The sequence below is a fragment of the Strongylocentrotus purpuratus genome, unplaced genomic scaffold (genome assembly GCF_000002235.5).
Source record: "Strongylocentrotus purpuratus isolate Spur 01 unplaced genomic scaffold, Spur_5.0 spur5_scaffold_6, whole genome shotgun sequence".
Lineage (NCBI taxonomy): Eukaryota > Metazoa > Echinodermata > Echinoidea > Camarodonta > Strongylocentrotidae > Strongylocentrotus > Strongylocentrotus purpuratus.
The window spans coordinates 15,572,639-15,790,683 of record NW_022145612.1 but is presented as its reverse complement, the minus strand read 5'-3'; the positions used below and the strand labels follow the sequence as shown (position 1 = coordinate 15,790,683).

Sequence of the window (218,045 nt, the reverse complement as noted above, 5' to 3'; positions counted from 1 at the left end):
CGGTTTTTTTTAATTATTATTATTATTAAAATAGAGCCTGCAAATTAAGGCTAAAGTACCCCCCCCCCCCCCTCTACTCTTCCCCCTATCACATTCTCTAAATTTGACACTTTCACACTTTACCTAAAGTATTGAATAGAGCCTAGATGTGCCAGTTTCTGGCTAATGTCAAACCATGGACCCTTCGTAGTAGGGTCCATGGTCAAACACTGAACTCTACACTAGCTGGTGTCGAACCGTTTCAGGACAATTCCCCCCTGGACAATCACTGACCCCAGAAAACTACCCCCCCCCGGAAAATTATCCCCCTTCCCCTGAGGACAACCACCCCAAAGGACAGTTACCCCCGGAAAAGTACCCCATTGGACAATTTCCACCCCCCCCCCGAAAATTACCCCCTGTTCGTTGAAGGGGAAGCTCACCATAAAATATGTTGGTTTTAATATTAAAAAGGAGTTTGTTTTTGTTTTGTTCGGGGGTAATATTCCCAGGGGGGTAATTTTCCTGGGGTAAATTGTTCTCGGGGGTTGGTTGTCCCATAGACAAAAAAAAAAGACTAAAATTGCAATCAAAATTGACATTTTAGTCTTTTTTCTTCTTTTTTATAAATAAAAGATGGGCGCATTGAGGAGTTCACCCAATGGACGTGTAACTAACAAATTTGATGGAAAAACACATGACAAAATGTTTGAAAGTTTGTCTTCTTCTTTTTCCCGTCTAAACATTAAAAACTGACAATGTAATCCTATCTTTACTGACAAGTCCTACGAAAATATCATAAATCTTCCAAAACGTTCAAAAATCAAGAATTCTATCAATTACATATTGTCACAAATACCCCCCTCCTCAGGGGGTACAGTGCCTATTTTAGTCTCACTTTTCAGACACTGTTACCCACAAATGACTGACAATACAAGGGGTTTTTCCCTTTGCAAAGATCACTCATCCATTAATCGAAGTACGCCCATGTGAGGTAATAGGGACTTTTAATGGGGATTGCTACGATCGACGTCCTTTTAATGCACTGCCTTGATTTGAATGGACGTCACACGTATCAGTCCACGCAAATCTAAAAGTCAATTACGGCTTAAACTACTATACCCCGCTAATCTTGAATTCTGGCGAATCACCATCCTGTATTTTGGACCACTGACCACTGTCATTTCAGCAAGTCATGTCATATTTGCCACAGTGTGTTAGAACAAAACCAAAGGCGGGCGCTATATATTTTTCTCTACATGACATAATGATTCTTTATATGACAGTCCCACGAAGCATTTTTGAAGAAATTGAAAAGATTTCTTTTCATTTTATTGGGGGAGGTAGAGAAAGAATAGAACGGAAAATATTATATCAGGATTACTGCTTTGGGTTTATACTCAGAATAACGAATTTCAATTTATTTGTGAAAACGCTTGCTCTATGGAGAAAAGTATTCAGGTTGGAAAGTAACCTTTGACCACTTTTTCAAATCATTGAATGGTCGAATTTTAACTTTTTGTAATTATGACATAGATAAAAATGGATCTGAAGGGCATACCCTTTATTTATAAAGACGTGTTGAAAGCATGACAAGAATTAGATAAGTGCAGACGTTTTGGAGAAAATAGGAATAATCCGGTTATTTTTAATAAAAAGTGTGTACGTCTCAGCAATACAACATTTTTTTATTTAGATAATTTAAGAAAGGTATACTTCAAGCATCAGATATAATCGTCAGAGGTCATTTAAAACCAATCTCACATTTTTATAATTTGGGTTTTGCAACTGAAAGCTTGCTTAAAATTCAAAATATCTTTTCAGCAATCAGAGAAGAATGGATACAAAGTGATTTTATGGAAGTGGACACTTACAATTTTGAAATAGAATTGATGATATTTGGACGTTTATAGAAACTATGTGATATAAATTCTAGACGGTTATATGAAGTGTGACGTCATCAAAAGTCTATTAAGAATTTTTCAATTTGTTTTCTTCATTTTTCGAAAGAGCATCAAAAATAATGTCCAAACTTCGAAAACCAATTGAATATGTTAAGTATTTGGCTGAGATATGACCATCTGAATAAAAAGATTTTCTATTGGAGCTCAGTGTTATTTTGCTCTGGTTCATAACATTACGAGCCAGAGCAAAAAAACACTGAGCTCCTATAGGAAATCTTTTTATTCAGATGGTCATGTCTCAGCCAATACTTAACATATTCAATTGGTTTTCGACGTTTGGACATTATTTTTGATGCTCTTCCAGAAAATGAGTAAAATTTGAGAAATTCTAAAAATAGATTTGTATAATGTCACAGCTTCGGTACTCCAAAAAGATTACACATTAGCCTACATGTTACAGACGGTAACTGTCAATATGAGCTTGGAATGAGGGAATTGAAAGAAACACTCACAAGGATGAAAATGTGCAATGTTATATAATAAACAAAGAGAGTTTTAATACAAGCAATTGCAAGGGGCTGTATATACGAAAAGAGAGCTAATTAAATTTGGTTTTGAGTCAGACCATGTTTGTAGAGTAGAAAAATACAAACATTTATTTTTAGATTGTCATGAAGTAAAACGGTTATGGCAGGAGGTCATGAAAAAGTTACTTTAACCGAAGTTAAATGATGATTGGAAACCCATTTTTATGGGAATATCCGGCAATACTGCTAGAATACTTGTAATAAATTGTATTATATTTCTAGCCGAGGGGACACACGGGGGGGGGGGCACCGTGTGGGAAAGAGAACATATATATATATATATATATATATATATATATATATATATATATATATATATTAGTCCCCCCAAAATCGGAACGACTCAACCAGCCGCTGAATAAGCGGGGGGGGGGGGGGGGGTAAGAGAGGACACTTTTGGTCACGAAATTTTTAAATTTGACATTTTGCTCCGTTGGGGGGGGGGGGGTAAGGTCACCTTTTTAGGCCGGCCATTGGCATTTTTTAAATTCTTTTATTTGTTTATAAATAATGCCCCCTGTGTCCCCCCCCCCCCCTGGATCCGCCACTGCTAGTAATGACTATATATCTTTTTGTTCCTCCAGAAAACAAGGAACTCCGCCATCCATACAGAAGGTAATACATAATAAAAGATTACAGAGACGAGGAATATAAAATAGCCTTCAAAAAGGGAAAACTGGGGATGCACTTACAGAAATGGGAACAAATCGATGCATTTTTACTTTAATGGATGTGTTTTTTTAATAATAATTTCTCTCTCTCTCTCTCTCTCTCTCTCTCTCTCTCTCTCTCTCTCTCTCTCTCTCTTGTAGTAGATCCATGGGTCGACAAACCGGAACAGATTGCATGCAGTGTGTGTGCTAGGTATGTAAGGGGTGTGGGATGGGTGGGCCAAAAAAAAAAGGGGGGGGTGTAATGAGTTTGTGTGGCGCGAGTTGAGGTTGTGCGAGTGTGTGATTGGGTGGGACTATGTTAATTCATACCTTCCGCTAATGTTATTTTTTATTATAAACTGTTATTATGAAAGAAACAATGAACAATCATGTATAATTTGAGATTTGTCTATGTTCATTGTTCATTGATTGATGTAATTCATGAAGTATCTTGTATCGAAGATCTTGTTTTATATTACTTATTGTGGTAATTTCTTTTACATAGTGAATTTATGAGGAAGGAAATAAAATATAATTTAAACAGAAAAATAATTACTGTTTGTTTGTTTGTTTGTTGTTTAGGTTTATAGGCGTTTATCATTCAGGAGTGAATATTTACGCCTGTCTGTTTGGATTTGTTTTCTTTTCAAATTAGATTTGCTTTTTTGAATATTATATTTGGATAAATTGGATTTTAAAACTGTTTATTTAATGTCAAAGTGGTCAATGGCTGACGAGCAAAAGGCCTATCGGCTCAGCAACTTCTTAAAAACCTAATTACATTCGTTTAGTCATTTAGTATAGAGAATGAAGAAAACGGGCAATCCAACTTTTACCAGAAGTTATAGTATGGATACAGAAACAAATTGAGCTATCAATGTATAAATGGAGATCGTTATCAGTTTGTTGTGAATATCATAGAATAGACCGTTTTACTAACATATTCAAATTGTATGCATACTTTTTAAACACTGAGGTTGTTATTTCTTTTGGGTAGATAATTCGTGGCTTGGCAGTCCTGTACTTGATCAGATCATCCAAGTGCAGGGCCCCGTCTGGTAAAGAGTTTGTATCAATCGCAACTATGTACATAAGATATTGGAGACTGCAAACTTGCTATTGATTGGAGGACTTGAGTTGTTTTGGATCAATCGCAACTCTTTAAAAGATCAATAGATATACCCTGTCAGAATAAATAGATAACCAAACTTAAGGATAACTTGTATGCCCGCCCACCTTTCCACCCCACACCCCCTCTACTTCATTATTCTTCCCCGCTTGACGTCAGCTATAGGACTCACCCAGTGGCGGATCCAGGGGGGGGGGGGGGGGGGCGGGGGCCCGCCCCCCCCCCCCCTTTGAGAAAAAAAAAATCATGTAAAAACACGTGATTTTTAACTTTTTTTGGAGTTGGGTGCAATTTTTTTAATTTTCGAGGACCCCCCCCCCCCAAAAAAAAAAATATATATATATATGCTCACTTCCCCCCCCCCCCCCCCCCCCCCTCCTGAGCGACTTTTCGGCCGGCGCGATTTTCAAATTTTCGGGAGCAAAAAAAAAAGAGTGGGGCCCCCTCTTCAAGAAATCCTGGATCCGCGCCTGGACTCACCTCAGACCTTGCAGGACCCAATAGACCATTTTCGAAATGTAATCAAATTAAATACCTAAATCTTTATAAAGTGCCTCTTTACAAAATATTTCATTCAACTGTTACGAATAATTGTATTACAATAGTCAGAATGCGAATTGCATGCATTAGTTGTTGCTAGGTAGGACAAACAAAATGGTTTGCACTACCTAATAACATGTAACATACGCAGTTTGCATATTTATTGTTAAAATACAATTATTTCTATCAGGTGAATTCGTAACAAGGCACTTCACAAAGACTTATGCATTAACTTTGGTTACATCAATAAAATGGTTTATTTTAATTTAGTTTTTTTAATTTTCCGTTCGACTTGAGATGGCTTTTCCGCACAAACTCCTCGGGAGGTAACAAGAATGAAATGCCGAAGTATACGGTACACCAAACAAGTGGTGATGGATCGATATAGCCACTGAAGGGATCTCATTGAATATCTGGGGAGCGCATTGGTCTTGCAAGTTTGAAAAGGGCTCTTTGTATAATTTTCTTTAGTGTCTTCTTTCCCTTTTCTTTCTTCTCTCCCATTTTTTCTCTTTTCGTGATTATTTTTTAAATTTTCATTATCATTAATATTATCATGTATATATTTTTTAATATTTTTATTTATTCATTTAAAAAAAAAAATAATAATTTGTATCATTATTATTTTTTTGTTGGGGTGGGGGTAGGGGGAGGGGGAGGGGGGACTTGGATGGAGCTACTAGCTATCGTTGTATTGTCTTCCTCGGATCGTCCCTCAAGTCATTTCTTACCTAGTCATTGTGGTCGCAGAGAAAAATAATGAGTTACCCCATCTACGGCAGAGTGCTACACTACCTAAGAATTATCTTCCACTTCACATTTTATTCCTTTTTAATAGTCTACCTCCTAAATATGTACAACATTGCTACATATAAATTTATAAAACTTTTTTATTTAATCTTACCACAATAAATGCCAATTGTTTATTTCGAATTAAAAAAGGCATGCAGGATGTTGTGTGAGAGCTATATTTTCCGTGATCAAGTAACCATACAGTGCGTCCCAGAAAAAACGAAACCGAAAACTATCGATGTTTTATCATAACTTAAATCGCAATTATAATTAATAAATTACACATATTTGGAAAGCTTAGATCCTCCTCTTTCATTTGATGCAACTCATATGATGCATATTTCACGCATGAGTGAATAAAAGCAATTTGAAGAGAGGAAACCAAAAAGTCATTTGGCGGGCGGTATCTGAATTTTAAAGGGAAAATCACATTTCTAGAAAGTTCAATTCCTGCCCTTTCATATGACACCTCAATCAGGAAAAATGAGCCAGGAATAACAAAGTTCTGTTTGTTTAAAGTAATGCTTGCACTGATTTCCATAATTTTATCAAACGGGTTCGTTTTAACTGGCTGCCTGCCGTTGCAACGAACAGAGTTGACAAAAGACTTAACTCCGTTTCGTTGACGATCAGCCATGCACAAAGAAGACGAAAGACCTGATGCATTTCGGGCATTTGGGAAGTTTGAAAACTTTGGGAAGTTTTCTCCACGGCTTGATCAATATTTTGGCTATGAAGCCACCATGTATTTTTTCATTTTATTTATATTTCACGGGCCGGACGCATCGAAATCTCCAACCAAATTTCAGTACCAGTCTGCCTGCCCTCCGTTTTTTTTTCCTTTCTTGGATCCGCTTATACGCCTATATAACTATGTTTAGTTCTCTTATAACATTAACATAATTGACATTGACTCCCCCCCCCCCCCCCGGTAACTGAACCCTCACTACAACACTTACTGATACTCATTTGTATGCATAAAATCATCTATCACGGTTAATAATGGTGTAACTAAGACCAGGGTACTCCCTGCTCAGACTTGTCTGAAGCTAGTATAATCTCTTAATTGATAAGGGCCCCTCATCGGCAAGCTAGTAAGAATAAACCGGAAATTTGAACGGGATATGACAATTTACAGTTTATTACACCGTATGGTAAGATTTAAGAACAACGTGAGATTAGACGTCTTTGTCAAGTTATTAATCAATTATAGCAACCTTTTATTGGTGTGAGGTGACGGGTGTCTGGAACTTTTAAAGACACCTTTTCATGTTCAGTGTTAAGTCCAAAGGAGAATTGCGTTTGATTAAAATAAATTATTATCATTTTCGATATGATGACTGCATGTTAGTTTTGTTTGAGTTTGATTTGAAAACTTTGAAGTCTTCTATGCCATGAAAATGATATACAAAGGTAGGCTACTCCGCTCTGTTTTCAGATATGTGTTCTTAAACAAACCAAAATGGCGTAATGTGGGTGACCGTCATGGGATGGGGGGGGGGGGGGGTTCTTACTATAGGTGGATGGAATACAGCAAGGAGGCAACGCGACTATAGGGCGTCGTCGTTGTCACCGAATGGGACCATGATTAGTTTTCAATATTCATTGGAACAATAGAATTGCATTATTCGACTTTATCATATTCATCAGATCCATTATCATGATCAGGAGCGGTGATTTCTTTTCATGACCAAAGGGGGGGGGGGGGGTGTGAGAGACGAGCAGGGAGCATAGTGGAGGTGACGGAAGTGACTACCCCCTTACAGGTTTTTGAAGTTTTGTTGCATTAAAAACACACATTCCTTAGCAAAATTATATTGTAAAAACAAGCAATTTACTTTTTTCCACTTCACTTTTATGCGAGGGAGCGTAGGGACCGAGCGAGAAGAATTTATTAGTCTAAACGCTGCACTCTTGGGCCCTCCAGAGCCAACAAGTGTGTTGCAGTCCCCCCCCCCCCTAAAAAAAACTGAGGAGGGACGTGTCCCCTCTGGTCCCATCGAGATCGCCGCCTCTGATCATGATATCGAAGTCATTGATAACACTAATACCAACATGGAAATATATGTTGATAATAATATTTGAATAGTTTGAATTGGAAGAAATATCGCCCAAGCAGGCCATGCTTTACATATCATAATCATGTTATAGGCCTAGCCTTTACATGTATTATTAGTCAGTGGTGGCTGGCGAGAACACACCTTCAGAATTATTGTCGGGGAAGATCGAGGTCAGTCAAGTGCAACAATATTTACTTAAATAAGTCATCACTTATATAGCATCTTTTGAAGCAATTTGCAGTTCCCACGTTGTTTATTCAAGAGAACGTTCTGAGAAGAGAGAGGTGTAAAACAAATAAAAAAGAAGGAAAAGATTGTTTCTGTTATTGCAATGAAGCCGTCATCCTGAGTCTGGTGGAGACACAATGTAAATGGGTAGGCATTCCGATTTTTTCTTCAATGTGTCACGAAACTTTGAAGTTGACTTTACTTTGGATTTGGGATGGCAAACAGATAACAAATAAGTAGCAAGTAACGTGCAAACAAAACTAAAGACCTAATTGTGACTCATTGTTTGAAACAACATCGGCAGGAATAACGTCTTGGTGTCGTAAAAAAACACCGTGTTCTTGTACTATAGACTTCAGTATCAGCCTATTGCAAATCATTCTCCAGAAAACAAAACAGGAGTTTCCTCATTCCTGAAATTAATTGAGGCTTGAAGTCGGGAATTCTTGATCGGAAATAAATTGGCTATACAATTTATAAACGAAATCAACAAGAGACTCAATAATAGGCCAACCATTTTCACTTTTCATTCACCCCCATGACGAAAAAAAAAAGTTTTCTTGCATTATTGGGAATTTTGGATGACTGCCAACCAACATTACCGTTCCCTCGGTTTGGTCGGTTTGGTCATGCTTGTAAAATCAATGGTTTGGTTTTATGACTACCGAGTTCCACGTTTTTATTTCGGTGACTCATACTTTGTTGATGGCGAAAACTTTCAAGGATTCTCCTCTGTCGACCAGCTGAGCATAATAATAATAAGCGTCTTTCATTGTTGCGTAAGTAGGGCTCAGTAAGCGTCTTTCATTGTTGCGTAAGTAGAGCTCATGTAATTGTTTGCATTTCCAAGATTAGAAGAGCTGAAAGAGAGGAAATAACTTCTGAGGCATGACCCACTCGCTCCGACACTAAACACAAAAACTCTGAGTAATCGAGCATACACCTGTGCGCACAATAGAATAGGCTACCGGTATTCCTTCTTTTACCACCGCCAGTTCGCACGTTCGGTTTTTCGAGAGCGCGGCGCAGTTCACTTTTCTGCTCTATCTCGTCTGCACTCTTTCCTGACAGCTTGCCTGTGTCGTATACCCCGCCGCTGACCCATTCTGTCTTTCTCAGAAGTGGATATACCGGTCACGTCAATTCTGCTTCTTTTCCAAATTATCTCTGCTCTGTGTTTCACCGAGGTACAGAAGGAGCATACACCAAGTATTGCAGAGTGAGTTTTTTCTTCTTCAAACTTATGCCACTTTATTACTCTTAATTATTAGGTACTGCTGTTTTACCAACTTTTGACATTGTGATTATAAACAAATTGTGGACTTGTCTCGAAATCGAAACCTTGGTCAGAATCCTGCTGGAGCTGGCCGGGGCCAGGGCTGGGTCTTTGACCTCTTGGCTATGATCTATTTACCATTCTACTCTTGCACTTGAACAGTCCTGGTTTATATTGATGGAGTTCATCGTCTTGGAATGAATATACATGTTATACTTTTAGTGGAGTATGTAAGATTATTTTATAAAATAACCTTTCATAAATTTAGTGTAAAGCACTAAAGCCTATTTGCATCCTCGATCATTCTTTATCTATTTAATACCTCTAAATATTGCCTCATAGAAAAAAGGTCTCTCATCCAACTGTTTTGGTAAAGTAAGCCTCTTCAGATCAACACCCAGAGTTTTGACAAAACTTGAGTAAGGAGTTAGTTTATTCAAAGAGGCTGATAAGCCAGTCTTACAATAACCATTGCTACTTTGGTTTGTACTTCACTTTATATTTTCCTTCTCGTGTAGATTACAATTTATGTTTTTCTTCTCAATCACTGAAATGTCTGCCTGTGCATTTCTGTGAAGTCAGTGATTGACAGACATTTGTTCTTTTTGTAAATGTTCCATTCATTGCCACTGGTACAGATAAACACAGGAAATTCATTTAATAGAGAGGATGAAATGTTGATGTTGATAATGTTGATTATATTGACAGATACTTGACATAAATTCTCTTTGATGGGAGCTTGTAAGAATGAAAACAAAGCATGTTATAGGTTATTCTATTCAGAATAGAATTTGGAGGTGATTACACTGTGCTATCCAGATCATTATGCCAGGAAGATAACCCAGAATTCAACGAAATGGGTAAATGGAATGTAAAGACAAGAAATCTGAGGTCTTGATAACATGTAATCAGTATGTTTCATGCTACATTTAGCAATTGGGCATTGTTTGTAAGTCAAGAATAACAAATTTACCCCTTGCTTTATGGTATTTTCTTGCATTTCATCCATCTAATATGTGTGGGTGCCCCCTAAAAAAACAGTGCTACCTAATGGGTGTAATGCAACTAAGAGCCATGTAACTGTCACTGTTTGATTTAAATGCTCTTTTAACATTGTATGGTAGTGAAAAGCAGAAAACCTCAGCTGCTGCTCCATAATACTAAAACATGACCAATTACTGGCTGCCCTTGCAAAGGTTAACCTAATTATACCATCCATCAAATAATCAATACCAGAAACAAACAGTTACATTTTTATGGACTGAATCACGAGCCATGCCATTGATGCCAACACTTTGTAATGGACCAGAACAAATGAATACCGGTCGGTAAAGTGGGAATTCTAATAAGTTATTCAATTGTGTGAAACAGTTGGTAAACTGTAAAGTAATATTTGTGTTTTGATGGTTGGAATCATTTGCCATTATGCCATTTTTAATATTACTTCTCATAATAAAGAGAATCCTTAAGTTTTACCTTTTAGAATTGAATCAATTGTTACCGATGATTGAAGTGGTTTAATGAGATAGCAGTTTAATAACAAAGGGTGAAACATAACAAGGATTAGCTGTTTCAAGGCTATATCCTGCAAATGCACATTAGTAAGAAGTGCTTCAGCAAGGAGTTTGATTTCACTGTAAACATCTTTTATAAATGATACCTAGATGGAGAGGGGATGTAAAGAATTTTTATTAGACTTTAAATCGGATATTCACACTTGAAAATGTGGTTGAATGTTTCCCTTTCTCTACAGGATTTCCCTTTTAAGCATGTACATTTGTAAACATGATTTTACCTTAAAGGTAATACAAAGTTTTGGTATGGGGTCATGAATTTGGTTCAAATGAACATATTGGAAGCATATGCGATCCTACAATATTCACTGATCATTGTCGCGGTCGAAATCGACTTTAAAGTTATGAAATTGTAAATAATAAACCTTTTATGTTGTATAGCTCCCTCTCAAGGTCAAGATATTAATTAAGCTGTAAAACAATGTTTCTTGACTAAAATCGACCGATTAGCTATTCCCGTTCGGAAATTATATACCACAACTACGTATTCTGAGATTTTCATGGTCGCAGCTACCATTGTACGGCCGTAGGAGCTATTTGAAAAAAATTCAAAATTTACCGGGAGTACCGGTAAATCTTTATATTCAATTTTTCTCGAAAGCAGAAGCGTTTTAGGGCCTAAAATTTCTAGTGCTTTTGATACATCCACAGGGGCATCCAAATATATCAAAATTGTAAAGAATCACTGTCCACCCATTTTTCAAAATTTCCCAAAACTTTGTAATACCTTTAAGTTTTATCATATTATTAGTCATATACAGACAGTTGTTATACTTGTGAATATGTCCCCATTTCATTTGCCAGATGTTTGGGTTCGAAGACTGACATGGAATTTTGCCAAATGATTCAGAGCCACCAACCAACACATTTAATTGAAATTTAGCATTCAAACTATCTTTATGTCTACCTACCAGTACAGTATCACCAGGAAAAAAAAATAGTTTCCATTTAGAAATGATGTAGGCCCTATTTGTATAACAGGCTAATTGTGAAATCATGCATGCATACCCTTTTATTGAAATGATTGCGGATATGTACAGTGGGTTACACAGCTTGATTTTTCTGTGTAGTATGTGTCATGGTCCATATGTTTGATGACGTAAATTAATTGATTATCTTCCAGGAGGTGTGTGCTTGTTAACAATGGTGGATCCAGGACTGTCATTGTCAGGATGGGGATGGGGCTCAAGTACATAATAAATTCCTGATTTGGAATATAAAAATGGTTATCAAATTTTTTAGATGCCTATTTAAAAAATGTGCTGGGGGTGGGAGGGGGGCAGGGCAATATTGATGGGCACATTTCCCTTTTGTTCTTTGTATTTACTTTAGGTATGCCAAAATGAGTTCCCCCCCCCCCCCCTTCCTCCCCCATTTCTGGCTCTGCCTCCTATTGAAGCCTGAAGGACCCCTTTAACAGTATGTGCCTGATGGTTTGAGAACATTGAAGTTTCCGGTGAACAATTACAGGAAATACTTGTATATACAAGCAAATATTTCATATTTACATTTCCATATTTTGGTCTCTGGTATACAGTGTACTTCTTAAAATTCACAGCAGTTGTTTCAGTTAAATTCTATTACTCAAACATTTGTGAATTGTTCATGTTGCACATTTTAACATTTAATGTTTAGTCTCACTCTAATACAGAGATCTAAATTATTCAATTTTTATTCCCATGACTGAAATCAAGGAAATCTCATCTTGTTTCCTGCTATTGTCTTGCAATGCCTTGTTTTTCCTGTTGGAATCGAAAGGACTCAAAAGGGATTTAATGGGAGACAAAGTCTTCATTCGGTATTGAACCTGAAAAAAGTTTCTCTTGAAGGAAATGCATGTATGCAATCGCTTTCCAGTGATTGAAGAGAATATTTCATAACACTTAAACTAACACATATTTTAAATGCAAAACAGATCAAATTTCATGAGGCTTTCCCTGTATTCCTTGCATTTATGAAATTATACTGTCATTAATAGTACTTTACTGATCGTTGCAGGGGTCATCATTAATAATAACGGTGCTCATCGAAATGCTCACCTGTGTGTTTGTGTTTCGATTACTTTAGAAATAAAGCGATGGTTAATCCAATAATCGATCTGCAGCAAATCTGGGAGGGGGGGGGGGGTACCAGAGGACCCTCCCTTTCCCCTTCCCCCCCTGATAACTTTTGAAAACTTTTTTTTTCTGCTTGTCAATTTTTCAGACATGACGCCTACCTGGTGCCTGGTGCCTACCCTATTCCCAGTATGATTAGTCTTTGTAGAGAAATCTTTTTACTACTTACTCCCCTCCACTTTTTACATTGACTATAAAACGCAAGATTTGTCTGTTACTTTCCAGGTTGTCAAAGACCATGAGTCTCTGAAGCATCCTTCTAAACCCAGACTGATTAGATAGACTGTTGGACGAATCTCAAACTCAAGATGTGCTATGTGATCGTCACCATCCGGTCTCTCTTCTGGACCCTTCTTAGCGTCGCCATTGTCCTGGGTCACCTGGTGGCCTTGATGACATCACAATGGCTTCTCGGAGAGGAGGCAACCATCAACAGTGCCAGCAACCTCTATGAAACAAACAATTCTACTGCACCCCAAGACATGGTCGGACCAGTAGAGACCTACACACCCACTCTTGGGGTCTTCATGAGATGCGCAGAGATTTTCCGTGCTATCCAATCGGAAGGAGGATCCACTTCAAATCAAGTTGAATGCACATCATATATCAATGACTTTATGGATTTGCCAAGTGGTTTCTGGAGGGCGATGGTGATATTCTATGCTGCAGGATTCTTTGTCCTTACAGTCGTGGCATTCCTCTCGGTGTTTAGTCTCTGCTTTAGGAGTTTGTGCAAGAAAAGCCTCTTCACTGTTTGTGGCTTCATTCAAGCAATAGCAGGTAAGATATGCACAATTTTACACAAACACTATTTTTTCTTCTTTAAATAAGCTCTGATAGTCTAAATTTAGGATTGACCAGAATCATGGTAGATCAGATACCTCTGCTAAACTTTATCTATGGTTACTGCACCTATAATACCAGTAGTGAGTTTGGATTAAGAAAAATTACAAGTGTTTGATCTGGACAGACTCGATTTTATTAAGAAACACAGAGAGACGACATTAGAAGTATCCATGAATTGGTGATAAGTGATAAGTGAAATGGGCAGTGGACATATACCAACTATCATACTAATATTAGGGTCTGCAAAAGCAAACTGTCACTTGATGGTTCCATAATACTTCCATAAGACAAGTTGAAACCTCTCAAAAATACATGTACGGTACACTGTATGCATCATTCACTCCCCTGTCCTGGTCTGCTCCCCATTACATACTTGTAGCTAAATAAGTTATACTGGTTAGGAAGCCATAAAGTAATTAGTATACTTTTTGTCTGAAAGGCAGTAATTGTTGTTATGAACATGAACACAGCAACAGTATGTGCATGAATCCAGTTCTTACACAATATTATTGATTGAATCCTTCACTATAATCTTATTCTGATTCAGATGAAACTAAATATGTGTAGGGTACATGATTATTTGAAATTGTTTATACAAACACACCTGATATGCTTTGAAAAGAACAAATTTATTTTCAGGCTTTTTTTTTATCATGCACATGTACTGTATCTTCCAAATTTTGCAGCTTGAGAAAAGAGGAGGTTTTAAATGTCTCTTAGTAGTTTGGATTCTTGTCATATTGCATGGGAATATTCCCTGAATTCATGAACTTACAGCTTCGGGGTTACCTACCCAAATTTGACAAAACCCTGTCATTAATTAACTGCTTAACAGTAAACTCCCCTGTTTTCATTCAGTATTTAAGTATTGTAGAGAGAGTCATTTAGCAGTTATTGTGAACTCGGAGTGAGTTATTTAGTACATCCTTCCTGGATCATTATTGCTTTTGAAGTTACTACCATTTGACTTGTCCTGTGGGTGCCCTTTTCTCTTCTGCTTGACCAGCTTTCAATACAGACATAATGGGTGCCTATTCAGTGACAAAGTACCGATTTTCAACTGGGAAATAGGAATAGAAAGGAATCAATTTTATTATTTGTGTTTGTGTATTGGTTGGTTGGAATAGCCTGTAGTTGTACTGTACATATATGTTATGTTGTATGCATAGACACCGAGCTGTTGACAAGCTGTTAACATTACAGAAATATGATTTTTCATCCCCTTTTTTCAATGGGGAGGTCTGTAACTCCTTTGGCTCTCCTGGACTTGTCTCTAATAGCCCATTACATTTTTTGAGTAGATATATTATTTAGCAACATAAGTACAAGTACTTGCTGCAGGACTGACAATCTGACAGATTTGCTTATCATAGGTCCATGTCATCTCCCCTAGGTCCTTTCCAAAAATGGAAAAGCACATTACGTGGGTATGCGCCACCATCTCGATCGAGTTTGGGAAGGTTTCCCCAGGAATGTCACTTGGGAAATTTTCTCTGAAGTTGAAAAGTTCACTGGCCCAGGATAATCCTGTAAGAAATTTGATTTGATAGATGGCTGTATCCAATCTTACAGCTCCAAACCAAAGCATGATTTTTATGGTGAGGTAAATCTAAAAGCCTATAGAGTAAAACAAACTTGAAAATGTCAAACGTTTCCTTTGTATACCTATGATTTTCTGAAAATTTTGGTAGACTAGGTTTCTGTGCAGCTATGCCATATTTTAATCTTGTGCATAAATGTTAAAAGTATTTTAAAGATTAACAGAACTTGTTGACTGACCTGTCCAAGATTGAAGTTGGGACTCTATTTGCTAGGAGGGATATTGCTTGAGTTTACTCTTTTTGTCTGTTACCTTCATAAAGAGGTCTTTCTCTCTTTGTGTCAGAAGACTTCCTTTATTCTCAGGAAGCGATGAGTAACACCACTGTTCGTCCAGACAATCTTACCAAACTCTATTCTATATTGTCTGGTAAACAGGCTTTCCCATGATCTCATTCTGTGGTGAAAGTTCACTTTTTCAAAGCTAATCTCTCCACCCTACTCGCTAATTGAGGAGCAATTCATGTACACACCCTAATTGTCTGTGTGTCATAAAATAATTGATATCATATTGACAATGTCTGTCTCAATGTTACCTAATAAATTGCTAATTGCCTGATGACAGTTCTATATATGGAATTGATTTGAAACAATTCCTCTTGTTTTTTATATTGTCTGCAACTCTGCATCAACTCATATACACGTACCTTTTACATTCATAAAAGGCCCTTCTGACTTCTGAGTTCTGACTCTCAGCAGATAATGATAGCAGTGGAATTTAGTCTTCTTGAAAATGAACAATTTATTTCTGTTACTATATTGAATATCTAAAATTTTCATGACTGTATTATATTTTCATGAGGATATCAAACTTTCATTGTATCTTTAATCAGCTGTGTGCCTCTTTGCTGTTTGTGTGTATCGTTTTGGATCTGGTCTCTGTGGTTTTTAACTTGGGTTTGGCATGATCGACCCACTTCCCATGATTTCAGTTAATTAGAAGTGTCCTGTTCAAGTCATTTTTCAACATCCTTTTAAGCCTATAAATTAAAAGAAAGGGCCTACAACTGTAGATCCATCAAAATTCCATGTTTCAAATTACATGTAATATCATTCTAAAACATCTTGATTCTTGATCATGAGAGTTCTCATAATTAAAACATTCATAACTTTCTTATAAACGGTCCGATTTATTTCAAAATTTCGCCATTTTATTTGCTTTCATACAAATAAACATATTACAATGGTTGAATTGCCCTTCGACTCAAAGTGCAGGTTGGCAGAGGATAACAAAAAGTGGATCTCACCCTGAGCTCCTTCTGTATTGCCTAGTGTGGGTGGGTCTTGTTTTTGGAGAGGTTCCAATCGGGTAATACTGACTGATGCTCATCCTCACTAGCTTCTTCAAGTATTTCTATCTTATCTTCAGGCATGAAAAGAATAACAAAAACCTCTTTAGAGATCATACCAGAGTTGCGTGATCATACCAATTCGAATTGGGCATGATCTATTAAAGGGGTACATTGATGCCAATGTTTGAAAATGGAATGTGCTTTCACATGATGCAGACCTCGATGTCATGTCATGTAACACATTTTGACAAATTTCCTGAATTATTTGAAGTGATTTTTCAAATTGCTGTAGGCTTGTATTATAATTTATATACCCAGTGTGAACAGAATTGAGTCAGTTTAAATCCTTTTTAATAGGTTTATTCAAACAATTTGTAACTAATAATCATTATGATGAATTTTGAATTTGCAGAAATTTAACTAGCACTTTGTATTTGACTGCTCTGTTATAGATAATAATTCTAAGGTTGTGAGTTCCATTTTGTGTGATTATAGTGAACTACCCAATTAGGCCTCCTGTATTTTTTGTATCGTGGAGAATGGACAAATCTATGGTAGAACATGGAGAATAGCTCTAGGGCTTGTTTGATGAAAGGCAAGGTTTATGGAGCTTTGTTTGCCACCAAATAGAAGTTCAAAGATCACTTCCCAACAAATATGTACAGGTCTTGTTTAATCAGAGGATTAGAAACTTTCATGAAAAGAACTTACGTGTCAAGCCATTTGCTAGAATCATGAAGTATGGGCAAAAGTGAAATTCAGTTAACCAAATGACCAGCATGTGCAAACATATGTTGTGGTTCATTGTACATTTAAAGTATAGTCTGTCATCACTTGTTCGGAGTGACACACACTTGATTAAAGTGTCAGTCAGATCTGTCTGATGGGCAGTTTTCATTCCAGTAAAATGTTTGTCAATATTTACATTCTTTCTTTAGCAAAATGTGTATGTAATGTAAGGATAGATACAAGCATACTTATCTCTGCATGTATTGTACACATACAATGCTGTTGTGCAAACATCTCATGAAATTTTGTTGTAATTCATTATTCTTGTACTTAATCCATTTAGCTAAAGATTTGCACCGAGCTGTCTCTTATATGTCCCTCTTTTATTCACATCGACTTCTGGGTGTACCACCCCTTTAATTCTCTGGTCTCCATGTATATGGCTACTCTACCTTTGTCTTTAATACATACTGCCACTAGATGAGTATTTAAATTCTAGATGAGATTAACTCTAATTAGAGTATTTTTCGATGGCTAACCCAACCTACAATTACTGAGGAGGCGATGAAATCAAGAGATGGAAAATAGGATTTGGGACTTACTCACTCATTGGTGAAAGACTCATTGCTTTTGCAGATCAACGCATTGGAACTAATTTCTTAGATTTCCACAGAGGCCTTGTATAATTGTATCAGAATTTCTGCTCTGGCTCAGAAACTGTGAAATAAATTTCTCCTAAATCATTTCACTCAAGTTTAAGGAACACCCAGGTATATTTTTTTTCCTGTTTGGTCATGATATATGTAACAAAATATGTTCCTTTTTTAGAATTGAGTCTACATGTATATTGAGAAGAATTCTTCCAAAGATTTGTTGTGCTTCTCTGCACTAAGAAGTTGCCAGAGGCCTTGCTATTGGGTTGCATTCATTTGCAACCATTTGTTGCTACAATTACTCGTGAATTGATGAAGGGATTCCAATAAGACTGAGCTCAGATTTGTTTAGGTAAAGCTGAACTGAGTAGACTTTGGGGGTCTTAAGGTCAAGGGCTACAGGTCAAATTTATATGAAGGAGGATATTTTGCACCCCAAAGGCCTGTTTTCATCGGACCGAGGTTGCAAAATAACCCGCTATTTTAACTAGCCCAATCTCAAATTAGCCAGCTAATTTGCGTCTTCATTAGCCAGCTAATTTGCGTCTTCATCAGCCCGCAGTTGCAATTAGCAGGCTATTCGGTCAAGAAAATATCCAGAGAAATCTTGGTCTTGTTTCCAAAATATCCCGCTAATTTCTGAGTCTGAAAATGGTGGGCTATTTGCAACTTTGGTCTGATGAAAAAGGGCCTTTTGATTAGTTGTAATGTAAGCCCAAGAACAAGAATATATATTAAATCCTTAAACAAAATGTTGAAGCTAATACTAACCGTGTAGCAGACTTTGCTTACATAGTCTATATGATATAATTTGAATACATAAAGTTCTGATTGAATTTGAAAGATGTATAATTTGATATAATAAGATAATTTTAACTTTCTATATATCCATTCTTTAACTTTATATTATGTACTTAAAGTATAAATGGATCTTGCCCATACAGTAGAGAGGTATCACATGAATATGCAAATGACACACCACACCTGCATTTTGTTCTCTTTGAGGCAGCATGGTTTACATTAGGCCTACAATGTACACACCAAATATTTGTTCTGCACATAATGTTTACAAGTAAAACCATCCATCTCTCTTCACCTGTCTGTAATACTTGCTGCACATGTGTTCCGTGTGAAAAAAGGCTAGAGTTTGTAGAGAAAGTACAACCTGAGAGCTTGGAGGGACAAGTGTTCGACATGAGTCAGCGAAAGGGCTGATGTAATATGTCACCACTCGAGAAGAGAATGAATAAAAAGAGAGCATATTTTAGGAAAACCCTGTTTACACTGGTGCAATATTAATAAACCAATAAACTCAAGGTTGACCTGCGCTGACCAGAAAGGTGTTTAGTGGGACTCCACCCTGTCGGCTATGGGTCTATGGAGTCTATGGGGTCTATTGGGTGACCGGGCTAGACCCAGAAGGCCCTGACTAATCATAGAGCTGTGATGTCTGTATCAAGACCGTGAAGTGTCAGATTGAACCATGAATTGTAAATTGTGCACCTGTAGATAATATGATTTATTAGTAGGACTATTTCCTGGTAAAGCTTTTGCCGAAAACAGCTGTAGATATCATCTAGGTCAAACTAGGGTCAATGAATTGTAAAAACTTTGAGGTACTCTGTAATTTTTATGAAGTCATGTCTATCGATCCTCTCTGTTTGATTTGTGCATCATCCTTTTCTTCACTTGTTGGAAATATATAAATAAAAATATTCAAACACCAGGATTATAGCTGAGATTGTTACTTGTTTCTCTTGTTTTCTAATTACATGTATTTGTTTGTACATTTACCAATTGTAACCAAAAAATACAGCTTCTTTGCTTCAACAGTGTGTATACTGGTCTCGGTATTTGTTGTCTTAATTGGTTTGCAGCCTATGATTTGTATTAGACATTCAGCGCCTTATTGCCAGCATTAGGCTTAGATTATTTGATTCTACTCCTCAATTATATGGCACTTCATTTTAAGTCAACTGAATTTCCAAAGCATTGTCAAATCATAATTCTTGTATGAGAAAATAAATATACCGGTATATATATATTTTACATTAAATGTCAGTCAGTATTCCATCATAACTAGCTAATCATAACAGCATAAGTCAACAAATGCATGAAAAAAGATGAGCAAGACTCTCACGGCTCTCAGTAATATTCATACTGTGTCATAACCACATTGATTACTTGTGGTCAGATTACTGACAGGTTCTCAATGGAGATACATGTGTTTAGCTATCACTGGAGGGTGTGTGGGTAGGCAAGGACGGTGGGTGTGTGTGTGTGTATGGTGGCCCTGAAGGGACATCGCGAATAGACTAAATCGTGAAAAATATGCGATAAAATTCACGATATCGTCAATTTTATCGCATATTTTTCACGAAGAAATTCACGAAATTGACGATATCGTGAACTTTATCGTGAACTTTTCACGATGAAATTGACGATATCGTGAATTTTATCGTGAAAAGTTCACAATATAAAGTTCACGATATCGTCAATTTTATCGTGTACTCTATCGTGTACTCTATCGTGTACTCTATCGTGTACTCTCCTGACGGGCGCTTCGTAAACAAAACCAGCCATAGCTGGGGGAGACAGAGAGAAGGAAAAAAGGGAAAGGGAAAGAGAAGATAAAAGGAAAGAAAGAATAATAAGAAGAAAAGAGGGAAACGGGGGGGGGGGGGGGGGGGGGGGGGGGGGGGGCGAAGGGCTCTTGCCTCCTCCTCACTCCCCCCCTTCCCCGCCAAAAAATAAATCAGAGAGAGAGAGAGAAGGGAAAGGGAAAGGGAAAGAGAAGATAAAAGGAAAGAAAGAAGAGGAAGAAGAAGAAAAGAGGGAAACGGGGGCAAAGGGCTTTTGCCTCGTCCCCCCGCCCCCCGCCAAAAAATAAATAAGAGAAAGAGAGAGAGAAGGAAAGGGAAAGAGAAGAAAGAAAGAGAAAAACGAAAAAGAGGGAGAATAGGAAAGAAAGGAAAAGAAAGGAGGCAAGAGCCCTTCGCCCCTGTTTCCCTCTTTTCTTATTCTTTTTCCTCTTCTTTCTTGCCTTTTATATTTTCTTTCCCTCTCCCTTCTCTTTCCCTTTATGGCGGGAGGGGGGAGGGGGAGGTAAGAGCCTTTCGCCCTTCCCCCGTTTCCCTCTTTCCGTCTTCTTCTTCTTTCTTTCCTTTTATATTTTCTTTCCCTTTCCCTTTCCCTTCACTCTATCTCTCTCTCTCTCTCCTATTTATTTGTTGGCGCGGGAGGGGGGGAGGAGGCAAGAGCCCCTCTTTTCTTCTTATTCTTCTTCCTTTCCTTTTTTATTCTCTTTCCCTTTCCCTTCTCTCTCTCTCTCTTATTTATTTTTTGGGCGGGGGGATGCAAGAGCCCTTCGCCCCCGTTTCCCTCTTTTCTTCTTCTTCTTCCTCTTCTTTCTTTCCTTTTATCTTCTCTTTCCCTTTCCCTTTCCCTTCTCTCTCTATCTCTTATTTATTTTTTTGGCGGGGGTGGGGAGGGAGGAGGCAAGAGCCCTTCGCCCTTCCCCTGTTTCCCTCTTATTCCTCTTCTTTCTTTCCCTTTCCCTTCTCTCTCTCTCTCTCTCTCTTATTTATTTTTTTGGCGGGGGGGGGGGGGGGGGGGAGGTAAGAGCCTTTCGCCCTTCCCCCGTTTCCCTCTTTCCTTCTTCCTCTTCTTTTTTTCCTTTTATATTTTCTTTCCCATTTCCTTTCCCTTCTCTCTCTCCTTATTTATTTTTTGGCGGGGGGGGGGGGGGGGGGGTGAGGAGGAGGCAAGAGCCCTTCCCCCCCCCCCCCCCCCCCCCCCCCGTTTCCCTCTTTTCTTCTTATTATTCTTTCTTTCCTTTTATCTTCTCTTTCCCTTTCCCTTTTTTCCTTCTCTCTGTCTCCCCCAGCTAGGGCTGGTTTTGTTTACGAAGCGCCCGTCAGGAGAGTACACGATAGAGTACACGATAGAGTACACGATAAAATTGACGATATCGTGAACTTTATATCGTGAACTTTTCACGATAAAATTCACGATATCGTCAATTTCATCGTGAAAAGTTCACGATAAAGTTCACGATATCGTCAATTTCGTGAATTTCTTCGTGAAAAATATGCGATAAAATTGACGATATCGTGAATTTTATCGCATATTTTTCACGATTTAGTCTATTCGCGATGTCCCTTCAGGGCCACCATATGTGTGTGTGAGGTCGAGTGAGTATGAGGGATGCTAACTGGATGATTGGGTAATGGCTCTTGTTCCCAGGGGAGTGAGAAGTAATGATCCAAACCAATTTATTTGACACTTCATCTCAAATGCTCTCAGGAATCGTTTATTGACTTCTTAGATTCTCCCATATCATCTTTTTGGGCAAAAGTAATCAGAATGGTTACATTCCAGTCCATTTCATTCAAATTATCTTTTCTTCAACGGTCTTTTCTTCAACTGTCTATCATTTCCAAGATTTTTCCCCCTTTATGCTTGTAGTCTGCTCATAGAGACCTGTTATTATATTTTTGTTTCCAGAGGAACTTTTAGATGACATTTAATGAATACCAATGAGCTCCATTAAATTCAAAAGGTTCCTACAGGGTATGTAGCTCTGTTTATAAAAAGACATGAATATTTGAGAGGGAAAAAGAGAGTTTACTTTAGTGTACTTGCATTCCTCACCATTTTACTTTACTTTACATTACAGGTGTATGTTATGACTTGAACTGGGGTTTTTATTTGGAGACTGACATTGAATGCTCTTTGATTCAGAATTATTCAGGCGTTGTGTAAATGAGATGAAATTTATGGATGAATGGATCCGATGGTATTGCAATGGATATATGCAATAAAGCTATGTGCTTCCGCTCAGGGATGAAACAAATTACAAAATGGAATATGAACTTAATATATTCAGACTAGATACACAGGTATATGTGACAGGAGATTTTTTTCTGTACAGGGAGTATACTGTGTTTTCAAATGAAGATAAAATCATGTTGGAGATGATGGTTGCTGTGCGAGAAGTTTTGTGAATGGGAATTTTCTTGTTCGAAATTCGAATTTGTCTTTAGTTTAGTCATCTTTCAAACTTTAAAGCCTTCAGCATTTTTAACACTCAGCCATACCTCAAGGCTCAAGTTCTTCATTCTACCCAAGGAGTGCAAATGAATAGGTTTGCACAAATGAAAAAAAAGTCTGCCTTTCAGGAAATTACGCCTCTAAGCTCCTGGTGATATTCAATTAATGGCAGCCCCCGGTGAACTAATGAAGGGAAATCTGATTTTGGATTGATTTCTGAGCGGCCGAATGTGAAGCATGTTCGTTAGTCAGAGAGTAAATTGGTGCCCTGGAAATACTGCTCCAGTAGGAAGGTGTGTTTGTAGGAGCTAAAAGTCTGTCTGTGGTTATGCCTTGGGGTAGATTAGGGTTCTTGACAAATGCAAAGAGCTTGTGATATGGTTAACTAGTGCTTGAAAGTTTCTCTATTGCATGTCTGAGAATTGTGAAATGTTCAAGCCTGGGTAAGGGCAGTTTTTTGAAGTACATGTATGCATTACACATTAGAGTGTTGAAATGAGAAAATCCTAGACTACAATTTTTATTTAGAAGTCTTGGATTATATTGACATAAGGTCCAAGGTAAAGATGAAAAAGCCAAAGTTATAAATATTCTAATTTCAATTTGTGATAAAGATGAAATAAACTACTAAAATTAAATTTGCACTCTTGTGACTTGTCAAGTACTTCAAACAGAATAATATATCTGCCAGTTGAATTCAACAAAAAATGATTACCGTATCTGCTGATTAATGCGAAAAGGAAAACAAGGAAATTGATGTATCCTGATACTCCAGGTTGATTACAAATTGAGCATCAGGTCCTCGCATGTTTTTCAGTCAATTTGATTTACTGCAAAAAGCAAGTTTATGCTGGTTCTTAATTTAAAACTTTGCTAGTCCAAACCATCTATCTACTGTATGATAAACCATTCAAATTTGTATAAAGCTTCTTTCTCATTACAAGAATATAAGCTTGAAGCTGACGGGTGACAAAGGCATGAAAGAATTTACGGTTTCACTCCTCGTATATTCAATCTAAAATCATTGGAGAGACAACTGCCCCTTCCCCTTCCCTCAATCCCCCTGATTCAGTAAACACTGTACCATATTATAACGGAAGCAGTATTAATTACACAATTCTCAAACTTAAATAAGGTTTAATCCTTGCAAGGACATTACAGCTTAGGATCTCACAAATCATGAATACATGCATGCAAAGTGACCAACATTATAGCCAATAACCAACTCTTACCATCAGAGCACAGACTATATTTAATGACTATGATTTTCATACCCCTTTTTTGTCTAGTGAGAACCATGATAATTTAATAAAAATACTGAATGATGAACCAAAAGGAGAAATATGAATATCAATTGTTCATTCATCAAGATCATACTAGATCTTGTTTTGTAGCCATGCAAAAATGTATGTGTCAGTCTACCAATTAACATACAGAAATTACTTACTCTATTTAGTTTAATAAACAGGTTTATAATGATATTCATAGCATTTTTCCTCTCTATTCCAGGCATAGAGTACTTTTTCAATTTGCCTTATAAGGAGAGAGAATGGTTGGAAGCAAATATTATTTGAGAACTTTCTTACTCATACAATTTTTGAAAGAAAACCATGCTATGAACAAACAACAAGGCTCATTTAATACCATTATTGATGTTTTCCCTCTTACTCATCAGTTTGACGATGCAATTAAGATGGCAGGCTATTGTGATGTCTACTTCCATACCAATACAGCAATTTGTTTCACTAATATCACAGTTTTCAAACGAACACTTCTCTCATTGTTGATCTAAAAGGAAGCTGATCTTTACGGCTTAGTTGGCTTTCTGAAAACCATTTATCTCCTGATTGGGTTGTCATTGTTGGGAATTAATGGAAGGGAAGGTCCCCAGGGTACGGGGAATGCGGTTGAAAGCGCACCAGAGGGGAAAGCTGTCCTAATTGTTGCCAACAGTGAAGTTTGGTTACTGTGGGGACTACAGAGTGTTTACCATTCATATGAGAGATGGGGGAAGAGGTAATTGCACTTTTTAGGCCAGACGTGACCTGTCTCATGTTTGTTTTTAATTGTTAAGTCAGACAATGGACCTAATCAGCTATGATTATGAGAGTTATTGAACAATGATTTCCATTCTAACATTCCTAATCATCCGAACTAATTTTTCTTCTGTATCATCCTTGCAGGTCTGTTGATCCTGATATCCTTAGTCTTCTACCCGGCAGGATGGGGTGCAGAGCGGGTCCAGGACCTGTGCGGACCTGATGCTGCCCCCTTCCAGCCAGGGACCTGTGCCATAGGCTGGTCTTTCTTTGTTGCTGTGGGCTCCACCGTGGCTACTTTTCTCTCGGCTGTGCTGTCCGTCCAGGCAGAGATCGCAACATCCAGTGATGATGTACAGGATGAGATCTTAAAGGGAAAGTACATTATATGTCTACCATGATGATCTATAACAGGACGAGTCCAAAGAGAGAACCTAAACCTGGTACAGGATGATATACTCAAAAGAAAGTTCATCATTCATCTACTATAATTTGGAGTAAAAAAAAGTACCAAGACCAAGTGTTGATGTTTCTTTAAAGTGAAGATTCTTTTTGTATTACTGTTACTCTTGTAATGGACAATTTACTTCAAACAAAATTGTTCACCTATCTCATGATGCATTGTTACATGACGTCACAAGTTTCAAAGTATCTCTACTACAATTTTGTGTATGAGAAGGTATATCTTTAGCAGGGCTAAAAGATTAGGATTACGTCATGTCGTTATCCAAGCTAAGAACTAGTGTGTAATGAATCTTAACTTCCATATTCTTTCATCAATCAAAGTCTTGGGCCCCTTATCTGTTATGTGATGCTGCAGTAGAGACTCTTGCCTACTTTACTTCATGATTTCTATTTTGCCTTAAAATTGTGTGTTTTACAGCTGTCTGGTTACTCATAAACCAGTCAATATTCTTTCACCACTGTTTTCAACTTTCATAAGGTGGCAACACACAAACAAAATTGTCAAAAAAATGTGGCATGTATCATGTGGTTTGATCACAAATAATGAGATCTTGAACTTCCTCCCTGGAACATACATGACGTTGAGGATCAGTTACAGGAAGATTGTGGGATAGATTTCATGGATTGATGACGGTGACTTGTGGTTCTGCTATTATCCATATGGAAGGCTGTTTACTCTGTACATGAAAACACCCCGTTCAGACTCTAAAAAATCTCTGTATAGTACATTATCCATGTATACATGTACATGTAGCTGCTACAGTTAACAATTAAATTATTCATACCAAGATTTTTTAATTTTTAAGAATGTGAAATATTGATCTGTCCTGATTTCTGTTTCTTGAGAGTGTGACATATTACAGCTTACATCTTTGTATTCAACAAAGGCCCTAATTCAACCAGTCTACCTTTCATTAAAAAAACCTCCAAATTTACAAGGGATATGAATAATTCAGTTGGGAACTGTACATACAAGAATTTTGTAGCTAAACAATAAGTAGATACCTTTTTCTAGCCTGAACATCTCATTACAAATTATTGTATACTTCAGCAGCTGTTTGAACGAAAACTCAAAGAATCAAGGTGCACTTTCAAAGTGAATGTCGTATCGTACAAAAAGCATATAGTGTAGCTGGGTGGGGCTTATCGCGAGTGCTAACCGATGATTGGTTAGCCGTCATCTAATACTGAGCTTAAATATGTTTTCAACAGACATTTTCAAAACCTGTCTCTTTGTGTAGTATATCTTGTACAATATTTTTTGTTCACTCATGCACACCTGTTTTGCAATATATGACGATTCTTTATACAATTTTTCTTTACTGTTGTATATATTTTTCACAGTGCAAACAGGTTCAAGTACTGTCATAGATATGTAGGGTGTTCATTATATAATCAGCTTAAAGTTATGGTTTGATATTTCTTTGAAAAACTTATCCATCATGGTTTACCAGCCATTTGGACAAGCGTTAGCGAAAAAAGAATGGACATTTTGAGAAGTGTAATAGACTGTATGTGTATTTCAAGGTCGTGAAATGTTTGCATGATTAATAATTATGATTACAATATACACAGATAACGGCAATCAATACATATCAGGTGAATGGAAATAAAGCATGAAATACATGCAAAGTGGAAGCAGTTTCCCCATTGAGAAGTAGATTACATTGACAGAGAGGACAAAAGAATTAATTTCACCTAGCGACATTCGATTTGATGAAATATAATCATGTTATATTTTGATTAGTATTTGTTTGAATAATGCAAGTATTTATTCAATTGATGTAATCCCCCACTCAGTGCCTCATAATGAGATAACTCTTCCACATTTATAGTATGGCAGTATATAGAATTGCTGGTTTCTTGCGATTAATTATATTAACATTGGGCGAATATGAAAGAATATTCTGTTCATCCATTCATTTTTAAGTGATGAGTGGGCAAAAGTGCATGTATTTAGTAAAATACTATGGGACCAATTTTTGTATGAACTTGATGCCAACAGTGTGATTTTTATACTGTTCTACATGTATGTATATATTTTGCAAGAAAAGTTAAGTTTTTCCATGAAGTTATGTCTTATGATAAAGCTATTGTCTTTATTATTTTTGTTGTGGGAACTTTCTTGACGTTTTGTTTCCGTTAGAATAGTGCAATATGTTTTGTTACTTTTTTTTACTTCACGTTTAACTACAAATAATGTTGAAGTTGTGATGCACAAGTTTATAGATATTAGATATTCAGGTATGTCATTTTTTGTTTTGAATATTCTTGGTGTGTTAATACTTCAGATGAAAGATTTTTGGGAGATTATTTTGTGTTCATAAACTAGCTTTTTGTTACAATTTGTTTTTTGAGCATTTTGTTATGATCATAAGATATCAAGAGGGGTTATTTTGTCTGTTTGGAGCCAGAAGGGTGTTCTTTCTGTGTAAAATGGTATCAATTCCCACCTGGCTTCAAACAGATGATTTGTAAAATAGTTATTTATTCAGAGGTAAATACATCGTTTATTTATTATGTTTATTTGTGATATTGATTTTAGAAGTGGATGTTTTGTTTGATAATGTTACATTGCTTTGATGGTTTGTTAGGAAATAAGATATCTCTCAGTCCTTTTTTTCCTCACATGAGCATGTGCTATTGAATCAATATTTTGTTCAAATTCATTTTGTTTGTTGACAATTTTCGTAATTGTAATCGTAATTGTGGAAGTGAGAAGAAACTCAAGAAAGATAAGGATTGGTAGAGAAATATTTGTTTTGTAATATCATCTGCTTGAAAGACAACCACACCAGAGGGGTGTTTCATAAATCTGTTAGTAAGTTATGCACGACTTTACGCACGACTGGTGATATGTTCTTGTGCTACATGTAAATGATTGAGAATCTGATTAGCACCCAAGAACATGTTCCAGTCGTGCGTAAAGTCGTGCATAACTTACGAACAGCTTTATGAAACACCCCCAGGTAGTGTGAAAAACAATGTTTCTGGAACATTATGAGGATGAGAATTTGGAGTGAAGATAGGTAACAGAGAGATTATGTAAACAAAAAATCATTTTCACTTGATTTATATTATATCATGAATTTTGTCTTCTCAAATTTTCCATGTAATAGAAGTGAGCATTTATGGTGTTATTTGGTATTTATCATGTAATATATGTTCTGTAGATAGTCATGTTTTAGTTTCAAGTGTTCCAAAATAATTATGAATGTAGTTATTTCTCATTTAACCCAGAAACACATCTTCGTTGTTTTGGAAAGCTCCATGATAATTGTTGTAGGGAACAGAACCATGTCCGATTTTAGTTTCTTTTCAAGTTTTTGTATAATTTCAAAGCTCAAATAATAATAGCATTTTGAAAGGTAGAATTTTGTTTTAATACAATTTGTGTTTGTACTTTATAACTGTCAAAGAACACCTGAAGTTGTTGATATCTTCCAAAGCCAAAGAAAGTATATTAATGATGTTCATGTAATATTTCCCTTTAAAATATGCAGATATCATTGATACATGTTTTGTTTTTACATATATATTTATGTATGTTTTAATGTTACATGTACACACTTCTAGCTAGATTAGAAAGTAGTCAAGGAACCTTTCTTTATTTCTTTATGTACTCAATAAGTTACACATTTTTAAGAAGTCGAGTGATTGATTTGTGTTTTTTCTCTGTAAGTCTGTATATTTATTTACACTTTGTATATTTGAATTTGATATATAACTGTACACCAGTACATATGGAGCATGTACACATTGTTATTAAACTAAAGTTTTGTAGCTTTTTAAACTAGATTTCTTTACAATTGCTTTCATGAATTTTTTGTGATTACCATACAACTCATGTCTTGAAAAGTATCAAGATCAATAAATGTCATATTAAAAGAAAATCACATTTTGTATGTTTACATCATTTGTTATAAGGACAATCCCCACAATTTATGAGTATTCTACTTTGACACACTGTTCTTTCATTTAAGTTATTATCGCTCTTTAAAATAAATATACTTCAAACTCATATTTTACTGATGTTTATGTATAGGCTATTGATTAGAAATGCAAAACATACAAAGTGTTGATGAGCCTTCCTTGTTTTGCAGTAGTCCATAGTACAAAAAAATATATTCTACATTTATATATTTAACAAACTCACTGAAATTATTTTGTTTCTTCAAAACTTTCTTTAAAGAAAGTCTCTCTTTGCTTCAAAGTTGTCACAAGTAAGTCTAAAATCTAAATCTACTTGCATGAAAGAAAGAAGAAAATCGGATACATGGATGATTGACATAAGCTTTCATACAGGTAAATGACTTGGACAGGTTTTGCCATTTTCTTTATTTTTCTGCAAGATTTTTTTTCTTCTGAATCTTGAATTCTGCTGCACATGCCACCCACTTGCTGATATATCAATCACAATGTAACCTCAGGGTTCATTTCATTCATTTGAGCAGTAATTATTATAATTTCTGTTTTTCTATAGTTGTGGTGAGGGTGTTTTGGTGATCATGCTTTGCTAGACGTGGTGATAGATGTTTCTCTTTTTATTTATGTCTGTCATTCTACTTATCTGTAAGTCTGTCATTCCATATTTTTTCATATTATGTCTGTCATTCGTTCAATCAATGTCTTTAATTTCATTTGTTATTCCTCTTTATATCTGTAATTCCTCTTATCTCTCTGTTATACACTCCTTCCATCTTTCTGTCATTCAATCGATCTCTGTCATTCCTTCTATCTGTCCTTCTTTCTATCTATGCTTGTCATTCCTTCTATCTATTCCTGTCATTCTGTCTACCTATCTGTCTGTCAATCTTTTTATATTTGTCTATCATTTCTTCTATCCATCTGTCATTCCTTCTATTTTTCTATATGAACGACAAATGGAATTAAAGACATTGATTGAAAGAATGACAGACATATATTAAAGAAGGAAATCTGTCATTCCTCCAATCTGCAGTTTCTTTAAAGGTAAAGACCAGTTATGGTCATGCGGTTGCATTGTGAAAGAAACGTTGTGGAATCGATCAGAAAAGGTTGATCATCTAGCATCTAGCATCTGCAAGGTTCTGGAATCATCAAAATGATAAGAAATTTGGCCCATTCTTCGTAAAGTTACAAGCACTATACACAGAAAGATGTACATGGGACTACCCTATATCTCTCACAGACCATGAGAGAAACAAATTTACCAAATATATGAATTAGTAGGCGGTTTCCCGGCAAATTTTTTATCATCATGTATTAGTCAAAACATATTCTTTCACATGATTGGTAATGAGAGCTTCCATTTCATTTTTTGAAATTGGGGCGTTTCCAATACTGGTCTTTTACCTTTAACCTATGTCTGATTCATACTAACTGTCTATTTATATCAATCCTTCTATGTCTGTCATTCCATTTATTCTTGTCTGTTATTCTTTCTATAATCTATCTGTCCTTTGATTTATTCATCTTTGCATAGTATGTCATTCTATCTACCAAGTATCTATTTCTATTCCATCAATCTGTTATTTTCCATTTCATCTATTTACTCATATGTCCATCTGTCTTTTTCTTGATAAACTTTTCGAGTAGCTTAAATTCTGTAGAAAGAAAGTTTTTAAATTATTTGTGAGAATTTTAATATTTACCAGTTTTCACACGACACTCTATTTTGGTGTTGGATATAACTCTGAATATTGTACACATTACACAAATAAAAACTAGGGTCGATAATGTGAATTGTACTTTGTGGAATGTGGGCCTGAATGTTAGTCTGTGTCTGGTTGTTTTCAAGCCTCTAACTATGGGCATTCCATCTGTTCAGCATACAAAATACACTTGTCTCTCAAAAATCTGGCAAAGTTATCAAAAAGCATATCGGAGGAAGCTGACATGATGTCAGAGAGAAGTCTACTGTTCTCATGAAACTATTGAATATTGTTGACAGTTTCGACTTCTACCCAACCACATAGAGTGCAATTCCTACTCTCTAATTGTACAGGAGTGGAAATTCACTTTTGGGCCAGGAAGCCATAGTTACGTAGGTCCATGGTCTGAGCAGGGAGGTGGGAGGCCCTGGTCTAAGGATCATTTTGTTTGGAGTGGAATCCACCCTCAAGGAGTTATTGAACAGTGACTTTGGAATGATTTCCATTATCTTTTGGAGTGGATTTCCATGCCTCTGTATTAACAGAGTAGTCCAATCTCCCAAATTCTTCATCTTGCACTAGACAATAATTTTTTAAACGGCAATTCAACCCGTGTAATAAGCTAATTTGTATAAAGGTAAAACAAAAAAAATCACAGAAACAGAATGGCAAAAGTTTGAAATATATAAGCAATATGAGTCCCTGCGTAATACAAGTCATCTATCATAATTATATCATGTACCTTATTCATTCTTTTCTTTTTTTCCATGTCTCATTTAGATGTACTTGCACAGTAATTTTGATTTAGTGTCTTTTGTTTGAAAGTCATATCATAATTTAATATAGGATCCCAGCGCATTGCCTACGTGCCTTCTGAATCTCTATCCTTCCATTTATTTAACCACACCAACGCCTTCTCTGCACTCTTTGTAAAGATTTTGTTTCAATGCTATGAAGCAGATACCTCAATGCATTCCTTTATTCTATAAGAGTTTGAAGTCCAATTTTCTTCATTTAGGTCTACCATGGACCTACTGGGTATACATAGCATATTCTCAGTTTTGTCTATATGTTTGTAACTTGAGCCTGGAATACCCTTTGTAGATGAGAGAGGCCTCTTTTATTTATTGTTATATTAAGGTGTGTTTCATCTCCAATTACAAAGAGGCAGACAAAGTTGCAGTGCATAGACCTCCTGGCTAACTGTGTTAACAAAGAGAGAAATAAAACTGTGGAAATTGATTGTTAATGGTATTGGTAGGCTTATATGAAAACAAATTTCAGATATCAAGAAGCAAGAGGGATGGGAGGAGTGAGAAAGAAAGTGAGAAAGAGTGGGAGGGAGGGAGAGAGAGAGAGATTGAGAGAGAGAGAGAGAGAGAGAGAGAGAGAGAGAGAGAGAGAGAGAGAGAGAGATAGACAGACAGACAGAAACAGAGACACAGAGAGGGAGAGAAACAGAGACAGAGACAGACATGGCAGACAGAGAAAGAGTGGAACACAGTGACAGTCGGAGAGACCATAGACCTACGAGAGACAGAGAGGCAGGTATAGTGACAGTCAGAAAGACAGACAGGGAGGCAGGCATAGAGACAGACAGACAGAAAGACAGACAGAGAGGCAGGCATAGAGACAGACAGACAGACAGAGAGACAGGCAGAGAGACAGACAGAGGGAAATACAGAGGGACAGGGAGACATAGAGTGTGAGAGACCACATGCCAGATATAGGTGAGGCAATGTGAGATGTAAAAACAGCTTGAGTTGCATGAACTTGACCAGGATTATATCCCAAAAGAGATTTTCATGATTAATAGGGTGATTTCATACCAAGCCCACTCTAATCCATTTATAGGTAGTTACTGGTAAGAAGAGCTATGAATCATGTGTGAAGTAGTCACATATCCACCCCCAATCATGACCTCTTATGACTCACTGATGACCCCTGGAATGGGTCAAATCTGGCAAAATCTATGGTTTCCCCCAAAAGGCTGGTTATTATAGTCTGCTTGTCCAGACTTACTTGCATGGGATGCTAATTTTCACAATCCCTACTTTATGTGTTTTCAATATGTGATGGTTACAAGAAGCTTATTGCCAAATTAGTTATTCAGTAATGTTTTGGCATGGTCAAAAATGCAGTTGAATTGTTTAACACAATGTGTATTAGTATTACTCTTAAAATATAAGAAAAAGCTCCGAGAGTTACAAAAGAGATGAATGTTGAGCAAGGCAAATAATCTTCATCTTCAAGAAGAACAGTAAGAATTATAATTATATCCTGAGACCAATTACCCAAACATAATAGATTCTAACAAGAGAAGTCATTTCAAAGGAATTTCATAGTACTTTTGGTTCCAATCACCTTTTGTATCTATTTTTCAAAAGTTAAATATCATAAAAGAGCAGATACTAAAAATCAACACACAAGAATGACTCGAGACAAATGTGTTCATTTTCAATTTTTTCATTTCTCCAAAGATATACAAATGCACTTCAAGTGGGTTTCTCACCCTCACACTGTGTTCACAAGTTAAAAGATAAAATGTGCATGACTTGTTATTTGATTGCATTACATAAATACCACATTGTTTACGACTATCTATGCTTTCATATGTACAAATAATACATCACAAATACTTTATCATGCACAAACAATTTGTTTTGTATGGAGAATTGGAGATACATTGATAACTTCAACCCATAATACACCATTTTATGAAAATACACCAAAAAAGATGAAAATAAACATAATGGTAAAATCAATAGGGCTATACATTTTAACTTATATTTTAAAATGAGAATAGTTAGAAATTAAATGTCAATAACAATGTGTAAAGATCTTTGCTTGCCTACATGCAGAATTTAATCTCTTGCAATGAGCTCCCAGTATACAGGGAATGCTTTTTCAATTCAATATTTGTCTTATTGCGAATCATACTACGTATATCTTACAGAACCAAACTTTAAAACTGTCAATTTAAGAAATACTTAACAAGTATCATATATGAAGACTGCAAAACATACAAATAATAAAACAAACTCAACAAAATATTAGACTTTAAAAATGATGTTTGCCCCTTTCAAGAATGCTTGTAATTTTTCACACGTTTGATTAATGCAGACTTTGTGATGTGCAGTTTCGATCAACATTCACAAGAAAAACTACTATTACTATGAACTAAATTTCACACTGTGCGGTACATGTTCAGTTTAAAAAATTTAAGAGTGCGAGTTGATTTTAATCAATTTGTGCAATATTACACATTGACACAAACATTGAAGCCATGAACTTTACACAGTATATTTCTTTATTTCAATAGACAGGCAAACCTTACTGTGTATCTTTTATACACAGCAGCTATCATTCATGCATGATTATAAAACTTGGATGACAGCCACAAGGATGTTTGTTTAAGTAGAATGGTTCACAGCAGATGATATAAGCATTTGGGACAACAATTTCATAGTTTTCATTTCTTCATTTTATCCAATACCTATAAGAGCTCACATGTAGGATGAATAAAAAGCATTACCATTTTTGGATACAGTATTTTTGAGAAAATGTTCTGTATAATAAAACAATTATTCTAAAACTCCTGTACTGTTTGTATTGTTCATTCAAATACCATTTTCTGCCATATTGACACCATGATAAAACTGTGCATCTAATTATTGTTATGTAGTATAATTCTTGCCTATTTTTTTTTTTACCAACACAGCATACTTAGCACCTGCTACATGTATTACACAAACAGACTGGTCTCAATGCTGATTTAACCCTATATGAGGAAATGTCAGTCCAATATGATGGCTACCCCTGTCACATCGCCCAACTGACTTAACACCAATCAATTTGGGAGCCATTTGGGGGTAATGTAATCATTTGTTCAGTTTGTTGTTGGTCTGGTGTCGGTGTTATCGGTGTGACTGAGGCATTATGCAGCAATGAAAACAAAAAAACCAAAACAGAGCTAAACATATATTTTTTCACTAAAATCACATGTGTAGATTAGAGCTGTATATTTCATGTCTGTTTTTTTTACATTATAAATGCAAAATGAACAAAAGATGGTCAACAGTCATACTCTACACACTACAGTGCAGTTTAAAAATGTTCTGACAGATTTTATCACTGATATACACATACCAGACGAAAACAGGTGTTTTAAAATCTAGAATAAGAACAATCAATGTACAAGAGTTGTTCATCTTTCTGGTTACTCCTCCACAAACCAACATGTTATACCTTTGACATACTTTCATTTATTTTACAAACTTGCATTTTTTTTCTTCATAATATAAGCATTTCATAGCTAACGCAATATACACAGTGTCTTACTTTAAGTATGAAAAGTTTCAGAAATTGAATTGTACCTCTGAAAACCAATGTAAAACCACTTCTATACTACTGAGCATTGTTTGACACAACAGAGTTACTTAGAAGTTACAAACTTTCCCTTGCATGAAATGTTCATGAATATCATGAGTGGTCTAGATTCGTGAAAGTTTGATGCCATGAAATACTTTAATCACAATGGAAACAACGCTCAATTTTCGCAAATCACAAAAGTTTCTTGCCATGAAAATTGATCTCATTTACAAATTGTGGTAGTTTCATGTCATGAAAGCTTCTGTTTTTAATAAAAAACAAGAGAGGTTAGGTAAAATTGTGACGAACAGTTAAAGTAAGAAATTAAGATACAGACATATCTAGCTGATTCTAAAGAATAAATAAAGTACAGTGTACTCTTTTTTCCACAATTGCCACATATTTCAATAAAACAACATTTGTTACTTCTTTTTTCCAAATTTACAATAAAATCTCTTTCAGATTCTATGATAGATATCTCTGAAAAAAGGGCATGAATATTCAACAATTTTGCAGAATGTAAATTAAAATCATAAAAGCATACAAGCCTTTAAAAGTAAGCAATAATATTACAGGTAAAAATGTTTGTAAAAAGCAAACTCTTCAAATATATGCACTCTTTTGGCAAAAAAAGATACTTGATTGCATTCTTTGGCCAACAATGCTATATTATTTTCCATCTTATATAACTTTTGATACACTATCAAACAAACCATTCTTAAATGAATATTTCTCTTCTTTCTTTTTTGTTTGTTTACGATATAGCTAGATGAAAAAAGGAGAAAGAGATGAAGTGTGTTCCAGCTAATTTCACAAAAGTGCAAAAGAAGAGATTGCACAAAAGTAGTCCTATTACAATAAGAAAAGATGCTTTTAATACAAGGTTTTTTTCCAAATGTGAGAAAAATAAGCAAATATTTCTTCTGAACTTTTGTTCAAGTTGAGAGTTTTGGCATTATAAGTGATAATTCAAGAATAGTCTACTCATATATCTCTCCTCAAATCAGGAGCTACTAAAACAAAACACCATCTTCTAATTCAACTAATCCAAATTAGTGTTGAATAAGTCCTTTTCTTCTGATCATCCCTTACCGACTATGTGTCCATTCCATTCTCCTTAAAAGCCCCTCTAGAGAAAGAATACAACAGACTATACCCTTCTACACACAACTCGGCACTGGCGTACGGAACATTATAGTCAATGCTACATGATTAATGGTGGTTATAGTACCATTTGAGTTTGAATATCAATAACAAGCTTACTCAAATATCTGACAAATTACATCGGCATATACATGCTGTCTTACCTCTCTTCAGTGTATATATTCAATTAATGGTTAATATTCAATTGTGAGAATTGTGAGTAATAATAATTGGGTTCATTTCTAACTTGCCATCTAGATGCTGATAAAAAAATCAGCTTCCCTAGAAATATATGACATGAAATGAAGAATATTTAGTAACATTAGTACTATGAAATTTAGCATCTATAGTTTATTTCATCATACTGACAGAGACTAGGTTTCACTGATACTATATATCTTGATGGCAACTTGAGTCTACACTATACTCACATGGGCTTTTGATATTTTCTTATTCTTATGTATCAAAGATTTACAACAGAAGATTCTTCATGGACTACATTTTGACCACTCATGAAAGCTTGTTTAATGTGATTTATCGTTCAAGAGTTCATGATTGGTGAATATCTATTTGCCTCTACATACATGTACATAACATTCAAGTCCATATAGGTAAGTCTGCATGGTAAATACATATGTAGCACTACTAATTACAGGACTTGAACATAAGAGATTCAAGTTGCTGAAGAAATGTTTTTCAGACAATCATCATCATTATCACCATAGTCGTCGTTGTTGTCGCCGTTGTCGTCATCGGTATGGCAACAAGATGACCAGGGCGATGCTGTCTCTTGGTATTGGTCATGCTAGCAGCATTGAGATGTACAGACTTCTACATAATAATCATTTGCTATTCTTATTAGTAACACAGCTGCAAAGATAACATATGTAAGAACAAAAATGGTGATGGTCTTCATAAGTGTTGTTGAAGCCAGCTGAGTATGTTTGTCTCGTAATGTTCACTTGTCTCCAGACGTCTGATCCCATGTCTCTCTTGAGGATAGATCTGTGAAGAGACATAAAAGAAAAGATCTGATAACAAACCAAGACATTACCAGTAATAAGAAATCAATTGCGGGATTTCTTAAGTTTAGTTGATCAGACTCAAAATTAAATTTCACTAGCTTTTTTAAATTTTTGTCATAAAACCCACTTTAATTCTTGTCCCTGTCACGTACAGAAACTATACATAGGAATGACACAGAAATTTATTGTCAATGGCATTAGCAACCAACAATAATTGTAAAATCTCATTTAAACTAAAGCTGGTTATAAATAAAAAATTTAAAAAATTCTACTACAAATACCAATTATTTTATCATATTTAATTTTCAACAGAAAAACTCAACCCCATCATGAACCTAATAGCAATAAGTGTGATACTCAAAACATTCTAAAACACCTCTAAAACAACAACACAAGACATAAATATTTATTAGACAGTTTTCCTCATGAGTAAACATGGGACCCATTTCACAAAGCCTCTATTCAATGACAAATGACAAAAATCAATGACAAATCTGTTGATAACCAATCAGAAGCAAGGATTTCAGTAGCTTATAACAACAACTGTCATTTGTCACTGATGACAAGTTTTGTGAAAAGCCCCCCTGGTTTTCTTACCTGTAAGTGATAAGGTTTACAGTGTTTGACGAGCTCATCAATGAGAAGACTGGTGTGATGGAAATGGACGTTCTCATCAATCAAGCCATGGACAATCAGAAGACGATTCTCTCTGAAGAAAAAAATATTAAAAGGAGAACAAGAAAAGGCAATGATGGCTTACTGTTATACCCCATCTCTTGTATTTATAGTTCATAATTTAACTGGTCTGTTTTACCATTATTTACAGATACAAATCAAATTGTTCACATTCTTTGAAATATATGTCCAACTTATTTAAATTATACTCTTGAAGACCCCACACATATATAATTCATACTCTTGAAGACCATACACAAATAAATTGATACATAGATTCAACCAACAGAGCCCTGACAGTTCACCTCTCTTATTAATTACCAATTTATCATAATAAGCTTACATGCAACAGTTATACTAATCATTTCAGCAATCTCATAACTATGAGATCAGAATATCTTTCATCTAAAAAGCTCTGAAAAGCTCCCTTTCTCTTTACTCACTCATTTGGAAAGTTCTTGGCCAAGTTGAGCACCGAGCTCTGGACGTATCCTGTAGGGTTGTTGGTTGGTGTGTCTAGGTAACGCTCTGTGTAGCCTGTGTCGTACACTGTCCAACATGTGACAGGGGCTCCGGCAATGGCCACCTAAAAAGAGTTTCAGATATAAGAGGATAGACATAGATGAAAAATTGGAGCTGACAGAAGTGAGATACACGGTGTTAATCAGAAACCATGTCATATATAAAGGATTACATTATAGAACATCCTCGGATAACAACGGTGCTGATGTAACATGGACATCATAGTTCTTCTTTGCCAATACTTGTTTCTTTGAAATAGGATGAGATAGAATGGAAGGGGTCCCTGTTAGATACAGGGTTAGATCTTTGATAGTGAATATGTAGCTGGTAAAATGTTGCTACAATGTGGAGCCTATCAGGCCTTTTTCTGACTAGAAAAATTACAATAACACACATTTATGGTTTGCTTTAATTCATATGTCCACTCTAGACCTCAATCACAAAGCATTACTGCTGAAACTGGGTACTTTTAATCCTACTGCAATTTCTTCAAAATCAAGCTTGTAGTGAAGTAAGTACTTGTGAGGGAATGTCTATTCCTACCTTGTAAGTATCTGGTCTCTTTGCTAGTCCCATGAGTGATAGATATCCACCATAAGACCATCCATGGATAGCTATTCTATTCAGATCGATACATCCTGATTTAGCAGCAATCCAGTGTAGTCCTTCCACCTGGTCATCTAGCTCTACATGACCCTGTCAACATAATACAATTATTTCTCAAAATTAAAAATCTTCAATATATCAAATGTCTTCAAAATGATTTTATGACAAGCTTTATATCTCTATTTCAAAATCAAATATGAGAAATAGTACCATACTGATGGAAGGTGCCGTCATTATCAAAGAGTTTGGCATTTTAATCAGATGCAAAGGCTGATATTTCAAATAGAATATAAATAACAAAATTGACTGCTATGAATTTATCCAGATAACAACACATAGATCTAAAACATTCACATAAAACTTAAAGGGAAGTTCAATCTGAGACATGTTAATCGGTTATCGATGTTCTTGTGTTTGAGTGACATCTATTTTCACATGAAGAAAATCTTTTCCACTTTTATGTCGTCGCAAAATAAAATCAACCTTAAACACTTCGCCCATGTTGTAAAATACAGTCTCCAAATTGTCTACTCACAAGTCTGTTCCTGAGAACACCTTCAAATCTGAGGCCTCTCCTACATGACCCTCTCCCATCCACAATCACCACAGCATAGCCCAGTGAAGCCAGAGTGTAGAGGCGTAGGAAACGAACGCCTTTGAACGAGTTTGACACAAGCTGCACCTGAAAGAGTAAATCCACAAAAACATAGTATTAGTCAATATAGCAGTGCTTCTTCGGAATAAAGTATGATTGACTAATGAGAGGACTGTCCAGAAATCATGGAAGAAACACTGGATATGGTAAAAGAGTTGCATTCAGTAATATGCAACCTATTACCGTCTATTATCAGTCTTTGAGTAACAAAATGTATGTACCGTATTTGCCGGCGATAAGGCCGCAGCGCCGCATAGGCCGCACGCCCGATTTTGACATTTAAAAAAAAAAAAAAAAAAAAAACTTTTGTCGAAGACGGGATTCAATTTTTTGCGTACAAATGTTGATGTGACTAAAATCATCGCCTTAGACTGCTCGGCCATCCCGCACTGATCCCATACCCTGCAGTTTTCTCTGATGTATACATTGCGCCTCTCTCTTGTGTATTGCGCCATAGCTTAACTCGGGTAATCGACAGCAAAAACTTAAATCTAGATCTACCAGTAGAATTTGGTTGGTAAGTTATGAATTTTATTTACGAGATTGAAAAAACTTTGCCCTTTATTTAAAAAATATAACACAGAATACTTGCAAAATTTAAGTTGCTGTTTAGTTGTTGGAGAAATGTGAGTAGTTGCTCAAACACCAAAGAAATCATTGGCTCTTATCACCAAACAGACTTCAAACTGACCAATACTCAACAAATATGGGCAATTCAGAGCAATGTGGGATCTTTCTCATCGATGTGACTGGAGTAATTTATTATATACATTGATTTATCGTGCATAAGTGAGCATGGACTACTTTCTTACCTGTGGACCACCATAGACAAACTGCACCGCTGGGTATTGCTTGCCAAGTTCTATGTTATGTGGCTTAAAGAACAGTAGCATCTATCTATGTGCATTAGGATTTACTTTTCTGTTTCTTACCTGTGGCCCACCATAGACAAACTGCACCGCTGGGTATTGCTTGCCTGGTTCTATGTTGTGTGGTTTGAAGAGAAGACCATACATATCATCTCCTGTTGTTGAGTTCTTGTACATGAACAGTTCCGGAGGCACAAATGGAAATGACATAGCTGCAATATAGAATAATAAACACAATATCAGAATATATTGAAGCAGAACAAGGTATAGGTATGGCTTTGACTCGATACACCTATGAACAGTGCATGTTCATTCATATCCAAAGTTTTTATGCCTCCGCTACAAAGTAGCCGGAGGCATTATGTTTTTGGGTTGTCCGTCCGTCCGTACGTCCGTCCGTACGTACGTCCGTCCGTACGTCCGTACGTCCCGTTCTCGTGATCGCGTTATCTCAAGAACCGATTGGTTGATTCCCGCCAAACTTGGGTCATGTATGTATCTCACAGAGCCAATGAACTGATTAGATTTTGGGGTCACGAGATCCAAGGTCAAAGGTCACAGGGCTCATTATTTATGCGAAAATGGCTCGTGATCGCGTTATCTCAAGAACCGATTTATGGATTCCTGCCAAACTTGAGTCATGTATGTATCTCACAGAGCCAATGAACTGATTAGATTTTGGGGTCACGAGATCCAAGGTCAAAGGTCACAGGGCTCATTATGTATGCGAAAATGGCTCGTGATCGCGTTATCTCAAGAACTGATTGATGGATTCCTGCCAAACTTAAGTCATGGATGTATCTTGCAGAGCCAATGAACTGATTAGATTTTGGGGTCACAAGGTCGAAGGTCAAAGGTCACAGGGCTCATTATGTATGCAAAATAGCTTGTGATCGCATTATCTCAAGAACCGATTGATGGATTCCTGCCAAACTCAGGTCATGTATGTATCTTGCAGAGCCAATGAAATGATTCGATTTTGGGGTCACCAGGTCAAAGGTCACAGGGGTCTTTATGTATCCAACAATAGCTTGTGATCGCATTATCATGAGATCAAATAGACAGATTACTATCAAACTCAAGTCATGTATGTATCTTGCAGAGCCAATGAACTGATTAGATTTTGGGGTCACCAGGTCGAAGGTCAAAGGTCACATGGCTCATTATGTATGCCAAAAATAGCTTGTGCATGCATTATCATTAAAACCCACAGATGGATTACAATCAAACTTGAATTTAAAAATTGTTTCTGTTTTGGTTTGTAAAATTGCTCTATGGCGGAGGCATCATTTTTGACTGCGCGCAGTCAAAGTTCCATCTAGTTTTAATCTGTATTTTGGACATAAAAGTATCAACTGCTAAGTGTGTATTTGTCTCATTTATTTTTCCTTAAAATGTCGATAAAATATGAGGTAATATATCTATGTTCTCACTTTATTTTTTCACTAACATCTGTGTACTGAATAATTCTGTCAAAAACATTATAATAAAGTACCTCCATACTTGACATTTCTACTACCAAAATCAAATTGTCCTCATGCATTTGAAAATGTTTTTCACAATAAAGAACAAAATAGATATTCAGTAAAATACACACAGACACACTTTCAATATTCATATTGTAGTATTAAATGAGCCAAAATGACTTGAGCTTGCTCAGAATTTCTATCCTATCACCTCTGGTTATTTGAAGCTCTATGAAGTTAATTTCCACTTTTTATTATTCTGACAATAATATCATAACATTTGAGAATTCTTTAAAAAAAGACGGAATTCCACCTACTCTGTGGCAGCATAAGTTTGAAGAGTTCTTTCTGTGTGACATTGAGAGGTTGCTGGGTCCATTCCAATCTGGTCACAGTAGTGAAGGGTGGTGTGGTCAGGTTGCTCACTGTACACACACAGTACTGGAAGTCCTGTAATAGAAACAAGTTCATGCAAAGATAAGCTAGAAGAAATCTCACTCAGACAATTCAAACAAGATTTAATCAAGTGCCTCATAAAACTACTTTTATTCACTACACAATTCTAAAATGTCTCATGCAGGATTTTAAAACTTCGATTTCAAAAGTACAGATGGTGTCAACAACTCATATATTGCTCAAAGACATACATGTATTGCAACATGAAATGTTAATACATGCTCTAGAGAATGTAATTGACTACTTGTAATTTTTTTAGTATACATTGGCTCTCAACATAATGCAGACTCGGTTTTTGACCTGCATGTAGTTTACTTCATATAAACAAAATCCTACATGCAATGTTTTTTACTTTATATTCATTAAAAAAATGAGTACTGGGAAATTAATATACAGTCAAACCTGTCTATAGCAACCGTCCAAGGGAAACACTAAAAGTGGCCTTTGTAGACAGGTTCCTTTAGTACATGATTCATTTTCAAGGGAAACAACAAATGTGGCCCTTTATAGACAGATGGTCACTAAAGCAGGTTTGACTGTATAATCCTAGTTTGAATGTCTGCAGACAATATTTTCATACACCAAGCTAGAGAGAAAGATGATAATGATTCTTACTGGACTGATCATGGCACTCTGTACACTGTATCCAAGCTGTGTTATCCGTACTGGTGGATGACGATCTGCATATGACACTACATATCTGTGAAATAAAATGGAAATGTAATCCTCCATTAAATCATATCTCTTATATGCATGCATTATAAAGATCTCTATGTCTTTCAAAATGTTCAGGGAGAAAATGGACAGAAAGGAAGCAGTATAAGCATTATCGTTAAAAATCCTCTATAATAAATATTCAGTTGTCACCGTGCTTCAAAACTACTCACTTCATGACTCACTTTATAATGAAACACACGAGATAATAGTATATTTGTAAAGCGCTTAGAGACATTTGTAATAAGCGCTATATACAAATTAACAAACACCTCAACTAAATAGCCACTTAAAATCAACATTTTATTAAAGGCTGCTTCCTTCAGAAAAATAACTCTTGTGCAGGTTGGTATTTATCTTTGAGACTCCCATGTAGAGCTGTATATGACTTTGGGATGTTACTAAGGCCACTAGGTGACAGATTTAATTTGTCTATAAAGGCAGTATTTACTACTTACAGGTGTTCTTCTATGGGGCTATCATGTAGAGCTGTGTAGCATACTAATGACTTGTCTTCATCTACCCATAGGTTATGTACAGAGACTTCGCCATGACCCGATGTCACCATCTCAAACTTCAGGATGGCTGGCTTGAGACTACCTGTATGACGACAAAGGAAGATAAACAAAGGGATTAGTACAGTCAAACCTGCTTTAGTGGCCATCTCTCTACAAAGACCATATTTTTTGTTTCCCTTGAAAATGGTTTTGCATTGTAACATGTACTATAGGCACCTGTACTTAAAGACCACTCTTCTTTTCTCTCTTGGGTTACTGTTTGAGTGCCTGCACAGGCATTACTTCAGTCCACTCTGATATTCACAAGTACCTAGCAGAAGGGCTTTGCAGAGATTCCATAATGCCTACTCTAATATCCTTCTGCCAAATTGTCCAATCTAATCATACAAGCATTACATATTATATTGGCATGTGAATTATAAAATAAAAATAATTTTTTTGTAAAAAATACATATAAATAAATATTGAGCAACACCCTGTTTCTAAGTTCATTCAAAACAAATCACATGTCTTTGCACCAATTTTTTCATCCATCGCAAGTTCCGCTTATGACTAAATGCTAGATATAGGCCCGAATTCACAAAGAAGGTTCAGATTTAACCCATGGTTTAAACACTCATTTCATAACCCATGGTTTAAAAATTAGCGCAAAATAAACGTACCTTGCCTTGCGCGCGTCTAATATTGGACCTCTGACTTGTGTCCTGCTTATTTTGCGCTATTTTAAACCGTGGGTTAAATGTAAACCTCCTTTGTGAATTTGGGCCATAAAATTTGTTAATTTACCTGGCATAGCTTCTCTTGGATGCAAGTCTGACGTGATGTGATAGAGATGCCGTGTTCCTGTTGCTTCACTAGCCCAGATAAAACTCATCTCATTAGGGTTCGTTTGCGGGAAGAAGTGGATCGTGTTGTGAGCCTGGAAAAGAGAGATGTAATAATATTTGACCAATGGTCATTTCTTTGTGGAAATTTTTTAAAATCCTAATTAGAATGTATCCTCTGCGTGTACTTGTGATGGAAGGTACTGTATGCTGGCAGTAATAATCACACATTTTCTTTTTATGTTCTACATCGTGTAATAAAGGGGGTAAATGTTCAATTTTAGTTTTACATCTATAAGTACAATGTGCACTCACAACATTTTCTAAATATAGGAGTGTGTGCTTGTCCCTTTAAGGTTTACGATTCAAAGCTACAAAATAACGCTTATCGTAATCATTTTTGATCACCACATAATTAATATACACAAAGCTTGACAATCAAAGACCATGACTGTATCATGCCCAACAAATGTTATCTTCTCCTCTTTGTTTATAGTGGGGTAAGAGATCATGAAAAAGTGATCACATTAGTCTGCAAGCACAGAATCTCATAATTCCATGAAGTCTCGAGCAGAGCCTAAATGTTGTCAGTCTTTGGTTGTGTCATAGTACAGGGCCTATTTACTGTAGTCTCTGTATAGTCTCCTTGCTCAGACGCTCAGACCCTCTAATGTGGATTACAACTGACAAGGGTTTGCGCCTGCAAACTCTGATCACATGCCTGGACCCCGTCTTACAAAGAGATGCGATTTATCCAAATCAATCGCAAGTCCTCCAATCAATCGCAAGTTTGCAGTCTAATATCTCTTATATACATATTTGCGATTGATATCAATCACAAATAAGTTGCGATTGATATCAACTCTTTGTAAGACGGGGCCCTGGTCTACCATCTACCTTAACCAGATACGTCTGCAATTCATTACAATGCTACTCACATTGATCCATATATCCGAGTGTTCCTCGTAAAGCACCAGAACGACAGGTTTGGTGACCTGACCCTCAGGGGTCATGGGCTTCTCTTGACCTACAGGTACAAAGCTATCCAGAGGGATGAGAACTAGGACAGTGCTCTGCTGGTTACGACTCAACAGCTGGGCCCATACACTGTAAGGCAAGAGGGGAAAAGGATTGAGAATAAATATGATGTCACAATCGGGTTCCTCACAACAGGGAATTATAAATTGATTCATGAGGATGCATAAAGAAATATATTAGATAGCTTAGACAGATACCAAGATGTGATTGGTCTAGAGCTCGTCACGTGATATCAATTGGGAGGATCCAAATTGTTATATTTTCCTGGTTGGTTATATTTTACCAGCCGGGGAAATGAATATATTTTTAATCAATGCATGTCGCCCTCTTGAGGACTGTATGTCACCAATTACACACATTACACCATAACCGAGGGTCATTTTATTTTTTCAATGTTTTTTTTTTCCCGTGAAATTATTTTTTCCACATTTTCTTTTTTTCAAAAAAAATGCTTTTTTGGGTAATTTTTTTTTTTTGAATTTTTTTTTTCTTGAAAAAAGCTTTTTTGGGTAAGAATTAATTTTTTCAATTTTTTTTTTTTCCCAATTTTTTTTTGTTTTTAAGGTTTTTTTTTTCTTGAACTACCTCGACAGATTATTTTTCCGAAATTTTGATTGTCCCGGATTTTTTTTTTTAAATTAAGGGCAAAAAAAAATATGGAGCCCCCCCCCCCCCCCCCCCCCCCCCCCCCACAAAAAAAACCCAAGGCTATCTAATATAACAGTTGACTGGCAGGGGGTATAAAACATTCTTTGGACCTGGAGGGAGTTATATTTTCCCTTGTGACCATATTAACCACTTGGGAAATATAACTCCCTTCAGCCAGGGCATGTGAGTTAAATGGATTCCGCATCTAAGAGGGCCCTTTGAAGCAGTCCGTTGCACCGAGAGTCTTTTTTCCCCCTATCATAATCCCCTTAATCCCCCACCCGGACCGCACAGCTCGTAAATCTCACTCCCGAAACTGAGTGACATAGGGCTCGCGAAATGCATTGTTGGAAATACACATCGGCTGCTATCGACAAAAATGGCGGCGTACAGTAGAGAAGAGTATTTGGTAGGCGACGATTTAGACTTTCTGACTGATTTTGAGGAAGATTTGATTCTTGAGCCTGGTGTATGGGAAGTTGGAGACCAATACAAGTTATGCACGTGTGAAATTCCATCAACGGAAAATCTTATTCGTTGCAGCGAACCAGAATGTACGGTTAAATGGTTTCATCGTGAATGCGTAGGCCGCTCCATGTAAATAGGCAGCATTTGAATACATGAATAGTCAATACACTCACAACATACAGTACAAATGCACATAATCATCCCGATGCGGTTGATCGGCAAGTTTGACAGTAGACTCACAATTTTAATTTTTAAATTATTCTTTCTAACATCAGAAAGTTGAACAAATTGTATTTTAATGCTCTTTAGGTGTCATCAATCGTCACTATAGTACTGCCTTTGAATGAAATCAGTTGAGTTTTGTACAGTGGTGTTTGAAATGTTGAGAATCAATAGCACAACTTTTAATACACGGCCAGGGTAGTAATGCAGCTATGTGTGTTTTTGTCTGTTATAGCTATATACATCTTCAATGAGTATGACGTCATTTTCTCGGTGACTCGCATGGCTTCAAAGCCTTTTTTTTACGACCAAGTGTTTGGAGAGCTTAGAGAAGCAGGCCGCGTTGCGTAACACTTCGTAACATTTGGATCGCCAGAGGGCATCTGTGGTCTGATAAGGGCGGCTGTTGATGGATTTGATGGCTGAAGAGGGTTAAATTACTTGTTGTTAAGCCAAGTTAATCTTGAATATCTTTCCCTCGGGGAAATTCTTTCGAGACGGAATCTCCATTTAAAGTCTCACCTCCCTGCTTCGGCGGTCCAAATAATGTTATATTACACCCCCTGCCAGTCAATAACTGTACAATATTACATATTCCTTAAATCCTTGGATATACGAAAATAGGCAGGATACAAAATGTGCCCAAATGTAGTTACCAGTGATGTAGCCAAGACCAAAATCTACCTCAATTTTTTAAATATTTTTATATCTCTGTCTTGTTCTTGACCCCTGAAACCTAATGCCAAATGAATATGAATAAATGTTTTCCTCCCTTGTTCTAGCAAAACAGGTCTTCACTACATCAATGGTTATTCTAATGACCAAAATATGGTATTGAAAGATCATGGATAAGTCTTAATAGTCTTACAGGGTATATTCCTCCCCCCCCCCCCCCACCTCCCCTTTCCCTGAACACTACTAGAGCCAGGGGGTGTTTCATAAAGCTGTTTGTAAAGTTACGCATGACTTTACGAATTAATTATATATGAAAAGCCAATGGGATGCTCAATCATTTTTTAACTGCATCAACTAAAGTTGAACTGTGCAGATGTAGATTTACATTCTTATACAAACATTTTTAATACAAAGTATATTTTTGCCATAATTTAATTGAGGTTATTGGAAATATAGTCACACTTTGTGAAAACATCAGGAAGAGCTTTGGGCATCCTATCTGGCACTTTATGTTCAAGTCATTCGTAAAGTCATGCGTAACTTTACGAACAGCTTTATGAAACACAGAACTTACTATCTGCCATTTGGTGTCCAGCCTAGTCTGATGATGTATTCCATCCAGGGAAACAGAGTCTTCAGAGGCTCCCTCAGCTCCTTGTGAATACATGTTTCTTCAATCTATAAAATGATATAATATTTCAGTCTGAATCCTGAATCACCATAATCATGCATTTAGTCAGAAAGAAATACATCATTCTACACTGAGTTTGGAAGTTTTCACTTTCATGAGATAAATTATCAGAATTTCGTTCCCATAATATGCACAAGTGACATTTCAAAGTAATTAGAAACACATAGCAAGCTTACTCGATTAACAAAGAGAATAGAACAAGAGATAATATACCATACCTTTCCTTCTTCATTTTGTGTGAATTCTACCATCTTCAGGACATTCTTTGCATTGGTAGTACCTGCACATCAAAGCAAAACAGCATATAATGAGACCAGTCATGTTCAAACTACAATATGACATAACTACCCCAACAAAAAATCTTTCCATTAGATAACTAAGGGGAATGTTATTTCCATCTTTCAATAATTCAATCTTAACAATATGATACATGTACCTTCTTATTTACATTACTATTCCTAAATTTCATCATATCAATGAAAACAGCGATGTGTCGAATAGTCATCCACTGTCTATGCTGATCAATGCCTTTATCAATGTGATGTGAAGATCATATCTCTGGAGGAAGCAGCTTACTAAAGTGCTTTTGGGTGGAATCAAACCAGGGGGGTGTTTCACAAAGACTAAGATCGACTGTAAGTTGGACTTAACTATGACAGGCCGTTCATGCTACTAGTTCCTCTAACCATTCATGGCATTGATTTCTCAAGGGACGTACAAATCGTGGTCACAAATCTACATAATTTTTCTCTTCAACAAAGAACTAGCAAAAATGTAAATTCTGTAGATTTATGACGTCCTTTGAGAGACAAATGGTGAGAGCAACCAGTGGCTTAAACGGCCTGCCATATTTAAGTCCAACTTAAAGTCAATCTTAGTCTTTGTGAAACACCCCCTGGGTTGATTTGTCAACTTCGAAATGGCAAACTTTTAGAGGTAAACAACATTGCAAAACTGACTCCACACCGACTCCATATCAACTGACTCTGGCCATTCGGGGTAATGTAACTTTTTGTTCGGTCTGTTCTTGGACCGATGCCAGTCTCGTTGATGTGACTGAAATATTAATCCCTAATTGTCTTCCATCGCTGGATATAACTATGAACATACCTGCTTTTGGATACCGATATCTGTCCACTCCTCCATCCCCATGGCCTGGTGCTACGATGTTGAGTATCTCCACCTCGCTCTCGTCTACCTCCTCATACAGTATCCTATATACCGCCCTCTCTGTTTTCTGCTCTTCAGGGATATCCGGCTGCCACCAGTAACCAGTGTAGCGATCAAACTCCTCCTGGATGATGTAACTGGTCACCCCTGCACTGCAAGGATCATTGGCTATGTTGGACAGACCTTCAAGGGAATGGAAGGATTCAGTATAAATTAATGTTCAAATAGATCAGTGTCAATAAAACATCTTGATAACCATTATACAAAAAAAAAAGTGGTTCATGAAATACAACAAATGTAACAGCCTTACTATTAATATCCATACATCTGTCATGCTTACACAATATAAGGTTCCTGAAAACCAAATGCAAGAGCCTTTCATTATCTAAATGACAATTGTTCCAAGGGCAAAAACTTCAAAGAGATTTACACTTTATCTACACCTCAATGATTGAGTATCAATATGAGGTTTCCTTTATGGTATTTCAACCCATATGCGACCATGTTATGAAATGTTTTTTTAAAGCAGAAACCAAGAGAAGAGAAATATTTGTTTTCAGACAAATCAATCAATAAATTCAGATTAAAACCTCCTTACCTTTATTGGCAAACGTTAATCGCCTCTCTTCTCCAGTGATAGCATTGGAGACCCATAGATCATTCTCTGTGATGAATGCTAGTAGATTGCTGTTGGTAGGGCAGAGCTTGGCATCCATTCTCACTCCTTGACACTGGGTGGGTACCTCCGTCGGGTAGACTGGGTAAGACTGGTCAAGGACAAAATACAACAAAACCAAGATATATTTGTACTTAGAATAGGCAATAGGAGTGCATTTTTTTAAATCAAGATTATTGTATTGACTATGTTAGTTTGTCACACAATGGCCATAGAAATGTACCATAGATCCCAACTTGAGGTATCCACATCAACAGTTTCAAGTTAAGATTTACAAATGTGAATCATATTAACATATTTCATTATGTCTAATGTTATTCAAGTAGCCTGACATGTAACCATTTGAAGCTACATCCTGTTAAATAATTAATGTTTTAATAATTTTAAGAACTATCTCATTTACTCTGAAAAACTGTACACTGTGCATTAGAATATCCAAACATACAAAAGAGCCAGGTAAAGGCTTATCTCAATCCTTCAGTCATTGCTAAGAAAAGAATATACTCTAAACAAATAAAATTTCCTAGCCTTGACCTTTCTTGAGTTGAAAGTTTTTTTAAAAATTGTATAAATATAATCTTAAAATTTACACTTTCCTTTTAAAATGAGGGTAATAGACCAGTGTTTATACTCACAATGAGATCTGGATCCACACACGTAAAGAGACTCCCGCTGGCTGGAAAGAGAAACCTTCCACTCTCTACATCACAATCATACGTGGTTATCCCAAACGTGCCCATACGTTTCCTCTCTCTCAGCAGCTGCTCCTCCTTGGAGAAGTTGCCAGTTTGCATCAGACCTCGGAAAGGGATGAGTAAGGGTTTCCACTGTGACGCGGATTCTCCGCTTCCATCCTCGCCCTCTGAAGGCATGTCAGCATAGAGTAGCGTGTTTTCTCTATTACCTGTATTACAGTATAAGAATGAATTATATTTTGAAATGAATGAATAGGGATGGTCAATACTCAATATTGGCTACTTACATGTTTGTTAGAACATAGTACTGCATTAGGGGAGAGATAGTCTGAAAGTTGCATTTGAATAAAATGATTGAGTTAGTAAATATAAATCAGAATTAGTTATTAAGAAATAACAAAATATTGAAATGAAAAGATTTATAGAACAGTCCAGGTAGACTGTCTAATCTTTCCCTGCTGAATGTTAGCATTTGTATATTTTTCTTCACATTATTACTGTGCAAGAGATTCTCATTTGTAAATTCATCAATGAAACATTTGGTGGATTTAGTAGGAATTTCCATTTCATTTTGCATCCTAGAGTAATGGATTAAATCATTTCTCTCTTTGATATGTTTTTTTCTGACAGGTTTTCATTTCATTTGCAGATCTGTATGCTATCTTGGACACTGTAGTGAGAGGTATTACCTGGTGGTACTCCAAGGAAGTAGAGCCTTGTCCGAGGTCCATTCTCTGTTTCAACGACCCTGAAAGTAAACTCCAGAGATACCCGGTTAGCCAGGAACATGTGGATTCTTCTCATGGACTTGACATTGCTATGCAGTTCTTGCCAAGTCCGTTTCCTATCTCCTCCCTGCAGGCCTTGGTTGAAGGGTGGGTTAGATTCTGGGAAGGTGGATGTGGTTGGGCCGGTCGCCATAGTCTTGGACTTTTCAGCTTTATAGACATGAATAAAGAGTGACCAACGTTACATGCACAGTGATGAGAAAATAGAAGTATCTTAATCTAAAATTTCTCATGTCACCTGTCTTGCTCTCTCTCTCTCTCTCTCTGTCTATATTGTTCTATCTTGTTTCTAACAGCCAAGTTTGGATCGGTGAGTAAAATATTTTACATATGATGTGAAATTTTATTAACCATGCACGGTTAGGAAATTGAAATATAACAGACAAATCGGAATGGGGGACCTTCACGGTTTCTGTGATTTAGTTTGCCTGCCCCATTCCTGGCAACTTATAAATGCTCATGGGAATCACGATAACGCTTTCTTTTTAATGATTTCTATCTTTGTTTTGTATGATTGGTTGTTCTATGTAATTCTTTTGTATACACTTTGTTTTGCTGAATAAATAATAATAATAATAAAAGAACCATTAGTCAATGGTCTTATCAAGCCATTCTAATATTTTAATGAAATAAATAAGATAAATATCATATGATGTACATGTACATGTATAAGACACATTGCATGGAATCACCCAAAAGTATGTGGGGCTATGTCTATGATGGCCTCAAATGTTCAGACGAAATTCAGAAGAAAAGTTTACATCTTACAATGATGGATAGTCCAATTTCAATATTAGCATTAAAAAATTGATTCCTTCTATCTTTGTTATGAAAGAGAATTACTAAGGGTTCACATTTTTTGTTGTTCTTAAATTAACAGGGTACACATTTCAGATGTTGTAAATCAGTTTAAGTTATTTCAGGTGGCTACATTACATCCCAAATTTTGAAGTTTTCAACTATTTTCTTTAAATTGGACATCGGAGCAAACTTCAGTAAACTGTAAATCAGTTTAAGTTATTTCAGGTGGCTACATTACATCCCAAATTTTGAAGTTTTCAACTATTTTCTTTAAATTGGACATCGGAGCAAACTTCGAAATTCGTCTTAAACATACAGTACATGTACTTGCACTAGCATTTACTTAATCCAGGAAGGCAGGCTATTAAACTAAGCGTTTTAATACAAATAAGTCTTTTTGCAATGCAGCCTATGCAACATGTACAATAAGCGAAACTTAAGAGAAAAAATGAAAACAAACAAATCTACTTGGATTGTTCAAAAGGATTGATAAACGATTATCATACACGATTGCTTAATTATGATTGTTTAAAAAATGAATTTAAAATTTAAAAACATGGTAAAATTTACAGTAATCAAACACAAATTTAAAGTTAGCATTTATTCAATATAGTAGACAGCTTTATAATTAATGACCAATACAATTTGAAGAAAAATGTTGATAAAAACTTTTTTTACAGCACAAACAAAATTACCATCAAGATCAATATCGAGTAAAATATTTTATGAATATTAGTTGTAGTTCTAAATACCTAAAGCTCTGGGCATCGCTTCACAAAATTGTTAGTTTTAATTAAAAGCTTGATGACATCCCACTGACATGTTCGACTTACACTCATTTTAATGGAATGTCAGTAAACTTGTAGTTGTACTTAACTCCAATGCCCCAATATTTACCTGTAACTTGCATTCTCAATTCAAATTAGTTTTAGCGAGAAGTCAACACTATCTAGAATTACTGAACTCCTGAAGACAATAGTAATAGATTTGCAAAATGTACTTTAAATAATGAATGCGAACATAAGCACAGCTTCTGGTACTGTTTTCCCACTACACAATAGATCACATCATCATCGATCATTGAACAAAAATCACACATCGCAGGCATACATTTTGACTTGATTTGTCCTTCTTGATTCTCTCAACAATTCCATAAGATGTACAGAATATTAAGGACCAGATCAACAACAACAAAATGCCAGATGTGCTGAATTTGTGATATTTCAGTCTTTGAACAAAGGGCTTAGCTTTTGAGTTTTGTTTTTGGTAGTATGCAGCTAGCTTAGGTAAGGTACAGGCACCTGCAAGGCAGCGCCAGGCCGTTCCAGACGGCAGCTCAGCAGCCCGGCGTTCGACTCAATAAAGCGACATGTCTTCATTCTGAGACTATTTATTTCATGTTTGACTTACCTATTAGTACCGTGCAAAATGGAGCCTAGTAGAATCGTGGAAAGTTTTCTGATCTTGTACATCCATGCACGTAATTGAAAGATAAATTGTATGGTCAGAACGAAGTAAAAATAAATGTCTCTGTTCCTGGCTTTTTACACGACTGCTTCTCTAAACGTCACTGGAACGTCATTCATGGAAAATTACCGTACAGTATTAAAATAAGTCCTGCTTTACCAACGTGATTTCTATACCGGCTGATGGTCGTGATTCTTTCCGTAGGACGATGGGTGGCTATCTTTTTCTTTTTTCTCTTCCTTTCTTTTGTAATTCCTTTTTCTGGTGTCGATCAGGAGCGTACGCAGGGGGGGGGGGGGGGGGGGTTAACCCCCCTCTTGAACTTTGTTATTTGTATGTTTTGGAGGGAACCCCCCCCCCCTTTTTTTTTGGTAAAAGAAAAAAAAAGAAAAAAAAAAAAAAAAAAAAGTGATATTGGGTGGCCCCAAAAACCCGACAGTACCCCCCCCCCCCCTCCTCCAAGGCCGATCGGCCAAATTTTCAAATTTTGGGACACAAAAAAAATATATGTCCTCTTACCGCCTTTCAAGTATAATAAGCACAAACAAATATTTTATCTTACTTGTTAGAGGTTCCATGTCGTAATACTATATAGTCAAATTATGACGCTTCACATAACTTTTGTAAAAAGGTTTTGCAAGTTTAAATACACTTACTTACTTACTTGGGTATACTTGGGTGTAGAGACTGGAAGCTTAGCTTATTTGTCCCTCTTTACTGATGCATCCCGTCTCAAGTATGGTTCAAACTTAATTGGATTGTTTCTCCAATACCTATTGGTTAATGGTGGTATACTAGCATTGACTACTTCCTTAGGCAGAGCATTCCAATTATTTACACTCCCTTATTGAGAAACTATACTGCCTAAGTCTTGTGTTGAAACGTTGTTTGACAATGTTGAAATCATGGCCTCTTGTGGTTGAGCCAGTGGCTAGTTGGAAGAATTTTGAAGGATTCACTCTGTCAAAGCCTCTCAGGATTTTGAATATCTGTATCTGATCTGCTCTTTGTCTCCTGTAAGCCAAAGTAGGAAGTTGTAGTTCTCTTAGTCTGTCTGGGTATGCTTTTTGTCTCAGCTCAGGAAGAAGTCTGGTGGCCCTCTGCTGGACTTTTTCTAGTATGTCTTCATCTCTCTTGAGTATTGGGCACCATACAGAGTTGCAGTATTCTAGTGTTGGCCGAATAATAGTTTTGTAGAGACTAAGGAACCCCTTCTTTTGCAAGGCTGAAAACGACCTTCTTATCATTCCTAACTTAATGTTGGCTCTCTTGGCAGCATCTGCTGCATGGGTGCTGAAAGACAGGTCCTGTTGAAACAGCACTCCCAAATCTCTTTCCTCATTACCAGATGGAACTGAAAATATATTTGTACCAGCAGCCAGTGTGTAGTCAAAACCTTGGTTCTTTCTTCAATAATGAAGTACTTTACATTTACTTTCGTTAAAGGGCAGTTGCCATACATTGGCAATAGACTACCTTATGCTAGATTGCAGGCACAAACCCTTGTCAACCATTGAACATAACAGTGTCTGCACTATGAGACTACAAGTAGGCTCTAATTTACTTTGACACAGCCACAAACTGTCATATACTAGTTTTGCTCAAGGCTTTATCAATTGTGGTAAAGAGTCCATTTAGAGTCTGGGCTTGCAGAATAATCTGAAGCATCCAAAGATGCTTGCATGAAATCGGGCCTACCATACTTCGGTTCTGTGTTCACAGCTTTATATCATTCATTATTTTCTATTTTTATTTATACATGTACTCAATTTCAACTGACTAGCCCATAGAATGGGGGTAACTGTTTTTTTAGGTTGAGTATCTCTAGAGATGGATATGTTGCGCTTTATAAATATTGTAATTATTATCTAGCTGTATAAAATGAATATTTTTTTAGGTTGATGTTATACATTTTAGCTGTATACAAAGTATCTTTTTTAGGTTGTAGAACCTGGTTTATTTGTTTTGATTATCCATATTAAATTGCTGATATTGGTTGAGACAGTTTTAAAAATAAAGAAACAGATAGTAGTTCAAAAACTATCTTACTTTGTTATTGTGTTTATACCATATATTAAAGAAAACATTTTCCAACATAGGATTTCTCTGACCAGCCATATTCACGAAAAAGGTGTTTTAATTCATTCTCACATGCAAGCTCGTAGTCTATCAATTTACAATTCCAATATGTTAGCATGGTGTTTACCTCTTTTTAGGTATTCAGTTCGTTCCTACAACATTCAAATCAACTTATCGTTGGTTGAATATATATATCATTTGTCATTTTAACAGCATCATGTTGAAATGTAACCTTTTACCCGGCTGTCACATGTTACCCATGACCTGAAAAACCAGCACTTTTTTAAATGAAAGGAAAACATATTCAGACTATACATTTCTTACACTAGATATTCCACAGCATCCAATGAGATACCATTCTCCTTTCAAAGTTAAGCAGAACCCACTTTTATCTAATATGTTTAAGCAATCAAGAAAGTCTATTCAGAGAAAAAGGCTTTGAACTTAGGAACAATGCAGTATGCTGGCTAATCTCTTTATAAGCAGGACAGCTGATTTAGACTTCAATAGAAACCAATTTGAAAGGATTATCAGGTCAAGCTAAACTTGCCACACATATTACTACCAGGTATTCATTACTTTCTAAAGAACATAATCAATGTCAGTGGTTGACAAGTTGGTGATTAAGTGCACATTGATGCAAGAGTGAACAAACATTGTTCCCAGATGCCACTTTTATTGCCTTTCAGTTGCCAAGGAAGTGGCATTTCATATCATTAGAAATACATGATGACTTTGGCCGGGAGGAGAGAGAATGATGATCAAGATACTGACTTTTATTAAAATAAGGAAAACAACACATATCCCTTTAAAATATTTGGTCTACAGTATTCAAGGAATTATAATGTAATAGTGGTTTTAAGCCAACAGGTCAAATGTTTGGTTCACCTGCGTGGTTCCCTTTCTGCTAATATGAGCATATTACACAACAATATTTCCCTCCATCATCTCAATAATAAGACACACTCAGTTTCAAAATAAGAATATATTTCTTTCAAATTTTATTGATCAATGATTTTTACATTCCAAGAAAGTTTTTTATTCAAATTACAGACATGCATTGATTAACTGTTGTCAAATAGACATCAATGATATACAAAAAAACATGAGACATATAACTTGTTTTTTCCACAAGACAGGCAAGTCTGATTGTTATAATACTTTTCAGCAGAATCTAATAATCCTCAAAGGAACTAGAGCAATACAAGGTTTGCCACTAATGATCTTTGAACTCTATCATTTAAACTACATGAAGATTCATGTAGCACCATGCATGATTGTATATACGTATGTATACTTCTACCAAGTTCAACCCCTTTTTTTTCAAGAAGAGTGACAATTAGGGTTTTCATTCTTTGATTTTTTGATAAATTTGTCTTTGAACATCTTACGTACCCATATTTATTTAAGGAAGAAACAAATAGACACTTTTAGACCTAACTTATAATATCACAATAAGTGTGACATGCTGCTCAAAACATAGTAGTGGGCTGTAATGGGGAATTTGACATCATTTAGATGTTCACCCGCTAACGGGTGTTGTCAACCACCAGGATTAGCATTCAGTTTTACGACCAACAGGCTTTATGTAATGCTCTGCATTTTCCATTAACCACCCCTATGGAAAGTCACTATCTTACACTGCCCTCAACCAAAGACTCTCTGAAGGAATGAAGGTATATTTTTTGATGTGACCACAGGTTTGCTGTGTGAGACTTGTACACCCATTAATGGTATTTCAACCCAGTCTGGTGTCGGGAATTATGACCTACTGCACATGGAAACTGGCGAACATCATCCTTTAAATAAATAAAAATTGTTTTTCCAAAAAAATACATGAGTATGATTAAGAATAAAAGTATATTTTCGCCGGGCAATTATTAATAAAAATTACTTATTTCTTTAAACTTTATGAATGTTAAACTCATCAGACAGCCTTTCAAATATCGACCCAAATTTCATGTCCTTTCATTCTGTGGACAGTCCAAGAAAATGGATTAAAATGCAATATTATAAAAGAACAGCAACGAGAACAGACATACTAAAGCATTTCGTCTTGCACTCATCATAGTAAATGGCAAGGATGAACAGAATGCTGAATCAGACAATATAAGTGGAAGCTCAATAAACAAAGGGCATGAACAAGTACCGGTAACAGGCTGTGATTGGCTACCGGAAGGTACACATAATACCATCTGTTCTATGAAAACAGGCTAGAGCAATGCTAGCTAGAATAACACGAGACTAACACGAGACTAACAAGAGTCCTCCTCTTGGCAGCACATGAGAGCTCTCGTGTTATTCTAGCCAACATTGTACTTCAGATGGTGCTTTCAGAAAGAGTAAACAAACAAACAAACACTGGATTTACTGTAACCTCACATAAATGTAATGTTTGTGACAAACTTTTGCATCGTCACAACATCTTGACAAAATCTGAGATCTTAATAGAGGAAGATCTTTGAAAAAAATAATGTGTAGATGTTGTGCATCTCATTTGGCAATACATGATTTTAAACATGTTTAACATATTTCAATGGTTATACATGCTGCATGTAAAGTGCTACTGCAAATTTCTATTCATGCTAATAACACACTTGAGCTGAGTAACGGTGAATTTTCTTCAAAAAGGGCAATATTTTTGAATGCGTACCATACAACATATTTACTTTACCTTGTGATTAATCAAAAAATCATGACGCAAGTTCACAAGAGACCTAGATGTTTTAAATGGTCAATGCCATGTAATACGAGTGTGGTACCTCCATCAGTATTAAAGAGGCCAGTGAGTCACTAAACTAAAAGGCTTGTTCACAAATGCGGTGGTTATCTGCCAAGGTATATACTGTTGCAGGTTTTTAATCAGACAATGTTTTGTATTTTGTTGTACCTATCAACACATCAACAAAATATAATGGTGTGGAGATTTACCAGTGCATAATGATCTTGATTCATATGGCACTTCATACAAATGTCTGTACATGCTTAACACTTATTATAAGATGATAAAGCGGATCCTAATCAACTCTTTCAACCAAACACATAATTTTACTAATGACCGGTCATTAGTAAAATCATGTTATAAAACATCATTTTATAAAACAAATAAAACATCATCTTTGCTGTGTATTATTTGTATAATATTATCCAGTCATCAGATTCATGCACACAAACGTAGTGTGTAATGTCTATGCTCAAGGGAAGTATTGGAGGTATATAGCCACCATGAGTCATGTGGCTATTTCATCCATAAAGCTTTCGGCATCCTAGCTACCACATCCCTATTTCTCTTCTAGATATGGAGTGGCAAGTGTCCAATGCAGAAGCTTGAACCTACAGTGTACGTCCTTACACAATAACGACTGGTCCCACACAGAGTACAGCAATCATTCATTAGCGAGTGTGATGACTTGATTGATAAATATTTTCGGAAGTTCACTGCATGTCTCGCTGACTTCAGATGGTCAAGAAAAAGAATTCTGCTCCCGGATTCCATGTTCATCTGAACTTGCCACTGCACATTTCATTTTCATATCATTGCTGTGGTCTTGAAGATCATTCTTAAGGGATCTGTTCTTGCAGATTTTAGGTGGAAGTTTAACAATCTATGTAGCTTGAAGGTTATCATGCCTGCATGTCCCTCCAGCTACACATCAGCTTGTGTCGGGGGTGTCTGCACATCAGCTTGTGTCGGGGGTGCCTGCACATTAGCTTGTGGCTGTTGCAGAAGCATCGCTAGTTGTCATGACTTATTGAGTGCCCTTCCCCACATCCAGCAATTCATCCAGTTTGAACAACTGAAAAAATACCATATAAGAATTCCAACAGAGAAATAAGTTAGCTTCATTGTTTAACAACATATTTTTAAAATATACATTCTTCAAATATAATTAGATTCACAAATAACCGTAAACTTGTCATCTATTCCTAATAACGTGCAAAATATGTTTATTTGCGTTTTCCATCCAACCAGCAGAAAGGATCACCTTATTTTCATCACATTTCTATCATGAACAGGTGTTAAATGGGTACCCGGTAGGATGCGAAAGCCAAAGTGGTATGCTTAGCAATTTGAGCCTAGTAGCTCTTGTTGGAATGCTCCCCAGGGAGTGGAGAAAGTGCATACATTGTGTGCGGGCAAGCCAGAATCCGATGACCGGGGGTAATAATGTAAAGCGCTTAGAAACTCGGATATTCCTGACGTATTAAGCGCTATATAAGCAATAATATTATTATTATTATTATGAACAGGCACAACATGCTGCTAATTCTCATTATATGGTCATAGTCTCCACTCTTAAAACTACTTGTTTATTTTCATGATATAACACTCCATACACTGGCCCAATGCTGTATCTTGACTGTTACATCCTTAGATAACACATAACCAAATTTTGGTATTACCATACCATATGTTATGTTTTCTAAACACAAATAAAAGCCCTTATTTTAAGACTCTGTACAGGCAAATACTGTAGATGTTTGTAAAGCAAATACTCACCCATATTACTCTCTCCAGATCAAGTTCTGCTTGTCTCAGTTTCTCCCAGTTATAATGTGTCTCACAATTCATTTTATATAGAGGGCAGTACTTGTTCGTGTCCGTTAGGATGTCAGGCACTAGTGGGCAACCACAAACTTCTCTCATTGTGACCTTTGGAAGGGAATACAACAAGAATTTGGTTTCAGTGTTTTGATCACTCAATGTTTGTACTCCATCAATCTAAATTCTTTAAATGAGGTTTGACTGTCTGAAATGACATTCCCTAATTTTGTCCGATCTAGATAGAGTAACAAAACTATTTAAATTGAATTACTGGAGGCGTGTGTGTGTGTGTGTGTGTGTATTGGGTTTTTAAAGACGTGTATCAATCAGATATGATTATTTACGTCTGGGGACCGACCTTTAAATGTCATCATCCGAAAGACGTGATTCAGCTTCGAACCTTCGTCCTCGGCTGAATCAGTTTGTAACTTCCAATTTTCGCTGGATTACAGGCGCACGCCACAACGCCTAGGCTTAGATACCAGTGATAGTCTTAGTTTGAAATAGTCGTTTCATTTGGCTAAATTCTGAAGGGGAATAGGTCAAAAAGGAATCATACTAATCTGAATATATATATATAGCGCTTTACCCTCTTTACGTCTTCACTGATTCAGATGTAACACGTGTAACAAATTGTAACAATTAATTAAAATGCATGCTTATACTTTTATAGCTCAATTTTTTCAAAATTTTAGATTTCAGAGATCAACATCTTTAATCACATGCAGTGTTTTGTTTACACAGATAACAGTGAACATCAACTATTATCATCCATTCAATACCGGTATCTATTTTTATCATAATTTTGAAAGTGTATATTCCTATTCCATGAAACTTGAACATACAGTAGGGGCTATCAACTATCTTCAATCATGTGATTAGTTTTTTATGGGACAAAGTTAAGGTCAAATGTAATTTCACGTCTGCAAACTTAGACTTTGTTGTGGCATCAACATCAAGATTTTGAATTGTTAGCATAATTTCAAAAGTGTTCGTTCAAATTCTATGAAGCTTGTACACAAGGGTTATCAAGTATCACAAATCAGATGACACAAATTCCAGGTCATATCCTCCTCTTCTATTGTGTGCAGTGAAACCAACATGGAAGATACATTATATACTTCATCTTACCTTTGGTTCTTGACTACTTCCATGGTACATCATCCGCAGTTTCATCACAGATGTGCTTTGCTGGGCAGCCAGATGCTCACACAATTTGGACTCTCTACAGAAAAAACAAGAGGCAACAAAACAAAAAAGTATATCATGTCAACTTGTAAGTGACCTCTCTGTTCAATACATGGATACATATGATGCGGGACTGCATATTCATGATATATCACGATTGCTGTTATGAATTGTGCCACTTTTACTAGATTTATGTTATTACATTTTAAAGTTATCTACACCAAAAATCTAACAGTCATCACAACTTCTAAAAGAAATTCATTCAAAATGGATTGTACGCGAGAGAACAGTAGAATACTTTTGTCCCTTTTTTTCTGGAAAAGTTTTTTAATGCTAACTTTTTGTAATTGTCTACATCAAAGATCTAAACATTTACATATAAGCATAGCAATCTAAATGCACTTTTATGCTCATCCAATTGCTTTAGAGCAGCAATACCTCCATTAGAAATGCACATAGGATTTTTAGTAATATCCTGGTTTTAGCACATAAGATCAGAAAGCAAGAGAAAGAATCAATACATTAAAAATATAAACTCACCTCACGATCTGAGGCCCTCTGATACAGCTTTTAGATGTCTGCTTTTTCATCTAGAAAATGTAAATAAATTAAATCTTATTAGCACTCAAGGTATGAATTTTAATATCAAATGTTGGATTTTATGTGTGGAGAAACCCTTTTTCTTAATCATCATGAATATTTTTGCAAATCACATCAACCAATTCTTCTACCTGCAAAAGGAAACATTTATCACATTTCATGAAACATTCTTTGACTAGAATAAAAGCATCCTAAAAAGGGAACCTGGTTTTCAACGTAGTGCATATTCTGTTGTCCACGAAAGAAAATTCTGCTATAATCTGACGATTTACAAAATACAGGACACTATCAAATGTTCAAGATCGTTTAAAGAGCTCTTTACCCGTCTGTTTGCATCAATACTGGCTGGTGTCTTGGGCTTGGCAATAACTTCTTTCAGTTTCATCATCTCGGAGTCTATGTCGGCAAGGTTCAATTTGATCTCCTCGAGGCTACTTTCTAGCTTCTCCCAATCGATACCTTTCTCCTGCGCAAAGTTAGAGTCCTGTTTCCACTTCTTTATCTGCTCAGGGAACTCATCAAAAATGCGGCTGTCATGGGCATAAGAGAGAGACGATTAAAATAGCAATGGGAGAGAGACGTGAAATATAGGAGAGAAGTGAGAGGGGAGAGAAAGGAGGGGATGGATGATTCATGTTCAAATCTATTTTCTACCATAATTGGCAAACTGCACTCCCATTTAACTAAATAGGAATGCTTACAGTACTCAGTGCACTCAGCAATAGACCAGTTTACTAACATATTCAAATTTATGGATGCTTCTTTCCTGGGGACCTAGTGACAAGTTGGTCCATCAACCTGTAATTAATAAATGAACTACAATACTCTGAATCCTGTCTGCATACATTACTTGTTGATATGTTGGGCATGCCTCAGACAAGTTTTCGGGTTGTCTAGAACAACCAGCCTTTGTTTAAAAAGTCTGCATAAAATTTGAATATGTTAGTAAACTGGTCTATTACTATGCAAACCATATTGGAGGAGCTCATTCTAATCTTTACCTTGTTGATGATTTGAGTGTTGCTTCATCCTCACAGTCCTTGCTGGTTGTATCTCTACTATCTGAGTCTGACAAATCAATGTGCACTATCGCTGGGGATGGGGTCTGTGATAGCAACCAAAAAAAACCAAGATACAACTATGTATGAAGCGATTTTTCATTCACAAGGTGTACAGACAGACACCACACCATTCAAGCTTTTTATCATGTCTCACATACTTCTTGAGTATGATCATTGGTATTGTATGATATAACATATCTTCCTACAAATAACCGATGGTAGAAATTTGTTTCAGTCAAAAATATCAATAATCCATCATTCATATGGCTAATTATTTTTTCTTCAGCTTTAATAATTGAATTGTAATCCATCTGTCGTCGTTAATAATGCATTCACAAGCTATTTATAGGCATCCTTAATGAGTCCCATGGCCTTTGACCTGATGACCCTAAATTCTTATCAGTTCATTGGCTCTGCAAGAAACATATACATGTAATGAGTTTGATAGTAATCTGTATTTTGTTTCTCATGATAATGCGATAAGCTATTTTTGCATACATAATGAGCCATGTGACCTTTGACCCTTCAACCTTGTAACCCCAAAATCTAATCGGCTCATTGGCTATGCAAGATGTATACATGACCTGGGTTTGGCGGTCATCCATCTATCGATTCTTGAGATAACGCGATCACAAGCTATTTTTGCATACATAATGATCCCTGTGACCTTTGACCTTGTGACCTCAAAATCTAATCAGTACATTGGCTCTGTATGATACATACATGACCCAAGTTTAGTAGGAATCCATCCATTGGTTCTTGAGATAATGCGATCACAAGGTATTTTTGCATACATAATGAGCCCTGTGACCTTCGACCTTTAACCTTGTGACCCCAAAATCTAATCACTTCATTAGGTCTGCAAGATACATCAATGATTCAAGTTTGGCGGTAATCCATGGATCGGTTCTGGAGATAACGCGATCATGAGAAAGGGACGTACGGACGGAAGGACAACTAGAAAACATAATGCCTCCGGCTACTTTGTAGGGGAGGCATAATATAGTATTAATGACTGCTTTGAGAGAAATAGTTGTTTTTATACGCTCAAGGGAAGGTTAGAATTGTGCTATTACCCGAGGCGTGCCGAGGGCAATAGCCCAATTGTAACCTTCCCGAGAGCGTATAAAAACAACTATTTCTCGAATATTAAAGCAGTCATTAATACTTTTATATGCCAAAAAAAAATAGACTAAAAAATAAAAAATAAAAAAACTTTTGCCAAAAATGGGATTCGATCTCTTGCGTACAAAAGGTGATGTAACTAAAGTCAGCGCCTTAACCCGCTCGGCCAGCGCGCTCTGTTACCATAGATAGCAGTTTTCTCTAATATATACATTAAAATGGATTGAAAACGTGGATGCTTCGCCGCTGCTCCATTAAACGGGCAGTTCTTTTACTTTTGCAATGCATATTGGCACGAACTTAGATCAAGATCTATCGGCAGATGTTGTTTTTTTGTTTTTGGAAGTTTATTTTCGTCTTCATGTCAACAATGCAAGATAAAATTGTCGGTAAGATCGATCGAGATTCAATTGTATTGAAATTACCGACCAATTCTTCGCACACGTACGGTATCCTCGATCGCTCAGACCATTTTTTAACATGTAAACCTATGGGGTAACCATGGAGACTGAACTATTTTCCCAATAACCATGGTTACTGGGAATTTTACAGAAATAGTTGAAGTTTATGAATGCAATTTCGACCAATCAGATGGCTGGATTTCTTAAGTGAGGTATATAATAACAAATATATACCTCACTTAAGTAATCCAGCAATCTGATTGGTCGAAATTGCATTCATAAACTTTAACTGTTCCCGAAAATTCGCAGTAACCATGGTTAAAACAGACCTATTTTTCCAATAACCATGGTTATTGGGAAAATAGGTCAGTCTCCATGGTTACCCCATAGGTTTACATGTTAAAAAATGGTTTGAGCGATCGAAGATACCGTACGTGTGCGAGAAATTGGTCTGTATTTTCATACAAGACAAGACAATTCCTAACAAGACAAAAATGGCTCAAGAATCTCTCCCAAGATTTCAACTTATCAAATGCAAGACTCGCTGACAGCAAGAACAACAAAAAGGGTACGTGAAATTATCCATAAACATGTTCGTTTAGTTGCTGAAAAAGCATAGACTAAATGTAGACGAAAATAGATCTAGTTGTCAGGGTGTTGATCGCGCACCCGATGTTGTGTGTTAAAATTATTCCCATAGAGATTGTACGCAATGCATTCCCTATGCAGTCTACGTGCATTCCGCGACCATGCAAAAAAGGTCAAGTTTTTTTTTCAATTCGAGATTCAAACCTTTATAATCTGTTGTGATCCTGAAGGTGATACTCAATAAGTGAGGTGTCATATGAAAGCGCAGGTTCTTCTCCATATTCCCCACAGGGCCAGCCCACCCACAAAATTGTAAAAATATCTTGCTTAGACTAGAATCTAGATCTAGTCTACTCTCAAAGATACGAAAATAGATCCAGTTGTCAGGGTGTCTGATCGCGCACCCGATGCATGTTGTGTGTTAAGGTCAATTTTTTTTTTCAATTCGAGATTCAAACCTTTATAATCTGTTGTGATCCTGAAGGTGATACTCAATAAGTGAGGTGTCATATGAAAGCGCAGGTTCTTCTCCATATTCCCCACAGGGCCGGCCCACCCCCAAAATGTAAAAATATCTTGCTTAGACTAGAATCTAGATCTAGTCTACTCTCAAAGATACACTCATAAAAAACAACCGTGCAGATAAACTAGAGAAAGGCCAAGGTGGTGTCATTAGTTGACTCTTTTGTTTTCAGCATATAAAAGTATTAATGACTGCTTTAATATTCCAGAAATAGTTGTTTTTATACGCTCTCGGGAAGGTTACAATTGGGCTATTGCCCTCGGCACGCCTCGGTCAATAGCACAATTCTAACCTTCCCTTGAGCGTATAAAAACAACTATTTCTCTCAAAGCAGTCATTAATACTATAATATGTCATCAGTATCAAACTAAAGTCACAAAATAGGCCAACAATATCACTTACTTCTATATTCAAGCATCTCCTCATTTGACACTTGACCTTCAATCTTTTTAGAAACTTTTGATTGTCCTGAAAAAAAATGGGACAGACATTACTTATACTTGATCAATGTTGATGTAATAATAAATCAATGGTATACAAATATCTAATGTCTATACGTGCAAAGAAAAACTATTTATAAAGGTAATTCATATGTAAATTGTCCAGTTTAAAAAATATATATATCTCGGAACTTCAATATTTTACATTTGTCAAGCAAAGAGGTTGCTGTGTGTTCGCATGGGAGCATTATGTAGATATTTATTAAACCTTCCTTTGTAGGGGGTTAATTTCATCTGTTATATATTTATGTTACCCTATTATTCACTACAATATTAAATATGAAAAGTATTATACAGGCCAATGACACCATTAGTCTCTTGTAATACCAAGAATCCAGGAATGAATTTTAACAAGCTCACCTTGCAGACTTTACACCTGTGACAATTTGAAGTTCTCCTACAGGAAGCACATGACCCACATTCATAAGTAGGATGCTGCGAATAAACAAACATATAAACATCAATTGAGGTATTCAAAAGGCACTAGAATAAAACATTTTACCTTCATTATAGCATCAGTAAACAAAAAGCAAACAAACAGCGATGTGAATTTTGTTTCTATTGTGTTCATGGATTTGAATCTTCTACTGGTCACGACATATCTATACTGACCTGATCGTTTAGATACAAGACTTTGAACAGACAAAGGCAGACATTATACACTACTACCCCGGTCACACATCGCTGCGACCTTACGAAGACCATGCCAACCACCCCACCACCCCAATCTCAAAAAGTTTATAAAATCGGGCATTATCGCCATCTAAATCCAGCAATTTGGCAAATTAAAGACTCATACATCAAGACTGTACAACGATGCTTTCTAAATCATAAGCGCTGCTGACTGGCTGTCACTACGATTACACCTACACCAATGCCGACCAAGTGGTCATTTCTAATGTTGTTGTACGACGTACAGGACCATACTACATTGTTATACAGACCTAGAAGAATGTAGGACTATGTCGCTATGCTGGTGCTGACCATTTTACGCTACTAGTACGCTTCTATTAAAATTTGTGGCGATGTTTATATAAAATGGGGGTGTTCAAGCATTTCTTCAGTTCTTTCCCAACTTTGAAGATGAACGGCCTAAAGCGGCTCGAAATAGTTGCCGACGGTGCTGCGTTTTTATTTCTAGATTTTTACAGACCTCTTACCGCGATGCTACCACGCTGCTTGTACGATAATGGCATTCCCACAAGTACTTTCTTAATAAGACTTTGCCCCACTTCTTGTTGGCCACGAACCGACTACGCATATTTTGTGCACGTTCAAAATAAGCTTGGGGATGGAATGTAGCTCTTCGAACTAGGAGATCCCACCCGACCAAACCAGGCCCATGGAGATCCTCCCACATTTGGCCCACGTTTGGCCCATGATTGGCCCCGCTCTCGGCCAGGGGTAGTGACAGCTTGTAAACAACTTAGAAAGCAGAATATGTCTGCACTAATCTAAATATATGCTCACAAATTACATTTCTGTCTCCATATGCTAGGATCCCCAATTTCAACTTTATCCTAAATATTGGATAAATACAACAATATCACTTACTACTCGATTCCTGCATCTCCTCAGTTGACACTTGACCTTCTTTTGTTTTCTTCTTCGAACCTTTCGATTCTCCTGAAAAGAAATGGGACAGACATTACTCAAATTGGATCAATGTTGATGTCAGAATAAATCAATGGTTTATAAATATCTCATGTCTTTAAGTGAGATAGAAAAACTATTTATAAAGGTAACTCAATCATATATTGTCCAGTTTAAAATATATCTGGGATCTTCGACATTTTGCATTAGTCAAACAAAGAGGTTGCTGTAGGGGGTTAATTTCATCTGTTATATATTTGTATTACCCCATTATTCACTACAATATTAAATATGAAAAGTATTATACAGGCCAATGGGACCATTAGTCTCTTGTAATACCAAGAATCCAGGAATGAATCTTAACAAACTCACCGCGCATGGTTTACACTTGTAACAGTCTAAAGTTCTCTTACAGGCCACACATGACCCACATTCATTAGGAGAATGCTGCAAATAAACAAACATGTAAACATCAATTGAAGTATTCAAAAGGCACTAGAATAAAACTTCAAAACATTTTGACTTCATTATAGCATCAGTAAACAAAAAGCAAAGAAACAGCGATGTGAATTTTGTTTCTAGTGTGTTCAGATTTTTACAAGGATCTGAATATTCTACTGATCAACATATCTATACAAGACTTTGAACAGACAAATGCAGACATTATACACTAATATCCCGGTCACACATCGCTGCGACCTTACGAAGACCATGCCAACCATCCCGATCCGAAAAAGTTTATCAAATCGGGGCATTATCCCCGTCTAAATCCAAGCAATTTGGCAAATTAAAGACTACTTCACGACTGTACTACAATGCTTCTACGTCATAAGCACTGCTGACTGGCTGCCACTACGATTACACCAACACCAACACCTAGACCCGCTCTCAGCCACTGTTCCATAGTAGTCTAAGCAGCGTCTATGTGTGACCGGGGTATAAACAAATTGTGTTTCTTCTGAAATCATACTTTTTATATTTTGTTTAACTTCATAACCCAACATCTGTATTACCTCGAGGCCAACACCAACTCAAAACATGATTGAACTCAAAAGTTCTTATACCGGTACACGAAACAGCAATTCAAACTAATAGAATTGCTTGCCACTAGTTTCTATCCGGTATCAGTTCTCTAGCATGCGTTTGCAGTATACAATGCGTATCAAAACAAAGTTTACCCCACTTTGGTAGCTTGTAACTAAAAATGTATAACCTGCGTGACCTTGAATCATATTTTCTTGTTAAGAAGAACTAATACCCTGTCTAATGATACATTTTTCATAATTGTGCTGCAAAGGATGACTGAACAGCAGGCTTTTCAAAAAGTAATGTCAAAATCCTTATGTACTAAGTCTCGGCTGAAGCAATGAATGTTGGTCAAAAAGCCATTATGTGTGTCACAGTGTGTTACCAAATTCCAAAACAATTGCTTGTTTATTTACATTGTCTAATAGGCAGTTGAAAAAAAGGTTTGGTTATGACCTTTCAATAAGGAGCTACCAAAGTTGGGTAAACTTTTAATTGATACATGTAAGCCTTGTATTGGGGTGTAGTTCTTACCGACCCTGAAGAAAATTGCTGCCGTTAGACATTTTGTTGCTTTGGTTGATCGCAATATTCATGCATGTAAAAATGAATATCAGTTGTTGTTTCCATTTATTGTTGCATCTTTCTTTTATTTCTTTTCTCTCTTTTTTCTTTATTTATTATTTTTTTTTTTTTTTTTTTCGGGGGGGGGGGGGGATAGAGGGATAGTGATGTCTTGTAAATAACTAAGAAAGCAGAATATGTCTACAGTGATCGAAATATATACTCACAAATTTTTGAAGCAAACACTGTTTGAAGATACATTTCTGTCTCAATATGCTAGGACCTCCATTTTCAACTTTATCCTAAATATTGGATAAATACACAATTGTTTTTGAAGAGTATTAGAATACTGCAGTTAATGTCAATATTTTACGTATTGCTCACATGCATAATGCATCTTATTCTGTCTTTTAATCATTCCACAACTGGAACAACTTTTCAACAGGCATCTCTTAATATAAAATTCATCTTCAGTAGTAACACAATGTCAAAAGCTAAATGTTCAGTTGAGGCTTTTAATTAAAAAAAAAAAACTTTTCGAGGCACTTCTTGATCATTTTGAAGCACAATTTTTTAGGGCTCAATATTACACCATATCACAGACACTGATAACACGTAGGGCCGTGCATCTCAGATTTAACATAGGTAAACAATGTCTTTAAAACTTATTTGAGCAATCAAAAGCATATCACCATAAGGTACATATGTGATTTCTTACCAGGCAATTTTTACAGCAACCACAATTGGTGACTGTTCTGCAAGCAACACATTCACCACAGATCCAAGCGATTCTCTATTAGAAAACAACAAAAATACGGAAAGGACATGATTTATAATTGAACAGTTATCAATCAGTTCTACCTTTGGGTTAGGCCCTGACTGAATTCCAATTCAAACAAACATCCCCTCATAACATTCACATTTACATTATAAGACTTATACATAGTTATACAAAGAGCTGGCCAAAGTACAAGTTTTACTCCTGAAACCAAGGTGTCGATTCTCTATTCTAAAGAATCATTGTATTATGGGGATTCTTATTGCAGTTTTTTAATGTGCAAAACCAAACCCCTCAGACTGGTTGCAAAATTAAATCATTTGGATCTGAACAAGTGCATCTTTCTTACATCTCTGCATTGTGCTTGTTAAAAGTGATAAAGATACATCAATTAACCAGATTCACATCCAAATTATATGTTTAGAACTATACGTAAGTAATATCTGACAAATAAAATCTATAGAAATTTGAAAAATGGAACACAGTATACATAAAGAAAAGAAGAAAACGTGTCCTTCCAACTGCATGTTAAGCAATGGAACATAGTTCCCTGAATGTAACTTCTAGTCAGTTTTACTTATAATACTAGCTTATATTTTGTTAAGCCACAAAATTGATGTCCTGCATAATAATCACTTCAGAACTATTTCAGGCTAGCAAATATAATGAGCCCATGGCCTTTGACCTTTAACCTCATTACCCCAAATTCTAATCAGTTCATTGGCTCAGCAAGAAACATACATGTCCTGCGCTTGATGATAATCTGTCCATCGGTTCTATTGATATGATCACGAGCTATTTATGCATACATAATGAGCCGTGACCTTTGACCTTTGACCCCAAAATCTAATCAATTAAAGGAATAGTTGAGTGTTGGTCAATACTCACATTAGCGAACGAAACTATGATCTAAACATAACAAACATACAATAAATGTCTAAGAATGCATCATTGAAGATATAAATCCGAAATATTACATTAGAGTGAATTTATATGCAAAAAACCTGTTCGACTGCAAATGATTTTATTTATCAAAAATTTTACTTTCGAGGCGTGTTCAGTGTAATTGTATAGCGCCACCTCTCGGTCAAGCGGCAGCACACCGTGAATTTTCGCCAAGACGACGATCGGATATGGGCGTGCAAGTAATATCCGAACCATGTCTATAGCGCGCTGACTGATTTATATTGTACACATTATGGTATGCGAGGCCTGCACATAATTGCATGGTCTGTGGTACTGGTAGCGCTATTGTTTTTGAGCGCGATATGCGAATACTGTATGTGTATGTAGTGCGAGTACGCTCGACCTAGTAGTAGTGTATGTGTATGTATTGTACGTCGTATGACCCAGTTGATTACTTCTACAGTGTAAAGAAAGTGGCTTACTCTATCTATCAACCAATATGTGAGACAACGCAAGGGCAATTTTGTATTTCGTTTGTAGGAACAAAGCTGTGGAATGATCTCCCAGATGAAATTAGATTAAAAACATCGAGGTTATCTGTCCACCTACCTTCTATGTAAATGACGTGGGCCTTCGTTTTTCCTTTTATATTACTTGTCTTCCTTTTATAATATGTGAAGAGTTTCATTCCAAAAGGAGCCAAATCCACTTTGGGTACTTCTGAGTAAATTGCCTTTTTTATTTCTCCACTTTCCCTTTAGCCATGTATACCTTCATGTTGTTATATATGTTAAAGGTGTCACCCTGCATGGACCTGATTATCTGCCAATAATGATAAGAAAAAATCTTCCCTTCGGCTTTTCTGATGTTTACTAAATTTTTTGATTTTTTATTTTCGTGGATTTAGCTCCTTTTGGAATGAAACATGTTATTGTACCTAAAAAATAAAAAATAAATCATATTTTCTCAATAAAGTCATTGAAATTTTATTCAAATTTAGCAGCAAACCTTTCCTTTTAAATAATAATAGTGAAATCACACATAAATATAACCTTTCGAAAAGAAAGTAAACAACATTATTACAGTTTCATTCCAAAAGGAGCTAAATCCATTCAATTCCAAAAGAAGCTAAATCCATGTTTCATTCAAAAAGGAATTACTAAATCCACATTTTTTTTTTGGCACATATCGCACGACAACCAAATGCCCTAAGATGTTGATACCCACTTTGATAGAAAAATAAGGTTTTACAAAATGGAAAAATACTAGAAGAGAAATGGTAAGAAAGAGTAAAGACGGATTGAGGACGGTAAACCCCAAACAAGAGACTCAAAAGATCTACCCCAGAATCCTCTCACCGGCACCAGAGTTGCCTAGGCCAATGATGGCCGAGAAGATTGCGCAATGTACCGCGCCGGTCTGGCAGGAAGGTGCCAATTGCGGTGAGGGGTTTTCATGGACCAGTAGATCTGAGATTATATTATCCAAAAAAAAGAGATGAATATGAATTGACAAATAGTACCAAAAATAGAAGAAAAAAAAGAAATAAAGTGAAAGGCGTAAATATTCTAAAAAAGAATGAAACGCCGATAATACCAAACAACAACAACAACACAAAATCTAAAAATTTGATAGAAATCAGAAATAACTGGTGGATTTTTTGTCTTATCATATGTTATAGGTCCAGAGCGACACCTTTAACATATATAACAACATGAAGGTACATGGCTAAAGGGAAAGTGGAGAAATAAAAAGAAATAAATTAAAAAAAATATTAAAAATTGTTGTATCAGTATACTATAATGAATAACAGTAGTGAATTAATTTAACATCTTACTTGATTCATACTTGTCCATAATGCAGTGTTTTTCAGTATTCTTATTTTGGTACTGCATGCAATTGTAAAGTTAAAAAAAAAAAGTGATTGTAACTTCTTGTAAATAAGTTGTGTTCTACAGTGCCTGTGTATTGCATGACCTACGTCAGTACGTGATAACTTGTAAATGTGTAAAGACATAAGATTTTAATATAATTATAGAAATGCTAAAATGAAGATACATAACATATTTTTATGGTGTACATTGAAAGCTTTATTCGGCCATAACTAACAGTTAAATTTACACAACATTATTGAGATGAATACAAATTATAATTGCTGTACTGAAGGCAATATTTAAACGTGATGTTGATTTCAACCATTGCATACAAACAGATCATGTGTATTAAAAAAGGCACATTTTTATTTAGCATCTATCGCTATGACAACTTTAACCGTCGTCATTAAGAAGGAGCAATATACTTTATTTGTATACCACCATGTCTTGTTACTTATTAGTTACTGCTTATTTATATACATCTTATCTTGTGTCTTTCATAAAAACTTGACATACTCTATAGGCAATGTGTAGATAAGTTTACCAAAGAAAAGTATCTATAACAGTAATGTTTCTACGCGCTTGACAAATATACTATTACCCCGGTCATTTGATTCAGTGCTTGCCCGCACACAATGTTTTGACTAGTACGTGATCATACAAATTTTGCCAAGAAACTGCCTACTAATTGATATATTTGGTAAATTATTATATCTATTTGGACTTGATAGATATAACGCATGTGTCGCGCACTTGTGCGTAGTCCCATATACATCTTTCTGTGTACAGTGCTTGTAACTTTACCAAGACTGGGCCAATTTTTTTATCATTTCGATGATTCTAGAACCTTGCAGTACACACCAAGACTTATATGCTAGATGATCAACCTTTTCTGATCGATTCCACAACAATCCTTTCACAATGCAGTCGCATGACCATAACTGGTTTTATCTTTTAAGTTTCACATCTTACTTTATATATAAATGCTTTAAAAATTGTCTGAGTGATTCTTTTCCTTAATGTGTACGAGTATACATGTATACATACTCCATATCGATCTCAAATCCTGAATCATATCAGTTTCAGCACAAAATTAAGTATAGTTAGGTACATATATGTCTTTCATCTTCCCTAATGCTCGACTATGAATATCACCTCAAGTGATTAACATCCAACATAAGGTTTTTCAAAAAAATAGCACAGACATTTCAAAACTGGTCATGTCCTATACGCACACAAAAGACAATTCTGCGTTGTGTGTACTGAGTTTCATATGAATCGATCAAACTACTTCCAATAGTTTGCTCACATACTTATTTTACACACTGCACATGCATTGAGTTTTATACTGTTATTATAATGCCTCATCAAAGATACCAAAACTATAAAATTGCTAAAACTTGGAAAGAATATGCTCCACAAGATTATTAAAACAAAATTGTATTCTTTGTGCAAAGCTTGGTTACCATGGAGGTACCTTAACAGACAGACACAACAAATGTGTCTTGCACACCCTCGGGTCAATCGGTATACCAAGTTTTATTACAATTTGCAAAAAAATTGGAAAAAATTTGACCCAGTTTTTTACAATAGACCAACAGAAAGACTCGCCTGCCCAACTGTATCCTTATTCCTTTATACACCCTTTCAAACTACAAAGTAGTTACAGGCAGCATATCTCTTGATGGTATAACCTTGAACCGCAATACTTTGGCGTTGAGCTGATTCACGTTCATTGATTCAAATGATGCATGAAACCAACTGTTTTGCTGTCTTGTGATCATTTCTCTTTTTCGCTTGCATTATTTTAGTCACATTGATTGCATTAAACAAAAAATGAAGACTATTTACAATAAGATATTCTACAAATCTTTCTTCTGTCCATGTTGATTTTCAACAGGTTCCGAAGTATAGTCTTTTTCATGATCGACTGTCACCTCAGTTACATGCACAGTCACTAAAACCAAACACATTGTTGACTCATGGTTTGACCTCTTGGCTGTAAATTTTATAATTACTACCGTAACTTCTTCAAGGAATATAGGTTGCCAAATAGATACAAATTGAAATATCCACCATTTCCACATGAGCAAGCACTGATTTTATCACAAATTATGAATTGTATAAATCACATAGAGCTTTTATACACTGATGTCACAATTTGTCTTTTATATTCCTACATTTCTTCCATTTGTAAACTTGCCAACCTCTTATTGTAATACAATATACAAGTGCCAAGCATGGTGGCTAATCTAGCAACAATAACAATTTATTTCTGGTACATGTATATCATGTGTTATGTGATTTTTTTTCTCCAGATAACCACATCCCCATGATCCCCAGGGACACTCTAGTATCAAGTTTGGTGGTATTTTGTCAAAGGGTCTCTGACATATCAAGAATACATGCTCGTAATGCTAAGCCATGCAATCTTTCACCTCCGGACCACAAAATCATTAGCAACCAAATGAGTCCAAAATGTTAAGTTCCAACCAATCCTCAAGATAGCCTAAAAACATGCCACATGGACAAATTAAATCGAGGCGATTAAGAGTCTCGCATGCAATCATGCAACAATGAACCTCATTTGACCTTTGACCTACTTATGTGACCTTCAACTCCAGAATATCATGGAGGCCAATAAAGGGCATCTACCAATCAAGTATGGTTACAAACAGATGCAGGGTTGGAAAGTTAGCAACCCTAATTGATTTTTGCAGGTAAGATTTCACATTAGACTTCATTCAAATTTGTGTACAGTCACGGAGGATGGACGGAAGGACGCCATTTGGATCCCTTAGTCTCTGCTCGAAAAAAAGCAGTTCTCAAGTCAGACAATCCCAAATGTTCACTACAGAGGATTACATGGATTTCTCTAATCGGCCTAGTCTCCTGGCTAGGATCACATCAACTTGTGGTGGAGGAAATGGTGCAAGCCGGGGCCTTGTGTGTCTAGGGTCATCAGGGAGCAGAACAGCCTTCGAGAACAGTGGTCCTTGGTCCTGTTCTCTGCGTTCCAGTATCGCACCGATGAGTCCTTGTACATACATGTAGGGGTAGGTCTTGGGGACCTTCTCCTTCCGGGCCACGTAGTTGTTGGCACGCTTTGACCATACTGCAACATATCTGTATCATAAAATAAAAGAACATGCAAAAGGTAACAAGTTGCATTATATGCACACTCATTCTTGTCAATTGGAAATGATTCATATCTCTTAAAGATAAACTTGAGTTCTGGTAAAAAAAGAAAATGAATTCTCACAGAATCTAACGAAACTTACACTGAATGTTCAAGATTACAAATAAATGTCATGTGCCAAACAATTTTGGAAGAAAATGTATACTGGCTGAGTAATGAGCATAGAAAGATAAGGAAATCAGGGTAGTACTAGCCCCGACAGGCCGACACCATGTGTGTTGTCCCATATACATCTTTCTGTGTAAGTGATTGTTACTTTACCAAAACTCTGCCAAATTTATGATGATTTTGATGACTCCAGAACCTTGCATTACACACCAAGTATATTATTACACTGAATCCAAGTCCGCATTTAGGGTCCAAAATCAGCAGCATGATTGACAAACCATCAGCTTACAGTCCGTCATCTACATAATTTAGATGTGCGTCGTGTACAGGGACAACTTCTTTAGATGACGTCATATTTTGGCGATTTAAAAGGGGCGTTCCCAGGAAGGACAATTAGATATTTAATAATTTCCCCAAAATTGATAAATTTCATGGGAAAGAACTGCCAATTCGGATTGCCCTGTCCAACTACACAGGGAAAACAAAAAATCATGTTGTTTTTTTTTACTCCACCCACTTTGGATTGCCTTGTCCATCTAAAAAAAAATGTACAAATAAAAATAGGAAAAACAAGAAAGAAAAGAAAACCTTTTTTTCTTTCTTTCTAATTTCCACTCACTTTGTATTGCCTTGTTCATCAATCTGGTCGGGCCTGTCCTTGTGTGCCATGTAGTCGATGACCGCAAGCAAATTCCTTGCCCGGTTTGCTGGGTAGCTGGATGGATAAGACAAACAATTGGTATTACCACTACCATGATGAATGAATAGTAAATGCTTTAGACAAATCTCAGACTCATTGGCCCGTAGTCACAAAGGAGGTTTGTAGGAGGTTTGTACAAACCATGGTTTGACGATGGTTTACATCTATGGAATGCTGCTCGCATACCGTAAATTGTAAATTAACATTGTTAACAAGTATGGAGTTTACATTCCTTCTCCATCAGTTTACAAATGGCATTCCATAGATGTAAACCTTGGCCAAACCATGGTTTGTACAAACCTCCTTTGTGAATACGAGCCATTCACTTCAGTTCTCGATTTGTGTTGTAAATTATTGACTCTTAATTAAAGGTAGTTACATTTCCCTGCTACAACCACTCCAACTTGACTTAACATCAGGTACCGACACAAGTACGATACAAAGTCTGCTGTTTCAAGACTCTGCATGCATCCAAAAGTGATTTCAGCATTTATATAGATGTCATTCATAATTTCTCATTAACTTTGCTATTTGCTTCAAAATATGATATTGTAACTGTAACCGTACTGTAATGATATGTTTCAACTTTTCCACAATCTTACTTCAAACATACAAAATGATACTAAAAATACTTACTCAAAGGAATACCGCTTGGAAGCATACATCAGTATATGGTTGTGGAAACACTCGAGCATGCTGGTGTGCCTTAGGAATTATGAAAACAAAATAAAAACTGATATAAATGATAGGGCATTTCATTATTTTCATACCACAAAATCAATATTGAAAATCCCATGTCATACACATGAGCAAATAAGATGCATTATCTTGACCTGCTGATATGTCCCAATTTTATAGGTCATAACCGAAAAAGAGCTCAATCTTGCAAACATGTACGTAATGAACGCATTCTCATTAAATTCCTCTCAATTTACAGAGCCTTTCGTACATGTATACAGAATCCTACCTGAAGCGAGCAAATCAGCAGAGTAGGCCAAGTTCTCCATGAATTTGCGGTCAAAGGTGACTTGTACTATTCACCTGCTAATTCCCCTACTGCTGCTTGGAATTTCTTCGCTGGGGATGGATTGTGTTGTCTGTTCTTCATATCTGTAAAAAGTGAAGAAACGAAAGTCATTCACAAAGTAAAAAACATTCAGATTTTAAATCACCAAAAGAAATTATTTTGAAGATGGCATTCTCTAATAATTATCACAGCTAGCCAGATTTGGAATTTGCATGACTAATAACTGATGCATTGGTTCTCTGTCATGTATGTGAAGTTGAGACACTCTTTGGTAGAGATAAATATAGATGAGACAGTCACATCTCAAGCAAGCTATAGTATAACCTTGTCGACTTTTAAAAAGAGCAGGATGTTTACCCGGTTGACTAGCCCTGCACGTCATCATTACAAAGAAAACTGCAGTTGTAACGAGGGACATTAAAGGTAGGGTCTATTACAAAGTTTTGGGAAATTTTGAAAATTGGGTGGATAGTGATTCTTTACAATTTTGATATATTTGGATGCCCCTGTGGAAGTATTATAAGCACTAGAAAATTTAGCTCCTAAAACACTTCTGCTTTCGAAAAAAATTGAATATAAAAATTTACCGGTGCTCCCGGTAAATTTTGATAAATTTAAAATAGCGCCTACGGTCGTACAACGGTAGCTGCTACCATAAAAATCCCGGAATATGTAGTTGTGATATATAATTTCAAAAAGGTAATAGCCAATCGGTCAATTGTAGCTTGTTGTATAGCTGAATTAATATATTGACCTTGAGAGAGAGTTATAGTATACCCCATAAAGAGATTATTATTTACAATTTCATCACTTTAGACTCGATTTCAACGCGACAACGTTCACTGAATATTGTAGGATCGCATATGCTTCCAATATTTTCATTTGAACCAAATTCATCCGGAGGTCTAGTGGAGCCAGACGTAGTCTCAGTGGAACAACCGACGATATAGAGACTGAAGCTTTCGGTCTACTGTAGACCTAGGCTAGACTATCAATATCATATGATTCATGAAATCTGAATTAAAAATCCAAGGCAAGAGATAACAAAACGTAATTTCTTAAATTTGCCGATTCCATGCATCTAGTCTCTAGACTAGATCAAATTAAAACGGTAGGCCTACCCAATGCAGTGGGGCGTATATCATTTCAACTTACCTCTCAGTGAGCTGGCATGTCTATTGCATCCTCTAGACTCGGCAACGAGAAGGCCGCCTGCAGCTCGCGAAGTTTCTCCGCCGTTGCCCTACAGTCTACTGGCCTTGTTCACAGCCACTCCCGCGCCTCCTCTGGGCCGGATGGTCGAGCTGCCATTGCTTGTTTCTCTCCTTCCTCTTACCGTATTAGTCTTATTCCGATTTAGCGTAGCCTTAGCCTTGTCCTTAGGCTTAAGTTAGCACTAGCTGAGTCCGAGTCGGCCATCGTCCGTGACCTCGAGCTCCTTTTCCAATCTCGATCTCGTTATCGTATTTCAATCAAAGCTTGTCTGTAGCTGTCTAGCGTTCGATCGGCGCGCGCCGGTGATAATCTGATATGAGCTGTGTGTGTTATACTTTACGTGAAAGCAGCGTATTGGAATTGATCAGCTGTACTGTATTACTAGCGCGCGGTCGGATACCCGCCTGCTAGCTACCTGTAGTACTGTACGTACCAACGAACTCAAACACTCGTTGTAAATACGCTGGTTGTTAAATGACATAGAGGGAGCTAAACACGTAAATTCAAAAAATAAACCGTCGAAAGTCAAAAGTGATGTCCGGACGTCAAACACTTTTATATAATGTTTTGAAAGCAAATTGCACAACAATTAGAGCATTTGATTTGGAATTATTATCATCTCCCATGTTTTTTTCGATGATCTTTCATATGGTACTGAAATAAACCAAATTTGTTTTGGAGGGGCACTTTGGAAATTACCAATACTCAACTATACCTTTAATTGGCTCTGCAAGATACATACATGACCTAAGTTTGGCAGGAATCCATCAATCGCTTTTGAGATCACACGATCACAAACTATTTTTGCATACATAATGAGCACTGTGACCTTTGACATTGTGACCCCAAACTCTAATCAATTTATTGGCTCTGCAAGATACAAAGATCATGAGAACGGGACGTACAGACGTACGTATGGATGGACGGACGGACAACCCAAAAAACATAATGCCTCCGGCTACTTCGTAATGGATGCATAAAAGGGCTATAGTCCAATGCATCTTACCTTATCGATTTTCGAAGTACTTTGATGCTTGGGTTTCATTTTGAATTTAGTGGGAGACTGCAAAAAAACAGACAAATCAATTATGTCAATGTTTATTTTCTATCAAAGTCCTATCGAAAGAAAAAGGATAGAGGGAGAGAAAAGGGAATAAAGAGAAAGAAATAGGGGAGAAAGAGATGAAGAGAGAGGAGAAAGATATGAAGAGAGAGAGAGAGAGAGAGAGAGAGAGAGAGAGGGGGGGGGGGGGGGGGGGGAGATAGAGAGATGGAAGGAGTACCGGTAACTGAAATATATGGGAGGAGAGATATCTTTTATTACTGCTTTTGTTAAAATTCCTGTCTATCATCATGCACACAATTTTGTGTGTGCATTTTCTTCTATAATAATTTTCAATTCATGACAGAGACAATGTTAATCCAATCTTAGATTTTAAAGGTAATCCCCTTCAAATGCATATAGAAGCATCTCAAATCATGCCACACCTCATGTTTTATGTTACCACGAAAGTGGTGAATAAATTCAATTTAATTCGATTCAATTCAATTCTCAAGTTCAAAACAAGTATTTTTTCACACAGATATCAACAAAATATTTCTTCAAAAAGACTTACTACTTGTTGTTTACACTGCCGAAAACGACACTTTTGACGCAATTTGGAAGGCCCTCCATATTTTTTCATATCCTGTGATTAATAATAATCAAAGACTTTCATTAACAAACAGGATCTTTCTACAATGATTTATTTGTGTGTGTGTGTGTGTGTGTGTGTGTGTGTTTAGAAAAAAAATAATGTTAATTGTACAGCTACAAATGCATTTTCATTTCATAAATAATTGTAAAAAGTACATCAATTTATGGAATACCATGAAAAGTATTATTACGGTATCACAATATTCTACATGAAGGCGGTGGTGTAAGGATTAGGCAAAAGCGACAAATACAAACTGGATTTAGCTCATGCTGCAATCAATTAGGTCAGTCAGGAATCCCATGACTTTTACAAGCCGATGGCCTGTCTGATTATCAAGATATTTATGATTGGAAATCAAAATTTCATTTTTCTTTTTCCTAACGGTTCTTATAACACTACAGTCTATTGGGGAAAATGAGAATGGTAAAACCGATCACTCAAAGATTTTTACTTTTTTGAGGTACTTGATGATCATTTTGAAGCACAATTTTGTTAGGGCTCAATATAATTCAATATTACACCATGTCCCAGACACTGATAACACATACAATGTAGGGCCATGAATCTCAGATTTAACTTTGTTAAACGCTGCCTTTAACAGTAAACCTAATTTTTATCTATTTTTAGGTAATTTTTTTACATACTAGCAGTAGCTGTAAACAAATTATTTTCATAGGTGATTGGCACATTAATTAAGTTCTGATTACTTTATAGTTTGCAATTAAAAAAGGAAATCTTGAAACACTATGATACTTTCCTAAAATGAAACATCCCAAAAGTTTATCAAAAGAAAGATAGGTGGCATCAATTGCATTGAACTCTGCTGTTATTATACAGGTTATGATAATATCTATAATCAATGATATATTCACACCACAGTACATGTTGAAAACAGACCTTTTTTTTTCTTCTTTGCTTAACATTAACAATTTTGAAAAATGTTGAGAGTTGGTTTATTCTCTTAATAATAATAATAGACATTTCTATAGCGCCGTCTATCTAGAAATTCTATTCCGAGGTGCATTTATTATATCCCCGGCTTTAGCCTAGCTGCCATTACAGCGCTCCAGCATTTCAAGGAATTAATTCCTGCCAGGTACTCATTTACATCACCAGGGTAGAGTGTGGCAAATGTACGAGATCAATGTCTTGCCAAAGGATGTTAGTGCCGCGGCGGGACTTAAACCGCGGACCTTGTGATCGACAGTCCGGCGACGTATCCACTTGACCACGACACCTCTTACATTCTAGGACAAATTAATGAACAATGCAACTTCTTGTCACAGCCATGTCACTATGCTATTAGGGACTTCTTATAATTTACATGTAGTAGGGCAAGTATTGCAAATTTACAGATAGATAATAAGAAATGAACAAGGAGAATGTGGAGACAGAGATAAAGTTTTGACTTACTATGCAATATATACATTCTTCACAGTCATACAGTTTTCTGCATGGTTTACACCAACCACATTTTGTTTTACGCTGAAGAGAGAGAGAGAAAAAAAATGATCAAATTCATTTAGAATGTTCTTTGGACTGTAATAGAGAATTCCACAATAATCAAGATAAGCAAAACATCTATTCAAACATTTACTTTTTAATGGAGAAGAAATGTTGAATTTGTTATAATAAATACGACATCCTTTTCAGAGTATGTGACATAATTGTACTAAGAAGAAAACATGAATAATAATAATAATGATAATAGTTAAGTTCTTGTATAGCACATAATACGTTATGAAATATCTATCTATCTACCTGGGTTGAGTGTGGCAAATGTAGATCAATGTCTTGTATATGTTTTTTCTTTTTTGTATAATTAAGATTTTATAAGGTGGGCCTCAGAAAATTTCTAATAACCAAAGTTGGCCTCCAGTTAAACTAGAAGGAACTTCGACTGCGCGCAGTAGAAAATGATGCCTCCATCATAGAGCAATTTTACAAACCAAAACAGAAGAAATTTTCCAAATTCAAGTTTAATTGTAATCCATTAACAGGTTCTCAGAATATTGTGATTACAAGCTATTTCTCATAAACAAGTATGACCCTTTAATCTTTGACCTCATGTCCCCAAAATCTACTCAGTTCATTGGCTCTGCAAGATACATACATATACATGTCTTGATTTTGATGGTAATCCATCCTTCGGTTCTAATGATATTGTGATCACAAGCTATTTTTGCATATATAATGAGCCTAATGACCTTGTGACCCCAAAATATAATCAATTAATTGGCTCTGCAAAATACATACATGACCTAAGTTTGGCAGGAATCCATCAATCAGTTCTTGTAATAACGCGATCCCAAGCTATTTTTGCATACATTATGAACCCTGTGACCTGTGACCTTTGACCTTGTAACCCCAAAATCTAATCAATTCATTGGCTCTGCAAGATACATACATGTCCTAAGTAGGGCAGGAATCCATCAATCAGTTCTTGAGATAACGTGATCACAAGCTATTTTTGCATACATAATGAGCCCTGTGACCTTTGATCCCCAAAATCTAATCAATTCATTGGCTCTGCAAGTTACATACATGACCAAAGTTTGGTAGGAATCAGTCGGTTCTTGAGATAACGCGATCACAAGGCATAGAAAAGTTTAGAAGCACTTCTGTGGGCCAATCCGATTTTAACATGCAATTTACTCTATGTTAAGTTTTGTTATTTGTTATTTGGTATAATAATGAATGCATGTTGGTAAAGAAATAATGGTGAAAGTGATTGTAAGAAATATTGCATAACATAGGGCCACATCTCAAACAAATATTCAAATATCTATTGGAAAGCACACTACAGGTTTGAATAGAAGACTTTGAAAAAAAACTTTAATATCTCACCGGTTTACTTTGCCTCTTTTTCTTCTCCTTTGCTTTCAAGCTCATTGTCATTTTGTTGAAGACCAATTTGTCGTTCAGTTTCTGAGGGGGAAGAAAACATTTAAAAACAGGGATGGTTTTCCGAGATTTATATTATCCTAGATATGGGTAAACTCCGCGATATTATCTCGGTACGATAAAATACTATTAAAATCTTTCCTAAATTGGTATACCGAGTAGCAAGATTTTATCTCAGTATTACAGACCCTCTTGAGATGCGGTAACCAATAAGAAATGTTGTTAGATTACACTCTTCTCATGATCAGCCAATAGAATCACTCTCGTCATGATCAGCCAATAGAATCACTCTCATCATGATCAGCCAATAGAATCACTCTCGTCATGATCAGCCAATAGAATCACTCTCATCATGATCAGTTAATAGAATCACTCTTGTCATGATCAGCCAATAGAATCACTCTCGTCATGATCAGCCAATAGAATCACTCTCGTCATGATCAGCCAATAGAGTCACTCTCGTCATGATCAGCCAATAGAATCACTCTCGTCATGATCAGCCAATAGAACCACTCTCGTCATGATCAGCCAATAGAATCACTCTCGTCATGATCAGCCAATAGAACCACTCTCGTCATGATCAGCCAATAAAATCCCTCTCGTCATGATCAGCCAATAGAATCACTCTCGTCATGATCAGCCAATAGAATCACTCTCGTCATGATCAGCCAATAGAATCACTCTCGTCATGATCAGCCAATAGAATCACTCTCGTCATGATCAGCCAATAGAATCACTCTCGTCATGATCAGCCAATAGAATCACTCTGGTCATGATCAGCCAATAGAACCACTCTCGTCATGATCAGCCAATAAAATCGCTCTCGTCATGATCAGCCAATAGAATCACTCTCGTCATGATCAGCCAATAGAATCACTCTCGTCATGATCAGCCAATAGAATCACTCTCGTCATGATCAGCCAATAGAATCACTTTTGTCATGATCGGCCAATATAATCACTCTCGTCATGATCAGCCAATAGAATCGCTCTCTGCCTGTTTTTTGGGCAGGAGAGTGGAATGCGTTAAGTCTCTTCAATGAAAGAATTGCCCAGCAAAATGCTTATTTTTACAAATTTCACATCGCTTAGCGTAATACCCAGTCTACAGGATCACACAGAACTCGCTCTCAACTATCAATCAGCTTAATCAGCAAAAGTCTTAAAATAGAATTCCTACGAGATTGTTGCTTGAGAAATGTAGTCAATACTCAGTATTTCTCCTTTATTTTTTATCACATGATTAGCAGGATACCTGTCCAGAAAATGTGGCACATATAGTACATCCAAGAGATAAGATAGCTTACCCTATTTTAAATTATATTCCAACTTTCTTGTAAGATAAGATGGGCATTAAAACTACTACCGTACACTTATCATGCATGTAACTGTAATGGGCATGCAAGAAGTAAGAGATTGAGCTAAAATGAAAGATAAACTCTGAGATAAAAAGCAGTCTCAGAATACCAAATTACATTTTGGGATAAAATAATGATTGATGAATGTCTACTGTAATCAGTCTAAGAATATTTCACTAGATGTCTTCATATTTTTTCGTCTCTCTTGGAAAATCCTACCTTTGGCCGATTTTTTTTCATTGCTGACTCTGCCTTTTCTTCACAATCTTTGTCCTTCCCTTCTGTTTTTCCCCAAGATGTTGTCCTTGTTGGTTGAAATGGGTTTTCATGGAAAAGCTGGAGCTCGTGAGAGATTGATCAGAGAAGAGCAATAATAAATACATAAATAACTGTAATGGGCACGCAAGAAGGAAGAGATTGAGCTAAAAATGAAAGATAAACTCCGAGATAAAAAGTTGTCTTAGAATACCAATTCCATTTTAAAGATAAAATAATGATTGATGAATGTCTACTGTAATCAGTCTAAGAATATTTCATTAGAATTCTTCACATTTTTTTCTTTCTCCCTCTTCCTCTGCTCATCAATATCTGGCATAAGTGTATATAGGCACCTAGCATGAATTAGCCAAGGTTACATCTGTTCACATGTTGTTAAAAAGCTGTTTGTGCTTGTTTTAAAGGAATCGTTTAAAAATGATAAATCTGAGATGCATGGCCCTACGTGTAATCAGTGTCTGTGATATGGTGTAATATTGAAGCCCTAAAAAAATTGCACTTCAAATATGATCATGAAGTGCCTCAAAACAGTAAAAATCTTTGAGTGACTGGATTTACCATACTCATTTTCCCCAATAGACTGTAGTGTTATAAAAACCGTTAGGAAAACACAAAATTTGATTTCGATTTCTAATCATAAATATCTTGATAATTAGACAGGCGATTGGCTTGTAAAAGTCATGGGGTTTCTGACTGACCTAAAGGAAAGCAGCATGAGCTAAATAAAGGATTTTGTTTCAAGATCTGAGATAAAGATACCCAATCCCTTTAACTAATTCGGACTAAACCTTGGTGAAGTCTTGCAATATATAGATACATATATAGTATCTTGTTCTCAGACTTCTCTGACTACATGTGTCATCAAAATGAAATGAACAAAAATTAGAAAATCCTACCTTTGGCTGATTTGTTTTCATTGCTGACTCCGCCTCCTCTTCAACATCTGTGTCCTCCCCTTCTGGTTTTTCCCAAGATGTTGTCTTTGTTGGCTGCAATGCGTAGTCATGGTGAAACTGGAGCTCGTGAGATACATATTTCCTCTGAGAGATTGATCAGAAAACAGCGATTAAAAAAACATTTTGAAATGCAATCTTGGTGCAGATTCAAGTATACCTTAAGCAACTTCTAGAAGATAACTAATTTCAACCATCTAATGAATATATTAATAATAATGATGATGGTGCTGGGGTGGTGGTGGCAGTGATGTTAATAATAATATTAATGACAACAACAACAACAACACAATAATAATAATATTTAGCTCAATGGTAAATAGCAGTCAGCTTGAAAGAAGAAAATCTTCAATCCTGGTTTGATATCGGTAGTACAGCAATACACTTATGATACGAGTGATTTATCACTATTTCACCTCTTTTCTTCTATAAAGCCTTTAAAAAAGAGGTTCCCTTCGCTACTTATTGATATTTATTTACCCCTCTCCTCTCTTAATACATCAAAAGAAAGACAAAAACAAAAGCTCGCAAGACTTTAAGCAAAGAGGGCGGCATGCAAAGAGAAGGAAGGGGGGTTGCCCCCCCCCCCCCCTCCCCATCCAATGTGTACTTACCAATTTTGGATTTGGGATCTTGGATGTATCATATAATATGGTTTGGCAGGGAGCTATGTATTTCCTCTTCTATAAGGAAAAGCACAGAAATGATGTCATAAATTCAGGAATTATCTATTTCATGTAGGGTCTGAGAGAGACATGACCTTTTATGACAACAATTGCCCTTGCTTGAAATTAGAAAAAAAACTATTGAAACCCTGAAAAAAGAAAGAACATAAAGAGGATAAAATCCTGGTGCATTTCAAATAAAATTAATTTCTAAATACAATACATGCCTAACTTGGATTCCTCTATATTGAGTTTAGGTCCTACTATTAAGTTTATCAAGTAAAACATGAAAAAGTTTGAATATTCATGCATGGATTGTTTATTTAATTGTGCCTGAAAAAAGATGTTTTGGATAGATCTAGCCCCAATTATTTGCTGAGTAATGGTTTTGCCTTTTCAGTTTCCTGTGTGCATTTGTATACATGTAACATGATTGGCATGATATTTTTAGAGAGCAAGTTGGCACAAGATTAGAATGCTTTTAAACCAATCACCAGCAAGATGACAGTGTGAATCCCAAGTATTTGTAATCATGGATCAAATGGATTCAGTTAAATCAAATGTCAATTTGATTCTTGCAACTTTGTCAATTACCCTATCTCCTAAATTTACAGAAAGGAAAAATGGTTACAAAATTCTATATTATGCTATATTATTCATTACTTGTCAAATGTTTATGCTTTGTATAACCACCCATCTACCAATTGCAGCAGAGGCCCACAATGTGCCAGTCAGCATAATCATAGCAAGTCGGGGAACTATGGGAAGCAACAAATCCTTGGTTGAAAATAGACACTGTTAAAGATTGAGAAATCAATCTTAACCTATTTCACTGCAAATGTCTATACATTCCCCTTTTTGCTTTTTACTTTTTCCACACGATTTGATGCTCACTGTCACAAGTATAGGAAATTAAAACATGATTTTTGTTTGTTATGAAATGCATTAGTAATGCATGAATTTGTTTAATGAATGCTGCTAACGAAATTATATTATGTTCCAGAATACTCTAATACCAGACCTGAAGTTTGAATGTTGGATTTGTCATTTGATGACTGCTGTTAGTAAAAAATAGAAATAACAAAATAATATTTTTCATGTAGGTCACTCCGCTCGAATAAAAAAGGAATGCTTGTGCGTATTTAAGATGACATCTAGTGACTGTGCGTCTCTTGCTGTTTTGATCAGGTTTGTTGCTTATTTCTCTATTTCATCAGCATATTGTAGACCTGTCTTACAAATAATTCACATTTTGAAGCTCTTGCATTTAATAGTGATATGCACTAAACTTATAATGAGCAGGATAATGAACTTGACAAGTCTAATTCATTATCCAATTCTGATTTAAAGTGTGTGCAGTGCATATATACAGAGCTGCCAACCCCAAAATAAAAATCTTATCTTTGATCGATATGTACTTTCTTTTTGTTTGACTGTGTTCGTCGACGTTTTGAAGAATTATGCACGAGTACATTTTACAAACATTTTGTTAAGTAATATGCAAGGGTCCATCATGAATGAACGATCAATGAATCAATGAGCGGTATGTATATGTATTTGTATGGACCATTGGTTGAATATGCATGATTTCGTAATGACTAGTGTGTTCAATGAACCAATGAACATCCCCAAATTGCCGGTATGAGATGTGAATTTGCCATTGAAAATGGCACACACACATAACATACACAAGTAAATTTTAATTTTTTTATTATTGTTTTTTGTTTTGGGGAAATATCATATTTTATTAAGCAAAAATCGCACTGTTGTATTTGCTTGTCTAAACCACCTGTGACCAAATTTTTTAGTGACAGTGGCAAAGACTGTGTTTTGGAAACCAGTCTTTATTGGCTGCAAACTTATTTCTTTACAATGGGATTGAGGGTTGCAAAGTTATTTGTGACAAGAAAGTCTTGCAGGTAGACTATAAAATATGATCTCAAATGACCTTTGACATTAGCATGTGACCCTTGAAAACATCATAGCGTGAAAGTCATGTTGCGCATTATTATGAATGTGCTTTCCAATATACGACTTTATAAAGTATAATCCAATATACAATAATTGAAAATCTAACCACTCTAAATCTTAAATTTCCTAGACAAGGTGAGAATCATACCTCATTTTCTGTCTGCTTCTGTTTCTTCCTTTTGTCTTTCTGGAGTCCCTTCATTTGTTTCTTGATTCTCTTTCCTATTGATGGACCTGTATTCTTTAATGATGATACCATTGAGAATGTTGAAAGTTATAGATACCTAGGTACAGAAATCGACAATAAGCTGTCTTGGGAAGACAAGTCAAAGCGCACCCTAACTAAATGCAACCAGCGTTTGTATTTTTCCTAGAAATTTAAAGTACTTTCATGTGAACAATATAATTCTGTTTCTCTTTTACCAGTCGAAAATTCAGAGTACTATTACATTTGATTCCATCATCTGGTTTAATAATGCAAGGCAAAGTGACAAACAAAAGCTGAGAATGGTTGTAAAACAAGCCAACAAAATAATGAACCATACTGTTGACCTAGATGAAGTCTGTAAGGAAAGAGTAGTATCTAAGGCCCTGTCCATTATGTCTGATCTAACCCATCCCCTTGATGACCAGTTCATACACCTGAGAAGCGGACAAAGATTGAGATCTGTTAAAGCAAGAACTAGTCGCCGCATTAATTCATTCATTCCACTTTCCATAAGAGTTGTTAATGAAACCCAGTAAACAGAAGAGAATGTGAAAACCATGCAAAATACCCTCATTAACATGTTACACAAATATATATATTGTTTCAGTATACTTACTTTACTGTTGTACCCCTACTGTTATACCATATCAAGAAATATTTTTTAACACAAAATACCTACTTCAGATTAGAGCATATAAAAATAATAGAAAATGAAGGGTATGTAAGAAGAAAGAGAGAAGAAGAAGAAGACGAAGAAGAAAGAGTATTTAAATGTATATCATGATCATGTATATTATATCAAATGTATACTAAAACAGGGCCCTATGAATGTCAATTATATGTTGTTCCTATGTTCATATGTTGAAGCAAGATTGTTCATGTGCATATAAACAATTATCCTATATGGACACAATAAAGAAATGAAATGAAATGAAAAATATCTTTTTCTTTCTTCAGTCTCTTTATTGTGGGACGAACCTGGGTTAATAGTCATGTTGATAGATATGGCTGATTAAAAAAAAAAAAAAAATCCCTTTCATAACAAAGCTAGGATTTCACACACTGGAATTAATGTCGTTTGGTTCTATTCTTACTTATCGTGAAAATTGTAACAAAAGCATGAAGTCACACTGTCTACATGAAGTTGATGTCTGCATATAAAACTAATTCCAATTAAGGTTAGGCGTTCCCCAGCTACATTAGGCCTTGTGACAACATCTTCTTCTTCTTCTTCTTCCTTTTGAGTACAGACCTCTTTACAGAGTATTATCATACTATACTGGGGGTGTGTGCAGGTGGACCACTACACCGGGGTTGCCCCTACTCTTATACGAATAGTGCAGTGGGTTCTTAACGTGCAAAGGTAGCGACTTTTGTCGACACGGGGCCTCCATTTAACGTCCTATCCGAGGGATGGAGTGTTTTCCACTTGACATAACCTGCATCTATGAACAAGGGAAGGGGCACGTTAACACACATCGCAGGCTTCAGTCATCCGCCTGGGTGGGAGTCGAACCCGGGATCTTTGGTTAGACAGACGGATGCGTTACCGACTGAGCCAACTCGCCTCCTTACGAGCCGACTCGCCTCCTACATGTATTACATATGCTGAAGTCTTATTTCTACGACTACAGGGAACTGTATCACTGTAACCCTCATGTCTCTCCTCCCAGGATAACTTGAATGGGGATGTGGAGGCGAACCACTACACCGGGGTTTACCCTTACTCTTATACAAATAGTGCACTTGTTCTTAACGTGCAAAGGTGGTATCTCTCCATTTAACACTGTATCCAAAGGACGTGGTGTTTCCCGATCATAGATTATATTCTACTCAGTTCCGTCAAGATCTACTAATGTGAGGTTATCAATTATTCCTATGGTACAGGGAGACAGAAATAATTCCAATCATCCATGGCGTCTGAATACTAAACATGCAACGAATTAACATATAAAACACTTTATACATGATGAAATTTCCATTTTTCTTTTGCATCGTGCTCATATCACCTTCTCATATGTTTCCTATTTGTTAATTACCTGCAATGGTACCTTTATGCTATCCGCACACACTCTTCGGCTACATTTTTGTTTCTGTCTACCAAGTCCTCCAAACTTTATCTTGTCCTGAAGGAAAAAAAGAGAACCAAAAATAACTCAAATCTGAAAAGGATTGTGGCTCACAATATATATCACTATCATCTACCTAGATTCTGCCTATCCTTACTAACAGTGGCCCAAAAAGAAAACTTGGCAACATAAATATGATAGATAGAGGTACAATGTACCTTCCCCCAAAAAATAAAATAAAAAATAAATAACACTCTAGGTTTAAGAGTACTGCAGAGCACACAATAAAACAATTGTTTTAGTTTAAGCCTCGGTCACAAATGACATTACGAACTGCTATGAACGCCGTACGAAATGATTTTCAGACAATGGAAAAACGGGGAGATTCGTACAAACCTTTGTGACCGTAGCATAACATAACACACACATTCAACCGTCTTACCTTGCATTTCATGCACCGTCCACAATCCTCTTTTCTTCTGCATGCAGCGCATCTTTTACAGGTTATGATCATTCGCTAAAATTGAAGAGATAACATACTTATAAGCATACAGCAAAACATATTCTATTTACTAATATTGATACAAATAATGTAACAACAACGGTCAAGCTTACTTCTATGAATACCTGAATAAAAATACCATATATATAAAAACAGCTTGTTTTCTATGGTGTCTCTTATCGATTCATGTATTAGAAGAACTTGTACATAAAGATCATCTGGCTAAAAGTTCTAGATTTTCAGATTTTGCAGGAGGTAATTTGCATGACACTGCAAATGAGTTGAACAGATTCTATGCCCGTTTTGATACTAAAAGTTTTAATGATGAGAAAGCTAGTCGATGTACAGAGTTGAGGAATGAAGACTCTCCCCCAACTTGTTGTGAGCTAACAGATGTGAAATATTTCAAGAGAACCAATCCTAGAAAAGCAATGGGACCCTATAACATTTGTGGAAAATTGTTAAAAGTTTGTGCGTGGCAACTAGCAATGCCATTTCACACTCTTTTTCAGGAATCTCTCGATCAAAACTATGTGCCCAATTACTGGAAGTCAGCTGTTGTTATCCCAGCAGCCAAATCACCTCAAGCTTCCCAGCCAAATGATTTCAGACCAATAGCCCTCACTTCACTGGTTATGAAAAGTTTTGAAAGGGTTGAACTGCAATTCGTATTTCCTAGTGTGTTAAAGGATATTGATGTTACCGGTATGCAATTTGCATACCAACCAAAGAAATGTGTAAACGATGCTATACTTTCACTTATACATTTTGTCTCACAATGCACTGATAAAGCTGGTTTCTACATGTATGTACGGATTTCATTCACAGATTTTTCTGCCGCTTTTAACACGATACAAAACCACATGTTGGTTCATAAGCTGAAACAAATGAACATTACATCTTCTTTAATTTTGTGGATACAAAATTTCTTGTCAAATCGTACACAAAGGGTAAAAGTACAAAATGAGTTGTCGGATCTGATCACAGTAAATTCTGGGTCTCCACAGGGATGTGTGCTATTGGCACCTTTGTTAATTATTTATACGAATGACTGTTTAGCTACAAAAGACGGCGTTAAGCTTGTGGAATATGCCGATGATACAACGATAGTGGGTCTCATAAGTAAAGATGAAGTCAATTATTGATACGTGGTTAACAAGTTTGAAGAGTGGTGCAACCAAAATTTTCTTCAACTTAATGCTTCCAAAACAAAAGAAATGATTTTTGATTTCAGAACTTCCACACGTTCAGTTTTATTGCCTAGATCATAACAGAAGAAAATATAGAAATTGTTGAGCCATACAAGTATCTATTGACAACAAATTATCATGGGCTGATCAGTGTAAGTCCGTTCTTTCAAAGGCTCAACAAAGGATGTATTTTTAAAGAAGACTTAAATCGTTTCATGTAGATAGGACCATTCTTACTTTGTTCTACAAATCCATTATAGAAAGTGTTGTGTTATTTAGTTGTATTGTCTGGTATGGAAGGTGTAGAAAGAAAGAATTTAGCAAGCTCCAGAGAATCACCAAACAAGCAGGGAAGATCACGAGTGAAATTCAAAATCTAAATGAAGCATGATTCCAAAATAATTCTAGAGGTAAACAAATTATGAAAAACAAAAATCATCCACTCTTTCCATATGTTTTTATGCGTTCTGGTAAACGACTTCGTTCAATGAACCGTCGCACTCAACGTTTTCTTTCGTTCCTTTCTCGATCCGCAAATACAATCAAAATGCTCAATATCAATCACCTGACTTTTAAGTTCAACTTTATTTCTGTAATTTAATTTTTGTAACCTTTCCGGGCAATCCCGTTCACTCAAAAAGTTTTAAATAATTTGCTTATTTTGTTTTATAATAACGTAAGAAAATTTCTGTATAACAATATTCTGAAGAATTTCTATGTCAAGGTATATGATATATTGTGTATGTAAACTTATTTTGATTCTTTGTCATTTGTAAAATGTGAGCAAAACAAATTTCCAATATTGGACAATAAATTGAAATTGAATTTTCTCAAGTCCTTTGTCCAAGTATCTCATTATACTCATCATGAATTATGTAATAAATATTACAAGGGTATAAACAAAAATATACCAGGCCTGAGTCATTATTGAGGTAAACGTTCAAACCCGGGTTTCGGCGTGATGGTCAGGGACCGGGCTGGGAAACCGTTTTATTATGTCACAAATCCTTTGGTTCCAAATTTATCATTTATGTATTTATTATATTATTCATTTGTTTGTATTGTTGTTCACTCGTTTAAATCATTCATTTATCACTTTCCGAATTTTCTAAAAATAGAATTGTATGCAGAAATAAACAATATAAGACTTTCAAACATATACATTCTCGAAAATAATATCGCTATTGATATTCATTTGTCTCGCAATGTGGTCAATAAGGAATCTAAAAGATCACAACGTTTCGTGCGCTATCTGCAACACTTCGTCAGGTGATAAAAACTAATGTAAGCAAGGGTCTTTTATACTTTACGGGAGGACCGGCGGGGCGGTCTATAATTCGATCGATAATTGGAACAATAACGCACAATGCCTATTGGTCGACGCACACAGTGATCGACCAATCACCAGGCTGCTGGTTCGGCCGCTGGTTCGGCTAATGCACCAGGCCTATTGGCCGACGCATACGGTGCTCAACCAATCAATGGGCCGCTGGGTCGGCCCGTCTGCTGAATGGAATCGACCGGTGTTGACTGGCAGGACGGTGAGTGTCATGGCGGCGTATCGTTTGCATCCAAAATTCGGGGATATCAATCCCGTTGTCTCTGTTGAAATTATTATGATTGAGACGGATATTGATAGCTTCTTTTACCCTCCGTGTATACCAATGCCGTTCCTGGGAAAGGCACTGAACCCCGTCCCAGTCTGGTTGATGCTGGTTATCCCAAGCATGTTCGGCTACTGCTGAGTTGTCAGTTCGGCGGAGCCTGACGTCCCTCTTATGGTCAGTGATTCTTTCTTTTATCGGACGGGCAGTTTCACCGATGTAGGATCTATCACATCCTTTACAAGGGATGTTGTACACAATGCCGTCCCCAGAGCTGCCAACATTTGATTTGGGTAATCAGGGAGATTTCTGAGAGAGCAGCATCGAACGACTTCATTGTTGGCGGGAACCAAGAATGGCCTTTTAGTGCCCCTGGTGGGGGGGGGGGGGGGGGGCAGGGGGCAGGCCCCCAAAAGCTCTTGGTTTTAAGCCTCTTTGAAACCCTTTTAGAACACATTTTTTCAATGATTTCTCAAAATGGAAGGCTTTGATATGGCACATTTTATTTGCATACAATTGATAACATATGAACTTCACATCATATTTCAGACTATGAACTCCTGTTACCTCTATTGTGAAATGGGGGATGTACTTGTGGAAGGCAAGGACTGGGGTGTGCTTGAGGGTTTTCCTTGAAGTGACTGGTAGGTTGCTTGCTTGAGTTTGCTAAGGAGGTCCTTGCTATACTCCCTTTGGTAGCATGGGACATCTGTGTTGGCAATTTTCTCTGTTAGGAGTGCTTGAAGTGTTTTCAAATTCATTGATCCCCTGAAATCAGTTTTGTTCTTCCTAACAATGCTAAAAACTCTTTCACATGAAGCATTGGAATGTGGTATCACAAGCAAAGATTTCATCACTTTGCTCAGAAGTGTGTATTTCTTTGAGCCATTGCCATCCTCCATCTTTGAAATTGCAGACCATTTCTTGTCTATTCTCAAGTTTTTGTTCAGGATCTCTGGTTCCCCTGAAAAGTCTTCAACCTGGTATTGTGCAAATTCCAGCTCAAGCTTGTCCAGGTCTCCATTCTCTGATTGTCTGTTCAAAATGCAAGGGTACTTTTCAACAAAGTATTGCACAGATGAAAATGACACATCTCTTCTGGAACTGACATCAATCACTTCAGCCTCCTTAAGGAACTTAACATCTAGTGGCCAGGTTTTCAAGGCATAGTCACATGCTGATTCATAATACTTCCTCACCGACAAGTAGAAGTATGTCAAATCAGCATCTGTATAGAGGGGTAGACTATTTCTCGATTTTACAAATCTAAGAACTGTTCATACTAACCTGAAAAAGCTCTGTATTCCTTTTGTATTGCCCCTTGCTTTCGCGGTTTGCTTGTGTTTGTCAGATGTGATGTGGCGAAATACATCATTTCTTCCCCCACTCTTGATGGAGATATCTGCGCCGCAAACTGTACAAAATGCGTAGTATTCGCCTTTCGTAGATTTCCCAACACAAGGCCATTCCAAGTGGTAGTCATCTTTATATTTCTGATAATATTTCGACTTCGACATTGTCCTGGATGATATTTTAATACTCAAACAGAGAGCAAAATACAGCCTTGTTTTGGACAAAGTTGACTTACGCCTTCGGAAGATGCAAGTTATATCGATGCGTTCCCAACGGCAAAGGAGATCAGAAAAAAAAGTCGGCTTCAAAATCCACTCTGCAGTAACACTGCCATGTTGGTATCAAATGATAATCCACTTAAAAATCACATCGCAAAAGTCCCCAAATCAATCCAAAAACTGATGTTGAAATGTGCAGTTTTTTGGGCCGATCGCAGCAGACAAAGTCTGCTTGTTGTATCAGTGCAACTTCTGGCTGCTCTGACGCGACCGATCGGAAACCGGCACCAACGTACCGGGACGCTACGGGGGCCGGCGAGGAAGCCGCCCGGCAGAGCAAGCAGGCGAATTGCTATCACACAAACACCACTCACATTATCACATGTTCCCAATGGTTTGTTAGATTAGCCCGCCAGTCGTTCGGCGTAACTCTCATTTATTACGCTGTTAAATAAAGTACGATATCACGGTAAATTTATATTCGACGACTGGATAACAGGAAAATTCATATTACAGAATTGCCGTGTGTTTGTATACGTACGTACGAACTCAACATGCTAGTCTTGTGAAACAGTCGTTTATGAAAATAATACAACTTAAAATCTGGAAATCCGGGAGATTTTTGCATGGGGTCGGGAAAACGGGATATTGGGTCAAAATCCGGGAGTCTCCCGCAGGATCCGGGAGACTTGGCAGCTCTGCGTCCCGTCTATGTGGGGGAATTGGATCCTTGGGGCGTGTAAGTTGTTGACGTAGGGTGGTATCTGATCTGAAAACCATTCGAATGCCATGGCTCTCTAGGCGGCGCTTGAGTTGTTGGGAGACCCCATCAATGTACGGCAAGACTGTAAATGTCTTGTATACCTTCTGATCCCTGGGTTCCGACGATCTATTCTTGGTATTGTGTATAAAACGGCGTGGGTAACCGTTGAGACTCAGGGCACTGTGAACACGGGTCTGTCTTTGCATGGCTGTTGTGGACTTGTCACAATGCGTGAAGCTCTGTCAAATAGACATTTCACTAGACCTCTCTTCACCGATATGGGATGGTGAGAGTCAAACGCTATGTACTGTTCTGTGTGGGTAGGCTTCCTATAGACTGAGGTGGAGAGCCTATGGTTGTCGTGTCTATGAACTAGAGTGTCTAAGAATGCAATCTTCCCTTCACACTCTATCTCTGATGTGAACTGGATGGTTGGTTCAAGGCTATTCATGTGTTTAAGCAGCTTATCTGTTTCAGAGATGGGAACTAAGATGAAGGTGTCATCTACGTATCTCTTCCAAACACGAGGCAATGCAGGAGAGGGGACATGTGTCCAATGTTTCTTCTTCGAAACCCTCCATGTATAGGTTGGCCATGACAGCTGAGACTGGACTGCCCATGGCTGCCCCTTCTGTCTGTTCATAGTATGAACCTTTATACAGAAAATATGTGGATCGTAGAACAAACTCGAGGAGTTGAGTGAGTTGTTCCGGTGAGAGTGCGGTACGGGTAGACAAATTGCTGTCTGATTGTAAGCGTTGCAATGTAGCATTGCATACACCCTCAATCGGTACATTGGTGAAGAGTGAAACTACGTCAAACTAAACCATGCGTTCTTGAGTACCGATGGTTTGCTCTGCTATGAACTCTGCAAAACCACTCAAATTGGGAATCGTATATTCAGTCAAACTGGATCGAATTATAGACCGCTCCGCCGGTCCTCCCTTGAAGTATAAAAGACCCTTGCTTACATTAGTTTTTATCACCTGACGAAGTGTTGCAGATAGCGCACGAAACGTCGTGATCTTTTAGATTCCTTATTGACCACATTGCGAGACAAACGAATATCACTAGCGATATCATTTTTGATACTACATCCGCAATGAGTAATATATTTAGCATTATAAACATTTTCTATTATATTTTTTATCAATGAAATCCTGCTCAGTGATTGGTCAACATAGCATCATGTGACCAAACATAACATTGCTATGATGGAACTGTGACGTCATCCACAGTATAGTGCACTATACCATGGCACTATACCATGGATGACATCATATATATATATATATATATGCGATCGATCAAGATCAATGTACTATCGGTCGCGGTCGTGCGTCTGCGCTGCTCTCACTGCACTCTACACTACTTCAGTGACAGTAAACATCATTATTATCATTATTTTTATGAAGGTCAGTTTGAAAAATATATCATGCTCTATTTCAAGCCCCTAGTGATATTATGGATTCCTCGGCGTCAGAAATAGCCGTATTTTCTTTTCTTCCTCAAGAAATAGTGCTATTCCTGCCACCTCGATCCATAATTTCAACTAGAGCCTCTCAGTGCATGGTATATTTGTTTACTATTTCTACAAAACAATAAGAGACAAATCAATGTTCATATTTTTACCCTCCTCCTTCTTGGCTTCCTTTCCTTTTGATGTTTCTCGATGTTTGGTCCCTCTTCTGCCTCTTCAGATTCCTTGCTTATGTTTCCCAACATAGATTCAGTGCCTGGATTTGTAAGTTTCTCTTTATAGAAAACCGTAAGAGTTGGGTTTTTTTCTAAAAAAACAAAAAAGAATGAAATTTTGATCAACTAACTCTTGCTGTCCACTCAGGCAGGAGGAAAACCCTGTAGTGACCATAATGGCAGATAAATGAGATATTATGTAAAAGAGTTTCTATTTCTGAAGCTAACATTGAAATCAATTTGAATTTGGTACAGTAAAATCTGCTCCAGCAACCACCAGTATAGAAAGACCACCATTTGTGTTACCCTTGTGGAGGTAGTAAATGAAACCCGTACATGAGGATCACCTGCCTAGAGAGACCTCTTTTTTGCGTCTCACTTGGGCAGTCTTTTCATGTGATTTTTCATTGTGCGTAGTGCATAGTAGAAAGAAATCAATACAGTTCCTGTTTAGTTCTGTAAAAATTAGTGAGCCTAGGGTGTGTTTAGAGGAATAACAAAGACTTGTATTAAAGGTAAAGACCAGTTTTGGAAACGCCCCCCTCTCAAAAAATGAAATGGAAGCTCTTATTACCACTCATGTGAAAGAAATTGTTTTGACTCATACATAATGATAACAATTTTGCAGGGGAAACCGCCTACTACTAATTGATATATTTGGTAAATTAGTTTATCTCTTGGAACCAAATAGATAATATGCATGTGTCATGCATGTGTGCGTAGTCCCATATACATCTTTTTGTGTACAGTGCTTGTAACTTTCCGAAGACTGGGCCAAATTACTTATCATTTTGATGATTCCAGAACCTTGCAGTACACACCAATACTTATATGCTAGATGATCAACCTTTTCTGATCATGTGCAATTCCATATGTCTCGTACAAGATATGATATTTATCCATATATTTCATCCATGAATGAAAAGTTTCTTGATTTAAGTCTCTGACTAATGGTGGTGATACCAGAAAGCACCATTATTGTATGGTCAGAGATTTTAGATTTATTGATAGAATATGTCATACAGGACACATTGCACAGACTAACCCAAGTTCATGTTCATGACCTGGATCAATTCAAACATTGCTATAGATCTACGTATGGAGTGAATACAAACCTCTGCAGGGTGGGCAGGCATACTTTAGAATGAACTTGGCTGCAAGTGGCTCCACACCTACACATTTCCCATGATACATTTTGGCACAATAGTCACATGATCTAGGAGAGGGAAAAATGTAAAAGCTGTAATCAGCTGGACTGGGTAGAGTATATTGTAGTCATCACTATTATTGAGAAATGTACAGATAATACACATTGGGCATCAAAGGGATCAATGAAAAAGCTCCAGTTTATCCCAACACCTACCAAATTCCTAAATTGAACAATAGAACCTAACCTTAAACCTAACCTACACTCAATTGCAACCCAAAACCTGTGGTATTTTCTCGCCAAGTTACAAACTAGATAACTATCCAAGATCATTTGCATAGCCCTACCATAGTTTGGATTAGCCAAACTATCAGGGAGAGTGACAATATTGACATTAATCATTTTCATAATTTCATCATACTCTGTAACATATAAATAATAATATGGTTATTTATATAGCGCCGGTATCCGTCAGGTTCTGACGCTCATGGCGCTTTACACATGATATTAAAATACATCAAACACCAGACTTGACCTAAAAGCCATGAAAACTTACATGATAAACTGAGAATAGTCAGTACTCTTGCACAGACAAAAGACAAAAGGGGTATTTCCATCATCTTCAGATGACTCGCTCTCTTCAGACTCGCTCTCTTCCTTGCCCTTGCTCATCTTATCCATCATATTAACCAGAGTAGTAACCTTGGCACGTCTTTCTGGCAAAACGGCATAGCCGGATGGTGAAGGCGACCGAGTCTCTCGTCGTGGTGATTGCACAGGGGATATAGGTGGTGAAGATGATGATGATGAAGAGGAGGAGGAGGAGGAGGAAGAAGATGAGGAGGAGAGGTACAATGAGGATCTATCACCATCATCAACATTGCCATTATAATGATAATCATCCTGCAAAAGAGAAAGGAACAGAAATATCCATTCAGTCCAAGCTGAAATACAAGAAAGAAATGTATAATGCGAAATGGCATCTGGGAACACCCCCTTGTAATGAAGCAAAGATTACAATATATGTGTCATTTGGATTCCCAAACCCTAATCATAATCCTAACCCCAATTTTGTCTAAGTATTATGCAATTTTAACAAAAACTATTCTAGTCCTGTCCAGTAGTGACATAACAATTTAATCTATATCAATATCAATTTGATAAAATACATAATCAATATCTTGATTGAGCAACATAACACTCGATAATAATCATAACTTTCATTTTTACCTCTGAGCCTGAAGATGCAGACATTACTGTCCACGATTCTGCATCCATGATGAATTCGTTTCTCGCAGAAGTACTCTCTGAATGCTCCATATCCTATCAACAAAACAAAAGATACTAGTAATATGTATTATTGTCTATATAAGGCTTCCAAGTGGTACAATAAATAAGTGTATTCAATATCTTTAGCACATTATCTGGATCCAGGAACTTCAACTATCGATATCAAACACACACACCCAAAAAAATTCAAATTTACCAAGGTAAGTCAAATTGTGTTATTTTGCTAGTCAGCCTGATATAGAGAATAATAATATTATATGGCTTTGTTTTTCGTGTGATACAAGAATGTATTGCTCTAGTTTGCTATGACAATATTGGACTCGTCTCAAACTCATTCAATATTGCAAAATATTCTTGTATCACACTTAAAGCCATCCAATATTATATAATTACCGTAGAAAGATAATCTGATCAGATTTTTGGTTATTAGGTCGAAGGTCATAGAAGTACCTTTTTTTGAAGTTCTAGATATTAGCCTTGCTATCGCGATATCTCGAGAACCACTAGAGATATGAGGCTCAAACTTGATGATATCACTAAAGGAAGATATTTGACAGAGTTTGCGGTAATAGGTCACATTCAATTTCTGAAATTACACGTTTTAGCCTTGGTTTGGTGAACCTCAGCATCTATAAAGAATGCTCCTATAGAAGTTGGTACTCTCTTACATTTAATGGTAGTTTTAAATTCTACATAATCTTGTTGCAATATCCAATATATTGATTCATAAAGTATAACCCAATATACCTATGATGTTTGAAAAAGTGTCTCTTCTAAATCTTAAATTTCCTAGAATATACGACAAAATCCTACCTCATTTTCTGTCTGTTTCTCTTTATCTTCTTCGTGGAGTACCTCCATCAGTTTCTTGATTCCCTGTCCTATTTCTTCTTCTGTCTCCAGTTCCTTTGATGAAGGACAAACCGGGGTCAAGGCATAGTCATGTTCAGTCACACTCTGCCTCTGTTGATGAAGAAAATAAAAATGAACAGTAAATAATCCCATATAGCCGTTTGACCCAAAAACACAAATATTCCACCAAAAGCCTTTGAGTGATGATAACATTTATTGACTAGATTGAATTCGACTGCGCGCAGTCGAAAATGATGCCTCCGTCATAGAGCAATTTTACAAACCAAAACAGAAGAAATTTTTCGGATTCAAGTTCAATTGTAATCCATTGACAGGTTCTCAGAATATCGTGATTACAAGCAATTTCTCATATACATGTATATGACTCTTTCATCTTTGACCTCATGACCCTAAAATCTACTCAGTTCATTGGCTCTGCAAGATGTCCTGAGTTAAATAGTAATCCATCTGTCAGTTCTAATGAGAATGCGTTCACAAGCTATTTTTGCCTACATAATGAGCCCATGATCTTTGACCTTTGACCTTATGAACCAAGAATCTACTCAGTTCATTGGCTCTGCAAGTAACATACATGACCTAATTTCGGCAGGAATCCATCAATCGGTTCTTGAGATAACGCGATCACAAGCTGTTATTGCATACATAATGTGTGCTGTGGCCTTTGACCTTTGACCTCATGACCACTAAATCTAATCAGTTCATCGGCTCTGCAAGTAACATACATGACCAAAGTTTGGCAGGAATCCATCAATCGGTTCTTGAGATAACGCGATCACAAGCTGTTTATGCATACATAATGAGCCCTGTGACCTTTGACCTTTAACCTCATGACCCTAAAATCTAATCAGTTCATTGGCTCTGCAAGATACATACATGACCAAAGTTTGGCAGGAATCCATCAATCGGTTCTTCAGATAACGCGATCACGAGCTGTTTTTGTATACCTAATGAGCCCTGTGACCTTTGACCTTTGACCTCGTGACCCCAAAATCTAATCAGTTCATCGGCTCTGCAAGATACATACATGACCAAAGTTTGGCAGGAATCCATCGATCGGTTCTTCAGATAACGCGATCACAAGAACGGGACGTACGTACGTACAGACGTACGTACGTATGTACGTACGGACGGACAACCCGAAAACATAATGCCTCCGGCTACTTCGTAACGGAGGCATAAAAACTAGTGAAAACTTGACAAAGTTAAAATTAGATTGACCTTCGACTATGCAGTCATTTTACAAACCAAAACGGAAGCAATTTTTAACATTCAAGTTTGATTGTAATCCATTAACAGAAATCGTTATCATAAGCTATTTTTATGCCTCCGTTACGAAGTAGCCGGAGGCATTATGTTTTCGGGTTGTCCGTCCGTCCGTCTGTACGTACGTACGTACGTCCCGTTCTCGTTATCGCGTTATCTGAAGAACCGATTGATCGATTCCTGCCAAACTTTGGTCATGTATGTATCTTGCAGAGCCGATGAACTGATAAGATTTTGAGGTCACAAGGTCAAAGGTCAAAGGTCACAGGGCTCATTATGTATGCAAAAACAGCTCATGATCGTGTTATCTGAAGAACCAATTGATGGATTCCTGCCAAACTTTGGTCATTTATGTATCTTGCAGAGCCAATGAACTGATTAGATTTTGGGGTCACGAGGTTAAAGGTCAAAGGTCACAGGGCTCATTATGTATGCAAAAACAGCTCGTGATCGTGTTATCTCAAGAACTAATTGATGGATTGCTGCCAAACTTAAGTCATGTATGTTACTTGCAGAGCCGATGAACTGATTAGATTTTGGGGTCACGAGGTCAAAGGTCAAAGGCCACAGCACACATTATGTATGCAAAAACAGCTTGTGATCGCGTTATCTCAAGAACCGATTGATGGATCGCTGCCAAACTTAGGTCATGTATGTTACTTGCAGAGCCAATGAACTGAGTAGATTCTTGGTTCATAAGGTCAAAGGTCATGTGCTCATTATGTATGCAAAAATAGCTTGTGAACGCATTCTCATTAGAACTGACAGATGGATTACTATTTAACTCAGGACATCTTGCAGAGCCAAAGAACTGAGTAGATTTTAGGGTCATGAGGTCGAAGATCAAAGGGTCATATATGTATATGAGAAATTGCTTGTAATCACGATATTCTGAGAACCTGTTAATGGATTACAATTGAACTTGAATTCGAAAAATTTCTTCTGTTTTGGTTTGCAAAATTGCTCTTTGACGGAGGCATCATTTTCGACTGCGCGCAGTCGAATTCCATCTAGTTTTATATACATGTATGACCCTTTAATCTTTGACCTCATGACCCTAAAATCTATTCAGTTCATTGGCTCTGCAAGATACATACATGTCCTGAGTTTGATAGTAATGGTGTTTTCGCAACGACAAACAATTATTGGGTCTGTGGACATTGCCTCCTTCCCTCTTCTGCCTCTTATGTCATTGAAAGAGTGCATTTATTGGCTCACATATAGAATCATTGAGGCTTGCTTTAACAAAAAAAGACATTAAAATCACCAAGGAAGACTTGTTTGTATTAATCATTGCAGCCTGACCTTCAATAAATGCTAATTCATTCTACATAAAGGAAGAGACATGACAACAATTATCATTGCAGTAATCATTATGGGCAAGGTCTGGCCAGCCAGTTACTGATTATTCATTGACAATTTAAGAAGAAAAGTATGTGAAGGTGTACTGCTGTTGTAAACCTTGACTTACCAATTTGTTGAATGTACGTCTCTTGGATTCCCTTTCCTTCATTTTCTTCTGCCAATTTTCATTCAAATACAATCGGTCCTGCATATTTTAAAGATAGCCAAAATATTGCATTGCAAGCAATGAAACGTTAAAAAGGTAATATAGTCTACTGAATACTGTCATTAGATCTTACTTTACAAAACTTCTTCCTGTTCAACATACAAAGTACAATATCAAATGTATACATAACATGATGAAAATACTTACATTGAAATATCAATAATAAAAAATGGACAACCAACGCACAAAGCGTTTAGAATTTTTTGTATATCTTTTAAAACCAACACAGAGATTTAATCTGTCATTTAATTGATATGGTTTAATTTCTTAACTTCACTTGAAGATGGACTTTAAAGATAAACTTGAGTTCTGGTAAAAAAGGGAAAATGAATTCTCACATAATCAAATGAAACTTACACTGAATGTTCAAACATTACAAATAAATGTCATTTGCCAAACAAGTTTGGTAGAAAATGTATACTGGCTGAGTAATGAGCATAGAAAGATAAGGAAATCAAGGTAAGTAGGCCCAACACCACTTGTGTAGTCCCATATACATCTTTCTGTGTACAGTGCTTGTTACTTTACCAAGACTGGGCCAAATTTATGATGATTTTGATGACTCCAGACCCTTGCAGTACACACCATACTCTCATGCTACATTATCATTTTTCTCTGATCCATTCCACACATTTTCTTTCACAATGCAATCGCATGACCAGAACTCATCTTTATCTTTAAATCACAATTTGAAAAAATAATTGGTTTGTGATTATCTCCTTTTACTTACACCATCTCTCATTCGCAAACACTGTCTTTTGCGGCATTTCTGACGTTTTTTATTAGGTCCACCATATTGTGGCTTGTCCTGCGGAAAGAAAAATCATAAAATGTAAACTGATTCCTTCAAAGCAGACAGTGTATTACTAGTTTTATTCTTTAATTAGCCCCCAAACTGTTCTATTACATCTCCTATATGCCTTCGCCCTAAATTAAGTATAGGAAATGGATGCAATTATTTGACATATCACAATGAATACAAAAGCCTATCTCTTGAAGTTCTTGAGATATTGCAATAGCAAGGCTAAAACCTGCAATTTCAGAAATTGACCTCTGTGACCTTTCCTAGTTACTCCAAAATTTATTTGGATTGTCTTCCTATAGTGATACATACTACCAACATAACTGGAAATGTATATGTTGACCTCTGTGACCTTTAACCTAGTTACTCCAAAATTTAATCAGATTGTCTTCATATGGTGATGCATACAGTACTATCATCAAGTTTGAGCCTCATATCTCTAGTGGTTCTAGAGATTTTGCAATAACAAGGCTAATAGCTGGAATTTGTTATAATAGCTGTTGAATTATATGTAATGTCAAATAATTTTGTAGGTGTAATTATAGGTGCATTAATTGGTTTACTTTCTCATAAATATTTTTTGTCATTTGCTTATCTATTTTGTTATTTATTGTTGTATTAATGTTGTTTATATATTCAAATTAGTTATGTAAAGTGCATAGAGAAATTTACAATTTATTATGCGCTTCATAAATATTCTCTATTATTATTATTATTTCAGAGGTTGAAATGAATAAGTAAAAATACTTGAAAAAGCAGCTTATGGAATGCACTTCAAGGAAGGGGGAGGTGCGTATTTGTAACAATTTGAAAAAAATAAACCCCAAAAATAACTTTCATTTGTATAAAGATATATGTACATGTGTAAATGACCAACCAAAATAAAAATTACCAATCAAGTTATAACCATACAAATGGTAAAAACAGTACATACGATCAACAGATTCAATTGTAGTCTCATTATAAATACAAACAATTCTAAAATTCCAAAATAAAGATGTACTCTTTCAAGCTTAAAGGTACTGCAAAGTTTTGGGCAAGTTTTGAAAATTGGATGGATAGTAATTCTTTACAATTTTGATATATTTGGATGCCTGTGTACATGTATTATAAGCACTAGAAAATTTAGCTCGTAAAACGCTTCTGCTTTCAAGGAATTGAATAATCAAAAATTTACTGGTGCTCCCAGTAAATTTCAAATATTTCAAATAGCGCCTAAGGTCATTCCATGGTACATGTAGCTGGGACCATGAAAAATTCAGAATATGCAGTTCTGATATATAATTTCCAAAAAGGATTAGAAAATCGGTCGATTGTATACAAGAAACATTGTTTTAAAGCTAAGGTTAATCAGTCTTGAGAGGGGGCTATACAACATACAGAGTTTATTATTCACAATATCATCACTTTAGACTTGATTTCAAATGTGACAATGATCATTGAATAATGTAACATCGCATATGCTCCCAATATGCTCATTGGAACCAAATTCATGACCCCACACCACAACTTTGTATTGCCTTTACCGTAAGTGCTTTATTTGGGGTAGGAATGGAGTGGGGTGGGGGGTGATAAGAAGTACATTAGGAATCTTCCCAAAAGAAACATTTTATGCTTACCGGTAAGTAACCTTTATGTTAAAATAATGAAATAGTAATCAGGTTGTAACATGAATTAATTGGAACAGTTCCAAAAGCTAGGAGTCAGTATAATTTAAGATTTCGCTACAACAATATACGGCTCCTTCAAAGTAAAATCAATAATATTGCATCACAATACCACTATACTCACTATTTACAATGTTAATTTCTCAGTCTTACCAAGCAAAAATCACACTTCCTACAATCAGTTTTCCTTCGGCACGCTTCACATTTGTCTTGTTCACATTTCCTCGAAGATCGCTGGAAATATTTAAAAAAAAAAAATAAATATTTGCTTAGCAGACATCAACTACACGATTTCAATTTTTTTCTTACATAAAGAAATATCTCAGTCCTCTTGATTTTGGTAATTTTTTTAAAATCTGAATTGAACCGAATTGTTTTGAAAAATGAAATCTAAATCAGCGTTATTAATGAGTTTTACCCAATTTTTTACTTGCTGATAATGGCCCGGTCAAACCACAATGAGCTTTCTCATAGGAGGAAACCTCAGTGTAGCTGTCGACCTGCACCCCCCCTCCCCTAATCAGTTATACTGGAAGGAGAGACCCAAGGATTACAGTAATTAGATTTGCTTTTTGCCTCCCAGGTACAGGTGATGCCAAATACTTCAATAATAATAATAATAATAATTTGACGATATCGTTGAGGTCTGTTCTAAGAAAACTGCTTGCTGAGTGACCCAAGTGACATGATAGAATTGCTCTCAATTACATCTGGTAGCGATTTATTGCTCTGGAGAATATTTGCATCATTCAAGTCTGACCAGCCCTTCAATGCAATTATTTGCTGGGACAGATCATACTTGCAAACACACACAAAATATTACTTCTGGCAACATTTCACAGCAAATTAAATAGTTACAAGCTTTGTTTTTCATATCTCACACAATTTGATAAAGAAAGGAAGGTGCCAAGCATTATCAACAAGGAACATGTATGCATGTCAGCACTCAGGTCATTAATAGTACATGTACTTGGGTTAAATCACTGCTGTGCTTTGAATGCAATTTACGTTTTAGAGCTCTTCTGAATGATTAAACCATCTCTAAAACTATAACAATCAACCAAACAAACTTGTCATCTATTCACAAAAGTGATTCTGACTGTCCGAGATGGCGTTCAAGCGAGGGCACAAAGGAGAATGTGCTTAACAATATCTCTAATAGTGAAGGCTCTCAATTCTGGTAATGGGTTTGGACAAAGTGTTTTACCTAAATCGTGCCTATCACCCCAGGTGCATTAAATGGGTAACTGGCAACGGTGGGGTAATAATATTTGCAGGGCCCTCAGGAAAATCTGTATCGATACTGATGAGGTTATAATGGGTAATACAATACTTCATATTCATCATCATTACAAAAATTAGCAACATCAGTATATGACTTGTTTGGCATATCCTTGGTAGCTAGTATTTTGATTTATTTACATTGAAATTTCAATTTAAACCAAATCTCTGATCATGATTATATGTTAGATCTTAATTCTTACTTGTTGAATAACTTTTGTTGAAGTTGAAGGAAGCGTCTGGAAACTAGAAGAAGTTGAACTACTGACAGTGACAGGAACTGGTTTGTCCAACACAGATTCTTTCGGTACTGCATATGACGTCAACTGTAGTTGAATAACATTTTGAAGGCAAATTAAACACGCACAGGTATTCCCAGTACACACATTAGATTTCAAATAAACTAAATATGGTGAATTTGGATGAATTTTTTGTCACCATTCACTGACTCTGACACATACATATAAACGTTGATGTGGAGAACTAGTCTGAAATCTGTTGATTATTTTTCTTAATAATTTTGAATGCAACATATTTTGTTCCTTTCACATCATATCAACAAGTAATACAATTTTGATATAGAAAATAATGCCCTTTTTCTTTCTTTTCATATAAAAATGAGGTGTTCCTGACATATAGGTCAGTATGGATATTGCACATATTTGAATAAGCAATAATAAAATTAATGTCATGTCATAAATATAGTAGAATTGGACTGAGATTTTACTTTACAAAACTTCTTCCTAATAGTATGGATGACATGAGGACATTTCCAATATATAACTTTCATACCATCAAAATTGGCATCACCCATGACATTATAACAATTAGCACTACCCATATTGGTAAATTACTCAATAATTCCAGATTATATTCTTGTTTAAGCATACATTGTCATTGGAAAGTTTTTTTCCAACTCTTTTCTGTCGTGATATTAAAAATAGGATAAATAAATCACGAATGATATCATATTAGAGAAGAGAAAACAATCTTTCTAATGATGTGTACATTATTTTAAAAATATGTTTGGATCATTGATTAATTTTTCTGATAAAATTGGGTTTCCTTTTTTTTCCAGGGACACCCTGCATAACTTCCATGCAAAAATGTTTAAAAAAACAAAGTACAATATCAAATGCATACACAACATGATGAAAATACTTACATGAAATATCAAAAATAAACAAGGGAAACGCTCTCGCCTGCATTACGTAATTTGATATAATGGAAAATGAGGTTGGGACATTATTTATAGGCAGGGTGGCCTCTAAGCAGCCCCTCAAAATGAAATTCTCTGAATATAATCATTATTTTGAAATGAATATTGACTAAGAATCATCAGAATAATTATTTACTATAATTTTAATCAAGATTGATAACTGAAATGATATATAAACAAATACCCCCCCAAAATGATTTATTAATTCTCATATTAAGTTGTGAAAACATAATCCAAGTCTACTGACCTAAAAATGACCTTTGACCTTGTATTTGTGACCTGGAATTAGTGCCATATGATTTGTGATACTTGATTATCCTTGGGTACAAGTTTCATGGAATTTGAACCAACACTTTGAAATTATGCTAGCAGTTCAAAATCTTGATGTTGATGCCACAATAAAGTCTAAGTTTTCACATGGTTGGTGATACTTGACAACCCTTATGTTATAAGTTTCATTGAATAAGAACTTATATTTTCAAAATTTAATTAAAAATTCAAAAAACATAACCTTAGGTCAAGTTTTTAATGTTGACAACGGCGCCGCAGTCACTGGAAAAGCGGCGCCTATGTCTTGCTTTTGCTATGCAGGCGAGACAAAAACAGAACAACCAATGCACAAAGAGTTTTGAAAGAGTAATGTTTTTGACAACGATCACAGAGCTTTAATCTGTCATTTAACCGATGTTGTTTAATTTCACTTTAAGATGGACTTTAAATCACAATTTGAAAAAATAATGGGCTGGATCTGTGATTTAGCTCTGTGATTTTACTTACACCATTTCGCAAACACTGTTTATAGCGGCATTTCTGACGGTGTATACTTTGTCCTCCAAAACGTGGCTTGTCCTGTGGAAATAAAAATCATAAAATCATAAAAGGTTCACTGATTCCTTCATAGTGAACACGACAGTGTTACTAGTATTATCCTTTAATTAGCCACTAAACTGTTCCTTTACAAAAAGACAAATGCGACTGTGTCTCCTTTTATGCCTCCGACATGAATAAGAAATGGATGGAATTATTTGCCATATCACAATGAAAACAAAAGTCTATCTCTTGTAATTCTTGAGATATCGCAATAGCAAGGCTATAACCTACACCAATTACACAATTCCAAAACAAAGATGTACTCTTTCAAACTAAGTGCTTTGTTTGGGATAGGAGAGGAGTGGGGTGGGGAGTGATAAAAACAGTTTTTCTTTCTAAAAATTTCAGAACATAAGAAGTACATTAGGAATCTTCCCAAAAGAGACATTTTATGCTTACCAGTATGGTAACCTTTATGTTAAAATAATGAAGAAACAGTATTTGTGTTGCAACATGAATTCATTGGAACAGTTCCACAAACTAGGAGTCTATATAGTTTAAGATTTCTCAAAGACTATATACGGCTCCTTCAAAGTAAAATGAATATTGCATCGCACATTACTCACTATTTACAAAGTTAATTTCTCAGTCTTACCAAGCAATAGTCACACCTCCCACAATCATTTTGCCTTTGGCACGCTACACATTCTTCACATCTCTTCAAAGATCGCTGGAAATATTGAGAAAAAATACAAAGGAACATTTGCTATCAGACATCAAATACACAATTTCAATTTTTTTCTTTAATACATATAATTTCATCTTCAATGTTTTGCTTATATTGTTATTCTTCAAATGATGTATTTTCAAGAGAGGTGCAATAAATAACTGGAATTTGAATCTGAAAGTATAAGGTGCACTTACAGCGTGTGACACATGAAATAATGAACTACAAAGAAATATCTCAGTCCTCTTGATTTTGGTAAATTTTTTAGAAAGTGATTTTGCTATCAACTCCCAAGAGTTGAGATGGTGGGTACAAGAAATAAAAAATTGTCCCTTATTTTTTATTTATATGCAAATCATACATGCAGATCGTATAGGATCTCAACACCAGAGGGGCGTTTTACAAAACTTGTCATCAGTGACAAATGACAGTTTTTGTATAAGCTACTGAAATCCTGGCTTCTGATTGGTTATCAACATATTTGACACTGAATATTGTCATTTGTCATTGAAAAAAGGCTTTGTGAAAAGGGTCCCAGGTTATAACAAGTTGATGACCTAAATTCTACTTCCAAATTTTGGGACTAACATCTTGTCTGGCCTCAATAGGCTTTTAGTTTTAATAATACCTTTTTCGGTCGTGGCTGGTCATCTTCCTGTGAGCCACTATCCCGAGATGAATCTTCCTCTTTAGATGAATTGTTCTGGGAGCTCTCTGTTCCTTTTCCGTCATCACTCATCTTTTTCGTCTTTCCAAGTCATGGGTAAACAAAAAACAGACAAAATAAGTTAATAAATCAAGTCACATTTAAACTAGGTCGTACATGCTCTGGTGATTTTTGCTCCATGATTTAATGAGATGATGGAGCTCTAGTTAAGATGGATAATAACTTGTGAGCTTTCTCATTCTTTGTATGTCAGTTTTGAAGAATAAAGAGTAACTACTGTGGTTACGTGTATGTATCGTCAGCAAGACCAGACCCTGTAAACGATCATCGGATCGGCCGCCGATATCGATCCGATCAGGGGTGATCGGGGAAAAATTTCCGATCGCCGATCAATTAAAATGATCGGAAAAAAATCGGCAATTTTTTTTTTTTTTTTTTTTTTTTTTTATGACGAAAATTTTCAAGTTTTTGGCTGTCAAATGCTCAAAAAAAGTTCGTGGCTGGGATTATTTTGTCATTTGGAGTTGTTGTAGACAATGATTGTTGATATTTAGTGCCTTTTCATGACTTTGAAATTAATAATATTGGTCTAAGAGCAGAGGCAAAACATGCGGGCCGCCATCTTGGATTATAATGTAGGTTTTTTTTTTTTTTAATGACGAAAATTTTCAAGTTTTTGGCTAACAAATGCTCCAAAAAAGTTCATTGCTGGGATTATTTTGTCATTTGGAGTTGTTGTAGACCATGTTTGTTGATATTTAGTGCCTTTTCATGACTTTGAAATTAATAATATTGGTCTAAGAGCAGAGGCAAAACATGCGGGCCGCCAACTTGGATTATAAAAAAAAAAAAAAAAAAAAAAAATTGGCCGATTTTTTTTGTCGCTCTTCCGATCCGATACCGATCAAAGGTGCGAGGGTGTCGCTCCGATCTTCCGATCCGATCAGAGCCCCAACTTACAGGGTTAGTTAATTCCTTTAAATTTTTTATTGTGACCATGAGCTTTCTCATAGGAGGAAACATTGGTGTACATATAGTGGTCCACCTGCACACCCCTGATCAGTTATACTGGAAGGAGAGATCCAGGGATTACCTACAGTTATTAGATTCGCTTTTTGCCAAATACTTCAATAATAGCTAAAAATATCGCAATCTGTATTGCCGTGCAATGCTAATGTATCCCCCGGCAGTGGCAGCGATTTAGTGTCATCCTTATGTTTGAAGGAGGTACAAAGAGCCCCTCTCCCCTGAAACAAAAGGATGACGTTGAGATCGCCTCTAGTGGCTCGGACTATTGTCCGAGTTGACAAAAGACTTAACTCCGTTTCGCTGACAATCAGCCATGCACAAAGAAAACAAAAGACTTGATGCGTGGTTGATTGTCAACGAATCTGAGTTACCAAGTCTTTTGTCAACTTTGTTTGTTGCTACGGCAGGCAGCCAGTGAAAAAAGAATTTGTTTATTCAATAAAGTTATTCCTGGCTCATTTTTTCCTGATTGAGGTGTCACATGAAACGGCAGAAAATGAAATTTCTAGAAAGGTGATTTTCTCTTTGAAATTTAAATAATGCCTGCCAAATGACTTTTTGGTACCCTCTCTTCAAATATTTTTTAATCACTCATGCATGAAATATACATCATATGAGTTGCATCAAATGAAAGAAGAGGATCTAAGCTTTACAAATATGTGTCAATTATTTATCAGGTGGGCTGTATATCGTACAGACCACCTTATAATTTCGTTAGAATTGCCTTTATTTATTTATTATTAAATATTTTTCTTATTTCTAACCACTTTTTTGTGAACAAGATAACACGAAAATGGCTCAATCAAAATCCTTGAAATTAAGCACATATATGTAAAGACATATGAACAAAGCACAGAAATGTTTTCAACCTTGAACTTGACTGATGACGTCATCTAGGCGCCATTTTGTAAAATTTTACGAAAATCAACTCATGATCATATCTTCATAACCAAAAGGTAATTCTCATTCATATTTATCATGATTAAGGTCAATATCCGTCCGGTTAATTTCAGCTCAAATAATGCGCGCGTGCGCGTACGTCCGCGCGTCAATGCGCGCGCAAAATTTTGAAATGCTCAAAATCGTCTCAAAATCATTTTGCATACGTTTTAGGCCATTCTAAGCATTTTATAAAAAATCGCGCACACGCCCATGCGCGCGCGTTTTCGCGCGTAAAACTATTACATAACATAGAATCGCCATTTTTTTTCTTTTATAATATTCCACATATTTACAAACAAATTGATACCATGTTTGTCTCTTTATGACTATTAATAACGGAATGATCGACCGTTTAACATAAATCTCGGTGCGCGCGAGCTCTTGTAATACATAGCATATATGGGCAAAAACATGCCTATACAAAATCCATTGTAGCTCTTTAGGATGCAAGGTGACCCCAATTTGTTTTCATATTTTGATAGAGTATGATTCGGAGATATTGTTTCATGTCACATTTGACCTTCAATTAACTCATGACGTCATTATAATGGCCTCCGAACTCAAAATTTCAATTTGCATATTATGACGTCAGCATATTTATGGAAAATTGATTGTATCTCTGTAAATAGTGATTGATTTTCTTCTAAATTTTGAAATGTTCTAGCTGAGACAATTTTCTACAAATGAAGTCGTAACAATTGTTAATTTTGACAAAAGCATCATGGCGTATTTTTGTGATTAAAGGAGGCATGTCAATTTTCACATTTTGCGTGTATTCTCTATGGGACATGATTTTTTCTCAAAACTCGATTCTACATTCCCGTCTTTCGCGAGCAATATCTACGTCGTTTTAGCTTCATTTACGCTGAACTTCGAGTATGTTGTAGCTGAGACAAAAAGCTACTCAAATGTACCCTTTATTTTGTCTCAATTTTTTGTTGGATCAGCCCACCTATACTTGTTCCAAACAAGTATTACAAATCTAGTTATAATTGTGATTAAGTTATGATAAAGCATCGATAATTCTCAGTGTATAAAAGAGTACTGTATAAAAGAGGGAACACTGGAGGCAGCATCACCAAAATCTATAGGCTTGTTATAGATTATAACAAAATACAAAATTTGAAAGAAATCTTTCAAGGAATATGACGCGGCGGACGCGATCGCTTCACGTGTCGAAACGGCACGTCTGTGGTGAAAAATTGATGGTACCACACAAGTTTTCAACAACTTCCTCGGCTTCGCACCTGTAAGTCTGGCATGCATGTCCTCTTCTAAGTCTTCCTCTATGAAATGGTCACTTCAAATCACATCATGACAGCTGTGTTTGTTGCTGTATTTAGAGATCTTTTCAACTTCAATCACCGCACCCCATTGCCAACTCTGGGTGTTTTTCCTTGTTAGGAATCAAGGGAAAGTACTTCTCTAGTATTTTCCCAGAGCCATTTTTACAACCCAACAACTGGCAGTACATTACACACATCACTCATATACGCTTCGATATGTGCACTAGTTGTGTGCGCAACAAGGGGTTTTACAGTTACTGAAAGACGTCATTGTGTCGGGGGGTCAGCTGTTCAAGGTCTCTGGTCGCGATGTGTGCGGGGAAGTTCTTACCTAAGCGATTGTATAAAATGCGTATAAACTCTATGGATAATTGGATATCTCTTTGTTTGACGGTTTCTGTATTTCTGTTCGAGTTCAATTATGTTTTTTTTTACATTTTTTTTTGCGCTGAACTTGTTAAAATATGGATGACAAATCAGACGTGTATTGATGATATTAGACTTTGGAATATGCAACAATTTAAGAACTTTGTCAGAGAGAGAAACCTGCCAGTTTCATGTTGGAAAGAAGGGCTCTCAACATTATTCTATGCAGCCAAAGTGTCACCAAACCTTGCTCCTGTAGTCACCACTCAGACCGAAGCTGCGGTGGAGAAGACGACAGAATACGCTGACCTCTTGAAAACAAATACTTGTAATTTGCCCGATCCCAACTCATTACAAAACTGGAGTGGCGAAAAATGGCCTTTGACATGCCAAATACCTCCAAAGTATCGACAATGTTGATTTACGAGCCAGACTGGAGTCAGATTACAAAGATAGAATGTCATATTCCTATTTTGCATCAGGATGGCTGGGGAGGTTAGCATTCATGAAATCGACTCAGATTCAGAATGTTGCTTGTTAAAAGCAAAGTGTAGACCTTCCCAGAGGATCAGGGATACTCCATGGAACCTGTGGGTTGTGATCCACAAGAAGACCGGTCAGGGTGTGCATTGCACTTGTTTTGCCAGGTGAGTACGTACTACGTAGATCATGCCCGGGTAAAATTAGAATAAATTAAAGGGGGGTGTAGCATGGCAAATACTGGTAACCGCCATCTACGACTTTTTGTGGACAACTGATTAACAGTTTTTGGTTTTCCTGTTATTACTGCTAATGGACTCTGAAAGAAGAAAAGGGGCCATTTTTTTTAAAAGTCAGATATTCTTTTAAAGGTATAGACCAGTTCTAGTCATGCAACTGCATTGTGAAAGAAACGTTGTGGAATCGATCTATAAAGGTTTATCATCTAGCATATAAGTATTTGTGTGTACTGCAAGGTTCTGGAATCATCAAAATGATAAGAAATCTGGCCCAGTCTTTGTAAAATTAAGCCTCGTTCAGAAATGCCATTACGAGCTGCTACGAACGCCGTACGAACGATTTTCAGACATTGGAAATTCGGGAAGACAATGGAAAAACAGGGAGATTCGTACAGACCTTTGTGACCGTAGCTTAACAAGCACTGTACACAGAAAGATGTACCGTATTTGACGGCGTAAAGGCCGCAGTAGGTCGGGGTAAATGTAGGGGATACCAAATCTGCCTGCGATACGGTACTAGCTCAAAAATTGATGAAGATTTGCTAAATTACGATCATTTTTGAGGTGAACTTCCTGTGAATTTGGTATCAGTTTGTAGGAAAAATAGTGTTCTACAAGAAAATTATGATTATTTTCTTTGGTCATTTTTTTTCTTTCTTCCACTCTATGAAATGCCTAAGCTGGGGGTGTGGCCTATGCGGCGCTGTGCCAGCAAATACGGTATATGGGACTACCCTATATCTATCCAGTCCGTATAGATATACCAAATATATCTATTAGTAGGCGGTTTCCCAGCAAAATTTGTATCATCACGTATTAGTCAAAACATATTCTTTCACATGATTGGTATTAAGAGCTTTCATCCCCAGCCCTTGCGCAAAAAAAAAAAGGTGAGGGGGGTTTAGCCCCCAAAACACCCTCCCAACCATGCATTTGCGACTGATATAGAGCCCCCAATTCAGTGTTATTGGAGACTTAGAGTTTTCAACATTCTCATTTTTGATCGACTCTGTAGCTTGATTCACACTTTTGTTATTTTGGAAGATGGAATGATTCTTAGAGCAAAGATTGTTCCTCAGTTCCTCTCTTTGAATCAACTAATAAAGGTCATTGAACTAAAATTAACATTGTGACTTTTCATTGGTGATCGAATAGAGATGCGAAGCCTGAGTTGAAAGGTAGGAGGTTTGAAGAAATCTTACCTCCGTCACAGGTTGAACCAGCTGGACAGGTGCACGTACCCGATTTACAAATCTCTGCGTTCTGACAATCCGCGTCATTGGTACAGGTGCCTGTAACGAGCCAATGATAATTGTGAACAAGTATGAGATGGTCTGTATTTAAATTCTATCAATGACAATGAGAACCAGTGGCGGATCCAGGGAGGGGGCTATAGGGCACGGGCCCCTTCCCCTGGAGGAAAAAACAGGTAAAACACGTTAATTATACCTTTATTTGAAGACGGGCCCCCTCCCCTGGTGCTTAACCCTAAAAAGGCTGGGCTATTTGAGGTCTTAGTACGGCCGGGGGGGGGGGGGGGGGGGGGGGGCATTATGGCCCCCCTTAAAGGTAATACAAAGTTTTGGTATTGGGTCATGAATTTGGTTCAAATGAACATATTGGAAGCATATGCGATCTTACAATATTCAGAGATAGTTGTCGCGGTTGAAATCGAATCTAAAATTATGAAATTGTAAATAGTAAACTCTGCATGTTGTATAGCTCCCTCTCAATGTCAATATATTAATTAAGCTATAAAACAATGTTTCTTGACAAAAATCGACCGATTAGCTATTCTCGTTTGGAAATTATATATCACAACTACATTTTCTGAGATTTTCATGGTCGCAGCTACCTTAGCACGGCCGTAGGCGCTATTTGAAATTCATCAAAATTTACCGGGAGCACTGGTAAATTTTTATATTCAATTTTTCTTGAAAACATAAGTTTTTTATTGGCTAAATTTTCTAGTGCTTATAATACATTCACAGGGGCATCCAAATATATCAAAATCGTAAAGATTCACTATCCACCCAATTTCAAAATTTCCCAAAACTGTGTATTACCTTTAAGATCTCGCCCGCAAAAGGGCCGATCGCCGCGAAAATTTGCAAGAATGTTAAGTGAAGTGTATAGAATAATATGATAATTTCAATTTTTTGAAAAATTTACTCATTTGCATTTTTATGGTAATTTATGCAAATAAAGTCATTATTTTTTTACCCATAAATCATCTCTGTACGGGCAACGAAGTCTTGCAAATAATTATTGTTTTTTTATCTCTGTACGGGCAACAAAGTCTTTGTCGATAATTATTGTTTTTAGATCTCTGTAGGGGCAACAAAGTCTTGCCGATAATTATTGTTTTTAGATGTATGTACGGGCAACAATGTCTTGCCAATATTAATTTTTTTAGAACTTAGTACGGGCAACAAGTCTTGCGGATAATTATTGATCTTTGTAGGGGCATCAAAATCTTGCTGATAGGTACCCCTCCTCCCCCCCCCCCCCCCCCCGGATATTTTTCATTTGATAGTTTATACAAATACACCCTTATATTAATCTTAGTAAAAATACAATATTATGAAAGTTTTGTCCGATGTTTTAGGCTTTAGCACAATATTAAAATGACCAAACTTCAACATTCCAAACGTTAAAACACATGTTTTAAACTATTCATTTTATCTCGAAATTAATATGGGTCTTGAAACTAGAGATCACACTTCTTACTACAACTTGTCTGCTTTGGCACATACCCATCCCTTCAAGGATTTTACAGTGAGGAAATAAATGCGTATGTCCCATTTGCAGGCCCCAAAAAATGAAAAGGTTAAATTTTAACAGCATTTGAAAGATAATACTAATTTAGAACTTCCCTAAAAAAGGTGAGGCTTGAAAATGTCTTTAAGTGGGAAAATAATGACTATTAGTTGTCAAATCGACTTAGGAGCTATAGAGCCAATAAGTAATAGTCTTGATTATCAGACCATTGTACCGAATGGTCATACATTTTATGCTGCGCAAAGATTCAATCAATTCTCGCTACCCTAAATAGGTACGAAAATCTCGAAATTCGCGAGACGAGGTAATTTTCACTCTCTCGGGTCGTCACTACAACTTCCGGTATAGAGTCCCATCCCGCTGGCGCTAGCGCCTGTGTTCGCTGTGCAGAGTTTTCACGCACGCTAAAATCGATGCCAATCAGTGTAATTTGTACAGATTATAATATATGCATTAAATTTTGTTTGTTTTTATTCAATTTGAATATACAATAAAAAGCAAAAAATAGTTTAGACCCTACAGGAAAGATTTTATTTTTATTCATTTTTTTTTTCTGTTAATCTAAAAGTAAAAAAAAATAATTGTCTTAAAATTGTGCATGTAGCGACCAGCGTCACAATCACGAGCAGACGATACAGTAAACAGTGTAGAGACAACACTCAGTTCATGTATTTCTCGTCGACCACAAAATGGATAAAAAAACAGTTTCGGAACTTAAAAAAATCTTAACGGACAGAGGAATACCTAGACCGAATTTTCCGTCTCTTTCGTTCGTTAGCCTCTTATTGGGGTAGGGTCGGCTCTCTCTTTAGAGACGGAAGCCGTTTATACACATGTCCTTGCTAACGCCACGGCCAGTTCTGGTCGTAGCGTTTTGCCCCCAAAATCCCCCAAAATGTCATTTTACCTCGAGCATGTTATATTGTAAATTAGGCCTAGGCTATAATAAATCAGTTCCACTTACCAACTTGACTGAAATAATCAGTTTAATAGTCCCTTTTTAGGAAATTATGGGTCAAAATCGAAATCCATTTTGAAAATCTTTTTCAACATGGATTCCGATTTTGACCCATAATTTCCTAAAAAGGGACTATTAAACTGATTATTTCAGTCAAGTTGGTAAGTGGAACTGATTTATTATAGCCTCTAGGCCTAATTTACAATATAACATGCTCGAGGTAAAATGACATTTTGGGGGATTTGGGGGGCAAAACGCTACGACCAGAACTGGCCGTGGCGTTAGCAAGGACATGTGTATAAACGGCTTCCGTCTCTAAAGAGAGAGCCGACCCTACCCCAATAAGAGGCTAACGAACGAAAGAGACGGAAAATTCGGTCTAAGGAATACCATGCAATGGAAAGCTTCGGGCAGAATTAGTGACTTTAGCACAAAAGGCCGTTATAAAAACTCTACCGTGAAAGAGAGGGTTGTGATCACGAACTTTCCGTCCATCTTGTCAATAGCTGTGGTGGGACGTTCTTCTCCAATGAGACCAAAATTATTCCAGAAAAAGTATTTGGGATAGCCTTTGGCATAACCATCTGGATCAATCTGCTCCTTATCGAAATGTCTCGAACAAAGCCGCGATTTTTTGGTCAAATTCACTTTGTCCTTGCGGCGAATCAAGCGCAGCCATGTCGCTCGTGTTCCAGCTTCGGTGGGAAATTTCACCCAAGTCACGGCCTTCATCCACCCCCATTTTTCAGGGTTCTTACGCTTGGAATCATGAGCCCAGCACTGTGCAGCCTCACAAAAGAAAACCATCGTCACTGATGTCAAAAGACGCAAAAAACAACGAATGAAATGTTCAAATAAACGTTGAAATATTTGCGAAAAAAAAACAAGACCGAGCAGACGACATATTCGGTGCATACACGTTGTGTGGCGACGGCGTTTTACGTTTGCGCTATCGCGCCTAGTAATATCAACGAACTCAAACCAAGTAGAAGGATTGTGTCCGTTCACGTTTCACGCAGCGCAATGGCACCGCTCGAGTGCGCCCGCCGCCATTTTGCGTACGTATTGTGTACAAGCTCCTATTGCAATTGGAGGAAGGGACGTCCAGAAACCAGGGTTTTATTGTTAGTTTTGGTGAAAAATATCTTTACATATATTGTTTATGCCCTTTTCCAAGTCCCATACAGATGTTTGATGACTTGAATATTGGAATAAGAGCGGCAGCTTGGACAGTAGGGGAGTTGAAATTTTAGGGGTTTTTTTGCATAAAGACTAAAAGAGCTAGACTATTTGTTAAATATCATTTGTGGTATTAGGCTAGTTTTGTCTCTTTCTGTGATAGAAAGAATATATCAAATTATTTAGGCTCTATCTATATAAATCACTCCCACTTTCTCTTTACACACACTCGTAAATTCTCAGTCTTTGTGTTTCTCTTCCCACTCCCCCTCTCTCTATCCCCTTCTCTCCCTCCCTTTCTTTTCTTTCACACTCCCCCTCTCCCCTTCTTTCTCTCTACCCCTTTCTCTACTCCTCTCTCTTTCTCTCTATCCCCTTCTCTCTCTCCCTCTCTTTTTCTTTCACTCTCCCTTTCTTTCTCTCTTTCTCTCTATCCCCTTCTCTTTTTCTCTCCCCCTTTTTCTTTCACTCTCCCCTCTCTCTTTTTGTCTCTCTCCCCTCTCTCTTTCTCTATCCCTTTGATTCTTGGCACTGCAGAAGTAGGCCCACTGAATATTAATATTATTTCTTTTCTTTCCCTTGGGAGGCTACCATTTAGCTGCCAGATATTATTTTCATCCCATATAGGCATATTAAAGATTTGTCTAAGAAGTGTTAAGTAATGACACATTGTGGCAACTATTCACATGTCTTTCCACATAATTGTGAATACTTTCATCTTTATTAAGTTTTTTTTTTAACCTTGGCATTGCGCTATGTATTACATGAATGTATACAGTACATATCAAAACATCCATGAACTATTGCAATGGTGGATATGAAGAAAAAAATCCTCAATGGTGTGGAAAAAACGTTCCTCAAGCAAGCAATCATGGCACATTATGTTTATACCGGCACATTTCTTATTCATTTTAACACACAGAGAATTAATCACATGTACATTTGCATTTGACTGACTACAATGTACAAAAGGCAAGATTTTCTCCCTTTTAGCACTCAAAACTTGAACATACTTCATTAAAAAACTAGACATCAACAAGATATAATACATATGAATCAGTATTTCCCTCTTTTTGGTTTGTTCATGAAGCAATGTATGGATTCATCTGATTTCAGTGAAAACTTTTAAAACAGATTTTTACTCTAGATGAAAGTTGCAACTTTCATTTAGCTCAAGCTCTTTCAGTTGGTAAACATGGATACAACCATTGCAACTACAGTTTGAATTCAATAGTGTAGAATAGATGACACTACACATTGAACAATAAAATCATTGGACAATATTTTATAACAAAACAGGGATCGTTTGCATACACCGTAAACCTCTGTATACAGATTTTCATACAACATAATGAGTGACTTCCTTATCTAATTTGACGAAACAATTTGTTTGTACAAACATGTATGTGGCACTATGCCATGATCACCGAATACATTATCCATTATCAAGAAACATACGCACAATAATTTGTAAATAGCTTTGGGAACCATAAGTGATCAGAGTCAAGTTAAAAATACAAAATTTAAAGAAAATCCCTTTCCCTGAAACACGTTGACAATAATCCAGTTGTTTTTTTATTTCTTTGATGCCTCTTTCGCAAATTCTAATCTCAAATCTAATTTATGCAATCAGATTCAAACTATACCTAAACCTGTCAGACAGAAGACAGGCTAGTGTCAATAATAGAATCACACAATTCCTTTCTCTCTGGGTAAGCCTAGATGTATAAAACACAAAATAGACCAATAGGGCAAACATTGTAATAAATATCGTATACTATATTATCCCTGTAGTGCACATTCTGTCATTTCAGTGGGAAGGAGAAGATGAAATAGTCTGTTTGAATTAGTATATTTATTTCATGAATGGTGAAATATTATTTAAAAAAATACACATAAATAAGATTGACCAATTTTTTACCCTTTTACAGCAGAAATTCCCAAATATTTCAAAATGTATAATTATGTCTTTAAAGATATACATGTACCAGAATAATGGGAGCTTCGCAAAATATTGCCTGGTGTTTTTTTTTTGTCTTGATTTGTATTTCAAGTGCTGTGCTTTACTAGGCCATATGAAATCACTACATAATCTACACATATTCATCTGAGGAGTAAGTTTTAGAGGACGTAGGAAGGTTCATGCAGGTAGCTTCTTTAACTGCCATGACTGACAGGTCGTAACTTTCACAATGACCAACTTTGATGAGTAAAATTTCTTGTGTTTTACAACAATTTAAATGTCCAAAATTAAGGTGTAAATTTTGAGTAAATTCCAGTAAATTTCTTACAATAATGCTTGAAAGTCTGACGACTCACGGGAAATTGTGTCACTATTAATACCAGCGCCACGATGCAACATGTTCATAAGTTCAAGTTAATCTTCAAAGTAACTTGAACCAAGTTTCACCAAGTCAAACAAAGAAAGTGACCTGCTTATGCCCCAATGATTCCCCCCCCCCAAAAAAAAAAAACACAAAACAGTAGGCCTACAGTATTCTCTGGATATCATGTATTCGATATTATCGGTTTGTAATACTTTGCAGCTCTGTGGAATTCAATATTTTTGATAGTTCATAGCCGATGTCATTGAACTCGAGCAAAAACAGTTCACAAACATGGAAATGAATAGATGGGACCGATGTACAAATACACGCTTTAGTCTGTGGCTTTCTGCGTTCGGATTATCATGCAAAACTTTTATTTTGCCATGTTTTTAATGAAGTGATCACTTAACTATGAAAGGTAATTCCAGAGCCTCTTTTAAGGCGATTGGTGCAGTTGAAAGCTGCACAATATGGCATTTTGCAGACGAAAGTTGAGCATACACATAGCACGTAGTCGCAGTTCGCTTTCACAACGCTCGTTCTATCCAAGATGGCGCACGGCGGTGCAATTCAGCGGTCTCGGAAAATCCTTCTACTTTTTAATGTCGAAAAGCTATCCCATAATGCAATGCGCGTTTTCAGGATTTTCCCCGGATCTCGGCAGAATCGCTATTTGGGGTAGCGAGAATTTAATTTGGGCCATCACAATAAGTGGGTTATTAATGTAGACAAATGCTCATGTACCCTTTACAGCTTATTTGATGTATGTTATTATCAAAATATACAAAAAGCCAGTCAGTCACTCAATAGTGTCTGACAGTGAAGTCTAGCAAGTAAACAGGTTTCCTTGCATAATTTGAACATTAGAACACTGCTAACATTTAAATTTCACAGATAGGACATACATGACATATTCATAATTCCTGAAAAGTTCTACAGAATTTAAGGTTGGCTGCAAAAGGGACATAGTACCTTTAAGTTGAAAAAAGCCTGCCCTTACAATATAAAAATGACACATTTTCATAAGATTTTCAAATATAAAATACAAAAACTCTGTTTAAAGGGATACAGTAGTTGAGTGCTGTTTTCAGACTGCAAATGCCTTCACAGTGCATGGTTATTGCTCTTATTCTTACAGTATCTATGACATTTCTAGTGCCCTTTTAGAACCTACCGTAAAATTGCTATGTAGGTAATTTTAGACTCCAAAATGTGTGAAATTTAGCCAACACGTTCATACCAATTCAGCTCCACTTTCAAAAAAATGCGGTGACCGTTAATAAATTATTTAATTAAAAATAACAATAATACATTGGCCGGCTGGTTGTGCGTAATATAACCAACACGAAAATGCCAACAAAAAAGTCAGCATTGGCATTGGCTGAAATACGACGTAAAAGGTACTATATGTTTTTTCAACGTTTTTTTAAAATTATCTAATATTTGTGGTGGTACACAAGTATTAGAAATTGTTATATTTATGGATATTTCAGTCGTCTCTGAACCAATTTTGATCAAACAAAGATGATTTTGGCATTTAAATTGCATATGTTCTTTCAAATTTGACACTCAGTTTTTCATTATCTCACAAAAAATTATTTTGTGTAGCGTCCTCTGCAACAGAACTGAACTATCCCTTTAAGTGAATGTCTAGAAACTGAAAGATCATAACGAGGATTTTTTTGTCCTTTTTTGCCATCCATAGTCTACTCAATGAATGACATGTCATAACACTGCCCATCAACTAAAAAGTTATGACAGAGATATGACAGTGTCGGAAGCCTCATAATTCTTAACTACTTTGGTACTTAGTCAGGATGTTATCCTTGATCTTAGCAAAGAGGGCTTCTTCTTCTTCTTTCAGTTACATTGTAAGTCGGACCGTCCTTGGGTGTATTATCGTTCTTGTGTTTGTTGAGTGCAAGTAAAAATCTCACTACAAATTGATATTACGTGCAGCTAAAAAAAAAACGAAGAGGTTTAACGAAGCCTCATTTGTTGCACCCCCTGCTTGAAGATCACTAAGGAGGTGCTGTTGACTATACTCGGTGGGATGGAGTTGCATAGTCTGGTCGCATCAGGAAAAAATGTCTTTTGATACGTTTGGGTTCTGGCTAGTCCCGTTTTGAGTAAATGTTTAATTGTATACCGCCCGGTAAAGCCAGTACCGTAGTCAAAAAATGAACTTGATAACCGAATATTCAATGACTCATTGGGAACCCAAGAACATCGCCTAAAAAGAGTCTAAATGGATGTGAAATAGAAATCTTTTACAATAATTCTACTTTCTAAGACATTGTCAAGGAAGTTTAAATAAATCAAATTCCTGCCTAACCTTAACTTAGAAGCAAACAACTAGCGGGCTGATGAGTTTCATGAGTACTGAGCCTGCACTTGATAATACACATGCCCTCGATATTTAAATCCCAAATTCTGACATCTACAACATCACGATCACGAGCTATAAACACGAATACACACGCATACTAGGCGCTGATCAAAATAAGTTTGGCTCAAACCCAATCAATCAAAAAATGAATACTTTAATTGTGATAATATCAGACAAATTTTACAATACAACTAATGAAATAAATATATATTATAGTATTTTAATTTATTTCTTCTGGAAAATTACGATCTAAACATTTATAAGAACAGTACCGGTAATCGAACGAGCCTGGGCGGCCATATTGAATTTACCCATGTATACGTATAATACGTACAGTACCGGTATACATCGGTACGTACAGTAAATTAATTGTGGAAGTTTTCATGAATCGTAACATATTTAGACAAACAACACTCGGCAAATCGGTGAAAATAATCATTTATTGTCGAATTAAAAACGGGAATCTTTTACAACTGCAAATAAAACAAGATTAAAGATGGAAATATGAATGTGTACTTCTTGTCTTCACAAATAGTTACGTTTAAATCAGGTTTTATGCGAAATTAGTGCTGGGAGGAAGTACATGTAGTGTTTTTCATCAGGAGTGGTGGGCGGATATCCCCCGTGCTGGGCGACCGTAGCTATAGCGCTGCACCTATATTACAGACTAGTCGATTAATCGTAAAAAAAAATTCCCGTGTAGATGACTACCAAAAAGGGGCTTCCAAAACAGGCCTACATGTAATTCTGGCGCAGGGGATTTGAAACTTGTCTGGATTCCCACGTATAGATGGCCCAGCGACTAGAATGAAGTGTAGACCACTCCAGCACAGCATAGAGAGTCAATGCTTTTGAGTATTGACCTCCGGCTGAGAGGCAGCAATTATACACAATACACACACTACCCACAATTGCACACTAATGCACACAATGAAAACGAAGTGGCTGATCGGCAAGTTTGACAGTAGACTCACGGTTTGAATTTTCAATTTTTTCTAACATGCTTTTCGTCCATAAATTTCTTCATCGGCATCGCTGCTATCCATTGCTTGAATATTTCATTGCGATTGTGTGGGTTTGGAAACTGATGAAACGATTTCCCCTTGGTTTTCGCGGAATTATTATTACAATCAGACACTTGGCAGGACACCATGTTTGACGCACTCCAGCAAAGCATAGAGAATCAATGCTAATTCTTTTGTGTAAAATTAGTTATTTTATAAGACCAGAGAAAAAGGTGTAAATTTATTCTGTAACTTTCATGATATCTTTAGTTTTGATGTACTATTTTTAAATCATCGTCGTGAAATCAAGTAGGTCTACATGTATATGGTGACGTCACAGCTGGTGTTAAGCTATCGATTTTGATATCGGTATCGGGCTCTTAATTTCATCAGCAAATTTTCTGCTCGATTTAAGAGCTCTTGACAGCTCTAAACACTAACACTAACACCAAACTTGAAATCACTCAATGAGCGGGAGGTTGATTCTTGAAGCCCGGTAAAATGAAATTATAAAACGGAAAGATAATTAATATAAGTAACCTGTTTAGTATGTCTTCCAGAAATCCTTCTTTCACTTGATGTGCGCATCTTAACCGGTCCTCGATGTATGAAAATGGTAGGAATAGCATCATCTTTGAGGATTTTTCGAGGTCTTGTACCGCATAGCTCCGCTTTCAGATCATGCTCGAAGCACCGTGGTTCAAAGTGGTCGCTACAAACGACATGATTTCTATTATATTGGTAATTGTTCAAGTTGAATTTCGCCGATTTCAGCGCAGCAATCCATTTTGCACACGGGTCATTCCATGTCAAATCACCCAATGGTTTTAACCCGACCATTTTTGATTTTGATGAAACTTAGTGTACTTGTTGAGTGTGATCTCACAGCACCAAATCAAAAATTTTAGGTCAATCGGGTGAGGGGTTTGGGAGATACGGCCCACCAAATTTTGGGAATTTTTCAAAAATGGGGGTGGCGGGCCTACCTTTGAACCCTTGTATCTCGGGACCTAATGGGTCAATCTTCACAAAATTTGTATTGTTGGAAAGGGTATTCAATAAGGATTCCAATTCTGCCGCCATTTTGAAGATTCGTACATGTTGGGGTACTTTGACCTCTTGACCTCAGATTTGACCTTGAAATTGACCTTGTGGATCACGTAACTTTGACAACATTTTTCATGAAATGTAATCTCTGACATGTTAACTAAAACATGTAAAAGTTTCAGAGATATAATATTTTTTGTTTAGGAGCAATAAGGATTGAAAGTATTCATGCTGACAGATATTCACAATAAACCCTATTATGTATACAATACATGCAATATGCACAGTACAACAAACATCTTCCACATGCTTTTTTGTTTTAGGCATATCCATCCTAAATGTCAGTAGGACTTGAATAGAAATAAAATTACAAGTTCATATAGGCCTAAAGGGTTAACAGGATGTATGGCTTTAGGCCTCTGAGTCGGATCTAGGATAATTACCCCCCTGGAAAATTAACCCTCAGGAAATTTCCCCCCCCCCCCCCCGAGGACAATTACCCCCCAAGGACTATCACACCCAGAGGATTATTACCCCCCAGAAAATTACCTCCTAGGACAATCTGTCCCCCCCATCCCCCCGAGGACAATCTACACCCAGACAATTTCCCCCTAGGGCAATTACCCCCCCCCCCCCCCCCCCCCCCGGGAAAATTACCCCTCAAGAATAATGTATCCCAAAAAATAAATCTGCTTTGATTAAAACCACCTTATTATCAGGTTGGACTTCCACTTTAACGAATAGGGGGGGGGGGTAATTGACCTCTGGGGTAATTGTCCTTAGAGGGTAGTTTTCCGGGGGTGAATTTTCCAGGGGGTAATTATCCTAGAACCGACTCAGAGGTCTAAAGCCATACATCCTGTTAACCATTTAGGCCTATATGAACTTGTCATTTTATTTCTATTCAAGTACTGCTGACATTTAGGATGGATATGACTAAAACAAAAAAGCATGTGGAAGATGTATGTTGTACTGTGCATATTGCATGTATTGTATACAGTATAATAGGGTTTATTGTGAATATCTGTGAGCATGGATACTTTCAATCCTTATTACTCCAAAACAAAAAATATTATATCTCTGAAACTTTAATATGTTTTAGTGAACATGTCAGAGATTACATTTCATGAAAAATGTTGTCAAAGTAACGTGATCCACAAGGTCAATTTCAAGGTCAAATCTGAGGTCAAGAGGTCAAAGTACCCCAACATGTACGAATCTTCAAAATGGCGGCAGATTTGGAATCCTTATTGAATACCCTTTAAAACAATACACATTTTGTGAAGATTGACCCATTAGGTCCCGAGATACAAGGGTTCAAAGGTAGGCCCGCCACCCCCATTTTTGAAAAAATCTCAAAATTTGGTGGGCCGTATCTCCCAAACCCCTCACCCGATTGACCTAAAAAATTTTGATTTGGTGCTGTGAGATCACACTCAACAAGTATACTAAGTTTCATCAAAATCAAAAATGGTCGGTTAAGATTTTCAGATTTTTCGGGTGATTTGACATGGAATGACCCACACCTTTCCCGTTCTTTCACGGGGTCCGGTATTGAGTAAAAACTTTTACCCTTTGTCCTAGAGGAGTCATTATAGCAACCTATTGCTTGGCAAAAGACCATGATTCGTCGTGTCAGTGCGATAACAGTGTACCGCGAGCGAAAGTGAATGTCTGTGAAATAAGAAGGCAGCTCGCAACATATGTCACAATTTCGATACTATCGGTTATTTTTTGGCGATCGTTTCATGCCCATGTAACGCTATTGCATATGGCGGACAGCTGATTTTCGATACAAAAAGTCGATATATCTTCGTTATGTGATCATGGATTTTAATGAGACTTGTATCATTCTTCATGGTATTATTAGGTCTACCGGTATATCGTCAGCTAAAGAAAATCCTGGGGTGGACTTTCCCTTTAAACACCCAACTTGAAATCACTCAATGTCTAGCAGCTAGCTACGTACACATTCTAAACGTAGGCCAAGCCTACACAGTACAGCTCCTTGCTGTATGTAAACTAGCATCTCACGCTGTGTCGTCTGTACAGAGCGTATAGCGCTAGCGAGCTCGAGCGCGGACGTGGACGCGCGATGAAAACAACGATTCATTTAATACCTCCGCAATTTGTAACAAACAATATTGCACACAAATGGGACATTCAATTACAATATAATAAGTGACATACCTGTTTTGCGTCAATCGTAACTATACTCATTTCTGTTGACTGACGGGATTTGTGAATCCGTCTCATGGCAAAGATCGACGGAACAGCATTCTCTTTCAGCCGCCTCATCAGGGTCATGTCAACTCGATAATCATAATCTGACACGGTAAAGTGATCACTGCAGATCACATCGTTTTTCATGTCATGCTTTTCGTCCATAAATTTCTTCATCGGCATCGCTGCTATCCATTTCTTGAATATTTCAGTTTGATTGTAAGGGTTTGGAAACTGATGAAACGATTTCCCCTTGGTTTTCGAAGAATTATTATTACAATCAGACACTTGGCAGGACACCATGTTTGACGCACTCCAGCAAAGCATAGAGAGTCGATGCTAATGCGTATTGGCATCTAGCACTGCACTACGTGTTAATAGGCAGCATTTAAATACATGAATAGTCAACACACTCGTAACACACAGATGCAGGCAATCATGCCGATGCGGCTGATCGGCAAGTTTGACAGTGGACTCACAATTTGAATTTTTAAATTATTCCTCCTATTCTCCTAACATCGGAAAGTTGAAAAAATTGTATTTTACTGCTATTTAGGTGTCATCAATCGACACTAAAGTACCGATTTTTAGTGAAATCAGTTAAGTTTTGTACAGTGGCGTTTGAAATGTTGAGAAACAATCGCACAGCTTTTAATACACAGCCAGGATAGTAATACACCGATGTGTGGTTTGACGTTGAGTCTATTGGCCTACGTACATGTAGCTTAGAAGCATGCGTAACCAGAGGTTTTCCCAAAGGGTTTTCCAGACGCCCCCTAAACGAGGATTTCGCCCGAAGCCAATGATGATGTAAAAATTCTGATGTAAAAATGTATTTCAATATATGCACTGACCATAGATCTAGGTCAGTGAGAAGTAATAGCATCAACCTGTACACAATACACTCACGCTGCGCGCGCTGTCCAGAGCGCGGCGCTATCGCGGGAGCACTTAAGCGCGATGAAAACAACGATTCCAGCATTTAATCACCACCGCAATTTACCTCTTTTGCCTCAACCTTAGTCATTTCTGTTGACTGACGGGATTTCGGAATCGGTCTTTTGGCAAAAATCGACGGAACTGCATCCTCTTTCAGTAGCCATTGAGCTCTTCCTCCCATCAATTTCGCTCTCATGTCAACTCGATAATCTGACTCGGTAAAATGATCACTGCAGATCACATCGTTCTTCCTGTCGTACTTTTTGTCCAGAAATTTCTTCATCTTCATCGCTGCTATCCATAGCTTGAATATTTCAGTGCGATTGTGTGGGTTTGGAAACCGGTGAAACGATTTACCCTTGGTTTTCGAGGAACAATTATTACAACCAGACACTTGGCAGTACACCATGTTTGCCCGGCATGTTTGACGTGTATTGCATATAACACGCGCTTCTAGTTTTCTAGGCGTATATCGCCGCGCGCTATACACATTAGTTCTCGGACCATGCGATACGTCACAACCCGGAAGTTTTGAAGGGAAATTCCCCGGGGGGTCTCGCTCATTCACGTAGAAAATGTACCAGAGGTTTTCCCATAGGGTTTTTCCAGACGCCCCCTAAACGAGGATTTCTTATGAAGCCAATGAAAATTCACCCTAAATGAGGACTTTGTGTGAGTTTTTCCCCCATACACCCTAAATGGGGATATAAAAAAAAAGTGTACAAGTATAGGCGCCTACTGTAAAATTGTAACCCCTTGAGCATTTTGCAGTGCGCGATATATAGGGACTACCATTTAAGTTGTTGACAATGTAAAATAAATCAATTGAATTGCGCTTCTGATGTAGAAAATTTGCGAAAAATTTCTGGCAGAAATGCCCCTAAATTCATGATTGTGTGAATCCTGAATCTGCCTTGATAATGTTGTATGGATCAATGTTCTCTTGCAAAATAATTAGGGGTGTTGGTGGTCATAAAATGTTTTAATTTTAAGTGGGAATGAAATTAAGTACCGGTTTATTCCACTAAAAATTGTTTTTTCCGGATCTAGGAATTTTTTAAGAGGGATGGGCATAAATTTGCTCTTTCAAGTTGATTTTGCAGTAAAGGTGAGTCAATTAAACGGGGTGACAAGTTCTCCTGCAAAAGCTGTTAGCTGTTCATGTGTTGTTAGATTTGAAAAACAATTCTGTTTTGCGAGGTTCTTTTGTCCCTTCACTGCCTAGATATAAGGAAAGATATGCCCTTTTTTTAGAAAATCCTCTCCCACGTTCTCTCTCTTTCTGTTTAATATGTATGAATGTGTGTGTGTGCGTGTGAGAGGATGTTTGTATGTGTTAATATACTCGTCCCTAAAAATCAGAATCATAGCTGAAAAACATTTGTATTTGCAGGAAAGAGCTTCTTCATCATCTTAACTTATTTTGTTTAATAAAGAAATCTTTATTTATGGTACCTCATGTCTGCACTGGCTGACTTTACAAATAGTGTATGAGGACAGACAGAGCAATGTGGATTAATGGACTTTATTAAAGAATACACAGCATGAAACTGATATCGAACAGCCATATTTACATCGCTCTTATAATATGTCCTGGTAACAAATTCCACAATAACAAATTGTCTCACTTAACAGCCCATTTCAGTAACAACATGCAAACAGATGAAGTCAGCTATCATAAATGCTTATAAAGATATAAAGGCAACAAGTACATGCATTTCCCAACAGAAGGTTCTTTAACACAGCTTTGTGAATTACTGGCAGTCCGGTACAGCAGTTGTATATCTTGATAAAATTGGAACTGAATGTTAGGAACAATGTCTGATCTATATCATTGATGGTAAATGCTAAAACGTGTCACATGTCATGACTAGTTCAATGGAGATCAAATGAACTGAATGACAAAATAACAAACAAATCCAGAAACACCAGATACAATCTACGAGAAGCGGGTAGGTCATGTCAATTGGCTTACGTATGTATTGCCAAAACTGAAAATCTACTCAAATATAAGGATATGCAAATGCAGGAGGGATCAAATCGCAATAATGCTTGAAAGGAAAGCCGGGTCATCAAATTATAGACTCCTACACAAATTGATTCATCTTTGCATATGCTTGGTATGTCAAATGGTAATTGTTATATTTCAAAATGTTTCATGTCTAGGGGCATATGCAATTAATGTTTTAGTAAATGTTGCATTGGCACCTCTGCTCAGTCAGAGAAGTGAACTACTGGTAATCATATCCCTGCACAGTTCTTAAGAAAAGTAAAAAATCTTGCAGATTTGTTTGGATAAAACAACAATCAAACTGGTTTAATACCGTATATATTTTCCAGTCTCTATAATTTTCAGCAAAAATAATCAGTGCCATGTCATTAACATTTCCCTTTAGTCAACATTGGATCTTGTACCAAATGGCAAATGAATTTTACGTCACTTTATGTTGAATATTGACTGGTCTGCACATATATTTACATCACATTGTAAAACTATAAAAGTCACAACTACTTATTCTTCACAAAAAGAATAATTTACAACTTTCATACAAATGTATTTGAAGCCATTATAAACACAAGCATGTCCTTTCATGAGAAAACCTGTTTCTAATAGATTTGGCAATTCCTATCACTTCCATCACATTTATCCCCATGTTTGCTGTGCACAGCAAACCCATTCCAAGAATAATTATGTTTTCCTATACGTTTCGACCCAATCAGCCATTTCTTTCTGCCTGAAACATAAACAGGTATGTTCACATAGAAAACATGATCCAGTTAAGCCACATTAAACAAAGAACAAAAGTTTTGAGGCGCCCAGTGAAAGTTCATTTCTGAAATTTGATTGTAAACCTAGCAGCACAAAAGGGGTTAAAACTCGAAATTACTTAAGTTACCATCAATACAGAGAAAACATACTTTAGATTCCATCTTTTATTTCAGTTGCAAAATACATACGCTGATGGAAATATATCTCAGTGAGACTGTTATGTACATACCATGATGAATAATAAGGTATGAAGATATATGCCATCGTCTACTAATAAATGTAACTCATGAATGGGTAGCTGTACATGAGGTTGCCAACAGTCTCCTTCTAGAAAACTGCATCTGCACATTGATGGGAAGGAACCCGACTCTTCTGTTAAGTTTTCACACTAATCAAATGTCAACTGACAAACTAGATGAAAATCTTTGTCCTCAGCAATTCCTACTTGAAAGGTGCATCTCCTTTTTGATGTAGATGGGCCTGTATGTCCTGCTCATCAGCTCTCTAACATCTCTTTGAGGTTGTGAACTCAAACTTCACAGTAAACCTTTTTATAGGACAGTTCTTACTTGACAGTGGTATCTACTTGTCGATGTGAAAGGAATCACCTGTCCTGGTTGGCTCTCAAATGCTAATCTGATTCAGTCAACTGATCTACCACAACAAAGATCTTGTCTTGGACAATTCCTTCGGGACAGCTGCAATTTCATGTTGATGTGAAGTCACCTGACTGATATTGTCAGCTCTGAAATGCTCATGTGATGCTGTTCACTGTCAATCCAATGGATGATAGTCTTTGTCTTGGACAATTCCTTCTTGAGAGCTGCATCTGCACACTGATGTGAAGAGGCCAACTCGCATGGTCTGATCTCATTTAAATTGAAATTTTCAACTGATTCTTTAAATAAAATTGTCCTTGTCTTGTATATTTCCTACTTGACTGCAGCATCTGCTTGTTGATGTGAAGGGACCTGTCTCATGAGACTATGATCAATGGTCTGGTGAAGCATCAAGCCTAGCACGCCAGCACGGTTTGTCATAGCTGTCTTCACATTTCTCTCTTGCTCCAGCAGGTCATCAAGTCTCAACCACTGTGAATGAATAACAACATTAACAGATTTACTTTCATGCGAACAGAAATTTTCAAGAACTTGCAATTTCACAGCTGATATCTGTCAGCAAGTCAAAATTATGGACATTTGTAATATTGAAGCGGTAGATATGTACAAACTGAAAATCTAAAATGATATGCGTATATATATGACCAAACTATACTTTAGCAACAATCAGTGGAGGAACTTTCAGGCCTTATTAAGTGGTAGGAAATTATCCCTTCCTTTTGAGTCGTGACACAAGAGGCATTTTTGCCAAGCCTAATATTTGTCAGACTCTTCTTATTTCATAAAAAGACTCTTTATTTCTTTTGCACTTTTTCCCTTGGATCCCAACTTCATGACATTCTCTATAATGGATTCCATCAGAAATTCATGAATTATCACAGATTTCTCATAAAGGTATTCTACTAGTATCAGCTTTATCACATACAAGTTCCATGGTACCTAACAAAAGAAAAGAAAAGAAAAAACTCACCCATCTGACTCTCTCTAGATCAATCTCTGCTCTTCTCAGCTTTTCCCAATTATGATGCTTATTACACTTTCGCTTGGGTAGATGGCAGAATTCACCCGTTTCCTTAAATACATTAGCCACTAAAGGGCAGCCACACACTTCTTTTTCACTGACCTATTGAAAAACCAAACAAATTTTTTTCTAAGATGTTAATTAATTAATTATAAACTAGATGGAATTTTGACTGCGCGCAGTCGAAAATGATGCCTCCGCCATAGAGCAATTTAAACAAGTTTGGAGTTTAAATCTCCAGTGGTTCTTGAGATATCATGATAACAATCTCAATGTATGGAATTTCATAAGTTGACCTCTGTGACCCTTGACCTTTGACCTACGTGCTCCAAAATCTAATCAGATTGTCTTCCTATGGTGATACACACTATCATTAAGTTTGAAGTTTAAATCTCCAGTGGTTCTTGAGATATTATGATATGGTGATACATACTATCATTAAGTTTGAAGTGAAAATTCTCCAGTGGTTCTTGAGATATCGCGATAACGATCTCAATGTATGGAATTTCATAAGTTGACCTCTGTGACCCTTGACCTTTGACCTACGTGCTCCAAAATCTAATCAGATTGTCTTCCTATGGTGATACACACTATCATTAAGTTTGAAGTTTAAATCTCCAGTGGTTCTTGAGATATTATGATAACAATCTCAATGTATGGAATTTCATAAGTTGACCTCTGTGACCCTTGACCTTTGACCTACGTGCTCCAAAATCTAATCAGATCGTCTTCCTATGGTGATACATACTATCCTTAAGTTTGAAGTTTTTACATCTCCAGTGGTTCTTGAGATATCATGATAACAATCTCAATGTATGGAATTTCATAAGTTGACCTCTATGACCCTTGACCTTTGACCTACGTGCTCCAAAATGTAATCAGATTGTTTTCCTATAGTGATACACACTATCACTAAGTTTGAAGTTTAAATCTTCAGTGGTTCTTGAGATATCATGATAACAATCTCAATGTATGGAATTTCATAAGTTGACCTCTGTGACCCTTGACCTTTGACATACGTGCTCCAAAATCTAATCAGATCGTCTTCCTATGGTGATACATACTATCCTTAAGTTTGAAGTTTAAATCTCAAATGGTTCTTGAGATATCGCGCTAACAAACTCAATACAAGGAATTTCATAAGTTGACCTCTGTGACCTGTGACCTTTGACCTACGTACTCCAAAATCTAATCAGATCGTCTTCCTATGGTGATAAATACTATTCCCGAGTCTTAAGTTTAAATCTTAAATGGTTCTTGAGATATTGTGATAACGGTCAAACGGGACGGACGTACGGACGTACGGACGGACGGACGTACGGACGGACAACCCGAAAACATGATGCCTCCGGCACCACCTTCGGTGGCGGAGGCATAAAAATGTAATGAGGGGGTGAGAACATGTAGAACTCAACTACCGATCTTGTAAAGAATTATTTAAGTCCTTAATGAGAATATAAAATGAAAATTTCATACCTTTATCAACTTTGCCTACTAATGATATCAATATGTTAAATGTATTTGGCACGTCTCCTTATACAGTACACAGAAGAAGAAAATGGAACATGTACCTTCATATCAAAATTTCATTTAAATCTGTTGAACACTACTAAAGTTATCAAACGGAAACCAGATTTGTTACGAACATTTAAACTATATCCCCTCCGACTTCGTCGGCGAGGGGATAATAAAAGTTGGTGAAATCTTACCTTTGGTTCTTTGGTGTGTTCAGGACATAATACTTTCAGCCTCTTACAATAGGTGTCCTGCTGTGCATTGTAATAATCACAGAACATGGACTCCCTGTCAAATAAAACAACAAAATAATCTTCATGAAAGTAGTTGAATTTAGTCACTGCAAACCTGTTCACACACAATACAAGATGATATTAAATATTCAAGCCTTTTCCAAAGATGTCTGCAATAGTAAGATATCTTATTGCAACATTTTTTGTGAACATCAAGGTTTTCAATTAAATAGATGCAAGTATTGCCATGGAAATACTATTTAAAGAATAACAACAATTTGCTAAGCACTACCTATGACACCGTAAGATTTCAAAGAATTGTGAAGATAAGTAGCTGTCATGCTAGCAGACTTCACATTTACACATTATTTCATGTTAATTACTGCCACTATCCTTAGAAATTTGAAATATTGAATCATCATTCAAGAAATTGAATTGCACCATGCTACCGACGTTAAAACCCTAATTTGTACAGTGCCACAAATCGTGGGTCTGTCTATTTTTATTTTATAATACAGAAAGAGACAACTTTTTATCTAAGTTAATATACAGTACCTGCAATTAAATATTTGTTGTATCTTGCTTTTCTGTGCATTTCTTTATGTAAAGTCACATGGATTGGAAAAGAAGACCCTCAGTTTTATATTTATTCTTTATCTTTTCTAAGCATCTATATGACTCACTTCAAAACTTACTGTTGTTTTGTATACACTGTTTCTTGCTTTTGTCTTTGCCAAATAAATAGTAATAGTAATAACTTACCCAACAATTCTTGTTTGGTATGCAGATCCATAGGATGTCTGGCTTTCATACTGAAATAGTCATTTAAAAAGGAGCAAGAATAATATACATTGTCATACTACAATACTCTCCAGATATGCATAAAAGTACGATTATAAATGAGTGAAATTCCCAAATTTCATAAGGAGATAAGGGTGGGGACTTCCATAATTAAGATTTTACTGTGTCGCTAATTGTAGAAGTAATCTTCCCTTTTAATTTTTAAATAAGATATTAAAATATCTTTCCTACAGATAGTAAGTCTTCTTCGACCATGACATGGATCTATTTCAAAACCAGATGGAAGGTTAGCTTGGCAAACACCACCTAATAGGAGAAGAAAGATGGGAAGACCAACTTGGAAATGGACTGATAACATTAAACAGTGGACAGGAATGTAATCTAAGCAGTCAGCTAAAACAGCTGAAGACTGAAGACAAATGGTTATGGAGAACCTTTGTCACCCCAACGGCTTCCAAGCTATGGGACATAGATAGATAGATAGATCAAGAAAGTGGACTGACTTACCTTTCTGAAGCACTTGCTCATATGCATGAGAGCCTTGGTGGGATTAATGGAATGTCCACAGGTTACACAGTTCACACTAGCCTCTGCCTCTTCTTCATTGTCTGTACTCTAAATAGCAAATGAAAACAGTACAGATAGACAGTATATAATTACTGCTCAATTTATTTATTTTTTTAACTGTTTTACAGTCGAACCTGTCTATGGCGACAGCCAAAGGGAAACACAAAAAGTGGTCTTTCTAGACAGGTTCCTTTAGTACATGTTTCAATGGTCAAGGGGGGAAAAATGTGGTCTTTGTAGACAGGTGGTCACTAAAGCAGGTTTTACTGTATATTGCAAACTTATCCATGCTATCCTGCGATTACCTGTATTGCATATGAAAATAATAGAGCTTTGTCGATTTCATCATTCCAAAAAAAAGGTTTCTACTTTGAAACATCAAATATCATACAATTACTGAGGGAAATTCAATTCATTTTCTCGAATGTGTTCTCTATCAAATTGTGTTGGTTCTTATGTATGCTGCTAGCTAAGATAATATGAAGAATTCAATAACACATCTGTTGACTTTGTATATATGTTTATACATGTTCTTACCTATTGTTTATTGCTGTTATGAATTTATGTTCAAGATTTTGTTATTAATATTATTATCATATATATATTTGTTAAACTATAATGTACCTCATTATGTTAAATAGGGCCTCATGGAACCACCGTCATTGGAGATAATGAGTCACCCTGTCTAAATATCAGAAATAAATAAATGAATAAATAAACTTAACATACATCTTGTTCCATCTTAATGGGTATGCTCTTGGCCTTGACGATAATCAACTGCAATTTCTTGATTTTGTCATCCAGCTCAGCAATCTTCAACTTGACTTTCATCATCTCATTCCTCATCTGTTCTAAGCTCTTCTTGTTGTTCTCCTCAGCTACACAGGGGCTCTGCTGCCACTGCTGAATCCGCTGGGGAAGGAGCTCAAAGATCCGACTGGAAGAGGAGAAAGTTTGAAATGAATGATTAAGAAAGAGTAATTAAAACTAGAAAGAGGGACTTTTCTTGTTGTTCTCCTCAGCTACTCAGGGGCTCTGCTGCCATTGCTAGATACGCTGAGACAAGAGCTCAAAGATGGACTGAAGGAGGGAGAGAGTTATGGATGAAAGAGAGAAGAATCAAAGAGAAATGCATGAAATAAGAGAGAGAGAAATCCATAAAATAAGAGAGAGAGAACAACAGAAAGTGAGTAAAAGTTAGAGGATAAAGCCAGAGAATGGACAGAGCAAGAGATATAGAGAGGAACATGGATAGAAAATGAAAAAAAGAGAAAAGCAAGAAAACAGGGAAAAAGAGAGAAAAATGAGAGTGAAGGAAAGAATGGGACAGAGACTAAGAGACACAAACAGAGACACGTAAAACAAACAGACTGAGAATGATAAAGATGGGATATAAACATTTTTCATGGTTACTGGCGCTTTCAATTCCTCTCAAATTCTTGGAATATTTCTAAATTTTTTATCACATATCTACAAAGCTTCAAAACACTGGCTGATCATGTCACTACTTACTTTGTTGCCAATTTCAGTCCGCACTCTTCACTACAGTATTTACTGAATGATCGGCTAGCTTGAGTGCATCCTGGACCACAGCACTGACGGAGATCCTTCAAGTCTTTGGCACCTCTTTGGGATTGCTTGACAGCTCCATCTGCGGTCCTCTTCCTCAATTCACGTTGGACTTTCTTCACCTTTACCTAAAACAAAAATCATTACCATCCATCATTATCAAGATCAGGTGTTGGCCGCACAAACACCATCTCCACAAAATAGGAGCAGACTCCTTTGAATACTGCTAGACCTAGACCATCCAAATTTCAGTTGATATATCCCTCAGGCTCCCGACAGTTTCAAAGGCTTAAAAGAACTCGATAATAAAAGTGGATTGGCTTTCAGCCAGCTTTCCTGTATGACTGAGCTTTACAGTGGTTAGCAACCACACAAACAAATGATTATTAAGTTAACTTCCTGAAGGAGGAGTATAAGATGGAGAACAGTATGGAGAAACAAAATTAGTGAGATACATCACAACTCAACTGATCGCCTTGGGTTCTTTTATATTAGTCCTCTACTTAGTAGATTATTGCTGTATGCATGTCATCGTAGTCATAACTTTCATAGGCTAATTGCTCTCTTAATATCAGTATAAGTATTATATGCTGTACATTATACAAGATAAACATGTGCTTGAAAATGTGTAATTCGAAGAATTATCACATTCTATCTTATCCATCTTTGGAATGTATACCTATGCCAGTTCGATTGATACCTACTTCTGCCTGGTCATATTCAAAGCACGTACAATTAATAGAAATTGCATTGGCAAAGCAAAGATTGTGTAAATGTTTAATGTCAATAACTTGCTTAGGTTTTGTCCAAATTCTCTCTGCCATTGAAAAAAACAATTCTAAGGACAGTGAAGGAGATTGCGCTGGTCTAACTGATAAAACTGTACATATAAGGTTCTCCAAATTAAACCTTTCAATCCTTACAAATCTTTACAATCTTATAACATATCAGAGATGCCAACCTTCATCAACAACACAAAAGTATTCTTAAGAGCTAAAACAGTATTTTTGGACAAAAAAGTATTTTTGAAAAAATGTCTCACCTTAAAGGTACTATGTCCCTTTTGCAGCCAACCTCAAATTCTGTAGAACTTTGCAGGAATTATGAATATGTCATGTAAGTCCTATCTGTGAAATTTAAACGTTAGCAGTGTCCTAATATTCCAATTATGCAAGGAAACCCGTTTTCTTACTAGACTTTACTGTCAGACACTGTTGAGTGACTGACTGGCCTTTTTTCTTCTTTGGTAATAACGTACATAAAATGAGCTGTAAAGGGTACATGAGCATTTGTCTACATTAATAACCCACTTATTGTGATGGCCCAAATTAAACTGATTGAATCTTTGCGCAGCATAAAACGTATGACCATTCGGTACAATGGTCTGGTAATCAAGACTATTACTTATTGGCTCTATAGCTCCTAAGTCGATTTGACAACCAATAGTCGTTATTTTCCCACTTGAGGACATTTTCAAGCCCCACCTTTTTTAGGGAAGTTCTAAATTAGTATTATCTTTCAAATGCCGTTGGAATTTAACCTTTTCATTTTTTGGGCCTGCAAATGGGACATAGTGTCTTTAACATATCGCCCAATCGAGCAGCTTAAAACAATGGCAGTACCACGTATACGTCCCCGGATCGGAGCGCGACGTGCATACAGTACACGTGGGTTGTTCGCAATGTGCGCAGTTTGGGGCCCGTATCACCGTCTTGCATCCATCGTTTGAAGCACATAGGTACACAATATACTTACGACACAAAGCCCATGAATCGGAAATTAAGAAAAACATCAATTCAAACAAAAATTAAATTAAAAAAAACGTAACAAAACATACAAAAAACGTACTGCCATATTCATAGCAAAAAAAGGAACAAATACGGCAAAAACGGAACAGTTGGCATCTCTGACATATATTCAACATATACATGTATGCAATGAGTGAAACAAATATAACATACCTTCTTTTTCAATTTCTTCTTCTTCCTTTCTTCCTCCTTCTGTTTCTTCTTCTGAGCCTTTTTCTGCTCCTTTTCCTTCTTTAGTTTCTTTTTCATCTTTTTTTCCTCCACTCTCCTCTCTTTCATCTTCCTCTCTAGCTCTTCCTCTATCGCTGGTTTCTTTGTTATGGGATCACATTCAGGGCGCATGGCATAGTCGTGATGGTTCAACAATTGTACAGAATTAGAACGATTCTGGGAATTGATGAAAAAGACCAGACATTATGTTATGAAAGTGACTACTGAACATGGAACATTGGTTTTTGTGTAATTGGGTTCTACATTTATTTCTTTTTGATATATATTTCTTTCATTCTAATTAGTTAATGTCAATTCACATCCAATGGATATAGATGTTTAGATCTATAAATTAATGTAGTCACTCTTTTCTTTCTTTGTCATATCAGAGTTGGAAGATTTGCTAATTACAACCCCAATAAAAAATGTAATTTGAATCATGAAATAACATCATGCTTACGGCCATTGATGAAGATTTTTACAAAATAAAAAAATATCTATTGTAACATTAGACAGATACATACAAAAAATGCTTAAATTTTAGGCAAAATAGAGTACAAAGGACACTATTCACCGGCATCTTAAGGACTGACTTAATCATTGCTTTATTGATGCATAAAAGACATATTGCTATTGGTTTCCATAATTAACTGACACCAGACTTGGTGGAAAAAACATTAATGTGTGTACAAGTCTTGCACACAGCGAAATTAGATGTCCCACCAGATTTTTTTTTAGCATACCCCTAGTATCTCAAATAGTCTTCAGCTAAAGGAAATGTATGATGTGGAGGGTGCAGTGCATTACATAAGACCTGTTGGTCAGAAAGTTATTGACAACACCTTGTTTTAGGTGAATACCCGGAAGGTGTCAAATTCCTCATCAGAGCCCTTAAGTACATGTAATAAAATATGTCTACTATTAGTTAATAAGAATACCATTTCTATGTCTGTATCTTGGCTTGTTGCTGAATCATATTTCCAGGAGTCCTTACTGCTGCTCTGTTTCAACAGCTGAGGTTTCAAAAAACTCTTCTGTATATTTGTGAAAGAAATCAACAATAAAAGCATTTTTCAAATAGGAACAGAACATTCACATTCATTAAAAATTCCAGTCACACAAAATTTCTTACACATATATTCCCACTCATGCAAAAACGATATATCAGGTTCTTAAATCTCCATTTTTCTGCACCTTTTTTATGTATAGTTTAGATGATAGATTCAATTACATCAGCATGAAAAACTTAACATATTCACAGTATAATATTTAATGTAAGTATAAATCAGATAAGTAATACATATTGCACAGCCTCATGAATCAATGGATGAGGTATATAACCAGAACGTCAATGACGTAGCGCTCATCCGCATCTCGCGACAACAAATATCGTAAATTTTATGTGGTACACTTAAGAACTGGTCAAAAAATAAAAATTTGATGCCCTGGAAGGGACATAATTTCATTTAGCTGTACAAGATTAAATAGAAACTAAAGGAAATGGAAGTTTTGTTATTTTTGGAATAAATTTGCATAAATTACCATAATTAATTAATGGAGAACAATTTCAAAATTCTGTGTAGAAGTTTAGTGTACCAAAGTTAGCTCTACGATATAAAGCAAACCAAATCAAAATCGGTCAAAATATGAAGGAGAAGAAGCATTTTTTGTGATCTTTAAATTATTTTTGGAATAAATTTGCATAAATTACCATAATTAATCAATGGATTTCCTTCAGGCCGGATGAGCTAAAAACAAATATGGACTGCTCTGTAATCGGATGGTGGTGGAAATTATCATTCCCTCTGTGGTGTTCATACCTGCCCTTCTATCACCCCCTCGCTTCGCCTCAGGGGTGATAGGAGGGCCGGTATGAACACCACCTTGGGAGTGATAATTTCCATCATCATCCTCATGAGCAGTCCATATTTGTATACTATTCATTCCCTCACAATGGAGGGTGGTAATGCAAGCACATTGTTACTATGATTTCCAACTTACGCTAGCTCTTTGCAGACACTGCTTGAAGCGGCACTTCTGTCTGATCTTGTTTGGTCCTCCAAATTTCTTCATGTCCTGTTCAGAGTAAAAACATACACTGGATATTTACATGGTACAAGCCAAAGTCTGATTTGTGTGAAAATTCTTTTTTAGTAGAGTATTAGTTTGGACCAATGTTGGGCCGTAATGGAAGAGAACCACACATTGTATGGAGAACTAATAATTCTCCATACCAAGATAAAAGGGGGAAAAATAAAGGAGGGCAAATAGATGTTGATCTTTTTATAATCAAGTATACCTGCATGATCTGTTTGATCTAATTATCTAACATCAAAAGAATATCAATTCCTGTTACTGCTATTACATTACTGTAACAATATAATAGCCAATATGAAAATGTCTTACCATACAGAAGTCACACTGTCCACAATCATCATTCCTTTTGCAAGCCTCGCATTCACCACACCTTCTGTTGGCTCGCTGAAGAAAAGAAGTAAGTAAAACAAGATATGAATGATCTTATTGTCATAATATGACAGCTCTCCTATCATGCATGTGTTATTCCTTTTATTTCACAACAAACGAAGAAGTAGGAACATTGCGGTATCAAAGATCTCATCCAAAGGCCCGTTCACACATGGCTTTTTATGTATAATGGAATAACGCACTTTACATTTTGGTATATCTTTTAACATACTGGTAGTAAATGTGTGTTCCATTCATCACCATTTACCAGTCATTTTCAAATAAAAAATAAGTTATTAAAAAAACAGTCATATCGTCGCCGTTTTCACGAACCGGCACAAGCCACCGAAATCCCTTCAAAATGTAGTTTTTATTTTTTTTGCATTTTTAGCATAAGTTATCAACAATCTTTCATCTCACCAAATTTCAGCATCCAAAACGCTTTAGTTTTTGAGATATCCATGGTTACACAAATGACAAAAACGACACACGAGCTAAAAAGCACGATTCATATTTTCACGAACCGGCACGCGCCGTTATAAGTCAATGGGCTGTGCCGGTTCGTGAAAATATCTTTGCGCTTACAAGACCTAGACGACGCGACACAGGCGGTTGTGCCGGTTCGTGAAAATAAAATACGCGCTAAGACAGCGCGAGCGCTTTTGTCTTGCGCGTAAAGTTACATAGGAAAAACGACACAGTGGCTTGTGCCGGTTCGTGAAAATATTTTTGCTACGTAAACAGCAAAATAATATTTTCACGAACCGGCACGAGAGTCCAAAGCTTCGTAATATTAATAGTAATTGTCATTATGCTTAACAAATGGAATGTATAGAAAATACAGAATATTTTCCTTTCATTGATATGTATTTTGTGATATAAAATTTGACATAAGGCATGTTTCTGGCGAATTTAAAACGGGCTAAACGTAAAACGCATTTTTCTCAGAATGTACTTATTTCGTTGCGCGTTGGGCTGTGCCGGTTCGTGAAAACGGCGACGATATGTGAACAAATCTTAAGTGGCTAATTGCCAGGCACAGAGTATTGACCCAACAGTGACTGACTGATACACCATCATCTTACCTGTGCTGCTTTAGTGAGTTTCAGAGCATTTGTTGCAGGTGAGTAATCTCCTGATGCATCGGCCTCTGAAGCCCCTGTTTTCTCCCCACTCCCAATACCCCTCTTCTCCTTCAACTTCATCAGCTTCATCTTCTTACGTCTCTTCTTCTTCTCTCTCTCCTTCTTCATTTTCATCTTCATCTTCTTCTCTTTCAAGAACTGTTTCTTCTTCTTTTTGATCTTCTTCCCACTTGGCTTGTCCAATTTTGACTTTTCTTTCTTCTCCTTCCTTTCCTTGTAGATAACCGACAGACCAGGGTTTTTTTCTATAAGACAGCAAAAATGCAATAAAAGAAAATAGTCATGAGGACAAACTTCTTTATACGATGATTACTATGAACACTAATAGTTAGTAAACATTTCTGATCAACACCACCATTTCAAACACAATGAAGTGGAAATATGTAAGAATTGTAGGAGAAAATACCAAACATGCCACTTGATGAAATAGGTATAACAGGGCATTGTCAATATGATAAATTATACGGAGTATGTTTCTTTTAAGCAATCTCAAATTGTCACCCTTCCTACATGTAATATGTATATATTATTTCTCTAGCTCATACCAAATTCATTAAAGAGTTGGTGACACATTAAATACCATGAAACCTAACTATGATCAGGTCACACCAGCCAGTGACTCATCATGGAAACAGCTGAAACTCAGAGAGGAGTAATCTATTTTGATTTTTAGCTATCTATATATGGGGAATGGTTTACAGTTTAATAGAACAAAAATAAAGAACTTATCAGGTAAAAAAAAATTCTGTCCAATAGAAGTCTATACACACCTCTACATGGTGGGCAAGCATATTTGAGGATGAACTTAGCAGCTGGTTCCTCCACACCAACACATCTTCCATGGTACCATTCTTCACAATGATCACATGCTCTGTGGATAGACATTTGGGAAAAAAAATGTTGCAATATAAGAAACAAAATGATTAGATTTCCAATTAAAAATCTTTACAAACATCTGAAGCATCGAATGCTGCAGTGTCAATTGAAGTCAGTCAGGCCAAATATAGATGCATGCTCTATTTCAATAGATAAATATTTTTCCCTTTTTTTTCCCCCCTTCTTCTTTGAATCACCAAAATGACAACAAATACAAAGTAAAAAAGTTTCACTTAAAGTGTATCACACACTCAAAGTCCTAGTTTGATGGAATAGGTTATGAGTTGTTACATGTACTGTATCACCGAAGACTTAAAGAACTTTAAGACAATTAATAAAGTAATTAAAAAGTGATACTTTTCTTACATCATGAACTGTGAGCAGTCTGGGCTCCTGCAGAGGCAGTAAGCCATAGGCTCTCCATTATCATCCAGGAAGTGTCCCCCTGGTCCACTTTCAATGGCTCGTTTGTCTGTCCTGATGACCTTCTCTTTATGTGTGTCCTTATCCTTCTCTGTCTTCTCTATCATACTGACCAGGGTCGCGACCTTTGCCTGTCTCTCTGGTAGGATGGTGAAGCCCATTGAAGAGGATGAAAGCAGAGTAGAGTCCTCATCATCCTGCAAAGAAAAAGAAAGACATATTAAAGTGTCAATATTATTATTATCATATTATTTGACTCTTACGGGTCCAGCAATGACTTTCTTAATGCATTTTACATTGACTCTGTACAGAGACTTTCAAGTTATGAGCATTAAATCCGCGGGAAGACGGACAACCCATAAAAAGTAGACTGAGAACTGGGAGAATTTTATTCTAGATTCTATCTAGACTTTTAGGCGGCATCATTTTTTTGCATCACCAGCGCGCGGGTCGAGAACGCGAGAACCTGCACAGTGCCGAAGAAAAAAAATGTACGCAAAAATGCTGACGATCCTTATCTCTTAAGACAAATTTTGTCCGCGTATTCAACAAGGATGGACTCGCTTAGCCTTATGCGGAAGATCCTCATTCTCGGATCAGTGCCCCTAAACTAATAATAATAATCGACCCTGGCTAGGCATAGACTGTAGATCTATATAAAATATTCTTCTTATTGACCATGACACATGACAAAGTGACAGGTAAGCTTGTGGTTTTTGAGAGGTAAATTCGTGACTAGATCTAGATCTAGGTAATAATCACTCATTTTGTACCTGCGAGTGATCCATTTCCCTTTGCACGTGCCCACTTGCTAGAATCTGTGTACCGTATGTTTTAGACTTTCTTTAGGCCTACATTTAGTTTAGAAGACTAAAATTATCAAAGAGGATTGCATTCCGTAGAACCAGCTGAAATTAATATCATAGACATCTCCAATATATGAAGTGTAACTTTAGGTGTAAACTCACACTTGTTTCTTCCATTGTAACTGAATCTTCCATTTTGTATTGCCTGTGATTCTTCTGTAAAAATGCTGCAAGTGTCACGACGCGACGGTCGTTGTAGACCAGCTTATGGTCGTTTTAATCTGTTGCCCTTTCCCGAATGCGCGCGCGTGTATGATATGCGTACTCCCCACGAATTCACCTTCCCCGAAAAAAACGACCAGCTAATCTCGGCAGCGAGGTCCGAATTTAATGAGCAGTAACCCCATGACCCCGCTTCCCAAATAAGGATCCTCTCATGAATGATGCATGTTTCGTTCCGATCAGTTGGCCTTGCTCAGGTGATCGGCCTGTGTATGCGTGCCTGTGAGCCCTGGTATGGAAAGCCGTTGGTGACTTTATTCACGTGCCCCAGACGTATGGAACGCGGCACACGTCTGCTAAATTGACCAATCACCGCCTGTTATTTAGCAGGCGCGTGCAAGGTGCGATAGCACACGCCTCTTACTTTGCCAGACGGGTGCGCAGAACGCTCGTAAATTGAATTTTAAGACAACCAATCAAGTCCGCTGTTACAAAGCTGCTCAGCTCAGTACGTACGGGGCCTGTTCGCTATTACAAAACTGCTCAGGTCAGTACATATTGGATGGGGGACACACCCACGGCCAGGCACGGATCCAGGGGGAACGAAGGGGTCTCCCCCCTCCCCCGCCAAAAAAAGAGAGAGAGCTGGAGAGAGAAGGAACAGAAGGGAAGGGGAAAGAGGAGAGAAAGGAAAGAAAGAAGAGGAAAGAAAAGAGGGGAAAAAGAGATCGGCGGGGGGGGGGGGGCGACTGAGGGCCTTGCCTCCGAAGCTGTTCCCCTCCCCCCCCCCTCCCCCTTCCCCCTCCCCCAAAAAAGAGAGAAGGAAGGAAAGGGAAATTTAAAAAAAGGAGAAGAGGAGTCAAAGGGAAGGGGGGAAAAGGAATAACAAAAGTAATGAAGGTTGATTATCAGTTACGATTTTCTCGCCAACAATTTTTTGATCCTCAGGGGGGGGGGACGAAAAAAAGAGAGTAGGAAGGGAAAAGGAAAGAGGAAAGCTAAAGGGAACAAAAAAGGGAAAGGGAAAGAAGAAAAGAAACAAGTGAAAAGAAAGGGAGGGGGTCAGATCCAATTAATCCAGCCAACAACATGTGGTTCGGGTAGGGGGTGAAAGGCCTTTGCCTCCCCAGCAAACTTTAAAAAGAGAGAAGGAAGGGAAGGGAAAGAGATGAGAAAGGGAAAGAAAAAAAAAGAGGAAGAAGAAAGGTAGGGGAGATCAGTTGCGATTTTTCCCGCCATCAAGGTGTGGATCGGGGGCGAAAGGCCCTTGTCTCCCCCTCCCCCCTCAGCAAAAGAGAGAGAGAGAAAGAAGGGAGGGAGGGAATGGGAAAGAGGAGAGAAAGGGAAAGAAAATGAAGAGTAAGGGGAAAAGAAAAGGGGAAAAGATATGGTTTCGCGCTCATCTCGCCTCCCCCAAACGAGATCAAGCGCCAGATACGCCACTAGACACCACTGGCGTACTAATTCGAAGGGGGCAGCCTCCCCCTTAAGTGGTTCATTTCTAATTCGATTTCAGTGATTTACAAATGTTGTAAAATGACATAATTTTTTAGTAAATTATACTGTTTTATGAGTTTGTTGGAAAATGACGAATTCCGAAAGTTACAGTCAGGCGAGAAAATATGCTTATTTTGAGGTCTGCACGTCAAGAGATGAGAACGGTACAGCGAATCGTCTTCTTTCTCTAATAATTTATTGAAACGTCAAAGCTTCCGCGCTTCGTGGAGGAGGGAGGGGGAAGCTCGCCCGTCCCTGTACCCACCCCCTATTACGTCACTGCTGGTCACCATTACGTACCAATATTTGGCTCGCATGATTTCAAATTTGGGCCCCCTCCCTAGGAAATCCTGTATCCACGCCTGAATGACGTCACAGACTCATGAGTGAGTTGCCAATTTTTCTTGTGATTTTCAAAGTTTTTCATGTCATTAAAAATTCAAAACTTTCTTATTAGTTATCCGATTTTGCAAACTTTTAGTTTGATTGGTTTGTTATTAATTTTTGAAGTGGACTTGCCCTTTAAGTCCATACAACCCCCTCTCTGTCGATTCCTTCCTTTGCTGTGGGTTAGGGGCATGATACACCAGCCCCTAGATGGCAACGCTGTAACACCCCACCGCCCCCCCCCCCCCCCCCCCCCCCCCCGTGAAACACACACAGGCAACGCCATCTATGAACATGGCCCCGAATATTTGTAGAAAACATTTATTGAAAACGTACATTTTTGAACAAATAAAGAAAAAGGCGTGCCTCAATAATGTACGCGACCCATTATCCTGCCCCTGCCCCCCCTCCACCAAAATAATAATTACGACCACGCTGCGCCATTCGGTCCACCCTCCCCGCAGTATTCCCTTGGTACGAGTAAACAGCGGGGGCTAGGGTACGTCGCCGCCCCCAGAAAAAAAAAATCACAAAGAAAATGCAATAAATTATCAATAATTCATTGCATTTGGCCCCGACCCCTAACATAACAAAATTCTCTATGTGGGCATGCCTTGAACCATAATGCGTGGTCCTACAGAGTTCCTATTTAACTAACATCTACGTTATTATAAGAACAGTTTCATTATCAAATCGAATAAACACTTACATACAGATTGAATGTTATATATGTTTTGTTCTTATACACATCATATTCATACCTAATATGGTGATCAGGGGCGTCGCTAGACCTTTTTCAGTGGGAGGGGGGGGGGGGGGGGGGGGTGTAGAGGCCGACGATTACCGACAAAACTAGCCACCAATTACCGACAAAATTAAATTTCCAATATCTACAAATTTAACCCTATAAACCCGGGGCCGAAGGCTAAATTGTTTTTCATATGGACTATCTATAGTACTTGCGTATGTGCAAATGGTCAATTTCCACGACGACACAAATATACGAATTATTTCGTCAACTTAGTCAGCATTCATAGCTATATATTTTAAGGCAGACACGGAGCTAGGATCTTATTTTAGGAAGGGGTGGTGAGTGAGCAAGCGAATCACTCAAAGAGCGCTGGGGTGTGGGTGATAGGCCTCCCGCGCGAAGCGCGGAAGCTTAGACGTTTCCTTACATTATTAGGAAAAGAAGACGATTTGTTGTACCGTTCTCGACTGTTAATCCTTGTCTGATTCAGTTTCTCCCCCTCCCGCGCAAAGCGCGGAAGCTTTGACGTTTCATTAAATGATGAGAAAAAGCAGACGATTCGGTGGACTGTTCTCGACTCTTAATCCTTATCTGAATTCAGTTCTTCTCCTCCCGCGCGAAGCTCTGAAGATTTGGCGTTTCATTAAATTATTAGAGAAAGTAGACGATTAGTTAATGAACCGTGCCCGACTCTTAATCCTTGTCTGAATTCGGTTTCCTTACGCGCGAAGCGCGGAAGCTTTGACGTTTCATTAAGTTATGAGAAAAAGCTGACGATTCGGTATACTGTTCTCGACTCTTAATCTTTATCTGAATGAAGTTTTCCCCTTCCGCGCGAAGGGCGGATTTTTTGGCGTTCCATCACAATATAGAGAAAAGAAGATGATTCGTCGTACCGTTTTTGACTCTTATTAAGCCCTATTCATCTGAATTCATTTTCCCCTCTCGCGCGAAGCGCGGAAGCTTTGACGTTTCCTTAAATTATTAGAGAAAGAAGACGATTCGTTGAACCGTTCTCGACTCGTCTAAATGAAGTTTTCCCCTTCCGCGCGAAGGGCGGAATTTTTGGCGTTTCATCACAATATAGAGAAAGGAAGACGGTACGATTCGTCGTACCGTTGTTGACTCTTAAACCTTGTTTGAATTCAGTTTCCTCGAAAATTTCAAACCTCTGATTTCTTTAGCTGATATTATAGGAAAGTGAAACTTCGAGAAAATACAAGTATAGTAGTTGTAGTCACTCTCGAAGTCGTCACAGCGGATAAAAAGTCACAGTTCGTAGGGAAAAAAACTTGTCGGCCGTCCGAAAATATACATCTCACCGACTTCAAACTTCTGCATTGATATAGTACACGAGGATCGAGCAAGAATACCGACACAGCTGACCCGACACAGCAACATTTACCCGTGTCTCTCTTGCTCCCTTGACGAGACGACTCCACCCAACAACCCCCTTCTCTCTTTTACTCCCACTCCTCCTCTCTCAGGCTCTTACCTCCCCTCTTTCTCCTCTCTTTCATCCCCCGTTTCTTGTCTTTTTTCTTCTTTTTTCTTCCTTTTTCTTCTTTTTTTCCTTTTCTTTCTTTTCTTTTCTTTCCTCTCCTCCCTCTTTTTCTTTTTTTCTCTTTTTTTCTTCTCTTTGATTTCCTTTCTTTTCCTTTCTTTCCTTTCAGTTGGGGGGGGGGGGGGGTGTCGCACCCCCACCCCCTCCCCTCTTGGAGACGCCCCTGATGGTGATTCGTTATACCCTAACTCTAAATTAGACCTTCATTGTACCAAGGCAATCTCATCTAAACGCGCTAATCTATTATCCTCTCAGATTTATAAATAATAAGAACATAGAAATATGTTGTATTCCTCCAGCACACAACACATACATAATCTCAGGTGTAAATATCGTTTAAGGAAAAAGAGCTTATCAATCAATACTGCAATCTGCATGTGATTCACCTATAAATATTGCACTATTACTATGCTTCGACTACTCATATGACATATAACATAGAAATATAAAGGAATAATCATAAACTATATACAAGACAAGAAATATAGACTAAAGAATATTGATTGTCTCTAAGAAATGTGATAACTTCCACTTATGCAATATAGAGCAATACATGTTGTATTATAAGCCAATCAACATCCAAACATCAACCCTTAAATACAATTAGGCCTATGGGATAATTATGAGCAGGTTTATTCGATTGATAACTACCAACAAATAATGGTCAGATAATCCCTTGTGCCAAGCAAATGCAAACTCTTCACATTGTTTCCAACTTCTAATCTGAGCTCTTAAGCAAACATGCCTCCTATCACTAATCCCCCTGTCCTTGCCCAATGGAGAGTGTTGCTCAACAACACAACATGGACGAGAATATTGGGGAAGAAAGGGAGAGAAAGAGAGAGAGTGTGTGTGTGTGTGTTCCCTATACCACGAGTGAGGTTGACCTCTGTGCAGAGTGACCCAAGAGAGATAAGGGAGAGATGGAAGAGGGGGAGAGATATACTCTGTTGTTCCAACACTATTTATCACACTGGCTCATACACATTATCACAATGGCACTGTTGCATAGTATATCACCTAATTTGCAATTAGAGTAGGTTCTGAATGATAGATTGTAAATCTGGAAACTACCATTCATGATATTAGACTTACCTTTTTCTTTATCAACCCTAGACTATAGCTTTATAGTATTTACAAACTCCAATACTAGGTGGAGGATAAACGTTCATATAGCAGTTCGGTACCTCGTTTATAATTTGGCATAATATTCTTTGCATCAGAAAGTTCCTACCTCAATGGAAGTACAATGTATACTTCTTTTCTGACATAGAAATCAAAGTCAATACTTTTAAGAACGGTAAGAGTACCACGTGCGTCGATCACCATGTGCCCGGCACATTTTTGTTTGTCTGCGCTGCATGCACTCACCGTACACACACATTAAACTCCATATTAAACAAGGTATCTGATTGGTAGATCAATTCCAGACGCATGTGCAGTAAACAGCATCCGTCTGGAAAAAGGCACACGTGTGCTAATAAAGTAACAGGCGTGTGCTATCGCACCTTGCATGCGCCTGCTAAATAACAGGCGGTGATTGGTCAATTTAGCAGACGTGTGCCGAGTTCCATACGTCTGGGGCACGTGAATAAAGTCACCAACGGCTTTCCATACCCTGGGAGCTGGGTGTATGTTGGTGAATGTGAAAGTTATGTGCAATGCTACAGTATACAAATAACGCACGTCCCAGAGTGCAATAGCGGTGAATGCAGTACGCGCGAGGTTTCTTTAGATTGGTGCCGCTCTGTGCAACGAGCCGCTTGCGGCGAGTTGACAGTGCGAACCATCTGAAGAAACCGAGCGTTTACTGCATTTACGTTTCGCACAACAGGGTCAAGTGCGTTATTTGTTTTATAAAATAGCGACACAAATAGCAAAAACGAAACTTTAGATCTAATAAGTTAGAGTCTACGAGAGTTCGATCTAGATCTAGATCTAGAGTTATGTTGGTTCTAGATCTACTTCTAATTAGACTAAGACCTTGCAGGCTTACCAAAAAGTCAATGGGATTCATTGCCTTGATTAAAAATAAAATCCATACAGTGGGTCTAGAGACGAGTCTACATCAGACAGCTGAAATTCCTGGCTTCATTATAAAATCCAAAAGTCAAAACAGGCCTAAATCCAAGGCAAAAGTAAAATAAAAATTTGCTTTTTAATAATACCCCGCTGGCCGCTCTAGCTAGCTAGCTAGAGCTAGCTACGCGTACGTTGCGCTGGGGATCATGGTGGAGCGTACAATATTAGCTACGCGTAGCCTACAATAATTGCAATGCAACTCGAGGGAGCGCGTACTACACGTACGCGCGCGCACTGGATCTCCATGGTCACGCGTACGCACCGTGCAATATAACTTTTTACTGCGCTTTTTCTGCACTCATTTCTGCAAAATCGTGCTTGCATCAAAATTTTTTCAATGTCATGTGACGCGTATTGACCAATCACGATGCTTAAAATACTAGAGCCATTTTATAATATTTGTTATTTGCGTGCAGCACATGCACTATTGTCCCAATATATTAAGCATGCATACATCGTATTGGATAAAAGTTGACTAGCAATTGAAACTGAGTTTGCCAATTATTCATTCATTCAAAATGGTTCATTTCAAATAAAACTTTCATCGCGGCGTTTAGCCGAATTACAAAAGTTTACAAACAAAATTAATAACACATAATGTAATTTATATAACATAGAACATAGCATAACATGATATATTGAATTTGTAAAATAAATCAGTATAAATACGAGAAATATAGCTTATTGCAACAAATGGAAACATAAATAAGAAAGAAATCTGAATTAAATAGCACTGAAATCATGTGAAAGAAGGACTAAAGTAATTAGCAATGAGACCTGTTAGGTGGTGTATGATTTGTGATACTGCCCTAGGTACCTGCAAACACTACATTAATATAAATTCTACGAAAACTTCAAGGAGTGGCTTGCAGAAGAGTTTTAAAGACATATTTGGTGACTTTTCTACAAACAAATCGCAGCATGTATGCGACAAATGTGTGAAGAAAGTTATAAATGTACACTCCATGAGAAGTCAACAAGTCGAACTAATCTACGAACGGACACTTCAAAACCACACCGTAATTGCCTCTTCTAGCTCTTCTAGCCCTTCTACTCCAAAAAGGAAAGCAACGACACCCAAAAGCAAAAATGGGTCAAATTCGGAGAATAAAAGAGAAGCTTGTTTTTCACCTGGCCGGCACACCACCAACAAAGGTAAATAATCAAACAAACACATTTAAATTTCATCTCTAGATCTAGGTGTACCTTTCTTGTCGGACCAAAATCCTTCATCGCTTGGTCGAACTGTAAAAAAAAGGTGCAATGTCATGAATGTAGGCCTACTCGATCTTGCGTCTTGTGACAATCTTTGATTTGTTTTTGTTCTTTACTGTTCCCTTTCTATAGCTTTCTTCCCCCTTAAAAAAAAAAAAAAAATCCCTTTTTTCTGCTACTTAATTCAATAGGCTACAGTGAAATGAAAATCTTTGAAACTAGTTATGTTTGAAGACTCTTACTTGCATTATTGTGATATTTGTTCTCGCCTATAGGCGAGAACAAATATCACAATAATGCATTATAATATCATTATAATGATACAAATATTGTATTCCTGAATGTATGATTTTTTTTTGCAAATCAGCACCATCACCTAGATCTATGTTTTTGTATTTTTTAACAAGCAATATTCATACTGAATGTGTATTTTGGTATCCTTACAACATGTTACTAAGAGGCTACATGTTTCTGGAACACCCAAGTCCAAGACGAGGATCAACTTCCAGCCATTGATTGAAAATGAATCTTCAATTGATCCAATGCCACAACGAGGAAAACAAGTTCAGGTGGGGTTGATGAATTTTGTTGGTTTGATTGACTCCCTGGCAATAATGTTTTATTTTTTTAATCCATGCATTCATCTGACATTTGGTGTTAGACCAAGGAGTGCCAGTAACTCCTTGGTTAGACTGCAGAATCATATATAAAGGCCAAGTCCAGTCCAAGAATTTCTTGGTATTTATAAAAGCAGACAAAATAATGGACAAACAGATTTTTTTAAAGTTTGAGGAAAATCAGAATGATGATAAATATATATATATATATATGCAAATATAGGGAATACTATAGGTAGGCCCTAAAGTTGTTTCATTAGGAGAAAATGGAAACTATTTTCTTTCTCCCTTAATATCTCAGGTCATAAGTTGACTGCTAGCAGTTATATATGCACTTAAATATGACAGTTGTTTATTAAAGGTACTATGTTCCATTCGCAGGCCCAAATATGAAAAGGTTAAATAAGAACGGCATTTGAAAGAGCTAATTTAGAACTTCCCTCAAAACGAGCTTTTGTTTTATATTACCCACAAATTCCTTTTTTTAATAAATATTTGCGTTGTATGTTAATCATATTTCAGATCGATTAGCATAATTATGTTGATTTTTCAAACACTGTGGATGTATATTTTGACATTACCTGCTTTATAAATGTATTTATATTATATATTGATTTTCTTTTTTGCTATTCATACTAGCTCATGTTTTCGATAGAACTGGCCTTATTTTTTCTTTGATGATTGATTTGTTTTGCTTATTTTATTACTCATTCCTTATAGGTAAACAGCCAGTACTATTGCTTCAAAGATGCATACCTACAAATACTTTGCTTTCAAAATGTGATATCATGATAGACATGTTATAATCATTGGAATGACTTTTCTCCAAATCTCAATTTTTGTGTCACTTTGTATGAAAGCCATACAAAGAAGGAAGTAGCTAGATTCTCCTTTGAATTTGAAGTAACTTTACACCCAATGATTGTTAATTTAAGCTACATATAAGCTTACCTCATTTACAGGTTATAACAGTTTACTTTGATGTTATTAACATGTTTTGCAGATGATAACATGCTTTAACTATTATTCTCGTTGCCAATTTTTTGTCTTCAAAAGATAATCAGTATTCCACATACATTGTTGTACTTTTTATGCAAGTACACTAATGCTTAGCACTGTTCTTGCCCATAGTCCTTGATGGCAAATTACATATATCTTAAATCATGCACTACAGTGTGAGATACTATTCTGCAAAGGGTAAGGAATTCGTCACCCGTTTCACGAACCGTCCTCTCTGGCCAAATTCGGCATTTTTTTCAATTTTTATTTTTTTGCATTTTTTTCATGTACTAATAAATACCTACATTTTGTGAAAATTTCAGAGTCTAACATTGCGCGGTTACGTAATAACGACGTCATCGTAAAGCGTCCTCTTGCAATAAATTGGATATTTCTGTACCACGAACCGTCCTCTCTCGCGCTCGCGCGCTCAGGACACTTCGTGGTGAAGAATTTGACGTAAATTGATCCGTCTGCTGCACCACGAAGCGGCCGCTTCCCTGGAAAGTTTGCCCGGATCCAATTATTTCGTAAGTATATGCTCTAAGATCTATTTTCTAAAACATAAAATATTTTCAAAAAACAATAAGAGATTCTTCCTTCGGTTATAGCAATTATATTTTTCTAAAAAGTTCATTTTATCATTAAATTCTCACGAAAAATTATGTTACAGTCCCGCCTATTCAGTTTTTGGTTGGACCTAACACGAAATCCTGTCTGACTGTTGATAATAAGAACTAACTTCAGATCTACTGAAGATATCTGCTTTCTAAGATTATTTAATGAATACTGTCTGTAGATTAGATAAACACAGGAAAAACTAGAACAAGAGCAATTCAACACTAGTAATTTAGGTCTAACTCTAGATCTAGACCTAGGATCTACTTTGTCTTTATCTTACAATACTATTACTAACGACGACGATTTAGGCCTAGACCAGATCTATTTCTGATCAAAGAAAGACACAAATTAGACCTAGATGTAACTTAGTCTTAGTGTAGATCTAGACTAGAGTCTAGCTAGACCATAGTCTGACTAGACCTAGGTCTAGTCCTAACTTTTTTTAGTATTATTAAGATGTATAATGTTACTAACTAACCTATCTTATAGATTTTATCTAGATCTAACATTTGGACTAGATAGTTAAGGTTTTACCTAGGAGCTCCACCATTAGCAGATCTTAAGTCATTTGTGCCCTGCCCATTTCGGGGACCAAAACTGAAAGTTCTATTTTATATGTAATCTAATCAAGATAGTTACAATTAATGTACTGAACAATAGTTGGACTTCATCTAGATTAACCATTTTTTCATTACAAAAAAAATGTCTTATTCAGTCCCCAAAATTGGCAGGGACCAGGGTATTCATGTTCATGTTCTTGTTGACATTTTTATTTATGTACTTGAATGCATGGTGTAGTAAAATTATTGTAACTTTAATCTCTACCTATGTGTCAAATCATTGTGAAACCGATTTGTATATCATTGACTTTTATAATATTTTGTCTCATTTTTTTTCTTGTTTTTATTATCGCAGATGTGGCTGTGCAACTTAGAGAAGGAGATATCTAAAACAAAGCAGGTATGCCAAGACCAAAGAAGAGCAAAGGGAAAAGTGGATCAAGGTAAGAATTCTTATGTTTACCAGAATAAATATTTATAAATAATGAAATGGTGTTAAAAACAATATATAGGTGATGTCTTTGACTTTATAATTTCAAGTGTTGGGCCAATATTAATGCAGAATAATAATTTCTTCATGAATTATAAAAAATAAGGCTATATTTTCTTTACCAGTTCATCTCTCATGGAACAGCTTAATATGTATGTTTATTACCGAATACATACCGGTATGCAAAATTGTTATGAAAATAAGGTTGTTGAAATCTCTCTTTCTTTTTTTTATTCCTTTTTAGACCGGATAAAGGCTATGATGTTTTGGTGCAATGGCATTTGAATGGTGCAAACAACATTGTTCATTCACCACTCCTTCAGTGGACAGGGAAGATGACAAAAGGGAAAGAGGTGATCATGGACTATGAAGGGACTCTGTGGTAAGGAATCGTTCTCGATTCAGAATATCTTGAAGATTCAGAATCGTCTGATGAGGAATTTGACATCCCCCTGGCACGACTTTCTGACAAATATGCAGGTATTACTCTCCTTTTCCTCTTTTTCCCAATTTGATATCATCTGAGTGTTAACCAGTTCTTGGGAGTATGAGAGTCTCGTCAAGAAAATGTTTACAATAATGAACTTGTGCATGAAAAAATGAACATATTTACAATAATGAATATGTATATACAAAAGAACGTAATTACAATTATGAATAAGAATGTTTGCATTATGAAAGTACAAGAATTACAACAACAACAATCTAGACCAACTTTCCTACAAGATCTTAATGAGGAAAGACCGAAGCGCATGTTCAATATTATAAATGGATTCTTCTACATTTGTAAGATCTTTTTTTAGGGGGGAGGGGTGGGTGCAGGTTTGGGATGAGTCTTCTATTTGGGGGGGGGGGGGAGGCATTGGAACTAGTGTGTATATTTCACTATTGTAGTCTTATTCATTTTTTTTTTTTTGGGGGGGGGGCATCTTCTTCGGAGAGTTTAAAACTAGTGTTTATATTCAATTTTTGTAATCCTACCCCAGAAGCAAAACTTGGTCCTCTACCCGTATCATCGCCATCACTTCCTGAAGATTCAACAGGATGTGGATCTGGATTGCCTGAACCAATATCCATCGCAAGTGACCAGATAACACAGTCTGATGAGGAATTTGACATCCCCCTGGCACGACTTTCTGACAAATATGCAGGTATTACACTCCTTTTCCCAATTTGATAGATAAGATAAGATAAGATTTTATTAAACTCTATCGAACCCCGATCGGGAGTATGAGAGTCTCAACAAGAACATATTGACAATAATGAATTTGTGCATGAAAAAATGAACATATTTACAATAATGAATATGCATATACAAATGAACTTAATTACAATTATGAATAAGAATGTTTGCATTATGAAAGTACAAGAATATAACAACAACAACAATCTAGACCAACTTTCCTACAAGATCTTAATGAGGAAAGACCGAAGCGCATGTTCAATATTATAAATGGATTCTTCTACATTTGTAAGATCTTTTTTTAGGGGGGAGGGGTGGGTGCAGGTTTGGGATGAGTCTTCTATTTGGGGGGGGGAGGCATTGGAACTAGTGTGTATATTTCACTATTGTAGTCTTATTCATTTTTTTTGGGGGGGAGGGGCATCTTCTTCGGAGAGTTTAAAACTAGTGTTTATATTCAATTTTTGTAATCCTACCCCAGAAGCAAAACTTGGTCCTCTACCCGTATCATCGCCATCACTTCCTGAAGATTCAACAGGATGTGGATCTGGATTGCCTGAACCAATATCCATCGCAAGTGACCAGATAACACAGTCTGACAGCCATGCAGGTAAAAATATCTTCCAATAATAGTTCATGACTATTCATAATAACATAAAGAAATCAGAGGACTGTCCACAGTACAAGGAAATTATACTGATGATAATAACTAAAGTGAAATTATATTGATACAGTTAGAATGGACAAAAAGCACACTTCATTTTATTGATTGTGTACGTGTTCTGAATATAAAAGGGATTTTCTATTCATTTATTCAATATCCTGATCAATTATTATCACACTTATTGTTTCTGTTGTGCTCAATATAACTTTACCTGTGTCCCGAAAATTATGTCATTACATTCACTATCATTGTTTTCCCTTTGTCTTTTTATCTTCTCCAGATTCTCCGCTCCATCCAAACATGCAGTGTGGTCAGAGAAATCCTGAAACATGTGACAATTTCATGTGTACTGATGAAGTTTGGGCAGCGTGTCCAGAGTGCTTGTGTTTCTTATGCTTCCTTCATTTTAACTTACGTGATGATTGCCTTTGTCATAATCTTGCATTCAATCTCAGTGAAATTCCACTTGACATCAGTTCAAGTGCATCACAGTACCAAGGGCTCACCAACGAAGAAGAAAGGAACAATGAAGACGAGGTTATGCCGTTAATGGAATCAAGAAGAGGAAACTTTGAAAACCAAGCCTCATTGGATACAGAGTTGAAGAGAACGGAGATCAGGTACTGATGGCGACTCTGGAATCAAAACAATCCGATGCGACCGACTCATTAGATATTCCAGAGCATCTTGAAGAAGCTAGCCTTCCCCAGGAATCAGCTGATAATAGTCAACTGTCTCCTGAATCATTTCAAGTAGATGGGGAAAGAGCATTGGAAGTGCCAGAGCAGCCAAAGACGGTGAAGAGTAGAAATCAATTAGTCAAAGAACGGAGAAATGCTGGTTACAGCTATGAGAGTGAAAAGAGTAAGGAACTAAAAGCGGCGAGGAGATTTGCTAGCTACGAAACCTCATGTGAAAAGTGTCATTTCAGAGGACTTAGTTGCAACACATTTAGTTGCAACACTCGTGAAGCTATTAGATCAGCTTTTTATGACCTTGCTGATCTGACAAAGCAGAGAGAATGGATTGGACGGCACACCGAACAGATTCAAGAAAAGAAGTCAAGAAAGATCAGAAAATGTGCGTATTTCCTGCCCAATGCAGGTGATCCATGCATTAAAGTTCGTGTATGCAAAGCGATGTTCGTGGGAACATTAGGTATATCAGAGAGGCAAGTGAAGACCGTGCTTGGAAAGAAGAGACCATACGGCTGCCTTGAAGGTGAAGGAAGGGGTGGCAGGCAGACGTCTGACAGAGACGCTCTATTACGTGAAGGGGTGAAGCGGCACATTAATCAATTTCCGTGTCAAGAATCTCATTATTGTCGGGCCAACAGTCGATGTGAATACCTTTCAGAAGATCTCAATCCTGAGATCATGTATCGCATGTACAATTCATCTACAGAAGGTACAGAGGAATGTGCTTCTTTATCTCTTTACAGGAAGGTTCTGAAGAAGATGAATATCAAGTTCCATCATCCGAAAAAGGACATGTGCCCCTTGTGCGAAACCTACAGAAGTGGGAATCCCAAAGAGAGGGAAGAAATTGCAGGGGCATACAAAGTTCACATTGCTGAAAAAGAAAAAGTAAGAGAGTTGAAGAGTCTTGCTAAGGAAAGAGCTTCAGTTGACCACACATTTGTCTCTGCAGTTTTCGATCTGGAGCAGGTCATTTACTTGCCGAACTCCCCACAATCTGACATTTTCTACAAACGTAGACTCAGCAACTACAACTTCACGATATATGAACTTGCAAGCAAGGACGGATGGTGCTTTCTTTCACACGAGTGCGAAACAAAAAGAGGATCCTGTGAAATTGCCTCACACGTCCATCGGTACCTTAACAGTCTAGATGAGAGGGGTGTGAAACAAGTAGTGTTCTACTGTGATGGCTGTGTCGGTCAAAATAAGAACTCTATCATCCCAACAATGCTGCAACATTTCATCGGAAAGGCTAAGTCCGTTGAATCGGTCACAGTTAATTACTTCCCTACAAACCACGGACAAAGTGAGGGTGATGCCATGCACAGCGTCATAGAACGAAGCATTAGACGTGTGAAAGAAGTCATGGTACCGACTCAATTGAGCACCATTTGTGCGATGGCTCGTCTTCACCCCCATCCTTATCATGTAGTAGAAGTCCAATCAAGAGATATTGATGATTGGAAGTCTGTTGGTCAACAGAAAGGTATTCTGCGAGTCCGAACCTCTGAGGGTGGACAAACCGTAGACTGGAAGAAATTCATGGCTATGAAGGCCGTGAAAGGTGAAGTGGATTCCGTGTACTTCAAGTATTCTCACACTGATGAAGAATTTGATGTGATCAGGACAAACCAGACACGGAGAGGTGTAGAAGAGGTCACTGAAGTAACACCCGAGCCTCTCTACAGGAATGGCCCACCAAAGCTATCTTTGGGTAAATATCAGGATCTCAAGGCCCTCTGCAGCGGCACTACACCTGCAGTCTGGCACCCACTCCACCAGGCTTTTTATGATAAGCTGCCTCACTACTAAACTATGCTACCCAAATGATATCAGTTAATTAATGCTTTCATATTCTTTGTTTCCATAAAAAGTAATCACTGACCAGTTCATATCTGAAATGTAGAGTTGAATCTGCTAGATTGTGACGAGCTGTGTTTGTCATTATGATAATTTGCGTATTTTCATATGAGCGATTTCAATTTTTGTTGAAAATCAAATCTTAAAAAAAAAAGAACTTGTTTATAAATGATTCACAATTGAGACTAAAAAAATACTTTTGCATGACATCGAAACGAAAATTACTTATTTCATTGGTATGAGATGTATCTAGCACAAGAGATAATATATCAATGACATATTAATTAAATGATTTGTATTGAATGATGCATTCTTTGGGATATTACATTCATAGTTACGAAATTAAGCTGGCTCATTTTATTTATTTATTTTTTTCATCTGTAAATATTGAATTTTTAATATAAGGAATAGACTATAGAGATGAAATTATCAAATGAATTGACGAGAAATAATCAATTCTTTTGAATATTGTGTCAATATGATATTTATTGTACTCAAGACAAGTGATATTTTACCATTTCCATCTGTAAATAATGCAGTTTAAAAACAAAATGTAATACACTGAAATAATTAAATGAATTGACGAGAAATAATCAATTCTTTTGAATATTGTGTCAATATGATATTTATTGTACTCAAGACAAGTGATATTTTAACATTTCCATCTGTAAATAATGCAGTTTAAAAACAAAATGTAATACACTGAAATAATTAAATGAATTTATGAGAAATAATACATTCTTTTCAATATTATATTTCTATGAGATGTATCTGGCTCTTTCAGAACATTGGTATTTCTTATCTGTAAATGATACAGCTTTAAAGAGAAAAAAATTATATGAAGATGAAATGATTTGATAACATGTGTTGAAGATAAATGATGTTTTCTTTGGAATAATACATTCCTATGAGATGTATCTGGCTCATTCCTTTTTTTATCTGTAAATAATGCAGTTTAAATAGAACTCTGAATTTACTACGGATATGAAATAATTACAATAATTAAAAATAAATAATGCATTTGTTAAATGATGTGTTGAAATTTAATATTTATATCCGTCAATAATGCAGTTTAGAAATAACATAATGAAGTAAACTTGGAAATGGAAAATACGAGATGTATCAAGGACTAGAATTTAATGTTTCTATCTGTAAATAGTGTAGTTTAAAAAAAATAACAATGAAGTATACATTGGAAATAGAATAACTACATGAATGGAAGAAAAGTGATACATAATTTTAAATATTTCATTATTGTGATGAATCTGACTAAAGAGATCTTGGTGAAATTTTGATATTTCCATCTGCAAACAATGAAGTTTAACAAGATTCTATGGAAATCAAAATGAATAGAATGTGGAAAAGTTATATATCCTTTTGAATATTCCTAAGACATGTGCATAATTGAATATATTTCATGCAGAGTTGTGAGGAATAGGATTATTAAAATCCTCTAATTTGATGTCCAATATATCACTTTTTCATTAATAGAGACAAAGGTTTTACTTTATACAACTGATATAAAGAGTCAAATCACGAGGACTTCTTGATGACTGGATATGAAGAAACAAAAAAAAAAAAAAATTGAAATAACATTCCATCATTGTCCATTCTTTTTTGTCTCAATGAGATCTAAACAAACATTATGCCAAAATGTCAATGTGTGTGATTTTTTTTTTAAAGGAATTGTAATTCGTCTTGCCTATTTCAGATAACTATGAATGCTCACAGATCATACTTTAATTGAGATTTTCTTAAATATTCATTCGGTTTGTACACATCTTGTTAAGAGCGGACGGTTCGTGGTGAAATGGATTACTGTTGTAACGGAATTCATCTTTTTCACGAACCGTCTTCTCTGTTTATGAGGCAGTACGGACAAAAAATATTTCATCATTTTTGAAGAATTGATATTGAGTGAGAGTAGATGTGTCATTCTTTACTCTCATCATCACCCGGATTATTTCAACATCCCTAAAATGTTTGAAAATGTGAATTAGAAAACCGATGTCTGTAAACAACACTTTCCGATTCTCAGTCACTTCATCTTCCATTCATTTTGTACGGTTTTCAGTTGCGCGTAATAGGAGCGGACGGTTCGTGGTGAAAATAGCAATGCGCATTGTGCATTTCATCTTTTCCACGAACCGTCCGCAGGAGAGCGGCCAGTTCGTGGTAAAGACGCGAGGCGCGATCGCGCACTATATCTGTTCCACGAACCGTCCTCTCTGTTACAATGCTCGCTGTGGCGTAAATAATTAAGTTCAAGAAAATATAAAGATATGGGATGTAACTTTGGGACCTGAACTATCGAATGAAGTCATCGGTTTTTAATTTGCTCTACTTTTAGTTATAATTATTGCCGGTTTAAAAAAAGCTTTTCTTTAAATGCGTTTTCTGCGAAACTAACTTTCGCATCAAAGTGCGCAGAGAGGACGGTTCGTGGTGCAGGCGACGAATTCATTGTAGGCTATTCAGTGTTTAACCCATTTGCGACAACAATGAGAGTCCTGAATTCCATGTTTATATATTTCTGTTTATCTTGAAGTGATTGGGGACATAATAGACTTCAAAATGGGGGTGTTTCTTCAAGTGCCTTGTCAGTGATTTTGACTGACAAATTCGCTCTCAGCTAATCAGATGCAAGGATTTCAGTAAAAAATAACAGTTTGTCTGTAAAAATCACTGACAAGACAATTGATTAAATGCTTTCTAGTTTAAAACATGTCATCTGTTACTAGTGTAGTTCCTTATAGCATATGAAGTTGAAGTCTGTAAATTGGAATAAAAATATCTTGGTGAAATGATTACATGCACTACTTTGTGTTTACATCATGTGTTCAGAGTGTGTGTGTGTGTGTGTGATTGAATGACGGAACAACGAAATTGTTAGCAATTTATACTGCTTTGTAGTTGTTTTCATTGCCCGGAATTCACACTGGTGGTTTAGATTTAGGGTTAAAGGGTCAAGGAACTGACATTGCAAATTGCCTGTAGGTTTACGATCGTTGTAAGATTGCGCAATGACCGAATCTTTTGATGGGCATGAGTGGGAACCAATCACAAGCAAGGTCTGACCAAGGTGAAGTGGGAGGAATAAAAGTTCCCCCTGAATTTAGGGGGAACTTGCCAAGGTGTACTGGACTGTTCTCAGGCTCTGTTTCCGTACGTGCATATTATGGTGTACTAGTAATATGTGAGCGCGCACGGATCAAGTAGAGAACAGTCCAGGCAGTGGACTACGGTCGTTGATGATCCGATCTGCACAAATCTCTATCTCTACTCTATATAGCGTTGGCTCTTGATCTTGCGCTCAAAATTAATACTGCGCGCGAGATATTGCGAGAATTGCACTGACTGTGGAGGTCAGTGGAGAATTGTGGTACGCACGTACCTCGATATCATCAGAGCAGCTGAGAACGAACATGTGTGTTGTATTGTTTTGGTGGCGGGGCGGGGTGGGGGTGATCTTTATTTCATAAAGAGATAGCACTTGTAATTTTAGTCGGTCGGATTGGTAAATCATAAAACATATATATATATATATATATATATATATATATATATATATATAATTATGTATATTTTCTCACTACCATGTTGTATTCTTTTAATCCTTTTTATCTTAATAGAAAAGGAAAACAAATTATAACGATCATCAAGTAAAAATATAATCCATTTTCATCCCTCTATTATATTCCAGAAGAGACATGAAGTATTCAGGGGCGTCGCCAAAGGGGGGGTGTGGGGGGTGCGACCCCGGATATTTATGTCGTCGAGGAAAATTACCCTTTGCGCATACGCAAGTATAGATAATCCACAGGAAAAACAATTTAGCCTTCGGCCCCGGGTTTATAGGGTTAAATTTGTAGATATTGGACATTTAATTTTGTCGGTAATTGGTGGCTAGGTTTGTCGATAATCGTTGGCCTCTACACCCCCCACGGAAAAAGGTCTAGCGACGCCCCTGGCAGTATTGGTTCATTGTCCTCTTTACTGTTACACTATTATTTTTGTTTAAATCCAATTAATGAGAATGATCCTATTTGCTTGGATTTAAATCAATAAAATTTGAATTGAATTGAAATTACTCTCTGTAGTCGAGAAAGATTGGTGTAGCCATAGGGGAAAGGGGGAGGGGGCGGGGGCTTGCTTAATACAGGCTCGATCTGTATTAAATAAAGAGAAAACAAAGCTATAATTTCAGTCGGACGTATCATAGAAAGAGTAAGGAAATGTGATTGGCTTAGGCACCAAGCCGTTGGGGAGGGGGGGGGGGGGCAGGGGGTATTGTCTTTTTTCTTCTCTCTCTCCGTCTATATATTATATCTTATGCTTTATAATGGGGGTATTGTCAATAATTGAGGGGAGAAATATATAACTGTTTATTTTGTTTTCCTTTTTAATAATATTTTTTCCCTTCCCTCTCTCTCTCTTTATATTTCATAGGGGGTTGTCAATAATTGTTGAGGGGTTCAATTTGGAGAAATATACATTTGTTTATTCATTTTCCTTTTTTATAAAATATTTTTGAAATCATGATTGTTTATTCTTCTCTCTTGTTTTTATAATAATGTCTATATTTGGGTTTACATTAGAGAAATATATAATTGTGTTTGATTTTATTTTTTAATTGAATATTTCTTCAATGATTTCTGTCTCTTTCTTTATCGTTTTCTCATAGGGGCATTGTTAAACAATTTTTTTTTCTCTCTCTTGTTTTCTTATGGGGGGAGGGGGCTATTGTTGCCCAAAATGCTTTTTATTTTATTTTCTTCTCTATCTCTCTCTCTTTTTTCTCATATTTTGTCTGTTTTTATTTATTATAGGGGGTTAATTATTGTCAATGCCTCCATGGTTGTTCTTTTTTCTTACCTTTATTTTTGTAAATGCCTTGTACGCAGGGTTGAATTATTGCATAATTTTTTTTATTTTTTAGAAGGATTAAAGGCAAAAATATATATTTGTTTACTTGGCTTTCCTTTTGATAATTTAACGAAAAAAATTATGACCTACTTTTTTTGTTTTAACTTGATAAAATATTTTGGGGGTAATTTTAATGGTTGAGAATGAGAATGGGTACTAATAATTGATTAATACATCTTTATTTTATTTAGGGAAACAGTTCCTCCCTTTTCCCCTTCTATATTTTTTTTTTGTGGGGGAGGGGATGGTTGTGATTGCGAAAAATAAACTTTTAGTTTCGTTTTCTTTTTTGATAAAAGAAACACCGTAAAATTTGTTTCTTGAAAGGGGTAGGGTTTACGAATCAGTGAGTTTAAAAGATATTTATTTTCCTTTTATTTGGTGGGTGTAGAGATGATTAAATCTTCTTATATAAATTATGCTCAAATCTTCTTTTTTTAATTCTCAAACAACATAATAAGAGCTACAAATTTAGAGACAAGGTCATAATTGCATATCTCCAATATTTACATGTGAATGTCAAAGGATGATCGTGTCGTACGATAATCACATGAGCTCTGGAATGCTTGAAAGAAGATAAAAACTGTGGCAAACTACGTTTATATCAATCATCACAAAAGGTATTTTATTAACTGAACCATTTTGCCAATACTATAAAAAGTATTAAGGAAAACTGTGCAGTTTACAAGTTGTTTAATTCCGAAACACAACACAATTTTTTACTATGAGATATTATCAGCGTAAAGTTTTTAACTATATAGAACACAGGTAAGAATTGTTTCACTATAATTCTGTTTTATTTCCTTATATTTTTAATCGGATTTCAACACTTTTCTCCACATTATTTCTAAATAAAAGGAAAATGATAGTATTAAGTGCTGCATTTCTATTTGCATAATCTTGATACTGTGACCATACTTTCCAATTGCTGGACAAACTTGCATTTATCTCATGGTGGATTGTTGCATTTACCTGTTTTTCATAAAATCTCTGCTCTAATTATTCAATTTTTGTTATCTTGCTCATCAACACAATGGAACAAAAATTAAACCAAAGCAAAAGATAAAAGCAAGAAACAATGAAAACCCCCTCAAACAAAACTATGAGAGTGAATAAAATAAAATAATATTTCTTTCTGAGATGTAAATAACATAAAGCTAGTGAACATTGTTAAACAGACATATATTATACAGTGTGTCCCAGAAAAAACAAAACCAAGATTATCGATGTTTTATCATAACTTAATCACACTTAAAATTAATAACTGACACATATTTGTAAAGATTAGATCCTCCTCTTTCATTGGATGCAACTCATATGATGCATATTTCACATATGAATTTAAAAACAATTTGAAGAGAGGGTACCAAAAAGTCTTTTGGGGGGGTGATATCTGAATTCCAAAGAGAAAATCAGATTTCCAGAAAGTTCATTTTCTGTCCTTTCATATGACACCTCAATCAGGAAAAATGAGCCAGACATAACAAAGTTATGTTTGTTTAAAGAGAAGGTTGAGTTCTGGGAAGAGGTGAAAAATAATTTGTGAGCGTTATCATTCTTATTATGCGAGTGTGGAACAACATCAGATAAGACATGTTCTCTGAAAAGCATAGCTCTTCAAATGCCTTCATATTCTAAATATGTCATGTAACATCATAAAACTTGGGGGTGGGATTTTTACGCCACGTGTTCGTGTAGTCCCGTATACATCTTTCTGTGTACAGTGTTTGTAAATTTACCAAGACTTGGGCACATTTCTTATCATTTTGATGATTCCAGAACCTTGCAGTACACACCAATTCTTATATGCTAGATGATCAACCTTTTCTGGTCGATTCCACACCGTTTCTTTCACAATGCAATCGCATGACCAGAACTCAACTTCATCTTTAAAGTAATGCTTGTCGTAGCAACAAACAGAGTTGACAAAAGACTTAACTCTGTTTCGCTGACAATCAGCCATGCACTAAGAGGACGAAAGACTTGATGCGTGGCTGATCGTCAACGAAACAGATTTTGCAAGGAAATTGCAAAATATGCAAATTATGCAAGGTAACTCGCTTACTTTCTAGACTTCACTGTCAGACATTATTGAGTGACTGACTGACATCTTTTTTCTTTGGTAATAACATACATCAAAATAAACTGTAACAGGTACATACATGTAAGCATTTGTCTACATCAATAACCCACTACTTGTAATGGCCAAAATTAAACTGATTGAATCTTCATGCAGCACCAAAACGTACAACCATTCGGTAAAAGGGTCTGAAAATCAGACTATTACTTAAGAGATTGCAATCACTTAAGTCAATTTGACAACTAATTGTTGTTATTTTTCAACTAAAAGCCCTTTCGTTTTGAAGGACGTTCTAAATTAGTTTTGTCTTTCAAATGCCGTAGGAATTTAGCCTTTCATTCTTTGGTCCGCAAATTGGATATAGTACCTTTAAGGATTCGTACAGTAGATGGAATAATGATAATAATAATATAATGCTTTTATATAGCGCTTAATACATTGATGATGTCTCTTAAGCACTTTAGAGATATATCATTACCTCGGTCATCGGATTCAGTCTTGCCCGCACACAGTGTATGCAAATTTCTCCACTCCCTGGGATTCCAGCCAGGCGTCATTTAAGTGTACACTTGCTCATCTAACAACATTAACTTTCGCATCCTACCGGGTACGTGTTTAACACCTGGATGGAGAGTGGCAAATGTAGATTTACCTCTTGCCAAAGGAAATTTGTGCCACGTCGGGACTCAAACCCTGTACCTTGTGATCTGCAGTCGGATGACTTATCCACTAGACCACAACACCTACATGTATACATGTAATAAGTAACACCTCACATGAAAATCTACAATGTTACCAGTTCACTTTATTGTCTTTTTCTGTCTGTTTTGGTTTATTACACTATATTTCCTCAGGCACTGAGTGGTTTGACTGTGAAGTGGATTTTCAAATAACCCCCGAGTATTTCATGTGGAAGGAGAAGGAGGCCAAACTATACAAAGGGTTCATTGAGGTCGTAAATAGAGAGAAAGGATGGGGCATCGCCGAATACTGCTACCAGTGGGTATCAAATGCAAATTTCACCCCTATTCTTATAAATGCGTTTGTGATTTATATGATATTTTCTTTTGTACTTGTATACAAGGAAGCTAAGTTTTACTTCGCTGTGACTTGCCTGCAAAAAAAAATCAAATCTGAACATAACTCCCTTCTCAATGGAACTGTATTTTCTACAAGCAGAGGTGAACGTTGCAATATTATTATTGTATTCTTTTTTTCTATATTGGCCAAATGAATAATAATAATAACAATAAGCACTTAACTGAAAAACTATTTTATTTTGATTAATTTTATTTTCTTTAAACTATGTACTTGAATATCAGGAAGCTAAGTTTCACCTCACTTTGATTGAAGAAATTGCCTTAAAAAATACATCAAATCTGGACATCACTTCTTTCCAAATCTTATTTATTATCTGAAAGGGACGGAAATTGATGTAAAAAAAGTGTTTCTAAGGCCAAATAGATGAATACAATGCTAATTGTACAATTACAAAATAGTCTAAAAGTATGAGTGAAAACAGAGCATTATAAACCATAAAAATGAAGGAAACCTGAACTGATTGATTTGTAAATTCTCCTTACTACATTAAAATAATTAAAAAAAACTTCACATGAATGTAAACTGCACAAAGCAATGTACTTGCTGTATACCATTCAAAAGCGCTTCCTAATTTCGAGGAAAATCCATGGGTAATACTTGTGTTCGTTGATTGATACATGTAGGCACATTTTATCATGTCTAAAAAGAGCAGCTAGGCCAGGTTCGTTAGGAGCTACACAGGATACAGGTGCGCAATCTGCAGCCACAGCTGGTAGAATGCCGAGTCGCCAAAGCGCTGGAACCACATGAACTCCTTGAGGTAGTCTCCGAACGAGTTGCGTTTGGTTGATCTATGTGACGCTTTAAACTTAGCCTTTGCCCGGGCCCACATAGTGCACACCCCCTTCGCAGGATCCATGAAATGCACCGTGTGGTTCACAGTCCTGTGTATGTCTCCCAGGCCTGGCTGGTTCCCAAGATGGGCATATGCACCCCGCAGGTCAGTCCATATTACTGAGCCTGGGGCTACCCAATGCTCAATGATAGGAAGAAGTGTGGCAGCATCACGGCTTGGAACCTCCACCATGAAGCCTATCTTTCGTGCTTGCTCGTATCCGCCGAGCACCCATCTTTGTTGCCTCTGGCGTCCTACGCTTTTCTTGCGCTGTGTAAACATTGATTCATAGACCTCGACCACCTTGCCCGGTCCGCCAATCTGCTCGTGTTGGTTGGCAAAGTACTGGACGCAAACGTCCCTGAGGAAATGTTTCCAGTCGACGACCACACTTGACGATGTGCAGATGTCTCGCATGATGCTTTGCTGCGTAGGCCCCTGTGCCCTCCTTCCGCTGGAAGCCCAGATGTGTGACAACCCTATAATCTGCCAGAGCTCAAGGTGTGAAGATTCAAAAAAGCTTCCCTTTCGTAAGTTTACAATTTTTCGACACTTGGTGTTCCTGCATCGCCATACCACTTTGTCAATGCATCTTTCCCGCCTCGCCTCCTTGCATCTGTCGTCACAGTTGGGACAAGTCATTTGAGTTGACAACAAGCCATGCTCCCTGCACCAGGCAATGGTAGCATCCCGTCTCGGGGTTTGGTCGGGGAATGTGAAGAACATGCTTCCGAGTTCAAAAATGTTGGGCTGAAATGGAAGAGAACCACACATTGCATAAAGAACAAATAATTCTCCATACCAAGATAAAAGAGGGAAAAATAAAGGGGAACAAATAGACATTGGTCTTTTTATAATCAAGTATATCTGCATGATCTGTTTGATCTAACATCGAATGAATATCAATTCCTGTTACCGCTGTTGTATCACAAGTGGTAACGATGACATAGAAAAAATTATTTTCACAAATAATCAAACGACAATACAAAGACAGGAAATTTACAAGTCACGTTATTGTTTACAAAGACAAATCGAACTACTTATACTACTATTTGTAGTACACTTTACAAGGCAGTTACAAGATAAGTCATAACAAGAGCACGAAACCTGCCATCAAAAGAGAGACAATGGGTAAACACTCTAAAATAAAAAGCAATATTATCATTCATCATCATTTAGTCTCTTATTACTTTGATTCAGTAAAAAAAAAATACTATGCATTCGCTCGGAATGGATGGTCATAATGCAAACACATTATTACCATCTTTACCAACTTACGCTTGCTCTTTTGAGACACTGCTTGAAGCGGCACTTCTGTCTCATTTTGATTGGTCCTCCCAATTTCTTCATGTCCTGTTCAGAGTTAAAACATGCACTGGATATTTACATAGTACGAGCCAAAGTCTGATTTGGGTGATAATTTTTTTTTGGACAGAATACCAGTCTGGAACAACATTGGGCTGAAATGGAAGAGAACCACACACTGAGTGATTTCAAGTTGGGTATTTAGGGCTGGTGTTAGTGTTTAATAAACACTGACATCAGTCCTAAACATCAAAATGGAAATCAGCTGGTGTTAAGGCTTTGACCTCTGAATATCATCAATTTCCGGTAGCTAGTGTTATCGATTTTGCAAAATTGTCATCTGCTGAACCGATTTTGTAGCTGGTGTTAATATTTTATGTACAAATGTCCTATTCACTAACACTAGCCTCTAGGGATTACTGTAAGCAAATATTGATTTCCAGTTCGGTGTTAGTGTTGTACCCGCACAATTGTCTGACGATCAAATAAAAATATGTGAAACAGGTCCTTTACTATGTGATTCATACATTCTTTTGCGTAAAAATTAGTTATTAGACCAGAAAAATAAGTGTAAATTTATTCTGTGCTTTTTACGATATCTTTAGTAATTGATGTAGATTTAAATCATCGTCGTGAAATCAAGTCTGTGTGGCGATGTCACAGTGCCAGGGCTAGGGGCGTTGTTAAGCTATTGATATTGATATCGGTATCGGGCTCTTAATTTCATCAGCAAATTTTTAGCTCGATTTAACAGCTCTTGACTGCTCTAAACACTAACACTAACACCCAACTTGAAATCATTCATTGTATGAAGAACTAATAATCCTCCATACCAAGATAAAAGGGGGAAAATAAAAGAGTGCAAATAATCCTCCATACCAAGATAAAAGGGGGAAAAATAAAAGAGTGCAAATAGACGTTGATCTTTTAATAATCAAGTATATCTCCATGATCTGTTTGATCTAACATCGAAAGAATATCAATTCCTGTAACTGCTATATAGTCAAACCTGCTTTAGTGACCACCTGTCTACAAAGACCACATTTTTTGTTCCCCTTGAAAATGGTTATTCATTGAAACATGAACTAAAGGAACCTGTACATAAACACCACCTGCCTATGAAGACCCTTTTTCTTGTCTTCCTTGGGTGGTTTTTATAGACAGGTTTTACTGTATTGTATCAAAAGTGGTAACGATAACATGGAAATATCCAATTTCACAAATAATCAAAAGACTAGTTTTAACGTTAACAAATGAATACAATACAAAGACAGAAAACTTACAAGTCACATTAGGTGTTTAAAAAGACAAATCGAACTACTTATATTTCTGTTTGTGGTTCATTTTACATGCAGTTAAAAGATACCGGTAAGTCATAACTAGAACATGAAACCTGTCATCCTAATTTTAATTTAAATCTTGATACGTTATCTTTTGTCTGTTTTTCCTTACTTTTCTTTTCAACAAAAAAAAATTGCCACTTATTTTACATCACTATAACAATATATATTGCCGATAAGAAAAAGTCTTACCATGCAAAAGACACACTGTCCACAATCGTCATTCCTTTTGCAAGCCTCGCATTCACCACACCTTCTGTTGGCTCGCTGAAGAAATGAAGAAAGTAAAGCAAGATAATAATGATCTTATTGTCATTTTATTTCATGGTGGGCATGGAAAATTAGAACAAGAGATAAACTGACTCAAAGAAACACAAATAATCATGCCATAAATTGAACTAGATGGATGTTCGACTGCACGCAGTCGAAAATGATGCCTCCACCATAGAGCGATTTTACAAACCAAAACAGAAGCAATCCATTATCAGGTTCTCAAAATATCGTGATTACTAGCTATTGTTCATACACATGTATGACCCTTTGAACTTTGACCTCATGACCCTAAAAACTTATCAGTCCATTGGCTCTGCAAGATACATACATGTCCCGAGTTTCATAGTAATCCATCCGTTAGTATTGACAATGCGTTCAAAAGCTATTTTTGCATACATAATGAGCCCCATGACCTTTGACCTCATGACCCCAAAATCTAATCAGTTCATTGGCTCTGCAAGATACATATATAACCCAAGTTTGGCGGTAATCCATCAAACGGTTCTTAAAGATAACGTGATCACAAGAACGGGATGTACAGACGTACGTACAACCAGAAAACATAATGCCTCTGGCTACTTTGTAGCGGAGGCATAACAAGTAATGATAATATTGTATATTTATAACTTCCGGTTGACAAAGTTGCCAAAAAGACTTGTTTCAAATCTTAATTAGCCTTTTTTTAAAACAGCTCTCCTATCATGCATGTTGTTACCAATTCCTGGGTACTCTGGAATGATAAATCCTTCACTAAAGCATTCCTTTTTTTATCATAGCAAATGAAGAAGTAGGAACATTGCAGTATAAGAGATCTTATCCAAAGGCTCGTTCACACATGTATAATGGAATAATGCACTTTACATTTTGGTATATTTTATATCATACTGGTAGTAAGTGTGTGTTTCATTCATCACCATTTACCAGTCATTTTCACATCAAAAATTAGTTATTAAAAAGCCAGGCACAGGGTATTGAAAAAAACATGACTGACTCAGGGGAAAAAATACTTTGGGGCTCGAGTCAAATTCGCCCCAGAAATGCCCAAAAGAGCCCCCGAAAGTCATAAAAGAGCCCAAAAAATTGGCATAGAATTCAATGCAAAACAAATTAAATCGTGTTATTTTCATGCAAGCAAGCTTGAAAAGAAGCCCCTGAAATTGTTCAAATATTTTTTTTCCCTGGACTGACTGATACACCATCATCTTACCTGTGCTGCCTTAGTGAGTTTCAGAGCATGTGTTGCAGGTGAGTAATCTCCTGATGCATCGGCCTCTGAAGCCCCCGTTTTCTCCCCACTCCCAATACCCTTCTTCTCCTTCGTCTTCATCATCTTCAGCTTCTTAGACCTCATCTTCTTTACCCCCTCCTTCTTCATTTTCATCTTCTTCTCTTTCAAAAACTGTTTCCTTGTCTTTGTGATCTTCTTCTCACTTGGCTTGTCCAATTTTGTCTTTTCTTTCTTCTCCTTCCTTTCCTTGTTGATAACTGACAGACTAGGTGTTTTTTCTAAAAAAGAAAAAAAAAATGCAATTAAAAAAAAATCATGAGTACAATCACTTCTCTACATTAATGGTATGATGATTACTATAAATATGAATAGTATGAGTATTAGCAAACATTTCTTATCCACACCAACATTTCAAACACAATGAAATACATAAGAATTGTAACAGAAAATACATAACATGCCACTTGATGCAATATGTATAACAGGGCATTGTAAATATATGATAAATTCTACGGAGTATGTTTCTTTAAAGCAGGATTGGTTGCTGCTTTTTTGTAAGCAATCTCAAACTGTTGCCCTCCCTATATATAATTTCTTAGTTTAGCCCATACAATATTTAGGTTGTACATACAGAGTTGATGACACATTTAAAACCATGAAACCTAAATACGAACACATCACATCAGCCAGTGACTTATCATGGAAACGGCTGAAAATCTGAGAGGAGAAATCTATTTTGATTTTGTTTAGCTATCTATACATGGGAATGGTTTACAGGTTAATAGAACAAATATCTTGTTAACAATTCTGGAAGTCTACACACACCTCCACTTGGTGGGCAGGCAGACTTGAGGATGAACTTAGCAGCTGGTTCCTCCACACCAACACATTTTTCTTCACAATGATCACATGCTCTGGGGATAGATATTGGGGGGAAAAGTGTTGCAATTAGAAGGAACAGATGGATTAGATTTCCAATTAAAATGTCTTGCTCTGCTTCATTTACTATGTTAACTATTGTTCTGAATTAGTGTTTATAAAACAACATTCGATCCTCTGTTAATCTGTGCTTAATCATATGTTAAACCTTGTGTATTCACTGTTAATGTCTACATTTTTGTAAATACATTAGTAAATGTTAATCTGTATATGTTACACCAGTGAAAATCAAATATCCAGAAATGGACAATAAATACTAAATTGAATTGAATTGAATTTTAAAAATCTGAAGCATCGAACGCTGCAGTGTCAGTTGAAGCCCGAAAGGATCAACATAGAGATGTATGATCTATTTGAGTTGGATATATGTTGTTCCCTTTTTGTTGTTCTTCTTTAAAACTCCAAAATGATGACAAATAAAAGTTGTAAAAGAAAGTTTCACTTAAAGTGTATCACAGACTCAAAGACCTAGTTTGATGGAATAAGTTGTGAGTTGTTACGTACTGTATCACCTAAGACTTAAAGAACTTTAAGACAATTTCACTGATACTACATTTTCAAAACCAGAAATGGTCATCAATGATCAATAATATGTTACATGTACTAATTACTCCTTCAACTCCTTCCTTTCTGCCTTCAAATGATATATTGTAAAGTAAGAAACATGTTCTTACACAATGACCTGTGAACAGTCTGAGCTCCTGCAGCGGCAGTAAGCCAGAGGCTCTCCATTATCATCCAGGAAGTGTCCCCCTGGTCCACTTTCAATGGCTCGTTTGTCTGTCATGATGACCTTCTCTTTATGTGTGTCCTTATCCTTCTCTGTCTTCTCTACAATAATGTCCTGTCTCTCTGGTAGGTTGGCGAAGCCCATTGAAGAGAATGAACGTCGACTAGAGTCCTCATCATCCTGCAAAGAAAAAGAAAAAGAAATAAAGGTGAATGTCATTATCAACATATTATTGACACATACAATCCTGCTTTATTGACCACCTGTATAGAAAGACGAACGGTACATACATGTACATGTACCTATAAATACAGAATTTGTTTCCCTTAAGACTTGAACTGGAAAAGCAAACTGAAGCATCTATGTGCGTAGATACATGTATATGGTCAAACAAAATCATACACAGGGATAAACTAAACAGGTTAAAAAGTAAAAAAGAAATGAATAACGACTAAAAGTATACGTTATTGGCATCTGTCAGTCATAAATATTTCAACATTTCATCTGCTTCTTTGTGACATCTAAGACTAACAGTAGACCCTATCTACACCATACCAGTTAAGATTAATAACGTAGGAAAAGATATAAATCTTCTCATTCTTTTGTTCATTTTGAAAGGGCTATGCAGCCTATCATGAAGATCTGTAGAAAGATTACCAGTGAGTTGCGAGAACTTCTACTTCTACTTCTACGACGATACTCAGCAGGATCCATATTGAGGATGTAGTCAGTAGACCTAGAGTCTAGTGTAGTGTATTAACCTGCACACTGTAGGGTATGAATCTCCTATACACGGAGCCTGTGGTGTGACGTAATATTACGTATTTACTTTGCCATTGAACTTAAGTTGAACTTAAGTTAAGTAGGCCCTCTCTCACTTAAATTTGAAGCGACTCAGCCAATGAAAGTGCGCAAACTTACTGTACAGCGCTCAATGTGCAAAGTTCTTCGTGAAGTGAGGGTATAATAATGTGCAGGGTATTCTGCAGTTGTTCCGGCACTTATTTTCAATCATATTTGTCTAGAGATCAAGACTAGACTCGAGTCTTCCATTTTCTAAAGATAATCTAAATCTAAAACATAAAACCTACACAGATTCTAGCAGGTGGGCACGTACAAAGGTAAATGGATCACTCGCATGTGCACACAAAAGTAAAAAATGAATGGGGGAAATATTTAAATTGTTCAGAACTTCAGTGAACCTGAGATTATCGACTCTCATGTAAAGTAGCTTTATAAACTTACACTTGTTTCTTCCATTGTCACTGAATCTTCAATTTCCTATTCCCTGTGCTTTCTGTAAGAATGGTCCAAATCGGTGACACTGAAGCTGACGACGGTCGGTCTTATCTGCACAAATCTCGATCTTGCTTCAAATTTAGCGCCCGAGATATTGCGAGAATTACGGTACGCACGTCAATATCATCAGCGCCAGTGAGAAGGAACTTATGACTTTGTGCAGTAAGATAACTCAATTTTTCAAAATTTCAAAATTTAAATTGATATTAGAAAAAATGTAATGTATTTGCTTCTGTGAAATTTAGGGCTTAGATGGACTATGTGTTGAATGCTGTTCTGTTTTCATGCTTTCTTCTTTCCCCTTCTCGCGCGCGATCGCGCGACGCCGAACGAAGGCAACCCGGCCCGCCACAACATGGGCATAGGCCTATACTATGCATGGCGAGGAAGGTGGCCGTGGGAGAGGTCGAGAGCGAGAGAGAGCTAGCGCTACTAATCACTATAGAGCTAGAGTAGCTTTGTAGTTGTATAAAGTTAGGCTACCATGTGTTGCTGTTGATCACTTCCGAATGGTCAGCTGGTGTGTGTGTGTGTGTGTGTGTGTATTGGGTTTTTAAAAGACGTGTATCAATCAGATAGTAATAGTATGTCTGGGCAGCGTTTCTCGAAACCGTCATAACTACAAGTTCACCGACATCCCATTGAAACGTGTGTTAAACTTAATACACACATTACAATGGGATGTCAGCCAACTTGTACTTATGACGGTTTCGTGAGACGCTGCCCCGGGGCCTGGCCTGGACTGGGAGCGCTTGTTCAGAAACCTATCCAAAATTTGACCCATGGCATACTGGGGCCCGTTCCTACAAATCGTCATAAGTCTAACTTCTTGACTAAATCAGCGTTAGTGAACAACTTGTCCGCTACGTGTTTCACCAAGCCTTCTTTGCCAAGATCAACGACAACATCCTGACTAAGGAGTTATGACACCTCTGACACCGTCGTATCTCTGTCATAACTATTTAGTCGATGGGCAGCGCCATCACATGTCATTTATTGGGTAGACTATGGCTGGCAAAAAAGGACAATAAATCCTCCAACTATGATTTTTCTACACATTCACTTAAACAGTGAATTATCGTTTTTTGTATTTGATAATCTCATGAAAATATGCCATGTTTGTATTTAAGGATTTTTCCACTTAAATAAACTGATTATACGCCTTTATTTCCACATTGTAAACTCGTTGAAGGGATATGTATTTTGCCACGGCAGGCAAGCCATAGTTTGAAGTGTATTCTTTAGTTTTCAGACCCATATTAATTTCGAGATGAATTTTATTTTCAATTATGCAAAGTGAATGGTTTAAACATATGTTTTAACGTTTGAAATATTGAAGTTTTGTAATTTTTATATTGTGCTGACGCCAAAAACATTGAACACAAATTTCATTACATCGTATTTTTTCAAACAATAATATAAGGGTGTATTTTTATAAACTATCAAATGAAAATATTCGGGGGGTGCCCATCTCAACAACAAAACTGATTCACTGGTCATGTAATGAAAAACTCACAATTATATTTTACAAGTACTTCAATTGTTTAATCTACACAAATTTGGAAGTATATTGGATCTCTTATTTCTTGGTATCATTTTTAATCTTTTTTATTACTAATTCATTTAAATAGTTGCATTTTCCCTAATATTAATTTTGTAATAATCTGGTGGTATTGCGACTAAGGCTAATTCTCGGCTCCTCTTCTCGCCGATAATATCGATCTCACGAGATACTAGCTAGTAAGCTCTTCGTGAAACGGTTTAGGAAGATCAGAGACATCTCCGTAGTTGGCGGATAAAGTTATGACTGTCTTGTCGTTGGTTTCTAGGAACGAGCCCCTGTAGGTAAGTAACTCCGGCGTGGAGATACCCTAATAGGTCTACTAAAACTTACCCAAAATGAAGTAAATATTCATTAAATGTCTAAATAAAGATCATGAGTTAAAAGTTGTTACGTTTATTACCTGTTTTGTGTCAATTTTCTTGTTATTTTTGGAGTATTTTTCGGAAAAACGTTATTAATAGTCTATACACTTTTTCACAGGTTTTACTGCAAACCGCTGCACAATACAAGTGCATACCAATGGTGGGTTGCGGGCGGCGCCTGCCTGTGTGAAGTTATCTACCATAATGAGGATCTGAGACATTACGGTAGATAACTTCACACAGATTAATTCCTGGCTTGGAAACTCTGTGCGTCTGTGCTTCGCTGGTCCACACTGCTTGGGGATGCACGAAGAACTTTGGGCTTTGAGCGCTGTACAGTGAGTTTACGCGCTCCAATTGGCCGAAACTTGAGTGGCTTTGATTTATGTGAGAGAGGGCCTAGATCTAAACGTCAATTCATAATTCATGTCATGCACTTCACACATGAAATTGCGCACACATAAAATAGAAAAATAAAAAAACACTTCAGAATGAATTTCCAGTTTGTACCTTAAATATGACGAAAATGGGAATTGTTCAAACTTTAAAATAGTTATGTAAAAATACTGCGTTGATGACTGTCCTGTTGGCTGTCCGAGCATTCATTACCACAACTGCACTCTTAGCAGGATTGATTTTATAACGCCACACTCTTGTGTACCCTTGGGTTGCCGTGATCATCTCTTGTATATAGCTGTGATGGTGTGCTGCAGATCAAGGCGACATCGTAGACGAGTACCATGACACCGGAGTAGTGTCCGTTGATCATGGATACTAGCTGGCTATCTCTGAGCTTCTTGATAAGACCATCAATGAACAGTGTATAAAGCGTGGGAGAAAGGAATCCACTGTCTCCATCTTGACGGACACCCTGTTGGATTTGGATTGTTCGTGTGACCCTTCCATCCCAGAGGACTTGGCTTTTCATTCCGTTATAAATTGTAGAGGTTGTGAATGATGGGCTGGATATCCAGATCAGCTTCAGATTTCCTTAGTTTGTGGAGTAAGCCAAGGTGCCATACTTTATCAAACGCTTTCTCTGCATCCAGGAAGCAAATGTACAAGGGTCTCTTTTTAGCTCCTGTGATCTCAACTATGAGTTGAAGGCACAATGCAGTCAGTAGACATGAGAAGCCTTTGCGAAATCCAAACTGCAGTTGGTCGAGGATGTCTTTGATGGACAGCTGTGACAGCTTCGGATGCACATGCGTTGTGTCGGAGCGGAGAGCAGCTAGACATGACATTGCATTGTCACTTTAAAGCTCGAGATGACATCTTAAGTACAAGATATATGTATGTAGTCATGTTTATACAAAAAGTGTCCCCAACTTGAATGTTCTTGTACCCTTTTAAGTAAAGGATAATGAAAGCATACAATTTGATGATAATAACTATTTAAAAAAAGAGAACAAGAACTACCAATTCATGGGGATTGCCCAAAATAAATATCAATTGATGTTTGTGGGCTCTCCCCATTGGCTGTTTAAATAAATGTCACCAGAATAATAACAAGAACCAATATTTTTGTAAATTCTTTTAGGAACATGAGTGGAACTGTCTTAGAAGTGGTTCACATGAAAGTAGAGGAGGAGGGTGAGGAGCATATAGAAGCAGCCCACCTTGAGCAGTCCTCTCGCCCAGAGCGCTCCTGCACCAGGAAAGAATATCTTGATAATATGGATACAATAGGTAAGTATGACTAAGAGTGCACCATGTCATGTTTATGGATCTCCTTAAAGAGACAGTTGAAATGAATTGTCACAGGTATTTACCAATTTCACGCTGAGCAAATTGGAAGAAATATGAAATACGTATATTGAGAGAGGGAATATTAAGAATTGAAAATTTGTGTATGTGTATTCTTGCTTCAGGGTACAGTGGGGAAAACAAATATTTTGTTACATTAAAACAACAATCCCCTCATATGCTATTTCTCTTTTAACTGTGAATTTGTGTCAAACTATGAACTAATTAACACCCGCCTATTAATTCATTTAAATTTCTTCTAAATCTCGAAATCACAATTGCCAGTGAGTTCACAAGTTACTATAAAATACCATCAATTAATATCTAATTAGAAATGCATGATTCTGTGTAACGAATTTGCTTGGATGTGTGATGAAGATCCCTCCTTTTTTCTTTTTTTTTTACGTCAGTCGAGAAACAGTGTGTTGATGAAGAGCTGATTGAAGAGGTCAAGAAGAATTCCTGTATCTATGATCCCTCACACATGTATGCCAGAGATTCCTTCCTAAAAGAGACTACTTGGAGGGAGATCGCATCAACCCTTAATGTTAGCAGTAAGTATAACAAGTTCAATATATAGCAGCTTATAATTTAACAATTTAGTCTAAATAATGCTGTGTGAAAAATACCCACAATGGTTTTTTTCCCCCATCTTTTCAAAATGTAGACCAAATAGATGAAATTGTGAAGTTGAAGTTTAAAAAGTTTTTGGTAGGGGCCTACCTTTAAAAGTCACCTTGACAACTTGCTTTCTTTTTTCTTTTGCTAAAGTTAAACAGATAAGGATTCAGTTCATTGTTCTGATCTGATTTTTTTTTAGATTAAAAAAATATCTTTATTGATAAACATGTTTATTTTCGAACAAAAGTAGGCAAAGCAACTCTTGACAGAAAAATTTAAAGTAATGTCCATTGGAGGTCATTGAAAACTATAAGTTCTCTCTTGAGAGAAGCTTCTCACAACTTTTGTAAAGTAAGTTCCATTCCATCTATCTGTGGGAGCATCTTCACGACAGATGCATTCTTGTTCTAAATTTGCAGCGGAGTATTGCAAGCTACGATGGAAGAGCCTGAGAGATCGCTTTGTGAAAACAGAGAAAGAGGAGAGGAGAAGGAGAGAAAGCGGTATCCACAAGCTTGTGAAACCATACAGATTTGCAGGACACCTGTCTTTCCTGAGAGACTACACAAGAGAAAGAAGACCTGGTTTCCTTAACTACCGGTATGAATAGGAATCTTGCAAGTGGGATGATTAAACATTTGCTCCGATGACAGTTGCTTCAGGGCTTTATTTCATCAAAAGTGTAGGGTTAGGGTTAAAAGTAAAGACCAGTTTTGGCAACACCCCCCTCTCAAAAAATGAAATAGAAGCTCTTATTACCAATCATGTGAAAGAATATGTTCTGACTAATACATGATCATACAAATTTGCAGAGAAACCGCCTACTATTTGGTAAACTATTATATCTATTTAGACCTGATAGATATAACGCATGTGTCGCACACATGTGCGTAGTCCCATATACATCTTTCTATGTACATTGCTTGTAACTTTACTAAGACTGGGCCAAATTTCTTATCATTTTGATGATTCCAGAGCCTTGCAGTACACACCAATACTTATATGCTAGACGATCAACCTTTTCTGATCGATTCCACAACGTTTCTTTCACAATGCAATCGCATGACCCTAACTGGTCTTTCTCTTTACGGATGCAATCAGGTTTTAGGTTAGGTATAGGATAATGGTAAAGAGCGGTCGTTGCTGGTGCAAGTGTTGTTCAACCTGCAAGTGCAAGATACCCTAGGTGCTAACTCCAAAAGTGGGGGGTTCAGGATAAACATACTAACATAACATTCTTCTAGACAAGGGTATAGTCAAGAGTAATAGATATGTCAGTGCCTACTTCCAACCAGAAAAATCGCTTTGGGTCCCCTGAATCGACCCTTGAATGTTATAAGACCGTATTTAAGTCAATGAACACATTTCTGCCAAGAAACCTGGGTATACAGTAATAAACAGCAATCAAATCATTGTATCTCTGTACGTGTAATATGGATATCAACTTATCTGTATATATTTGACATACATTTGACATATTTTTGTATGCTAGCAGCGACATACATTCAGTTCACATTGGTTTTATTCTAGCAATTGATTAGCTTTTTATACAGGCTGTCAAAGAAGGCTCGTATCCCATTTTCTAGGGAAATTATAGTGTGTTTTTTGTGCACTGTATTTCGTTTAGTTCATTGTTTATTTGTTTGATTTTGGCATTCTGTTTAACTACCTGGTAAATATGTCAAGAATGTTGATGATAGTTCCTAGTATTCCTAAATCAACATGTATGTGCTTCTTTTCAGAGACCAGCAACCACTTGTTACATATGTCAAAGATGTTCATGATGAAGAGCAGAGTACATTTGCTGAGGACGTAAGAGACGATGATGAAGACAGGGAGATCATTGAAGCTGTAGAACAAGGGTGGGCTACAGCCGATGGTTACATCTCATCTGCTTCCTCTCATCATACCAACAGTAATAACATGCATCACCATCGCCCCACAAACAATGTCAAGCACCAGAGCCCCAGAAAGAGCCCTAGAAAGAGACAACACATACCTGCCAATGAATACGTCACAAACTATCTTGGCTTAGGTGCACAAGATGACCCAGCCGCCAAACGGTCAACGCAATCGCAGTCTTCATCTTCGACTTCTGAAGGTCCTGAGGAATTGAACAATGCATCACTGACAGGGGAAGATAATGAACAAAAGTATGATGAGGTGCTGCATTTTCTTATGAGCCTTGCACCGGCCATGAGGCGACTTCCAACTAAAAAACAATCTCTGGCAAGAATTAAGATCCAAACTGTCTTACATGAGCTCGAATTTAGTGAAAACTGAAAGTATCAACATTTTACAGACATTATTGAGCACAGATATCTTGCAAGTGAACACAATGTTGCACTTAAATCTATCGCATAAGTTCTTTCACATCTCAATTACAATTTCCCACTGCCCTGCCTCATACCTGATTTCTTCAAAGATAGCGAAACCGTGACAACTTGAGGGGACCCTCCCCTTGGCTACAATAGTGCTGGTTCTAGAGAAGACTGCATACTTGAATGAAGAAAAGTTTAGTCTGAAGGATTACATTCCAGTTACCAAGATAAGAAGAAAATGTACCGTGATGGTTCATGGTAGGAGGAGACACCAGCCTGCCGTTCTCTCCCCAGTCTAGCTTCATAGTGAGATAGACAGTTCCCCAAGATTCCTGGATATTGCTAGGTTGCAGAATCTACAATCCACTGTGTAGCCAAGCATCCAAATTAGCAGGTCATTAGGGCTTATCAAGTCACTTGAGCAGGTAAATCCATCCCCCAGTCATTAATCTACTTTAGTTATGCATTCCTTTTTAATTTGTTTTCATTATTTTATATTGATCATTTCAATTTTTTCTTCTTATTTCATTTCAAATTTTTATTTTGAAATCACCAATCCAAATGAGTTTTGAATGGATCATTCACTTTTATTATGAGTTTCTATTGATCATTTTAACCTTGTGTTCAATTGCTTCATTTTGAATTTTTATTTGGATTATTATCAGTATCTGAAATGATCTTATTTTATTAATTGTTTTGATTGTGTTTTGTTTTGTTATGTTAGAATGTTCTTGTTCACTAACTTGTTCAAAAATTGTTTGTTACAATGATGGAATAAACTGGGAAAATAAATTGAAAGATGATTTTAAAAAGTGATTTTGAACCATACATAGGATTATACAATTGAATAAGAAGGTGCAATTTTTTAAAGTAAGTAATATTTTTTTAAACTTAATACAATTATGTGATAAAACTTTAAAAAATTGTGAGATTATTTTCACCATACACAGCATAAAAGAAACAATCAGGTGCATTTTTTTTGTTGTAATGAAGTCTTTTAGGAAGCTATATTTTCATATTTACTTCCATGGTTACCAAGTAATTACGATGCTATGTGTGTGTGAAATAACACACACAAAAAATTATCAATCACCTTGAGCAATATGACCTACAGAAAAAAGACACTGCACAAGATATTCCACATTTACAAAATAATAAGTTAGACCAAGCTCTCATGGGGAGTAAATTGGATTTGCAAGTGTTAGCAAGTGCCAGGGACTCAGGGAGTGTATACTGCTGGTAAGTGGCTATTGTGCAAATCATTTGTTAAGATGCAGATGGGCGTTAATTTATGTCATTTTACACAGACTTAATGCCCTTCTGGCGACAAACGGACAAAATGTTCCCAAACAAGAGAAAGGAGGAACAACGAGGTGTAGCAAGTAGAGTTGCAATCACGTTTACAGGTCTCTTTTGAGAGTTCTGGGAGCATCTCCAACACCCTCCCCCCCCCCCCCCCCCCCATCTTGAACTTACTGAACAATTTAATAGCTACTTCAATGTTTCTGATTGGAAAATAGCTAGGTACTCCATACTACCCTTGTTCAAATTTTGAGTTTTCTTTATGACATTTAGATAGATGCCTTTTGTAGTCAATAAAATAACATGGTCATTTTAAAGGCATTGTTTAACAATGCTTCCAGTTTTATAAATTGAGATGCATGGCCCTATGTGTTATCAGTGTCTTTGATATGGTATAATATTAAAGCCCTAAACAAATCATGCTTCAAACTGATCATGAAGTGCTTCAAAACGGTACAAATCTGTGAGTGACCGGTTTTACCATACTCTTTTTCCTCATTAGACAAACGGTTTTTGAAATTTCCAATTCCAATCAAAAATATCTTGATAATCAGACGGGCGATCGGCTTGATTTCTGACTGACCTAAAGGTTTATAACTATGATTGCAGCAGGAGCTAAATCCAGGATTTTTTTTAAGAATCTGAGGCAAAGATACCCAATCCCTTTAAGGTTACTCATTCATGTACACCTTTCCACTCCCCAAAGTATTTACATCTGCGTCTTTTGTTAAGAAAGTTTATCAGTGCAAAGTTACAAACTTTATGCTTTATTTCATTTTGATATGTGATGTCAACAGTTCATGCCACAATAAACTAAACTATTACAAAAATCAAGTGGATTCCTGATGAAGATTGTTAATATGTTGTGGATATGATAAATCTTGTTTGTTTTACTACCAATATATTATATATCAAGAATATTTATAAAATGTATCACCTTTCCGAATTCCCATTTCCCAAGTACATTATTTAGAATTGATGAGATAGCATTTTAAGCATAGAACAGTTTTGGAAACGCCCCCCTCTCAAAAAATAAAATGAAAGCTCATAATTATCAATCATGTGAAATAATATGTTTTGACTAATACGGGATGATTCAAATTTTGCCGGGAAAGCGCCTACTAATTGATGGTAAATTATCATATCTATCTGGCATGGATAGATATCGCGTAGTCCCACATCTTTCTGTGTACAGTGCTTGTAACTTTTCCAATACTGGGCCAAATTTCTTATCATTTTGATACTTATATGCTAGATGATCAACCTTTTCTAATTGATTCCACAACGTTTCTTTCACAATGCAATCGCATGACCAGAACTGGTCTTTACCTTTAAAACAATTGATATGGTGATGATGCTATGTTGATATGGTGATGATGCTATGAGTAAAAGCGATGGGTCTGTAGCCTTGAAAGTGGAAGATTCTGGGTTTCAAATCAATCCAGCATTTTTGCTAAATTTTTATTGATATTGTTACATATATCAAAATATCAAAAGTATAAATGGATATAATAGCACTAAATAGCTAGTTCTTTACCCATGTTACTTTTATTTATTTTTTTAATCATTCAACAGTGAATGTTTTTAACATCAAAGTCGAACATAACCCTTGATTATGATCCCAGCTGGTATTGTGATGATAATAATAATAATACCGGTAGGCATTTATAAAGCGCCGTCTATCTAGACAATTCTATTCCGAGCCACACAAATTAATTATTATCCCGACTTTAGCCTATAGCTGCCATTACAGCGCTCTAGCATTTCAAGGAATTAATTCCTGCCAGGTACCCATTTACCTCACCTGGGTCGAGTGTGGCAAATGTAGATTAGTTATGTACTTAAAGATAAAGACCAGTTATGGTCATGCGATTGCATTGTGAAAGAAACGTTGTGAAAGAAACGTTGTGGAATCGATCAGAAAAGGTTGATCATCTAGCATATAAGTATTGGTGTGTACTGCAAGGTTCTGGAATCCTCAAAATGATAAGAAATTTGGCCCAGTCTTCGTAAAGTTACAAGCACTGTACACAGAAAGATGTATATGGGACTATGCACACATGCATGACACATGCGTTTATCTCTCATAAACCAATAGATAAACTAATTTACCAAATATATCAATTAGTAGGCGGTTTCCCTGCCAATTTTTTATTATCATGTATTAGTCAAAACATATTCTTTCACATGATTGGTAATAAGAGCTTCCATTTTATTTTTTTGAAATTGGGCGTTTCCAATACTGGTCTTTACCTTTAATGTAATATATTCGTAATAACAAACATGGGGGTAATTTAGAAATTTGACAGAACGGTATGAGTCAAATGTTTTCATATTTAGTTAAAATAATGGCACTAAAGAAAAGAATTTAGTGATGTCATTTTATGATAAATTTTGCACTAACTATGATTATGGTAAAGACAATGATATTAATGACATACAAAAAACAATGATGTTGATAAAAATAATGTTAAGATATAGAATATATATAAAATTCTTAATGATAAAGCAAGAAATAAAATCATGGAGACAGAGAGGAAGGAGGAGAGAGAGAGAGAGAAAGGGTGCAGAGAGGGCAGGAGAGGAGAAAGACCTTTAAAGAAAAGTTATAATTACTGATATTAGCTCTTTTTGAAGGGTACTATTCACAGCGCATGTAAAGAAAAATAATAACCACACTCTATTCCTTGTGTTACAGTTGTTCAACAATATGCAAGTAGATGAGGAAAATTATTGAGTAATATTGAATATTTCTTGAATATTTAAGTTCGTGGCCTAAAGAAATGATATTGATATTATTAAGTGGTGCTTATAGCAAGACTCAAGGTTTGATCTACAAAAGAGCATGCAACGCCCTCTTGTGATCATTTTGTTACATTGATTTAAGATTGTAGTTTGGTTCATCTTGAATCTCATGCATTGTACAGGTGAATATCTGAAAGAGCCATCTGAAAAGGGTGGGGTTTTAGGAGGGCAGGTGAGAAAAGGCTCATACGTGTACATGTACAGTGTGTTTGGTGGTTTTATCATATATCCTTTCATAGCTACTATGCTTTGACTCAGTTTCAAGGAAGAAATCAGGTGATACGTTGTGTGTATAATAGACAATGGGTGCCCCCCCCCCACCCCTCCTCCTCCAATTTCAATGGCAATAAATCAATCTTCTATGATTCCTCAAAGGACAAGAAAAATACAATTCAGACTATTTCAACATTTAAAGTCTTTGTTGTGTTGACAGATCCACAGATTGTCTCTTAGTTTTGAATCCCTGTGAAATATTGAAATATGTTACGATTCCCAAAGCCATTGAGTTAGGCAAATGAGCCATTCATTGAAATAACCTAAGAATGGAAGTGTGTACATGATTGTTGTATGGTAGTCTTCGCTAGTAAGACAATCTGTCTAACTATTAGACCAACTCCTGAAAATCTGAAAGTGTCTGACCATGTCGTCTGGAGGATTGGGAAGTTTGAATGTTCCGTAAGCGAATTGAATACAGGTGATGGGGTCTAGTGGATAAGTCTCCATACTGTGAACCACAAGGTACAGTAGTCAAATCCTTTCCGCAGCACTCATGGCCTTTGGCAAAACGTTGGCACTAATCTACTTTTGCCACCCTCGACCCAGGCATAGTAACTAGGTACCTGCATGTGTTGGCTAGCATTTCACAGCTCAGTCAATGGTTTACGGTATGAGGGCCCTGTCTTCGCTTACAGTCTACAGAAAGAAGTAAAAAATACAGGATGATAATGATCAGTAGGTGTCATTCCTGGAATGCCCCTGATAAAAATTTGACGTAAAATAGACTATCGCGCTATTTAAACATCATGACTCCTTTTGAAATAAATTTGAATTATAGAAAGCGGTACATGCGTTGATAATAGTCTGGGACTAAACTTCTATGGGAGAAAGGTGGAGGGGAAATGGAGGGCAGCTAGTAGATGACATGAAAGTGGGATAAAAAGGATGAGTAAGATAGAGAAGATAAATGAATAGAAAAAAAGAGGTTGCATCCAAAAAGGGTCATAGATTAAGGAGAACATCTATGCACATGCATCACACCCCTGAATGAAGAAGCCCCCAGACACAGGGTCATTCACGCCCGAGCAACGATCCGCCGTGCAGATACACTTCAGCACATTCATTTCCGTGTCGCATCTACGTGAGTGGACAGATGCATTTTTATGACTATACAATCTAATATTACTCCCGGGTTCAGATGTCTGTGCTCTCCTTTCCTGGTTTAAGATCCCATAATGAAAGACAAATACTTCTGAAGATAAAAGAGAAAGTAAGGATGAGAAAGAGCGAGAGATGTTGAGGGAGATTGCCGATGAAGAAAAAAAAAATCAATCTGATTGATTGACTTGAACTTGGGAGTCCTGGAGAGCTCTTCCTTAATGTAACGTCTCCAATCGTCTGTCATTCACGCTTGAGTGATTATCTGCACATCACTCGTTAAACATTTTCTCTCTTTCTCTTCATGTAGTTGGCTCCAATCATGTGAGAGACTGATTTTTCCGTATTTTTTCCCTCTCTCTCTCTCTCTCTCTCTCTCTCACTCTCTTTCCCCTCTCTCTCTTTCTCTCTCTCTCACACACTCACACTCTCTTTCTCTCTCTCTCTCTCTCTCTCTCTCTCACTCTCTTTCCCCGCTCTCTCTTTCTCTCTCTCTCTCTCTCTCTCACACACTCACTCTCTTTCTCTCTCTCTCTCTCTCTCTCTCCACCCACTCTCTCTCTCTTTCTTCTTCCCTATCTCTTTTGCAGAGATCTATATTCTGAAGGGCACCTTGAATCAATGCCATACAGAGGCAGAAGGAGGAAGGCCATTGATGAGAGAAGATGGTTTTGAAAGACTGGGATGAAAAGAAATAATATAGGAGGGATGGTTAATAGAGATTGAGAGATCGGATAATGATAAGGTGGGTTGCTTTGCAGGAGGAATAATATGTGAGGGCGGGATTAGGGGAGGGGTCCAAGGAGGTGGATTAAAAGAAATGTCTGATTGAAACACAAGTGAAGTGATATGGATATGATGATCTAATGTTACTATTTTAAGGTTTTTGCAGAAAAGAGAAATTAAGATAAAAGCATGGCAAATATTTTCCTTCTTTTTTCCTTCCCTTTATAAAGTACCATTAGTTTGTGTAGTAAAAGCAAAAGATTATTTCATTTTCTTGCATTTTTTTTTAACCTTGATAGCCTCCCTGCCAATGAGTGACCGTTACCTTTCTAAGAATTTGAATAAAAAGAGAGAAGGAGAGAATAACTGCAGCTCCCAAAAAGATGGAAGATACAGTAAGAGATTACTGTGGAAAAAACAAAGCTACTGTAAAAAATACCTTTCAAAAGTAGCTTTGAAGAGGGGGAGGGGGGATCTGATCACCCTGCCTGCTCCTAAGATGTAGATGCTGCTGGTTAGATGAGTCCCTGAGCTTAGGATTACAGATGAATACATCTTCCTCATCAGACAATTGGTCATTCACGCCTCGGTGATGATGGGCACATCGATTGCTCTAAGCAAACATATTATTCATCTCATCTGCATTTATAAGTAAAAGGGGGGGTTCATTTAGAGGCCGGTGCACTGTATCCTGATCAGTCTTCGGTAGTTTGATTAAGAGAGCGTGAGTGTAGTGACAGCTTGTGGGTTTTAATTGCGGCGCTTGTTTGATGGTGCTTGCACCTCTCTCTCCCCTCCACCCATCCTTCCCCCTTTCTCCCTCTCCCTCTTAGTGTCCCCACAGGTAAATCTCAGCAAGGCATCTCAGATGGAGCGTTTTCTGAATTTGATGAGAAGGGCTTGAAAACCACAAACACCTGACATCACATTAAGCGACTACTTACATCATCTATCCATCTTGTTGGTTTGTCTTGTAGCTTTCTGTTTTTCACTCTCTCGGGAGATGGGTGCATGTGGTGGCTCGTGAATTTAGAATGATGGAATGTGTTTCTTGTACATGTAGTTCTCTTTCTTCTTTACAAACCCCCTTTTCTTAAGAAAGAAGAAACTTTGGATAAAGATTATCGAAGAGATCATACAGAATAAATTTATCTCTTAGCATTCATATCTAAATAATACCTTGGAAATGGTCTTGAACATACTATAGTTTGAATTTGCATGAACCCTTTTAATTTATCTAATCCTGCAAAGATAAAACAAATGCTTTTTGTGATTATGGAATCTGATGTACAGATCACTTATCCAATTTCAAAAGTTCTCCTGACCTTGAGACTATTGATATGTGACTTAAAGATTCATATATGTCTTCAAAAAATCCCACGGCAGTCGACAAAGTTATCACTTTTTGCCGTGCATTATCACTTTTAGCCTTGACGAGAGAAAGACAGACAGGGAAAGGGTGAGACAGAGACAGACAGACAGGAAGGGAGAGAGAGAGAGAGAGGGGACATTTTTTTTCTAATTTTTAAAATGTTTCTTTACACAATAAATAAGTACAAGGAGTTTCCTGTCAGTCTATGGTTGATAATTTGAACAGAACTACAAGGAATACATTGAATTTAGTTGTACATTTCAAGTAGTACATTCCTCCTTTTTCTAGTGACCTATCATTCACTTATATAACAGAGTGCATGTGATTTCCTGTTTTGAAGAAAAATAGATGGAAAAATGGTCATTTACCTTTGTTCAGAAAAAAGAAGAAGGAAGGATCGGTAAACAATATTATGAAAGAGCAAAAAGTCCAATAGGAATCCATATTGAAAACAACATAACCGCTTAAGGCACTTTGAGATATTATGCAACAAAACCACAGCAATTACTTTATGATGACGCAGAGTGTAATGATCTACCCATTTCTGAATCTTTTAAGACAGAGCTAAGTGACTACGTGCAAGTCCTTTGCTGCGCGCAGTTGCCATTAATTTTACAAGTAAAAATTAAATAAGTGGTGGCTTTTTTGTGGTGGTTTACGTCATATCTGAACCAGCCTTTAGAGTTGGACAGCAATATATATCTAACGGGTCTCCATTAGATGCTTTTATATACGCAGGTAATATCTTGTTATTGAAAAGGTCCTCAAGGCTTGCCTGATATAGCAAGCTGCTTATTAGTGACTCTAATCAAGGTACGCTTGAGATGTTATCAGGTAACACTGTAAGGTGGTGACTGATCTTTCTGTACTTTTACTCAAGGCCAAAAGATGACAAGGTATTCTATTTTCTCTCTTTCTCGTTGGTGGATATATACACGTACAGTGGTGGGTGAAAGAAGTGGGTGGAGATGGAATAGTGATGAAGGGAATTGAAAAGCAGCTTTAGGCGAGGTAGCTAGAGGTCTTCTGCTTTATTTCTTTCTCGCGTGTGGCTGTGGGAGTGTTATTGAGATGATTGTTGTGTTGTCCACTAAGGCCCTGTTCTTACTTTTTTTTAGAGAGAAGACAAAATAAGGCTACATTATCTACAAATGTTTTTTGCAGCAACAACAACCACAACGAAGAAAAAGATGTCTATTTGTAGAAAGTTTAGGATATTCTTAGAATATGAATATGAGCATGCCCTTACTTGCCTCTCTAGAAGTGACCAATTTACATTATTTGGCCTCATGTTTCTCTTTTCTGATTAAATAAGATGTTCTTGATCAATCTCCAATCAAAAGAAGAAACTAAAGATTCATTCATTTCTCTGCCTATATATTTGATATCTGTATAAGATCTTTGTGCTATATATTAGTTGTGAGGAAACACACACAAGGGAGGTATAGGGGAGAGGAATCCTAATTGATAATCACTTTACCCATGCAAGTCATAAGTTCACACTCGATTAGCTACTTTGAAACCATAACAAGTCATAATGGGAGATTGGTAAAATCTCATCGACAAGTAGTAGAGGAAAGTTATCACAAGTCAAGATTCAAGTTTTATAGTTCATTATAATACAGCCTTTTTTTGTTTCCATTGATTTAAAAAAGGCCATTTAAACAGACGTAACAGGGTATCCTTTGCTAGAAGCCAGAAGGGCATTAACACTGCTTACAGTTCGCTAAAGTATAACCTTTCATCCCAAATTAATCCGAAGTGTTTAGGAAGTTGGAATCCGACCAGTTTAGCCCCTATGTGCCTCTCATCCAAGAGTACCCCATCTAGATCAGAGGGATAGAGTTGTTTACTTCTATCACATGATGGGAAAGTGGCTGCCTTTATCTTTCTTTAACATGAATGTTTGTTTGCTCGCAATCCACACCCGATCCGACCTTTGACACGTTCTTACGTTACATCAGCCGTCTGCTAATGCTTTGAACTGCTGACATTTTGATGTTGTCTTCTCTCCCTCCCCCATTATTTGCCCCCTTTTCGCCCCCTTTTGCGCCCATGCCTGGCAGGTACAAAATCAATCCTGGATAAAGCATGGCAACATAGGAAGGGATTTATGCTTGCCACTAGCCATTCCAGAAACCAAGCCAGATGAGATAAGAGGGGCATGAAGGAAGAAATGATTTGACTGTGTGTTTTTCTTGTCAAAATGCTGCCAAATGCACCACACAGTGGATTAGTGTTGGGTAGACGGGAGGTGCTTAGTGGGGTGCGTGGCGTGTGAGACTCAGCCAGAGGCTCTGTTTTAGGGTCGGTTGAAAGACCCAGACTATATATAGATAGGCTTCACACGTTAACATGTAGCTTCATTGGCATGCGTACCCTCGCTCATGGAATTCAAGGGTTGATCAATTAAGATAAATCAATAATGGCATGTATTCTCTTGGGGTACATGATTTTTTTTCTTCTTTCGCTGCCATACATGAAAAAATAGAAAACTAGATCTTACCTGTAGGTCTGAATGTCCCCTGACAATACTGTAAGATATTTATAAGAGAGTCATGGAGTGACATACTTGTTATGCTTGGTGGCTTCTGGCAGGGTCCCAAAGAGTTCATTATTGATTATTTATATGCCATACTGATTTATAGGGCTATTTTTAAGTTGTTAAGAATGTCAAGCAGAATAATAATAGAACTTTTCATGACACCATCTCCCTAAGATATGAAGTTCTCAGAACATGCGATGTCAAAATTCTTATGTTTTCTCTTCTTTATATTATACTGTAGAGGTGTCATAGTCAAACAGCTTTAACACTGGACTCCTGGTGCGATGGTGGCGGGTTTGATCCCCAAAATTGTCACTTGTATCTTTAAGCAAGACATTTTATCTGCATGCCTCTCTCCACCTTGGTGTTGATTGGGTACCTGGTAGGATATGAAAGTCATGTGGTTTGTTCTGCATTATGAGCTTCTGACTGGAATGCTCCCCAGAGAGTAGAGAAGGTACATACATTGTATACTAGCAAGCGTGAATCTGACGACCAGAGAAAGAAAAGTGCTTACGAGACATTGTATTTGTATTCAGTGCTATGGATATCCAGAACATTGTTATTGTTTCTTGCAAAATGAATTACAAAAAAAATTCTTCATATTTGAAGGGGAAGAAAAAGACATTCTTTCTTTCAAACATCCGGAGTCCCCCACCCCCCTCTTCTTTCATGTAAGATTATGTACAGCCAAACATGAACACAACTTTTTGTGACTATCATGAGTTTATTTATGTAAAAATAGAATTGAAAATCTTTCTGAGCAGTCATTTCAATATTTTTCTTAAGACAGGACACTTTTTTCTCTCTCTGAAAGTGGTTTCTATTACTGGGATTTAATTTAGAACTTTTAGCATTATTTGCATCTCATGATCTGCTAATCTTGAAGTTCATATACATGCATTGATACAAAAAGTACAAAAATAATGTTTTGTCACTCTGCCAATGTTACCCCAGCTTCACATATATATTTCATTGTTCCATAAACACAACAAATATTCATCGCCATACAAAACTAGAAGATTCCATTTGAGGTGTTTGTTCATCCACTCCCCGTTATCACCTGTGTGCATGTTTAAACTGAGATAACAATAATTGGGTTCATACACAATGAATCTTGACCCCACTTAACTCCTTTACGATCACATGAAGAACATGCTCACATGGCGTGATGAGGTGAAACATGAAATTACATGTCTTTTTGAAATGTTCCATTTGGGCTACCCTGGTAATAATCAACAATGAACTTGAACTAATTCTCTGACCTACTCACATGCTCTTCGAAAGAGGCATGACTAATGTTACTAATGACTTGAATCTTTTTATCTCTTGCATTGTTGATTCAGTTATTGAGTCATATTTACACAGATCTTAGATGTTGTAATGACCTTTGAAATAGTTTTAAAGGTTTATGTGTTTGATAACTTTATGAATTATGTTTTACTCTTCGTAGTTTTGCATGGTGCACTGAACTTTTTATTGGAATCAACCTTACATTTGAAAGTGCTATTTTTGATCAAAAGCATAAATGCTTTATTAAATAATGCATTAATGTGCATAAATCTATCTCTCTATCTAAAAAAAAAAATATGCCAAGATTCCAAGCAATAAGAGTAAAAAAGGTTGTCTACTATGTGTTTCTATTTTAGTGCATTTACAAGACTTAATAGGAAATGAATTAGAACATTTCCCAAATAATAGCCCACATTACATGGATAATCTAAATAGTATTCATAAAAGTATTTCCCTCTCCAGATATGACTTAAAAGCAGTTCACAAGTTTTGGTGAAGAAAGCTGATGTCTTTTTCAAATAAAAGCCAAGTCCTAATCTTGTATATTTTAGCATGTCTGGCGTAGCGTTATTTTGTGACATAAGAGAAGTTTCACAATACAAAGTCAGCTCCAGAAAGTGGACGACTTTTCAGAAAGTTAGTCAGAAAAGAGTTGTATCGTAGCTCTTTATGTTTCGGCATGTCTGGCGTAGTGTTAAATGATCTCTTGCCTATCTCTGAGCCCATGATATGTCATTCTCCCTGTCGCATGCATCCGTTGTATCGGAGCTAGCCTGACCTTCCTCTCACCCCCTCTTACCCTTCCCCAATCGACACTATTACTCATACCCCGGGATTTCCTCTTGAATCATCCCTATCTTGCCCCCCTTCTCTTCACCCTATTTCCCCCCTCCCTCAAACCTGTCACCCAACATATCTAATTTTAGACTTCCTCCGTGATATTTTGGTCTGATTTCAGAGTTTGACCTAGTCTGCTTTCAGACTTCTTCAATCTTTGTATGTATCTGAACAAATGTTATGTCTCATGCAGCTTTTCCTCATTATTTTGGACATACTTTTATCATCACACTTTTCTCTCTTTCTCTCTCTTTCTTTCTCTCTCTGTCTTTCTCTCTCACCCAGACACACAGAGACATTTTTTTATCTTTCTCATCATCTTGCTCTTTCTTTATCAGATTTTCCTTTTATATTATAATCATTGTCACTGTATTCTTTCGTGTTGGCTCCAGACACATTTTTATTTGATAGAATCAAATAAAGCTGTTGTTTCTACTTTCATATTCAAAGACGTTGTTCTGTCTTGAATACGAAAGTAGGAATAAAGAAAGAAAAAAAAATCAGAAATATTTAAGACAAAAGAGCTATTGACCCTCTAAAGAACGACCTTTTTTTAAGTGAAGAATGATATTCAGCCAATGTCTGGCCTCGGCTAGTATGACTAAATATTCCTAACGATGTAGACCCTGTCGAGTGTGGTTAAGAGTGACGATGTTAATCACATCGTGGGGAACAGACGTTCTTTTCCTTCCAAATAAGGCCTCATCATCATCATACCCAAAGCCAAGGTGAGTCTGCAAAATGTTTGATAGGGGGTGAGATATCACGCTCCCCTTACCCTCAACCGAACCTGACAACGCTGACCCGATCCACAAAAAGATCAAAAGAACAGGAATAGTTGGCATGAGTCGTCGGTACCCCAGAGTCCCTCCTGAAAGTACGTCCCAAGAATAGGTGCTGGCGTCATCAGTGATAGAACCAAAGCATCGCCTTGAATCTGGCCATTATCTCATCTCTTCTTGTTACTCCTATGTGTGGCCTGTCTATTTGTAAGGTTTTATAGAGGATTATAACCAAGGTTGATATAAGGAATAATAGGAATTTAAAAAGAAGAAATGAGGCCATACAGGTTTGACAAGGTTTTAATTTCAATAAACATTTGCTCATGGAAAAATCTAAATCAAGGTTTAGTGATGCATGATTTTTCTACGGAATAAGATATTTTTGCAATATTATTTGCATTTACAACATGCCAAGATGAACAAATTTTATTTGTGTAGTATTGGATATCCTTCTATTCTTTTCACCAAGGAACATTGCGTTATGTTGAAGTAAGCTGTTGATTACAATAAATTGAGAATTTTAGGGGAAAATAAATGATATCAGAGATATGGATAATCAAGATTAAAAACAAAATATCATCGAGAGAGTGTGGAGAAATATAGCTAGACATATTTCCATGACTATCACTTTAAAACGGAAATCAAGCACATATTCTTTAAAAGAATATTGTATAAATAAAGAATCCATAAAAGATCCCTCATAAGTCTTGCTTCTAATGATCAGGATATATTTTTATCCTCTTGGAGCGGTGAGTTGACCTTCTCTCCCTTTTTCTGGTGTCAGAGAAATTATCAGACGGTTTAGTACTGGAGAAAGTGATAAGTCTGGATCTAAGGGCAAGATTCCTATCCTGTGGTTGCACGTCATTCGACTATCACACTTGATATCCTATGTCGCGCTACACCTCAGATCCCCTGTAATTTCAAGTGCTGGTGACAGGACAAGGCAGGAATATTGCCAAGGTTTGTCTAGGAAGGAAGGCCCCTTTTCAAATGGGTCAATCTAAAAAAAAGATGATCTTTTGAATCATTCAGAAATGAACAAAGATAAGTAAATATGAAGGCCAATGAAGTGTTATTTGCTAATTGAAAACCTTATTCAGATCTGAATGATGTAAATATAATCAAGTAGTAATTAAAATGAGATTACACAAGTGTGCACATTAGTAAATTGTATGTGAGAGACTTAAAGGTATAGAGTAAGTATTTGTGGAACAAATCATATGAGATAAGAAATTAGTTTTAAGAGGGACAATATTATCAATTCTCAGCAAATTGAAGAAAGAGAGGGAAGGGGATTAAAGAGGCATGTTTAAAACTCTTCCAAATTCACAGCCAATATTTGTATAAGTGTAAGAGAAGAGAAGAGAAGAGAGAGAGAGAGAGAGAGAGAGAGAGAGAGAGAGATGGGGGAAGGTAGGAGGAGAGAGAGGGATAGAGTGAAAAGTTTATCACCCTGCCAACAAAAATACGTCCAGGTATATGTTTTCAATCAATTTGGAACCTTTCCTTTGTCTCTTGCTTTAAAATGCACCATCAGGTTTGTGAGAGAGACAGTTTGGCCATTAGCATTTCTCATTTCCCTTCTGCATTGTGACTTCATACTGTACAGGAAAGCTATCTGCTGAGAGCAAAAGGGGCATTACATTGTGTCATTGAACACACAACTAACACCCTTCTGGTTCTCAACAGATGATGTAATCTTCCTAAACCTTGAGGCACATAGCTACATATCAAATAGAAGCCAGGCAATCAAATCAGTTTTTATAGCTGCCAATTATTTTGTCTTTTCAAACATCTCTTACTCATTACTTTCTGAGCTGCCTGCCGGACCCCGATACTTCCCTCGTTATATACTCAAAACATGTGGGCGCTAGATTTCTAATGCCAGAAGCCATGATTAGAAAGATAACTTCAGGTAATTTGGATTGCGGACAATTCTGTTCTTCAAGGGAGTTAATATTAGACCATCCGCAAGGAATGAGTAGTTATTATAAGCACACCGTAGCTAAAAATAACGTCCATGACTTCCCATAGGGCTGTCTCACGGAACAGTATCTGTTGCATCGTGTAATAGGTGGGACTAAAATAGTCAAGGAGTCTAAAATAGTCGCCTACACCGCAACCTCAGACTTTCTCTCTCAGGGACAAGTTGAATTAAAGATCCCCATCTAAGTTCCCTTTTGTATGATTCATCACGTTGCATATTATATTTAGAGCGAAAGTTAGATAACTTTTGTTTCTTGTCTTTACAGCCTTTGTGTTTCGAGGTGAGGAATTAAGGAGACATAAGGAATAAGGTATTGTTGCAATGAGTGCCGAAGAAATGATGACTATCAGGGTTCTTGGGACAAAGGAATTTTGAAATGTGTATTTAGAGAGCGTTTAGACATGCCTAAATGCTACCCCTTTTAAGAATTACTCTTTTTAAAATTTCTAATTGAATCTACATATTCATTAACAAAATATATAGATAAAACTCATCTAAGAAAAAAAAAGCCATTGATATATATCTTTAAATTTGTTGATTTGGAATAGACAGACTTGCTTGCCCCTTTATCGTAAGGAACAACACTTTGTTTGTACGCAAATATGGAAAATGTGTGCACCTTTTTCAAAATGAGCCAAATGTAAGACCTTCATATTTCTTAATCAAATTGACCTTTTGAAAGTTGACCTTGGAAATGAGGTATGGGTATTATTTTGTGATCCAAATAACATGAATCATACTAGGCTACTGGCACTATGCATGCCGTAGTTTGAGGGTCTGTAGGGGTACATGTAATTGGAAGTAAATTTCTTTTTCCTTGTGAGTATGTTGCTTATAAAATGTAAATCATTTCATTTGTGCATAAAATCTTTGGATTAAAATGTATCTAGTGTTGTCTATGCTGCAATTATTTGTGTATGATGTTTTTATAAAAGTACTTTGTTGAAACATCAAATTTATTCTTATTCTTATTGTATTTGAGAATGTCCCATATTTCCCTTATTCTCTCCACTTTTTTACTACAGAATTTAATAAGGTAATTGCATCTTTTTAACAGTAATTGGAAATTGTTTATAAGGTGTCCATTTTAATAACAAGCAGTCAAAATTCTGAAAGAGAGCATGCTCACGAAAAAAGTGCACTAAGAACTCCATCTTCTGTCACTTTCTTTCTGCCTTTTTTTGGAGTTATTGTCTAATCTGTTTTCACTGTCAGGTTTCACCAATGAAGTAGGGGATCACAGGTTAGAGCTGTATGCTAGTACAAGCCCCATGTTCTCTCCCCTTCCACTTCCGTTTACCTTTTCCTCTTCCCCTTCACCTGGTTCATTCATTGGCGCTCGCTCATCTGTCATCACTGTTGCCTTTGACAATCGTATGAAAGGTCAAGGGGTTAGAGTAAGGTACATCCCTATCCTCCGTCCAATACCCTCTCCTGTCTTTCAAACCCCAACCCCTACCAACCTGGTTCTTTCAGTGGCTCATCTGTCTTCACTGATGAAGTGAAAAATCAAGGGATGGAATTAGGCACAACCCCCCCCCCCCCCCCCAAAAAAAAAGTATGTATATATATATATATATATATATATATATATATATATATCCCCTTCCTCTATTCCCCAAACCCTTCACAAAGAGAGCGGGGTACCCCTTCCTCTTCCCACTCCTCTCACGTGGTTAGTTCACTAGCTCATCTGTCTTAACTGTCACATTTCAGAGGAAGGTACGTTAAAAAAAGAAAGAGATGTATACCAACTCCATCCTCTTCTTCTTTCTATCACCCTCTCCCCTCCCAACCGGCCTCTCTCCATCTCCATCTCCCTTTCTGCTTCACCGTCTATCTACCTCCCACTCCCCTCACCTCACCTGGTTCATTCAGTGGCTCATCTGTCTTCACTCTCACCTTGACCGTCAAATTGATAGTTTCCTCTCTTTCTCTCACCTCTTTATGTTTGCACACCTCACTGGTTCCGGATGCGCAAAAGTTCACCTTTACTGATCCTGTATGATCAACGGACCTGCTGTACTGTAGTCTAAAACTCGGACCCGTTGTCCCTCCACTCAAAACATTCCTTTCTATTGCATGTTTGATGTATTATGTTGTGTTAAAAAAATTGATCACGTTCAGTTTATTGTAATTATACAAATTCTGTCAGTATATGCAACCATCAAATATCTTCATTCAATAATGTACATATGCAAGGTAATAAAAACAAGGTATATATTTTCCATTTCAGAAATGATATGCAAGAACTATGAAATAGCCAAGAAAAAAACAAGAGAAATGGTCATGTATTGGACAGTCCAGATTGCTATTTGAATAATTTCTTAAATGTCAGTATGACCATGATATTATGTGTGATATGCAGCCCTACTTGTCCACATATGGTCTTTTTATGAAAGCAGAATAAAAGGCTTTTCCCCATATTGCCCCGTACAAGGTCAGTACAAGGACAAAAATAGCTAGGCACTGACAATATATACTGCTTCTTTCCATTCATCACCTATTATATTTGAATTTGGGTGGTTTTTGTCAGCATTATGCATTAGAGGTCAGGGAGGAAAGATGGAAAGAGATAGCCCTTGCATGTGAATCGAGAACGAGTGTTGTACTGAAGGCATCCGTGTGTCCTACTTATTGCTTGGGTCAACTGACCATGCTAGGCTGCTTTTAACGAGACGGCAAGCTACCATCATGCCACACGACGACGGCGACGCAGACGACGGAACTACTTCTGGCCAGAACCAGCCTCACGCCCTTGCCTCCAGCTCGTTCTGTTAAATTAAACCAGCTGCTGCTATAATAGCAGTGAGCCTACACAACCTTTTTCGCCTGGCTTGAGGCCCTGATTGAATATGCATGAGCTTGGCTATGACGTGGATGCTTTCATAAGGAAGTAGTCATGAATGATTCATAAGCAGTGTGTTGTAGATTGAGCAGCTGAAGATTGTTTGAAGTGCCAGCCAGTGTCTGTAGTAGGTGTATATAGTAGGGAGAGGGAGGGGCATGCTTGTATGTTTAGACTGATAATATCATGTGGTTTAAGTATTCATCGAGACATCGACAGATGACAGGCATAAACAGTTTATATCTGTTGTGAATTATTATCATTATCAAATAAGTGTTATCATATATGCAGAACTCTGTTTTATCTTCATGTGGGAAGTTGATTATCATTTCATTCAGTTATACTCATTACCTCTAAAGGCTATTCATACCTTGTTGATTAATGAGATAATTAAAATTGTAGTGAAATAGAGGGATTTAGCCTGTTTTGAAAAAGACTATAAAAATACAGACATTTTGACAAAATTATTAAATGCTGTCATTGATAAGATATAATGCTAACATGTGTAGGCAAAAGGCCCTTTTCTGAAAGACAATAATGCATGGCTGCTTAAAATGAAGGCAATTTAAGATCTTAAAGAACAAGATATGTAGATAATGGTTAATTTTTATATAAAAAATGAAAGATGAGAAAATCTAACATGTAAAGAGAATTTTAGAAAGAGACGAAATGTAGCAAAAATTTGTTAATTTACGGCAATTAATAAGATACAAATGGTACATGGACTGAAGCAAATTGCCTTTTCCTGAAAGTAAATGAAACAGAAGAATGTAAGGATAACATGCAGTGTATTTCATTTCATTTTTAAAGAAGCCATATCTTAATGCATGGCTTGCACACTTAGGTCCATGAAGAAAGAACATCATGGGTAGATGTGGATGTATTGAATTAAATATATACAAATGCATAGAAAATATAAATATGGAATATGTTGGAAGAGCAAAGATAACAAACTTATAGAATTGAAGTAAGGGAAGGAGAAGGAAGCTTGTAAAGACAGAAGAATATGATAATAAATAAACTACTGTACACTCGTAGAAAGAAGGGGGAAAAACATAAATTTAAAGAAAGACGGACATATTAGAGCTATTAAAATCATAGCTTACTTAAGTGAGAAGGGGAGAAGTGGGAAGAGATGTGGGAAAAGGAGTGAAAGAAAGAGAAAATGGGATAGGGAAATATCAAAAGTAGGAAGAGAGAGAGAGAGAGATGGAGAACTACAGATACAAAACAATCTACATGTAGAAAGGGGGGGGCAGAGAATGGGAGATTGGACAAAAAGTCAGGCATAGTTCAGTCGCCATAAACGTTTGTTGAGCTAAATACAAACAAGGAAGATATATATATATATCTATCTATCGAGGTAGGGTCATGTAAGATTGGACTTTGCATGTGAATGGTACAGCCTGTTAATGTTTGCCTATAGTCAACACAGTCCAGACTTCCCCATTTCCTGGTGTGTTTGAATGTAAACTAATATTTGTGGAGTTATCACATGGCTCCCATGCGGACTCTTGTGGGCAGGCGATGATGTGGCAAAAATTTGTCTGATGTGTGAAGATCAGCCTGGGTACATCTGAAGTGCTGAACTTTTAGTCCAAAGTAGTTCCAGTTGATATATCATGATGGGTGTGTCGATATCAATGCAACAAACTTTTTATTTATGTGTAAAGTTCAGCATTGCCGTCACCACCAAATTAAAGGGATCCGGTAACTTTGTCTCAGATTCTGAAACAAAATTCTGGATTTAGCTCATGATGCAATGATAATTATAAACCTTTAGGTCAGTCAGGAACTCCATGACTTTTGCAAGCCGATCACCTGTCTGATTATCAAGATATTAATGATTGGAATTACAAATTTTGAAAACCGTTCGCCTGACGGTTTTCATAACACTACAGTCTATTGGGGAAAACGAGTATGGTAAAACCGGTCACTCAAAGATTTTTACTTTTTTGAGGCACTTCTTGATCATTTTGAAGCGCAATTTTTTTAGGGCTTCAATATTACACCATATCACAGACACTGATAACACGTAGGGCCGTGTATCTCAGATTTAACATTGTTAAACGATCCCTTTAAATGGTGACCTTTGCTGTCAAATAAGAAAGAAGAGTTGCTGGCAGATAAAAGCAGATTGTTCCAGCTACAGTGGATATTGTTATGAGTCCAGAACAGGGGCAAGGGGATCGATGCTGACCTCTATGACCTAGGTCTATTTACTTTTATTACCATCTATTAATTGATCATTTATGTCAACATGTCTGTCTTTTTTCAGCTGTCCAGGTGCAGTGTCCAGGACAAATTGATGCATGTTCACATCAATTATATATAGGCTTATATTTTAAGCCATATTGGAGTGTTAGAAATTAATTGGTCATGAAATAATGAATATTGTGTCCTTTTTTGTATACACACTTTTATTACTAGTATACCATTTATAATGAGATACTGTACAACTGAGAAATATTCAACCTCAAGGTATAATCATGATAGGTTATGAAACGTACCTTACCTAATCTTGAGTAATAGTTCAAAGTATGATGGATTATTAGATATTCATCAACCCCTTTTGAAAGCCAACTGAGAGGATTAAGAAGAGAAGTTGGAAAGTTTGTGTTGCTCTGTAGATTTTCATGAAATGTAAAACTAGAAAATAAAGTGTTTTTTAATACCTCTGTGATGAGATGGGATTTCACTTGCCAATGGTACGCTGGAGAGCAAGAATATTTCATTCTTTGAAATGGATATAATATATCTGATGAATAATTCATTCAGTACTACATATGATTGCTCTTTATTGAGAAAAAAAGCTAAACTAGATTTACCTATTATATACAGCAATTAAGTGCTGTGTCAGTATCATCAAAATCCGCAGCTATTAGGAACAACTTAGAATTATTTCTGAGGATCTCATTCAAATTCCAGTGACAAATCCGCTTGATGAGCCTAATTTTCAGTAATATATGATTGCTCTTTATTGAAAAAAAAGGCTAAACTAGATTTGTCTATTATATACTACAATTAAGTGTTATGTCAGTATCATCAAAATCTGCAGCTATTAGGAACAACTTAGAATTTATTTCCAAAGGATCTCATTCAAATGCCAGCAACAAATCTCCTTGATGAGCCTAATTTCCAGTGCCAATGCTGTCTTGGCCTGAGGGCATCAGAATATATTAATAAGTAGGACTGGCGTTCTTCCTCCTATGGTGGCTTCAAATGAATCAGCAGGAATGGATTGCCTGAGGGTAACCTTCATCTTGTTGACATCATTTCTCCTCCATTTTTTGCATATATGAAATCCGAGCAATGAAATGGATAGGAGACATCTCCCAGTTTCTTCATTTCTATCAATCAGGTTGTCTGGCTGCATGTCATGCTGAACTTGGGATAACCTCTAGCGATTTACATAATAAGAACAGAAAATGAAATTCTTAAAAATTGGGAATAATCAAAGTATGTCGCATGGAAACAATTGAGCTTTGGAAGATGTAGGTCAACTGTCTGGATGGATACGATAGCCATGTATCTAATATTTTGATATCATAAGCGTGTAAGGAATTATAGGTTAATAATTCTGAAGTAAGTGATGTAAATATGACTTCAATCTTCTGCAAGGACAAATATGTTTTATCTACGCTAATAAAGGGATGATGTCCAGCCATAAGTGTTCAAATATGTAGTGTGATCTAACATGCCTGCCATGTATTGAATGATACAAAATATATATTTTAAAACAAAACCCCCACAACAAATTTAATTATTTTTAAAAGAACAAGTTATTTATCCAGGTTGATTGATTAATCTGATTTTTTTTAATTTATAATTGTATAAGGCTTTGGGCTTTAAGAGGACTTTTACATAGAATAGTAACAATACAATTTGTTGAAATTCAAAAAAGTAAGACTCCAATGAATAGTGCACAGTTGTAGTTTACTGTTTAATCTCAGTTATTAATCAAGATAAAATGCAGTGAAGGCTCCAACCTCCTTCAAATCAATAGAAGCGTCTGTCTACGGCCCATGAACTTTAGATGACCTCTCTTTAAGGCTTCTTTTTGCCCTTAATTGGCAAGATTGTCTGTCTAGGACAATTAGCAGATGGTTCCAAATCACTGCAATTAATTAATGAAATTGGACAAATTGATGATTAAGCGAAAGATTGAAAAAATGGCTTTGCAAGAAGGTGTTTTCTAGATTTTAATGTACGGGTAAAATGAAGGAGAAAGTTTTCATTAAATTAAGTCTACTTGTATATCTGTATCTCTTTATTTGTCTCGTTTTATCTTCCTCACTGGTTGTCTCTCTCTCTCTCTCTCTCTCTCTCTCTCTCTATCTCTCTGTCTGTCTCTCTCTCTCTCTGTCTATCTCTTTGTCTGTCTCTCTCTCTCTCTCTCTCCAATATTTTCCTTCTGATATAGTCTCTCAACCTTGAAAATCTATTATCATCTATGCCATCCTCAAATTGCCTTTGGCTAGACAAACTCGCTCTCACTGTCTCTACCTATCTCTCTCACTGTCTCTACCTATCTCTCTCTCTCTCTCTGTGTCTCTCTCTCTCTCTCTACCAATCTCTCTCTCTCTCTCTCTCCCTCCATCTCTCTCTCTCTCTCTCCCTCCATCTCTCTCTCTCTCTCTCTCTCTCTCTCTCTCTCTCTCTCTCTCTCTCTCTATCTCACTACCTTTTTTCATCATGAAAAAAGAAATGTGTTCATGGTCATGTTTGGACACCTGATGTAATTTATTGTGTCTGCAAATTTAAGCCATCCTCTGTATATTGGCTCGTGCCATTCTTGATCCTCCTCTGATTGGTGTTGTTCAGGGAAGAGCGAAAGGGTTATAAAGAATGTATACCTCACCTTGCATGTAACCAACTCTAATTCAATTCTGTCGACACATCTGGGTTATCTTGTCTGTCCTTCAGCCTACATATTGATATCTGCGTCTGGTTTGGGTATCCCAAGTCTGGAACTACAGCGGGTATCTTTGAGTGTTGTACCTACCTGTGCATACAGGGATCAGCAAAGAAAATGACCCTTTTACCAACTTTCATTATAGCTATCTATGTCAATCTCTCGCAGAAACTGAAAAAATACTTTCCAAAATTCATGTCATACAAGTTTGTAAGCCACAATTTTGTGAAATTAAAACCCTTGATTTCTTGAGACCAAATTTTGACAGATTGATCCAAGTACAGAGGCTACCCCAAAACAATTGACACCTGACAATTTGTTTTTATGAGATTCAATACCATGTAACATTGGTTAAGTCAACTAAAAGCCTTTCTTGGTTAGTAATATTTATACTAAGATTGCAGGTTTGAGGATATAAAGCTATGGTCCATATGCGAGGATACCTTTTAGGTTCTCCTTTAGCCTCATTCAAAAACAATTGTCCCAACGATGAACTATATTGTTCTCTCTATAAATGCATTGATGCAGTATAAATAAAGCTTATAAATTTAAAGATATGAATACAATATTTGGACAGGGGATATTGTTCTCATGTGTACATGTACCTAATATCCTGAGTTCATAAAACTTTTTTATAGGCCTTGTAGCTGTGGTTAACGGCATTGAGTGAACTGGTTTATAAATAATCTTCTGAACTAGATTTGGCTGCTTGATTTAATGATGTTGGTTTAGTTGGAAATGTGAACTTTAGATGCAAATGTCAAACCCAGGAGCGACAAAACTCCTTACGTCAACTGCCTTATGTAAACTGCCATCATCAGACTCCTCTCAGTTAACCCCCTCCAATTCAAGGTGTCAGCAGTTTGATTGAGCTGTTGCAATATTTGAATGATCTTAATTAAACAGGAGCACCCAAAGAAGCATTGATATGACCCATCAAATATGCTGTAATCAGTATCATCTTCACATCAAGGGTATTTTATTTGCACTACAGGTCGAGGGACTATACTGTGGGGGTGTTCCCATTGTGGTGGAGCGGCACTGCATGGGGGTACTTGATCAAGGGTACTCTTTTGATGTCTGGAATATACCGTAAATCCAAAAGATGATGTGAATCAAAGGAATATGGGATGGCATTCCTTTGGAGTTACTCTTCAAGTTCAAGATTGTTGTCAGGATTATTTGTACTGCAGTACTAATAACAAATCACATAGCTTTATATGAAAGTAGTATTTTATCCCTAAGAAATTATTGATCTTTGTATTATTCTAGGGATGCCTTTCCTTACACTAAGGTCTAAATAATTCAACTACTTTTACAACCCTTTTAAAGTGTGAGATCATATACTTTTTAAATGATTTAATAAGTAAGCTTACAACTAGTCTTTCTAAGAACCCTGTTACACATTCCTCTGAAAGTGGACTGAAGCTGCCTCCGCTCGACGTATGTGTAACATCAACTTTTTTTAAAGGCCGGACTGATGCCGCCTTTATCCAGTCCACTTCTGGATGTGGTTTGAGATATGTGTAACGGGGGTTTAATGATCTTGAGGCGGCTTCAAATTGCAGGTGTGGGGCCCCCTCCGGGACCGGCTTTAAAAGTTGACGTATGTGTAACAAGGCGCTAACATTGGATCAAAATAAGACAAAGATCAAGTATATTTTCCTTTCATTTCTGACTTTGCTTTTGCATCATATTGTACTCTAAGATGATTGATAATTCAATTTATCTTATTCATTCCCAAAAGTTGTTTTGTCAGATTTCTTAGAATTTATTGATAAAATGTAAATATCGAACCCATTGTTTTAGGGCTGCAAATCTACTCTAAAAATTTGAGCAAATAGAGTTGAAAATAATCTATAAGCTATTTCTTTGAATTTTAATCATACAATGCATTTACCATAATCACAATTATCTAGCTTCAATGCCTTTTCTTGTAAAAATCAACAAATACGCAAATGATGGTTAGAAATGATCCATAACATCTGGCCTCACTATAGATTAGCTTTTGATTTCTTTCATTATCAGTTAAGTGCTTTCAAAAATGTCTGCACTTTAGGTTTAGAAATGATTTATGATATCAGGTTCACATGGAAATTTCCATCCTATTAAGACATATTCCTTTTTTTTCCCCTCCTTAGCCTGTAAGTTACCCAAGACAATTGTATGAATTGGAGATGATTTAACATGGCTCATATTTTTATCTCTTCTATGTATTCATGCCAATACAGCTACTCAACAGTATAGATTTATTCTTGACTTATTCAATATTTGATTACCCTAATCCAAACACCAAGAACACAGTTGGGTCATGATATAGATATAAGAAATCTCAGCGTATCTCTATCAATTGTTGTTTCTATGACCCTTCAATAACGACCTTCAGTAACCCTTTATTGACTTTGCTATCACTCACCACGGTACCGCTGCTGACAGTGATTTGTACTATGGAACCCCCTGGCACATATATGCAGATTAGTGAGAAGGTGTGGCTCATTTGAACCAAGAAGAAAGAAATGCTGATTGTGGTTTAAAGTTAAACATGAGAAGTGTCCTTCTGATGTATTTCAGGACTCTCAGCGTATCTTTGGCTGTGAACATGGTTATTAATCTGGTTTTATATAGTAACTATTTTGCAATTTGTACACCATCTCCACTCCCATGGGAGTATTCCTTTCATATAATAATAATAATAATAATAATAATAAAAATAATAATAATGATCACAATGAGAGAATTTGTCAATTTCTTCCACAATGGCATCCTACCAAGTCCCTATTCTTCTCATGGGTGAGGAGTGGCAAATAAAGATCAATGTCTTGACAAAGTTTAGCATGTTTCTCTTCTAGATGCAAAGGGTATATCAAGGGGGCGTTTCACAAAACTTGTCATCGGTGACAAATGACAGTTTTTGTTATTAGCTACTGAAATCCTTGCTTCTGATTGGTTATCAGCAGATTTGTCACTGATTTTTGTCATTTGTCATTAACAAAAGGCTTTGTGAAACGGGTCCTAGGATACATTTGCCTTTGAGGCATTGCATCATCCATTGAGAAATCACTACTTATAAAATGCATCTATACATGTATGAAGCTATCAAGGTTCAAGGCTCATCTCTCACACAAGATTGGAAATCGATTGTTCTTTATCATTGTCTACACTAATTCTGCTCATAAACCAGAGTGTTTGTTTTTACCTAATTTGTCAACACCCAACAATCTGATGAAATGTTTCTCTGATAATGAGCTAGGGTTCTTCAAGTGCCCTATGTAATTATCAGTAACGGTATCGAGTAGCGACAAAGCAGTCGCAGTAACCTTCTGTGATTTGTGACATTGTCACTGATCACTATTGAAGAAAATTGAAGAAACATACGATTTTGTCTGTTTTGAGCTAGAAGGGCATTAACTCTTTGTAAAATGATATGAGGAAACACCCTTCTGGCTCCAAACAGTCCAGATAAGTTCAAATCTCAATTGATGCATTTTTTTTGTTAGTGGTGGTTGTGGTGATGGTCATGTTATTGTTGTTGTGGTATAATATGTGCAATCAAACAAACCATCTAATGAAATGAAAATGAATAAATTAAAAGGGATTGATACCGACATAAATGTATTTCAGTCAATGTCAGTCATTTAATGACGGTGACTTTGGTATTTCAAAGTGCTAACAAGTAATTGGCATGTAAGTTGATGTTTACCTTGTTTACCATAAAAAACTAGATCATGGTCTTAAATAAATTATGGATATACTTTGATCAGCCTTGCCTTGCAGACAATAGTTCTTTCTCGGCCAAAGTTTTTTATTTGCACAGTAGTGATTACATCTTTTTCTTGCATTGTCATAGGATTTTGTAGTTGTATCTATTATTAACCCTTCTGTGTTTATGCTGCTTGACCTTCAGGACTACTTCCAAGGATTTTCTGTAGTTCGGCAAACATGTGTGTAGTTATATTTTACATAAAATTTGCAAACATTCAGTGTGAAAATATGGAATAATTCCATTAATAATTGCTTTTTAAAATCACGAAATGTGATCCAAGTGTTAGATTTTTTGATTGAATATACCCTTGAGGAAAGACAGTCAAAGGAAGGGATGACGAAAAAGAAGATTATAAGTTGCATCAATATTCTTTCTACACGAATGCTTTTATGCAATTAAGTAAGTGCTCTTCTGTTTTTAGCCATTGAATGCTAAAAGCAAACATTGAAGAGGATCTTGCATGACTTTTTATTTCTGTAGTACTTCTTTTCTTCGAACATACTACCCTTTCAGCATACTGATCAAACATGATACAAAGTAACCATTGGATGTCAGGAAGCTTTTTAAAAAAACACGAAAGAAAACGGAAAGACCTTCTGATAACCTTGCCTATCCATTAATGAATGTGATACGCCTGATTCTTAGACACTACTAGTGAGGTTTTCCAAGGCTATGTTGATACAATACCGACTTCACAGAATATTGTCTGATTCGTCTGATTAGGTTCTTGCGATACAGATTTCGCCAATGCCAACCACTCATTTACTTGCTGATCAAAATGTTGCCTCCTTTTCCAAACGTCTCTCCAAGTGATTCTAGCCAAGTTCTAGTTTGATTTAATTTCCGATTCTTTCATAGTTTTCTATGAAATCCTTCAAGAAGCTTTACAAGGTCTGATTAGTAAAACAGGTTAAGCCTTAAGGTGGTCCTTGTTGTTTGAGATTTTCTTTACTCTCAATCTCAACACTAATTGCTCCTCAGAAAGACGGAAACATTAATTAATCTTTTATAATTCACTTTTTTCTGTTTTTCAAAAAAAGGTTTATCAATCTTAGTTGGCTTCATACTTAATGTTGAAGCAAGGTCAGATAGAGGGAGACTGGTAGCTAGAAGAATAATGGAGAAAATAAAAGCAATAAGTTCTGCAAAGTAAAAGATAAGGTACAACTATCTAAAATTTGATCTATTTTTTTCTCAAAGAAAATACTATATGTTGCTGCTCACATGTGGAACATGTGCATGCATTGATGGCAAAAAGAAGTCATGACATCAGAGACACCTATACTTAATGATATTTCTAGTCATTCATCATTTTATATACCCAATACAATTTCAGCTTTCATTTTTTTTATAACAGAAATTTTATTACATTTGTATCATCTGACTCGATCATATTTCTTTCTCAAACGGATAATTCATCTGTGCTCCATCAATTTATTATGTGTTAGAAATGTTTTGTTAATTTTGTATATTAATGGCTCAGTGAAACATAACATCATCTAAGATGCAGCAAACCAACTCGATAGATCTATTTGGGTCTCTCCTTACAAAGGACTGCTGGTGTGACCAGCTGTCAACAATTATCTGTTGATACCTGAATTGGCTATTATTCACAATAACACAATATGTGAACATTTATATTATATAGTGTAACCTGTCTTTAAAGACCACTCAAGGGAGACAAGAAAAGTGGTCTTTATAGACAGGTGGTCTTTATGTACAGGTTCCTTTAGTACATGTTTCAAAGAGAGACCATTTTGCTATCCATAATACCAATCTTTTTGCCATGTCTTTGTGTTGACTGCTCCCATCCAGGTGCATATGATCTACTGAAGATGTGAAGATACCACTCTTCTTCTTCTTTAATCTTATGAACGTTTCTTTCAAATGCTGTTTCATTTTGGAGAATGATAGGTAAAAACATAATCTTTCTGACTCTACCCAATTTGTTATGTGATTGGCAGGAGAGCTCAAATGAGTATACAGCCAGTAAATGTAAATTACGCAATTTCCACTTATTTCCTTTCTTCAACTACATCCTCAAAGCACATTTCAAAATGTACATTGTATAATCTTTAAAATTGATAGGTTATGAATTCTCTCTATCATTTTTTAATCCTTTCTACGATGTAAATTAAGAAAAAAAAAGTTAATATTTTTATAAACTTTTTGTTTCCATCCTTCTGCAAGGCTAGCAACAATACTGAAACTGCTGCAAAAAGCATTGTGGTTGTTTTAATGAAAATGGGGAATTTTCAAACAAAAACATTGAATGATTTGAAAAAAATCTTCTTCTTTTTTTCTGCTGGTCACACAACAATCCTGAATATGCTGGGAAAGTCATTTTGTGGTTTACTAATCAAAATGGGAAATTTTGCATTAATTTTTCATCCACAATCTGTTTTGTCTGTGTTGATATAAATAAAAGGGCGGTTGAGGTTTATGTTGTCATATTGAAGACTGCCTTTTGAAAGAACTTTCATTAAAGGAGTGAATGGTTACTTGTCTTTCATTGAAGCTCCTAATTTCTTCGCTCGTCTCTTTTCATTACCATAGTAAAACGGTGAGCGCTAGAAGGGATATGTAAAGCGTAACCTCTTGGGGCTCCAGCCCATAGAGTCTTAAGAGAGTACAGTTTGCCTTTCTTGCCATGATGTAATGAATTATTTGAGCTTCACCATGTTTGACATTTAAAGCGTATTCCCAGAAGTTTGTCGGTTGTTGCATGTATGTTGAAATAATTATGTCTCTGTGCCTTGGTGAAGCCTGTCACTTTTCATATCAAGGCATCAAGAGCATAGACGGGAGGGAGCAAAATCATGGAGGTGGGTTGCTTGCTTACTCAGGGAATGATGCTAAACAACAGGCAGTGACAGAGAGTGAGTGAGTGAGTGAGTGAGACAGAGAGAGAGAGAAAGTGTGTGTGTGTGTGTGCATGAGAGACAGAGAGAGACAGAGACAGACAGACAGACAGACAAGAAGGGAGAGAGATGAGAGAAAGAGAGATAGAGAGAGAGAGAGTGAGAGAGAGAGAGAGAGAGAGAGAGAGAGAGAGAGAGAGAGAGATGAGGGAAAAAGGGGGTAGAGCATGAGGGAAATTACAGCATAATAAGATATGATAAATTTTTAAAATATGGAACATTTGAAATGGTATTTTGCTCATTGGAAGAGAATGGTCTAATCAGTCTTCATTAAGGTAAAAGTACACTTGATGTATTATATCTCTTTTTGCATCCCAAGACAGAGGTAGAGGAGGGATGAGGGATTGAGAAAGAGAAAAAGAGGGGAAGTTAGAGAAAGATAGAAGGGAGATGAGTGAAAAGGAGGGAGAGAGGGAGACATGACAGTAAGATGGGGAGGTGGGGAGATGAATTAGCAGATTAAAGTATAGAGCTACAAATTTATGTAGCAGAGAATCTGAGTCATGGTAACTTTATAGGAAGTAGTGGAGGAGAATATTTCTTTCTCTTTTGGAATGAAATTTGTATCAGATATATGTTTACAATGGTATATTTTGTATATATATATATATATATATATATTTTAATGGGTGGAAAAGAGAGATGGAGTCATCAATGGGGGTAAAGATAGAGAGCACCGAGAGAGAAAGAGAGGATACATAGATAGATGCAGAGAGAGAGAGAGAAAAAGAGAGAGAGAGATAGAGGATACATAGATAGATGCAGAGAGAGAGGGAGAGAGAGAGGGGATACATAGATAGATGCAGAGAGAGAGGATAACAGATAGATACAGAGAGAGAAAGAGAGAGAATACAAAGATTGATGAAGAGAGAGAGAGAGAAAGAATATGAGAGGGACAAAGAGAGACAGAGGCATATTAGACAAAGACAGACAGATTAGTGTTTAAGTGGAAGAGCTTTCAAATAAGAATCAACTTTACATTGATGTGGATTGCAGGGATTTCATTACTTTTTGAGGTGCCAAACTAAGATTAGAAATCAGACATGCACAGTCTCATTAATTGTCTTTTCACACCACTTTCAATCAAGCAAGGCCAAAACTTGAAGATGGGTAGACGGAAGATCCTCTAAACGTCTGAGGCAAGGGTTGAGATGAAGATTTGGAGAAAATGAAAGAAGAGATGGTGAGAGATGGATGGGTACACTTACTGGATATTAAGAGGAAAGAGAGAGAGAATCGGTGACAGACACAAATCAAACAAGACAGGGGGATTGGGTAAAACAAATACAAGAAGAACTACAGATACCAAGTGATGAGGAGAACTAAGAGCCGGGGTTCATCCGAAGGGCAGGAGGATAGCTTACACCGGGGTATCATTAATATTCACAAACACAGGCTCTCCTCCGAGAGGAAGAACTGCATCCCCAGGAAGCTTTTAATTCAGTGCCCTGTTCCCTCGGCTCATGAAGAATTCATGAGGTCGAATCTTACCATAAACGAGGACCCCCAATCCACAGGACAGGTGGTTCACTCTTTCTGCGTCCCTCTTTTATGACCCGAGCCCATCACTGCCCTCTATAATTTATTCTAATCAAGCACTCATTACAGAGGGTGACTCATCCTCAATAAAAGGGAAGTATAGATGGAATATTTATTAGGGTAATTTGCATCAATTTATTCCATTTTCAACCATTTATGTATGGTGCATTCCCCTAAAAGCAAAATCAGAGAAAAGAAAGAATTGATGTCAACTGTGATATGTCCCTTCATCCACATTTGAAATGCCACAAGAGTGTCA

The 218,045-nt window shown here is 36.7% G+C and overlaps 6 protein-coding genes and 2 long non-coding RNA genes across 15 annotated transcripts; 3 read left to right on the top strand and 5 right to left on the bottom strand.

Annotated features, from left to right (window-relative positions):
* Positions 1–8,471: 8,471 nt before the first annotated feature.
* LOC576833 (LHFPL tetraspan subfamily member 2a protein) lies at positions 8,472–26,988 on the top strand. Its single transcript, XM_777101.4, has 3 exons — positions 8,472–9,091; positions 13,065–13,619; positions 25,194–26,988. The coding sequence occupies exons 2-3, from the start codon at positions 13,148–13,150 to the stop codon at positions 25,448–25,450; spliced, it is 729 nt and encodes a 242-aa protein (XP_782194.1). The 5' UTR covers positions 8,472–9,091; positions 13,065–13,147; the 3' UTR covers positions 25,451–26,988.
* Positions 26,989–35,129: 8,141 nt separating this feature from the next.
* Positions 35,130–55,097, bottom strand: LOC576891 (dipeptidyl peptidase 9). Of its 2 annotated transcripts, none has more exons than XM_031000135.1 (18): positions 54,995–55,097; positions 51,964–52,212; positions 51,215–51,483; positions 50,502–50,670; positions 49,844–50,086; positions 48,952–49,013; positions 48,617–48,720; positions 45,930–46,098; positions 44,954–45,086; positions 44,108–44,249; positions 43,551–43,635; positions 42,797–42,929; positions 41,077–41,225; positions 40,025–40,171; positions 39,427–39,579; positions 38,805–38,947; positions 38,284–38,395; positions 35,130–37,666 (listed from the first exon to the last, which is right to left on the bottom strand). In XM_031000135.1, the coding sequence occupies exons 2-18, from the start codon at positions 52,193–52,195 to the stop codon at positions 37,574–37,576; spliced, it is 2,538 nt and encodes an 845-aa protein (XP_030855995.1). In that variant the 5' UTR covers positions 52,196–52,212; positions 54,995–55,097; the 3' UTR covers positions 35,130–37,573. The 2 variants fall into 2 exon arrangements, with proteins under 2 accessions (XP_030855995.1, XP_782251.4); XM_777158.5 differs by lacking the exon at positions 54,995–55,097 and adding an exon at positions 54,274–54,500.
* Positions 55,098–57,379: 2,282 nt separating this feature from the next.
* On the bottom strand, positions 57,380–167,404 carry LOC580842 (titin homolog). Of its 7 annotated transcripts, XM_031000128.1 has the most exons (44): positions 167,356–167,404; positions 148,854–148,947; positions 147,829–148,082; positions 147,357–147,457; positions 146,527–146,831; positions 145,382–145,456; positions 144,977–145,051; positions 143,914–144,009; positions 142,919–143,152; positions 118,217–118,306; positions 112,634–112,753; positions 111,934–112,008; positions 111,246–111,317; positions 109,453–109,575; positions 108,122–108,202; positions 106,230–106,307; positions 105,401–105,478; positions 102,607–102,756; positions 101,734–101,826; positions 101,060–101,406; positions 100,472–100,572; positions 99,294–99,448; positions 92,474–92,548; positions 92,002–92,088; positions 89,903–89,995; positions 87,733–87,801; positions 87,062–87,205; positions 86,109–86,225; positions 84,476–84,556; positions 83,042–83,113; positions 81,548–81,619; positions 80,938–80,994; positions 70,843–70,917; positions 70,352–70,426; positions 68,907–68,981; positions 68,496–68,567; positions 67,302–67,376; positions 66,844–66,909; positions 63,745–63,848; positions 63,066–63,273; positions 62,684–62,733; positions 62,087–62,180; positions 60,911–61,063; positions 57,388–60,206 (listed from the first exon to the last, which is right to left on the bottom strand). In XM_031000128.1, exons 2-44 carry the CDS (start codon positions 148,884–148,886, stop codon positions 60,159–60,161), a joined length of 4,698 nt encoding a protein of 1,565 aa, XP_030855988.1. In that variant the 5' UTR covers positions 148,887–148,947; positions 167,356–167,404; the 3' UTR covers positions 57,388–60,158. The 7 variants fall into 7 exon arrangements, with proteins under 7 accessions (XP_030855993.1, XP_030855991.1, XP_030855992.1 ...); XM_031000129.1 differs by lacking the exon at positions 87,733–87,801; XM_031000130.1 differs by lacking the exon at positions 89,903–89,995.
* Positions 74,767–79,950, bottom strand: LOC115929953. The gene is made up of 5 exons (XM_031000136.1): positions 79,872–79,950; positions 78,657–78,799; positions 78,326–78,394; positions 77,609–77,704; positions 74,767–76,808 (listed from the first exon to the last, which is right to left on the bottom strand). The coding sequence occupies exons 3-5, from the start codon at positions 78,382–78,384 to the stop codon at positions 76,544–76,546; spliced, it is 420 nt and encodes a 139-aa protein (XP_030855996.1). The 5' UTR covers positions 78,385–78,394; positions 78,657–78,799; positions 79,872–79,950; the 3' UTR covers positions 74,767–76,543.
* LOC115929955 lies at positions 120,401–121,193 on the bottom strand. Its single transcript, XR_004066762.1, has 2 exons — positions 121,144–121,193; positions 120,401–120,539 (listed from the first exon to the last, which is right to left on the bottom strand). It is a non-coding gene; the product is annotated as an uncharacterized LOC115929955 (long non-coding RNA).
* LOC115929954 lies at positions 158,232–160,073 on the top strand. Its single transcript, XR_004066761.1, has 3 exons — positions 158,232–158,555; positions 159,562–159,649; positions 159,941–160,073. It is a non-coding gene; the product is annotated as an uncharacterized LOC115929954 (long non-coding RNA).
* Positions 167,405–171,895: 4,491 nt separating the features above from the next.
* LOC100889892 lies at positions 171,896–180,228 on the bottom strand. Its single transcript, XM_030972050.1, has 7 exons — positions 180,107–180,228; positions 178,806–179,041; positions 178,018–178,106; positions 177,172–177,470; positions 175,884–175,958; positions 174,325–174,399; positions 171,896–173,796 (listed from the first exon to the last, which is right to left on the bottom strand). The coding sequence occupies exons 1-7, from the start codon at positions 180,119–180,121 to the stop codon at positions 172,885–172,887; spliced, it is 1,701 nt and encodes a 566-aa protein (XP_030827910.1). The 5' UTR covers positions 180,122–180,228; the 3' UTR covers positions 171,896–172,884.
* Positions 180,229–180,240: 12 nt separating this feature from the next.
* Positions 180,241–188,227, top strand: LOC578387. Its single transcript, XM_003724667.3, has 5 exons — positions 180,241–180,322; positions 183,627–183,775; positions 184,243–184,386; positions 184,873–185,053; positions 186,196–188,227. Exons 2-5 carry the CDS (start codon positions 183,631–183,633, stop codon positions 186,734–186,736), a joined length of 1,011 nt encoding a protein of 336 aa, XP_003724715.1. The 5' UTR covers positions 180,241–180,322; positions 183,627–183,630; the 3' UTR covers positions 186,737–188,227.
* Positions 188,228–218,045: the final 29,818 nt, after the last annotated feature.

What these genes read in the sequence shown, in the direction of transcription:
- LOC576833 (XM_777101.4), top strand. Translation starts at nt 13,148, where the DNA reads ATGTGCTATGTGATCGTCACCATCCGGTCTCTCTTCTGGACCCTTCTT. An exon ending in CTTCATTCAAGCAATAGCAG is followed by an intron (nt 13,620 to 25,193) that starts GTAAGATATGCA and finishes TCATCCTTGCAG; the next exon opens with GTCTGTTGATCCTGATATCC.
- LOC576891 (XM_031000135.1), bottom strand. Translation starts at nt 52,195, where the DNA reads ATGGCGACCGGCCCAACCACATCCACCTTCCCAGAATCTAACCCACCC. An exon ending in CACAAAATGAAGAAGGAAAG is followed by an intron (nt 48,721 to 48,951) that starts GTATGGTATATT and finishes ATCATTTTATAG; the next exon opens with ATTGAAGAAACATGTATTCA. An exon ending in GTAAACCTTATCACTTACAG is followed by an intron (nt 37,667 to 38,283) that starts GTAAGAAAACCA and finishes GTCTCTTCACAG; the next exon opens with ATCTATCCTCAAGAGAGACA.
- LOC115929953 (XM_031000136.1), bottom strand. Translation starts at nt 78,384, where the DNA reads ATGCTCGAGTGTTTCCACAACCATATACTGATGTATGCTTCCAAGCGG. An exon ending in TCCAAGCGGTATTCCTTTGA is followed by an intron (nt 77,705 to 78,325) that starts GTAAGTATTTTT and finishes TTATCCATCCAG; the next exon opens with CTACCCAGCAAACCGGGCAA. An exon ending in GATGAACAAGGCAATACAAA is followed by an intron (nt 76,809 to 77,608) that starts GTGAGTGGAAAT and finishes TTTATGATACAG; the next exon opens with ATATGTTGCAGTATGGTCAA.
- LOC580842 (XM_031000128.1), bottom strand. Translation starts at nt 148,886, where the DNA reads ATGGAAGATTCAGTTACAATGGAAGAAACAAGT. An exon ending in GGAAGTGTGATTTTTGCTTG is followed by an intron (nt 106,308 to 108,121) that starts GTAAGACTGAGA and finishes TTCTTTCCGCAG; the next exon opens with GACAAGCCACAATATGGTGG. An exon ending in AAGAATGTATATATTGCATA is followed by an intron (nt 81,620 to 83,041) that starts GTAAGTCAAAAC and finishes TATTAATCACAG; the next exon opens with GATATGAAAAAATATGGAGG.
- LOC100889892 (XM_030972050.1), bottom strand. An exon ending in GACTGTTCACAGGTCATTGT is followed by an intron (nt 178,107 to 178,805) that starts GTAAGAACATGT and finishes ATCTATCCCCAG; the next exon opens with AGCATGTGATCATTGTGAAG. An exon ending in AGTGTCTCAAAAGAGCAAGC is followed by an intron (nt 173,797 to 174,324) that starts GTAAGTTGGTAA and finishes CTTCCATTTCAG; the next exon opens with CCCAACATTTTTGAACTCGG.
- LOC578387 (XM_003724667.3), top strand. Translation starts at nt 183,631, where the DNA reads ATGAGTGGAACTGTCTTAGAAGTGGTTCACATGAAAGTAGAGGAGGAG. An exon ending in TGATAATATGGATACAATAG is followed by an intron (nt 183,776 to 184,242) that starts GTAAGTATGACT and finishes TTTTTACGTCAG; the next exon opens with TCGAGAAACAGTGTGTTGAT. An exon ending in CCTGGTTTCCTTAACTACCG is followed by an intron (nt 185,054 to 186,195) that starts GTATGAATAGGA and finishes GCTTCTTTTCAG; the next exon opens with AGACCAGCAACCACTTGTTA.